At 55.1% G+C, this 260,627-nt stretch overlaps 106 protein-coding genes across 106 annotated transcripts in view; 52 read left to right on the top strand and 54 right to left on the bottom strand.

The window, feature by feature from the left end:
• Positions 1–3,054, bottom strand: part of ISM1 (isoleucine-tRNA ligase) — a gene marked incomplete at both ends in the record, with an annotated part of 3,271 nt that extends 217 nt beyond the window's left edge. The window contains 2 exons of the mRNA XM_064800730.1: positions 1–2,338; positions 2,391–3,054. The exon at positions 1–2,338 is cut by the window's left edge and continues 217 nt beyond it. Of these exons, the coding sequence (XP_064660681.1) occupies positions 1–2,338; positions 2,391–3,054 (3,002 nt within the window). The remainder of the gene's footprint in view (positions 2,339–2,390) is intronic.
• A 328-nt stretch (positions 3,055–3,382) lies between these two features.
• Positions 3,383–5,469, bottom strand: LTR77_003472 (uncharacterized protein; the record flags this gene model as incomplete). Its single annotated transcript, XM_064800729.1, has 2 exons — positions 3,383–3,798; positions 3,852–5,469. The coding sequence occupies 2 exons, from the start codon at positions 5,467–5,469 to the stop codon at positions 3,383–3,385; spliced, it is 2,034 nt and encodes a 677-aa protein (XP_064660680.1).
• Positions 5,470–5,685: 216 nt separating this feature from the next.
• On the bottom strand, positions 5,686–7,727 carry LTR77_003471 (uncharacterized protein; the record flags this gene model as incomplete). Its single annotated transcript, XM_064800728.1, has 2 exons — positions 5,686–7,174; positions 7,240–7,727. The coding sequence occupies 2 exons, from the start codon at positions 7,725–7,727 to the stop codon at positions 5,686–5,688; spliced, it is 1,977 nt and encodes a 658-aa protein (XP_064660679.1).
• Positions 7,728–8,604: 877 nt separating this feature from the next.
• On the top strand, positions 8,605–9,575 carry LTR77_003470 (uncharacterized protein; the record flags this gene model as incomplete). Its single annotated transcript, XM_064800727.1, has 3 exons — positions 8,605–8,695; positions 8,761–9,255; positions 9,316–9,575. 3 exons carry the CDS (start codon positions 8,605–8,607, stop codon positions 9,573–9,575), a joined length of 846 nt encoding a protein of 281 aa, XP_064660678.1.
• Positions 9,576–10,342: 767 nt separating this feature from the next.
• LTR77_003469 (uncharacterized protein) lies at positions 10,343–11,751 on the bottom strand (the record flags this gene model as incomplete). Its single annotated transcript, XM_064800726.1, has 2 exons — positions 10,343–11,496; positions 11,553–11,751. 2 exons carry the CDS (start codon positions 11,749–11,751, stop codon positions 10,343–10,345), a joined length of 1,353 nt encoding a protein of 450 aa, XP_064660677.1.
• A 488-nt stretch (positions 11,752–12,239) lies between these two features.
• On the top strand, positions 12,240–12,965 carry LTR77_003468 (uncharacterized protein; the record flags this gene model as incomplete). Its single annotated transcript, XM_064800725.1, has 1 exon — positions 12,240–12,965. The coding sequence occupies one exon, from the start codon at positions 12,240–12,242 to the stop codon at positions 12,963–12,965; it is 726 nt and encodes a 241-aa protein (XP_064660676.1).
• A 175-nt stretch (positions 12,966–13,140) lies between these two features.
• Positions 13,141–13,742, bottom strand: LTR77_003467 (uncharacterized protein; the record flags this gene model as incomplete). Its single annotated transcript, XM_064800724.1, has 2 exons — positions 13,141–13,394; positions 13,448–13,742. 2 exons carry the CDS (start codon positions 13,740–13,742, stop codon positions 13,141–13,143), a joined length of 549 nt encoding a protein of 182 aa, XP_064660675.1.
• Positions 13,743–14,804: 1,062 nt separating this feature from the next.
• Positions 14,805–19,115, bottom strand: LTR77_003466 (uncharacterized protein; the record flags this gene model as incomplete). Its single annotated transcript, XM_064800723.1, has 2 exons — positions 14,805–17,081; positions 17,508–19,115. 2 exons carry the CDS (start codon positions 19,113–19,115, stop codon positions 14,805–14,807), a joined length of 3,885 nt encoding a protein of 1,294 aa, XP_064660674.1.
• Positions 19,116–19,947: 832 nt separating this feature from the next.
• Positions 19,948–21,186, top strand: LTR77_003465 (uncharacterized protein; the record flags this gene model as incomplete). Its single annotated transcript, XM_064800722.1, has 2 exons — positions 19,948–19,953; positions 20,011–21,186. 2 exons carry the CDS (start codon positions 19,948–19,950, stop codon positions 21,184–21,186), a joined length of 1,182 nt encoding a protein of 393 aa, XP_064660673.1.
• A 346-nt stretch (positions 21,187–21,532) lies between these two features.
• Positions 21,533–23,362, bottom strand: LTR77_003464 (uncharacterized protein; the record flags this gene model as incomplete). The annotated part of the gene is made up of 3 exons (XM_064800721.1): positions 21,533–23,199; positions 23,250–23,280; positions 23,336–23,362. 3 exons carry the CDS (start codon positions 23,360–23,362, stop codon positions 21,533–21,535), a joined length of 1,725 nt encoding a protein of 574 aa, XP_064660672.1.
• A 359-nt stretch (positions 23,363–23,721) lies between these two features.
• On the top strand, positions 23,722–24,064 carry LTR77_003463 (uncharacterized protein; the record flags this gene model as incomplete). The annotated part of the gene is made up of 2 exons (XM_064800720.1): positions 23,722–23,802; positions 23,858–24,064. The coding sequence occupies 2 exons, from the start codon at positions 23,722–23,724 to the stop codon at positions 24,062–24,064; spliced, it is 288 nt and encodes a 95-aa protein (XP_064660671.1).
• Positions 24,065–24,546: 482 nt separating this feature from the next.
• Positions 24,547–25,617, top strand: LTR77_003462 (uncharacterized protein; the record flags this gene model as incomplete). The annotated part of the gene is made up of 2 exons (XM_064800719.1): positions 24,547–25,477; positions 25,505–25,617. The coding sequence occupies 2 exons, from the start codon at positions 24,547–24,549 to the stop codon at positions 25,615–25,617; spliced, it is 1,044 nt and encodes a 347-aa protein (XP_064660670.1).
• Positions 25,618–25,664: 47 nt separating this feature from the next.
• On the bottom strand, positions 25,665–30,695 carry SNQ2_2 (ATP-binding cassette transporter snq2; the record flags this gene model as incomplete). Its single annotated transcript, XM_064800718.1, has 6 exons — positions 25,665–26,106; positions 26,160–26,411; positions 26,465–27,611; positions 27,672–28,704; positions 28,759–28,831; positions 28,879–30,695. 6 exons carry the CDS (start codon positions 30,693–30,695, stop codon positions 25,665–25,667), a joined length of 4,764 nt encoding a protein of 1,587 aa, XP_064660669.1.
• A 1,287-nt stretch (positions 30,696–31,982) lies between these two features.
• On the top strand, positions 31,983–32,465 carry LTR77_003460 (uncharacterized protein; the record flags this gene model as incomplete). The annotated part of the gene is made up of 1 exon (XM_064800717.1): positions 31,983–32,465. One exon carries the CDS (start codon positions 31,983–31,985, stop codon positions 32,463–32,465), a length of 483 nt encoding a protein of 160 aa, XP_064660668.1.
• Positions 32,466–34,023: 1,558 nt separating this feature from the next.
• On the top strand, positions 34,024–35,067 carry LTR77_003459 (uncharacterized protein; the record flags this gene model as incomplete). The annotated part of the gene is made up of 3 exons (XM_064800716.1): positions 34,024–34,059; positions 34,198–34,559; positions 34,623–35,067. The coding sequence occupies 3 exons, from the start codon at positions 34,024–34,026 to the stop codon at positions 35,065–35,067; spliced, it is 843 nt and encodes a 280-aa protein (XP_064660667.1).
• A 421-nt stretch (positions 35,068–35,488) lies between these two features.
• LTR77_003458 (uncharacterized protein) lies at positions 35,489–37,024 on the bottom strand (the record flags this gene model as incomplete). The annotated part of the gene is made up of 1 exon (XM_064800715.1): positions 35,489–37,024. The coding sequence occupies one exon, from the start codon at positions 37,022–37,024 to the stop codon at positions 35,489–35,491; it is 1,536 nt and encodes a 511-aa protein (XP_064660666.1).
• A 479-nt stretch (positions 37,025–37,503) lies between these two features.
• On the top strand, positions 37,504–38,085 carry LTR77_003457 (uncharacterized protein; the record flags this gene model as incomplete). Its single annotated transcript, XM_064800714.1, has 3 exons — positions 37,504–37,526; positions 37,584–37,939; positions 38,009–38,085. 3 exons carry the CDS (start codon positions 37,504–37,506, stop codon positions 38,083–38,085), a joined length of 456 nt encoding a protein of 151 aa, XP_064660665.1.
• A 266-nt stretch (positions 38,086–38,351) lies between these two features.
• LTR77_003456 (uncharacterized protein) lies at positions 38,352–40,091 on the top strand (the record flags this gene model as incomplete). The annotated part of the gene is made up of 3 exons (XM_064800713.1): positions 38,352–38,558; positions 38,638–39,810; positions 39,858–40,091. The coding sequence occupies 3 exons, from the start codon at positions 38,352–38,354 to the stop codon at positions 40,089–40,091; spliced, it is 1,614 nt and encodes a 537-aa protein (XP_064660664.1).
• A 192-nt stretch (positions 40,092–40,283) lies between these two features.
• Positions 40,284–41,126, top strand: LTR77_003455 (uncharacterized protein; the record flags this gene model as incomplete). The annotated part of the gene is given in 2 exon segments (XM_064800712.1): positions 40,284–40,334; positions 40,347–41,126. 2 exon segments carry the CDS (start codon positions 40,284–40,286, stop codon positions 41,124–41,126), a joined length of 831 nt encoding a protein of 276 aa, XP_064660663.1.
• A 97-nt stretch (positions 41,127–41,223) lies between these two features.
• Positions 41,224–42,123, bottom strand: LTR77_003454 (uncharacterized protein; the record flags this gene model as incomplete). The annotated part of the gene is made up of 1 exon (XM_064800711.1): positions 41,224–42,123. One exon carries the CDS (start codon positions 42,121–42,123, stop codon positions 41,224–41,226), a length of 900 nt encoding a protein of 299 aa, XP_064660662.1.
• Positions 42,124–42,727: 604 nt separating this feature from the next.
• Positions 42,728–43,735, top strand: LTR77_003453 (uncharacterized protein; the record flags this gene model as incomplete). Its single annotated transcript, XM_064800710.1, has 1 exon — positions 42,728–43,735. One exon carries the CDS (start codon positions 42,728–42,730, stop codon positions 43,733–43,735), a length of 1,008 nt encoding a protein of 335 aa, XP_064660661.1.
• A 303-nt stretch (positions 43,736–44,038) lies between these two features.
• On the top strand, positions 44,039–45,430 carry LTR77_003452 (uncharacterized protein; the record flags this gene model as incomplete). Its single annotated transcript, XM_064800709.1, has 2 exons — positions 44,039–45,097; positions 45,179–45,430. 2 exons carry the CDS (start codon positions 44,039–44,041, stop codon positions 45,428–45,430), a joined length of 1,311 nt encoding a protein of 436 aa, XP_064660660.1.
• A 90-nt stretch (positions 45,431–45,520) lies between these two features.
• BNA4_1 (kynurenine 3-monooxygenase, mitochondrial precursor) lies at positions 45,521–47,077 on the bottom strand (the record flags this gene model as incomplete). Its single annotated transcript, XM_064800708.1, has 2 exons — positions 45,521–46,914; positions 46,963–47,077. The coding sequence occupies 2 exons, from the start codon at positions 47,075–47,077 to the stop codon at positions 45,521–45,523; spliced, it is 1,509 nt and encodes a 502-aa protein (XP_064660659.1).
• A 424-nt stretch (positions 47,078–47,501) lies between these two features.
• fma1 (Methionine aminopeptidase 1) lies at positions 47,502–48,918 on the top strand (the record flags this gene model as incomplete). Its single annotated transcript, XM_064800707.1, has 4 exons — positions 47,502–47,660; positions 47,735–47,959; positions 48,015–48,188; positions 48,241–48,918. The coding sequence occupies 4 exons, from the start codon at positions 47,502–47,504 to the stop codon at positions 48,916–48,918; spliced, it is 1,236 nt and encodes a 411-aa protein (XP_064660658.1).
• A 527-nt stretch (positions 48,919–49,445) lies between these two features.
• On the top strand, positions 49,446–50,053 carry ERV14 (COPII-coated vesicle protein; the record flags this gene model as incomplete). The annotated part of the gene is made up of 3 exons (XM_064800706.1): positions 49,446–49,462; positions 49,525–49,764; positions 49,894–50,053. The coding sequence occupies 3 exons, from the start codon at positions 49,446–49,448 to the stop codon at positions 50,051–50,053; spliced, it is 417 nt and encodes a 138-aa protein (XP_064660657.1).
• Positions 50,054–51,329: 1,276 nt separating this feature from the next.
• On the top strand, positions 51,330–51,722 carry LTR77_003448 (uncharacterized protein; the record flags this gene model as incomplete). The annotated part of the gene is made up of 3 exons (XM_064800705.1): positions 51,330–51,484; positions 51,540–51,600; positions 51,660–51,722. The coding sequence occupies 3 exons, from the start codon at positions 51,330–51,332 to the stop codon at positions 51,720–51,722; spliced, it is 279 nt and encodes a 92-aa protein (XP_064660656.1).
• Positions 51,723–52,429: 707 nt separating this feature from the next.
• On the top strand, positions 52,430–53,375 carry LTR77_003447 (uncharacterized protein; the record flags this gene model as incomplete). The annotated part of the gene is made up of 2 exons (XM_064800704.1): positions 52,430–53,223; positions 53,276–53,375. The coding sequence occupies 2 exons, from the start codon at positions 52,430–52,432 to the stop codon at positions 53,373–53,375; spliced, it is 894 nt and encodes a 297-aa protein (XP_064660655.1).
• A 283-nt stretch (positions 53,376–53,658) lies between these two features.
• SET5_1 (SET domain-containing protein 5) lies at positions 53,659–54,827 on the bottom strand (the record flags this gene model as incomplete). Its single annotated transcript, XM_064800703.1, has 2 exons — positions 53,659–53,790; positions 53,853–54,827. 2 exons carry the CDS (start codon positions 54,825–54,827, stop codon positions 53,659–53,661), a joined length of 1,107 nt encoding a protein of 368 aa, XP_064660654.1.
• A 616-nt stretch (positions 54,828–55,443) lies between these two features.
• LTR77_003445 (uncharacterized protein) lies at positions 55,444–55,924 on the bottom strand (the record flags this gene model as incomplete). The annotated part of the gene is made up of 2 exons (XM_064800702.1): positions 55,444–55,601; positions 55,666–55,924. The coding sequence occupies 2 exons, from the start codon at positions 55,922–55,924 to the stop codon at positions 55,444–55,446; spliced, it is 417 nt and encodes a 138-aa protein (XP_064660653.1).
• A 9,366-nt stretch (positions 55,925–65,290) lies between these two features.
• LTR77_003444 (uncharacterized protein) lies at positions 65,291–65,657 on the top strand (the record flags this gene model as incomplete). The annotated part of the gene is made up of 2 exons (XM_064800701.1): positions 65,291–65,344; positions 65,406–65,657. 2 exons carry the CDS (start codon positions 65,291–65,293, stop codon positions 65,655–65,657), a joined length of 306 nt encoding a protein of 101 aa, XP_064660652.1.
• A 289-nt stretch (positions 65,658–65,946) lies between these two features.
• Positions 65,947–66,511, bottom strand: LTR77_003443 (uncharacterized protein; the record flags this gene model as incomplete). The annotated part of the gene is made up of 2 exons (XM_064800700.1): positions 65,947–66,109; positions 66,156–66,511. 2 exons carry the CDS (start codon positions 66,509–66,511, stop codon positions 65,947–65,949), a joined length of 519 nt encoding a protein of 172 aa, XP_064660651.1.
• A 296-nt stretch (positions 66,512–66,807) lies between these two features.
• LTR77_003442 (uncharacterized protein) lies at positions 66,808–68,377 on the bottom strand (the record flags this gene model as incomplete). Its single annotated transcript, XM_064800699.1, has 2 exons — positions 66,808–66,956; positions 67,009–68,377. 2 exons carry the CDS (start codon positions 68,375–68,377, stop codon positions 66,808–66,810), a joined length of 1,518 nt encoding a protein of 505 aa, XP_064660650.1.
• Positions 68,378–69,086: 709 nt separating this feature from the next.
• Positions 69,087–71,033, bottom strand: LTR77_003441 (uncharacterized protein; the record flags this gene model as incomplete). Its single annotated transcript, XM_064800698.1, has 2 exons — positions 69,087–70,673; positions 70,746–71,033. 2 exons carry the CDS (start codon positions 71,031–71,033, stop codon positions 69,087–69,089), a joined length of 1,875 nt encoding a protein of 624 aa, XP_064660649.1.
• Positions 71,034–72,020: 987 nt separating this feature from the next.
• On the top strand, positions 72,021–74,102 carry MSD1 (aspartate--tRNA ligase msd1; the record flags this gene model as incomplete). Its single annotated transcript, XM_064800697.1, has 1 exon — positions 72,021–74,102. The coding sequence occupies one exon, from the start codon at positions 72,021–72,023 to the stop codon at positions 74,100–74,102; it is 2,082 nt and encodes a 693-aa protein (XP_064660648.1).
• Positions 74,103–75,419: 1,317 nt separating this feature from the next.
• LTR77_003439 (uncharacterized protein) lies at positions 75,420–78,002 on the bottom strand (the record flags this gene model as incomplete). Its single annotated transcript, XM_064800696.1, has 1 exon — positions 75,420–78,002. One exon carries the CDS (start codon positions 78,000–78,002, stop codon positions 75,420–75,422), a length of 2,583 nt encoding a protein of 860 aa, XP_064660647.1.
• An 875-nt stretch (positions 78,003–78,877) lies between these two features.
• LTR77_003438 (uncharacterized protein) lies at positions 78,878–79,609 on the top strand (the record flags this gene model as incomplete). Its single annotated transcript, XM_064800695.1, has 2 exons — positions 78,878–79,143; positions 79,366–79,609. 2 exons carry the CDS (start codon positions 78,878–78,880, stop codon positions 79,607–79,609), a joined length of 510 nt encoding a protein of 169 aa, XP_064660646.1.
• Positions 79,610–79,916: 307 nt separating this feature from the next.
• Positions 79,917–81,497, top strand: LTR77_003437 (uncharacterized protein; the record flags this gene model as incomplete). The annotated part of the gene is made up of 3 exons (XM_064800694.1): positions 79,917–80,108; positions 80,197–80,949; positions 81,066–81,497. The coding sequence occupies 3 exons, from the start codon at positions 79,917–79,919 to the stop codon at positions 81,495–81,497; spliced, it is 1,377 nt and encodes a 458-aa protein (XP_064660645.1).
• A 655-nt stretch (positions 81,498–82,152) lies between these two features.
• LTR77_003436 (uncharacterized protein) lies at positions 82,153–83,983 on the bottom strand (the record flags this gene model as incomplete). Its single annotated transcript, XM_064800693.1, has 4 exons — positions 82,153–82,853; positions 82,903–83,080; positions 83,137–83,708; positions 83,758–83,983. The coding sequence occupies 4 exons, from the start codon at positions 83,981–83,983 to the stop codon at positions 82,153–82,155; spliced, it is 1,677 nt and encodes a 558-aa protein (XP_064660644.1).
• Positions 83,984–84,590: 607 nt separating this feature from the next.
• SOL1 (suppressor of los1-1) lies at positions 84,591–85,385 on the bottom strand (the record flags this gene model as incomplete). Its single annotated transcript, XM_064800692.1, has 1 exon — positions 84,591–85,385. One exon carries the CDS (start codon positions 85,383–85,385, stop codon positions 84,591–84,593), a length of 795 nt encoding a protein of 264 aa, XP_064660643.1.
• A 629-nt stretch (positions 85,386–86,014) lies between these two features.
• Positions 86,015–87,508, top strand: LTR77_003434 (uncharacterized protein; the record flags this gene model as incomplete). Its single annotated transcript, XM_064800691.1, has 1 exon — positions 86,015–87,508. The coding sequence occupies one exon, from the start codon at positions 86,015–86,017 to the stop codon at positions 87,506–87,508; it is 1,494 nt and encodes a 497-aa protein (XP_064660642.1).
• A 521-nt stretch (positions 87,509–88,029) lies between these two features.
• LTR77_003433 (uncharacterized protein) lies at positions 88,030–88,596 on the top strand (the record flags this gene model as incomplete). The annotated part of the gene is made up of 2 exons (XM_064800690.1): positions 88,030–88,051; positions 88,106–88,596. 2 exons carry the CDS (start codon positions 88,030–88,032, stop codon positions 88,594–88,596), a joined length of 513 nt encoding a protein of 170 aa, XP_064660641.1.
• Positions 88,597–88,757: 161 nt separating this feature from the next.
• Positions 88,758–89,144, bottom strand: LTR77_003432 (uncharacterized protein; the record flags this gene model as incomplete). Its single annotated transcript, XM_064800689.1, has 1 exon — positions 88,758–89,144. The coding sequence occupies one exon, from the start codon at positions 89,142–89,144 to the stop codon at positions 88,758–88,760; it is 387 nt and encodes a 128-aa protein (XP_064660640.1).
• An 809-nt stretch (positions 89,145–89,953) lies between these two features.
• On the top strand, positions 89,954–91,954 carry LTR77_003431 (uncharacterized protein; the record flags this gene model as incomplete). Its single annotated transcript, XM_064800688.1, has 6 exons — positions 89,954–90,080; positions 90,139–90,929; positions 90,983–91,075; positions 91,129–91,305; positions 91,362–91,699; positions 91,756–91,954. 6 exons carry the CDS (start codon positions 89,954–89,956, stop codon positions 91,952–91,954), a joined length of 1,725 nt encoding a protein of 574 aa, XP_064660639.1.
• Positions 91,955–92,184: 230 nt separating this feature from the next.
• TGL5 (Lipase 5) lies at positions 92,185–94,709 on the bottom strand (the record flags this gene model as incomplete). The annotated part of the gene is made up of 5 exons (XM_064800687.1): positions 92,185–93,233; positions 93,284–93,599; positions 93,662–93,872; positions 93,939–94,094; positions 94,156–94,709. The coding sequence occupies 5 exons, from the start codon at positions 94,707–94,709 to the stop codon at positions 92,185–92,187; spliced, it is 2,286 nt and encodes a 761-aa protein (XP_064660638.1).
• Positions 94,710–95,895: 1,186 nt separating this feature from the next.
• LTR77_003429 (uncharacterized protein) lies at positions 95,896–98,607 on the bottom strand (the record flags this gene model as incomplete). Its single annotated transcript, XM_064800686.1, has 2 exons — positions 95,896–98,385; positions 98,440–98,607. The coding sequence occupies 2 exons, from the start codon at positions 98,605–98,607 to the stop codon at positions 95,896–95,898; spliced, it is 2,658 nt and encodes an 885-aa protein (XP_064660637.1).
• Positions 98,608–99,245: 638 nt separating this feature from the next.
• Positions 99,246–101,498, bottom strand: LTR77_003428 (uncharacterized protein; the record flags this gene model as incomplete). Its single annotated transcript, XM_064800685.1, has 2 exons — positions 99,246–99,866; positions 99,924–101,498. The coding sequence occupies 2 exons, from the start codon at positions 101,496–101,498 to the stop codon at positions 99,246–99,248; spliced, it is 2,196 nt and encodes a 731-aa protein (XP_064660636.1).
• Positions 101,499–103,275: 1,777 nt separating this feature from the next.
• On the top strand, positions 103,276–105,771 carry CAC2 (Chromatin assembly factor 1 subunit; the record flags this gene model as incomplete). The annotated part of the gene is made up of 4 exons (XM_064800684.1): positions 103,276–103,395; positions 103,450–103,552; positions 103,602–103,841; positions 103,898–105,771. The coding sequence occupies 4 exons, from the start codon at positions 103,276–103,278 to the stop codon at positions 105,769–105,771; spliced, it is 2,337 nt and encodes a 778-aa protein (XP_064660635.1).
• Positions 105,772–106,399: 628 nt separating this feature from the next.
• On the top strand, positions 106,400–108,093 carry LTR77_003426 (uncharacterized protein; the record flags this gene model as incomplete). The annotated part of the gene is made up of 2 exons (XM_064800683.1): positions 106,400–106,948; positions 107,002–108,093. 2 exons carry the CDS (start codon positions 106,400–106,402, stop codon positions 108,091–108,093), a joined length of 1,641 nt encoding a protein of 546 aa, XP_064660634.1.
• Positions 108,094–108,479: 386 nt separating this feature from the next.
• LTR77_003425 (uncharacterized protein) lies at positions 108,480–109,562 on the top strand (the record flags this gene model as incomplete). Its single annotated transcript, XM_064800682.1, has 2 exons — positions 108,480–109,323; positions 109,357–109,562. The coding sequence occupies 2 exons, from the start codon at positions 108,480–108,482 to the stop codon at positions 109,560–109,562; spliced, it is 1,050 nt and encodes a 349-aa protein (XP_064660633.1).
• A 194-nt stretch (positions 109,563–109,756) lies between these two features.
• POB3 (FACT complex subunit) lies at positions 109,757–111,875 on the top strand (the record flags this gene model as incomplete). The annotated part of the gene is made up of 2 exons (XM_064800681.1): positions 109,757–109,987; positions 110,046–111,875. 2 exons carry the CDS (start codon positions 109,757–109,759, stop codon positions 111,873–111,875), a joined length of 2,061 nt encoding a protein of 686 aa, XP_064660632.1.
• Positions 111,876–112,462: 587 nt separating this feature from the next.
• Positions 112,463–116,243, top strand: LTR77_003423 (uncharacterized protein; the record flags this gene model as incomplete). The annotated part of the gene is made up of 11 exons (XM_064800680.1): positions 112,463–112,674; positions 112,726–113,071; positions 113,150–114,613; positions 114,667–114,698; positions 114,757–114,815; positions 114,868–115,154; positions 115,208–115,364; positions 115,428–115,572; positions 115,627–115,745; positions 115,814–116,072; positions 116,126–116,243. 11 exons carry the CDS (start codon positions 112,463–112,465, stop codon positions 116,241–116,243), a joined length of 3,198 nt encoding a protein of 1,065 aa, XP_064660631.1.
• Positions 116,244–116,486: 243 nt separating this feature from the next.
• Positions 116,487–117,869, bottom strand: LTR77_003422 (uncharacterized protein; the record flags this gene model as incomplete). Its single annotated transcript, XM_064800679.1, has 1 exon — positions 116,487–117,869. One exon carries the CDS (start codon positions 117,867–117,869, stop codon positions 116,487–116,489), a length of 1,383 nt encoding a protein of 460 aa, XP_064660630.1.
• A 1,266-nt stretch (positions 117,870–119,135) lies between these two features.
• LTR77_003421 (uncharacterized protein) lies at positions 119,136–120,956 on the top strand (the record flags this gene model as incomplete). Its single annotated transcript, XM_064800678.1, has 4 exons — positions 119,136–119,373; positions 119,493–120,513; positions 120,565–120,762; positions 120,827–120,956. The coding sequence occupies 4 exons, from the start codon at positions 119,136–119,138 to the stop codon at positions 120,954–120,956; spliced, it is 1,587 nt and encodes a 528-aa protein (XP_064660629.1).
• Positions 120,957–122,221: 1,265 nt separating this feature from the next.
• Positions 122,222–123,862, top strand: LTR77_003420 (uncharacterized protein; the record flags this gene model as incomplete). The annotated part of the gene is made up of 1 exon (XM_064800677.1): positions 122,222–123,862. One exon carries the CDS (start codon positions 122,222–122,224, stop codon positions 123,860–123,862), a length of 1,641 nt encoding a protein of 546 aa, XP_064660628.1.
• Positions 123,863–124,419: 557 nt separating this feature from the next.
• Positions 124,420–125,643, bottom strand: LTR77_003419 (uncharacterized protein; the record flags this gene model as incomplete). Its single annotated transcript, XM_064800676.1, has 2 exons — positions 124,420–125,025; positions 125,089–125,643. 2 exons carry the CDS (start codon positions 125,641–125,643, stop codon positions 124,420–124,422), a joined length of 1,161 nt encoding a protein of 386 aa, XP_064660627.1.
• Positions 125,644–127,413: 1,770 nt separating this feature from the next.
• On the bottom strand, positions 127,414–129,279 carry LTR77_003418 (uncharacterized protein; the record flags this gene model as incomplete). Its single annotated transcript, XM_064800675.1, has 3 exons — positions 127,414–128,131; positions 128,184–128,411; positions 128,477–129,279. 3 exons carry the CDS (start codon positions 129,277–129,279, stop codon positions 127,414–127,416), a joined length of 1,749 nt encoding a protein of 582 aa, XP_064660626.1.
• Positions 129,280–129,647: 368 nt separating this feature from the next.
• On the top strand, positions 129,648–133,804 carry SMC1B (Structural maintenance of chromosomes protein 1B; the record flags this gene model as incomplete). The annotated part of the gene is made up of 2 exons (XM_064800674.1): positions 129,648–129,699; positions 129,750–133,804. 2 exons carry the CDS (start codon positions 129,648–129,650, stop codon positions 133,802–133,804), a joined length of 4,107 nt encoding a protein of 1,368 aa, XP_064660625.1.
• Positions 133,805–133,853: 49 nt separating this feature from the next.
• LTR77_003416 (uncharacterized protein) lies at positions 133,854–134,444 on the bottom strand (the record flags this gene model as incomplete). The annotated part of the gene is made up of 1 exon (XM_064800673.1): positions 133,854–134,444. The coding sequence occupies one exon, from the start codon at positions 134,442–134,444 to the stop codon at positions 133,854–133,856; it is 591 nt and encodes a 196-aa protein (XP_064660624.1).
• A 279-nt stretch (positions 134,445–134,723) lies between these two features.
• On the top strand, positions 134,724–135,577 carry LTR77_003415 (uncharacterized protein; the record flags this gene model as incomplete). The annotated part of the gene is made up of 2 exons (XM_064800672.1): positions 134,724–134,865; positions 134,919–135,577. 2 exons carry the CDS (start codon positions 134,724–134,726, stop codon positions 135,575–135,577), a joined length of 801 nt encoding a protein of 266 aa, XP_064660623.1.
• A 1,204-nt stretch (positions 135,578–136,781) lies between these two features.
• Positions 136,782–139,179, bottom strand: LTR77_003414 (uncharacterized protein; the record flags this gene model as incomplete). The annotated part of the gene is made up of 2 exons (XM_064800671.1): positions 136,782–136,931; positions 136,990–139,179. The coding sequence occupies 2 exons, from the start codon at positions 139,177–139,179 to the stop codon at positions 136,782–136,784; spliced, it is 2,340 nt and encodes a 779-aa protein (XP_064660622.1).
• A 2,649-nt stretch (positions 139,180–141,828) lies between these two features.
• On the bottom strand, positions 141,829–144,639 carry LTR77_003413 (uncharacterized protein; the record flags this gene model as incomplete). The annotated part of the gene is made up of 1 exon (XM_064800670.1): positions 141,829–144,639. One exon carries the CDS (start codon positions 144,637–144,639, stop codon positions 141,829–141,831), a length of 2,811 nt encoding a protein of 936 aa, XP_064660621.1.
• Positions 144,640–147,207: 2,568 nt separating this feature from the next.
• LTR77_003412 (uncharacterized protein) lies at positions 147,208–149,720 on the top strand (the record flags this gene model as incomplete). The annotated part of the gene is made up of 2 exons (XM_064800669.1): positions 147,208–147,228; positions 147,309–149,720. The coding sequence occupies 2 exons, from the start codon at positions 147,208–147,210 to the stop codon at positions 149,718–149,720; spliced, it is 2,433 nt and encodes an 810-aa protein (XP_064660620.1).
• Positions 149,721–151,072: 1,352 nt separating this feature from the next.
• GLC7 (type 1 serine/threonine-protein phosphatase catalytic subunit glc7) lies at positions 151,073–152,087 on the top strand (the record flags this gene model as incomplete). Its single annotated transcript, XM_064800668.1, has 3 exons — positions 151,073–151,252; positions 151,307–151,708; positions 151,755–152,087. The coding sequence occupies 3 exons, from the start codon at positions 151,073–151,075 to the stop codon at positions 152,085–152,087; spliced, it is 915 nt and encodes a 304-aa protein (XP_064660619.1).
• A 477-nt stretch (positions 152,088–152,564) lies between these two features.
• LTR77_003410 (uncharacterized protein) lies at positions 152,565–153,268 on the bottom strand (the record flags this gene model as incomplete). Its single annotated transcript, XM_064800667.1, has 3 exons — positions 152,565–153,079; positions 153,137–153,201; positions 153,255–153,268. The coding sequence occupies 3 exons, from the start codon at positions 153,266–153,268 to the stop codon at positions 152,565–152,567; spliced, it is 594 nt and encodes a 197-aa protein (XP_064660618.1).
• Positions 153,269–154,696: 1,428 nt separating this feature from the next.
• CDH1 (substrate-specific activator of APC-dependent proteolysis) lies at positions 154,697–156,523 on the top strand (the record flags this gene model as incomplete). The annotated part of the gene is made up of 1 exon (XM_064800666.1): positions 154,697–156,523. The coding sequence occupies one exon, from the start codon at positions 154,697–154,699 to the stop codon at positions 156,521–156,523; it is 1,827 nt and encodes a 608-aa protein (XP_064660617.1).
• Positions 156,524–157,150: 627 nt separating this feature from the next.
• On the top strand, positions 157,151–158,260 carry PHO13 (p-nitrophenyl phosphatase; the record flags this gene model as incomplete). The annotated part of the gene is made up of 4 exons (XM_064800665.1): positions 157,151–157,180; positions 157,323–157,404; positions 157,456–157,547; positions 157,598–158,260. 4 exons carry the CDS (start codon positions 157,151–157,153, stop codon positions 158,258–158,260), a joined length of 867 nt encoding a protein of 288 aa, XP_064660616.1.
• Positions 158,261–161,680: 3,420 nt separating this feature from the next.
• Positions 161,681–165,736, bottom strand: RAD2 (DNA repair protein rad2; the record flags this gene model as incomplete). The annotated part of the gene is made up of 1 exon (XM_064800664.1): positions 161,681–165,736. The coding sequence occupies one exon, from the start codon at positions 165,734–165,736 to the stop codon at positions 161,681–161,683; it is 4,056 nt and encodes a 1,351-aa protein (XP_064660615.1).
• Positions 165,737–165,948: 212 nt separating this feature from the next.
• On the top strand, positions 165,949–167,176 carry LYS12 (homoisocitrate dehydrogenase; the record flags this gene model as incomplete). Its single annotated transcript, XM_064800663.1, has 3 exons — positions 165,949–165,997; positions 166,051–166,237; positions 166,327–167,176. 3 exons carry the CDS (start codon positions 165,949–165,951, stop codon positions 167,174–167,176), a joined length of 1,086 nt encoding a protein of 361 aa, XP_064660614.1.
• A 472-nt stretch (positions 167,177–167,648) lies between these two features.
• On the top strand, positions 167,649–169,463 carry LTR77_003405 (uncharacterized protein; the record flags this gene model as incomplete). Its single annotated transcript, XM_064800662.1, has 1 exon — positions 167,649–169,463. The coding sequence occupies one exon, from the start codon at positions 167,649–167,651 to the stop codon at positions 169,461–169,463; it is 1,815 nt and encodes a 604-aa protein (XP_064660613.1).
• A 910-nt stretch (positions 169,464–170,373) lies between these two features.
• On the top strand, positions 170,374–171,048 carry LTR77_003404 (uncharacterized protein; the record flags this gene model as incomplete). The annotated part of the gene is made up of 2 exons (XM_064800661.1): positions 170,374–170,746; positions 170,876–171,048. The coding sequence occupies 2 exons, from the start codon at positions 170,374–170,376 to the stop codon at positions 171,046–171,048; spliced, it is 546 nt and encodes a 181-aa protein (XP_064660612.1).
• A 449-nt stretch (positions 171,049–171,497) lies between these two features.
• Positions 171,498–174,794, bottom strand: LTR77_003403 (uncharacterized protein; the record flags this gene model as incomplete). The annotated part of the gene is made up of 1 exon (XM_064800660.1): positions 171,498–174,794. One exon carries the CDS (start codon positions 174,792–174,794, stop codon positions 171,498–171,500), a length of 3,297 nt encoding a protein of 1,098 aa, XP_064660611.1.
• A 1,130-nt stretch (positions 174,795–175,924) lies between these two features.
• Positions 175,925–176,599, bottom strand: LTR77_003402 (uncharacterized protein; the record flags this gene model as incomplete). The annotated part of the gene is made up of 1 exon (XM_064800659.1): positions 175,925–176,599. The coding sequence occupies one exon, from the start codon at positions 176,597–176,599 to the stop codon at positions 175,925–175,927; it is 675 nt and encodes a 224-aa protein (XP_064660610.1).
• Positions 176,600–176,794: 195 nt separating this feature from the next.
• On the top strand, positions 176,795–182,887 carry ESP1 (separin protein; the record flags this gene model as incomplete). The annotated part of the gene is made up of 1 exon (XM_064800658.1): positions 176,795–182,887. The coding sequence occupies one exon, from the start codon at positions 176,795–176,797 to the stop codon at positions 182,885–182,887; it is 6,093 nt and encodes a 2,030-aa protein (XP_064660609.1).
• A 549-nt stretch (positions 182,888–183,436) lies between these two features.
• LTR77_003400 (uncharacterized protein) lies at positions 183,437–183,937 on the bottom strand (the record flags this gene model as incomplete). The annotated part of the gene is made up of 2 exons (XM_064800657.1): positions 183,437–183,682; positions 183,749–183,937. The coding sequence occupies 2 exons, from the start codon at positions 183,935–183,937 to the stop codon at positions 183,437–183,439; spliced, it is 435 nt and encodes a 144-aa protein (XP_064660608.1).
• A 3-nt stretch (positions 183,938–183,940) lies between these two features.
• Positions 183,941–184,520, bottom strand: LTR77_003399 (uncharacterized protein; the record flags this gene model as incomplete). Its single annotated transcript, XM_064800656.1, has 2 exons — positions 183,941–184,120; positions 184,236–184,520. The coding sequence occupies 2 exons, from the start codon at positions 184,518–184,520 to the stop codon at positions 183,941–183,943; spliced, it is 465 nt and encodes a 154-aa protein (XP_064660607.1).
• A 3,515-nt stretch (positions 184,521–188,035) lies between these two features.
• LTR77_003398 (uncharacterized protein) lies at positions 188,036–189,922 on the top strand (the record flags this gene model as incomplete). The annotated part of the gene is made up of 3 exons (XM_064800655.1): positions 188,036–188,107; positions 188,188–188,528; positions 188,602–189,922. 3 exons carry the CDS (start codon positions 188,036–188,038, stop codon positions 189,920–189,922), a joined length of 1,734 nt encoding a protein of 577 aa, XP_064660606.1.
• A 119-nt stretch (positions 189,923–190,041) lies between these two features.
• Positions 190,042–190,724, bottom strand: LTR77_003397 (uncharacterized protein; the record flags this gene model as incomplete). The annotated part of the gene is made up of 3 exons (XM_064800654.1): positions 190,042–190,130; positions 190,189–190,316; positions 190,390–190,724. The coding sequence occupies 3 exons, from the start codon at positions 190,722–190,724 to the stop codon at positions 190,042–190,044; spliced, it is 552 nt and encodes a 183-aa protein (XP_064660605.1).
• A 1,159-nt stretch (positions 190,725–191,883) lies between these two features.
• LTR77_003396 (uncharacterized protein) lies at positions 191,884–194,577 on the bottom strand (the record flags this gene model as incomplete). Its single annotated transcript, XM_064800653.1, has 2 exons — positions 191,884–194,426; positions 194,469–194,577. 2 exons carry the CDS (start codon positions 194,575–194,577, stop codon positions 191,884–191,886), a joined length of 2,652 nt encoding a protein of 883 aa, XP_064660604.1.
• Positions 194,578–195,010: 433 nt separating this feature from the next.
• JIP5 (WD repeat-containing protein jip5) lies at positions 195,011–196,348 on the top strand (the record flags this gene model as incomplete). The annotated part of the gene is made up of 1 exon (XM_064800652.1): positions 195,011–196,348. One exon carries the CDS (start codon positions 195,011–195,013, stop codon positions 196,346–196,348), a length of 1,338 nt encoding a protein of 445 aa, XP_064660603.1.
• Positions 196,349–196,432: 84 nt separating this feature from the next.
• Positions 196,433–198,320, bottom strand: LTR77_003394 (uncharacterized protein; the record flags this gene model as incomplete). The annotated part of the gene is made up of 2 exons (XM_064800651.1): positions 196,433–198,173; positions 198,250–198,320. The coding sequence occupies 2 exons, from the start codon at positions 198,318–198,320 to the stop codon at positions 196,433–196,435; spliced, it is 1,812 nt and encodes a 603-aa protein (XP_064660602.1).
• A 1,561-nt stretch (positions 198,321–199,881) lies between these two features.
• LTR77_003393 (uncharacterized protein) lies at positions 199,882–200,538 on the bottom strand (the record flags this gene model as incomplete). Its single annotated transcript, XM_064800650.1, has 1 exon — positions 199,882–200,538. The coding sequence occupies one exon, from the start codon at positions 200,536–200,538 to the stop codon at positions 199,882–199,884; it is 657 nt and encodes a 218-aa protein (XP_064660601.1).
• A 490-nt stretch (positions 200,539–201,028) lies between these two features.
• On the bottom strand, positions 201,029–204,793 carry LTR77_003392 (uncharacterized protein; the record flags this gene model as incomplete). Its single annotated transcript, XM_064800649.1, has 2 exons — positions 201,029–203,471; positions 203,940–204,793. 2 exons carry the CDS (start codon positions 204,791–204,793, stop codon positions 201,029–201,031), a joined length of 3,297 nt encoding a protein of 1,098 aa, XP_064660600.1.
• Positions 204,794–205,932: 1,139 nt separating this feature from the next.
• LTR77_003391 (uncharacterized protein) lies at positions 205,933–207,019 on the top strand (the record flags this gene model as incomplete). The annotated part of the gene is made up of 3 exons (XM_064800648.1): positions 205,933–206,359; positions 206,413–206,755; positions 206,809–207,019. 3 exons carry the CDS (start codon positions 205,933–205,935, stop codon positions 207,017–207,019), a joined length of 981 nt encoding a protein of 326 aa, XP_064660599.1.
• Positions 207,020–207,300: 281 nt separating this feature from the next.
• LTR77_003390 (uncharacterized protein) lies at positions 207,301–208,393 on the bottom strand (the record flags this gene model as incomplete). Its single annotated transcript, XM_064800647.1, has 2 exons — positions 207,301–208,338; positions 208,382–208,393. The coding sequence occupies 2 exons, from the start codon at positions 208,391–208,393 to the stop codon at positions 207,301–207,303; spliced, it is 1,050 nt and encodes a 349-aa protein (XP_064660598.1).
• Positions 208,394–208,876: 483 nt separating this feature from the next.
• Positions 208,877–210,411, bottom strand: LTR77_003389 (uncharacterized protein; the record flags this gene model as incomplete). The annotated part of the gene is made up of 2 exons (XM_064800646.1): positions 208,877–209,646; positions 209,733–210,411. The coding sequence occupies 2 exons, from the start codon at positions 210,409–210,411 to the stop codon at positions 208,877–208,879; spliced, it is 1,449 nt and encodes a 482-aa protein (XP_064660597.1).
• A 730-nt stretch (positions 210,412–211,141) lies between these two features.
• Positions 211,142–212,114, top strand: LTR77_003388 (uncharacterized protein; the record flags this gene model as incomplete). The annotated part of the gene is made up of 4 exons (XM_064800645.1): positions 211,142–211,161; positions 211,215–211,698; positions 211,768–211,915; positions 211,984–212,114. The coding sequence occupies 4 exons, from the start codon at positions 211,142–211,144 to the stop codon at positions 212,112–212,114; spliced, it is 783 nt and encodes a 260-aa protein (XP_064660596.1).
• A 209-nt stretch (positions 212,115–212,323) lies between these two features.
• On the bottom strand, positions 212,324–212,972 carry LTR77_003387 (uncharacterized protein; the record flags this gene model as incomplete). The annotated part of the gene is made up of 2 exons (XM_064800644.1): positions 212,324–212,605; positions 212,658–212,972. 2 exons carry the CDS (start codon positions 212,970–212,972, stop codon positions 212,324–212,326), a joined length of 597 nt encoding a protein of 198 aa, XP_064660595.1.
• A 1,459-nt stretch (positions 212,973–214,431) lies between these two features.
• MSY1 (tyrosyl-tRNA synthetase) lies at positions 214,432–215,968 on the top strand (the record flags this gene model as incomplete). The annotated part of the gene is made up of 3 exons (XM_064800643.1): positions 214,432–214,940; positions 215,006–215,372; positions 215,429–215,968. The coding sequence occupies 3 exons, from the start codon at positions 214,432–214,434 to the stop codon at positions 215,966–215,968; spliced, it is 1,416 nt and encodes a 471-aa protein (XP_064660594.1).
• A 224-nt stretch (positions 215,969–216,192) lies between these two features.
• On the bottom strand, positions 216,193–216,871 carry RPS11B (40S ribosomal protein S11-B; the record flags this gene model as incomplete). Its single annotated transcript, XM_064800642.1, has 3 exons — positions 216,193–216,261; positions 216,338–216,576; positions 216,685–216,871. The coding sequence occupies 3 exons, from the start codon at positions 216,869–216,871 to the stop codon at positions 216,193–216,195; spliced, it is 495 nt and encodes a 164-aa protein (XP_064660593.1).
• A 272-nt stretch (positions 216,872–217,143) lies between these two features.
• Positions 217,144–220,997, top strand: LTR77_003384 (uncharacterized protein; the record flags this gene model as incomplete). Its single annotated transcript, XM_064800641.1, has 2 exons — positions 217,144–220,305; positions 220,422–220,997. The coding sequence occupies 2 exons, from the start codon at positions 217,144–217,146 to the stop codon at positions 220,995–220,997; spliced, it is 3,738 nt and encodes a 1,245-aa protein (XP_064660592.1).
• A 1,077-nt stretch (positions 220,998–222,074) lies between these two features.
• Positions 222,075–223,780, top strand: LTR77_003383 (uncharacterized protein; the record flags this gene model as incomplete). The annotated part of the gene is made up of 3 exons (XM_064800640.1): positions 222,075–222,423; positions 222,479–223,077; positions 223,130–223,780. 3 exons carry the CDS (start codon positions 222,075–222,077, stop codon positions 223,778–223,780), a joined length of 1,599 nt encoding a protein of 532 aa, XP_064660591.1.
• Positions 223,781–224,820: 1,040 nt separating this feature from the next.
• LTR77_003382 (uncharacterized protein) lies at positions 224,821–225,181 on the bottom strand (the record flags this gene model as incomplete). Its single annotated transcript, XM_064800639.1, has 2 exons — positions 224,821–225,078; positions 225,152–225,181. The coding sequence occupies 2 exons, from the start codon at positions 225,179–225,181 to the stop codon at positions 224,821–224,823; spliced, it is 288 nt and encodes a 95-aa protein (XP_064660590.1).
• Positions 225,182–225,322: 141 nt separating this feature from the next.
• Positions 225,323–227,022, bottom strand: PYK1 (Pyruvate kinase; the record flags this gene model as incomplete). Its single annotated transcript, XM_064800638.1, has 3 exons — positions 225,323–225,659; positions 225,711–226,839; positions 226,902–227,022. The coding sequence occupies 3 exons, from the start codon at positions 227,020–227,022 to the stop codon at positions 225,323–225,325; spliced, it is 1,587 nt and encodes a 528-aa protein (XP_064660589.1).
• A 703-nt stretch (positions 227,023–227,725) lies between these two features.
• On the top strand, positions 227,726–228,021 carry LTR77_003380 (uncharacterized protein; the record flags this gene model as incomplete). The annotated part of the gene is made up of 2 exons (XM_064800637.1): positions 227,726–227,814; positions 227,880–228,021. 2 exons carry the CDS (start codon positions 227,726–227,728, stop codon positions 228,019–228,021), a joined length of 231 nt encoding a protein of 76 aa, XP_064660588.1.
• Positions 228,022–228,363: 342 nt separating this feature from the next.
• On the bottom strand, positions 228,364–229,674 carry LTR77_003379 (uncharacterized protein; the record flags this gene model as incomplete). The annotated part of the gene is made up of 2 exons (XM_064800636.1): positions 228,364–228,404; positions 228,495–229,674. 2 exons carry the CDS (start codon positions 229,672–229,674, stop codon positions 228,364–228,366), a joined length of 1,221 nt encoding a protein of 406 aa, XP_064660587.1.
• Positions 229,675–230,088: 414 nt separating this feature from the next.
• LTR77_003378 (uncharacterized protein) lies at positions 230,089–231,561 on the top strand (the record flags this gene model as incomplete). The annotated part of the gene is made up of 1 exon (XM_064800635.1): positions 230,089–231,561. One exon carries the CDS (start codon positions 230,089–230,091, stop codon positions 231,559–231,561), a length of 1,473 nt encoding a protein of 490 aa, XP_064660586.1.
• A 53-nt stretch (positions 231,562–231,614) lies between these two features.
• Positions 231,615–232,956, bottom strand: LTR77_003377 (uncharacterized protein; the record flags this gene model as incomplete). Its single annotated transcript, XM_064800634.1, has 2 exons — positions 231,615–232,644; positions 232,700–232,956. The coding sequence occupies 2 exons, from the start codon at positions 232,954–232,956 to the stop codon at positions 231,615–231,617; spliced, it is 1,287 nt and encodes a 428-aa protein (XP_064660585.1).
• A 404-nt stretch (positions 232,957–233,360) lies between these two features.
• LTR77_003376 (uncharacterized protein) lies at positions 233,361–233,799 on the bottom strand (the record flags this gene model as incomplete). The annotated part of the gene is made up of 2 exons (XM_064800633.1): positions 233,361–233,682; positions 233,735–233,799. 2 exons carry the CDS (start codon positions 233,797–233,799, stop codon positions 233,361–233,363), a joined length of 387 nt encoding a protein of 128 aa, XP_064660584.1.
• An 834-nt stretch (positions 233,800–234,633) lies between these two features.
• Positions 234,634–236,888, bottom strand: LTR77_003375 (uncharacterized protein; the record flags this gene model as incomplete). The annotated part of the gene is made up of 3 exons (XM_064800632.1): positions 234,634–235,121; positions 235,175–236,713; positions 236,780–236,888. The coding sequence occupies 3 exons, from the start codon at positions 236,886–236,888 to the stop codon at positions 234,634–234,636; spliced, it is 2,136 nt and encodes a 711-aa protein (XP_064660583.1).
• Positions 236,889–237,076: 188 nt separating this feature from the next.
• On the top strand, positions 237,077–240,259 carry WDR6 (WD repeat-containing protein 6; the record flags this gene model as incomplete). The annotated part of the gene is made up of 1 exon (XM_064800631.1): positions 237,077–240,259. The coding sequence occupies one exon, from the start codon at positions 237,077–237,079 to the stop codon at positions 240,257–240,259; it is 3,183 nt and encodes a 1,060-aa protein (XP_064660582.1).
• A 751-nt stretch (positions 240,260–241,010) lies between these two features.
• Positions 241,011–242,509, bottom strand: png1 (the record flags this gene model as incomplete). Its single annotated transcript, XM_064800630.1, has 2 exons — positions 241,011–241,468; positions 241,525–242,509. 2 exons carry the CDS (start codon positions 242,507–242,509, stop codon positions 241,011–241,013), a joined length of 1,443 nt encoding a protein of 480 aa, XP_064660581.1.
• A 4,850-nt stretch (positions 242,510–247,359) lies between these two features.
• On the top strand, positions 247,360–248,753 carry LTR77_003372 (uncharacterized protein; the record flags this gene model as incomplete). The annotated part of the gene is made up of 2 exons (XM_064800629.1): positions 247,360–247,491; positions 247,545–248,753. The coding sequence occupies 2 exons, from the start codon at positions 247,360–247,362 to the stop codon at positions 248,751–248,753; spliced, it is 1,341 nt and encodes a 446-aa protein (XP_064660580.1).
• Positions 248,754–249,780: 1,027 nt separating this feature from the next.
• On the top strand, positions 249,781–250,930 carry LTR77_003371 (uncharacterized protein; the record flags this gene model as incomplete). The annotated part of the gene is made up of 2 exons (XM_064800628.1): positions 249,781–249,793; positions 249,855–250,930. The coding sequence occupies 2 exons, from the start codon at positions 249,781–249,783 to the stop codon at positions 250,928–250,930; spliced, it is 1,089 nt and encodes a 362-aa protein (XP_064660579.1).
• Positions 250,931–251,056: 126 nt separating this feature from the next.
• On the bottom strand, positions 251,057–253,804 carry UTP4 (U3 small nucleolar RNA-associated protein; the record flags this gene model as incomplete). Its single annotated transcript, XM_064800627.1, has 2 exons — positions 251,057–253,736; positions 253,785–253,804. The coding sequence occupies 2 exons, from the start codon at positions 253,802–253,804 to the stop codon at positions 251,057–251,059; spliced, it is 2,700 nt and encodes an 899-aa protein (XP_064660578.1).
• Positions 253,805–254,525: 721 nt separating this feature from the next.
• LTR77_003369 (uncharacterized protein) lies at positions 254,526–255,821 on the bottom strand (the record flags this gene model as incomplete). Its single annotated transcript, XM_064800626.1, has 2 exons — positions 254,526–255,524; positions 255,576–255,821. 2 exons carry the CDS (start codon positions 255,819–255,821, stop codon positions 254,526–254,528), a joined length of 1,245 nt encoding a protein of 414 aa, XP_064660577.1.
• A 4,320-nt stretch (positions 255,822–260,141) lies between these two features.
• The window catches only part of LTR77_003368 (uncharacterized protein), a gene marked incomplete at both ends in the record, with an annotated part of 2,016 nt that continues 1,530 nt past the window's right edge, over positions 260,142–260,627 (bottom strand). Inside the window, one exon of the mRNA XM_064800625.1 lies at positions 260,142–260,627. This exon is cut by the window's right edge and continues 653 nt beyond it. Within this exon, the coding sequence (XP_064660576.1) occupies positions 260,142–260,627 (486 nt within the window).

The following is a 260,627-nucleotide window of genomic DNA, read 5'->3' as shown; positions in this document are numbered from 1 at the left end:
AGAGACGCCTGGCTGACCACCAGAAGATCCGCCAGCTCACCGTTGCGCTCCCACTGTCCAATGTGGTTCCGAGCCGCGGAGTACGTAGTCGCAGGTAGATGCACGTCAACTCTGCACGCAAGGCCGCTGCGCAGGTTGCCGGCCTGCCTTGCATCTTCCTGCACAAGCTTGACGGCCATACTTAGAGATTTGAATATATCCAATCCTTTCTCCACATTCTCAGCATCGTCTGGAGCCGCGGGCTCTACACTCGTCCATACTCGTCTCAGCGGATGCAAGTGATCCTGCATTCCTGCCGGGCGATGCTCCCATACTTCTTCGACCAGGTGCGGTGTGATAGGTCCAAGCATTCTCAGCAACCCATCGAAGATGGTTTTGAGCACCGCTTGCGTCCGCGACCGCACTTCTCTCGAACCGGCGTACATGGCGTCCTTGATGACTTCGAAGTAGAACGCTGATAGGTCTGCGCTGATGAAGACATTGATGTCGTTCACTGCTTTGTAAAACTTGTACTTGTCGTTCGCCTGCCAAACCTCGCGTTCAGTCTTGGCAAGTTGGTGGAGAACTGCTCGGTCTGCGAAGGTGAGGGTGCTGGTATGCTTATCTAGTGTGGAGGTATGCGAGTCATAGTCCGCCAATACACCCAACAGGAACTTGAAGGTGACTCTATACTTCTGTAAAGCCTGTTGTACGCTCTGGAGCACTGGTGCGGAGATGCTAACATCTCTCGTGTAGTCGCTGCCTGCAACCCAGAGGCGTAGCGCATCTGGTCCCATGGCATCGTACTTCGGCGTCTGGTCATTCGCAGGCGCAGTATCGGCAATTTTGCCTTTACCTCGTTGCTTCCGCGGCTTGATGGGAGGCAGAAGTGAGCCGTCGAGTATCTGGTCAGGAGAGATAACATTGCCGAGACTCTTGCTCATCTTCCTGCCATCCGCGTCAAGGGCGAACCCATGGGTGATAAGGGTGGAGAAAGGCGCGGTCGAGAGGTCACCATCTTTGGCGTCCCGAGTGGCAACATGGGTGAGCAAACTGCTCTGGAACCAGCCACGGTGCTGGTCGGTGCCTTCGAGGTAGACATCGCTGATCGGCATTCCTTCTCTTGCCAGGCCGTTGAGCGTTGTCCAAGTAGTGCCTGAGTCGAACCACACATCCATGGTGTCTTTGCCTCTGACCCAAGGACCTCCGGTCAGAGATGAGTGAAGCCAGGCAAGGTCGTCAAGTGGGTCAGAGAACCAAGCATCCGTGCCTTTCTGCTTCATAGTCTCAACGATATGCTCGATACTCTCGTCACTGATGCACACCTCCCCAGTGTCCCGATGGTAAAGCGCCGGGATCGGCACGCCCCAGGCTCGTTGCCGCGAGATACACCACTGACTTCTCCCTTCCACAAAGCTCTTCAGCCTCGTCTTGCCGCTTTCAGGAATAAATGAGACGTCTTCCAAGGCGAGCATGGCGCGGTGCTTGATGGCCGAGACGTCCGCGAACCATTGAGCAGTCGCTCTTACGATTACAGGCTGCTTCGTCCGCCAGTCGATCGGGTTTTTGTGCACGAACTCATGTGTCGCGAGAACAAGCGAGCCCTGATGAGCATGGTGCCACCAGGAATCTTTCTGTAAGTGGTCCTTCGGGTTGCTGAGGATATCAATAACAGCCTTCACGCCGTCCGTCTGCACGTCCAAGCCGTTCAGCAGATCACTGCCACGGAAGGCTTCTCCAGTGAAGTTGCCATCATCGTCCACCGGTGCCAGAACGCCTCCATCGTACTCCTTTTGCCAAGCTTGGTAGTCTTCCATGCCATGACCAGGCGCCATGTGGACAATTCCGGTGCCGGAGCTGGACGTCACGAAGCTTGCTTCGAGAATTTCCGACTCGGTGCGTTGGAAAGGATTGTACAGAGATGCTCTCGCGTCGTGAAGCTCCTTGCCTAGTAGGTTTCCAACCACCACCTTAGCAGTAGTGCCCTCGGGCAGGAATGTTAATACGTGTTCGACCCGATCTTGCGCTATGAGAAGCAAATCATGCGTATTCTCCTTTTCACCGGGAAGAAAGAAGGCGACGACGGAGTAAAGCAGCTCTGCATTGACGGCAATAGCCTGGTTCGCAGGCAATGTCCATGGCGTGGTGGTCCAGATCAAAGCACTGAGGGTAAAGTCATCGCGGTCTTTCTGTTCTAGCTCGGGATGCTGCTCTAGTACCGTAGGAAAGCTTGTAAATGGCATTTTGACAAAAGCTGCGGTGCACTTGTGGTTGTCATCATACTCCAGCTCGGCTTCAGCAAGCGCAGTGCGTGATGAAGGTGACCAGTAGACCGGTCTGTGATCGCGAGAGACAAGACCTACCTTTGACTTAGCATCTTCGCTGGGTCTTGAGCGTGACATATCTCCTACCTCTGCGGACCATCTCTTTGAAGACGTTCAACTGCTCGACCTCAAAGTCCAGGTCCATGGTCTTGTATGGTGTATCCCACTCGCCCATCACACCCCATCCTCGAAAGCTGGCCCTTTGCTTCTCAATCGTCTCGCTCGCTAGCTTCCTGGCCACGCTCCTGATGCCTGATGCACTCATGTCGGCGCCAGTAGCTACGGCTGCCTCCTCCTGCTTCGGCGCATCTTTCAGCACACTCGCTTGCTCTGTCTGCGTCTTCTGCGCTTGCAGAGCCTTGAGCTCAATCGGTAGGCCATGGCAATCCCAGCCAGGCCGGTAGTGTACCCGCTTGCCTTTCGCCAGCTGCCATCTCAGAACCAGGTCTTTGAGGACCTTGTTCAGCGCATGCCCAACATGCACCGGCCCGTTGGCGTAAGGCGGGCCATCGTGGAGGATGAACTCGTTGTTCACCTTGTTAGACTGTCCTCTGTCCACATGAGCCGGCCTCTTGGCTCGTTGCCAGGCATATAGATCATCGGCGCATCGTTTTCGGTACTGCTCGAGCTGTTCCGCGGTTGGTCGCGCTGGGAAGGCTGAGCGTGGGAGCGCAAGAGTCTCGGACCATTTGATACCGGAGGCGTTCTGTGCAGCGGCTCTTAGTATTCGTGTCGGCGACAACAGGGGCATGCTCGAGCCCAAAGGAGCGGATGAGCGTTCGATGGACGCGAGACGTGATGTTCAAGCATTCAATCCCAGAAGTTTTTGGCTTACTAGCGGCACTCTTTTGGTCTCCATCTTCATGTCTCGAGCTCCTCCAATATCCTTCTTGCTATTAACCAACAAGACCTATCGAATGTCGGGGCTCAATTTTGTATATATGTAGGGTCTTTGTATATACAGTCATATCATCCAGCCGTCTCAGGCGTCCAACGGACGACAAGATGACTCAATCCTCCAACACCACCTCGGTCTATACGTCTACATGTATCCTTCAGGCGACCATTATACTTACACTCTACAGCCTCGCCTCCCTCGGCTCACTCTCCACCTCCCTAAAGCGCCTGAAATACTCCAACGCCTCCGGATTCAACACCGTCGCGCTCGCCTTCACCTCCTTCCCACCCATCAACTGCTTCACCGGCGTCTCGACTTTCTTCCCATTAATCGTCGTAGGAATGTCCGGCACTTCTAGTACGAATTTTGGCACGTGTCTCGAGCTCAATGCGCCTCTGATGGCAGCTTTGATCTTGTTCCGTAAGTCTGGTGTGAGGCTGCGGCCGGGTATCATGACGAGGAAGAGGAAGACCTGCTCGTCGGTGTCTTGGGGTCGTCGGCGGCCGACGCAGAGGGAGTTGGAGATTTGCGTGTTGAAGGGAGCGGCTTCGACAATAGCGTAGATTTCGCCGGATCCAAAACGAATGCCTGATGGGTCTTGTTGGATGTTAGCAAGGCATTCTCAGTCCACGAGTCTAGGGAGATCTTACTCAATACGCCATCACTTCTTCCGTGCATGATCAAACCTCCAGTCTTCGGGTTTCGACTCAGCCAATCATGCTGCGCCCACACATCGATGTTGTCGAATCGCTCAAAGTAGCTCTCCAGATACCGCTTGTTCCCTTCATCGCCCCAGAAGAAGCAGGGCATGCTCGGGAATGGCTTCCGCACGATCATCTCGCCGGCTTCACCACTACCTAGTATGCTGTCACCAGTGTTCGGGTCTGCGATATCGACGTCCATGCCGAGACCGAACAGTTGCATCTCGCCTGCATGTATGGGCGCCGTCGAGTCCGCAGCGATCAAAGAAGTACAGGTATCAGTTCCACCAGCCGTATTGCAAAGATGGATATGCTGCGGCATAGACCTGTAAAACCACTTATACTGCTCCGCCGACAGCGTCGCGCCAGTGGTGTACACAATCCGTAAGCTGTTGAGGTCAAACTCATCCTTCGGCACCGCCTTGCTCATCTCCACTTCCAGCAGATACCGCGGACTCGTGCCAAAGTACGTCACGCGGTATTTCTGGATCATCCGTAGAAGCAGCTTAGTGTCCGGATACATGGGTGAGCCGTTGTAGACGATCGTTTTCGCGCCGCAGGCGAAGTAGCCGCACATCACGTTGAAGACGACCCAAGAGGTGGAGGAGTACTGCAGGATGACATCTTTGGGTGTGGTGGAGTTGTGCACGACGGCGATTTTCTTGAGCTGGATGATGATGCCGTGGTGATGGACGATGCACTTCGGCGCGCCAGTCGTCCCGCTCGAGTAGCAAATGACCAGCGGGTGGTTGAACGGCACCTTTTCAAACCTCAACGGATCATCTGGGTTGGCCTTTTGCAGAAAGTCTTGGACCGTAGGAAAGGCCTCCTGCTCCGACACAACAGGACAAACATACGTCTCGGGCTTCGGACTGAGCCTCGACAAGATCTCCTTCACCTTCCCCACAGTACTCACCGTCTTGCCCTTGTATACCGTATCGCTGTCCGCGAACAGAATACTCGGCGTGACCTGCTGCAGCCTTGACACGCACCCCTCCACGCCCAGGTCCGGCGATATGGACGTGAAGATCGCTCCAATCGTAGCAGTGGCATGATAGATAACCATAGCCCACACCCCAGTAGCAACAAGCGCAGCGACGCGATCCCCCTTCTTAATCCCAGATCGCCGCAGCGCAGACGACAGGAGCCGTACCTTCTCCCGGAACTGATGCCAGGTCAAGAGCTCTCCATCCTCCTTATCCAGATCCATGCCCTCTGTGATCCCAACGAGCGCAACAGCGTCCGGATCCGGGTTCGAAAAAAGAGCATTCTCAGCGTAATTAAAGTCGTTCAGTCCAGGGAAAAAATCCGGGTTCCTCGACATCGGCACCGTGTCATCGTAGGCCTTTTTCATGCCCTCTGGTAAGTCCGGTTTCAGGCCTAGCCAGCCGTAGAGGTCGATCCAGAATTCCTGCGGATGCTGGACGCTCCATTGTTGGAGTTCGACGGATGTTTTGAGGTTGGCGTTGAACTTTTGGTTGATGTGGCGGCGGTAGGAGGAGATGGGCATCTGGTCTGGATTTTGAGGGGTCCATACTTTTTCTGGTGTTTTGTGAGGGTCGTTCATTGTGGGGATGTTCTATGGTGGCGGTATGGCGAAGAATAGATGGCATGGAGGTGTTTGGATGCATGTTGCATGCATGTTGTCGGTCAGCCGAGGTCGGACCTCTTTCGCCCGAGGAGGAGCGCAGCGCAGGTGGTTTGAATCGATCTTGGGTATCTCATGCTATCAACACATCCTATGTCCAATGCTCCGTCATTATCACTACGTTTGTTACACATCTCACGTCATATCTTCCCACCTCGCCCGTCTCGCCATCCTGCCAAAACTGTCCATGTACGGCTCCGACTCAAGAGGACCCTCCAACCACGGCAGATACCCATCCGCACAGCCACTGAACGTCACTTTCTTCTGCTTTCCCATGTAGAAGTGGTCGAAGTGTTTGTGCATCGCGTCCTTCAAGTTCTTCACATCGCCCTTCGGATGCAGTGCTCCCCATGGCCGGGTACACGTTGAGCCCACACAGGCCTTCAGAGTGAGCAGAAGCGCATCGATCCGGGACACCAGTCGGTTGATATCGTAGCCAGAGACTTCCAGCGGTTGCACACGGCCTTCAGCGAGCAAGTTGTCCATCTGGTAAGGATCGTTCTTCATGTCGTACAGCTCATGTTCGTTGGAGCACCAGACGGTGTACGTGAGATCGTGGTGGTCGTCAATGAGGCGGACAGATTTCCAGGTGTTGTTTGGACCCATCATGCCAGTCAGACCAGGGCTGGGAACTAACGCACTCCCATTCGGGGTGTGGATGCCTTCGAAGATTGCCGGGCCCCAGAATTCGACGTTGACATGTTCGCTGCTTCGAGGGGAGGTGTCCTGCATGTCGGTGGTAACTGGGATCGGCTCGCCATCAAAGTCATCACGCAGTGGGATGCCGGCAAGCTTGAAGAGAGTCGGGACAATATCTGTGTGCGTTGTAGCGTATGAGACAGTCTTGCCCTTCTCGACGCCAGGACCACGAACGAAGAACGGGATGTTGATGTCCGTTTCCAGATTGCAAGTCTTTCCTGGTGGGAGTCTATGCTGGCCGATGTGATAGCCGTTGTCAGTCGTGTAGATGAGGTAGGTGTTCTCCCGTATATCAGGATGCTCATCCAACCACCCCACTATCGACTCGATCAAATCGTCGACAGCCTGCAGTGCCTGGATTCGAGCACGATAGAACCCGTCGTTGTAGCTGACGACGGTCTCATTCTGCTTCTCAAGAGACCTGATGAAGCCGCCACCACTGTATACGTCAGGATTGAAGTTTGGCGTGCGAGGAACCTTCAGATCCGGATACAGGTGCTTGTGGCGATCAGCAGGAACGGGATCGTAGAAAGCTACACCACCATCTTCAGCGTGCAGTGTCTCAGCGTGGGGACCGACAGGAGCGACACCGAGGAAGAATGGTGCTTCCCTAACCAAAGCGTCATTCAGGAACCCAACCGCACTCGAAGCGATGATGTCAGTCGAGTACTCTCCCGGATTTTGTTGCGGTTCCTCCTGATCCCGCTGCGTCGTCGAGTTATAGTAGACGTACGTTCCAGGGTCAATTAGGAAGTTCGTGCCCGTCCAGCCCTTTGGATACGGCTGATTGTACGTTGCCGTCGAGTGGCCGTTCATCAGCTTGCCAGTGTAGTACGTGTGATAGCCGGCTTCCTGAAGCCAGACCGGCAAGTACTGTTCGTTCCAGCCTTCAGTCACGAACTTGGTATAACCACCATACGGCAGGCTGTAGAAACGAAATCATTAGCAAGCGTTCCAACCAATAGGTAACTTCTCGTATGGCAGACTTACGAGACGTCTGTCACATTCGTGTTATGAGCAGCTTTCCCAGTCAACAAGGAAACCCTCGACGGACAGCAAATCGATATGGTGCAGTAATGTCGAGAGTAGAAGCTTCCTTCAGCCGCAAAATGCTTCTGCACTGCCGGCTGATAGTCGATCGAGTTCATGTGCAAGTCCTGGTCGTCGGTCATGATGAAAATGAAGTTGGGCTGGTTGGTCAGCCCTGAATTCGCAGACATCGTCGCAGGCCTCGAGACAGGACTGATGTTGTTTGCATAGCTGTCCAAGAGGTATCGGTAGATCGAGAAGTCGCAGAGTTTGGTGAACAGGTGGAACAGGAGCAAGAGCGGCCACCACATGATTGCCATCTTGAACGATGAGTGTCGAGGTTTCTTCTGTTGGATATGGTGCGGATTCTGACCATGATATAGGCCTGCTTCGACCTGCTTATTATATAGATTTTCCATCTTGTCGCCTTCCCATGTGAGTTCGTCCATAGTCAGCAAGGCTTCGGAACTCTACTGAACACAGCCAATTCAGAGGCTCTCATAGCAAACTTCAGCCCACTGATTACTCTAGCACTAGCAATCGAGGATGAATGTCATTAGAATACCAATGATCGGGCGGATGTTGAGAGTCTTCGAGAGAACAGTCTTGATTCCTGGAGTCCTTCTGAGCACGGAGCACGCCATCCAAGGATCCATCGCGTGAAGTCCACGGTGTCTTGGCATTCACCTCGTCTCTTCGTCCGAACATTTTAAACTAATAAACCATATCATTCCGAGTCAAGGGCACGCTGAATAACTAAACGCCAGAACAGTCCCGTTCGAGAGTCCCACAAAGCATGCAAGGAGGCACTGTGAGCTCATCTATCCAACGGTTATCGCGGAGCTTGGCGTGCAGCAAATCGACTGGAAGGATGGCGGCGCTCTAGGTCTGCTGCACGGCATACAGCTACAGCATATCCAGCTGCACCTCATCCTGACAGCCAAGGACGTTTGAACGACTGCCGTATGCGTACCAAGGCTGTGATGCTAGCCGGGAGACTTGTGGACCTGGCCGACGTGCTGGTTGCAGCTGGCTCGAGCATGCATGCGTTGGCAGAGCTGCTGAAGGCCTTGGAACGCCCTCCCTATAGAAGTCGTGGTGGGTAGCACGTACTTGTACTATTCCCATCAGCTTCTGCCCTGCATTTGCACGTGTTCTATAGAACTTCTGCTGCGTGTTGCTCTCACGTTTCTGAAGCCCATCGCTCCTTCCCTCAAGCCAAACCCCCCCTTGCTTTTCCAACCTCACCTCACACCTCACTACTTCTTATCATCTCACTCGCGACCTTTGCTACCCAAACGCCCAAGCACGAAAGACAGCGCCAAAATGTCGTTCATGTCGAAGCTCGCCGACAAGCTCGGTGACGTGATGAAGGAGAAGCTCACTACCAAGGACGACAAAGGACATAACGAGCACAGTAAGAACATAAAACCTGAAGGCGTTGTCCTGACATGTGACCGCATGAGACTCACACAATCCCAGGCAAACCACACGGAAGCTCCCACGACCAGCACTACGGCGACAGCTCATACGCCTCCCACCAGAGCTACGAACAACCTCACTACGAACAGCAGTCCCACTACGAGCAACAATCCCACTACGGCGCACCGCCACCATCCGACAACCTCCCACCCGGCTGGATCAAACAATGGGACCCCGCCAGCCAGCGCTACTACTACGTCGAGCAAGCGACCGGCCGCACGCAATGGGAGCCTCCGTACGGTGCGTCTTCAGGTCATAGGTACGGTCACGATGAGCATGGCCAGCAGCATGGCATGTTCGAGGGCGGCCACGGGTACGGCGAACACGAGAGGGGCCATGGAGGTGGCGAATACGATCCCCATGGCGGACATGGCTACGGCACCTACCCTCCGGGCCAGCACGTGCAGAAGGACAGCCACGGCAACGTGATCGCTGCGGGGGTTGGTGGAGCGGCGGTGGGAGCTATCGGTGGTGCTATGTTGGCGCATGAGATGGGTGCGTAATCCTCTACCCTTCAAAACTCTACTACCATGCTCACCATGATATGAAATACAGGCGAAGAAAGCTCCGACGAAGAAGGCCACGCCACCACCACCGCGGCTCCCGAAGCACACCCAGCCCCACCCCCGGAAGTCCCAGAAGACGTCTCCAGCAGCGACGAGGAAGAAGTCGAAGAGGCGCAGGAGGATGTCGACGAAGCGCAGGAGGAGGTAGCGGAAGCGAGCAGCGAGAGCGATCGGGAATCGGCGCAGGAGGAGTTGGAGGAGGCGCAGGAGGAGCTAGATGAGGCCGAGGAAGAGGCGTATGACGACTGATGCATCTTGAGCCGGCAGTGGCTTGCAAGAAGAGGATGCGGTTGAGCTTTGTGTGCTTTCTGTTGTGGAATGTGCTATCATCGAGTGTGACCCGAAAGGTCTGGTCAGAAGAAAGCCGTCGATAGCAAAGTCGAATGCACTACCATCTGACTGATCAGCACTGCCCTCATATTACTCGAAAAATGCCAAGGGAGGCCTTGCAGCCAAATTGTAACAGTGGAGAAGCAGGATTAGGTGATCCAAAGAGAACATCGATTGCAGTCTACACCCAGCTATCTCATTCAAAGAGACCTATGCAAATGCCTCACCTCAGCCTACCTCCAGCAATATCCCAGCTTGAAGGATAAAATGACCGGGAAGGCAGAACATCCAAAGGCGGCCTGAAGAACGCAGCAAAAGCAAGCCTGAGCACCTCACCGCATCACATCGACATCTCCATATCGACTCATTCCTCTGTGCATTCAGGTGTCCCCCTTGTATCAGGTCCCGTAATGATCGTGTACCCATGCCTTTACCTCCTTGAGTGGGTCCACGGCTTTGGTGATCTCGACGCTTTTCACTCATGCGGTCCGGTAGAAGGAGGCTTCCAGGTTGATGCTTCGGGTGTCCGATATGCACCGTGACCTCGCTTCAAAGTAGAGCGCTTGCTGGCGGTCATCATCGCACGACTGTGGTTTCATCTCCTTTCGAGCGCACTCATGGTGTCCGTCCTCGGCAATGATTGTGTGATCTTCATCTCGCCCATTCATAGGGCCTCCGTTCGTCCATCAAGTCGGAACCCACAGCTTGCGTCCACCTCTGCCGGTGTACCCACTGCCTCGTGGGCGAATGAATGAGTTCGGGTCGATCTGACTGGGCATGGCTGGCTCCATACGTGCTTGAGGCGCGAAGCCACCGCGTCCTGGTCCAGCAAAGTTCCCACGACCACGAGGACCGCCGCGGAAGTTGCCGCGCACATTTCCACGAGGCGCAAATTGGGAAGCGACTTGGCCGGGGAGGTAGTTTGGGCGAGGCGAGTGCGGCGCAACCTTGGGTATGTTCGTGTTCGTCGTCTGCATGGTGGCCGAGTTGCGACGACCGAAGACATCTGGGTCGATCACGTTCTGCTGTGGCTGTTGCTTCGGCATCATGGCGGCTGGTGCCTTTGGTGGCGACCTGTTGGGAGAGGTAGCTTGGTTTCCGTAGCCCTTGTTCTGTCCGTTCGTCGCCGTCTGAGTGGGGTTCTCGCGCTGCAGCACCATCTGCCTGTTCTTGAAGTCTCGGTCCTCCCTGCTGATCGCATCACGCAACTGCTCGAGGCGCTTAGTCTTTATCTCAAAGCCTTTCGCATAGTTGACCTTGCTGGGATCATTGCAGAGGAAGATGAACGACTCGAGCGCGGCGACTGGGTTCTCCTCTTGGTGGATGCGCCAGAGGATGTAGTTGAACAGTGGCTGAAGACGCTGCGGCACCGTATCGCTGGTTGCACCGCTTGGTTCGATCACTGCGGACGCAGGCTTCACCGGGGAAGAGAGGGGCTTGGCGGGACTTGTGGGTGGCGAGTCTGCGCTGATGCTGGAGCGCTGGGAGAGCATCGAGGAGGGTGAGAGTGAGCGGCTGCCATTGGATGCCATTGAGCTTGCCGGTGTCTTGCGCGTGACATCCGCCAGAGTCAACTTGCTCATATCCTCATCCGCGGCTGTGTCAACCTCTGCTTCCGGCTCTTGTTCGAAGTCGTCGAGTGCGTCCGTCTCTGAGAAGAGAGTCCGAGGCACCGCAAACTTCTCGACATCCGACCACTTCTCAAACCAGTCTTCTGCGCCTTGCAGTGCGATCAGGTTCGCCTGCCTCGAGGTCGCATCGTCCAGCCAGCGCAGCGTCTCGCACACATCCTCGCCGTGTCTGTTCTGGGCGCCCTTCTGCTTGCTTAGCTGTTCCAGTGCTGTTCACGTTGTCAGCGCATACTCCCATACCCCATATGTCTACTGTGTCGCCTACCGTGAAGCGGCACAAAGAGCCTGATCTGCCCATTATTTACCCACTGCCGAATACCATTCCTCGTGCTCTTCTTCACGCCCGCCACCAGCGCGCTGTCGTCGACGATGCAGTTGAAGATCTTCCTTTCTGCCGGGCCGGTTGGGCGCATATGCGGCGAGGCGCCGTGCTGCGAGTTCGGACGTAGTCTGCCGCCGCGCATGTTGCCGGCTTGTTGTGACGTCTGCGAGCGAGAGTGAGATTGTTGTGTGCGCGCGCTTACCAGTAAGCGAATGAAAGATTGGTGAAGTGTGGGAAGCAAGCTTAATAATGGGGTTTGCGCGGTTGGTAGGAGAGACAAACCATGTGTGGGGAGTTGTTTGGTGTGTGTGAAGTTGGGATTGTTGGTGGAACTGAATGCTATTCACTGCATTGTCAGTTCAAGGTGCGGCTGGCGTCGCTCGTGGAAGGCTCGTAGGAGTCATGCTCCTGCTGCAGGTGTCGTCGATATGTGACTCGATAGTGAAGGCACGGGCAGCAAACATGGTCGGCAGGTGAATGGCAACATTGAAGAAAGGTCGGAGGAATGACGAGCGCCGGTATGACCACTTTGGTGGGGTTTTCTTAGCGCAAGTCCGAATGCGGCAGTTGCGGAAGATGCCGTGAAAACATATGAAAGAGGCAGGACAATTTCGCCCACCAACTTCTGATATGCCCACCATCCTGATATCAGGCGCCGCCAATGGGCTCGGGGCTGCCTTCGTGGAGGCATACAGGTCGCAGCCAGAGACCAGAATCATCGCCATTGACAGAAGTCCGCTGAAAACTCCTCACGACAATGTACACTGCCATACCGTCGACATAGCGGATGAAGACTCGGTCAATGCCTTCGCTCAAGACATCAAAGGTCACCCTATAGATCTGGTAATCCACTCCGCCGGCATCCGAGGTCTCGTACCGAGCGCGGAAGACCGGCATCCAAACAATGTCGCCGCCTGCGAGACGATGGAGGTAATGGACGCAGCAACCATGACCAGGACCTTCCAAATCAACGCACTGGGAACATTTCAACTCTTTCGAGCCATCCTGTCTAATCTCAAGGCAGCCTCCAATTCAAAAGTCATCGTCATGTCATCCCGGATGGGCTCAATCGGCAACAATCAAGTACCCAACAAGGACGCCGGCAGCGCCTACGCCTACCGAGCTTCCAAGGCGGCGCTGAATACCATTGTCCGCTCGTTTGCGGCGGATGTGCCGGAGGTCTGCTTCATTCTCTGCCATCCAGGCCGAGTCGAGACCAAGCTGGTGCGATGCAAAGAGGAAGGCGCCATCACCGCGGAGGAGAGCGTGCAGTCCCTCCTCCCACTTATCGAGCGATGGCGCAAAGACGACAGTGGCAAGTTCTACGACCGCTTTGGCGAGACGATACAGTGGTAGACATCAACGACAGTGGTAGGCAGCAACTACAGCAATAGACATAGAAATAGAAACAGTGGCACAGTATTTGGTTTGGAGATGATGGCATTTCATCCCGCCGAGGAAGCGATAGCAAAACCCCGTGAACGACTCGTTAAAAACCCTCACGCTAATGCACGTGAGGGAAAAGAGTTCGTTATAGGACAGTATCAATGTCCATTGGCGAGCCGACGTAGTAGTCATCGGCCACACCGCGCTTGGCTGCCTGTGGTGTCGTGGTTGTTCGACTACAGGCAAGCTGATGGTGCCAGAGAACCATGCGTTTGATGTTATCAACCGTCATGGATCCGCGGCGGGCTTTGAGCCGGAGCTGTTGACTTCGCTCGACGGCAGCCTGTTCTGCTATATACCGCGCTGAATCGTTCTTCAGGGGTGAGAATGGGTGTTGCCCTGATTGTTGTGTAAGCATGTATATACTGGATGATTGGGCGGGAGGAGCTTACATTCAGGAAATAGCATGAACGGGTCATCTTCGACGTCCTCATTGAACGGAAGTGATGGTCGAGGTGCTTGGAAGCCAGACCTCTTTAGTGGTGGTGGTGGTAGCGGCGTCTCCTGTTTGCCGTCCAAGTGGAGGGCTGACAGGCGGAGAGCCAGGGGAGTGAACGGTGTCTTGCTCCTGCTCAAAGTCAGCGACGAGTTCAAAAGGGAAGAGCAGTGGCTGTAGTACCTAGGTCTGCGTTGCGCAGGCTTGTGTGTGGGAGTGCTTTGAGGCATCTCCGAGTGGGTGGCAGCCATGATGAGGCGTGCTCTGTGGCTGCGTTAGCATCAAACCGCCTTGTCTGGCGGAGAAGAGGCAGGACTTACTTGTTTGTTTGTGTGTTTCGCGAGAGGACTCCGCGAGAACCAAGATCGCTGATGGGCGTGATGGCTGGGGTGGAGAGTCTTGACGAGGCTGTGTTTGTTCACCGAGGGACTCCGCGAAAACCAAGAGCGTTGATAGACGTAATGGCTGGGATAGAGAGTCGATCGGTGAGGAGAAAGGAAGAGAGAGGAAAGTGCGAGGGGGAAGGGCTTTTATGCACCAAAAATCACCACTGTGTGGGACCTGTCTTTCTGCCCAGAACGAATAGAAGATGCGAAGATGTTACGGTGGATACACATAGCGATAGAAGACGAGTCCGCGCACTCCCGTGGACTGTTGGGGTGGTAGCTTTTCGAGGAGGAGAGATGATCCAGAATAGGAGATCTTGAGCGTCGAAGCTATGAGAAAACGGAAGGCGTGGTATACCGGTAACGAATCGAAGCGCTGCTGGGATATGCAAGTAGAAGTGTCCACTGCACCGCGCCACTCCAGTGCCATAGCCAGGGCATCCAGTGGGCGGACGAATGTGACTTCTACCGCTCATGCCGTGGTAACGCTCGTTGACACGAAGACGTATTCGGGTGTAGAAGAGCGAGGTGGCATCTCTACAGGGCAAGAGGAACCGCTGGATTTCGTCTTGTTCGGTAGCGCTTCTGGAGCCAGGCAGGGCGACAGCGCGGTCAATCATGGGAGGGACGTATGGAACGGCCACCAGTCTCGTATTTTGCGGTGTGGACACCTGCAGTGCCTCATTCTTCTCGAGCTCGCCGGCTTGTCTTTATATGCACTTGCAAACACACAGCGCGCGATGGTACGCAATGGCGCGCGCGCGCCTGATACTTGGTGCCGATTCCACCCGGAGGCTCAGGAGTGGTAGAAATAAGGTCCTGGACCCTTGAATCTTAACTCTCCACCCGTTCCCGAACTCAAAACCGACCACTCCTTGGCATCGAACATCACCTTCACATCGAAGGGGCAGTCCTCTTCCGGGCATGTTATCCCTCCTCGCCCCAGTCCGACGACAGACCCCATAGCTCGAGCAACGACTGAACGCGATAGCCACTCGCCCAGCCCATATCATGCTCGATGCCTCTGAGCTGACTGACCACACTGCGTCGCCACATCCAAGTTTCATCGCTGACGTCTTCATGATTCGTTCCACCGAGTACAAGGCCAGCTGACCACAAGGGCTGGACAGAGTGGACCCTGGCTCCCTCGTCGCTGCGGCCGAGACCGATGGCTACGATTTCTTTGGCGTGCTCACGTGACTGCTGGAGAATGGAGGAGTAGGACGCATGTCGTGCTGCTAAGCTGTTACCGGGGACGACGTTGCCGAAGCCAGGTCGAGTAGCAGATGGCGCAGTAGCGGTTGTGACGTGAGGCTTGTTGTGAAGGAGTTGAATTCGAGCGAAGTGCCACCACTGCGCTGATGATGCGCACAGGGGTCGCGGATACCACTTCTCCTCGATCTCTGTATGAGTCTGAGGAGAGAGTACAGCGGTGGGGTGGAAGCTATCGGGCAAGCCATCATGCCAGGCTCGGAGATGACTGTCCAGCTTCTCCCAGTACTCCAACAATTCTCGCTGGCGCATCCCAAGGCCAAAAGGCGATAACCCTTCCGGCACCGCATCACCAGCAGCTATGAAATTGACGAGCTTTGCCATGAGCCATACGAGTCCATTGCTGACCATATCATCCGACATCGCGTTATCCGGATGGTAGTCAGGCTGCTGTGAATTACTGGGGCAGATGAAGCCGTCAGACGTAATCTTGAGACCAGCGCCGCGCCACAAATCTAGATCAAACGTATCAAGCCGAGTGTGTGTGTTATTGATGAACGCAGACAGCATATCCTGACGAGCGAAGCACCAGAAGACAGCTTTGCGGCCGGGAGAGAACCAGCGGCGTGTCAAGTCAGCGTTACTGCTCACGTGCGATGCTGGTGTTCGTGAATAATTGGGCGATGGTGGCTGGGTGAGGTGCATCATTCGGTCGTTGGCGATGTCGAACAAACTCTTAGCTCCATCTAAATGCCTACTCCACTCAGGCGTAGAAGCATCAAGAAACTCGTAAACACAGAGGATCGCCGTCGCAGCAACGAGCTCATCGGAGTCGGGCGTAGGTAGCGGTTGGCGCTGAGCGGCGGTGATGCTACTTGGTGAAGCATGCTCAGGGAAGGAAGAGGTGAGAGGTCGAACGCCGCCCGCAAGTGCTTGTCGCAACAGTGATACAGCTAAGTCGTAGTACTCTCTAGCCTTGTTGTACCAGTCTGTGTCTGCCATCTCTGGGTCCGGCCACGATTCAATCTTGCTCCGCCGTGATGGCTCGACTTGTCCGCCCATAACTGGCCTTCTGCCGCCTACTCGTGCCAGGCTCTTCGCCGATAAGGCCACGCACGAGTACATTAGAAGCGGGCATTTTACGGACAGGACCGGAACAGCAGTTGCGAAGAACAAGTTCAGGTCGAAGAGGTCCATCCATAACCCGCATCGCTCTGAGAAGTCGCGGAGTAGAAATCCTAGTTCAGGGCTCTCGACAGCTTGTCTTCGATCGAAGTGGCGTTCATCCGGTCCTTTCGCAGCACGTAAGCTAGGCCGTCGATATGAAGAGCTGTACGATGCTGTACGTACATGTTCGGGAGTCCGATCGGGCTGTGGATTTGTGGCAAGAGTTGGGCTGGTTGCGAGCTCAGAGTGCAGCCGGGGGTCTATATTGCCGCTGCCTGAAGCTGGGTTAAGGATGTGGTCGAGATTACGGCTTGCATTTGCTTGAACGCTCTGTGGACTGGCGCCAGAGAGCTGCTGGTCCTGTTGGCCCATGGGCGCAGGTGGTGGAGCGTAGCTGTACTGGTCTCTACTCGCAACAGCACTCAGAGCTTCCAAACCCTGCGTTGCATATGCTGGATAGGCTGCCTGAGCCAGTTGTCTCGCCAGCTCGTATTCCTCATCGTTCGCAGCCGCCTGGTTGGCTTTGGCGCCAGCAGGCGTGTGAAAGCTGTTGTCCACCTCTCCCATATATTGCCCGTTCTCTTCATCCTCATACGGATTGTTGGTGTGCACAAAGGTAAGATCTTTCGGCACATCCACCCACGTCGTCGCCTTTGCGAACGTCTCCCTGTAGCCGTAGAAGTTCTTCAGACTGCCTTCGCCATGGTCAGCCCCATTCATCGACGGGTTCTGCTGATGGCGAAAGGTGACGCCGGAAGCGGGTAGGCATTCTCGGTTTGCCTTCGTGCATTGCGCGCACACTGGGGTCTCCTCGGAGCATTTGAGCTGCTCGTCCACACGGTCAGTACGAGAGATAAGAGAAGGACGTGTGCAGCGAAAGACTTGCCTTCCTTGCTCTGCACGTCAGGCTGTGGTGGAAAGTCAGCCGACATCTTCACGTGCACGGTTCCAGGACGACGGCGATACTTACCAACCCGTGCGAGATCGCCGCACCATCTTTCTAGCTTACCTAGACTGGTCATCAGTCTGCGGTGTTATGCCGCTGTTCAACGTGTTCTGCGTGTGAAGTTTCTGTGCATGTAGCTACCAGAATCAAAGGTCTCCGCACATCATTTTGGGTTCTTAGCGCGGGACAAATCGGTGGCATGCATATGACATTCACCTCACTTTCAGACGACTTCGATTCAACTTGCTCGGTTGGCTGGATTATCACGCCCTCTGCCACGCAGGTACCCAAGGCTGCATACCCACATCATCAAGCACCAGAACTTTAACATCCTCCTCAAGCCTGCTCCTATCCCTAGTAAGCAGCTCCTTTTCCAGCTTCATCATCATTTCCAACTCCCTCAGCATGCCGTCGACCAGCGTCTCGCAGCCCTTCAACACCACAGCAAGCCCAGAGCTCGAGTCGCTTGTATCACTCGGCGGTGGAAGCACGCGTAGGTTTCGCTGTACAGATCTCAGCTTCAGCGCCAACGAAGCATGAGCAGTCCTCCAGTCGTCGGGTAAGGGTTGAAGGAACGTCCCAGCCTCTGGAGCTTCAGCTTCGTTCATCCACAGCTCGAACATGCTGACCATGTCTGCATGGCGGCTGCCATCACCGATTAGAGAAGTCAGATCGCTGTAGACCAGACTCAGTATCTGCAGATTTTCCACAAGCATGCTAGGATCTCGACACCACGTTTCTAGAGCAGACAGGTTTGCCGTCCGTTGCTGAACCAGCTCGGTCGCTCTGATACCTTCGTAGTCTTTCCGTAGTTTCGTATGTTTCTTGCCGAGCTTCCGTCTGGCGCTTGCGGTGTACTCTTGCATACATTTACTCGAGGCTTGGTGCATTAGCGATAGCTGAAGTAGTTCAATCTGTTGCTTCGCCACGTCGAATGTCATGTCCATGCTACTTTCAGGAGCTGACGTCGGTTTCGGAGCTTTACCTGAGGGTACAGGAGGCTTCGGCAAAGCAGCCTTAGCAGGCGAATAGTGCTGTTGGTATGTACTGAATGCCGGTCGAGCTGGAGGAGGCATCATTTGTGATGTTGGCCTGGGACGTCCTGTCCCGTTAGCTCGAGGCGGCGACACCTGCTCTCCGCCCACTTGCGAGCTCGGCCGCGGCCGTGAGGTGACTGAAGATATTGAGGATCGTGGCGATGGTGGAGGAGCTGCTGCGTCTGCCACTTGGTCTGCATTCGATGGGGCTCTTGCTTTGACCATGGAAGACCTCTTTCCAGCAATAGACGTGCCCCCGGCGCTCGCCAGCGCAGAACTAATCGTGCGACTGTGTGATTGACTCGTTCTATTGCTGGTTGTTCGGGACGGTATCGCAGGTCCGCCTGCTCGCGGTGATTGCGGCAGTCTCGTTGACCCTGTACGCTGTAGACTAGACCCAGATGTTGTCTGTTGTTGGGGTGCAGGGGGCGCAGCGCCTGTCAAAGCCGCCAAAGACTGCGCTCTGGCTGCCTCCAAGTCTTCTTCCGTATCCTCACGTGTGACGCTCGTAGTCTCGCTTCCGCTCTGAGCCTTGGAATGTGTCCTCGCATACATGCTCGCTCCTCTAGGTGGAACCATTGAGGTAGGCCGTGAAAGCCGAGACGGCGGTGGCATAGCCTTCCTGTCTTCATCTATCCCTCTCCTACCCGACCGCTCGCTGGAATCGCGGGTGCTTCCAGAAGACGGTCTCGACTTGCAGTCTTCATCTTCCTCCCTAATACCAAGCTCGACCTTGTCATCGCTAGAGCATTTGCGATTGAATTGCGGAAGCAGACTCCTTCTCTTCAACTTGTTCGTAGCTGCTGCATCGGCTGCTGACGTCTGCTGGGCTGAAACATTCGAGGAGGACTCCTGCGAGGTCTTAGCATACGGCATACTGAGACTGTGCTCTGTACTCACTTCGATCATGGAGACCGGCCGACTTCTGGCTGTATTGCCTGCAGGACGCCGTACCGATGGCAGGCGACTGACAGACGCCATGGTCTATCAATGGTATCTGCACGACCTATTGAAGACGGACATGTGAAATGTGGACAGGTTTGTTGATCTGTTGTTTGCTGTTGCCCCTTTGGGAAGCCGAGGACCATCTCGTCTCCTGAAGCTACATGAACCACCTGCGATACCCCTCTTCCCTTCTTTCGAACACAAGCACACTTCTAATGAGTCAAAGAGGTTGGCATGGCGTAAGAACAACCAGGGATATGGGTGTGCGAGCTGTCAGCTATGTACCTTCAGTATACTTTCTATGGGCCGTCAACAGCCGCGACAACCCATCGCCGTTGCAGCCAGGGTGTCACAACAGACCACACCGCCATCAGGTGCCTGCCAATGGCCGGCCATGGGATAGGGCAGCAGACTGTAGGCACTGCTGCAATACGATGCAAGTATGTCCGAAAGTGTTTGGTCTTCATTCCTTCTCGACAACCAGAACCATTTTCCCGCATTCACCACTGTTCCGTTTACACATCCTAGATTTTCTTATCTATGCGTTTTCCCCCCAGATGTCCCTCCTTGTCTGCAGCCGCTTCTGAAAGCAGAAAACACACCCGACTGATCGAAAAGGGCTACAGCTCCTGCTGAGTCCATCTAGAGCCTGACAGACAAGGTTACTTTCTGTGGCCGATCTGCTGTCATTACTCCGTCGATAAGCTCACAGCATATCGGCATAGCTTCTTGAAAGTATTGATCGAGCTCATCGCTGATCACAATGCCGGTACGAACAGAACCGGATCTGGACACATCACATAGAGACCTGGAAGTCCAACTGCAGTACCTACGAGATGATCCCCTCTACGACACGGTCAAACCAATTCAAGTCACGCCAAACTTCTTAGACCGCGAGGGGAGGAGTAACGTACGACTCGAATCCGGTCCACCAGAGATCCTGAACGATGTGCGCGGTCGCGAGCACGAATTCAACCTCGACGCGAATGGCTTCTGCTACGTGCACTCTCCGACCGCATTTAAAGACTGGACATCCCAACCACAGATCGCAAAGCAATATCTCCCAGATCTGGAGGAGCTACTGAGACGCGAAGTGGATGGCTGCGACGAGATCGTCTTCTACGACACCCGTATCCGACAGGAAGGCGATGATGGCGCTCGCGTGCTCGGCTTGAGCTACAATCCCTTCGCTCGACAAGTGCATGTCGACAACACGGAGCGGAGCGTCCTGGAGAAGGTGCACAACTACGCCGACCTCAAAGCGGATTATTACCTCAGTGGTCGCGTGAGGATCATCAATATCTGGCGGCCAGTAAAGCATCCTGTCTACGATTGCGGGCTAGCGATTGCGGACGGCGGGAAGCTCAAGGAGGGCGACGTGATCGAATGTGATCGTGTCCGCCATGACACTGGCAAGTACTGGGACACGATGGGCGTTGTGAAGTACCGACCGGGCTACGACTGGTACTACTGCTCTCTACAGGACGAGGCAGACGTGCTGCTCTTCAAGAACTACGATAGCGCGACCAACGTGCCGGCTCGAAGCTGCTTGCACACCGCCTTTGATGTCCCGCCATCAGAAATCCTACCAAACACACCAACCCGCGAGAGCATAGAGGTCCGAGCGTTCATCTTCACGCATCCCAAAGGCCTCCGGAGACCTTCAGGGATCTCAGCACCGCACCCACTGGCTGTGCAGCTCGAGCAAGGCAACCTGCGCCTCGTTGACGAGCACAGCATTACCGACCATTTGCGCACAGACATTGATGAAGCGAACGAGGTCAAGGATGCAGTATTACTGCTTCGAAGGCAGGAGATTCGTCGGCTCGAGAAAGAGTGTCAGGGGCTGGTGGCAGAACGAGCGCAACGACAACAGCAACTGGAGGATGCTGGAGCTCAACTACTGCAAGCGCAGCAGCAGATATCGATGCAGGCTGAGCATGCTGATGCTCTTGAACGGAAGGTTCGAGAACTCGAAGCAAATCTCGCACTGCAGCCATGATCAGTCTAATGGCACACCTTCTGGCTGGCTGGCAGAGTAGCGCACTCGCATATTTTACCAATGAGAAACGGACGGCAGACATGAACGTCGCACCGCTTGGGGCACAACACAGTCTATGGCGTTTTGAGCTGGATTGGGAAAGCCGGAGGACAACTCGTTTGAGAGGATAGTAGGTCATCTGTAATGGAGGAGTTGGGAGTCGAGATTGGCATCCTTGCGAGCTTTTATGAGCAATGGGTAGTTTCGCTTTGACTGCTAAGCAGCAGCAGTGAATTACTCCAGGACACGCGAGACACGTGTTCGCAATCACCATCAACAACCCATCAACGCGCCCTCGTTACCGCACTCAACGCGTCCTCCCCTCCCTCCTCAAAAACTCCTTCTCCATCAAATTAAACCCCTTCACCGCCTCCCCATACCGCTCAAACGTCCCCTTCCGATAGCCCTCCGCAACCTTCTTCACAAACTTCTCCTCATCCCAGCGCTTCCCGATCAAATCCTCAAACTTCTCCCCTTCCTTTCTCTCACAGCCCCACACCGCCTTATACGCCGACCCCAGCGCACACGCGTTCCCGCCGATATCGAGCTTGTAGATCCCTTCCACGCTTCCCAAGACTTCGGCGCAGATGTTGGCGATGGCGGGGTTGGCGCTGCCGCCGCCGACGAGGTAGACGCGGCGGGGTTGCGGGGGGAGGGTGGCGCCGGTTTTGGGGTCCTTTTCGGAGTGCACGAGGGCTTGTGAGCGGAGGCGGAGGGAGAGCATCTGGGATTCGATGATGTTGCGGGCGTCGTCTGAGATGAAGTCGTTGGAGACTTCGGTCAAGGCGTTGGATGAAGGGTTGTAGGACATGCGGTACTGGCCGGCTGGGAGGTTCGGGATGGTCTCGTGCAGCGGGAAGAAGAGGCCCAGACGCATGTCGTCGGAGTCTTGCTTCTGGGACACGGGAGGGGTGGACATGGCGACGTCGTTGAATTTGTCCCAGGTGTAGGATTCGTCGCCGTTGACTTGGTCGCGGATCTGTTCGCGCGCGAGGCCGCCGTTCTTGTAGCAGAGCATGAACATGTAGAGGCCCTTTGTGCAGGGGTGGTTCATGAAGTGGTAGGCTGGATCGGGCTTGTATTCCGGGGTGCTCATGAGGAAGGTTGTGCTTGTTCCCAGTGATACCATTGCGTCTGAGGCACGTAGTGGTAAGGCCAATATAGTCGCTGGGTTATCTCCAGTGTTGGGGATGATCACACAATCCTGGTTGAATCCGTATCGAGTGGCGAAGTAGTTGCTGATGGTACCTAAGCCGGCTCCTCCATCTTCAGGGACATCGCCGAGTTTGCTCTTCAGCTCTGCAGCTTTGTCTTTACCGCCGGCTGCCAGCGCAATGAGCTGGTCGTGCCATTTCCCTTGGTGGATATCCCAGAGATTCGTGCCGGTGACATCGCTGATATCGATCGGTGCTACTCTGCCCAGGAAGACAGATGCAAGGAAGGACGACACCAAGGATATATGGGCTGTCTTCTCGTAATGGTCGGGATATTTAGTCCGGTACCGCATGATCTGAGGTCCACTGAAGCGATGATGCGCAGCACTGCCAGTGACCTGAGCCAACTTCTCCGGGTCACCAAGCTCTGCGTCGAAAGCATCACATTGCTTCTGCGTGCTCGAGTCCTGCCAGTTGGGACTCATGTCGTGTGCAAAAGCATCCTTGAGCTGGTCTGACAATGACTTGCCAGCATCCAGGTTAACCATGAGGTGCTCTGCATCCTTCTTCCAGAAAACGGTGCCGTGCTGCATGCCAGCACCAGATACTCCCATGATCTGGCCGAAGTCAAGGCCGGCCTGAGATAGACGATCCAATACCAGGTTGATGGCATCTAGCCACATTGCTGGTGGTGCGAATACCTCGCCCTCTGCAGGGTTGGTAAGGACACCCTTTTTGATTCCATACTTGGTGCTGAGATCGGCGTCAAAGTCAACTTTGGCTTCGTGGACGAGCTTGAGGTTTGAGTCTACGACAATGCCTTCGCAACGTTTTAGCTTCGGTACATGGGACGTGTGCTGAGTTGCATACCTTTGAGTTGCTGTGTAGACAGGTCGAAGCCCTGGGAAGCATAACATTAGACTTTGAGCAACCTAGATGCCAGGAGATGTACATACCATATACAGCGGTCCACTGCTCGCCATCTTTGCGTAGTACGTCGTGTGAGTTTTCTAGTGTGCGTGCATTCGAGCGCCTTTACTTTCTTCTTCTAAGCATTGACACTCCCAACCAATCTTGCCAAAATGGCATCAACATGGCCACATGTTCTGCAAGGCTTGAGTAGTGCCTTCAACGTGGGGCTCCTGAATCAGAGCTCTTTCTTGCTGCTTCCATCCCGGCTAAATTCCGCAGAGGTCGAGAACGTTGCACGTGAAAGACGCCAGCAGCACGTCACTCAGGTCATTCGAACACACTCTGTTGGTGAATAGCCTCGTTATCGAATAGCGTTCATAAAGATAAGATGGAAGAATTAAAAGACAGAACCGCCTACGTCAAAGCCACCATGGCCGACGGCGTTGCCATCCTCGAAGGCACCACAACCTGGTGTACGCAATGTAAGGCCATCAAACCGTTTGTCGATCAGGTAGGCACCCACTGCGATCCTCTCTATCCTCCAAACATTTCTGAACATTCACAAGATGGTGCAAAAGTACCCAGACGCCCGCTTCTACCAGTACGACACCGAGCAGGCGGAGGACATCGCTCAGGAGCTGGGAGTCAACGTCATGCCATCTTTCCACATCTTCAAGGACGGCGATGTCATGCAGAGTGTGACGGGAGCGAAAGGGGCGGCGCTGGAGAAGGCTATCAAGGAGAATTACGATGGCAAGGTGGTGGACGCATAGACAGGGGGTCCAGGGCGTGCGAAGCCCTGAGCTTGGGCCATATTCACTTCGATTGCACAGGCCAACGAGACCTGACTATTCTTCCTATCTCTTGTCTTCTCGTTCCCCTCAATCACCATTATTCGACGTTGGCTCACTCGGGAGTCATCAAGTGTATGAGATGGCGCTTGCGAGCCGCATTTCATGAGCGATGCAATGCAGACGCCTCTTGTTGTCCAACTGCCTACCTATGACGGTCGAGGGACAATCAAAACTGTACCACAGTTGTCCTCCAAGATGATCAAACGATCAAATACCAGTACTCAAAGGTGTCAAGATGGCAGGTTACGCCTCGGGACGATGCTCGACCGATCTCGGCCTGTTGCGGGTGCCCAAGAATCGGTCAGCTTTGGTTGAATCTTTGCCAGCAGAACATCGTCGAAGACTGTCCTCTGAAGTAGCACATCTGGTGTTACAAAGAGCAGAACATCAGGAAAGCAAAAATGGCCGAAGACGACATACCAACCTACACCATAATCCAAGCCGACGGCCTCTACCCCGATGACAACCTCGAAAGAACCCTCTTCGCCCCCCGACCCGGACAGAAATACAAGCTCAACTACGTCCAAACGAACCTCTACACCAGCATGGCCACGGAGATGAAACCCTGGTCCGACATCCCAGAAGACCTTCGTAACCAAGTCGACGGCATCGAAGTCCTCAAAATGCCTTTCACCGCTGAAGACGTCGCGCTGTTCCCACAGCTCAAAGTCATCGTCCGCATGGGCGTCGGGTATGACAAACTCGACCGCGTTGCGCTGGCGAAACGCAACGTCACGGTCTGTAATGTACCCGATTACGGCACGGAGGAGATTGCCGACCACGCCATTGCACTCACGCTTTCCATGCGTCGCGGCATCTTGATTCATAACGAACGACAGCGCGCCACTCCGCCTGCGCCTTGGGTGATCATTCCCACGCCTCTGGTAGCGCGGCTGCGGGACTCGACGTTCGGGATCCTAGGCCTTGGGCGCATCGGAACGGCTGCGGCGCTGAGAGCGAAGGCTCTTGGGTTTAAGGTGCTGTTCTATGATCCGTATCTGCCGAACGGGGCGGATAAGAGTCTCGGGGTGGAGCGGACGAAAGACATCAAGGAGCTGTTCCGCCGTTCGAATGTACTAAGTCTGCATACGCCATGTACGCGCGAGACGAGAGGAATGGTAGATTACGATCTTCTCTCCCTCTTACCGCCAGGAGCTGTCCTGGTCAACACCTCCCGTGGCGAGGTACTGCAACTCGACGGCGTAGAGAAGTGTCTCAAGGAAGGCTCGCTAGCCGGCGCAGGACTGGATGTGCTTCCCGAGGAGCCCATAAACGAGGACAAAGTGCACCCGCTTATCCAAGCGTACCGGAGAAAAGAGGACTGGTTGGAGGGTAGGATGGTGATAACGTGCCATTCAGCGTTCTACAGCCCAGAGAGCTTCATCGATATACGGCAGAAGAGCGCGGAGACAATGCGGGATGTTCTAATAGATGGATTAAAGTCTAATGTCATCACGCCTGACATGGAATGAAAATTACTCTATCAACGTCTCTAACTTTCCAGCCTCTAAAACGCCATTTAGACCTTCTCCGCTTGTTGCTTCTGCACCTTCTTCTCCTTCCTCGCCGCCGGGCTCGCCACCCGCTTCAACTTCTTGCCCCCGATCAAGTACAGGTACGAACAGATAAACACCACCGCAATATTAAAAGCACAGAATGCCCAGAAGATCCCGTAATCCCTCCACACATACCGATAATACACATTAAACGACGCTCCGAACTCATCACCATTAGCGTACTGGCAGAAGCCACAGAGCCCTCCGTCGAGCGAGGTGACGTAGCCGCCGGCTTGTTGTGTGTAAGGTCCTGCGTAGCTCTGACACGTCTCGCCGGGCGGAGGTCGGAATTGGGCGAGTTCGCTCTGGTCGCATTGGACGGGGACGTCGTGGACGACGAGGGCGAGCATGCCTTCGAGGAGGTACTTGAAGGGGGAGAGCCAGTACATCCAGCTCTGCCAGAAGCTGTTTCGTAAAGTTAGCATGTGGACGGTCTCCGAGATCAAAAGAGTACTTACTTGGGCAATGCGGCGTATGGCACGACGACTCCGCAGAAGGAGACCACGAAAAGGAAGAACAGCGGCACCAGCAGCGACGCCAGAAGCTCGTTCGGCGCGAAGGATGCGATGGCTTGTCCGAAGCTGACGTAGAAGACTTCGAAGACGCAGACGAAGAGCCACATGGAAGCGGAGGGGTATGTGCCTCGTGGGAACCAGATGGCCCAGTACCAGCACGCCCAGTAGAGCGTCCCGGCCACGAATGACCACGGGCTTTTCATAGTTAGCATAGCCAGAGGAGTAGAGAGTAGTATATGGGCACTTACTATTCCGGAATGATAGCCGCGCAAGTAAAAGCAAACCAGCTGTAAATCTTCGAATTCCTCTCCCTAAACTCATACAACGACCTTAGCTCCAAGAACTTAGGCTGCAACTGCTGAATGAGCGGCGGACTGATCGTCAACGTCATGAAAATGCTAAAGAGGCGCGACTGCATATCAATCTGCGAGTTGCCCAGATGCCAGAACGTAAAAGTGTTGAATAGCCCAGTGAAGATGTGCAGCATGAACTTCCCGACCAGATAGTCTTGCGAGCGCCAGTAAGCGACGAAGTTCCGGTGCGTGACGGTGTACACTTGGGTCATCAGGGGCATGGCGAACTCGCGGTCGTCCTTGATCGTGCCGTCGGTGGTGGCGTTGCGGCGTTTCTCGACCATCGAGTGGATTTCGTCGGTGCGTGCTTGCTTCTCTTGACTACCGTCCCAGATGTCGGCGAAATCGGGACCGTCGTAGTCGGGGTCGCCCGCGCCGATGGACTCGAGCATGTATTCTGCTGGGTTGGCTTTGGCAGGACACTTCTTGGCGCCGTTCTGCTCGAAGTACTCGATGAGGTGGCGGGAGTCGCGGCCAAGCTCGCCGTGGAAAACAGTACGTCCACCGCTCTTCAGGAGTAGTAGCTCGTCGAACTCCTCGAAGAGTACAGCGGATGGCTGATGGATCGTGCACAGGATGGCTTGTCCTGCGTCCGCGAGTTTGCGCAGGAATCTCACGATGTTGAAGGCAGCTTGAGAATCCAGGCCACTCGTCGGCTCGTCCAAGAACATCAGGAGCTCTGGTTTACTAGCCAGCTCAACTCCAATGGTCAGACGTTTTCGCTGTTCCTGATTAAGACCGACGCCAATTTTTCCGATGGTGGCGCCAGCGATGGACTCCATCTCCAAAAGCTTGATGATAGTCTCGCAGTACTCGTACTTCTCCTGCAGCGGCACTTCTTTGGGCTGTCGGAGCTTTGCACTGAACCGCAGAGCCTCCCGTACGGTCGCGGTCGGCTCGTGAACGTCCATCTGCTCGGCGAAACCAGAAGCACGCTGGAAGGACTTGGGCAAAGGCCTGCCGTCTACCAAAAAGTCTCCTTGAACCACGCCAAAGTTGATGCGCTGCGCGAGTGTGTTGAGAAGGGTTGTCTTGCCGGCACCTGGATTTCATAAAAATGTCAGCGTCTTTCCGCATGTGGCAGCTACAAGGGATCACTCACCGCTGGCGCCCATCAATGCCGTCAGCTTCCCGGGACGAACGTAGCCTTGCACATCCCGAAGCAGCTGCCGTTCGTTGCCTTCGTAGGGAATCGTATAGTTGACGTTCTGCCACGTGAAGATCGTCTCATTCTTCGCCACCGCGGTAGCCTTCTCATCTGTATCAGAACCACTGGACTCTCCCCTCGACTTCTCTGCGTCGTCGACTGGAAGCCCGTCAGAGCTAGTCTCGCTCTTGTTCTTCTCGAGATCGTTTGATCCGCCGCCGGTTTCGATAGCCTTCTCGACCGAATGTGGCACTTGGCCGCGCTTGTAGATGGTGACACTGCCGCCACCCTTATTGGGCTTCTGGAGCTCCATGCCGATGGCAGTCAAAGCGACGAAGAAGATAAAGAAGGCGCAGATGAAGCCGAAGTTTCTCCAGAGATGGGAGCGGGAGTAGTTGTAGGCAACCTGGATATAGTCTGCGCCATCGACAGTAGTCCGACCTGGTTGACTGCCTTGGATCGTGCACGACTGATACTGCGGTGCCGCGCCAGGACCCTGAGGTACCAAGTATGGCGGCTGGCATTGGATGGTAAGTCCGGAGAACTCGTTTGACATGAGCGCTTCGAAGCCGTATTGGACGGGATTGATCCACCTCAACCAAGAAAACCAAGGATGCATCTTGCTCGGTGGGATTAGGTAGCCGGTATACACAATCAGTGCCTGGATAGCCACACCCGTGACCCTTGTAGCTCCATCCAGACTTCCAGACAACGATCCAATAGCCCTGAAGAAGGCATACATAGTCATAGTTAGTATCCAGAGCATAAGTAGCGAGATGAAGAACTGGCTGGCGGTCCGCGAGAGGTTAGCCATGAAGTAGACCACGATGTCGAAGATGGCCACCTGGACCAGCACCAGAGGAGCATCGACGACCGTCTGTGCGATGGCGAAGGCTGCTGGTCGATAGAACTGGAAGGCTTTGTGCTTCAGGAGGATGGGTCGGCTTTCGAAGGCGGATGTGAGCTCGGCCAAGGCGAGGAGGGCGTTCTGGGAGAGTTAGCTTCTCTAAGGTGGTGAAGGGGTTGAAAGGATCAGACTTACGAAAAGCAGCATGAAGAAGATGACACCACCTCTCGGGAAGACTCCCTCAGCAGTATCGGGCAAGTTGTAGAATCTGCGAAACATTAGCTCTGATCCCATATCGAACATCAGGGGACCTACAGTGAGCCAACAATCAAGGCCTGGAACAAGATACCTCCCCACTTGCCACCCAGACTCTGCTTGTCTCCAATCATGACCAAGAACTGCCTGTGCGTGCAAGCCATGACCTGCCGGTAGAAAGGTATGGTGTAGTTCTTCTTCGTTGTCGCCTTGCCCTGCTCAGCTTGCCTCTCCTCACACTGAGCTTGCATCTCGCGCTCGAACTCGTCAATCTCCTCCAAGTTCCGCTGATGCTGCTCCGACTTCAGGAAGATTTGGCCGAATTCGGCTCCGTTGCGTGGCACCTCCCAGCCGTCCTTCACATGTCTGGCGTTCTTATCTGTGACAGAAGTGAGGAAGTCGGCGCTGGTCCAGCGCTCGGGCTGTACGAATCCTAGGTCCTTGAAGTACTTTACTGCGTTGTCGGCAGCGCCGAAGTAGGCACACTGACCCTCGTCAATGAGGAGGACCTTGTCGAAGCGCTCGTAGAGCAGCTCGCCGGCTTGGTAAAGGGCAACCGCTGTCGAGATGTGGGCCATGTTGGTCAGAGATCGGAGGGAGCTGACGTATTCCAGCGCCGTGCTGGCGTCAAGTCCGCGGGTAGAGTTGTCCCACGCCTGTATACTAGCCTTGGTAATCATGGCTTCGGCGATGGAGACACGTTTCTTCTCGCCTCCTGACACACCTCGCACCACCTCGTTACCGACCTTTGTCCCAAGAGTGTGCTCGATCCAAAACAGCTTGACGATCGACTTCAGGAAGCTTGCGACATACTCATTTTCGCTCTCGCCTTCGTTCCTGCTTTCCTTGCCAGGAGTCTTGGTTTTGAGTGCAAACCTCAGTGTGTTCTTGACAGAAAGAGTGGCGTAGTGCAGGTCGTCCTCCGGGTTGTAGACAACTTCACCACGGTACTTCTTCAACATAGTCTTTGCGTCTGTACCGCCATAGAGCACGTCACCCTCGATGGATTCGTATCCGAAGCGCTGGTTACCAATGATTTTGAGGAAGGTCGAGCAGCCGGAGCCAGGTCGTCCGAGAACCAAGCACATCTCACCAGGTCTGATCACTCCGGAGAAGTCGTTGATGATTGTCTTGATCGGTGGCTTTCCCGCCGCCTTCTTCGGGCCCTTCGTCACGAGATTGAGTAGAAGCCGCGGTAGTCCAAGGAAGACATCGCCAAAGGTAGGCTGCAGAGCAGCACCCAGCCCCATGCCCTTCACCGTGAGATGCTTGAAGACAACACCAACATGCCTCGTCTTCTCCTCCTCGGACTGGGCCTGCCTCGTCTTGCCAAACATGCGAGACATCAAACGATCGATCTCGGCTTGTTCGTCCGGATCAGTTGCCTGGGTGGTTGTGCGGCTTATAGCATTGTCGACGCTTGTGTTCCGCCGAGAAAGCTGAGCCATGACATCGTCTTCGGTGACCTTGCGTTTACTTGGTGTTGTTTCCAACTTGGGCCGCTTGGTAGCTCCATTCGTGGCTGTGAGTCCTTCCTCGTCTACGAGCGATGCGTGTGGCGAAGGCTGCTCGACCTCTTCGGTAGGATGAAACTGGTAGTTTGGATGGTGTGAATCCTCAGCTGGTTCATAGTGGAGATAGGTGGCAGTGTCGCCACTTGGGTCCATAGGCCCAGATTGTGTAGGTGCATCGAGGCCGCGTCCAGCACTACCAGCAACGCCGGTCTCAGCTGGCTCTACACTCTCCCCATGGCTCTCCAGTCTGTTCTCAGGCTCAGGCCGTCCAGAAAATACGGACCCTCGTTGTGTCATCGGAGTGTTCGGCCAGCCTCCAGGTATCTCGCCATCCGAAGGCGTGGGCTTCTCGTTATCCGCCATATTCGCCACACTGCTGTCAAGGCGAATGTGGACAGTCGTGGGCTCCAACTTGGGGCGAGAGAGGCTAAGTTATCATGACAGCCTCAAAGTTTACGGATGACAGCTGGAACGCGAATGCTACGGACATTTCTCAAAGCCCGTTCGAGACACGGACGGCGGACGGTTGAACAGCACCTCCATGCTCTGAACTTTCGTTGACGCGCCGTATCGAGCATCGCGTTTGGGTGCGAAGTGACGACACGACTTCCCAATCTCAATGCTTGGCTCGGCCCCGGCATCTCCCGCATCCGAGTCTTTTCTCTCTCTCAGCAAGGCGTAGACGTTTGCCTTTTGCTGACAACGGAGTTCAAGATGGCAAACAAAAGCCGGCCCGTTGACTCTGGGAAACCCACTATCACGACGCTTTTTATCCACAATTGACCTCCCGAGTTGGAAAGCAAATCTACCCCCTCGGAAGCCAGCGTTCCAGGCTCCGAGATGCCATGCTGACATAGCCCCATACCAAGGCTCTGAGAAGAACAGCACCATCCGGGAAGAACTCGTTGCTTCACAGTCGCTCATATGGCTTCCAGTACGGCGCGTTGGTACTTCCTGCATCCCACAGCGATATGGCGCTCGCCCAGTGATCTAACATCCTCGTGGCAAGCCTGTCAAGCACTTCCGACGCGAGACGCCAACCCTATAACATTCCTCACTTCTGGCTCCGGCAGGTCTCGATTGGACTCCTGCTCGATTTCCGCGAGAAGATACCAACCGATGTTGGAGTGTCGTACAGCGTTACACTCGGCCATCAACACAACAATGCCGCAGTCACGCGTACATGCTACGCAGTACGATCTGGCACCACCCCAATGTCTCATACATACCAGGCAGCGACCGGCTTCCACACCTTCTGCACCACGTCGTGCAGTCCGCAGGTCCAAGATCGCCTCGTAGTTGGTGCTACCGGCCGTCCAATGTCCGGATTTGCTGTGTCACTGCCCCTCTCATGCCCCTATGACCAAGGTCAGCCAGGTAGGTGCACGTATTCCTTGACTCAACCATGACCTTTTTCCGGCCATGCATCGTTCCATTATACCTGTGGTCAGCAGTGATCGTACTCATCGCCACTTCAACCTCCACATACAAATTCGTCGCTCCTCGCACGCTGTTTGCTCCAAGTCAGCAGTTCCTCCATTGCACTCACCACAGCAAACCGCCACAGCTTTTGGGCCAGCCTATCTGCAGCGTACTCCCGATTCTTCTTGCAAAGCTCAATTTCCAGAAATCCTCGGAAACGCACCCAACATGCCCACCACCACCAAAACCAACCCAAACTACCCTCGCACCCCCGCCACCCCCAACAAGAAAAAAGTCCGCATCGACCCCGTCGGAAAAACCGCCTCCGACTGCACCTGGCAGCGTCGCACCCCCTTAGAAGCGTCCTCGGGAAAGGACAAACGCTCCTCTCGTTGCGAGAGACCTCCCACACCGCAGCGCCGCCGCTCCAACGCCGGGATCATAGCCGCGGTAGGCCTTTCAGCGCTGGCGGCGGCCCAGCAGCAGCAGGCAGATTCGAATCGGGAGCGGCGGGCGAGGGGGAAGAGTCCGGGGAGGCAGCGAGAAAGGTATCCGCAGCAGCCGGTTCCGAGGTCGCCGAGGAGGAGGGAGGGAGGGCAGCAGGGTGGGAGGGAGAAGAGGCAGGAGGGGGGTCGGGGGCAGAAGGAGGGACGAGGGGAAGACGAGGTAGCGAGGGTGGTGAGAAGGAGGAAGTATACTGTGTATTTGTAGTGGACATTGTTGTACGTCTCCGAGGCCTGGGTCAGGCGAGGGAGGTCTCTGGAGTGTGTAGGAATGTTTCGGTTTGGCTGTGGTTTTGACGAATGTCGATGGTGTTGGGTGTTTTGATCGAGCTTTGCCGATTCGATTTGGTGACAACTCACAATGATCTTACTGTCGGGTAGATAGCTATCTTGGCGAATTTATTGTTAGGAGTTACAAGTCAGTCTTGTGAATGTGCAGGGTAGATTGCCCTGAGAATGAGATGTTGAGAAAATGTGTTCAAGTATGTACCTACCTTCGCAAGCTTACCATATTTGAAGCTCACCGCAATCGCCATTGCAGTATTGACAAGCAGCCCTTGTACATGTTTTTATCGGTCATCGTCTACTAGCTGCTTCCTGCGTCGCCTGGAGGAATTGCTGACAGTGAGATCTGTCGCCTGCCAGCCTGCTGTGCTGTCGCGAGCCAGAGATCGCTTTGCAAGAACTTGGGAGAGCTGATCGGTGATCTGCCGGTCCTTGCTCAAACACTGCATCGCCGGGCAGCTGACCGCGATCACAAGGCGACTGTGCTGCCACAAGCACCCGATGGCCGTCCGGCAGGGAGGAAGTCGTGTGATCTGGAAAGCTCTCCAACAGCCGAACATCACTTATCGCGGCCGTTGAAGCTATGATATGCCACTCGCCCACCCCGAAAACGAAGCCAAACGCTTCTGGCAGTTGCACACCCACGTGGCTCTCACTGACCACCAACAGGCCGAAGACATGAGACAACAGTGGGCACGGCAAACGGCTGATCCGGAAGGTAGATTTTCACCTCGGTCTCGACACATCGCATCCTCCCGCCGCTGCCAGATCGTGGAGATGAGCTTGGCCCGGTCGTTCCTGCAGTAGCCTCGCCTCAAGGAGCATAGTACCAGGAACATCAGGGGCGCAACCGAGCGATCCCGGGTTGGAGTGCAATCATCGTTAATCAATTTTGGACCAATGGCCGGCGCTGCAGGGGATTTGGGTCGTTTGACTTGATTAAAAGATGATGCCGCGGGTTAGCTGGCTGTGGTGATCGTAGGGGTGGTTGTTGGGGGTGGTGGCGCGTAGGGGAGCGGTTTCAGATGGGTAGAGCTGTGGCTGTAGTCCAATGGAGACGCGGCGCGCTTGTTTGGGCGTTGGAACACGTGAAGACCCATCCTCCATAGCCGCAGGAATGTCGAGTTGAGCGAGAGAGTGGTGGTCGGTGACGAGTGTGTAGGGCGAGAACCCGGCCGTGTGGGTTTTCTGCGACGAGTGGCTTGCTGAAGGGCGGCGCTGTGCTCGCTTCACCCGGTCACATCCCAGCCAACGTGGCTCCGGCTGGCGTGAGCGTCCAGAACATCTAGTCGAAACGGGCAAACTCAGATTCATCTTTGCGGGTTGTCTCACCTCGTCGACTTCACTTTCGAATACCCACATTCCTTCGACACCGACTCACCAAGACATCAACCACGTCGTCAACGAACTCGACATCCATTCCTTCGAACAGTGCGACTGCCAGACGAACACCGCATGGTCGCATCCACATGAACTGAGCCATGGCGTCGTCATCAGATTCTCGCGTGTCTTCAGAGGTAAGTGCGACTGAGGCAGCGTCTTTGCGCGACCTCTTCATGCCAATGGCAGGCGTGATCCACGCTGTTGGAGCTTGTGCCTCCCACCATCAGCACCACCCATTGTTCATTGCACGACTAACACATCTCCACCCACAGCATGACGAAGACCAAGGCCCAACCCGCCTCTCCGCCCTCTACCAATACCACAACGCCCCCGAAGTCGCTCCCGCCCACGGCCTCGAGTACGATGACACAGTCTATCCAGTCTCAGACAAGTACCCGGTAGTACGAGAAGCGAAATTCGTCCATGGACACCACCGATATACCGGCAAACATGCGTTCGTCGTCAACGACAACCGACCGCCCCGGATAATATTCGGCATGAAAGTCAAGACCTTCCTCGTGGTAGCGGTGATTATGTGTCTGGTGGTCGTGGGCGCGGCGGTGGGAGGTGCGGTGGGAGGCAAGGACCTGCATCAAGGCGAGGCGGCGCCCGGGACGTATGGAGACATGTCTGGGTAAGCTTTTGATCGATATATGCTTATCTGCATTCCTCATGCACGTGCTAATGAGTACGGTAGCACGAAGCCGGAATCATCGACAGCTTCGCCAACTACAGCAGCTACGGCTGCGCCGACGTACTCGGCATCGAGACCGACGTACACGCCTTTAGCAGGCTGTTCAGCTTCGGCGGATAACACCACCTACACTTCAAGTTTCGCCGAGTCCTCAGATTCCAACGCCGGACTCTCGTTCACGATGTACTGCAACCTCCAATCACCCCTCAACACCTCCCCCGCCCAACAACTAGCCGCCGCGTACGTGTACAGCTTCGCCGACTGCGCCGACTTATGCGCAAGTCTCGACTCGCAATCGAATAGCAGCAGCTGTACAATCGCCGCCTACCAGCCGACCTCGCCACGACCGGCGAATTGCTGGGTCGGCTCATCGAGTGGTGAGGTCGACATCAGCTCTCTGAAGGATGAGGACGGGACTGAAGTGGCGATTCTGGTGCAGCAGCGATAGCCTGCTGCGCAGTGTTTCTTTATTTGCTATGTTGTTCAGCGACAGTCTTTATCACGGGTTTCACGAACGCGGGTATCAGACCTCCGGGAGAGCGAGCATGGTGTTATCGGGGCGCAGGCGTCACTCATTGTTGGTCTGGAATGGAAGGTGAGGAAGAGGGTACCAGGGGGTGCCGCAGGGCAGGATTTGGACGCTCGCTCGCTCCAGCGACGGAGCAAATGTATATGTATATGGAGCAGAGAGTGGCGAGGAAGGAATATACCCAATCAGTAATGTTAGCCCAAGTGCATGGCATGGAAAGGAAATTCAATGAATGATACCAAATCACCTCATATCACATTTTGCCTGTGTTGCGATTGTTGAAGACATGCTGAATGGTGTTGCTTTTATCTCATAGCGCTCGCATCCCCCTCACATCTCCCTATCCCACAAGCGGCTCCGTCCCCTTAGGCAACTTGACCTTAAAAACCAACGCCTGATTCAGCAAATCAAACCCGCTCTCATCCTGATATTCAAACTTGCCGAAATTCATATACCCATCTTGATTAATGAAGTCATTATCACTGAAACTGATGAGATAGTACTCGTCCTCTCCCTCGGCAGGCAACAACGCCATACTCTCCCACTTCTCATTCAACAGCCCTTTGTTCTGGGCTCCACCATTATGCACCCCAAACCTCCTTAGCTGACTATTAACGTTAAAGTCAAGCCAAGAGCAGTACTCCGCCGGCTCGATATCTTTCCGCAGCACACCCTCTCGAGAGGCGATCTGGCAGGTGCTGCAATCATGCTCCTTACCCTTAACATTCGTCGCCGAGGAGATGTCGATCACGTCAACATGTCGGTAAAGACTCTCCGTCTCGTCCTGCCCAGCACCAGCGTCTGAGTCCCGCGCGAGGATGAGGAATTGCGTCGGGCTGATGTAGTGGATCTCGCTCTGGCGGGCTACATCGCTGTCCTCGTCTGAAGGGTCGACGAGGGGCAGGTGCACGACGTATTCGGCCTCGTACGAAGGGGTGGGGGTGGAGATGTCGTAGACCAGGAAGCGAGTGTTGCGTTCGGTTTCGAGGCCGCCGTCTTGGTTTGTGGCGGATTGGAGGAGGACGTAGAGTTTGGTTCCTTCCGGGTTGGTGGTGAGGCCTTCGAAGCCTTGGTTGTTGTTGCGACCGGTGGGGTTTTCTTCGGGACTGGGTTCGAGGTCGGGGTTATAGATCGGCGGGCTGTCGGCACTGAAAGAGACTTTCTTGTGGCGCCGAGGGAGGATGGCGTTCGGGGGCTGGATGGCGTTGATCATCTTGCCTTTGCTGTCGAATTGGTAGATGTAGGGACCGTATTCGTCGCTGACCCGGAAAGAGCCGTCGGCGCCAAGAAAAAGGCCTTCAGGGTCGAGAGTGACGCGGTTTCCGCCGTTGCCTGGGCCGCCAAAACCGTTGCCGGTGTAATTGGCGCTTGGGAGGGCAAAGGGGACTTCGGAGAAGTGCTTGTACGGGCCCGTGATGTCGGGGTCGAGTCCGGTGGTTGGAGTTCCTTCGAAGTCGGCCAGAAGAATGGTGTCTAGGTACTTCATGTCGAGGTTTGGTCCGCAGGGGCGCTTGAGAGTCGGCTCCTCTACGTTGAGGGTGATCGAGATCTTCTGGATGCGGTTTTGGAAGTTGATCGTGCCATTGGTGTTCCACCCGCGGTCAGGCAGTGCGTAGGCCACACCCTGGTAATTCTGGCCTACTTTCTTCCATGAGCTCTTGTCCACAGCAAGGGAGCTACCGAGGCCGCCCAGAGTGTCGCCGTATTTGTCACGGTCGTTGGGTGGTAGGAAGCCATAGCCTGCGAGCTCTTCGTAGACGTATGTCTCGCCGTTGCAGGTGGTCGTATTCACAGCAGCAGTATGTTTGTGAGAGCTAGGCGCTGCCGCCGCAGAAGAGACGAGTACCGGGAGAAGGAGATTGCTCTTGAACAACATCTTGACGAAGGTGGAAGAATGAAGAGGGTTCAGGACTGTAGGAAGTGCATACCACCTTCTGTTATACTACCTCATGCCCCACGCGTATCTGCCACAATGCCGGGATTTATTTCTGAACGAAGATCCAATGCTGTCATGTATGAACAGTACCTGCAGGAGAGCGGCACATGGTGCTCGACTGCTCCATCGCCGGCGCGGGCGTGGACGTCGATCTCCTCCGCGTGCTTTCATCCGGAGTCATGATTTGACGAGACACCAGCACTTCACTTCCTTCATCACTTTGGGAGAAGAGACGCTCTTTGTGGTCGATCGTGACTCCGCGGGCTGTCGGGTCGTGCAAGACGTATCACGGGTGTAACGGCGGTGATGTGGTGAGGTGAGGTGGAGTTGGAAGGCCGCTTGGACTTCACCTCGCTCCATCGAGGCACGTGAGGTCCTGCTTCATCTGGTTTCCACTCTCAAGTCACTCTACAGACACAATGTCGAATCAACAGCCCAGCGGGTAAGTAAAGTCAATATCAAGACGCATACACACGTTCTACCAGCTCACACCCTGCAGAGTCTGGGCAACAGCCAACCGCCAACGACAATCACAATCCGCCTCACGAACACCCCAAAACCGCTCCAACACTGCCTCGCCAAACCCGCAAGGAGCGCCTTCACAACCTCCCATGCCCGATGGAGGGCGCACGCTACAGCCCGCGAGCAATGTGTGGACGCAAAGAAGCAGCAGTGCGGGAGGAAGTAATGGGCAGATGGGAGGAGATGCTGGACTGCAGAATGATACGGGCGCTGGGAGTTTCAATGCAGCAGAGATGAAGGCTTTTCTGGCTAAGGATCTTGGGTCAACTGCGGTGTACAAGCCTGCGGAGGCTGCGGGAGGTGCAAGGACGGGTAGTGCTTGGGGATCTAAGCGTGAGTACCATTGCTGAGTGTCTGGCATTGGAGATGTGCCGATGAGCAGGTGACTGACTTCTCCTGCAGCGGGTGTCATGGCCAATGGACAGCCCTTCTTCACTCAGCTGGCGAAGCAGATTGCTACTCTGGAGGGCGGTGGCTGATTCGTCCCTACACCTTTGCTGGAACTCCTGATGCGAAGAACTTAGCGGCATGATACCCACTCTTTGACCATCACCTTCTCGCCGCTGCAAGAACGCGCGTGTGACATGCCGTCAGTCTGTTTAACAAGGGCCGTACACCGATGTGTCGACTCAGGTACGTGAATCTGGGACGTTCCACTAGCTTCGCCCAAGAGAATTTATCAACCTCAAATCTCTCTTCGCATCCTTCTTCACCACCCCTTCCTCGCACACCCGCCGCCGCCGCCATGGCCGAAACCACCGATGAGCTCGTGTCCAGCCTAGGCACCTTGAGTGTAGACGACAAAAGCACCCAGCCTGCGGAGCCAACATCCCTCCGTGCCAACTTCCCACTACCACGTGAACTACGCGATCATATCTATGGCTATCTGCTCTCGCACGAGCACGTCCACGAGAAGCCATGGTACACCCATCCAAGCGAGCGCCGCGGCAAGGTAAGTAAAACAAAAGCTCATCGACTGGTGCATCACAAACTCACGTGTAGCTTACGGGACCGCAGTTCTCTCAGGACAGTGGACGTCACCAGAGCGATGCGAGGACGTACCAGTTCCATCCCAACATCCTGTCCGTCAACAAGGCAGTACGTCAGGAAGCTTTCGACGTATTCGTCAAGAACCGATTTGTGGTTGTGTCTTTCAAATGGAAGCTGGCTTCCCATGCCTTACACTGCTCCGGGATGCCGATCGTCACCGAGAACCAATCTCACGTCGCGAATTCAAGCATTTCGTGCTTCGGGTACACCTCAAAGCACCTCCGGCCTACAAGACTACGAAGGACAAGATCCAGTCGTGCCTGATGCTCGGGAGCGATTTGCCTGCGCTACACAAGGTGCTCCAATATGTGCACTACATGAATGATTCGACAGCCGTGATGGTCATTGACCTGGCCGATCGCATCAGTCTATCGACGGTCGCTGACAGCAAGACGATTCTTCCTACCCTTACTTGCCGATTTGAAGTTGCTGGACCCACCCGGCTTAACGGTGATCAGCTTTCATCGATTCTCGCTGGGTTCAAAGAGGTGGTGCACGGAAATCAGCAGGTGAACTTTTTGAACGTGCCGGAATCGCACTCCGAACTGGTCGCGGCTGTGAAGAGGGTCATGGCTCCACCAGCCGTCTGGGTGGACGCGATGGCTTGGAAGATGCATGAATCTCTCACGGCCTTCAAGGCTTCGGGGGACAGGCTGGCTCGATCTGGCTGCAACATGCAGGCATCGGCAAAGTATCGCCTCATCTGTTCGATCCTCGATGCATCATTCGTCTTCCACGCGCCTCCAGAAGGGTACATTTCCGAGTTCGGACATGCTGCGACCGCACTCTTCGTTCTCATGCTTAGCGCGACCGTCACGGATGGTTTCCTCTGTCTAAGACGCGGGCAGGGAGAACAGAGAGTAGTTCGCCATGCCCACGTATTGCGCCTCATGCTTGCACAGCTCTACGACAACTCTTTTCCTGACGTTATGCGCAACACTCTCATGTCAATTTTGACGGGCAATAGTCAAGCGTTGCACATGGTGCACTGGTTCTTCACCCTCCAGGCATTCCTAATCCCGAATCGCGACGTCCTGAATGAGGGAGGATCGCACACCATAGTGGACATGCACGCACTTCGAAAGTTCTTCTCTAACTCAGAGCACTTCCAGCGCGACTTGGAAGTAGTCAGCACGACTCTGAGCAATCCGAAGGTAAGACACCCTTGCAGCTACCTCAAGACTACGCTGACACTTTCTAGAACCGCGACAGCTACTTTGCAAGGTCGGAGGGCACCTTCGCACACTTGTCAGAGATGTGCTCTCTGGAAGACCTTCCCACGCAGATCCTCGACATTTGTCTTCCACCTGAGTTCAAGAAGCCAGAAGGGATGGAGGGATTCATCAACAAGACCAGTCTGGCTGCGATATGGGCGTTCGATCCCAAGACGGCAGCAGAGCTGGAAGGTGTGGACGTCCCTGAGCAAGACTCTTGAGCAAGCCTCTTGGGCAAGACTCTGGGGCAAGATGGAAGTAGCACATCAAGCGATGGAGTTCGAAGCGCAAAGACACGAAGAGGGGTGGTCACAGGCTGTTTAGCGAGTGCTTCAACCGTGAATCCAAGCTGTGGTCGAAAGAAAGTCTTTGTTGTCAAGATAGCGGGACGCTAGTTTAGTAACAAAGGCACGATGAGTGACATTCAACGAAGAGTATCACACTGTCCTACCGCTAATTCGAGAGTCAGTAACCAGCACATTACCCTCATGCCAAGCCCACACGGCCAGCAAAGAAGCGCAACAGCAGTCCAGCCTGTATCAACTCCCGCTCCAGGACGACGCTGTGCATCAGGCGCAAGACGTGCCCGCATTCAGAAGCCTTCAAGCAGAGCCCGTGGCCGTCCGCGACTGTCCAGAGGCGTGGCCACCCTGCTCGATGGCCAAGTTTACATCACTCCCGCGCCGGAAGCAAGGGACAATGACCCTCCGCCAAACCCTTCCCACACCAATCCTCTTCGAACCGACACTAGTCTGCACGCCTGCAGTGACTCCAGCCTCGCATTTGTCGCATCATCTGGCCTGCAGACTTCAAGTGACACCGATGCCATCGCCTTGAACTTGATGGACTACTTCCTCTTCTCCGAGCCCAACTGGTTGCCCGAGCTGTTGTACTGTAGACTCCATGCAGCTTGCTTCCTTGCGGCAAGCAGAGTGACCGGCCTGTCGAACACGGCTGAGCAGATCGCAGATGCTCTTGGGCCGGACAGCGTATTTGTTAGCGAGACGGCGGCGCTGATGGCTGTGGATGAAGAGGAGGCTGAGGCGATTCGGCAGTCGATCAGCTTGGATCGGCAAGAGGTGGAGGATGGGTATCGGCTGCTGTATGAGCGGAGGAACAAGCTTGCGGTGGCGATGGGACGGTATGCGGCTGAGGTAGAGAAGTTGCCGACACCGCATTCATCCTTCCGGGCAGATGAAGAGGTGGAAAAGTCGGTGGACGTGGTGGAAGAGAACTTTGATGTCTTCGAAGAGTAATTCTGGTGGCTTGATACCTCTCAATGTATATGATGAAACTGCCCAGGGGACACTAGTAACTCCGGCTTTGGATAACAAGCCACGTGCCATCATATCATCATAGCATGGCGAAGGCCGAATCGTTGCATGTCTCTGTCCCTTCCGCAGGATTGAGTGGCAGTAGAAAGCCCAGAGGCACATCAAGAAGCTTGCCGCACGGGTTCTCCAAGGCTGTGATGATTGTGTCAATCTGTTCATGGAAAGCATTTGCATCTTGCTGTGGAGCCTGATGAATGCCGGAGTGAATGTAAAGAAGCGCTGGGTACTCTTCATCCAGACGAGCCATCAGCTCTTCATCTGTCCCAAGCTCCAGCTTACACACCTTCCGGTCATGGAAAGCAACCAACAAGGGACCATAGCTCGTTGCCAGGATGTCGTAGTAGATAATCATGTCTCGCAGCTCCTGAGAGGAAGGGAGCTGGAAGTCATCAAACAGATCGCATCCGAGACTTGAGGCGTCACCGACCATCTCGTCGTCGTGGATGGAGGGCGTCTGGAACTCAATCTCGAGCGGCGTTACGGGCGTCAATGCACTTGAGCCTGTGGTATCGCTTTGACTGCCCTGTCTCTTTGCGAGAGCATACCCTCGCGGTGTGAGGCCGGTCTCCCGCTTGAAGAGGCGATGGAAGTGGTGCTTCGTCAACCCAGCCTCTTTTGCCAGTCGATCCAGTCCTGGGAGAGGCGCATCGTGCGGTAAGCCATCCAGCAAGTCGCAGGCCTTCTGAACCTTCTCAGCCTCTGGTCGATACACCGGAAGCAACGGCTTGCATCGCTTGCAGGCTCGATAGCCAGCGGCTTCTGCGCAAACAGCGTCGTCGAAGAACTCCACGTTGGCACGTCGAGGCAGTCGTGCTCCGCAGGACGCTCGGCAGAAGATTTTGGTACTCTTCACGCCATAGATGAAGTCGGCGGATGTCGAGCGGGCGACGATCTGGGACCAGCGTGGACCGTCCGCCATGCCTGCCAGAGGAACTCAGCAGAAGGAAGCATTGCTAGGACAAGGACAAGGAAGATCCGAGCTACATGCTAAGTCTCGAAGATGAAGTCGTCTGGTATGAAGTGGACTCACGCTCAGGTGGAGAAGTTGATGTCGATGTGACCAATCACCGCAGAGCAGTATCCATGCAGCAGATCAGCTCTTCCGACCTCACGTTCGCCTAAGTATACAAGAAAGGCTCTGGCCGCCGCCGTATCGATCGCAGACTGTGTCGCAAGGTAGGTAATGATGGCTCATGATGTCCTCTACCGAATTCTAGAGCGATTTTCAGTCTTCACACTCCTTCCCTCTGGACCACTCCATCCCTGCTACCATCAAACATGACACAGTTGTGGCTATTGCTGTTGACGGCGTACTCCGTTCTAGGCCAGCAGATTAGGTCCGTACCGGAGATCCATCCCAGGGTCCAGACGCATGCATGCTCAATTCATGAGGGATGCCATTGACAATCAACCTCAATCGTGCTGGATGCCACCTGGCGGAACCTCGAGGACATCAAGACTGGCGCATCATGCTTGACCGACGACCTTCAGCTGAATAAGACAATCTGTCCCACAGCCCAGCAATGTGGCCGGAGATACGCTCTCCAGGTGCGGATTACCAATCCACCGGAGTGCAAGCTGACGAGGGCTCTGTGACTTTGCACATGTATCAGAAGTATCAAGGAGAACTGGTAGCGGTGGGTCCTCAGGTCTATCTCTTGGATGAGAAGGGACACGATTACGAAATGTTGCATTTGCTAAGCCAGGAGATCAGCTTCGAGGTAGACGTCTCTAACCTCCCATGCGGCATGAACGGCGGCATGTACCTCGCCGAGATGGAGCCGTCCGGCGGCCGCGGTCCTCTTAATCCTGCTGGCGCAAGTCTTGGCACAGGGTATTGCGACTCTCAGTGTTACACAAGCTATGCTTTTGTCAATGGTGTAGCCAATGTTGATGGCAGTGGCACTTGTTGCAATGAGATGGATCTGTGGGAGGCCAATTCCAAAGCCAATCAGCTGACGCCTCATCCATGCAGCATCACGGGCTTCTACGCTTGCGAGGAAAAGGAGTGTGGTGATGGCAAGAAGGGTGTTTGTGACAAGGTAGGCTGTAGTTTCAATCCGTATGCACTGGGTGCTCAGGATTTCTACGGTGTGCATGGCAAGGCGGACACCTCGAAGCCATTTCGGGTCATTACAAGGTTTATCACTGATGATGGCACGAAACGTAGGAACCTAGTGGAGATTCGAAGGATGTATGTGCAAGACGGCAAGGCTTTACCAAACGCCGAGGTCACGCTCCGCCGTGAGAATTACAACCCTATCATCCCTTCATACTGTCAAGCTACCGACGCCGACTCGTTTGCGCGCCATGAGGGCCTCGATAGCATTGGGGGAGCACTACGACGTGGCATGGTCCTCGTCATGGGTATATGGAATGAAGGTACGGACAATCTAAACTGGCTGGATGCTGGTGACGCTGGCCCTTGCAACCGGATGGGAGGCAGTCCAACTGCGATCAAGAAGAATTATCCTAAGACATCCGTCACATTCAGCGACATCAGATGGGGCGGCTTCGGAACCACGTGCTAGGTGCAAGGCTGTTGCCGTGCCGGCATTGTTACAACTCAGCTTTGTGCCAGAGGTCCGAGGTCAAGACAAGGATTTGATCATTCAGGCCGTTTTGGTAATAGATCCTTCGAACAATGGCAGAGCCATGCAGCATTGCTAGTTTACGACAAAGAATACCGGCCGTTTCTGGCAATGGATATGGGCTGCTTTGTACCGCCTCCGCGTCCCAACACCATCGCTACCGCCGTCGAGTCTACCGACCAGGATCCACTCAGACGAGATCTCAGCAGTGCAACCGACCAAAAGAATAGAGCATAGCTCAAGATGGCTTTCACCGAGAGCTCAGCATCACCTCGGACCACCTCGAACCACTCCGGCGTCTGCGTCGCTTGCATGGGCGAGATCGAGGGCGAGGCAAAGCTCGTCGCCGGCTCTCCAATATGCGAAGATTGCATACGCACAGGAATCATCCCTCAGTTCTACGATGCGTTGAAAACGGAGCTGAAACATCCGGTGAAATGGGGAACGGACGAGCTCCAGCCGGGCGCCTTTTATGAGTACTTCGATGACTGGGACAGCTTCTTCAAGACCTGGCTGTCGAAGGACAGCGAGTACAAGAAGCTGCGGAGTAAGCGGCTGTATTGTCGCGAGTGCGGTTCATACATTCGCGAAAAGCCGTACTCTCCGCACACCGAGGACAACTTGACTGCCGAATGCAAGAAATGCGGAACCATCATATGCGGAGCGTGCGGCTCCGACGGGCACAGCGCCAACAACTGCCCGAAGAAGGACGAACCAGAGGAGGATGCGCTGGCGGGAGTGGCAAATGCTAAGAGATGTCCTAAGTGCGATACAGCGTTTTACCTCCACGACGGTTGCAATGAGGTCACTTGTTTGGCATGCAAAGCCGTATGGTGCTGGTGCTGCATGAAACTCCAACCCCGTCGAGACCATTGGGCTCCTGGACAGCCATGTCCAAAGTGGAATCAGGCCGGCGACGAGGACGCTCAGTGGCTTGATCCCGACGACGATTCAGAAGAAGAAGTAGAAGAAGAAGCACTGAGCCCCGAAGTCGAGATCCCTCCAGAGGTGACTGACTTCGTCCCGGCGACGCTTGACCACCCGCTGGTGATGGACTTTCTGTCAGAACTGGCCTTTTTGGACCTCTTCAACCACGAAGACGTCACGTCACGCGAGGCTCTCCAGGCCCACCGAGCTCTGCTAGGCCTGCCAGGGATCGATCCAGAGCGGCGCGGACGAACGCCACAAGAGCGGCAGGAGCGCGCTTTCGGAGCGGTGACAACCTTTGGCGAACATGCCAACGCAACCATGGACGAGATCCTGCGCGAAGAGGATAAGTATCTCGCGATGGACAGACATGGCGTACCGATAGTTGATTATGCCTCTCTTCTCCGAGCGCTGATCCACAACACGCCTTGACTGCACGACCGCGAGCTCATGCAGGAAAACCTCGAGCTGGCCGTGAACGACCATATCGCCATCATACGCTCATACCCGAGGGTTTTTCAGAGCAGGGAGTTGTTGGACGTGAACTTTTTTCTCTTCGTCATCGCGGAGGTGCACCTTCGCGTCATGCCTGAGCGGCTGCTTGTCGCGGCTTCGGATCGTCACCGTTTCCGTATTCATATGATGTGGGAGCCTGAGGACGCCGGAGAGGATGCTGAAGCTGAGACGCCTGCTGGAGATGTCGCTTGATGTCGCAAGATTTCATGTAATAATACAAGCTTGGTGTATATCTGTATAGTTCGTGTCAATTCATACCCTGCCACATTGTTGTCCCCCCGCCTATCGTCCCACAAGCCTCATAAGCATGCTCTGTATGCTCTCAAAAGCGGTCCGCAACGGAGCACCCTGCCCGCCGCGTTGTCGTCTCACTGTCCACCAAGCCAAATATACAGCCAGAGGAAGCAGTGCACTTCCCACCAACCCTCTCGCCAACACCTTTCCCTGACTCTCCACAGCCTTCGCGACCTCCGAATATCTCTGGTTGCTGAAGCTGACCCGACTATACTGCGTCTCAAACCCAGAGCTCGGGACCTTGTCCGACAGGAACTCCTCGATCCTTTTCCGGAGCAGATACCATCTTGAACGCACGCCAGCATGCATCTCCCAGTAGTTGCCCATGGCGAGGTCATTGATCATGTGTGCGTCGGGAACCCGCTCACGGTTATACGATTCTAGGGCTGCCTGTTGGCCGGTTTCGGTGGTAGGGTGGGAGTCGAAATGTTCGAAGAGGACACGAACATCTTCAAGACCGGCGTTCATACCCTGGCCGTAGAAGGGAACCATGGCGTGAGCGGCGTCGCCGAGTATGACGCCAGAGGATGCGTAGTGGTGAGGTGAGCACTTGATGTTGATTAAAGGGAGATGTGGATTCTGCTCGAATTGTCTGCGAAGGTCTGGCCCTACTAGCTCAGCGGCGCCTGGGAAATTGGTTCTAAAGAATGAATCGACTTGCTCAGGATTCTTCTCTAGGTCGGCGAACGTTGCCGATGGGGCGAAGAGGGTGCAAGTGAAGGTCCGATCCGTCGAAGGAATGCCAATAAACATTTTATCGCTGCCAGGCCAGATATGGAGGTGATTTGGACTTGTTCGAAAGCGATCCTTTGCAGAAGGCGTTCTGCCGGTTGCCGTTTCCGAGCTCCACGGTGGGATAGTGAATTCGCACCAGAGCGTGTCGATGTACGACTGCTCGTAATCCATGCGGACGGCCTTCATCATGTGGTATCTGACGCCGCTGTGTGCGCCATCGCAGCCCAGCATGAGATCGAAGGAAACTTCAAGTTCTTGCGGTCGTTCGTTGGACTTTTCGGATGCAGTACGCCGCTCGAACCACGCTTTCTTCTTCCTGAAGTCGGCGCCAGTGAGCTTGTGATGGAACAGCAGCTTGACATTTGGTAGTCCTTCCAGCTGATCCAGCAGCACTTTGTTAAGAGCACCACGATCTACTGCTCTCTGGTAACGTCCGTGGACGTCATACAGTTGGCTCTCTTCAGTGAGAGAGCCTTTTGAGTCCTCGCCATGGATCATCCGGCCGTACATTGCTATTGTTTCGGACAATACAGTCTCGAGCAGACCGTCAGCGCCAGACTGCCGCATGGAATTGATGCCTCGTTCTGATAGGGCAAGATTGATCGATTTGGTGAAGTTGAGTGGCGTTGTCGAGTCATCTCGGAGGTCTGTAGGAGATCAGACAGTGTTCGCATCTTGATTCTGGTCCTGCATACCTCCTCTGAGGTCGTACACCTCTACGTCCCATCCTCGTTTTGCAGCATACAGAGCGGCAAGAGCACCCACCGGTCCCGCGCCTACGACGAGGCACTTTGTCATTTGTTTTGCCATGTTGAGTCCTCAGATTAGGACGTTTTGAACAGTGTTGTTGTGTGTTAAAGAGGAGAAGATGCCAACTGATTACGTGTGTCCTTGAATGTCTAATCGTGGATGAGTCGATATATTGATTGAAAAGCCTCGACGCCGTCACCACTTGCAGTGCACCTACACATGCATTGTTCCAACGCCACACCGTCCGGCAGGATCCGTATCGTGGCGTTGCGAATCTCTAAACTCCCGGCTGCCGAACGCTCGAGTCAGTGAATGTTGAATTGAATCGTAGGGCGTGAATATTGATTGCTCTTTCATAGGCGCACACTATCCACCGCTGTGGAAGAGATTTGCTGAAGGCCGGAGACAGCGCGCAGTCGCGTACATCACCCGCGACACCCACAACCGCCAGGCAATCCACCTCCAACTGACCATAACCGCGAACATGGACCAAGCACCAGCAAAAGAGGTGACGATCGAAAAGAAGCGCAAATGCGAGGGCGGCGACTGCGACAACGATGCCGGCTCGCTTCAGTGCCCTACATGTCAGAAGCTGGGCAAGGAGTCGTACTTCTGCAGTCAAGATTGCTTCAAGAGGAATTGGGTAGGTCAGTTCGACCTGCTAGGCATACGGTCACTTCAATTCCTAGTACAGAGGCTAATTTGAGATGTTGACAGGGCACGCACAAAGCCCTCCATAAGCAGCAGAACAGTATGCTCTCCTCCATCTTCCCGCCGAAAGTTGTCTCACAGCCGGATGCAGATGGCCACTACAACCCGTTCCCCTCCTACTCCTTCACTGGTGGTCTGAGACCTGTGTACCCGCTGAGTCCGAGAAGGGCGGTGCCGGAGAAGATACGGCATCCCGACTATGCAGGCAGCGGTATACCGTACAGCGAGCAGGTGAGTGGGACATGGAGTGGATACATGAAGTTGGACACCGCTGATGTGCAAGCAGAAATTTGTGGGCAGGCGTAACGTGACGATCTTGAACAAGGAGGAGCAAGAGGGTATGCGCAAGGTCTGCCGGCTGGCGAGAGAGGTGTTGGATATTGCTGCAGCCATGTCCAAGCCTGGAGTCACAACGGATGAGATCGACAAGGCGGTTCACGAAGCATGCTTAGAACGAGATGTAAGTCTAGAACACACCACAAATTAAAGAAACAGCACTGACATGATCGCAGTCCTACCCCTCGCCCCTCAACTACTGCCACTTCCCCAAATCCGTTTGCACCAGCGTCAACGAAGTCATCTGCCACGGCATCCCGGACCACCGCCCACTCCAGGACGGCGACATCCTCAACATCGACGTCACACTCTACCACGGCGGCTACCACGGCGACCTGAACGAAACCTACTACGTCGGCCCCTCCGCTGCTCAGGACCCAGACAACGTCCGCGTCGTCGAAGCCTCTCGCGCCTGCCTTGACGAATCAATCAAGCTCGTCAAGCCCGGCGCCCTCTTCCGCGACTACGGCAACACCATCGAGAAAGTCGCCAAATCCTACAACTGCCAAGTCGTAAAAACATACTGCGGCCACGGCATCAATCAGCTTTTCCACACCACGCCCAACGTACCGCATTACGCCAAGAACAAAGCGATCGGAGAGGCGAAGCCCGGGATGTGCTTCACGATTGAGCCGATGATTACGCTGGGGAGCTACAAGGATAAGACTTGGCCGGATGACTGGACGAGTGTGACGGTAGATGGGAAGAAGACGGCGCAGTTTGAGCATACGCTGTTGGTAACGGAGACGGGGGTGGAGGTGCTGACGGCAAGGTTTGAGAATTCGCCTGGTGGGAAGGTTGAGATGCCGAAGGCGAATGAGACGAATGGTACGAATGGGGAGGTCAAGTCGTAGAGCAGATATGTAGAGATCATGAGCGACGACTCATGCAGAAACTACGGTCTCGAGTCCCGACGTTCGAGACTGACTTGAGTATCGTCTAGACCGCTTCGCATCTGCCATATCTGCCAAGCGAGGTGGGGAGATGAAATCTGGCGAAGTCCAGTGACGTCCGGTCCCAAACAAAATCCCGCTTGCCAGCTGCCTGCATTTCCCACGAAACAGCTTGCCTGTCTACCAACCTCACCTCGAGTCCTTGAACCTCTTCCTGCACATATAGAACCGACACCAGCGACGAGTCGGGACTCCCTTGGAAGCGTAACGGCGGTCTTTTGGTCTCAACAGCGAATTGTCGACTGGTCCCAACAAAACCTCTAGCTTGCGATTAGGACACGAGACCACTGCGGACAGCAACAAGTCGCATAGGAACACTAACTATACCAGCGCTCCCTCCAGCAAGCAGCGACAGCCTGCGCAACACCGAGCCTACCCTCTCCAACCACTTCTCACAGCGCCAGGCCCGGTGCTAATCCACCGCAATCATGTCGGGCGAAGCATGGTACATCACCCTTCCCCCTCCCTCATCCCCCAAACTACCTTGCTAATGATTACATGCGCCAGGCTCTTCCTCCTCTCCGTCCTTCTCAACGCCGTCAACCTCTTCCTGCAAGTCTTCTTCACGATCATGTACTCGGACCTCGAATGCGACTACATCAACCCCATCGACCTGTGCAACCGCTTGAACATGTACATTGTCCCCGAAGCCGGCGTGCACGCGTTCCTGACGGCGCTGTTCTTGATTAATGGGTATTGGCTGCCGTTGCTGCTGAATTTGCCATTGGTGGCTTGGAATGGGAAGAAGTGAGTTTGTACCCTTACACAATCTTTAAATCGCGGTAGGCACATATGAAAAGGGTCCAAGGGCTCGTGGGGAGCAGAGATGTTGCAGTATGTGCAAGAATGGGTGTGCTAACATTGCGCCTCATCTAGGATCTTCGAAAACCAGCACCTCCTCGACGCCACCGAGATCTTCCGCAAACTGAACGTGCACAAGAAGGAGTCCTTCATCAAACTCGGCTTCCACCTGCTCATGTTCTTCTTCTACCTCTACAGCATGATCGTGGCATTGATCCGGGACGAGTCGGCATAGAGAGATGGCTCGGACTCGCGGTCTGTCACGAGGGATTGGCGACTTGAGAGAGTGGAGATGATCATGGTTCGGTAGACCTCTGTCTGGGAGGTTGGGAGAGGGGGAGTCGTGGGGGATATGGATAGATTGGTGGGCCTAGCGATTGTGGCAATGGCGTAGAGAAGGATCCGGAAGTGAAGGGGGGGAGTCGAGGGTGGGCGGTCTTCAGCAGCGCTGTTGACTATCGCGTGCATAGAGGAGGATGTTATGTCTGTCATGATACCCTTCAATCGTAGCGGAATGATTATTTTTCTTGGTCATGTGCGGTGCTTCATGATTATCTGACGCTACAACTACCTGCACCAACCGGAATCAAGCAAAGGTCTACACCGGCACACGTGGTCGTGCTTCATTCTTGATTTATTCACTTCTATCAGTACTCCATACATACCTAGTCATCCTGTTGTGTCCCATATCTGCCAAGCACCGCGAATATCGAGCTCGGTTAGATGTTCTAGCGTGGCGCAAGGGCAAGGGCGGATCGAGCTCTGGCCAAGGAGCATCGAGCAATCCGCCGGGCTTCCCTGCACAACATCTCCTCCACGCCGCATCGACCCTTTGTCCCACCCGCACCAGCACCAGCAGCACCACCGCGACGGCCACCGCCACCCTCCCATCCAAGACACGCTGCTGCTCGTGCCGCCAGTCACGCTCGCGCTCACGTGGTCAACACGGTATGCACACATCAACATCCTATACCGCTCCCCGTTTGCACTCTATCCATCCACTGCCCAACAAAGAATGCAACCGGAACACCACCATCGGGAACCATTGGGCCGCGACCTCCCCCTCAGCCGCAGCTTCACGTGGCATCATTCGCTTCTCGCGCGAGCTGAACCACGTCGCACGAACCGAAGTTGAGATGACATCTCGAAGCCTGACTGGCAGCGACACCCTTCCTCCCCTTCCATTCTCTTCGCGCAGTGGGACCGACGAGGAGATTGCGCGGTCGCTGACAATGTGACTAGGGCGAGCCGGGGCACGATAATAGCAGCATCCTATCTACGACAACCTACCGGTCGGTCCGGGGGGTGCCAGCGCATCGTACAGTTCTCGCTTTCTCCGACTCGAGTTAGAGAGTGAGGAGCGTGGGTGTCGCGTTTAATCTGCGACTGTGCTGTGGACGGTGAACGGGTACTAAAGTTCTGTCACTGGGGTCTTGCGAGCGACACGTCCTTCGACACCATCACTACACCACTGGACGAGCACGCGCAAATCGACAGCGATACCCGCCATCATGTCGGCGCCCTACGAAGTCAGGATGAACGATAACGGCAGGAACAAGAAGCAGTCGATGGCAGAGCTGAAGCTTAGGAGGCTCACGGAGCTTAACCAGAGGCTGCAGGAGGATCTGAACCGAAGAAGGATACCAGTGTCGGAGGCGGCGATGGAGTATGGTTACGCACCTTTGAGTACCATAAATGATGCGTGCTGATGTGTCTGCCAGTCTGATCGCCTTCACCGACAAGGAGCCGAAAGACTTCATGGTGCCCAGTCGTTGGGGCACGGTGAGTCTACCTACTCACTGTACAAGGCTGACAAGGACAATGGCTGATGATGGAACCAGATCGACAAGCGCGAAGACCCATACGCCCCTCAACAATCCAACGGCTGCTGCACAATGATGTGAACGGCATACCATACCACCTCGCCTCGCCATACCTTCCATCACAGCGAAAAGCTTCCTCAGTGTGTGTGTTCATAGCAGCGGCGTTACGCATTGGGCGGGATCGTGTCGATTTCTTCTTCCACAGCGGTGGCGAATGTCACCCATTTCCAGCGAGAGCGGTGGTGCATGGGGAGGAGAAGAAGAAGAAGAAGAAGAGTCGGCCAAGAAGCAACCTCTGGTCACTGGTGAAGCGGATACGTTCGGCTTGCGTGGTCCATAGAGGTTAGGGAGCGCTGTTGTATCATATTTGGAATAGGCTTGGTTGCCTTATTTCTTTCCTTTGCATCGAATGCTCCGAGCCTGCTGACTCTCGTAGATTGATCATTCGGTATTTGTAACGTCAGGTTATGCTGCTGGGAGCTAAGCCGAGGTGGACATCCAGTCAGTAAGTCTCCCGACGGGCGTATACAACTCTTCCAGCCCTATGAGCGACACATTTGGAATTCGTTGCGTTTCTTAGTCCGCACATATATACATGAGGTTGTCTCGACGCGAGAGTAAGTGTTGCCATTTCTTTTACTCTGATCATGACGGAAGATACCTCGCATTCAACACTTCTCAGAGAATGTTTCCAACTCACCTTCTCCAATAAAACCTCGCAAGAAGCAACTCCCAGCGCAACCATCACTCCCACCCTTTCAACCCAAGCCACCGAACCCCCATCCACCATGTCCCCCCGCTACCCCTCCCTCGACATCGCCTCTGCCTGGATCTCCCTCATCTTGCCCCTCCCCGGCCACGAAACCAGCTTCAACCGATGGTACAGCGACGACCACTTCTACGCCGGCGGCATGTGTCTCCCCGGCATCTTCGCCGGTCGGCGATGGATCGCTCCACAAGCCCTGCGTTCCTTGAATTACGCTTCAGACCCGGCTATGGCGGAAGGTGGAAGTTTCCTGCATCTGAATCTTTTCAGTAGTCATCAGTCGGATGAGGCGTATAGGGCTTTGGGGCAGACGCTGCAAGTGCTGGGCGAGGAGGGAAGGATGTACGGCGATAGTATTGAGAGGAGGCATTTGTATTCCGCCATCACGCCTTATGAGGGAGTAGTGTATCGGGATGGGGAAGGGTTTGGAGAGGGGCCGATGGACATTCACGCCCTGGATTATCCTTTTCAGGGTGTGGTGGTTGAGATCGTGGAGGCTAAGAGTGGTGAGGGGAGGGTGGAGTTGGTGCGGTGGTTGAAGGGGGAGTTTGTACCTCGGAGGCTTGAAGGGAGTGATGTGGTGATGTGTTTGGTTTTTCGGCATGAGGATCTGCCGGAGGGTGTGAGGAGTCCACGGTTGCCGGGGAAGTGTCCTACGGGGGATAAGAGGGTGGTGTTGTTGTGGTTTGTGGAGGGTGATCCGAAGGTGTGTTTGGAGCGGGATTTTGGTGGACATGTGGAGGAGGTCAAGGAGAAGGCGTTGGGTGAGGTGGTGTTTTTAGGACCGTTCGTTCCTACTGTGCCCGGGACGAATAGGTATGTTGATGAACTGACATGATTAGCGATATCATGGGATGCAAAAGTATAGTGTCTCTGACGTAGAGCAGCTCTTTGCATTCCCGGAAAATTGTGTGCGCTCGAAAGCGAACGACGCCGCAAGCGATTTGCGAATCAAGGTGAGTACATAAAGCATGACTTACTCTTGCAAGGACAGTTGGAAATGGGACGATGCATCGGTGTATCCTCCATTTCTAATAGCTCGTCGAGGAGAGTGCCACGGTATCCAACACAACCAGCACAAAGTACACGGCGTGCTTTCATCCGCATCAACATATCCATCCATCCCCAGTCACCAGTCCGAGAACATCCTTCAAGCTTTGTTGTCGCTTACGACATGATCGTTCTAATGTCGGGGTGGGTGTGATAGCCCTGGGACAGACTCATGGCTGTGCCCATGGTTAACCGAGGCTCTCAGACCGATGGTGACACTCTTTCCTTCTTGAGTATCTCCAGGCACTCAGCACGAGAAACGAAGCTGCCATCCATCATGTTCTTAGCATATGCCTTAGAGGCAGGAATGCCTTCTGAGGCCACTCGCTTGATCTAGACTTTCCGTTAGCAGAAGATAAGAATACCAGGGGGAACCGAAAGTAACCAAGACTTACCAGACCCAAACCTATCTTCACTTGCGGGTTGTGCTCCTGCAGAAAAGTCCAGTACGATTTCACATTGCGCACCTCCGGAGAATCGGCATCGCGGATCTCGCTCGTGGCTTTGATGGTGAGCTCGAACAGTTCGCGCAAGAATTCGATGGACGGAAGGACGATGAACGTGTCCATGTTCTGGATCTGAGCGAGCAGGGCCATAGCAGCCGAGAAGTAGGAGTCGCCGATGATGACACCTGACATGCCCTCCGCTTCCATGATACGTGCCGTGAGGAAGCTGTATGCAACCTTCTCGCGGTAGGTCAGGCTGCTTCCGCTTTCTCTCGGTATCCCACCTCTTTCGGCGCGTTGGGCGTCAGCGGCAGTTGGCATGGCTTCGAAGCGCCTTGACACCAGGGATTGGAAAAGCTTTCGCCGGATGTCGCTCATGACCAGCTCCCTGCCAGTAAGAGAGCACACTCTACACTCGCACACGAAGCGGTGAACGCGCATGAGACCTTGGTGCCTCTCTGCTCGGGGACCGTCCAGATGTTCGCCACGGTAGGTGATGAAAATTTCTTCGCCCTTGTTGATCTTCCTTGTAGCAACGAGCGTCGTCTCGGCCACGCCGCCGAAACCGCCCATCTCAGCATTTGGAACACAGGAGTGGTTGAGCCGTGCCATCTTCAGGTAGATGACGCTGTCTCCCTTCTCGGACTTCGCATTCGTAAGGTAGATTCGCACGATCTTCGAGCCATTTATCGTGGTGTCGTCGCGAAGCTGAATGATCTCCTGTTTTTCGGCTGGGCTGAGTGCGAGAAAGGCTTGCTGAACTTCTGCTTCCGCTTGCTTCTCTCTATGATCTCGTCTCCAGAAGCCGACGATCTTCATCCGGCCATCTTCGCGCATGATAAGGTCGCCGGCCTTGATGTTCACAGTCGCGAACATGCCTTTGCCTTTGCCCGGCGAATCCTTGACTTCGTAGAGCTTAGGCATGGTAGTGGAAGCCGGTCAGACTGACAAAGATGGATGAGAATCTGTTGATGTGATAGGAGAACAGGTTGCAGTAACGTCAGAAGAAGCCAAACAAGTGAAACATCACAAACGAGTGAGGTTTATGCTTCGACAATGGTCTGGAAACTTCCAATCCGCTAGCAGCATGCTGTGTAACAGTGGTGTTTGGCATGTGACAATGAAAGGACGACACCTCGAGCCGACCTCACCTCGTTCCCGAGCTGGTTTTTGCGAGAGGCGACCTTCCATACCTGTGGGAACGTTCCAGCAAAGAAGATAAGTCCAAGAAAGCTCACCTACATCCCCCTGTGTTGACATCCATCGGTCATCAGAACTGGTTGGAATACTGAAGTTCAACTTTTCATCTTCCATTCATCTCCCATTGTCTAGTTAGAAGAAAAAACAGAGTATGACTTACACATCCTTTGGGGCTATTACCGTCGCAGCCTTGATCGCTTGCTCTTCCGCAGAACAAAGCTCCCAATCTTGTGTCTACGTACCCAGCCCAACCACACCCTCCATCCGGATAGATTCGTGTCCCCTGGCCACTCTGTTGTTCACGCATTCTGCTCTGGTTCGGTATCCACGCTCCCCAAGATCACCCACTGGAGCTTGCTGAAAGATCTCCAAGACCCAGGAACCCACTACTATCCGTCGACGTGCTGGAGCCGCAGACGGACGAGGATGTGTTGCCCACATCATTTTTCTCAGTCTGACAGGAAGAGCCTGCACCAGATGAGCAACCGCCGAGGAATTCTGCACGAACCAGAAAGGTCAGTCTCGTGCTCTCTTAGATTGGGGCTGGCATGGAAGGACTAACGACATGAAGAGCTAGAAGAGGCACTCGTCTCGTTACCACTGGCAGCCCCAGCGCCGGTGCAGCCCAACAAGCCGCAATCGGTGTCGGTACTGGAGGTCTGTCGACGTTCGACGCTCAAGATGTCCAGCGAGCGCGTGATGAGTTCGGCTGGACGAAGGCTGCCTCCCAATAGCGAGGTGCGTTTGAAGATTGGTGAGCTTTCCACGAGCGGGCTGGTGGCGAGCAGGATCGCGCAGACTGCGGTTTGGAAGAACAGCATGGTTGAGGCGGGTGGTTGGTGGCGATAGAACTGCGATGGAGAGGAATCTTTCGCAGCGAGCGAGGTGCGGGCTCTATGAAGTGTTTGCAGTCCACGGCCTAGCCTGTAGGTTGCCCACCGGTATCTTCGGAACGAGGTGTGCTGTTCATTGTTGCACAGCACGAAAAGCTGTCATCATGAAGTCTGCAAGCTTTGGTCCGTGGAACTGCCTTGGAAGTCTAGAGCCCACAAGTCGTGACATGCGTTCCAATGGCATGCAAAGCAAGAGACAGCGAAAACGGCATGTTGGGAGGGTTTGCACGGAGGGAGGTTGGTGGACTTGGACATCTTCTCTCGAAGTCGATTTGCATTCGAAGTGGCCACCTCGCTCTTCTCGGTTGATTGCCATGGTTCGTGAGAAGATCATTCTTCTTACAGGCTGCAACCAGTATCGGTCACTTGCCTGGTAGTAGAGCAGCTACTGGAGCATTGTCGGGAGAAGAGAACCCGCGGCAATATGGAGACTTGGCAACATACGCGGTGCTTGCATGAATTGCTCATGCACAACGCCTCCCATATCCAGTCTCAGCTCCAGCCCTGCAGATTGGCGTTCGCCTCTCTTCCACAGCTCAAGAAGGTACCGAGAGGCATTTTTGTGCAAATGACAGCCTGCAGGGCAAGCCAGCACATGCAGAGCCCTCGGGATAGCCATTAGCAATCGCGTTACTTCCAGATTTGAAGCCTTGTTTGGCTTTCTTGATAGCAAGAAAAATCCGAAGGTTTTTCACCACAGCGTTCCCGCGCGGAGGTCTGCTGTTTCCAGTATTGGACGGAGCAGGTCCTGCGCAAGTGTAAACCATATCGTAGCTCCCAAGACACAGAAGCCTTTCCGTCCATGCCGGACGCAAGAGAGACTTCTTCAAGAAGCACCCATCCAGCGGACTGTCATGGAAACCGTATGTTGCTTTTCGCCTTTGAGAACTGTCGCGATTGTCTCGCCGCCGGGCTGCCGGCTGGTGTCCACACCTTGAAACTTAGGCAGTGATGCCATGATGAGGCCCAGATAGCTCTTGGAGCAGAGCATGTGTTGGGTAGCACCGCTGAGACCGGGTGGACTCCTCGGGTCGCACGCTCCGGGGCATTTTAAGTCGCAAGGATGTTGAGGAACAATAACGTCAGATAGGATGAAGTCGAGGCGAGGAGGACTGTTGCCCGGAATCTGCCGAGAGGTTGCCCCATCTGAGATGGGGGCGATTTGAGATCTTTTGGGACTACTTCCTGCCTTTCCACCTTTAGTAGAGCCTCGTCCAACGACAAAACATGTATTATGATTGGTAACAAAGAGCAATAAATCCGCGCATATTCTATGAAAGGAGTTCTGGGGCTACAAAGACCAGATCAGGGAGGAAAGGTCATGCGAGGCCGTACTTGTGGCATGAATGGGAAGCGAACTTGGGAAGGACCGAATGGAAATGGAAAGCTGCCAAATCATTGACTTGTTGCTTGTTCTCTTACTGGCCTTGTAGCACGCCTTGTTTTTGCATCTGCAGCGTGCTCTACCAGGACGACGTCAGGTTCGACCAGCCCAACGAATCTCTCAGATCAAGCTGCTCAGCCAACATGAGCCTTGCCCAACAACGACATTGAATCGAGCAGCATACAGCGCCTCTGAAGACCTCGACAGGTGAGGCTCAAACCGACGAAGATTTGTTCTTCTTGACGCCGCTCCTCTCTTTTCGAACAATGGCCAGACATTCTTCCTGTGACAGGAACATGTTCTTAGCAGAGTCCCAAGCGAATGCCACATGATCTGGAATGCCTTCCCTACGTGCATTCTCGACCTAGAATTGATGTTAGAAATTACAAGCTGAGGAGGTCATCGCAAGACTTACCATCTTCTTCCCAGGTAGCAGGTGTCGATTGCGCTTCTTGAGGAGCGACCAGAAAGCTTCCATGTGCTGAAGTTCTTCGGAACCGTTCTTCCGCACTGCTCTCACCCTCTCGAGAGTGAGTTCGAAGCATTCGTGCACCAGCTTCACAGCCCGAAGGACGGTGAACGACTCCACGTTGATCTGCGCCAACAGGGCTTGAGCTGCCGACAGATACGCGTCCGCGAGGGTCAAGCCGTTCATGCCCTCCGCTTCCATGATCCTAGCAGTGAGGAATCCATACGCTGACGTCTCACGATAGGAAAGCACGCCTTGCCCCTCGTCCACAGCACCTCGCTTCCCGCCGGCGTTCTCACCAGTGACCAGCTTCCCTAGGTCGTCACGCGTCGGTCCCGATCCTGCGCGCTTCCGCGAGAGTGCAACATACAGCGACCGCCTCGCGTCGCTTAACCACAAATCCATCCCCGTCAAATTGCAGACCACGCAGTCGCACTGGAAGCCGTAGGTACTATTGAAGAATTCTTGCCTGGTCGCTCTCGCGCCATTCGCATGCCATCCGCAGTAGCTGACGAAGACTTCTTCCCCCTTCTTGATGTCCCGTATAGCGATCAGCTTCGTCTCTTTCTCGTTGTGCATTTCCGCAAGCTCGCAGTTCGGCCGACACGAGTGGTTGACCCGGCTCATTTTGAGGTACACGACGGAGTCTGTAGCTGCTGGGCCGCTGCTGAAGGCGTTGGAGCGGTAGATCCGCATAAGCTTGGAGGGGTACTTGTCGGTCGGGCCTTCGTGAAGCTGCATGAACTGCATCCGGCGGGCAGGGCTTAGAGCCTTGAAGACTATCTCGATCTGGCGGTCGTCGACGTGGAACATGAAGTTAGGAATCTTCATGCGTGCTTCGTCGTGCATGATGATGTCGCCAGGCCGGATGTTGACTCTGGCGAAGACACCCATGCCTTTGCCGGGAGAAGCCTTGATGTCGTAGACGCTCGCCATGGTCGTGAGAATGAGAGTGACCTGTGGTCACATGGAAGCTATGTGAACTAAGGCCAAAAGAGAGGAATCTGGGTGGTGACAAGTTGGTCGTGACATATCCGACCCAAACGGGCGAAGAGGTAGGGTCTTGGAGTGCACGCTTCGTCGTTTGCTCGTTTGCACCTAGAAAGTTCGAGCGGCCCAACAGCGGCTTGTGTTACATGGCTGTTTGCATGCATGAAGTGACGTCTCGGAAGGTTGACTTGACCTCGTCCCCGACAACACGAGAATGAGTAGTTTGAGGAACTCGATTAACGATGTGTTTAAGATTGCGTAGAAAGCCTGAGGTTATAACATTGTCACTTACATGCTCAATGGCAAAGAAATGCCTTGACTACCGCCCTTGGCTACCCTCCACCACAATTTGTCCACCAGGTCCGCGTAGGAGAGTGTGAGTACTCACCTCTGCAAAGCCTCCTTTCACCTTCCTAGAGCTCATAGCATCCATCCTATGCCCGCCTCCGGGCATGCTCTTTCCACGCCATCGTGCTGGACACTCCTGTCCTCAAGCGATTGCGGTACGCACGAGGTTGAACCACGCTCGGGATAACACATCCTTCCATTTTGCCCGTCCTTCAACCTAGGAATACTCTCGCCTAGCCCGATCCTCCTGCGCCCCTTGCAGTGGTTTCACGCAGTCCTGAGCCTCGGATTCCTCGACCTGGACGCGATCCTTGGTCTTGCCAGGAGCACGGGTTGCGTCTTGCAGAGTCGGGTCCCATGGATGGAACGAAGTCTTGCTCCTTGGTCGTGCTCGGTCCCGCAGGTTGCCTCGTATCCTTACCTGGACATTCCGAAAGGAGATCAAACCTGCATCAAGGTCTTGTCCATCCTCATCCTGCCCACCTACAAATTTCGTCTCAGCCTACGCCTGAGCGCCTGTGAGCCCGAGATGTAGTTGATCACGGTGTGCCGTGGCGTGCGCTGATGAGGTCCGGTTCCCCACGCCAGCAGGGCTCCAGAATAGAGACTTTGGTGTCTCCTATAGAACTAGCATTAGGCTAAATGCTCTGTAGGACACACGATCACTTGCTTTGAGCAACTGTGGGCATTGGAACGCCGTTTTGGCTTTTACTCATTGTCCAGCGTGCTGCAGCAATACATAACCTCCGACGATAGTCACGTGCAAGCATCCCAGCAGTGTTATTTCCGCCGGCCGCGCGCAGCAGTGGCACTAATTCGGGCCTGCCGCGCGATCGACGCATCCTTGCAGACGAACGACCGCTGGGTTGGGTTGGGTCAGAGGGCGGGAGGTCGGTGGTGCAAAGACAGCTTCCCTACAGCGACCGTTACATCGTTTGGGAGGCTGCAGGCTGCAACAGATGTCATAGCACTCCTGAACGCTTGGAACATGGCGCCATCGTTGCGCGCTCGGCACTGCTGCATCTGGGGAACGGCCGTGAGGTGTGATTTGGGAATAGGTTTAGATAGACACCACCCAATCACATCTTCTCCTCTCGCCGGCGGATGATTGATGAGGTCGCTGGCGGGGCTGTGGACTCTTCCCTACACTCTACTGATGATACAGAGGAGGTTGCGTTGTTGCGCCTGCTGGACGGCTGGATGGCAGCGCCTAAGCCCCGTTTCCAACCTCAATCGGACGCACATGGAATCTTCGTTCATCCTACGAATGGAAGATCGTTGATTGAGGCTGAGACCTCGCCGCCGCTGGCGTGGGGAAAGCCGGCGCAGGCAAATCTGTTACGCAGACCCCATCAGCTTCGGCGCGGGGGGTGGGTAACGTGGGAGGTGTGATGCGCAATTCTGCTTTCTTCCTGCTCTCGCCTCGGAGGCGGAGGCGAGGCTCCCCAGCTAGCTCGTTACCATCGCTCCAGCGGCAGAGCAATTTGGCAGTTGAGTGGGTAGTCGAGGTAGTGCTCGTTAGCCTGCGGCGTGAGCTCGGGTCCACTCTTTTTCTTCGACGGTGGCAGACACCCGGCACTCGACATCTGACCGCACCCCCCTCCCTCCCTTCCTCCTCCCTCCTCCCTCACTGTCGCTACCGCCGCCAACACCCCCTCGGCCCTCCCCGAGCACCGGACAGCAGACGATCCAGCGGGCGGGAGAGCGCATGAAGCGTCGTTGACTCAAGGCCGCTTGCCCGGCATCACGATAGCGCGGAACCTTACGAGGGAGTTCAAAGCCTGCTCGATGATCGATAACTGCATCGCCAGCGCCCACAACCTCCACCACGCGCGGTGGAGGCCGTCGTATCCCAAGTGACTCGGCCCATCTCCTTTACCGAACCAAAACAACGCCCGCGAAGCCCAATACACATTACCCCACCATGAACGACACCGGAGACTTCGACCCAATGGCGCATCTGCCGAACGAGTTGGACGATTTGGACAATCTCTTCGAGTTTGGAGACATTGATCTGAACAACATACCCGATGCGGATGCGTTCGGCAACCAGATGTCGCAGCAGCAGCACCACCACCCGACCACTCATCCCAACACTCCATTCCAGGACATGAGCCAGCCTCCGCCAATCCAAGGCACGTGTGCACATGATTTTGGCGGGCATGAGCAATTTTCGATGGCGCAAAACATGATACAAGTCCAACAGCAGCAACAGAACACGATGCCATACAATGCTGAGCCGATGTACCAGCCTTCTATGCCGCCACTTTACAACCAGCAAATGCCAGGCTATCCGATGCATACCCAACCTGGATATCCACCGAACCAGCAGGTTGTGCCACCGACACCGAACAGTTATGAAATGCATGGCTTGGCGGGTCGGTTCATGCAGCAGCAGCAGCAGCAGCATCAACAATTGGATCCGCAGCAGCGTGCCATCCTGGAGCAGAGGTATGGCTTAAGAAAAGAGGACGCCATTGCGTTCACACCAATGGTATCGCCCGCTGGAACACCGCAGTACAATCTGCTTCCAGAGTTCACCACCCCCGGTGCCTACTTCTCACCACTCACATCGCCGATGCTACATGCTCAGAATCAGCAACACCATTACCAGCTTCAGCAACATCAGCAAGGGTACCTAACCAATCCGAGCACCGCTCCAAGCTCCAACACCAACTCACCAATCGACCCGCAAATGGACGTCGACATGGGCAACGCCACTTCACTCCCGAGCTCGACGGGACCACAGCCCCGAAAATCCACCAGGAGGAAGATCGCGACAACGAGAGGCGCCGTAGCACCCAAGTCGACCCAGCCTACGGCTAAGAAGTCGCAGAAGCGGAAGTCGTCAGCGCAACTACAACAACAGCCGGAGACTCAGTCAGAGGATCTGAGCTTGCGCGCTGTTCAATCTCAGCCAATATCGGCTATCAGGCGCATGCCGACACAAATTGACAGCTCGGAAGCAGAGAGTATCAGCCCTGAACCGCTGAGCGAGAACGTAATGGGACCGCCGCCCCGACCTGGATCCAAAACTCAGTCACCCGCTATCAGTGGAAGGCAACAGTCTGCCGGTGCAAAGGCCGTATCTTCTGCTGCTACGCCGAAGTCATTGCTGACTATGCGGCCTGGGCAGCATGCTGCGAACGGACAAAATAGTGTAGAATCAATATCACAGTCAGGGGTACAGGATCCCGGAGGGTTGGACGATCTTGCACTTCCGGAGGCTGCATCAGGCCAGCACTCACAAAGACCTTCTGTGGCTCAGATCAACACGGATGTGGACGAGGACGAGACCACACCACGCATCTCTGCGCGAAAGACGCCCAAGCTTGGTCCGTCGAGCACTCCTGCCTCTGCGTCGGTCCCTCAGTCGCCAGTTCCCATGTCTCCCATGACTGGAAGCACACCTTCTGCGATTCTTAGAGATAGGAAGGACGGTAAGGGCGCGAAAGGTAGCAAGAAGCGAAGTGGGAGCGTGAGTGCGAACGGATCGAAGATGGTCTCGCCTGCTCTGGTCCCCAAGATTAGTCCGAGCATCAAACCTCTTCTTCCCGAAGGCAGTAAGCGTCATCCCTCCAGACATCCATAATCCTAATACTGACATAAAACAGCTCCCCTGCACTCTGCGACCCAGGCCATGCTCCTCGCTTCCAAATCCAACTACCAGAACCTCGTCGAAGGCAACCGCCTCCCCGGCGTCAACTACCCAGACTCCCTTTCCACCGGCCTAACATCCAAACGCACCTCCCACAAAGTCGCCGAGCAAGGCCGCCGCAACCGCATCAACGACGCACTCAAGGAAATGCAAGCACTCATCCCCAAACGAACGGCCCAATCCCCTGGTTCGAAGGATACGGCCGCTGCAGAAGCGGACATGAGTCCTGATGTAGGCGATGACGGGAAAGACGAGGGCGGCGTGAAGAGCAGTGCTAGTAAGGCTGCGACGGTGGAGTTGGCGAACGAGTATATCAAGAGGATGCAGAAGGATTATGCGAATCAGAGCGCGATGATTGAGCGGTTGCAAAGGGAACGGGAGGAGTTGGTTCGGAGGCTGAAGACGGGTAGTGGGACGGAGGCGAGGAGCTCGAGTGAGGAGGCGGGTGAGTGTTGAGGTGTTAACGGAATTGGGGAGGCGAGTTGCCTTTGTTCCGTTTTGGAGGGATTGGAGCAGTGCAAAGAAGCACTACCCTGGGACCGGATGTAATGCCGGAACGATAATGTATTGAGGGTTTTGCGAGGTGTTGCAAGGATGGGACATGCTGTGCTAGGCGGCTGTCGTTCGAAATGGATGCTTTCGGCTGGCGAGCGAGCGAGCGATATGACTGAGACGGCTGGCTGTAGATACCCGTTCGACTATGATACGTCGATTACACAAGAATATTGAAGATTCTCCAAGACCTGTGGAGAGCTTCGGAACGGATCCTGTACAGGCTTCGACACAGACCCGCTCGATATAAGTGCTCTCCTATTGGGACTTTTCGAGCATCTGATCGTGCTGTGTTCGATGATATGCCCTGCCAGGTAACATCACGTGACTATTTTCGCCATGCATCCGCATTCGGAAGGAAGCTCTTGGCATAGCATATCTCAAAGGCAGAGCAGCATCGAACATAGTACCAACACATCGACCACTACAATCTCCACGACCTCCGATCCATCTGATTCCGAGGCCCACTGGGGCATTTCCGATCAACTCTCGCGCCCACCGCACCCTCGCCGTCCATCACAGCCATGATGCTCTCAAGACCAACCCGCCATGTCCTCCCTCGCTTCCTCCACGCCCGCACAGTCCGACCTCGCACACATACCATACGAAGCGCAGCGCCTCTACAGCCCTCCCCAGTACTCCGCCGATCACAGCGATCCTACAGCACCCTCCTCGCCCGCACCACAACCCCACAACGACGACAACCCTCCTCCTCCTCCCTCCTCAACGCCTTCCAGAACCTTAGCCTCGATCGCTCGCGAACTACACAGGCAGTGGTCGCGCGACAACAGATAAGAGGCATGAAAGTGCGCAGCTCGGTGAAGAAGCTGTGTGACGGGTGCAAGAGCGTGAAGCGGAAGGGGGGAAAGTATGTTTATATTATTTGTAGTAAGAATCCTAAGCATAAGCAGAGGTGAGTTAGTATCCCTTAGAGGTAGTTGTGTAGACGAGGGAGAAGGGAGACTGTGTGGGTGCTGACTGTTTGGCAGGCAAGGATGATTGATGCTGCGATGTTTGTACGATCATTGAGGAGGGCATGGCAGCATAGCGGACGGCGCATTGAAGACCGTGGAGGCACGTTATGAGGTTGAGTGAGGGCCAAGAGCTGGACGGTATATACATGTGCATACAAAAAGATACCCGGCCCATGCCTGCGCTTGACGTGGTGACAACGACTTTTTCGCAGCATCTTCAAGAAGCTCACGTCGCTGAACGAGGGCCGACAATGTCGGTATGATCTAAAGTTCTTCGTGTCATTCTCTCCGTCGCTCCCCGCCAGTTGGTCGATGAGAAGGGTACGCTGCTGGTGGAATCAACGCTCTCGCATCCGACATACGCACGTACGTATACGCTTCTTATCTGCCCGAGGCGGCCGACCAACATCTGGCCCGGTTGCAAGCATATAGCCGTCTGGCCGCTCCTTGTCACACTGCTGGACTTGTCGTCGTTGCAGCGGCCGCAAACAGGTAATCAAAGACCAAGAGTGACCCTCGGACTCCAAAGCTCGGTATTTGGAGTCTGAATTGAGCACAGCCAACAGGTCTTGAGCTTACCGAACCCACTCAACTGCGTCTCCAAGACTGATGAATGCAACCCTCTTCCACCGCTGGGACCCTGAGAACTGCACCTCGCAATCCTAACAAGCTTCCGGAGATATGGCGTAGCTGAACCTGCTCGAATGGAAGTGGGGTCGTCAGAGGTGAGGGGCACTGTTGCTCGGTACGCATGGGCAAACAGTATATAATTCTGTGAGACCCTACCTCGGTCTGATTCTTTGCGAGAGCATTGATACCGACAAACAAAAAAGTGAGTCTTGCTCTCTGGAAGCTTTCGACGTCGAATACTGACCATACCAAACGACAGTACTAAGAGAACAACACCACAACAGCAACCATGCCCGGCGCAACCACCACCGTTGTCTATCCCAAGGGATGTAGCTTCAACATGGTTCGTACATACATGCCCTCTCTCACCAGCAGAGCTCTCACTGACAACGTTCGAAAATCAGGACTACTACCTCTCCACCCACATGCCCCTCGTGGCAGATACCTGGGGCTCCTACGGCCTCAAGTCCTGGAAAGTCATCAAGATGGGCGAGGACTCTCCTTACTCCGTCCAGGCGACGCTGGAGTGGGGCTCCATGGAAGACTTCCAGAAGGCGGCTTCCAGCGAGACGGCGGCGAAGGTTATGGGTGATGTGCCGAACTTCACGGACGGCAGCCCGACGCTGATGAGCGGGGATGTTGTTGGGACGAGCTAGGTTGGCTATGTGGACGGGAGGCTTGGAAGCGAGAATCCGTAAGAGAAAGGGTCGAATATCTGACGAGGTTGATACTGTTGTACAGACGATACTTTTGCTCGGCCGTTGTACCGTTCATATCTTCGCTTCTGGCCGTGTCCCACCTCCGACAGTGTTAGATACAAAGCTGTCTTCCACTTCTTGCCAAAATGTTGTTGGCTGCGGTGCTTTTGAATCCAATTGCTTCATCATGTGCTTGCTGTCCGTTGTCAGCAAGTGCGCCATTCAGAAGCATCCATCCGGTTTTGGCTTACACAACTTCCTGATGTTCCGGAGCTTCACCATGATCATCCATGGCCTCCCGATCGATGTATCGAGCAAACAGCATTACCTCTTTCGGGGCCTTTGGCCTCGTGAAGACGGCGTAAGTGAGCACGCCAGGCTCGTTCTCCTTCACCCATCCAGCGAAATCACTGCGACGGTCAGCCTTGGAACGCAGCTGAAAACATCCGAACGTACGACAGCAGGTTCACAATGGCATCACGGTCCTTGCACATAAGCTGACTCAGACTGACCAGCGCAGGTCCGGATGTCGTGGCATCAACATCCCTCGCAACAAAGCCAGCAGCAGGATACCATGCCGTATGCTCTGCGGGCTTTCCGTAAAGCTTCTCGTCCTCGACGGCTTGGCGATAGGGTTGGAAGTACTTTGGATCGTTGAGTTGATCCGAGAATGCTTGCTTGGTTGTGTAAATCTCAAGCCCACAGATGGAGAAGTCGTTCTCGTCAGCAAGCTTTGAGGACTTGCTGTATGACCATGTGGAACAGTTCGCAGCTGGTGATCGATAGTACTCTCGTGCGGATCTTCGAAGCATATCAAGACACTGAGGATATTAGCTGGGTGGTTGAAATAGGATGTTGGATTGACTGACTCTTGTTTGCTTGTCCTGCGTAGCGGGATGCAGCATGCAAAGCAGTGCTATGGTTCCGTCTCCCATGCTTCGACATGAAGTTGTACGGACCAAACGCTCTGAACAGCATGACTTGCATCTAAACATCGACACTGCAAGAGCTCCCCATTAGCCTGCACCTACAACTACCTCGGTCCTCCCCACATCCAAGAAATGACAGCCTGAAGATTTAGATTGCTCGATTCTCTTCAAGTCTCGGATCAACACGCCTCCCCACCGTCTGCCGCCGAGTAGTTGAACAGCGCATCCAGGTCCACTCGACGATAGTACGACATATGCCCAAAGCTTGTCCAGTATTGACAAAGCGTATCGTGAGACACCATGATCAGCTGCGATGGCATCCATTCGTCTATTTCCACTAAGTCAGTCCAGCTCATCAATGAACAATCAGTCGTACTCACCCATCTGGAAACCATGGTGAGCGATATGCCCCGCAGATCTCACGATCCTCGCACCCCGGAACACCTCCTCGTCTGCAATCCGCACCAATCCGGCATGTCCAATGTCCGGCGCAATGAACGTATGCTCGCCTCGTGGTATGTTGATATCGCCAGTCAATTTGATAGCTTCGATCCTTCCAGTTGGAGCATCTTCGCGGTCGCTGTCGGCTTGCGTAGACCAGTCTTCGTCTGGATTAGAGGCCAACACAGGCCGATCGTTTCCTTGGAAGTAGCCTTGGAGCGGGTCTATGCCTTCGGGAAGTGGCCCTGCCTCATCCTTGGTGAGCTGTCGTACGACGATGAACTCGCAGCCATGCCCGCTGTAATCGCCACAGTAGATCCCTTGCCACGGCTTTTCCGCTGTCGGCATGTAGCAAGATCTAGGAAGTGTAGCGTAGGTCGAGATGTCCTCCGGCATCCGTATGCTCATGCCACCATCGCCGTTCGTCGATACAGTAGTCGTGAGAGTACGTCCGGTCAGGCCAAGTGCTGCCGCAAGACCATTTGGAGAAGTGAAGTCAAGCAGTCGCGGGCTGGAGCGACGTCCGTTGTATTCAACCCACTTTCGCAGTCTGAAGTTGCTCTCACTGACCTCGCTGAGTGCATTTGGTCGATGTCCAGCCGACTCGTATGAGTCTTGCGTGGAGTTGCGCGCTCGTGTTGTCGCTGGGAAGCGTAGAGGGGGCCACGCTCTGATCCCGTCAAACATCGCAGCCTCAGGGATCGCGCGGCATAGCATGAATGAGCTGAACAAGCCGGACTCAGCGTGCATTTCCATGATCACCTCCTTGCTATACTTCGACGGTTGGCCATAGCCCCTATCGCTGGGAAAGTTGTTTGGCTGATCGTCGGTCTTCTGGCTGTCTGCACCCAGTCTGAGTACCGGTCGTTCCAAGTTGAGTCCAACGTACGGATCAAAGCTATGGATGATGACATCGAGGTCCTTCTCCCATCGCTGGAGCGTATGAGATGTCCGAGATGCGACGATTGCATGTGCTACAATCGCCCCTTCATTTCCATCGTAGCGGCAAATGACGAGCTTGCCATTTGGGAACGTGTCTGCGAACCAGATCTGATTGCGTAGAAGAAACCAGTATGGATGGTGCGCAACGTATAGCTCGCGGAACGATTTAAGCGGCCTGGAATCCAAGATTGGCGTAGGAGAGTGCTCGTTGACATGCGGTTGCCAGATCCGATCGTCGTAGCTCTGCGTGCGTAAGGCGTTGCACGTTTGAGCAACTCTTGCCAGGCTGAACGGATTCAGGAAGGATAAGATGTGTTGAACTAGTTCGGCAGGTAGCCTCAGCAATGGAGGAACCTCTTCGGCCATCTTCACTGGACTCGCGGTGTCCAAGAGAGTCGTCCAGGGCGCAAAGATCAGTATATCCGATGATCAAGGATGACTTAGCTAATCCTCGGGACTCGCATGTACATGCAGCCAAGGTCTGTTTGAGGCCGAGAGAGGGATGTACTGAGTACCAAAGAACCAGGATACCAGGTCTCAAGCAAAGTATCACGGCAAAGGTTATCGTCGTCGTTGTGTCACGGAAAGTTTAGCAAATTCTTGCACAATGAGTTGTCATTGATGTCTTTCCCGAGCGCCGACCACGATAGGAAGGTGTGAAGAAAAAGCTTGAACACCTCGGTCTCGCCGTGATCGGTCTGGACCAGATCGAAGACACATGTGTTTGCGACCACTGTCCAGAGATGGCTAGTCGAGCGAAATGCGTCGGGGAGGCGGTCTTCGTTGGACCGTAGAACAAGTGATGGACAAGGATGTGAAGCGGAAGGAACCTGCAGGGCTGAAGACGGCATGAGACAACCGAGGCCAGCGTCAGCAGCGACCGACGAAGGTTCCTCGAAGAACGGTCCGCTAACTGTTGACATTGATTCAAACGCTGAGGCAAACCTTCGCCCAAATGATCACCCGTAGGCTCAATTGATGCACGACCGCGATGCTACATGCTACCTCACTCAACCCAACCATAACTCCACGCTCAAAATCCGCTTTCACCAAATGCAATACACTGCACACCACATCAACCCCACGGAGACTGCTGCTGCTGGCCACCAGTCGCCTGTCCAGGCCGTGGAAATACAGGTACGGTCTCCAAGCCCTCTAATCCTCCCATCGTCGCCTGCGGTCCGTGTTGCCAGCCAGCACCTGTTTGCTGGTTCACAAAAGCAGACTGTCGGAAGGGATTCGTACTGCCTGTGGGCTGTACTTGCAGCGCGTTGGGAGTAGCACTTTGCTGGGGCGTGATGTTGCGAGCGAAGGGGTTCGTGCCGGTGGGCTGAGCCTGCATTGTTTGGGGCTGCTGTTGCTGTTGTTGGGGTTGAGGCCAAGCTGTCTGGGACTGTTGTCCGAAGGGACTTCCAGAGACGGGAGGAGTGCCCATGTTACGTCCGAAAGGGTTGGTAGGCTGCCTCTGCATTCCCTGGTTGGCCTGGCCGTCGAACGCCATTGATGCTGCGCCAGTCGGCATGGTAGATTGGCGAAAAGGGTTGGTTTGTTGTTGTGGTTGTTGTGGCTGTTGTGGTTGTTGTGGTGACTGCATCTGAACAGGACTGGAGTACTGATTTTGATCTTGTCCGAAGGCGTCCCCACCGACGAACTGTTGCTGAGGTTGGGGTCCATAGCCTCCGAACCCAGCTCCTGTGAATTGGGTGCTAAGGGGTTGTGGTTGGTTCTGCTGCTGAGGTGGCTGCTGAGGCGCCTGTTGCTGTTGCATCTGCAGAAACGGGTTCGTGCCGGTAGGCTGGTAGCCATTTACACCGGTCGGCTGACCTTGCTGGAAGCCGGTCTGCTGAGGTGGTTGCTGGAATCCAAAGGGCTGCTGCTGTTGTTGAGGGGGGAAAGCATCGGGCTGAGGCTGTTGCTGAAAGTGAGGCACGTTTTGTGCCATGGGCTGCTGATTCTGCTCGATTGACTCGAAGAAGTCGATCAGGTCCGGTGCTGGGCCCTTGGGCGGCTGACTAGGAGCCGCAGGTTCAGCGGCTTTCGACGGCCCAGCAGTAGTCGGAGCAGCTGCAGGCTGTGGTTTGGATTGTGGTTGTGCTGGCTTCTGTACAGGCCTCCCTGTCCTCTTTGCATCCTGCTCTGCTATGTACTGCCTCCGATTGGTTTCGAAGTCCGTGTCGTCCAAGTATTCTTGCAATGACTTTGCTAAGCTCGTCGGCGCATGCTTGATCTTTGGTATCTCCAGCCTCGTGGCATGCTCAAATTGCCGTGCCACGCTCAAATATTGCACCACCTCATCTGTCTGCTTGCAGAACCTCTTGTATATCTTAATCGCCCGCTCGGCGTCTGGTCGTGACATCTCAAAGTAATGGCTGAGAACGTTCATCATCGCCTCGTTTTGTACATGGTACAGGTCCAGTAGGTCCCTCGTCAACAGCCGGAACGCGGTCAAAGATATCTCGTTTTCCATATCATTCGACAGCAGGTCGCACTTCACGAGAGCACCGACCTGCTTCTGTAAGACCTCCGTCTCCCGCAACAGGCCTTTGTCTACTGTCAAGCCCTTGACTCGAGCTTCTCCCGCTCTTACATAGTCGCACTTGCTGGCACCGAACGCTTCCGCACGCGCGAGCAGATAGTCGGAGTAACGTCTTATGTTGTGCCCCTGCAAGAGAGAGGTGTTAGAAACGTCTCAGCCTGCAAGAGGCCGGTCTTGAGCACTTGCCTGTGTCTGGACGTCGGTGAAGTGGTTTATAGCCAGCTTGTTCCTGGGTGACACCGACAGATAGCCAAGTGTAGCATCTCTTGCGCCCTCCTTGACCATCAGGTGGATGATGATCAGTGCCTTGAAGGCCACCTGCCATGTCGAGTCCCGCAACCGAAGGGTGAGCGTCCGGAAGACCTCAGCGACACCAGCCTCGCCGGACTGCGTCGCGAGTAGTATGGCTTCGACATACTTGGACTTGGGCGGCGCAAGCTTGACCTTGGTGCCGCCTTTGACCGCTTTCTCAAAGTTCATGGACATCCTGACGAGTATGGTCTGGCCGAGGACGTCTGTCATCGAAGTTGGCGCATGTCGAGCATGTGATTGCGGAACATGGCGGACAAAGCAACAAGCAAATAGTTAGGCGTCTGGGGTGCTGGCGGTGATGTGTACAACCTTGTGCTGATCTGCCGTCGCTCGGGCTACACAATCTGAGAGCTCTGGAAGATGACGGCGGCTTGGCAGGTTGGAATGCTCGTGGCAGACCCAAATTACGACAGGGGGCATTCTTACTGCAATTGTCGATGTATCAAAGACTTGAGGTTCGAGAAACCGATCCAAAGCAACTCGCACAGGCGGCATGATTCTGGGAAGCCATGCTAGATCGATAGGAGAATTGCGCTCAGCAGCAGCAGGAGCAACTACCATGGATCAACATGATACTGCCTCAGTCTATGGCTCCGGGCAGAAGATGATATGTGAGAAGTCAAGGGGCCCGTGGTGTAGTGAAAACCATGTGATTGTATGCTATATATAACCGTCTTGAGATTCGGGTCACGCAAGCAGAGGCGAGTGTACAGACAAAAACACGCCCTCGGAAGACCTCCATATCGAAAAGCTGGGTCAGAGATGCCATCTTCGCGTCCATTGTGTAACAAGGTAGGATGTGCTGAACGCAGATATCATGCTGCCTCCAGTCCTAGCACTCTCGCCGCTTGAGCCCACGAAGGGAGAGCTTGAGTGCCGGTGCTGGAGGACGGCTCATCTGCTACACGCTAGGCTTTCATCATCTATAGACTTGTCAGTGAGGTTGCGATATCGCAGTGGGGACCAGCACATACTTGTTTTTGACATGGAGGGTCATTGAAGAATTCAAAAAGGATTGCGGTCGAGGAGAAGAGATATCGCGTTTCGGCGCGTTACTAAGCAACGCTAGGCCAGATTTGTCTTCCACGACTCCACGACCTCCAGACTGTCCTCCAATCATTCATCTCTTCACTCACAAGGAACTACACATTGAAGGCCTTGATGCCGTTGCGAGGTCGCCCTTTGAACGCGACTATCAGACAAGCATCATGGAGCTACAGATCTCTCCGACAGTCCAGTAAAGCTCCTTGCTGCACTGCCATTGGACCTGGACTTCGAACAACGCAATGGAGTCGCCAATACCACACGAGCCCGCGGCTTCGTCAGCAACCCAGCCATTCCATCGATAATCCTGTACTCGAGGATTTCAAGAAGACATTGAGCTTCCCGCAATCAACATGCAGCTTACGGGACCTTGCGCAAAAGGGACAGGGGCTTGCAGACGAGCAGATCGTTCTGCACGGCTACCTAGGGACCCGCAGAGATGCTTCGAAGTCACTCACGTTCGCTGAACTTCACGATGCCGGCCTGAAGCACACTGTCCAGCTTGTTTCGACTCCGGTCAAAGGCGTCGACGGGAGCGATTCGCCACATCAGAAGTTACGCTCTCTCGAAACGCACACGCCTGTAGCTGTTGATGGTACAGTCGTGTCGCGGAAGGCCCCTACAGCGAGCAATGCGACCGAAGGCTCAAGGAACATCATCACGAGCGTAGAGATCAAGGTCGACAACTTGGTCCCGCTGAACGAATTCCCGAAGGACATCATCATGCTGCCCGACACCGTTTTTTCATCCGAACAACGGCATCTGCAGCTGCGCAACGACAACGGCCTTCGGGATGCCCTGGCGTTCCGGAGCAAGGCCGCCAGAGTGATACGAGATGAGCTCTGTGGCAAGCAGGACTTCACCGAGATCGAAACGCCGTTGCTCTTCAAGTCTACACCAGAAGGTGCTCGCGAGTTCCTGATTCCTACTCGTGATCCAGGGATGGCGTATGCTTTACCGCAGAGCCCACAGCAGTACAAGCAGATACTGATGGCGAGTGGCATACCGCGCTATATGCAGATTGCAAGATGCTTTCGCGATGAGGATCTGCGGGCGGATCGGCAGCCCGAGTTTACGCAAGTTGATCTGGAGATGGGCTTTGCAAGTGGTGAAGACGTTATGGCCATCGTCGAGTCGAGCATCAGGCGGATATGGGCGGACTGTTTAGGCATCGACGATCTACCAGAGAAATTCGCTCGCATGACATACGAGGAGGCAATGGCAAAGTACGGGTCGGACAAGCCAGATCTCAGATTTGGATCGCATCTGCACAGGATCGAGTACATGCTCCCTGTTGATTTGATCAAGAAGATCGGCCCGCTCGACGATCCTGCTGTTGAGGTTATGAAGCTTTCGTCCTTCGAAGATCCACAGGAGACCAGGAGATTCGTGTCGGCGTTCATGGACTCGTCCGAAGCGCCGCCTTTCGTCCAAAATCCGGAAGGCCAGCCCGGCATCTTCGTGTACGATGTGCGAAAGCCGCTATCAGGTCTACAGCCCTTCGGCTTCGAAGCAGCGGAGCAATTGGAAGAGATGCTCGAGCTTGACAACGGCGACCTTGTGGTTCTCCAGGCCCGTAAGAACGTCCCGTTCTCTGGCGGCTCAACATCAATCGGCAATCTTCGTCTGGCGATGCAGAAGTTTGCAGAGAAGCAAGAAGTACTACCTCGACGAACCGGCTTCCACTTCACCTGGATCACTGACTTCCCCCTGTTCTCACCGACCGACGATGCAGAGCCCGGTCAAGGCGGCGCAGCTGGCATTTCTTCCACGCATCACCCATTCACCGCTCCGAAGACACCCGAGGATGTCGATCTCCTGCTTACGGACCCTTTGGCCGTGAAAGCCGACCACTATGACCTCGTTGTCAACGGTGTAGAGCTGGGCGGAGGCAGCCGGCGGATCCACAACGCCAAAATGCAAGAGCTTATTATGCGTGACATCCTGAAGATGAGCGATGAGCGAATGAAAGATTTCGCTCACCTGATCGAGGTGCTGCGGGCAGGCTGTCCACCGCACGCTGGCATTGCTCTAGGCTTCGATCGGCTCGTCGCGGTGATGCTGGGTAAGGACAGTGTGAGGGATGTTATTGCGTTTCCAAAGAGCGGAAGAGGAGAAGATCTGCTTGTGAAGAGTCCGACGAAGATGACGGAGGAGCAGATGCGAACATATCATCTGAAGCTTCGCGATGGGAAGTGAATTGGTTTGAGGGCTCGTAGTTAGATCTTCTGGCACGACTGTCTTATTATTTACATGATTAATATCCTGTAGCAATATCTATAGTTCCGGCGCAATGCGGTCGCAAGTCTAAAATCCAACAACTCCCATCTGTCATCACCACTACATCTAAGCACTCGTCATCATCGGCCTTTCCTAGGCGAGACAGTCACTTTCTTCGCCCCATCATCCTCCATCCCATACCTCAACGCCAACACTCCAAGCCTATACCACCCAACAAGAACCCGTTAGCACACACCCAAGTAGCTCAAAGGCCACTGCCCCTGGTCAAGGCGTTACTCACGCAGTAAAGAAAACATTCCCCCAAACCCCAATATCCATCGCCACCGTCCGATGGCTCGGCAGCCTCCAATGCCCATATGCTCCAATCCCCGTTGTCACATGATGGAACATCGTCAGCAGAATCACCGCGCGAGCGTAAGGCTTCTTGCCCTTCTCTGAGGCGGCGCCGGTGAAAGCTGAGCCGACTAGGGAGGAGGGTAAGGGAACTGCGTCGGAGAGGACGAGGAGGAGCGCGGCGAGGGTTATGAGACCCCAGGCATCGGTCCACGTTGTGTAGAGCTCGAGGTCTGAGCAAAGTTAGTGGGGATGGGAAGGGAGGGGGTTAAGGAGGGTACCATTGGCTTCGAGGAGGCTGTCGACTGGGGGGCGGAACCAGGAGATTACCGCGGAAGGGTTGATGATGCGCATGGTGCCTCTAAGGGCATACCAGAAGCTGCATCCGTAGACATAGGCATGATATGTCTTCAGTAAGGGTCAGCTCTCATTCTATGCTCTTGGGACGAGGGACTTACATCTACAAGAGACATGGTTGCTAGTCTCGAAATTGACAAGCTATTTGATGCCCAAAATTTGCTGGCTGCTTGTGATTATTGAGAACCCTAGATCTGCTTCCTGAAGAAGGTCAATCGTGCATGTATTCGGGAGTTGTGAGTTGAAGTTAATGGGCGGTGGGTGCTACGGAACCAAGCAATGACGTTGAAAGCGTCTCATCGCTTGCTGGGAAATAGCGTGGCTGGGCTGCTATCGTACTACAGTGTGCTATGTACAACGCCAACGTGGTAACAGAGGAACCTACAAGAATGTCGTAGTCATACAAACGTCCTGAAGAATGAGTGAATAGATCCGGCATGTGCTTCTCATAAGTCGTAATCGTTCATACATGGTATTCATACTGTACCTTACTGTACCTTACTGTATCTCATGCTCAAGCAAATACACAGACCATCATTAACACCGACCTCCCTTTCCGCAGCCAGCAATCCTCCCCTACTCACCTCATCCTCTCCTCCGCCGCCTGAACTTCAACGCATCATCATCATCGTCATCATCAATCGTAATCGTCTGCCGTGTCGACGGCGCCCGCTGACTCTGCCTCGCCTTCTTCGCCGGTGGACCACTCTGCTCCGTCGCAGGCCTCTTACCAGCTGCACGGCGCTGGCTTTCCGTGCCGAAAGTCTGACTGGGCGTGGAGTTCATCGCAGCCTCGTTCGCATTCGCAGTCTCTTCTAGAGCTTCGTCCCGAGCATGGCCAGCAATCTCATCGGGCAAAATCGCACCGACACTGTCTTGGTCCTCGCGGCGAGACTCCTTCAGTCGTCGCTGGAAGCGGCGGGAGGTGCCCGTATTATCCTCCAGATCGATGCGCTGGGACTGGCTTGCAACTTGCGATTGAGATTGCGACTGGCTCTTCGACTTGCCTTTGCTCTTCGCCGTTGAGTTGCTGAGCCAGTACTCTTCTCCGATGCCGTGAGCCTTCTTTGGAACCTCCTCAAGCGCGACGATGACTCGCGGAAGCCTGGGCGCATTGCCGTCTCCCTGACCCTGAGGCCGGAACTTCTTGAAATTCTTGCGACCATTCCACGCTGGGTCCCACCGATCGCCCTGTCCGGTATTGGCGTCGGCTGCACTGCGACGAGCGGGTCGCTCACGCATCGGCACGTCCATCTCCTCAATCACAGCAAGGTTCTTCATGGCTGCGATATCGAGGCCGTCCAATGCTTCCCGTGTCTGCTCTTCCATCTTACGGCGCTCTTCGTCCTCTTTTTTGCGACGGGCTTGGATCTCAGCCATGACGTCCATCTCCTTTGCTTTCTTCTTGGCCTTCGCCTTCTGCTCCGCATCCTTGCGATCTGCTTGCGCCAGCGCACGGGTGTCCGCATCATCGTGGCCAGCTGCAAGCTTGCGTCGCTTCATGGTGTTGTGTCCTGTCAAAATTCTGTCGTACATGTTCTCCTCTTCGTCCTTCAACGAGGGCGCCGGTCGTTTCCGAGACGACTGCTGCGTCGGCGCGGCCTGGGACGGTTCGTCGACATCCATATCTTGCACATCTGCAGCTTGGCTGGGCTCCGCTTGGTCGAAAGACTGGTCTGGAGACTGAGAGGCAGGCTTCGAGAACTGGCTCGGGTCGAAATCATCGTCGAAGCCTTTAAGACGAGACTGCGTAATGATCCGTCTGTTGCGCTTTCTTGCGGTGGCAGCCCTTTCGCTGGGAGACGTTTCGAGCGTTGCTCGTGAGTTCTCTTGGGCCTGTTCATCGGTGGGTTGTGAATTGCCAGCCATGGCGTCTCCTCTTGATCGCTCTGGTCGATGTTGTGTTGTTTCGCGAACTGGGGCAGAGTGTGAAGGCTCCTCTGGTGCCTTGCCGCCTCCACGTGAATGTTCATGATTTCTAGAGGCCTGCAGTGATGTCCGAGGTGCTTGGCTCCCTTCACGCGAGGCGTTATCACGTCCAGCCAAACTCTGAGAGGCGTCGGGAACCTCCTGCTTTATTTTACTAGTGTCAAGCGTCAAGATCACATCCAGCAATTCACCCTGCTCGATCGAGCGTTGGTCGAGAGCCACATCGAGCGCTCGCATGATCTCTCTGCCCGCCATTTCCCGGTCACCAATACGAACAACAATCACGCCTCCTTTGCCAGGCTGCTGACTTAGCTTGAATTGACCCGACCGCTTGTTACCGGCTATCTCGCTGATGAAAGCTACCATGTCCTCAACCTTGGTTGTTTCTGGGTCGAGCTCGAACAGAAAAGCCTTCCCGCCACCTGCAGTGATCACTGAAAGCAGCGAATCGTACTGCGCCTGCGAGAGAAACACAAAGATCAGGTTCTGGAACACCTCTGCGCGTTCGGCGTTTGGTTTTAGATACTCGTCCTCTCGCGCAATGGGCTCGGACGACACTGGAACGATATGAATCATCTCGTCCGGCCAGTTGGAGTCGAAGTCCTGCTCCAGCTTGCCCTCAGACTCTGGGCCACTTCGCTTCACAGCAGAAGCGAGAGCATCCACGTATGATTCGGTCACAAGCCATCTTCCTTGCAGCAGCGCTTGCAGATTCCCGGGCGTGTTGCGTTTCTTGGCAATGCAATGTGTAGTAACATTCGTGATGTACTCTGCAGCAAGCTTCACATCAGCATTCTGAAACCTCTCACGCTGTGTCGCCAACGCGCCGTCTCTCGACTTCTTGCCCAGATGAGTCAAAGACAGCACGACCGGTTTCCAGACCAGGTGGAAAAGGTGTTCATAGTTGCCCAGCCTGATCGTGAACTCCACCTCACTCTGCCCGCCGCTTAGGTCCTTCTCCTCGCCTTTGATCTTGTCCTCGTTGATTGTCGTTCCGATCTTGCTGCCATCTTTGAGCCTCAGCTGCGACTTGGCGTAGATGTTTGTGATGTCTTCGGGCGGGCTTGCGAGTACTTCCAGGGTCAAGTGTTTCCGCGAGACTGACTTGTGGTCGATATGCCGTATGCGCTCCCCATTCTCGGCTTGTCCAGTTGTGCGTCCGAGGAGGTGTGTGGTTCCTGGTCGCAGCCATAGGCGTTTGCCGCCGAAGTGGTCACCGTCGCAGCTGAGGACCCACATGTTGGAAGGTCGAGGGCGGCATGAGGTGCAGGACGATCTTGAGGAAAGTTGCAATATCTTGAAGCTGAGAGTCGCGGTTAGGCAGCATGACGTTGGAAACACGCTAAGGCGCGACACACGTGACGAGGAACAAGCTTTTCTTCTCGAACTGCAACATTCGACGTCCTCAAAATACTCGACTTCAAGAAATTCATGACCTACAGCATGCTTTCTTGCCATTTGTGGGCGGCAAAGCTGCGCACCTGATCGGAAAATCGCCTGAACGTTCTTCACAATGTTGGCATCGTAATGGAACGACCGCAGCACCTAAACCCCTGCACATGTACCTATTGCTTTGTCCGCAGCAGTAGCTGAGCCTTGCGGCCCGGACGCAGAACAGTGAGTAGATGACACACGTACCATTCTCTTGAACTCATCCGTCGAGTAATATTTCCTTTCAATACTTCTTCCTACAACTAGTCTTTCTCCTTGCAGTGGCTTTGCCCTCGAGGATCATACCCTAGCTTTACAGAGAACCACGAAGCATACGACACCCAGACACGGCTGCGCAGGATCCTGAAGTCCGCGAAAGCTCTACACCGTGCCAGACGTCGAACACGCCGAGCTCGCCGCCCACTCTGGAGCAGCCCGGGTCGTACGTTCATTGATCAAGTGGCGAGCGGCTCCGGCTCCAGCTCGATCTTGGAAAGCACTATATGGATCCTCTTTCGATCGCTGCGAGCTCTATCGCGGTACTCGGCGCCATAGCGGGCACTGAGAGGGGGATAAACAAGCTACTATCCTCTCGCCACGCACCTGACGATGTAACGGCGCTGTCGAACGAAGTAACCGCGCTGCGAAGCCTCCTCTTGATGGTGCAGTCAACACTTCTTCAGATGCAAGGCGGGCACACCTACCGACAGCACGAAGCGGACCTGTGTCTACTTCTCGGCAACGTCGAGCAAAGCGTTCGTGACTTGGACAGTAAAATTGAGTACCATCTGAGAGCAAGCGAAGGAGTCGACGAGCACGGCCGCCCAAAGGTTTCGAAACGAGCATGGCTTATGGCCGCGTCTAAGATTGAGCATCTGCGTCAAAATATCCGCGACGCGCGCGACAACCTCACGGCTGCCTTGATGGTTCTGGGTCCACAAACGACTAGGTAAGCCTTCGTGTGCTGATTAGACTCCACGGGACGAGGTTCTTCATGCTCAGGATAGGTCTGTTACGTCCGTCTGCATGGGCTGTACCCTATCACTATGTTGGCTTGTCAATCAGGACGAAGCGCGGCCTCATTTCTCTTCCTCTCGTACTCTTGATCCACCACTATTTAGTACCGTTCATTCCGGAATGAAACTCGTTTGTTGACGCTCTTCTCTACTAGGGACGTGTTCGGGACCATCGCCATTCAGACACAAGACTTTCGAACTCTCTCGTCGGAGCATATGTTGGATGCTGGATCGCGCGCGCCAACACGGCAACGTCCTCCTGAGCAAGTACAATCGCTAGCCAATCAAGTCGAGAGATTTTGTATCGCCGAGGATGACGAAGATGAGAACAGCTCCCCAACGCCAGGGTGTGCAGCCCCTCTCAAGTCATTCGAGCGATCATGCATCTGGTCCATCTAGTGGTTTGGAGGATTCTTCTAGCGGTACGGAGACGACCACCCCAGACCAGGCCACTACCTGACGAGAAGTCGTAGCAGTCAACACGACTATCGCCCTTCAGCGCTGTCCAAGACTGTGCAGATGCCAGTGTCATCGGCAATCCTACTTTCGAACACCTAGGTCGCTTCAGGATGTCTTTGGCCGGCTGCTCTTCAGCTACACAAGCCTTATCTGGACCAAACAATGTGACTACCCACCATGTCGGAGTCCATCTTCCAAGTCACAAATTACTTACTACTTCCCGCGATGGGTGGCTTCTCGGGCAATGATGCTATCCAGCACTTCTGGGGATCTGGCTGGACCTGGTGCATCGCTACATCTGAAAGTGCCGGTCATCGCTCGAGATTTGACGGTGTTCTATGCAGTCGAACAGGGCAATCTTCACTTTGTCAAGCAGGCACTCTCAGTGAGGCGAGCGTCACCGCAAACAATAAGTGGTTCTGGTAAAACATTGCTGCACGTGAGTCCAAGTCAGGCGACCGAGAAGATTTGTCCGAACTTTGTGGCTATCAAGTGTGCGTTGAGCGTATCTAATATCGTCTTCTTAGTGGGCAGCTGGAAAGGCTGAATGGGGGATCTACGAATTGCTCTGCAGTGTCGGTTTCGATGAGGCCTGGGAAGACGAAGACCAAATGTCACCACTGGACCACCTTCTACAACTATGGCCTAAATCCCCACGGCTGGCAGAGAGCATTGGGAGTACAGTAGACACCACGCGTTTTACGTCCCTTCATGAGGCGGTTGTATTCCAGGCGAATCGAAGCTCTTCCCTCACAGAATTTATGGAGCATAATTATGCTGATGTCAACGTTGGCGACAAAACAGGCATGACGCCGTTACACTGGGCTACAAGAAGGGGCGATCTGGCTGGAGTCAATCTTCTCTTGAGCTGGAAAGCAGATCCGAACAGACAGGACACTCGTGGCTGCACTGCGCTGCATTATGCCTGCCGCAAGAGAGTTCCCATGATTGCAAAGGCACTCCTTAATGCAGGAAGCCAAGTCGGCATGACTGACAACGACGGGAGGCCTCCTCATTTCTCCCTGCAAGATACCAAGGATGATATGCTGGACACGCTTCTCAAACATGGCGCAAACATCAACCACTTCTCCCACTTATGGGGCACTGCACTCCACTATGCAGCGTTCATGGGGAGAGCGGGAGTGTGTAGCTTGTTCGTGGAGAGAGGTCTTGATATCAACGCTAGCGCCCCCAATGGATGGAAGCCTATTGATCACGCGGTATTTGAGAACAGTGTGGGATGTGTTTCTGCACTTCTGAGTGCCGCAGAATGGGCAAAGGTGAGTGGACGCCGTGTATACAAACCTCGAGTTGATATCCTTTTTCAAGAATAGCTGCTGTGAAGCGCCTCGCAGTACCATGCAGCGAGAGGCTCGCCGCTGACGAGAACATACAGCGCTCGATCGACTGGTCAGCGGGCCCAAATGGTAGGAATGTTCTGCACCACGCAGCGATCTATGCTGGGGTTGGCGTCTTTGACGTTCTTGCTGCTACAGAGCTTGTCGGTCTAGATCCCCTGGCCGCAAACAAGAACGGTGAGCCCCCTGCAGTCAACTTCTGCAGACATCGAGACGCGAATTGTGCCATTATCCGAGACGATCCTGCAACAGAGAAGGCGGCATGGTGGAATCTGATGGAGTCAGCATGCCGGCGCAACAATGTGGATCCTTTCGATATACCGGAGTACTGCGAGTACCGACGAGAGCTCAAAGCCTTGAACGGGAGCAATGTTGAAATTGGAGAAGGAGGTGGTGATGGAGACGAAGATGATGACGAAGAGTTCGTGGACGCACCGACCAGCATAGTAGAAGCAGAGGCAGTACAGTAGCACGACAATGGAAAGCTCGTGATGCTTAAGAGCTCCATTCCTGGCCTGGTCGCCTTAAAGGACCAGCATGAACTGCATCCCTCTCCTCTCTGAGGCGCCAGAGGCATATTGGTCATCGCGAGAGGAGCATCCCACTTCGGCGAAACCCATCATGGCCCAGGACCAACAGTGAACCTGAACGAGGCCTTCTCACCTGTTGTCACTTTGAAAGTCCGCGGATGGGCAGCGGCACAGCAGCCTGAGACCGCTTGGTCGCGCAGCTACTTGTTTGGAGCAATCCAGAAGTGGGAACAGAACATGAATGGAAGCAGACAGTCGGGTTGAAAGCATTGCCAGCACAACTTCAAGCTAAAGTATCATCATGCACAAGGGTATCTCGCTGCTCGTATCACATCATCACATCCCATAGTAAAGCATCCCTTGTCCATAGAACGCCTCGCTCTGCCCACTGATCCTTCATCATATGCCATTCGTACCCTGACGCCCTGTGAACGCAAGCAAGTTGAAAGCAGGTGGTCTTGTGTGTGTGAAACATTACTGACCAGTCACGATACTCGTGCAAGCATTGACCTGGCGCGAGCACAGCCACTGATATCCTCGCCGACGCCAGCAACTGCCGTCAGCTCTGCGATCAGCAACACCATGTCACACCACTTCACTCATCAATAGCACCCAGTCCCTGTCCTCCCTCCTCAGCGACTTGAGTCGACGGCGTACGGCTGCGACCACGAGCAGCAGGGCCTGGTGGAGCAAGACTGCCGGCGCGAGAGGCTGGCTTCGCCGAAGCTGCGCGTGAGACTGCGCGAGAAGCTGATTTCTTGGAGCCGACACGAGAGCTTGGGCGGGAGGAGGTGGCGGTGGTGTCTGGAGCAAGAGTGAGAGAGTCCGTGGTTGGTATCTCGGCGTCTTCGGTGGTCTCCTGGATATCGGGCACGTTGGTGGTGCTAGTTGGAAGCGCGCCAGCCTCTTCGCCGGCAGCGGCATCAGCCATGTCGACATCCTCATCGGCCTTCACGCCCGTGGTGCCATTCGCCACCGCAGCGAACCCTTCCTCGTCCTGGTCTTCATAGCCCTCGATAAGCTTATCGGTGATGAACTCCCACTCCTCTCGCGTCACTTTCGATACACTCAGTCGAGCCGCCTTCATCTCCTGCATATTCGCCAGCTTGCCTCCCTCCATGGTGTACTTCTGGAGCTCCTTGAGGGTCACTGGCTTCGTGAGCTTCTTGCGGAACTCCACATGCACCATGAACCAGCGCGGATTAGCCTCCGTGCCACGCGTCTTCGCATTCTTGACATAGTAGGCGTTGTTCTCATCGAACGCGCCCGGATCAGCCTCCGCCTCCTTGACGATCTCTACATGATATTAGCTGTGAACGACAACGACTACACGGTCAGCACTCACCCATGATTCCGACGATGCCTGGCAGCCTGCCCTTCTTCCCGCCGCTAGCGTAGAAGAACGCAAGGTCGCCCAGCTTCATCTCCTTCATGTTCTTGCAAGCCGTTGCGTTGCGCACGCCATCCCACGGCTCAGGACCGCCCTTCTCGCGAAGATCGTCGATCGTGAACTTCGCGTTGTACTGAATAACAAGTCAGCATGGCTGTGCGCAACGAGAGGGGAGGACATGTTACGTACCTCGCTCCCATCCCCCAAGGTCTCGAGCCTATCCTCCTGCTCCGCCTTCATCAGCCAATAGTTCCTGTCGGTGGAGACGTCCTGCTCTTCCTCATCCTCTTCGACCACCTCCTCAGCAGCGTCTTCATTGGAAGCAGCAGCCGCGGCGACAGTCTTCTTGGCCTTGTCTTTACCCTTGGCTTTGGGAGGCCTGCCCGGTCCGCGCTTCTTAGGAGATGATATCTGCTTACTTGTGCCGTCCTCAGCACCCTCAGCCTCGTCGACGAGCTCCTCTTCAAGCTGCTCAGCAGCCGCATCGTCGTCTGCCGCGATCTTGGTAGTCTCTCCTCCCTTCGGCGGCCTGCCACGCTTCTTCGGTGGGGCCTTCTCAGCGACCGCGACAGCAGGCGCATTCTTAGCTGGGCGACCGCGCTTCTTTGGTGGCGTCGGCGCAACGTCTTCAACTTCTTCAACTGGCGCCTTCGATGGGCGTCCACGCTTCTTCGGCGGTTCCGGCGCGTCTTCCTCTTCCTCTTCTTCCTCTTCGACCGGCGCCTTCGCCGGCCTGCCGCGCTTCTTGCCGGTCGCTGTCGCTACGGTCTGTCAGCTTCTATGCGATCAATATGGCAAAAGTGGACTCACTCGTCGGCGCAGCTGGTGCCGTCTTCTTCGAGGTAGTAGCAGCCTTCTTCGCACGCGGCGCCGATGTATTCGGCACGGCGGCAGTCGCGCGACGTGAGCGTCCAGCTGCTGCTGTCGTTTCGAACTCCTTGCCTCTGCTGTTTGTCACAGTGGCCGGCATCTCTGGCGCGGCGGCTGCGGCTTTCGCAGGCGTCGCTTTCGCTTTAGTGCCTTTCTTCGGCGGCATCGTTGCGGTGGTGGTGGTTGTAACGAGGTTGCGACGATGTTTTGAGTGTTATGAAGTTGTGGTGGGTGTGAAGGTTGGAAGAGAGAGGGAACAGGACTGAAGTTGTTGTTGCTGGTGACACGAGAGGTCGCGCCGCGTGACGTCCTGAAACCTTAAATTACCACCAAACAAGGAAGGAGGCGTCCAATAAATGACGGTGAAGCGATATTGAAGCAGTGAAGTGTGAGAACGCGGTGGTCAAGACAAGACACATTGAAATGAGATAACCAATACCGTCTTCTTTTTCCCGTACAAGTGAATTCAACCGACTCACCAGTGAAGGCGACTAACGAACTGTCCACGATGCGTTGGAGGGGCAGTGAACGAGAATGCCACAGTGAACTAGTATGTGGGTGAGTGACAGATGCTTGTCTACAAGTTTTGCAGAGAGCACATGTAATGTTAAAGAATCAACCTCCTTGCTTCAGAGCTCCGGCTTTGGTTGACAGACAGCATTAACCGTCCTTTCCATAGGTATCTATGGCCTAGCTCTGATACCGCTCCTGGTCATGTCTTCGTAGCACAAACCTGCCGGCCTTGGTGCTTCCCAGCATCCTCCAAGTCCCTCTCACATCACGCTCCCCCTGCGCGGAAAGCTCACATTCTCCACGGCCGGCGAATCGCAAAACCAGCTGACCTTGTCGCCCGCTCCAGCATTGATCAGCCCACAAGGTAGCTTGCTGCCCTCCTCCGTCTCGAAGATCTTCTTGAGCACTTCCTGCTTGCCACCTCCCGTCGCCACGAAGCCAATCTTCGCGCCATGAAGCACGACAGGAAGACTGAGAGTGATGCGCTTGGATGGCGGCTTTGGGGAGTCTGAGATGGAATAGACCCAGGCATCCTGCTCTCTCAGAAGTGGGTGATCCGGGAAGAGCGAGCAGGTGTGGCCGTCCGGGCCGCAGCCGAGAAGTATCAGATCGAACAGCGGGAGCTTAACAGAGTCGCGAGCAGCGAAGATGCTGACCAGAAGCTTCTCATACTGATCTGCGACCTCCTGCTCGTTCTCCAGATTCTGCTCCTCGATCGGATAGACCTTCGGCTGGCCCATGTCAGAGGGGATTTTGTCGAGCAGTTCCTCCTTCACGAGCTTGTGGTTCGAGTCCTCGTGGTCCAGTGGCACGCATCGCTCGTCGGCGTAGAAGACTTCCCATTTCGGGAACTCGACCGTGTCCCCTTCGCCACTTGAAGGTGCAAGAAGGGCTTTGGCAAGAGTCTTTGGAAGTGAGCCTCCAGATACTGCGACCCGGAAGACGCCGTGGCGCTTCAGTGCTTCGTTCTGCTGCTCGAGGACATATTTCCGGAGATTCGGTGCGAGCTCGTCGTCGATGGACTGGAAGGAGTAGAGATTCGGTGGTCGGCCCATGGTTGCGGTTGTTTGATGTTGTTTCTCGTAGCTCGTGCGTCTTCGTTCACTCAGTCATGCCAGTGTGATCACAGTCGCTGCCAGTAGTGCCAGGAGGAGTCGCATGGGTCGCACGCACGATCCGGAACTTATCAAATGCTGACCGACGGAAGTGCAAGCGTGAAGGTCGGAGCGATGACGAGCGGTTACGATAGGCGCCTTTTGACAGCTCCCAAACATAATCATTTTGGATTTCTGGCGGCTTCCAACGGGTGGGGCCTTTCCCAAGACCTGCTTCGGGCGTGCTGCATCTCGCGCTCCAACTGCACTGCACGATCCTGAGACGGCCGATGAGCGGAACTACTTGCGTGCATCGCAGCTTGTCCGTGACTTGCATGAAGCAGGCTGGTGTGCGAGGAGCTCGAAGTGAATGCTCATGCGAGGTGATGGCATCCCGCTGAAAGCTTGAAAAACGGGACCCGCTGCAGTGCCACCAACGCTGCACCGAGATCGAGGACGTCCGGCCAGCCACGTGCGGAAGAAGGATAGCATTCACCGAAACAGGCCCTGTGGCTCTCAACCCTGAGGCATACTCGAGGACAGGCGGACCGGGACCCGATCGAGTTATAGCAGGAGCACACACAACGACCATGGCCAAACCAAAGCAGCACACCCGCCCGCCGAAGAAGCCAAAAGCCAAAGCCGTTGATCCGGAGACAGCGGATGACTACCAGGAACTGGCCGACAAGGAGGAAGAAGCCGGAGGCAAACATCGAGTGGGTGACCCAGCCAAGTCAAGTCGAGCCTTCGTTCGAGCACTGGAGATCTACGACAAAGGCTTGCAGAGGCATCCTACGAACTTCGACCTGGCTTACAACAAGGCGAGACTGGAGTTCGAGGTGACCCAGCATCCTGCTCTTGCGGAGCATGTTGGCCTGCCATTGATAGAGCTACTTGGCCAGACCTTGGAATCGCATCGATATGCGCTGCGGTTGAACGAGGAGAACCCGGACACGCTGTTTAATACGTCTCAGGTCTTGACCAGTCTGGCTGAAGAGCTCTCTGAGGATGGACAGTCTCAGAATGCCATCCCGTTACTTCAGGAGTCGTTGGAACTGCTTTCTGGCTGTCTGTCACGGCAGGAAATGATGCTCGAGCAGCAGCAGGTGGATTTTCAAGACTTTGAGGATGGTGGTGTTCCTATTGATCCGGATGAGAAGCCAGCATCTACCAATGGATCGGATGCGTCAGAGCAGACTGCTATTGTAGAGGCACCGATCACAGCAAGCGACCTACTTGATACAGTCCATGCTTCGCTATCAGCCCTGACAACGCTGGTACCCCTGGTCGACCAGTCGGCTGTGCAGACTTACGGCGACATGGCTCACTCGCTCACGGAGAAGAGAGCCGCAAGTTACATCTCCCTACTTCCAGAAGACCTGCAAGACGCAGCTCGGTTCTCGATCGGATTGGACCGGGCAATCTTCATCGCCGCCTTCGCCGATGCACAGTTCAGCTTTGTAGCGATTGAGATGGCGACTTACCTACAGCGGCTGGATACTTTCGATCTCCCAGGCAAGGAGCAGTCAGCCCACGCCCTTTGCGCGGAAGCTGAGGCACGCACGGAACTCTCGCTATCTATCATTGACCGCTTCCAAGGACCAGCCGATGCGGCAGCACAGACGTGCTGGAACCAGCTGAAGACCGCACAAGATCTATACAGCGCCGCTCTGAAATTAGACGACGAAGATGCCAAAGACCGAAAGCCGAAAGTCTACGGATCGAAAGGCGACGTCGAGCTGCTACGGCATCGCCTAGCTTCCGCACCAGGCACAACACTGTCTGAAGGTATACAGCGCAGTGCAAAAACTCTTATACAGAACGCCCAGAAATTCTACAAAGGCGGTGCCCAGCTGGCAAAATCGGATGGAGACGACGAGCTGGAAGTCAAAGCAAAGCAGAGATGGGCGATCGCGGCTGATATCGGTGCGCTGATGTACGGGATTGAGGTGACGGAAGCGCCTTTTCAAGGCAGCTCTCAGAGCGCTCGCGGGGACGTGATCGAAGCGTTGGAGGCGGTCGTCGATGAGGGGTTAGTGGAGATGTCGTTAGGAGAGGAGGTTATGAGGAGGATGAGGGGATGAGATGATGATCTGGACTGTGTGAGATTGAGATGGAGCTCGAACCGACCGCCCGTGGCTCGCATTCATCTTGGCATCGCTGAAGAGGTTCGCATTTCTATCGAACCGACTTCCATCACAAGACTTTCACCGAAGAAGTGTCCACTCTGCGGTACCGCATCCATTCGAGGCTCTATTGATCCCACCATGCCCAAGTGCAGCTTGCAAGCGCCTGCAAGGCGGTCGGGCATAGGACATGCCACTATGGCAAAGTTTGAACAGTCTTGCTCCTGTCATCAGTATCTGCGCAGAGCTGGTGGGCGAAGTCATCCGGCAAGCTGCAGACGCATGATCTACCGTGGACAAAGGGCTGCCGTCCGCCTTGGTGTTGCCCAGGACAGTTTGCCACGATAGGCAGCATTTCTAGGATTCTGGTGAGCAAACAGCATGGCTACCATATAATGGAGTGCGATTCTCCATCCAAGACCTTCATTTCACCTCCAAAAACTCCTCTTCTACCTGGTCCTTCCCACCTCACGGCCATCATGGCAGAGCATCTCGGCCAAAGTAAGTCGTCCAGTCTAATGCCGTCAGCGTCAAGCTAACAGTTCCTCACGAAAGGCGCATCAGCAGATCCCGCCAACACAAGCTCCATGCGCGCCCACCAAAGCAAGACGCTCGAAGAAGTCCGCGAAGCACTCCACCAGAACAAGGCATCGCAGCAACGGCATCAACAGCGGCTAAAAAGCCTCGCGGACGAGCTCGCACGCATCTTGGCGGCGGAAGACCAACTCCGAAAAGACAGGGACGAATTTGAAGAGCGAAAGCGATTCCACCAGCAGATACGATCAATTCTCGAGACCGCTTTCCTAGTCCCAATGGAACAGCGGGCCATTCCTCACGAAGGTCTCCTTCGGCAGGAGAGCGAGTTGGATGGGAGAAGGAGGGAGCTGGATCGAGAAGGGGGACTCGCGCTGGACAGTGAGGAATTGTTGTCTCTGAAAGGAGAGATATTGGATGGGGAGAAGAGGGAGTTGGTTGCGGAAGAGAGGAAGTTGGTTGCTGCGGAGAAGGGGCGTCTAATTGAGGGTTCAGACGAGACGGAGACTTGAAAGAGAAAGAGATGGAGTCGTTCGGAGAACGTGGACAAGTGTAGCGTGCTCGGCGATGAAGTCAGAATGTCTTGCAGCTGCGCTTTACAAGAACATACAGTACTCCTACAAGACAAGACGTTCCCAATATTCTCACAGCGATACCACCTCTCCCCTCACTCTTAACTCCACCCACTCAAATTCTCCACCTTAGGCGCCGGCCCCGGAGCACGCACAATACACCACACCACCTCCTCATCCCCCTCATTGACCTCCTGATGCTCCGCCCACGCAGGTATCAGCGCGTAATCCCCTGGTGCCAGCTTCTGCTTGTTCTTCCCGCCCTCGCTCACAATCGTCCCGTGGCCGGAGAAAGCGAATACCACCGTGTCTTGGTCGCCGTGGTGGTGTACTGCTGAGGAGGAGTGGGGTTTTGCGATCATGCGTGAGGCGCAGATTTGGTCTGTGAGGTTCACGAGGGCGTTTTGGCGGATCATGCCGTCGGTTTGGCCGCCGGACTGGGCGAGGGAGGAGGCGGGGATGATGGTTACTGGTCTGGTGTCGGGCATGGTTGTGGTGGAATGTGTGTTTCGATCGGAGTGTTGCTCGAGGGTAGATAGGAGAAATAGCACAGTGAGGAAAAGAGGAGATGGTCTTGAGCTCGGAGAAGAGGATGGTTGTGACGTAGTATGACATTTGAGCTTGCTGCTCGAAGGAGAGACGAAGTCTGCCAGACCTGGCGTTGACTTACATGTTTGGTGTACACATAGAAGCACTCACCAATGCTGCCATCTTCTCCGAAAAAGGCCCTTGTTCTTCTGGACGCCTTCTGAGAGTGGCCAAGGCGCGGATGCTGTCCGCCTCCTACAGAAGCCAGGGCATCGCAACCGCGGATTAGGCAGTCCCGCCCTGCTCTTCAGTCCTCAAGACCAGCATTGTCGTTGCTCTAACCAACTGGCCCAATTCACCGGCCTAAGCAGATGGACTTGCTCTGGGTTGAATCAGTCGTGGTCCAGCAGCAAGGACAACATGATCGGAGATGTCTTGGCTTTCACATGCTCGGCGTCTGCAAGCTAAACGTCATCCCTCGGTCCTCGGCGATGAATGCAACCAATCGACTTCAGCTCCTGGCGGCTGACTTCGATCAGCGCAACACAGACGCGCATGTGATCGTGTTCGGGGAGCCGCAGAGTCTGGGGGTAATGCCGACTTTCACATGCTCCTGGCGGAGTCGTGTGCGCGCCGTGCGGTGGACAACGTGACCTGGTGATCAGACTAGAGCGTAAGAGTCGCCTTCTTTGTTGTCTTCCTTCTCTCTCTCCATACTCTTCCTCCGCATCTCCACAAACCTCATCAGTCCCATTCTCCTATCCTCAACATGGCCAAAACATTCAGCGCGAGCGACGTAGCCTCGCACAACAAGCCCACCGATCTGTACCTCATTGTCGACGAGGACGTCTACGATCTTAGCAAGTTCCAGGAAGAGCATCCTGGCGGCAAGAAGAGTGAGCAACATCGCCCACTACGCATCACAACGGCAGTGTGGTTTAACAGAACCTTTAGTCCTTCAGCGAGTAGCTGGCAAGGACGCTTCAAAGCAGTTTTGGAAATATCACAATGATAAGTTACCCGAAGAGCGCGTGGCGGACGTGCCCATTGGAGCCAATGCTGACCATTCATTACAGGCCATCTTGAAGAAGTACAAACCGCAGCTCCAAGTCGGCTCCCTGGACACCAAAGCTCAGCCCGCCGCTCCTCCATCTCCTCCAGCGACTCCACCTCCCCAGAAGAAAGAGAAGGCTGAGCCTGTACCGGAGGCTGGCACGGCATCCGTCGTCCCAACTCAAGATGTGGAAGAGGAGGAAGCAATGGATGCATACGGCTCCATGATCCCATACGCCGATCCTTCTTGGTACCAGAGCTACCACACACCCTACTTCAACCAGACACACGCCGCGCTGCGAGATGAGGTGCGGCAGTGGATGGAGGATGAGATTATGCCCAACGTGACTGAATGGGATGAAGCGAAGAAGGTGCCAGACAGTGTGTACAAGGCCATGGGCGAGAAAGGCTATCTCGCTGGCCTGCTGGGTGTGCACAACTACCCCACGCATCTCACAGACGCCAGAGTCAAGTCTGTGCCTCCGGAGAAGTGGGATCTGTTCCACGAGATGCTGCTCACGGACGAGCTGTCCCGGTCTGGCTCTGGTGGCTTCGTCTGGAACGTGATTGGTGGCTTTGGCATTGGCTGTCCTCCGGTTGTGAAGCACGGCAAGCCTGCGTTGGTGAAGCGCATCCTGCCGGAGATCTTGAGCGGCGACAAGCGGATATGTCTTGCAATCACAGAGCCAGATGTAAGAGGTGATCATCTTGAGCGATCTGAGTCCGATACTGACAAATCTTATAGGCCGGGAGCGATGTTGCAAACCTGACCTGCGAAGCCAAGCTCACCGAAGACGGCAAGCACTATATTGTCAATGGCGAGAAGAAGTGGATTACGGTATGTTTGCAAGCTGTTGGGATGGCCACCGAAGACTGATGTGTCCATCGCAGAACGGCATCTGGTGTGACTACTTCACCGTAGCCGTCCGCACGTCCGACAAGGGCATGAACGGTATCTCGGTCCTCCTCATCGAGCGTTCGCACGGCGGCGTCAGCACCCGCAGGATGGACTGCCAGGGCGTCTGGTCAAGCGGAACCACCTACATCACCTTCGAGGACACCAAAGTCGTAAGTCCCCCTCCCCAACAACCTCTCCCCAAACCACTAACCACCCTCCCAACCAGCCCGTCGAGAACCTCATCGGCAAAGAGAATCAAGGCTTCAAAGTGATAATGACGAATTTCAACCACGAGCGCATCGGCATCATCATCCAATGCATCCGCTTCAGCCGCGTCTGCTACGAAGAGAGCGTCAAATACGCCAACAAGCGCCGCACCTTCGGGCAGAAGTTGATCAACCACCAAGTCATCCGCATGAAACTCGCGCACATGGCTCGGCAGATCGAAGCGTCGTATTCGTGGCTCGAGAGCTTGATCTTTCAGTGTCAGAAGATGAATGATACGGAGGCGATGTTGAAGCTGGGGGGTGCGATTGCTGGGTTGAAGGCGCAGAGTACTGTGACGTGCGTACCATCCCCCTTCTCTTTTTGGGGCTTATTACTGACGATTGTACCTACAGCTTCGAGTTCTGCGCCAGAGAAGCCAGTCAGATCTTCGGCGGGCTGTCGTATAGTCGCGGTGGACAGGGTGCGAAGGTTGAGAGGCTGTATCGTGACGTCCGAGCCTATGCGATTCCGGGTGGGAGTGAGGAGATTATGTTGGATTTGAGCATACGGCAGGCGATGAGGGTGCACAAGGCATTGGGGATGAAGTTATAGGAGTGGTTGGGCGAGATTGGTGCTTGCAGTTCTTGGACGTAAACTTATAAGCATTTGACACATCAGTCAATCAAAGGAGCTCAAGCGTGGTGTGCTTTGTTAAGCTCACCCCGGCTTTTTCGGCTCTGCATTAATACTTATAGAACACTGTATACATGAACGGCAGAAGGACGGGCATATTCCCCTGCCCTGCCCTGCAAATGCCCACTCATCCTCCCATGCCCTCTTTCTCACTGCCGCACCCCCAAATGCCCCGTACTCAAATTCCGCTTCCTCCTCTTCGGCCGCGGCAGCGCATCTCTCACATTAAACATATCCCTCGGGCTCTGCGTCCGCCTTATCACCCGCGGAGTCCTCGTCGGCGACCTCGCAGAGATCCTGACGGCGGATCCTGGTTGTCGGGCGCTATCTCTCCTCGATACTGGCACATCTGGCGACGTAGCGCGTCGGACTTCGGGCGAGACGGATCGGTCGGTTGCTGGGGTCATGAGCAGGGAGAAGGGAGTGACGATTGGGTGTTTTGATTTTGTGGGGCTGTCGAACACGGTTCGTGCTGAGGGTCGTGGTGAGGAGGGGGCGGAGTGGGATTTCAGGAGCCATGGTTTGGATTCCATGTCTGAGTCGTCTTCGACTGGATCTTGTGGTGGCGTGCGTGAGGTGGCGGAGTCGTTGTCGTTTGCCTGCTTGTCTGAGTCGTCGTCTAGGTCGAGGCTGAATTTGGCGCGGCGGTCGCTGGACGATGAGTCGGATGACTGCTGGTGGCTGGAATGGGTTTCAACATCTGGAGCAGTCTCTGTCTTCGCTCTCCTGTGGCCTTTCGTGACGCTCCGACTGGTCGACCGTGCATTGAGACCAGGCATGCTCTGTGTACTGCCAAGCCGCCGCAGTTTGGCAGCATGCCCGAGTCGCAAGCGGCGCAGATCGCTCTGGCTCTCACTGAAATGGCATGCCTCCGTCACATCTCTGTACGCCCGCTCGAGGGCGCGTTCAATCTTCATATGGTTCTTGATCATCGGTAGGTACGGCTCGATGATCTGCTCGCCGATCCTCCTCGATGCTTCCATGAAGTCTGGTGTCGGATTGGAGAGTACCTTGAGGGTGCCTTTGATCGTCCATTCGGGACTAATGGTGATGTCGCCAGAGTATGGTTGATCGAGGATTCCCGCAAGGGCTTTACCATATCTTCCAAACTTAGGCAAGATGTAAGTGGACTGTTGGAAAGCGGCGAGCCATAGACGGTCCACTGCTTTCCCGAGCGTCCCTTCGCCGAGTCTCCTCCCTACATGCGTATGTCAGCACAAAGTCTTCAGATAAGCATCGAGTACCCACTTGACTGCGATGCTATCAGAACATGCGGATTGTTCTGCGCGACTATGAAATAGCTGCAGTTCCATTCTTTCGCCAGTTGTCGTAGTGGGATGTCGCTCTGGAAAGAGCCGTCAAAATGGTGTACACCATCTGCGCGAGGATGAACTTCTTTCGTGATCGGGTCTTTTTCATATAACCGGCCTGCTTTGAACGCCAATGGTAGCGCACAAGACGCCACAACTGCCGACCAGATGACTACGTTTGCGGAATTGGCGTAGTTCAGAATCTGGTTTGCCCCGCCGTCTACTTCTGGGCTCGATACCGTGATGTTGAGGATCTGTGCCGTGGCGGAATTAGACCACAGTATCGTTGGGAGCAATCGTAGCAATGTTGACTCACCTTGCCAGTCTTGCTGTAGGCTTCCAGAAAGGTCATGTCGCCCAAATGGCCCTTCATAACACGCTTGAGATTGGAGCTATCGAAGAAGGCGCCCCTCCAACAGGCTGCAATGCCTCGCGCAAGCAACCAGGTCGGCTCGTGAGCTCCTACAAACACTGCTAGATCCCCGTGACAAAACTCTTCCAGTACTTTCGGAAGCTCTTCGTCGCTTCTGGAGCATATATGTTAGCGGCTGGCGTTCTGACGGTCTCATGCCGTTGTCTTGATGACGTCGTACCTCGTGCATAGTATAGCACACACTATTGCACCGGCGGAAGAGCCCGAAATCACTCGAGGCAGTCTGTCGATGTCACGCAGCGCCTTGATGATACCGATGTGGCTCATACCCATGGTGCCGCCTCCGGAGCAGCAGAGAGCGGTATTACCATAAATGCTGCATCACTCATCAGCACATTTCCAGTGGAATGATTTCCTCGTGGTCGTAGTGCACCTACACTCTCGCCTGTTTCAAAGCTTCGAGGATTTCATGCTTATCGGGCTCGTCGTCTTCGCCTAGGCAGGCCATCGTGAGCAAATCGAATGCGTTGATGACTGCCCTTTGATAGCGCCCAATTGTTGGCTCGGTTGGAACTCCAGGATGGTCGTACAACTCTGGATTGCATAATCCACCCACGTTGCGCGAATCCAGCGTGCGGATCAATTCTATGAGTTCGGGTATATCGTGTCGATGCACAGCATTCTCTAGTCGCTGGGAGCGCTCAAGGACAAGTCCGGCATCAAAGAGACCCTTCCGTCGCTGGGCTTCTTCTTCCGACGCAATTTCAAGCTCATAGAGCTGCTTATCGATGCGCCGCCTTTCCTTGGGAGTCCGTGCAGCAGCGCGATCTTCTAGTAGTCGGCATCGTCTGGCAAGCTTGCGCGAGTCGTCTAGATCGATATCCTCGATGTCCCTTGGAAGCCAGTTAGACAGGGTCGCCACCGACCTGAGCTTTTGTGAAATGTCTATTGAAAGCACATGAATGGTAGTCTGGACGCATGGTCGCGCCATGCTGGGTGCATCACCGAGTCTGTGATGATCGCACTGTTGGCTCGACGGCGCCTGTGGTGGATCCTGATTGTGGCACTTCTGAGGTTCCTTTCCAGGTGTGTCTCGCGTGAATACGTAGGCGGAAACGGAAGGGAGCGTTGGAAGGAGGTCGAATAGCATCTCGGTAGTGACGTAAGTCGGAAGGCTCCATCCGCAAGGCCTCAGCAATTGCACACTTGAACGTATTGTTGACTGAATGACACGTTGCAAGCGCACACCGAGTTGGGTAACCGTTGCATCTGCGCTCTGGCAGATTGGAGTCGATAGAAAGCAAAGGTCTGTTTAGGACGGTACTGACCGCTCTGAGGTCACGCGCAAAGCACTATAAGAAAAGTAGGCTAAGTAGAGAACTAGAACTAGTGCCCTGATCGTGTGCCTACCTTAAACTTATTAAGCGTACCAGGCAGTGACAATTCAGCCAGCGGTCAGCAAGCAAGAATGATGATGTGTTCGTGAGGTCAGTCGCCGTTGTGCGACGAAACACACAGAAGTGTACGCAAGTGCTGTTGGTCTGCTCCTACCACACACATTTCCGAGATCGAGTGTCTCGTGAATATACCCAGATGACCTACCGCGCTTATTGGCCACCACGGATCGACCTTGCAGCTGCCGTGCGACTCGTCAGCGTACACCCGAGCCAGATCTTTAAGGCTTCTTGAGTTAACAGAGCCGAGCGATGCCAGATCTCATCAGAGTCGTCTTCTTCTAGGCCCCTAGCCTCGGACGATGTGGTGACCATACGGGATTTCTTGATGACTGCTGGGTCGTACTGAAAACGTCTGTCCGTGGTGCTTTGTCGTCTGCAGTTGCTCGGAGTGAGTGCGATGACGGCGCAGGCGAGGGTCAGGCTGTCATCTGAGGCAGTCACTCGCAGCCGCAGAGCCTTGAGAACCAATGGCTGGCTCCACTTGTGCCTGGCTGCCGGCCACGGTTCCAGTTCCGCCGTTAGCGTGGAAGATGAAGTCGGAAAGTTTGACATGTGAAAGTCGGCGGGGTGGGGAGGAAGAAGAAAAAACCGGGAAGCCAAGCAAAGAAAGTGCTGGGACAGTCACGTGCTGGGCTCATGAACTTCGGACGGAACATGAACTCATTGGCTCGTACATCGTCATCCATCATGCTATCATGGAACAGACGTCCACCACGACTGCTATACCGCTCCACTACCCCTCGCCTGCACAACCAGTAGGCTGGCCCCGACACCGCTCCCCAGAACAGCATCAGCCATCGAGCCCAGACAGCTCGCATCGCCGGTACCCTGATGCACACCTCTACCTGCAATGACAATGTCCCCGCCATTCCTGGGGTTCTGGCCAACTTCCGCTGCAATCCGAGCAACAGCATCCTGTACCGGTGTTGATGACGCTGCGGCCGTGTCAAAGATCACTCTATTCTGAAGCTCAGCAGCCAAGGACCGCTGGATTGTAGCAAAGAGCGCAGTGTCGTCTTCAGATGAGAACGTCCTTTGGAGGTCCGGTTGCACACCCTTTGGCGACACGGACTGCTCAGTATGCTCTGCGCTCCCACTTGAGGGAAAGTGCGCAATGGTGGCAGTGACCTCCGGGTTCTCGGCGAGCTGCAGAAGCAGCCTGAGTGCAACTCGTCCATCTGCACCACCAAAGTACGGCAGAAAAATATGGTGACTTCGATCGGACTTTGGGAGTGCTGTTAAGTGCTCGCGATGGCCGCTCCGCATGCTCCGAGCACTTACACGTCTTGTCAGTTCGTGTGGTCTCTGCTTGAGACTTCCGCTGAAACCCTTGTTGATAAAGACTGCAGTGTTGCAACGGGCGCTATTCAGTGCTTTCCCGACAAAGTTCGAGTAAGAATCGCTGGCCAGCTTCTGCTGCTCACTGTCCTTGGAGATGGTTTGCGCTTCACTCATGCTGCCTGTTTCGCTCCATGGCAGAACGAGTAAATCCGAACCCTCTTCGGCCGCTCTTGAGACGAGGTGTTCGGCGTAAGAGTTCTCTGGGACGATTGACACCTCGCCAGACACTGCTAGGTTGTACAGCTGACCCAAGACTCTGAACGTGTTTAGTACTGGATCGAAGGCGCTATACTCGTCAACTTCGGCCACTTTCATCACTGTTGAGCTACGCTCTGTGAGCTCGACAAGACGAACTCCATGGACTTCGACCGGCCTTTTCCTCTCGTTAATCAAAATGGGAGGATCTACTTGCCCACCATTCTCTTGAGTGGTAAGTTGAGGGTGCCTGCGAATGGGAACATCCGGCTGCCTGCCTCCGAGGAGCGAAAGGAAGGCCAGCATGGTCGGCATGTTATCCAAGCGAAGGTAGATTACAAGGCTCTTAACCCTTGATGACTCCAGCTTCTCCTTTGTGATTCCGTCCTCTTCCAATCCCGTGCCGGCGTCATTCAACGGAGCTCCAGTATCCCAATCGATCTCGCCTCGCTTCCATGCCTCAAGCTTTCGTTGATACCAAGGTGGATACAGCGCTGCTGTGAGAGGCGTTGTAGCAAAGGTAGTGACCAGAGCCATGACCACGAAGATGGTGAACGTCCTGGTGCTCAGGATCTTCGCCTGAAGCCCGATATTGAGCACGATCAGCTCGACGAGACCTTTGCAAGACATCAGAGCGCCAATGCTGAACGACTCTCTCCAGACCAGCCCGTTCAATCGAGCAGCTAGCGAGCAGCCTACGAATTTGGCGCAGAAGGCGACGCATATTACGCCGATGACATATGCCCAAGTGATGCCGGTGTCCAGCAGTCCCAGGTTGGTTGAAAGACCAGAGAGAGTGAAGTACAGCGGTAGGAACAAAGCACCGACCAAATCTTCTACTTTCTCCGTGACTTTGATTGCGAACCCGCCTTGATGTGGGCAGATCAAGCCCATCATGAACGCTCCGAAGATGGGATGTACACCAATCACACCAGTGAAGAATGCGCTGCCCAGGGCTAGTAGCAACGTCAGAGCAATAACGCCTTGACTGGGTCCATCCTGGAGAGCTCTCGTTCGCTGTAGGACCCATACAAAGGCTGGTCGGACGGCGAAGGCGAGGAACAGCGCATATCCAAGGCAAGTGAGCAGGACCCAGAGAGCTGTCAGACCGCTCCCAGCATTCACCAGCGCCACGCATAAAGCCAGAAGGATCCAGCCGATTACATCGTTTCCCACGCCAGCGGAGAGCACAATGACACCCACAGGCGTCGACAGCAGTTTCAGCTCGGTCAGGATACGGCAGAGGACCGGGAATGCTGTAATCGCCATGGCAATACCGATGAACAGCATGTAGGTCCCGAAGGCGATCGGCTCAAGGCCTTCCTCGTCCCTGAATTCGTGGTACAGACCCCAAGATATCGCACATCCGAGTCCGAATGGTAAGGCCATGCCCGCGACTCCCACACTGATCGCAAGCTTCCAGTTGCTGACGAAGTATCGCAAGTCGACTTCCAGCCCCACAATGAACAGGAACAGCACCAGACCAAGATTTGCGACCAAGCTGAGGTTTGGGATCGATTCGGTTGGAAAGATGGCATCTGTGAAGCCTGGGATACGGCCCATGATCGAAGGCCCGAGGATGACGCCTCCTATCACTTCAGCAATTACACGAGGTTGTCGGAGGAGGGATAGCGGGTAGTGTAGGAGACGGCAGAATATGATGATGATGCCGGCCTGTTGAGGGTTAGCAGGAGTATGATTTGAGCGGTACAGAGCAAGCAGACAGACCTGTATGATGAAAAGAATGACAGGGCTATTAGGACTATAATCTGTCGGGTTCATTCCGTCCAAAATTCCCCCCTGCTCCGGCGCTCTGGCAGTACTTGCAGCGGTTGCGCTGGTGGTCGTCAGAGTCGTCGTGACCACATCGGTCACCGTCGTCGTTAACGTCGCCATGATTATGAGGTCCGCCTCTCGGCGTATACAGCCTGGAGGTTCGTTCAAGCTTGTAGATGGTGCAGATGTCAAGGAGAAGTCAAATTGCAGGACGCAGAGATGGTGAAGTCGACGAAAGGACAGGGATGTGGATAGCCAAGGGTGAGACTGGACATGAGCTTGTCACGCACCCCATATCGCGGCTTGGACGAGATGGTAGTCGTAGAAGCACGACATCGAGAGATGCGAGATGCGAGGGTCTAGACCTCGTCTCCTTGGCCCGCCTCACCGTCTCGCTCAGCATTCCTGTGGCTTTCCCCAGACGACCTCCACATCATTATTTGCAAACTCTTACTTCGTGACTTGAGAAGCTGAGACGGATGCTGCGTCCCCAATTGATATCTCGTGATCAGCATGTGGATGGAGGGCTTCCTGCAGCTATACCGCTCTTAGCGCTGGTGAAACTGGAAAGGGTCTTCTTGCGGCGCTCGTGGCGCAATCACGAAAATCCTCCCGGCTCATGTTGACGGTCCTAGCCTTTGAACTTGCCGGCGCAGACACGAGGAGACAGACTTTGGAAGTTCGGGGCTTGAGCGCATTTTCACTGCCTTTCTTTGAGCAAGACGGCCTTGTGCACTCCGTACGATAAGCTCATGTCATCAATCCGACGCTGGACTAGGTGGCAACGACTCATTCGCCCACCTGACAGGCTCCTCACCAAGGACAAAATCCAGCCTGCCACCGTTGGCGAAGACATCCTCCCAAGTGACCCAGCTCTGGTCCCAGGCTTTTTCGTTGACCTTCAAATTTTGCACGTAGTACGCTGTCTCCCTGTTTCCTCCCTTCGATGTGATAGTCAACGTCTTTCCGCCTTCGAGATCAACCACTAGATGCTCGAACCACGGCGAGCCGATGAGAAACGTCGTCTGGCCAGTAATAGGATACAACCCGATCATATTCCACAAGAGCCATGTCTGCATGGCTCCCGCGTCGCTATTTCCTGGCAGACCACTCTTACCGGCGTTGTAGTACGACAACGCTGCATGTCTGGAGTATTTGACTGAAAGATCCTGTCTGCCAGCGAAATTGAACAGGTACGGTGTGGTGAATGCTGGCTCATTGCCTGGATTAAAGATTGTGCTGCCGTATGCCTCGTTTTCCTCTCGAATGTCGGGCTTGAAGAAGGTCTCCAGGCGCTCTACGAACGTCTCAGGCCCCCCAGAAAGAGAGATGAGATGGTAGATGTCGTGGTGGGCGTTGAACGAGTACGACCATGGTACCTGGATTGCGGCAGTTGTCAGCAAGCTTTCTGGGGCTGGAGCGAAGTTGATACTCACATCTTCATAATACGGAGAGTCCCAGTAGCAGTCCCCACATTGCAGTGGATCGTATGGGTACTCGAAGCTGTTGTTCTTGAATCCTGCTTCCTTTGCGTATCTCGGAACCATGAAGCCAGAAAAGCCCAAACTCTTCTGCTTCGGGTTCCAATGATTTCTCCAATTTCGCGAACGCTCGATGTACTTCTTATGGTCCTTCTTCAACCCCAGCCCTTGAGCGACCTGCGAGACGCTGAAGTCGTTGACAGCGTACTCGACAGCTCTCGAAACCGCTCTGGTGAAGTTGGGAGCAATATAACCGAACTCTTTCCAATCCGGCAGCGCTCCTCTGCCCTCTTTTGTGCTTGCATCGGGAGCGACTGGATCATGGTTGTTCGGCGGTGTGACTTCGGCATCCCTCTTCACGGCAGCATATCCATCATCCCAGTTGACCTGCCCTCGGACACCCTTGACGTAGGCGTCAGCAAGCACGTTATCAGCGTTGCTACCGCCCTGCGTCTTGCCGTTGAAGTTTGAGGACCGCGCATCTGGTAGCCAGCCTTCGTGTCGCCAGGTGTCGATCAGCGAGCGAATGATCTCTTCGTACGCTGTTGGTTGGAGAACTTGCCACAGCGATGTGGAGCAGCGGAACAGGTCCCAGAATGTGAAAAAGTCATCGTAATACGGCTCTGTTGAATCCCAAAGTGGGTTCTCTCCGGTGCGGTTGGATGGCAGCAAGTTCATGCCGTAAAGGTACGAGTATAGCTGGGAAAGGACCGTCGTGTTGGTTTCGGTTGTGGTGACTTTTTGGAACAGCTGTTGATTCCATTTGGCTTGTGCCTTCTTGACAAGAGCTTGAATCTTGGTGCCTTTGGGTATCTCGGCTGCTACGTTGTTGCAGGCTTTCTCCGTTGAGATGAAGGATATGCCCACTCGAGATGTCACATTCTTGGCATCGAAAGTGAAGACGCCGCCTTGTCTGTACGTTCCGTTTGTTAAAGAGGTTTGGTCATACGTGGTCAAGCTCTCGTTATGGCCGGTAAAAGTCCGCATTCGTTTTGGTCTCTGATTGAAGTGGCCGCAAAAGTAGATTGTCCAGTCTGGCGCAATGTTCCACCCGTTGTTATATATGCCGCTTCCAGTATACCCGTCCTTGGTAAGCTCAAAACTGCCGCCGGCGTAGCCTTGACCCCAGCCCAAGCCCCGAAAGGATGGCAGAACATGCGAGACGTCGACTACAATCGAGTTCTCCCCAGCAGGGAAGCTGTATTTGTACATCCCCGCATGAGCGGTAGCCGCAAGTTCGACATCGATCCCGTTCGCCAAAGATGACTTGTAGTATCCGACTTCAGCTGTGTCGTTGATAGTGCGGTTCTGACCTAGGTCCAAGAGGGGGTTCTTGAAATTTCCGGACAGGGGCATCTGATTGACGACGCCATACTTGGGAGCTCCTCCGGTGCCAGACTCGTGCATCATTGAGAAGCCCCAGATTTGGCCAGAAGGTAGGTAGCCGCTGTAGGCGTCCGTTGTGCCGTCCTCGACGTCCGGTCCGAGTTTGACCATTGAATGTGGTTCGGGCACGACGCCGGGGAACATGTTGCCGCCGTTTTCGGTTCCGAGGCTGGGTGGTCAGTAGTGTAGTGGAGGAGAAGGGCTGGAGTGCTTACAATAAATTGACATATTGGGTGTAGTCTTTTGCCTTTCCTGCTGCAGCTGTTGATAGGAAGCTGCTATATAGTAAAAAGAAGAACCGCATGGCTTTGGTCAAGGAAACGGACAGATGAGAGCATCAAAAGTGGTCGTATAGATGTCCTGGTAAGAGGCAAGAAAAGCAGGATTTATTCACCGCCAACGTTGTGGACAGAGTGAAGGGACGTAGGAATTATTACTGTCGTGAACGAAACGAAGTGCACGGCGACCGAAACGATCGTCGTTCGGTGTTGAAGACCACGGGTTGCGGCCAACGGGCGTTATTGGCCGGCGGAGGGGCAAAACTCATAACCCGAGGTCTCTATACAAACAAACCCCTCAAGACAAGCCGCCTTAGAAGGGAGAGATAGAAGATCGTTGTGAGATCGATGGAAGACAAAAGAGATCGTTGTAGGGTCGATGTGGGACAAAAAGATTGTTGTAGATGCCTGTGACATCTGGGAGCTCCCCATCACTGCGGAGACTGTTAGAGATTTTTCTAGCAGCCAATGAGGATGTGTATACTGACGGGAATCGAACCCTGGTCTCCCGCGTTTCTTGTCACGATTGATGACACTGGAAAGGTATTAGTTGATGATCAGATGCTGAGAGGACGAGGGGATCACGTGCAGCGGAAATCATCCAGTCGGTTGTTAGCTTTGACCAATCTCATTGGAAGAAGGAGAAGCGTACGACCACTAGACTGCGGCGAACAGTTAGCAGCTAATCAAATTGAGTGGACTGTTGATGTGAACGCACCCAATGAGGAATGAGGACATCATGTGATGTGATGAAAGCAGGTTTTCAAATTGCCGTATATCATAGCTATGTGATAGCTGAGTCAGCGTTGTTCATATGGACAGGACGGCAGACTTGCGATCACAGTTCTACATTGACATTACGCTGTCGACCTTGGGTCGGTCTTCGATGGATCGGAACCGTCGAGGCTTGGGGAAAGAACCACAGTCTCCTGGGAAAGGGAATTGTTTCGAGATCTGGCAACGATGGATATCGTGCCATGGGCCATCGACTCGCCGCGGTCTTAACAACTTTATTTCAATCCTTCTTCACCAAGCCGTCCGTCTCTTTCAACCGCACGCTGCGTATCAGCCTTCTGCGTACGTTGCCTCCGCATAGCTGTCCCCGTTTGCTTGCTTGTCTTTCCACAATCTTGCCAAAGCCTGCCATCACAGAGTTCATTCAAAGGTAATCCTCCACACATTCACGGAGAATTGTCTCCATATCAACTCCGAAGGAGGAGGTGAGGTCCACATTACGCGAGCTCGCGCGTCTAATCCTGCCCCGCGTTCCAGCCTAACCCAATCCAGACGGCTTTCGTGTAGCATAGACGGCTGGCTTCCTTCCACCAACGGCACCGAAAGACCTCCTTCCTCACTTCACCTTGCATACTGCTTCGACAACGCAGTGGAACGTACAGCCGGTCGCATGTGCCTACATCCAGCCAAGGATTGAAAGACCGAGTCGACCGTTCACGACCACACTTCGCGAAACACCGACCTCTTCCGCCCTCCTTCGACGCCGCTCCATTCACTCCTTCAGCGTCCATTGCTGCTCGTGGGAGAACAACAACTTTTCAGCAACCGCAATAACTTCTCGCCATCAATTGCACCATTTTGTCGACATCTACTGAACCTCCGGCCTCGAGCCAGCCAACACCGTCAAGATGAAAGCGGCACCTCTGTTAGTCGCCTGGCACGACGAGAACGCCCCAATCTACTCAGCCCACTTCGAGCCCCATGGCAAAGGCAGGTTGGCGACTGCAGGCGGCGACAACCATGTCCGGGTAGGCACCCCACGGTAAACAGAACCACGCACTCCAAGCTGATAACTGTCTCAGATATGGAAGGTCGAGACCAATGGAGACGAAAGGAAGGTCACTTACTTGTCCACTTTGAAAAGACATACACAAGCTGTCAATGTCGTCCGGTGGTGTCCAAGGGGTATTTATAAGCTATCTTTCTCGAACTGGGTTCTACTGACCCCTCCCAGGCGAGCTACTTGCAACAGCTGGAGACGACGGCAATGTCCTGGTGTGGACGCCCGCTGATGGTTCTGCCCAGACGAGCTTCGGAGAAGATGCACAAGAGGATGTAGAATTCTGGCGGGTCAAGACAATGTGCCGGTCGAACAGCGGAAGCGAAATCTACGACTTAGCATGGTCTCCTGATGGCACATATTTCGTGACGGGCAGCATGGACAATGTTGCGACGATATACAACGCCAGCAATGGTTAGCACCAGATTCCCTCAAGAAGCGTACGGGGATGGCCCACTAACATCACGCAGGCCATACTGTACGACAAATAGCAGAGCACAACCACTACGTCCAGGGCGTTGCTTGGGACCCACTCAACGAATTTGTGGCTACGCAGTCCTCAGACCGATCAGTACACATCTACACCCTCAAGACGAAAGACGGCCAATTCTCCTTAGATCCACACAATAGAGTCACCAAGATGGACCTACCTGGCCGCCGAATATCGTCCAACAGCCCAGCTCCACCAGATCTCACCAACCACCGAGCTTCCTTCATGCAGGACGCTTTCGCCGATGCGGTAGGCTCGCCGCGGCCTTCAGCTCCGGACACTCCTCAGTCTCTGGCTCTACCAATGAACCCACCACCAACCTCACACAGCCGAAGATCATCCTTCGGATCTCAAGCTGGTCAAAGTCACAGACGATCGGTCTCACCCAGCCCATCGACCATGCCGCTCCCCGCAGTCATGCCTTCTGCCTCACCCAGCTTATCCGGTGGTCTTGGCCCTGGATTCAGGAACGCTCCAATCTACGCCAATGAAACATTTACCTCCTTCTTCCGCCGGCTGACATTCACCCCCGACGGAAGCCTCCTTCTCACTCCAGCCGGTCAATACAAGACTTTCGGTCCCGGTGGCGACCACACCAAGGACGATACTATCAACACAGTCTACATCTACACCCGAGCCGGCCTGAATAAGCCTCCCGTCGCCTATCTACCTGGGCACAAGAAGCCTTCAATAGCAGTGCGCTGCTCACCAATCTACTACAGTCTCCGGGGCAGTAGCAGCGAGACCAAGGAAATCGCAATCGATACAAGGCATCCAGACGAAGATATTCCATCGTTGCCGGGACCAGCAATGCCAGCCAAGCCACCCACCTCACACTCCAGCATGGATCCTCCACCTCTCAAATCGGCTCCTTCGCCGTCCCCAGGCGTGGCTTCGATGGCATCGCCACGGCAGCCAGTCGATTCGGAAGCATCCACACCGGCACCGCCAGCGGGACCCACACCAGCATTCAGCTTACCTTACCGGATCATCTACGCTGTCGCGACGCAAGATGCTGTCCATGTGTATGACACCCAGCAACAGAAGCCTTTGTGTGTCGTCAGCAATCTGCATTACTCTACCTTCACCGACCTGACATGGTCTGGCGATGGCAACACACTGCTTATGACATCTTCTGACGGATTCTGCTCTGCGCTTACTTTCGCACCCGGTGAGCTTGGGAGCGTACACCACCCGCCTGCTGGTACAAGGCATACACCTACGCCCATTGCAGTGGCCCAGGCCAATTCGGCTGCCCCATCACCACAAGCGACGCCAACCGCAGCCGGCCACGAAAAGCAACCCTCTTTGACCTCGGTTCCCCGACAAGCGTCGATTACCAGCAATGCATTGCCAGGCGGACCATCGCCGTTGCCGTTCTCAACGGACCGACAACAACGACCTGCCTCACCCGCCCGCAGCATGTCCGCATCGAGCATGGGCACGGAAAGCAGCTTCGCACGTGTGCCTGACCAAAACGCACATCCCGGCAACAACCCAACACCACAAATGAGTGCGATGCCGCCAGTCGCTGCAGGTGGTATGCCACTCTTTACCCCGCCGCAGACACCTGGTCACCATGCGAATGGATCCACTAACAGCGTGCCAGGCTTGGTTCCAGCTGGAATGAAGCGGGAGAGCAACGTCAGTGTCGAGTCTGCAGCTACTGCTGCCAGCAATGTCGCAGCAGGAGTCAAGCGCGAGAGCGTTGCTTCTGGGACAGGTGAAGATGTGGAAGAGAGGGCGAAGAAGAGGAGGATAGCGCCGACTCTTGTGTCCGGCGGAGATGCCTCAGCGGGATCCACTGTACCGACTGAGCGTCCTGGGCCGCCGTCTGGTACCGGAGGCGAGTGAAGGATGTTTTCATTGCATTTGTCGATCGAATAGTACTTTAAGCAGGGTGTTGGGACGGGATACCACCACGGAGGATACAGCATATGCCGCGGTCAGCGAGTGTTCAGCGCATGCCCAGTCATGCTATCGTGTCCAAGCAAGCCAGATAGTAGACTGCTTATTCAATGATTTTTGAAGACAACCCGAAAGCTCTCCATCAGCATTATCGTCCGCAAGATCGTGCTTGCTTCTGAGCTTCGTCCAACAACCTTCCTCTTTCGTTCTAGCGCTCTGTTCCTCCTTCCGCTTTCTGACGACCTCAGTTCTCGGTCACACTTCACGATTGGCCTCCTCAAGCATGACGACTCCACCTCCCACCAGGACTTTGCGCCTACATCTCTCGTCGCTGACACCCACTCCAGCGGCATCACCATGGCCGATAGGACCTCCGACGCAGGTACGGCATACTAACACCACTTAGGCTGCTCGATCATGACATTCAAGCTTCGCCTTATCTAGCTTTCAGATCTGCAATGAGTATATTACGGTAGGCAAGTCCTTTCCCTCCGACGTCTCTTCATTCTTACTCTATCTTCCCTCTGTCTTATCACTGCGCGGCGCTCGACCAAGAGCTGGAAGACCGCCCAAGATGCGCACATTCTCCTTCCTCACGCTTTTGAGCGCTGTCAGCTCTGTGACGTCCCTCTCCATCCCGCCTTACACTGGTACAAGCATCAAAGGCATACCATTCCCTTCACTCGTAGACGTCGACCTCGAGGAGCTCGTCACCGGCCTCGAAAGCGGCCTCTTCACCTCGGTCGATCTGGTCAATGCTTACGAGCAGCGTATCCTAGAAGTCAACAGCACGCTACACGTTGTCACGGAGCTTAATCCAGATGCGAGAGCTATTGCGAAGCAAGCGGACGCCCTGCGAGGCAATGGAACGATCCTGAGCCCGCTTCATGGGATTCCAATCTTGATCAAGAACAACATCGCCACTGATGATTTGATGAACAACACTGCTGGCTCTTTTGCGTTGCTGGGCGCGAAAGTGCCGCGGGACTCGACTATTGCTGCGAAGTTGAGGAAGGCTGGTGCGATTATCTTGGGCAAGACGAACTTGAGTCAGTGGGCGAACTTCAGGTCGTTCAATAGTAGTAACGGGTGGTCGGCGTATGGCGGGCAGACTTTCGGTGCTGTGAGTTTAGCCTCTGGCCTGAATCGATGCGTATGGAAACTGACATTTAATAGTACTACCCTGGTCAAGACCCCAGCGGCTCCTCATCTGGTTCTGGTGTATCAAGCTCGATTGGCCTTGCGCTTGCTGCGCTTGGATCAGAGACTTCTGGGTCCATTCTCAGTCCAGCTGATGTCAACAATTTGGTCGGTATCAAGCCCACTGTGGGTCTCGTGAGTCGATACCTCGTCATTCCAATTTCAGAGCACCAAGACACCGTCGGTCCTATGGCGAGATCGGTCAAGGACGCAGCGTACGTGCTTCAAGCCATCGCTGGCGAGGATAAGAACGACAACTACACCTCTGCCATCCCCGGACCCATTCCCGACTACGTCTCTGCTTGCGATTACAGCGCGTTCTCCGGTGCCAGAATCGGCGTTGCGAGGAACGTCCTCGACATCTGGGGCAGGTACACGGACAAGCCTGTCATCGATGCGTTCAATTCAGCAGTGCAACAGATCGAAGGCGCCGGCGCAACGATCGTTGATGCCAACTTCACCGCTTTCGAGCAATGGCAGAGTGACGGCAACGGAACGCTCGTGCTCAACGCGGATTTCTTGACGAATGCTGCGACTTACTTCTCCGAACTCTCCGTGAACCCGAATGGCATCGAGAACGTTGCAGATCTTCAGCAATTCACGCACGACTTCCCAGCGGAGAAATGGCCGAAGCGCGATACGCTGCAGTGGAAGACGGCGCTGAAGCAGTTCAACAACACTTCTCCCAAGTTCTGGCCCGCGTATCAAGCGAACCTCTTCTATGGAGGTGAAGGCGGAATCCTCGGGGCATTGAAGCGCACAAATACTTCTGCTGTACTCTTGCCTACCCAGCTGAGTCCATCAATCCCAGCGCTCGTTGGAAGTCCCGTCGTCACTGTGCCAATGGGCTTCTACCCAAGCAACTGGACCGTAGCGATGAACGAGTTCGGCAATCTGGTCTCCACGGGCCCGAATCTGCCTTTCGGATTGTCTTTCATGGGACCAAAGTTCTCCGAGGCAGATCTGATCGGATATGCGTATGCTTATGAGCAGCGGACGATGCATCGGAATCAGATCTCGCCGTATCTGGTGCCGAATATTGAGATTGCGAATGTGGTGAAGACATGACTGCATGGACGGGGGGAAACGGGTATGTGTACAAAGGACTGGGTAGATAGATGTGACTTGTTCGAGGAGTGGCCGAGGGTGTTGAACGAAAGAGGAACGCCGACAAGGAAGGGCTGGTGGCAGGGTCTAAGGGAGAGAGGGGCAGATATTGTTGACAAAATGGCGATGGAGAAGACATAGCATGGCGAATAGGTAATCTATAGTGATGTGAAATGATAGACTGTCTCGACGTCGTTGCAATGAACTTGACCCTGAACGCGCACGGACATTGTGGGCTCCTTCCGCATTCGCAGAAGTGAATGCATCTTGACTTCTCCATTTCTGGTCCCACACCACGTGAACCCGATCCAAGACGTGTGATCGTTTTCACAGCCGACACCACCACAATGTCCACCCACAGCGTCCCAGGCATAACGTCACCAACTCAGAAAGCACCAACAACGAACACCAAGCCGAACCGGCTTCCAGCACCGACTCTGTTCGTCGGCCCACCGTCTAGGAATGCTTCTCAACTCTCTGTCGCTCGACCTGGCATATCCCGCGAAAAGTCCACTAGAGCGCGAAACCACAATACAGACGCAGATGGAGAAGGCAGCGACAGCAGAGACCTCCCTACCCTCCGCAAACCAAGCGAGAGGAGCATCGATGCAAAATGGCGGGAGATGCAGAGTACGCTGAACGAGGTGGAACTCACAGCACAAAGCTCTACCCACGTCTTCGGTGAGAGCCACGCCAAAGCGCTCGATGAGCTGCGGAATGCCCAGATAGCGCTGGCGAAAGCTTGGGGCAGAGGGAACGATACACAAGCCAGTACGGCAGGGAATGACAGTCTGGAGCCGGACATCCATCGTTTCAAGGGCGCGGAAGATCTAGCGTCGGAGAGGAAGGCTGCAGCTCCTACTTCCCGAAGACGAGCGGATACGGGGGCTTCTGCTTCAACGGTTCTTAGCGACGAGAGTCAGCTTACAGAGGACAGCGCGAGGAGCGGACGGAGTCATTTGGAGGACGAAACGGCGCAGGATATCAAGCTCGCGAGTGAGAGGAGGGCAGCGAACGAGGCGTACTTCAAGAAGGTGGATCAGGGGGTGAAGGAGGTGGTGGAGAAGCTGGAGAAGGTCGCGGAGGCGATGAGGGGGGTGGAGGGGGAGAGCAGGAGTTTGTGGAGTCAGAGTGAGCGGAGCTCGAGTGGGAGTGAGGAGGGCAAGAGGGTGTCTACTGCGCCATTGCCTGGTGGGTGAGGGAGTCGGAGGCTAAGGAACACAGAACGATCGATATCCCCTAAAGCGAGGACGACTGCTGGCGACATTGGGTTCTATGAGCAACTAGGCACAACTGCACCGGCCACGCTTACCACCGGCCTTACTAGCCGATCAGGACATGGCTACACCTTGCCCTCGCCTGTCGGCCGCATCATCGGACACACACGCTGCGCGGTCACAGCCTACAGCGGCGTTCGATTAAGGACTTGAGCGGTTGACTCAACAGGTTAGGAGACGTCCTGGTCGAAAAGAGGATGCCACCAGGAGCTGTACCAAGGGATTGCGAACGCAAAGGACGGCGCAGTGGAGTGTACGACTGAACTTCTTGCATTCATCACCTCTGCCGGCGGTAGACTAGAGTAAAGCAGACAGATAGTGGAGTAGTTCAGATATTGCCAAGACCGATGGACATTAGCGCCAAATCGCGTCCTTGTCGTGTAAAGCACCCCTCGAGCTCTCTTGTCACCAAACTTGCGCCAACCTCCAACCTTCCTTCTTCACTCGCTGGTCCCCATTTGCCACTCCACCACCACACGATTCATCTGAATGAGCGTCGATTGGACAACGAAGCGCCAAATCGCCGCTTTTTCACAAACACAAAGGTCCTTGGGCAGGAGGATCCACGCGCTGCAAGTGTAGCTGCCTGCTGTCCAGCTCTATAAAACTTCTGCTTCTGGGTCATCATGTGAGTAGACTTCTAACCGCCAGCAACTGCGCACTACGGCGTCCAAGCCACCAACCAGCAGGCGTCCTCTGAGCGAAACCGCGAACGAAGCTGGAGGCGCGAAAGCTCACACCTCTTATAGGGAGTCCTTCAACGACATCTACCTCGACCTTTCCAAAGAGCCCGGCAAGTGCAGATTCGCAGACTCTGGCCTCGGCTGGCGACCACACAACGGCGAAACCTTCACTCTCGACAAGGCGGAATTCATAAACGCACAGTGGAGCAGAGCAGCGCGGGGTTATGAAGTGAAGATCTTTGCGCGCAACGCTGGGGTGGTGCAGCTGGACGGCTTCAAGCAGGATGATTTCGACACTCTATCAAAGTGCTTCAAGGTCTGGTATGGCGTCGAGCTGGCACAGAAAGAGCATGCGCTGCGAGGCTGGAACTGGGGCAAGAGCGAGATGGGTCGCAACGAGCTCACGTTCAACGTGCGAAATCAGCCCGCCTTCGAGATTCCGTTCACTGAGATCTCCAACACGAACCTGGTGGGAAAGAACGAGGTGTCCGTGGAGTTCTCATTAGCAGCCGGCGCGGACGATACGGGAACCAACGGACATCTGGGTGGCGCACGAGGCAAGGGCAAGAAGATGGGTGGCGCGGTGGACCAAATGACGGAAATCAGGTTCTACATCCCAGGCACCGAGACGCGGAAAGGCAAAGCTGAGGACGACGAAGAGGGAGCGGCCAGCGGCGAGGAGACAGAGAAGCAACAGAATGCGGCCAACCTCTTCTGGGAGCAGCTCACGGACAAGGCTGAGATTGGCGAAGTTGCCGGAGACACATTCGCCACGTTCTTGGACATCCTACACCTTACACCTCGCGGGAGATTCGACATTGACCTTTATGAGAAGTCATTTCGTCTCCGCGGTAAGACGTACGACTACAAGATCACATACGAGAACGCAAAGCGGTTCTTCTTCCTTCCGAAGCCGGACGACGTCCACCAGCTGCTCTGTGTTGGTCTGGATCCGCCGCTTCGCCAAGGTCAGACCCGCTATCCATTCCTGGTCATGCAGTTCAAGAAGGACGAGGACACCAGCATCGAGCTCAACATGACCGAGGAGGATCTCAACCAGAAGTTTGGTGGCAAGCTGCAATCGTCGTACGAAGGAGAAGTCGGCACGGTCATTGCAAAGATTTTCAAAGGCTTGACCGGCAAGCGGTTGACTCAGCCGTCGCAGGACTTCAGGAGTCATCACGGCATGGCAGGAATCAAGTGCAGTATCAAGGCAAACGAGGGCAACCTCTTCTGCCTCGACAAGGCGTTCATCTTCGTGCCAAAGCCAGCAACATACATTTCGTTCGACCACATCGCGGTGGTGACGATGAGCAGAGTCGGTGGGGCTGTTAGCGCCAGTCGCACCTTCGATATCACCGTCACTCTGAAGAGCGGCGCAGGCGAACATCAATTCTCGAACATCAACCGTGAGGAGCAACAACCGCTAGAGAACTTCCTAAAGATCAAGGGCATCAAGACGAAGAACGAGATGGACGGTGATGGCTCGATGCTGGCGGCTGCGCTCTCGGCTGATCCTGATCTCGCTAGCAGCGATGAAGAGGAGGTCGTCAGGCAGGACCGCGGCTCGGCGGATGAGGACGATGAGAGTGTGGATGAGGACTTCCAGGCTGATTCGGATAGTGATCCTGCGGAAGAGTACGATTCGGATGCCAAGTCGTCGGGCGGTGGGAGTGATGCCGAGGACGGCGAGGGTGGTGCAGAGCCCATGGATGAGGACAGCGCGAGTGATACGGAGGCGAAGGTGGAACGGCCGAAGAAGAAGACCAAGACGGGGAAGTAGAGGTGGACGGATTTGTGCGTGGTGTAGGATATGTGACAGCTCGAAAGGCGCAGTGCGGACACAGCAGAGCTGCACGCTTTAGTGGCAGTGATTTGGCTCTACTTAGTAGACGTGCCCGAAGGGCATGTCATCGGCCGAGCCTGCCGAACAGAGAACAGAATAGATAGCCACAAAATGGGCAAGATCTTGGCTCGTATCCAGCTCACCCGTCCCTTCGCGTCTTCATCGCCCGCTCCTATGCCTTTTCGACCTTTTCCATCAGCACTGGCGTGGGCGGTTTCGCTTCGTCAATCAACTGAACAGGCAAATCGTGCCAGCGCAATGCCTGTAGCAGATCATGCAGAGTCCTGAGTAAGCATCCTCCTTCGAAAGCTTATTAAACTTCCGACTAGAGACATGCTTTCGGCATTCCACGCGTTTCCTGCAGTATTGGGAGTACCTTTCTTTTTTCTTTTTTGTCTTGCTGTTAGGAGCTGAGCAGGTCGGTAGTGAGCGTAGTTTGAGCATAGAGCATCTGCCGGAGTATTGAGCATGACTTCGACTTACAGCGGGCGTTTGTATTTCTAGATCATCTCTTGAGAAGCAGTATGGCTTCCAAGCGGGAGAACGCGGATGAGGACAATGGAGACAACGGCCCGATTGGGCACACCGACGACGATGCTGCTGCTGGACATTCATCGTCTGGGAGTGATGACAGGACCAAGGAAGCGCAAGCACCTGCTAAGCCTGAGCCGAAGAAGGACGAGCAGAAGAAGCCTTCGAAGTTGAAGGTAGCATGGGATAAACTGGGCCTAGATGTGTGAGTGTAGGCTCCATCATCATGCTCGACGTTCCTGACTCTGGCAAACAGAATGACCCTCAAGATGATGTTCAAAGGCTCAGTACCGCCAACAGTCGCCATCGCCATGTATCAGTCTCCTCGTGTGGCGGAGGTATACACAACACTGGGCTATCTCGTCGCCATCGCATCGATTCTCGGATTCGCCATTATGCCGCGAGGGAAATTCATCCAGCATATGACGCTGAACGTCATCTCTATCTGCTTCGCGGCCGGCCTGAACCTGCTGGCATTGTACTGCGCTACCCAGGCTCGCATCAATACGACACCTGCCGGACAACCACCGAGCGTATACAACTCGTCTCAGAGCGCGGTGTGCGCTGTTTGGCTTATTGGGCAGGTGTATCTGATCAACGTGGTACGAGCGGCGAGACCGCAGTTCCAGTTCCCTGCGATTTTGTGCTCGATCTTCTGTATCGTTGCTTTGACATGTTAGTCGTCCCTAACCAGCTTCGGAATCATTGGTTCCAAGGAGAACTTCGCTGATGTCAACTTAGATGGTACCCAGTTCCCAGACATGCCAACTGCCACTTCGTTCATGCAACGACTGATCGAAGCATTCTTGTCCGGATTCGCGTTGGCAACAGCGACCCACTTCTTCATCTTCCCAACGAGCTCTCGTCTGGTGGTGTTCAAGGAGTTGGCGGGCTATTTGCAACTGCTCAACGGTGTTGTGAAGACGCAGACGGCATACATGACGACTCTAGAAACCCATGACCCTCTGAAGCAGCAGGCCGAAGGGGCGGAATCAGACAAGAAGAAGCACAAGAAGAAAAAGGAGATCGCAGGGCAGTCTGGCTATATTTGGGGCACTCCCGCATCCGTGAAGATGGAAGAGCTGATGAACAAGCTGATTGAACTTCACACCAAACTCCACGGCGACATCACTCCCGCGAAACGCGAATTCGCCTTCGGAAAATTGGAGTCCCATGACTTGACAGAGCTGTGGAAGCTCGGTCGATCTATCTTCTTGCCTGTGTTGGGGCTCGCGTCCATGATCAATATTCTCGAGCGTCAGGCCGAGCTTTGTGGGTGGAAGAGTGGCGATGAAGTCTCGCAAGAGGTAGATGAGAATCGATATCGTCAGATTGAGAACGTTCATGAAGCGATGAAGTTCTTGCACAAGCCGTTCGCGCAGATGACTGCAACGCTGGACGGCGCCTTTCAACACATTCTCTTGGTACTAGAGCTAGTCAAGCCGCCGAAGAAGAAGCAGGAGGATGAGGAAAGCAAAGGGGATGAGGCACCAAAGCCTGGATCTACCGGGTTCGCAGAGACGTACAAGAAGAAGATGGATGAGTTCTACAACTCCAAGAAGAGATCGCTTGAGGATTTCTGCGCTCAAAACGACATCCAATTACCGCCCGACTTCTGGGAGGCGTCTTTCATCCATCCCCATACACTGACTGCGGAACAAGAGCACAGACGTGAGCGCCACCAGCGACAACTCTTCTTTGTGCTGTACCTGGAGTATCTACTCTGGCGAGTCGCGAAAGCTGTGCTCAACTTGGTCCTTTTTGTCGACAAGAGGAAGCAAGAAGGCGCCTTCAAGCGGTCGAAACTCATTTTCCCCGGCAGCAAGACGATCTACAAGTGGATTCTATCAACCTTCGGCCAAGAGGACATGAGTCAAGAAGACTCGTTCACGACAGACATGGACTCTGGAGGCAACGAGTCGTTGTATCTCGGCCAAGGGTTCAGCAAGATGAAGGATCCCGAGCACGAACCGCCTCGTAATGCTTTTGAGAAGCTTGGAGAGAAGGCCCGGAACATACCACGGTTTTTCAGGAGCGATTCGTCTGCATTTGGGTTTAGAGTGGTTGCTGCCACGATGACGCTGGGGATTGTGTGTTATTTGCGAGATACGCAGTCGTTCTTTCTTGATAATCGATTGCTTTGGGTGAGTGCTCGGCCGTTGGTTAAGCCTATTGGATTGCGCTGACGATGTGACAGTCGTTGATCATGATCGCCATCTCCATGAACCGGTAAGTTGAGCCAACTCGGCGGCATATGATACCGCTTGCTGATTGTGCAATCCTACAGAACCGCAGGCCAGAGCAGCTTCAACTTCGCCATGCGCATCCTAGGCACAGCAGTCGCCAGTAAGTCCTGTCCTGCACACCGACTGTAACGACCACGCTGACGCACAACCAGTGACCGCCTCATATGTCATCTGGTACATCGTCGACGGCAAGACCCCCGGCGTCATCATCTTCCTCTGGCTCTGGATGGCCATCGCTTTCTACCCGATCTTCAAAGCGCCGAAGTTTATCATTGTTGCCGTGCTGAGCATCGTTACATCCGTCCTGATCGTTGGCTATGAACTGCAGGTGCGCGTGCTTGGTGTGGAAGTGGCGACGTCGAATGGACAGCCGGCGTATCCGCTGTATATTCTTGCGCCGTATCGGTTGGCGGCAGTGACTTGTGGTATTTTGGTGTCGGTTGGTGGATTCCTGTCTTGCTGGTTCTGAGAATATGCTGATTATGGTTGCAGTATATCTGGACTATCTTCCCCTTCCCGATTTCTGAGAGCACGGAGCTGCGCAAAGACCTAGCTGCGTCGTTGAATTTGATGTGCATATTCTATGAGAACGTGCATGAGACTGTACGATCGAGAGTCACTGGCAAAGCTGGGAGCATCACTAAGAAAGGTATTTAACATACTGAGACTAGCCACCCGAAGTGATGCCAACTGACCGCGCCTTCATTCGCAGGTACTCATGCATACAACCTCGAGAAGGCGAGGACGACTATCTTCTCGAAGCTCGTTTTCGTTCTCGAGAACCTGAAGACGAATTCAGCATTCTCGTCTTTCCAGCTCCGGGTCGGTGGGCGCTTCCCCCACGAGGAATACGAGGAGTGAGCGACATCAAAGCCAATCGGTTGTTGGACGTCTTTAACTAATTCATCTAGGTTGATGTCCTGCATGCGCCGGTTGTTACTCTGGGTATCCCTAGCCTCCTACGCTTCTTCCGACTTCGACCAAGTAGAGGAGGCAGACGCTGAGCGGTCACTATGGGCTGCCGAGTTTCGTGAGTCCCCTGCCAGTCTCGCTGTTTGTGTCAAACACAAGCTAACCCAGCCTACTTTCTCCTCTCAGGCAAAGTCATCGGCAACTCGGCCAACACCAGCAACCAAATCACCTCCCTCCTCTCCCTACTCGCCTCCAGCCTCAGCAACGGCCAGCCCCTCCCGCCCTACCTCCGAATGCCCGAGAGTTTCCAGCTGGTCCGGAGGCTCGAGCATGTCAACCCGGACATCGTGAGCGTGCGCCACGTCGCGGAGCCGGAGTATAGTGCTTTTGCGGTGATGCAGGTGACTTCGCAGTGTATCAACACCGATGTGTTGAAGTTGGTGAAGTAAGTGCGCTATGATTTACGTTGAGATGGGACAGATGCTGATGTCCGGGCAGGCATGTGAAGAATTTGGTCGGGGAGATTGATTTCTCGTATCGGGCTGTTAAGTCTTCTTCGGCGAGCTCGTTCAACTCTTCTGATGAGGAGGAGGATGCGAAGAGTAAGGCGGAGTGAAGGCTGACGAAGCAATGGCTGGCTGGGTTCGTCCAGAAAGTATCTAGAGTCGAAGGACGATGCGGCGCGATATGGCATCATCGCCTAAATGCCACATCTAGGAGGTGCTCGAAGTCCAGCCGAGCGACCAAATCTCTGGGCCAGTATGGAGTGCCATGCTGCGCTGCAAGATACTCTCGACCTGCGCGGGATACCGAGATGCCTGTTAGCCCATTATCTCAGAGCTGTCGAGCCCGTGGTACATCACTTCTGGCTCGCTTTTGCGAAATAGCCCGTGATGCTATTTTTTTGGCCAGCGTCTATCGCAGGCTTTTTCTTCTTCGTAGGTGAGCTGTCCTCGTTCTTCTTTGGCGCCTTTTCGCCGATTCTCATTATGCGCATGAGCTCTTCAAACTCATCGACATTGACAATGCCACCAGAAGCTTGAACGTGTCCTCGAGCAAAATCAGCTCCGAGACGATCGATCAGGGGTGCCTTTTCGCTGGTAACTGTCCCATTTGACTCATCTTCCAGCGGATCTTTCAGGCTCGCATAATGCTTCAGGCTCTGGATGATATCGACAGCCGGCTCGCGAGCCCGCGCTGACCGTGGTATCCGACATGAGAAGTTGACTTTGCCTTCCAGATAACCTTCATTGGCAACCATGACAACCTCGAGCAACTTACTCGAGAGGTGACCAGCCCAGCGTGTGGCGATGACCGGATGGACCTGGCATTCACTCTTGATCCGGAAGACGGCTATCTTTCCGTCGAGTGAGAATTTGGGTGCTGTATGCGTGCAGCGCTCGACTTCGGCACTGACTTCTTGTCTTGCTTCCAGGAGACGGGGGTTCTTTAGCACGGAAGATGGATCGGTCGTTTCGCAGAGAGCGTTCCAGGCTGAGACGACGTCGTAGGAGGCTGCTCGTCTGGGAGCATTGATCGCGGATACGACGTCGTTGAGAGTCTTCTTCGTGTACTTTTTCAGACACGCTTTCATGTCCGGGAAAGGTGGTTCCCATTTGAGCGTATTGCCCAGGTCACCATGGGTTCCGACTACGCAGAGCCAGTCGCACCGCTCCTGGACGCCAGGATGGAGTGGTTCGCAGAGTAGATACGTTAGAAGGGAAGACGTTGCGACAGGTGGCGAATGGCAAGCATTGACAAAGGCCGCGCCTTCTGGGAAGTCGGCTTCATTCGCAAAATGATGGTCGATGATGATCGACTTGTGCTCGCCGTCGATCAGAGGAGGACCTGACCGACTGCCTTGGTCCAGGACAAAGATGAACTGCGGCTTGTGCGACGCCATCTTTACCCTCTCCGGCTCGCTGTGGACGGTGTTGCCTTTCGTCAAGAGATGCACATGGATTAGTTCTGGAGGCACCCCGAGAAGGCGTAGTGTGTGCTGTAAGATCGCTCCAGACGAGAGGCCGTCGGCGTCCTTATCCGGGACGATGAGGGTAGTTGCTTTGGCCCTTGCGCATTCGAGAATGAATTCTTGTACTATCTTGATCTGTGAGCTTGGGGCGGGCCATTGTATGGATCCGTCTTGCTCTTTGACGGAGGGCGTTAGATGGTAGTCGGGTACAGTTGGGCGGGGCTTCTTTGATGCCGGTTCTGCGTTCGTCGGTGGGTTGCTGCGTTTCATAGAGGCTGATATGTGTAGATGCCGTCGCCTTGCAGGGAGGCGGATCGGTTTTCCTCGTTGTCGGACAGCTTGGTTGAGTAGCCCAGAGATGTAGTTGTTGCAACCCAGACGTTTGATCACATCGAGAATGGGCATTCAGGACTTGCTATACCAGTGTCTGTTTGGACGAAGCAAAGTGAGACCTCTGGAGCATATTCACATCGTAATCCGGAGCGAGTGACGTATAGTTCTAGCGGACCGATTTGGTGAGCTTGTCACGTGGCTGCACGGTCGCAGCTTCCGCCTGGAAGCCTCTTCCACACACCACGACATGTTGTACCTCCCGGATCGAAAAAGCGTATATCAACATTCACCCGGCTGCAGTCAAGAGCCAGACGAGCCGAGTGCGAGCAGCGAGGCTGAAGAAGCTGTTTCGCATTGAGGCTAACTCTGCAGCACGAAGCTCTCTCGCATCCGCCATCCAGAGCCTCTCTCCCACCACTTCCATTCGCGGGGCTCTGCCACGCTACCTACCACTTCCCCCCAGCGCAATCTCCTGCGACCTTCTGACATTGTCCGCTCCACGCTTGGGTTGGAAGGCTGTCGCAGTCGGATCACCGTCCCGGACATCAACCACCTTTCACCCACCGGAGATCTTCAAGGCTGCATCCGCGCACGCACGTAGTTCCTCCTTCTTGGTTCCGGGCCCGGCAAAGAGCTTCAGAGCCAGAGCCTCAACGCCGTCGCCAGAACTTCAGCGCGCGCGAACATCAACGGTTCCCCTACAGTCCTGCGCACTCTTCAAACTTACTCGGTCGCTCCGTCGCCTCCAGTCGCGGCTGAGAACGCAAAGCCCAGACCGCTGCCCCCGCGACGCAGCTGGATGAACGACGGTTGGTCCGAAATGCTCTGGTATGTTCTCAGTTGCGAGACGCTGCGTCGCTATGCTGTTAAGTGCGGCCTGTGATGTTGCGCTTGTTGTCACCGCGGATCGCTCTTGTTCTCTGCTGTACTATTGCTCTTTTTGCGCGTTAATCCTAGTCATTATCTCGACTGTACTATGGCATGGCATTAACGCAAAATTGAAGGCACGTACTGACTATACCTGAAGGACCGGCAAAGGCGCATACGCAAAGCTGTCAAGCTTCCCGGCCACCTATGCCATAGCATGAACAGGTCGCTCTTTGACTTGAGAGTATAAAAAACCGCGCTCGTCGGCTACAGCCGTGAGTGGAAAGGAGGGTGTTCGAGGTACTGCAGAGACACTCTTATGTTGAATGCGCCTGGATGAACACGACTCCCGCTCTTTACGATCCGAACGACTTGTTATACGACACCAGATCGCCTATACTGGAGGCTTTCCATCCCGAACTGACGCCGCGCGACGAACCATATCCCGCGCCCTCACCATCACCCGTGCTCGAGAAAGCACGGCTCTACGCTCCTGACACTGAAGTGCTGATACGCGCTTTGGGACCTAACAATCCAGAGCTTCATCGCATTCCGTTACCGGAGAAGCACCTAGGTACGCCAACCCAGTGAAATGGACGCTTTTCCGGGCCAGCGTGGCTTACCATGCGGAGCTCTGGAAGGTTTCCAGCTCAACGTCGAAGTAACGAACTCTTGCTGATCCTCCTTGTGTAGACAGCACTGCGATGACAGATCCTAGCGAGGGTACGGACCCGATACAGCTCGTCAAGCTTGCTTTGACAGACACAGAGTACACCGGTCAAAGTGGCAGCGATCTGGACGCTAGAGATTTGGCCGCAAAGGCGACTGCTGCCGTGAATGCCCAGGAGGCCGTCTCAACAAGCGAAAGGGACACCCTTCGGCATGATCTAGAAGCCAGACACGATTCTGCTCAGGAGAGGGTCCCGCAGCTATCCAACGATCAGCGACAACAACTGTCAGGCCGACATTCACCGTCATTGAGATTACAGACTTCCAGAGACCACTTTCCCTCAGAGACTATTACCACCTCACCCACGTTGAGCAAGCACATCATTACCACGGCAGAGGCCAACTTTGGCACACTGCCTGCTTATCATGCTAGCTTCCCGACCAAGGACGGAACTACAACATCACCACAGAGCGAAAAGCTTCCGGGGTTACAGCAGGTCATTCATGGACAATTGAGACCAGGCCGTCCGCTGGAGGAGCTCGCAGAAGTCGCAACTGCACAGGACCCGCGCGTCCCTATGCGACAGCATAGCCAGTCGTTTGGCTCGACGACGGCGCCGTCACCGATGATGTCGTACCACTATGGCAGCGCTGCTTATACGGCGGCATCGCCCTACTATCCACGGGGCAGCGCGAGATCACCCACCAGTACCATCAGCGACCAGATGTACATGTCACCGACTCAATGGCCTGGCGCAGCTTACTACAACGATCGGAGATCAGAACCATCGGGTGAGATGCACCCACCAATGATGCCACCCTCGCTGCCATCTGCCTCGTCTGGCGAGAGCCATGCGACGACCAGCTCCTCTATCGACGACTACAGCACTGCGCAAACCACGCCAGGAGAAGGACCTGAGTCGATGAGGCCGATATTACCACCTCCACCAGGAATGGCACAGAGTGCGTTCATGGTTGGCCAGGGCTTTACGTGTGACTACCCTGGCTGTACCGCAGCGCCGTTCCAGACGCAGTATCTCCTCAGGTATGATTTTCGGAACTTGCCGGTGTTGGGACTTTGCTGACACGACTCCAGCTCACATCGCAACGTGCACAGTCAGGTCAGAAACCATTACTGCCCTGTCAAAGAATGCCCCCGCAGCGAAGGCGGCAAAGGGTTCAAGCGTAAGAATGAGATGATCAGACATGGTCTTGTCCACGAATCACCGGGCTACGTCTGCCCATTCTGTCCGGACAAGGAGCATAAGTATCCTAGACCGGACAACCTACAGAGGTACGTTAGGTCTTGAGAACATGGAGTGCCCTCTGACGTGACATGATCGCTTACTGTCCCGCAGGCACGTTCGTGTCCATCACACCGACAAGGACAAGGATGACGCGCAGCTGCGAGAAGTCCTGGCACAGCGACGAGAGGGCGTGGGAAAGACGCGGAGGCGTAGGGCGAATACTGCTGGATCTGCTAGTTGAAGTTGTCATACCCGGAGGACCGAATGCGTTTTGACGATGGCTTGACATCGCTCAGCCATGGCGTTGGCGGGATACTGTACTCAAATGGCACGAGGTCGGGCGTTGTCACGTTCACGTGTATGAGTTTCAGACGCGTCGCGTTATCGCGCTGTGGCATTCTCGATAATGTTGCACCATCGAGCCACCTGTAGTACATCCTCTTTGTTGTCTCGTGGGAAGACAAGAAGCCCACCGTCCGCCTGCTCTCGTGCGCGGAGAAAGCAGCCACTGCGGCGGCGGCGTAGGCAGGCTCGGGAGCTTCGAGCATGCAGTCCAGCAGCCTGAAGGTCTGGGCTAGCCACGTGGATTGGAACTTGGGGGGGATGATTGACTTTTGCCGACGGGACGCAGTACCATGGCACCCCGGTGTGAGAGAGCCTCATCTGAACCGCTGGCGCTTCTCAGCTGAGTCGTCGGAGAGAGCCTCACGTAAACGTCGAAAGACAGCATCACGCACTGCCATCCGGAAGCAGCACCTCGCGCTTCCAGTGGATGTGGATGGACAGGATCGGGATGGGATCTTCCAGCTCCTCTACTGTCGCTGTCCCGGAATGGGTCGGTTGCTGATGCTGCTGACCTGAGCCCTGCATTGACACGCCCCGCTTGGCGGAGCGACTAGGAGACGCGGGACGAACGCAATCGCGTGGCGTGATTCTAGAACGGAGACGAGCGTCTGGTCGACTAGAACTAGGTAGGTACTGTGCATGCAGCGTCTGTCAAAACGCGGATGGGCGCCCACGTTTGGATTGTTCCGTCTGGTTCTTTCTTCTCGTTCCTGAAGCGATTGAAGTGAGATTTGTGTTCGGTGTGGTATTTGGAAGTGAGAGTGAACGGTTCCGAGACTCCAGAGACGAGCAGGAATTCGAGACCGACGAGATCCTTGGCTCCGCTGCCACGCGACTGTCGATCCAGAGGCTTGGGCTGCTACTCCACCTTGGGTCTTGAGGGGTTGTCGTACAAGGGAGTGCTGTTGTTGTCTTCCTGACGCTCCGTCTGACGTTCTGTTCCTAGAGCAGAAGCAGTGCGACACACGACCTTATCATCAGACGATTTCCTGGCCGAGTGACGATACGCTGAGCGCAGGAGCTCTCCGCGGAATTGGTACTGGAATAGCGGAACTGGACTGACGATAGCGTGACATCCCACGACGATAGGACGGAAGAAACGTTTTGGCAGCGATATAGCAAACGGCGAGCCTGGGCGCTTGCCTCACTTTCTCATTTGCAATGGCAATGACACCGTTCGCTCTTTCCCTGCTGGGAGTAGAGCAATCATCTGGACAGCGGCGACAGCGAGACGTGGCAGATGGCGACGCAGAGGTTCCAACAGAAGTTCAGCCTGCGCCGGAAGTCCGTCCCGCCCGGCCATCTAGGAACAGAGCGACGAGCTACTACAACGCATTCCAAACCGTGTGCTCGACTGCGAATGATGAGCCACCAACTTACGAGTATGCTGCACGTCAACGACTACCCCAGCGGCATCCGGACTATCTCCGGGAGACTCTGCCTGGGTATTCGTGCTCTGTAGAGGCATCTGCCATCGTGCTGCTCCAACTGGAGTCCATGAGCCCGCTCCACGATCCAAGCGAGAGCGAGTGGCGAGAAGCCTACCTGGTGGTGCAAGGGACTCTGCTCAGTTTCTACAGAGCAAAGGAAAAAGGACCTGGCAAACTGCTCAGGAGCTACACTTTGCAGCATGCTGAGGTCGGGTTGGCTCTGGACACGCAGCATGAGGTGCTCGTTCCGCAGACACGGCTAGCACGTTTGGTGCCTTCTTCGGCACGACGGAAAGCTATGCAGAAGGATCCGGACATGTTCAGGATTGTCCGGCAGCACTCGCTACGGCTGCGAGTTGAGACTGATCAGATTGTCATTGCGCATGCCTCTGAGGAGCACATCCATGGCCTGGTCCACGCCATTAGTGCTGGGATTGATATTGCTCAGGCGATTGATGAGCGAAGCCTTCCACGACTATGCACTGTGCCTCGGTGGAGGAGAAGACAGCGCGCAAGCCAGACTGGTGATATCACTGATCCGGCTGTTGTTGCTGAGCAGGAGCGGATTCTGAGGGACATGTACCCGGCGTTCGCGGAGCAGAACCCAGAGACGAGACCGAGCTTCGAGCGGACAGTGACCAACGCAACGCAAGCAACAATTCCAACTGCCCAGACACCAGCCCGAGAAGAAGACGAACTAGATCTCGCAGCAATCCGCGAGGACGCAGCAGGCACCAGCGACGACCCGAGCAGACGCCCTCCCATGTCCCGCAACGTCACCTCCTCCACCATCAACTCCACCTACTCCGCCGACATGCTCTACGCCACCCTACCCACCAACTTCACCAGCGCCGGCAAATGGGCGCCCCCGCACTCCCGCACCCCGTCCCAAATCCAACGCTACATCCGCCGCTGCATGCCCATCCTCCCCGCCGACGCCGTCCGCGCCTCCGACATCCTCATCTGCCACGGCCAGCGCGTGAAAATCAACTGGCGCATGGAGCTGCTCGAGGAATGGGAACTCCAGCCACCGACGTATAAATCCCACCATTTCAACCATAGCGAGGACCAAGAGCAAGACCAGACTCTCGACCTCACCCGCACGCACTCGTGCTCGCAGAACTCTGCCTCTGAATCCACGCCGAACCCGCACGCTTCAACCTCCGACCTCGGCAGCGACGACCACATCACGCGTTGCGACGAAACAGAGACAAGTACACGCCTCGCGCCGCTCGATCGGTCGAAATCCGCAGTCTTGGACAAAGGGACGTCGTCGGCCACGCGCCAGACGTCTTCGCCGAAGCCCGCCGCGGCGCCGCAGCGACATCACCACCCGGGACAGGATGTTCATGGTGTGGTGTTTTGCTTTTAGGGTGCGCCGGATGGGGTTTGTGCAACGTGGGCGCTGGAACGAGGTGGTGCGTGTTTGTTGGGCTGGATGCAGCTTTTTGTCTCTCGTGTGTCTGTTTTTCTAGCGTTGGCGCTGGGTACGATCGCTCCCTCCCTCGGAAAGGGTGGTAGATGTTTATGAGTGATGTGCAATCTCTGCTTTGGAACCTTGGCATGAATTGATGATATGGAACAGATATTTGGACAGATAGGATAACATCTACAGTGTAACATTGCGTCTACTCATTGCTATCATCAGCCTTGTTCGATAGTTAAACTGCACCTGGTTGTGACCCGAAGCGTGCCTTTGATGCATCAATAGTAGTCGAGCTTGTGTTGTTATATGTGTTACCCGCAGTGTTGGATGAGGATTGATATATCGATATTTCGAAGCATAATCGCTCGTGACCACATAAAAACTAAGCCATTCAAAGACGATAGGATATCTCTCCCCCAAACGCCATCGCTAGCCCAAAAACCACAGAGTGAAAAACGATCCAAGACAACGATCAGCACTTGATCTGTCCCTCAACCCAACCCTCACAATCCAACCCAAACCCCGACCCCCGCCGCAGCCAGCACACCCAACCACCCCCCTAGCCTTCTAGAGGAAGCACCCCCATTCGAGACAACCACATTCGCCTCGACAAACGTCGGCCCACAAACCATATCCACCTGCTGCGCCGCCGCCGCATAAACCCCGCTCAAAGGCTGTCCGCCATCGCCGGCATAGTCCGCGAACACGCCCATAGTCCGCCGCAAACACCTATCGCAGCTCGGCTGCGTGCCGCCCGGCAGCGCGACGCCGAGGGGGAGGTAGTAGATATAACTGCTCGTCGGCGCGCTGGCGTTGGTCACGGCGGAAGCGAAGCAGTATCCTTTTTCGTTCTCCGGGGTGCGGAGGGTAGGGTCCGTGAGGCACCCGGCGTGGTAGAGGGGGGTATAGGCGAGGAAGCCGTTGTAGGCTTGTGTGACGGTGGGGTTTTGGAGGCTGAGGTCGGGCCCGCAGGTGGAGGGGGATTGGATTTGGGTTGCGAGGGAGGACATGAGGGAGGCGCAGGCGCGGAAGGGGACGGAGCAGGTGGCGGTGAGGGTGGTGGTGAGGTCGGGGAGGGAGCGGGTGGTGGTGAAGAAGGAGTTGGAGGTCTAAGCGGTTTGTTAGGATGGTGGTCTGTTTTGTTTTTGGCTTGTTGGGTGATATGAGCTTACCTGCAGGAGGAGGGAGAAGGGTAGGCATTCCTGGAACGTCGCGTTGTTGAGGAAGTCGTTGAAGAAAGCCGGACAGCTCGTCGTAGTGAAGTTGTTTCCCAGACTCGTGTCGAATGGATGCGGCAGGTCGGCCTGATCGATCTGATCGTCAACCAAAAGCTGACTGTCTTCCGACTTCGACGATCCATGCCTCGCAGCATCCTTCCTCCTCACCTCCAACCTCGCCTTCACCGGCGGCGGCTGCCTCCGATCAAACACCAACTCCCTCGCCCTCCGTCCATGCCCATGCCCACTCCCTGCCTCGACACCCTCACAACAGAGCAGCAAGCTCAACAGCACGAAAACAACCCAGTTCTGCATCGACGTCCATGGTCCAGAAACCCTTCCCTTCCGCGGGATCGAAGAGGAAGTAATGTTTTGATATGTCCTCTCAGCCCGCCGTATTCGGACGACCCGCGGGCTTGGATGGTGGTACAAGGCGCTGTTGGGAGCATTCCAACCGGGTTGCGACGACGGCGCTCGTGACACGGCGGCATCGGGTGGGGCGGGTGTCATTGCGCGTTGTTGTCGTTGCTGTGGGAGGTGGGACGACACATGACAGGTGCTCTGTGTCGATGTCGCTGCCAGTGTGTTTGATTGTTGAAAGTGTTGTCGTAGTAGCAAGACACCAGAGGATACTCGTCCAGTTGCTCCAGTAAATGATCCGATAATATCCCCCGTCGATCTCTCAAATGCAGATGGATGCAGATCCCTCCAGTCTAGACTCCGAAATCCCTTGCGTCGTTCTCTTCTCCAGGAGGATGAGTTCGGGCCGGTGTATCGTATGTTGATCTTCCCACGTCTCCCCAAAGAACCGTTGCGTCGTCGATCACCACCCAAAAGCAAGAAGAAACGAGCGACTTGAACAATAGAGTGAGAGATGAAACGAAGACTCGCAGCAGAACGGCGAAAAGACAAAAGTAGCACAGTAGTAGGAAAAACAGTCACTCACTAGTCTGCGCATGTCTCCAAGCTCTCCGGTTCGTGCTGCGTGTGCATGGGGTGGAATTGGGTGGCGCGATCTATTGAGAGACTTCCGCTTTGGGACGATGCGTGTTCAGGCACGGGGCAGCTGCTATTCGATAGCTTCCGCATAGCTTCGATGGGAAAGGGCCCACGGGGAGGAGTTCCGAGGGATCGCAGAGCTGGAGCTGCGAGCTGTTGTGCAGATGTCTTTCATGCATGCAAAAGGCGGTATGCTAGATCTTTTAGCCGTTGCGGAGATTCATGCGGTGTGGTGCATACACCTCAGCTCCCTCCGCAGTAGTGTAGATGGGTGTGTTGATCTCGAGCCGGCAGAGCTTCCAGAAGCAGAACCGTTAGAGTATTGATCTTGACGACAGGGATGAATAGGCGGGAGTGTGGCTTGAGGTTGGGCTTCTCGGCGGGCTGAAAGCTAATTGGTGATTTTAGTGTTCCGGCCAATGGTGTGTATAACGCGGGTGTCGGACATCGGAAGAGACAGTATTGACAACGTTCGAGACCGTCTTGGACTCGCTGTGAGTAAATACAAGGTGACAAGACAACATCTCAAGTCCAGTCGTTGCTTTGACGAATGTCCACATTGTCAACACACCACAACAACGAATAGGCGGATCATCGACGCGGCTCATCGTATTCGAGAAGCGTAATTTGAGGCATCCTTCCAATGCCTTCGCGCTCGCCGTCATCCTCTTCTGCCTGCTGCCTGCTATGCATGAATGGCCATAGGAGGAGGATTCGACCGCATGCTTTCATCTTGTGATTTGTCTTGCTGATGCATCCTGTGCGGTTCTGACCAGAGTCGGAAGTAGCATCAACAAGCAGGCTGTCTGGAGAGGCCAGTCGTTGCTTACGACGAATGTCCACATCAACGTGCCACAGCGACGGTCAGACTAATTAGCTACGCCTCGTAGGAAGAAGAGTGTGATTTGCTCCTGCTGATAGCCACCCGCTTTCGCAGCGATGCGATGCTCTGCTGCCTGATATGAATGGCCACGGGAGGAAGATTTGATCTGGTCTTTGTTATCTGGTTGTCTCATTGCACCTCTATCTCGTGACTGTTCTGACCAGAAGGACGGCTTTGCGGACCGTACAAGAGTACATGTACCTGATCCGAGCAAATCAGCCATCATCCCAGCTGTCCCGCCCACCACGTCGCTCGACCACACTCGAAGCATAAGGTAGCCATTGCGTGAACGCATGAACGAACGCCTTGCTAGATCCATCACCATACCATTCTGTTGACCCAAGACGCCCTCAAATCATTTCTGATCGCCGCATGAAATCGTAACCACACACTCCACCTCACGCACTGCCATTAACCTTCCTCTGCTTCACCGTCAACCCCTCCGTCACCTTCTTCTCTCCCTCCCCCTGCTGCGCCGCCGGTCCCAAATCCAACGCACTAGCCTTCCCACCCCCCTCCCCTCCCTGCCCACCCTGCGGACTTCCGGGACTCATACCCCCCAACTCCGGACTCTTCACCTCCCCCCTCTGCACCTCCCTCCGCAGCGCCTCCAGCTCCTTCTCCATCCGCCGCCCGAAGACGTCAATATAGTACGTCGCGCCGTTCCAGCCCGCCCACGTGAAAACCACCATCAGAAACCCCGCGCTCGCCCAGCGGTACCAGAACCACAGCGGGCAGGGGAGCATGGTGAGCATGGCGTAGCTATACTGGATCCCCATGAAAGCCGGCTCTTGCGCGGAGTCTGGGAGGGAGAGGACGAGTTTTCCCAAGAAGTTGCCGGAGTAGGATTTGCGCAGCCAGGTGAAGGAGGTGGGGCGGCCGGCGGCGATTTTGCTCCGTTTGCGGACGGTGATGAGGGTGTGGTAGGAGAGTTGCCAGAGGGCGTAGGGGGCCGTGGCCCAGATGATCATGTCGGTGAGAGTGTAGTGTTCCGGGGCGGAGGGGGGTGAGAATTTGATAGAGTAGATGGCCGGGAAGGTGGTGGCTTGCTGGGCCGGGGTGAGGAGGTGGACGAGGACGTGGAGGGTGGCGCAGGGCATGATGTGAATGAAGAGGCTGTTTGCCAATGTCAGTGGGGAGTTATGCTTCAGGGAGGGGAGGGACGTACGATGTCACTTTGTCCAGGGAGTGAAAGACCAGGCTGTTGCGCCACATGGCAATGGCGACGGCGTTGTTGCCCATGGCGAGGCAGTATGTGCTGATGAAGAGGCGTTTGGATTGCGGGAAGAACCAGATGGAGAGGATCATCAGGAGGTTGACGAAGTAGCAGAGGTCTGCAAGGAAGTAGTGGAAGCCGATCTTGTGGTAGTTGTACCATCGGATGGGCATGAAGTACCTACAGAGTGACCAACAGTCAGCTTGGTTCGCTGCAGCACGAATGCAGATATTGAATGGACATACGCCAGTTGTACAGTGTACCAGTAGTGGAAGTACTCCGGCCAACCACCTATCAGGTAACCAGAGATGAAGATGTTCAGGACGGCCGTCACGAACGAGATCTTCTCCTTCATCGTGACTGTCTTTGCGGCGTTCCATCTCTTGTTGACCCGGTCTACGGTATCCCGCATGCGCTTTTGATACTTGTCCAGTTGCTCTTCAGGCGCAGGCACCTTCTTCCTCCATTCGCCGACGATGTTCTTGCCGGATATGGCGCGAGAGGCCAGCTTCGCACGTTGCCGCCGCAGCTTCTCCGCGTTGTCGTGGATGGCATTCTGCATCTTCTCCAGCCGTTGCGGGAGGGCGAAGTTCTCGAGGATGTCGAACATGGTCAGTCGGTCGACGGGTGGGAAGGAGTCTTGCCCAAAGCCCTCAAAACCAGATGAGACATCGGAGGAGCTGGTGGTGCGCGAGAGGCCGGGTGTAGAAGGGGTGTCCATGCCACTGTAGGAGGAGGAGTTGACGGAGAGGTAGTCGTTGGGGTATGCGCCGCTGTCTATGGGTGTGCTGTCTGTGTCGCCGTTCGTCTTCAAGGCCGAAGGAGGCGGTTTGAGGCCAGCCTCTTTAGCAACAGCCAGCTGGTCCACCTCTGGACTGGAGGCGGACTTCTGTCTTGCTGGTCCATCGACGTCGTCCATCCTTGCGTAGGCTTCCAGCTCTTCTTCGGGGATCAGGTCAAGGTAGCTCGATCGATGGCCGGCGTACCAAGGTCGTCGAAGTTGCGGACTATTGCCGAATACAGTGGGCGAAGAGTAGGAGACTGGCATGGTCTGTTAGTACTTGCTACATAGAGACTGCTGCTGGATGGAAGACTTGCCAGATGAACGCTTTCTTTGCGATCGAGTCTGCTCAGCCTAACGCCGCATGCCACTTTAGCGAGTCTGCATTGCACGTCCGTCTGTCAGCTCTTCTCGTCTCGTGACTGTGAATTGCTACTTGGAAGGCGAGTGCCAGACATTTCCAACTCGTGTCCTGAAGCTGGCAGCTGGTTGGTCGCTACGTCACTCGCCGGCGAATCTTCGGTCTACGCGTCCGACGCGCTTGCCCCTCCGCCAAACACTTTCAGATGATCGACCAGCAGTAGTTCGCCCACTTCGACCACACCAACACCTTCGTCGAGCGCAAGACCGGCAAGATGGGCAAGCTCATCGCCCTCGAGCTCAACAATTTCAAGTCCTACAAGGGCCGTACGTACCCCCTCCCATCCTGCTCATACCACAGCTAACGACGTGACCAGACCATGTCCTTAACTTCGGCGATAGCTACTTCACCTCCATCATCGGCCCCAATGGCTCCGGCAAGTCCAACTCCATGGACGCCATCTCCTTCGTCCTCGGCATCAAGTCTTCGCATTTGCGATCCACCCATCTCCGCGAGCTGGTCTACCGCGGGCGCGTCCTGAAGCACTCCAAGATCAACGCCGACGGAACGGCAACCGATGATGTAAATGGAGACGCCAACGGCGATGCTGAGGCAGGCGCGTCAGACGACGAGGATGCTGAAACGCAGGCCAGCACTCAGCGCAACGATCCTGCGACAGGGTGGGTCATGGCTGTCTACGAGGACGATGCCGGCGAGGAGCAACGATGGAAGCGGAGCATCACCTCGTCCGGCTCCAGCGAGTACCGCATCAACAACCGCGTCGTCACCGCGAAGCAATACAATGAGGCGCTGGAAGCGGAGAACATCCTTATCAAAGCGCGCAACTTTTTGGTCTTCCAGGGCGACGTCGAATCCATAGCAAACTCGAACCCTATCGAGAAGACGCGTCTCATCGAGCAGATCAGTGGCTCAGTGGAGTACAAGGAGGAGTACGAGCGATTGAAGGTGGAGAAGCAGAACGCGGACGAAGAGCAGGAGTACCGCCTGAAGCAGCGTCGCGCGATCAACGGTGAGATTCGGCAGTTCAAGGAGCAGAAGGATGAGCTGGACAAATACGAGGGGATGCGCGAGGAGAAAGACCAAGCTGTTGTCACTCATGTCCTCTGGAAGCTGTTTCACTTCCAACGAACCATCGAAGACAGCACTGCTGAAATCCAGAAGCATCAGCAGGAACTGAAGGAATTCCGCCGGACTGTCAAGAAGCACGAAGACAAACTTGCCGCAGCGCAGAAGGAGCACGCTGAGATCGGACGTAATGTCAGTCGTGCCGAGCGAGACATCAAGCGCAAAGAGAAAGAAATCCAAGAAAAGGAGAACGCGCTTGTTCCGATCGATGAGAAGCTGGACATCTCCAACAAGAATCTCTTGGCGCATCAGAGGAAGATTGCCGAGTTCACCAAGGAGCGAGAGTCGCAGGAGCAGACCGAGAAGCAACTTTCGAGCAATCTGAAGAAGACGGAAAAGGCTCAAAAGCATTGGGAGGACCAATTTAAAGCCCAGCAGCAGCAGGCTGGACGAGAGCTGAGCGATCAAGATCTGCAAGAGTACCAACGTCTGCGTGGCGAGGTGTACAAGCGATCTGGACAGGACCAGATCCAGGTCGACCAGCTGGCACGCCAACTGAAAACGGATGAAGAGACCGTCAACAGCCTCAAGTCAAAGGTCGACAGCACACAAACTCAAGTCAACGCTCTGGAAGCAGAAGTCGGCGGTCTGCAGGAGCGCAGAGGAGAGCACACTGCGGCCATCAAGTCTACCACGAAGGACATCGCGGCGAAGAAGAAAGCTGTCAACGCTCTCGCTAGCGAACGGGAGCGCACCAGACAGAAACATGACGAGCTGGACGAGAAGCTGCTCACGGTACTCCACAAGCTTAATGATGCTCAAAGCGCCCAGCGCGAGTCTCGCAGGGAGCAGCAGCAGCGTGAGATGGTCAGCCAACTTAAGCGTCTCTTCCCTGGTGTCAAGGGTATGGTGCACCAGCTGTGCCGCCCCAAGCAGAAGAAGTATGAGACTGCCATCAGCACTGCGATGGGCCGTCACTGGGACGATGTCGTCGTGGACTCGCAGAAGACGGCGCAGAGCTGCATGGACCACTTGAAGGAGCAGCGGCTGAGCAGGATAACTTTCGTGCCTCTCGATACGATCATCCACGAACAGCGAAATGCGAACCTGCGCGGTATTGCTCAGGGTGTGCGTCTGGCCATTGACACTATCGACTACGATAGCAACTACGAGCGCGCTATGACTTATGCGTGCGGCAATGCTCTGATCACCGACACCCTCGCTACCGCCCGCCAGCTCTGCTACGAGCGTGGCGTCAACGCGAAGGCCGTCACCTTGGATGGCACGGTCATCCACAAAGGCGGCAACATGACTGGTGGCGAAGATCCGACCGACCGTAAGCGTCGCTTCGAGGAAGCAGACGTCGACAATTTGCGAGCACTGGCGGACAAGTTTAAAGCTGATATCGAGGCACTGCCGAAGGGGCATAAAGAGCGCGTCGAGGAAGAGCAGCTGCAGAGCGAGCTGAACGGGCTCGAGGCGAAGATGAAGTACGCGCAGGATGAAGTCAAGGCTCTTGATCGGAATATCGAGTCGAAGACGAAGGAGCTGCAGCATGTGCAGAGGCAGTTGAGGGAGGTGCAGCCCAAGTACGAGGATCAAGCTGGTGGTGTCGAGACTCTGAGGCAGCAGTTGAACGAAAGCAAGGGCAGCATTGAAGATGTGGAGGATGATGTATTTGCTGCGTTCTGCCAGCGGCTGGGATACGATAGCATTCGCGACTACGACAGGCAGCAGGGATCTATGCAAGAGGAGAAGATCCAGAAGGAGAATGAGTTCCGGGTGCAATGTTCGCGTCTAGAGAACTCTCTGCAGTTCGAGACACAGCGGCTGGTGAGCACGAGGAAGAGGATTGCGGATGAGCAGAAGAGGATGGAACGGGATCAGCAGCTTGTAGAAGAGCTGGAGGCGCAGAAGGAGGAGTTGGGTGGTGAGCTTGATGAACTCAATGCCGACGTCGAGCAATTGAACGAGCAGCTGGCAGAGGTCAGGCAGGAGTACGATCAGCGAGCAGAGAAGGTTAGCGAGGCGAGGAGGGAGGTACAGAAGAGACAGAAGTCGGTCGATGCAACGCTGAAGGCTGTTGCGGAAGCAGAGGGCGAGGCGCAGGCAGCTTCAACGAAACGCTACACTACTCTTCGCCAATGCAAGGTCGAGAACATCGACCTCCCCCTCGAAGAAGGCAGCCGCAAGCTCGACTCCCTCCCCCTCGGCGAGGGTCTCCTAGGCGAAGACGAGGACGCCATGGACGTCGACGGCGAGGAAGCCGGCCAAACCAACGACTACGGCATTTACCTCGACTTCACCTCCCTGGACGACGACCTCCAAGAAGACACGACGGACGAAATGGAGACCACGCTCCTCGACAAAATCGCCTCCCTCACCACCACCCTCGACAAAATGGCCCCCAACATGCGCTCCGCCGAGCGCCTCACCACCACTCACGACCGCCTGACCGCTACGGAGCGCGACTTCAACGCCTCCCGCTCCGCCGCGCGCGCCGCGACCAAAGCCTTCGAGCGCGTCCGCAAGCAGCGCGCCGACCTCTTCAACCGCGCGTACACGCACATCGCCGAGCAGATCGGCACCATCTACAAAGAACTGACCAAAACCCTCTCCTTCCCCCTCGGCGGGCAAGCGCACATGAGCCTCGAAGACGACGACGAGCCCTACCTCGCCGGCGTCAAGTACCACGCCATGCCGCCCCTAAAACGGTTCCGCGACATGGAGCACTTGTCGGGTGGGGAGAAAACCATGGCCGCGCTCGCGCTGCTCTTCGCGGTCCACACGTACGCGCCGTCCCCGTTCTTCGTCCTGGATGAGGTGGACGCGGCGCTGGATAATGCCAACACGGCGCAGCTGGCCAACTACGTAAGGGAGCACGCGGGGCCGGGGATGCAGTTTGTGGTTATTAGTTTGAAGACGGGGTTGTTTCAAAATTCGGAGACGTTGGTCGGGGTGATGCGGGATCAGGGGGTTAATTCTTCGAGGGTGCTGACGCTTGATGTGAGTATTTCTTCTTCTCTTGGCTTTATGGGGTTGGGTGTGGTTGCTAATGTGGTTTTGGCAGTTGCGGAAGTATCAGGCTGTTGCTTGAGCGTGACGATGGAAAGGGAAAATGGGAAGGAGGAGATAGGTGCTGGCGTTCTGTGCGCTTCTTACGGGAAGAATATCGCTGTGCCGCGCAGAATGGACGTCGTAGTGGCTTCACAGCTTTACTTGCTTCGAGACGTCCATACCGTGGAGCCTGGCGCTTTCTATGGGAAAGCTCGCTGTGGCATGCAAACATCGACGCCTCCGCTTTGCGGTCTTGCTTTGACAATCTACAGAGTGGCGCGTACATGAACTGCTCCCACCATTCCACCTCACTCCCTGCCGCTGCCGGGCTATCCACTCACTCCACCCTCCCCTCCCTCCGCTCCCGCCACTCCTTCTCCAACATCCCAAACTGCACATCATCCCACCACCGTCCCGCATGCCACCAAATCTCCCTCGCCGTCCCCTCAAGCTTAAACCCCAACTTCTCGTAAAGCTTCCTCGCTCCGGTATTATACTGGAACGCTTTAATACCCACACGATGCAAGCCTGCGTCGAGAAACGCCCATTGTAGCGCCCACTCGATCGCTTCACTCCCGTAGCCCTTTCCCTGGTAATCGGGCAGCAGTCCGAGACCCATGTCTGTGTGCCGGTGGTGGGCGTTTTCCGGCTCCAGGGGTTCGAGGCAGATGACGCCGATGGGTTTGGGTGCGTCGTTTTCGCCTTCGCCGGGAAGACAGATGGCGCAGCCGAGGATGCATTTCTCGGTGTAGTGCTCGAAGTGCTTTTTGGTTTCCCGTGTGGATTGCGGTTTTTTGAGCGCGAGTTGAGAGTTGATGAAGCCTTGGGGTTCGGACTCGAGGGTGTGGATGAAGGGTTCGTCGGTGGATTCGAGGGCGCGGTAGATGAGGCGTGAGGAGTGGAAGGGGTTGGGTTGGTTTTGAGACATGGTGCTAAAGAGTGGACGGGGATAGAGAGGAGGAACCATTGCAGACCTACCTTACGCTTGATATAGGGACCGGGAGGATGCAGTCGGGCTATGACTGTCCGGTCTGCGGCACGGGGCCTCGTATGACTTATCGTGCAACGCGCCGGAAGAGCGGGTTGGAGAGGGAGATGTACAGACGGTGAGTTGCTGCTTTAAGCAGGAGACAAAGGCGTTGAAGGGAGTCATTGGTGCTGCGGTTGGGAGCTCTCTGTCGATCACCGTCCGTCGTTCCAAACGAACATGTCGATATCACCTCCCCCATCATCGTCGAGATGGGCGGAGAATGACGGGGAGAATGTCGCTGCTCGACATAGTGGTGCCCGAGAACCGGATGGACGCAGGGAATTAAAGATGAGCACTGTTGGAGCTGGTGATGTTGCTGGTTGGTAGCAAAGCTCACCCCGACCAAAGCAGTACTAACACAAGTCACAACAGCAGGACAGCAGACCTCCTTTCCACCAGGAGACTACCAAGTCGACGAGAACCTCTTCTACTCAGCACCCAGCGAACCGCTCGACGGCACAGCATCTGCCAACGCCCCGGACAGCCCGCAAGAAGCCGCAGCCTACGAAGAGCCGGCACCAGAAGACCTGCTCCCACCTCCCGACTTCAAGCCCTTCTTTACCGTGATCGAAGATCCTGACACTGGCGAGCATGTGCATCCGACGGTGCACTACATCTTCTCCGACGACGATCCCGAAATCTTGACTTCGGCTGCGTTGGATTGTATTGATCAACACCAAGACGGTACGCAGCAGGCGGAGGAGGAAGAGGAGCGCTATGTGATTGTCGATATGGCTGCGGATGGGAAGACAGCAGCTTCAACCACATCGCTGAGTCCACATTGGCAGGCCGTCACGACGGCCGTTACGCAGGCGCCGAGCTGGGGGAATGATGCAGTGCAGGCTGATAGGAGGCTGATGTTGAAGGTTTCTGGGCAGGAGATGCAGACATATCACGGGAAGAGCTCTAAGCAACGGAAGACTTCGAAAGATATCGACGCGCTGGTTAAGACCTTCAGTGACCGGCTAGATGGCTTGGACAAGGTGGTTGGAAGGTGGGAGGATATGCCTGATGACTACCTCACGACTTAATGAACTTTTATCGATCACGATGGATGAGGTCCACAGTCAGCCCGCGGTGGTATTAGTCTCAGATACTCTCTCGCCCCAGCGCAAAAGCATTCGGAATGCTTGCTCAAGATCCACCCCCTCCAACCACCGCGGCCATCCCAGATCCGCCTCCAATAATCTCCGGATCCTCCGCAAAGAAATTCTGCGCCGTACGACTCAAGCCTGGATCCTCATCCAAGACCACTACCACAAACACGGCGGGCTCGCAGGTATCGTTGAACTCATAATGGATCGATCCCATCCGCAAAGTGGCAGCAGTGTTAGGAGGGCGAGGGAGAGGCGAAGGGTATGCATGGTCGGGCTGACGAGACGAGGGGGTTTCGGGGGTAGAGATATATGTTCGCTGGTGCCAGGGCCGTCGAAGTTGGAGGGCGGATGAGGGGGATGTTATAGCAAGTACGCAGCTGCTCTACCGGGCCGTCGAAATCGCGAGCGCTGGCAAGGCAAGCGGGGCCAAAAACGCTGTGCACCGTACCGTGGCTGCTGAACCGTGGGAGCTGCTGTTTATGAGAGTAACGCAGCAGTTCGCTTCATCTCCTAGATATCTCGGCCGTAGAATAGCGATGCCTTGTAATGGGATTTGTTTTGGTCGAGGCGCCTACTGCTCCTCCTGTGCAGTGCTCCGTTAGAGAGGGTTTCGGAGCAACGTACTTGTCGATAGCGTAGGAGTATCTTTCAGTCTTCGAGAACGTGCTCGGTGTCTGTGTTGTCTCTTAGACTCATAAAGTGACGGATGTCCAGGCCGCACGTGCGTCAATCTACGTCCACAGGTCGTCCTCAGAACATTTCCAGTACGACCCAACTACAACTACACAGAAGCACATTTGGGGGCCAAACATCACAAGCAATACCAGACGCACCACACATATTTCAAACGGGCCCTCAGGCCCAAAAGAAGTATCCATTCCTCTCAACTATAGTGTCCCTCCAATATGCACACCGCATGGTTCATACAAGTATCTACACCAAGGTATCTCTTCCCCCTCACCCCATTCCTTCCCATCCCATCCCAAAATGCTAAAAACGCTTATCGCTGCGGTCGTGACGCGCGCTGAGAACGCCCAATGCCAAAATTCGTATGCACAAAAGAAAGCTTGCGGACCAAAGCTCGTCCGCTAGGAAAGAAGGCTGAGTGTTGGATGTGTGAGCGCAGCGACCAGATGGATTATTTGCCCAGAATGAGTACTGGGGGTGTCCATGGAAGTGCCGTGTGCGGTGACACAGCGGCGCTGTGCTCGGTGTGGTGTATGAAGGTGTAGTTGTGTAGTTGTGTGTTGTATGTTGTAAGTCGGAGGCCCGTCTCCGGAGCGTTGGGCTTAGAGAGACAAAATATGCGTCGCCTTCCCATGGTACTGCTGCAGTCCCAAACCAACTTGGCGCATTCGCGATGCACCCTGGCCAGGCTTGACCTTATGCTGCGTCTTCTCGCCCTTCGCAGCATACTTCGCGCACATCTTCTGATAAAGCTTCTCCTTGCGACGTTGGCGCTTGAACTCGACGCCCTTGACGATGTCGATGGCGCCCCGCTTGGGCACCTCAGTGGAGACGCCGGTGTCGGTTTCGTCCTCGTTGTGGCCCCAGTGCGCCATCTTGCTGAGCGTGATGGGACCGCCGCGCGGGAGGGATGCGGTGTGCGTGGGCTGAGGACGTCCGGCGAGGCCGTGCGGTACGGTGGAGAAGGGCACGCCGCGGTCCTCTGTAGGCGAGTTGGGTGGCGACGTTGTCTTCGTAGGTGCGGGCGACTTGGCGCGACGCGGTGATTGTGCGAAGAGCTTGCGTGGCGGTGGAGAGCGTGGGCGTTTGGGAGGCGGCGGGGACCGAGCGACGGAGGTGCGCTTTGGTGGCGGAGAGTGGTGTTGGCGTGCAGGCGGCGGTGGTGAACGATTGATGCTGGTTCTGCCACGCTTCTGAGGTGGGGAGAATTTCTTGAAAGGCGCCTGATCCAATTCCTCCAGTGCGCCATGCATCATATCATCCTCCTCACTCTCCTGCACCTCATCCACATCATCATCGTCTTCCTCGTCCATCTCAGGATCGGATGTCGGGAAGGAAGGGTCGATATCCTGTGGACGAGATGGCCGCTTGGCGGCATCCTTGGCCTTCTTTCGGTTGATGTACGCCTGCTCGATGGGTCGGTCCTCATCGAGCGTGCCGCACACAAAGTCGGTTGAGTCTGGCAGCTCCGGTGACGGCGCCCTCTTGATGGAGATTGCTTGAGTATGAGTCGACCTGTTTGTCTTCCGAAGAGCGGTCCTTGATGATCGTGGCGACAGATGTGCCGAGCTGGCTGAGTTCATGGACGAGCCGAGCTCAACCTGCTCAGAGTTTACGATAGCCAGGCGGTCGAGGTGTTCAACAGAGGTCGCAGCTGTCGATGCGCCTCCAGGCTTCCACCACTCATAGTCGCTGTCATCATCCCTCTCCGACTCCGAGCTGGCGAAACCTCCCTCATCATCAGAATGGAAACCCTCATCAGACTCATCATCGTCTTCATCAACCGCCTCCAGCTCCTCTTCCAGGTCCTCTTCGTTCTCTCCATCTTCTTCCAGCACTTCCTCCTCCACTTCTTCGCACGTCTTGCGAATGATGTTCTCCTTCTGTAATGTATCGTCCACGGTCAAGCGTGTGCGGTGACAGGTCGACTCCTGGCACCACTCTTCAGGTTCGTCCTCGCTGGTCGCGAACTCGTGGAAGCGAGTAGCCTCGTTGCCACTCGATCCATTCGAGTCGATAGAGTAACATCGCGTCTTCGCCGGACCATCTTCTTCCGGGGCAGGTACGACAGGAGCGGTCTTGCGTACAGCCTTCGGAGATGCATGCGTGACAGTGCTGTCAGAGCCACGGTGCTTCGTTTTGCTTGCCGACCTTCGTGGTGGTGGCGGTGGGCTGACGGTGCGTCTCCCTTGACCCTTCTCAGCTGACTTTGACTCGGCACTCGCTCTCGTCGGACAGGCGAACTTGAGCATGCATTTCCGCTTTGGTGGCGTCGTCTGTTCAGGCTCTGTGGGCTGAGAGGTCGGTGGTGGAGCCGGCTTGGCTTCTGGTTTGCTTCGGCACGCGAAGGTGATGCAGCGCTTCCGGCCAAGGTTGGCTTCGACGGCCTGCTCCTGGCCTTCCTGCTTCGGCGCAGGCGCAACGGCATCGTCGAGGCCCATGATCTTTACTCTCTGTTCAAGCGGCTTCTGTTGTTCCAGCGCAGGAGTGTGGATAGGGTCCAATGGCGGGCTGACAGCAGGACTCGGCATGCTATGGCCGTCATCGCTGGTGAGCTCGGTCACGGAGGTGGCGCTCTGTGTACTCCGTGTCGACTGTGTACTCATAGCCCTTCCCGGCTGCATGCGCTCCTCATCTGTATGCTCCGTCTCGGAATGTAGTTGTCGCGTCAAAAGAGACTCCCTTCTTTGCATCGACGGATGCGCTCTTAGGTGATCGAACTTCAACTTCGAAGGCGACCACTTGAGTTCGTCTGGCGGCTCGTCGACCTCTGCGAGCATCTCCTCGCTGTGATCCATACCAGCATCGGCCGCGGGTGGCGCTGCTTGCATTGTGTTCTTGGCGTCCATGTTCGATGCTGTGGCGGGGATCGGATCGGTGTGGTGTATGTCTGTATTGTACTGTTGTATCTTGTATCCTCAAATAAGCGCGAGCGCGCCGTAAGAGTCGACCCAGAGGGTCAGCCTGTGCTATAAGCGGAAGGCGTCCATGGCGAATGGGTGTGGTGCGAGGTAATCGCTGGAATCAAGAGCAAGCAAAACCTGCTACCGGTGTTGACTTGGTGTTATAGGCGCAGTCGTATGATTTCGAATGGTCCTGGTAGAAGATGCTGGTAGTCGTCGGCGAGAGTGAAAGTTCGGAAGCGTCTCGTCTGCAGATTTGCAGATCACGTTGTGGCGCAGGGCAAAGGTGAGGCGTGGATTGCTAAGCGGCGGGCCTCGCAAGCAGATTCGTCTTCGGATGGCGACTGCTGGTGGTTTACACGTCGCTGTTGGTGTTGCGTGGTCGTGTTGGTGGTGGTGGTGGTGGTGAGCAGGAAGGAGTGTCGCGATGGAGCAGGATGTCGAGGGTGGGCGAGTGGAGACTGTTGGGCGTGCTGGGTGGTGGACGCAGATTGAGGAGATCCACAGGCAAAACTTCGCCTAGCCGATGCAACCACTCTGTTTCCCTGGTACAAGTACAAGTACAAGCGGGCGCGTACCTCGATTTGCTAACGGCAACCCAAACAATTGCTCATCTCATCTGCAAATGCGGTGAACAGCGGCTCCGTCCGGCTCGCGCATGAATGCATGAACCGAGACTGTTTTCCTTGTGCGACGACCATGGCATAATCAACACGCGGCCATCTATAGAACAGAATACTAGACGTCACGAACACCACAGGCCAAGATTGCGTCTCTTTCGCGTGTCAGCATCTCCCGTCGCTGCCGTCTCGTCTTCAGGTTTTCTTCGCCCGCATGACGTCGGACACGGCTTGCCGTTTTGGCTTCTCTTCTCGGCCAACATCAGACCGTGCTGTGCGCGGATTTCCACCAATATCCCATCTCCAATCACCCAGTACCTCCTAGCTGCAGCTAACCTCTGCCGTACTTTCGTACCACCACTTTCTCAAACTCTGCACAGAAGAAGCGCTAGCTAGCCCGGTCTGAAAATCCCTCACTCGTAGGTCACGTGCATGCTCAAACACTGTTTCAGACGCCCAAAAGGCCCACCACCTAATGCAACGCTTTTGTACCGGACTTTCTGACCGCTTGGAGACGTTGCTATCCTTCATTTTACGTGCATTGGTCGGTCAGGACTGTCGGTATGCTGACAGCGAATTTTCCAACGTCAACAACCTCCTCAGGCCGTGTTCCATTACGGCCACCACCGGCATTGAAACCCTCCCAACATCTCCCGAACAAATGACAATGCCTACCTAGGTAAAACACCGAGGCCTCGAAGTACACAGGTACTTACCTAACCTATGCGTTCCTCTCGCCAGCGCGGAAAGCCCTGGCAGCCCACTCGACACGATCCTGCAGGGCCTCGCGACGTGCTTCCAGGAAAGCTGGCAAAAGGCAAGGATTTTCAGTAACCGCTGCTCGCGTGGGGTGTTCGCCAGATGACTTGCAGACCTCACCTCGGGATAGTTAAGGACGAGCAGCTCCACCAGCTCTTTCATCCTGCTGCCTTCCCTGCTATGCCATGTGAGCTCCTCAGCTCCTTCGGGTGGGGAGAGGTATGCGTAGCTCTGCTGACATCGTCACGACGAGAAGGACGAGAAGCCGGTCTTGACTGCCGCGTGGTAGAGGATGCAGTAGCTGTTGAACTCCCCAGGAGAGCTTGTTGTAAGAGAGGAGACGGACCTACGTCCTCGTGCATGGCACACGTACCTGCTTGTGCATGCAGTGACACCGTGGCCAGCGCCAGCGTCGGAGTATAACATTGGTCTTACATACCAGTCCGAGAAGGGTAGGTGAAGGCCGTTCCTCGTTGCACTCGGTAAGGTGTCATGTCTCCGAGCTTTTCACAAGCCAAAGCCATCTTGCTCAGGATGTATTGGCCATGGGAAGAATTCCCCTCACATTCGACCACAGATGGTGAGATGAAGAGGATCCGCAATATTCCCCAGACTTTGTTGCGCAGTAACAGGTGGGTTGTATACCCGTAGTCCGGTCAATTGTCGCGGCGTACACTTCAACAGATGCCCTGCAGACTCTCCTCAACTGAAGACACCAATCGGGTGCTTAATACTATCGTGCGTGACCCTGTGGGATGAATGTTTTGCCTTTTTCCTTTTGCACGTTCTTGCGATCTTGCTCAAATGATTTATGCTTTCAGTATGGGTGAACGTGTCACTGAGATGAAATGCATGGAAGGAGGTATCTCACACACTGGTCGTTCATCCTCGCGCCAGTCACGCAGGCTTGAGTGGAGGCCACGGCTACTACGGTGTCTGGTCATGTATCCGACAGCTACCGGGTCGATATGTGTCGGGTAGAAGGCAATTGTGGAAGCCATCACTACCTGTCCACAGCTGTACCAACGTATTTTACAAGCGGAAGAAAAGAATACGAGCCGATCTCAAAATACCGCTTTCCATTCATATCGTTCATGCAACCATGCAAACCCTTTCCAGAACTCCCCACATCATCCCCATATAATCTCGCACTGGAATCAATCAATCCCCAACTCCGCTCGCTCATGCAAATGCAATCCCCGTCACAAGCTCACCATCATTCAAACTCCACCCTATTCCCCCCTCCCCTCGCAGCCTGCAACCTCGCCCTCTCCGCCCTTCGCCTCCGCCTATTGTCCGCAAACGCACTCACATCCGTCCCCGTCCCCGCATCTCCCGGCGACCCGAACCCGCTCTCATTCACCCCTGGCGGCGATCCCAGCCCTTGCGACGCAGGCGAGATCGAATGCTGCGGCACCGGAGGAGGCGGCGCTGCGTTCGCGGGAGGTAAGTTGAGCTCTGACTCCCGGCGCTGCGAAGCCCCGACGCTGCTGTTCATAGCCGGCGGTGGGGGCACGTTGGTGATGGGTTGGTCGCTTGAGGCGCGGATGGGGCCGTTGCGGCGATATCTCGGCCCTGAGGGGGCGGGATCGTCTTCGACGCCTGAGCTGAAGCTCGAGCCGCGGCGGCGGCGGTTGCGGCGTTCTTGTCTCCGCGCTGAGCGTTCGGCGGCGGCTTCTTCCTCGTTCAGGCGGCGGAGCGTCACGGTGCGGCCGTCGTTGGCCATTTTCAGCTTCATGCTGGCCATGGGCTCGGTGCTGGCGGTGCCGGTCGCGGTGGATGGGCCTGCGACGTTGCTGGCGGAGGCGGAGGTGGCGCTACCGCGTTTGTTGAGGCGGGCGCGGGAGCCCGAGGGTCGGGTGGGCGAGAGAGAGGAGGCGGGGGCAGTGATATTTGTGGCCGGTGGATCCCTACCGTAGGCGGAAGATTGGTTGGCGCGGGTGTTTTCGGTGACGAGGCGGGAGGGGTCGGGGTTGATGGCGCCTTCCGGCATTTGAGCGGAACCGAACTGTGGCGGGTCGTAGCCATCTGGTCTGACCGAGTTTGGAGGCGGGCCGGGAGGAGGTGGAGGGAGGGTGTAGCCTTGCTGATTGTGGACGTCGTGTCTGCTTCCGCCGTAACGACTACCTGTATTCATCGTGCCCGCTTCGGCAGGTAACGGCGGATGCGAAGTGTCTGGCCGCAGGTTTGACCGGCTGTCAGGCGCCTGCATGTTCATATCCGGGCCCGTCAAGTGCGTGCCGCTCATGCTCTGCTGCCTTTGGCTCGCATCTTGCGGACCTGGATAATTGCTGGAGAGCCTGCGGTTGTAGTCCTCTTCCATCTCCAGCTGTTGCCGTCTCATCATATCCGCGTTCGCAGCGTCTTTCCGCGCCCTTCGTGCCCTGTTCCACTCCCTGAATCCCGCAAGCGGGCCGAATTCAGCTATACTCTCTCGTAGCGTCGGATCATAATCTCCTCGACTCTCGTACGATAGCTCTGTGTTGCTGGCGTCCTGCTGTCTAGGAGGCCGAGAAGGTGTCCTCCCAGGGGTGTTGGGCTGGACACCTCTCATGTTCACTCCTGGAGTCTCAGGCGAGCCCGGTGCTTGACCAGCTTCCACGCGCGAGATATCTGTCCTACTCACTTCGTTGTGCGCACCGCGGCGTGGTGGTGTGTAGCTGCCGTCATCAGAGTAGTCATCGTCTCGCCGTCTTCGTCTGTTGAAAAGAGACTTTGCACCTTCAAAAGCCGCGAATGCGCCAGCTCCTCCCAATATCCGATTGCGCCAAGTGTGCCTTTCTGGCTCGCTATGTTTCTCGTCCTCCCACGACTCTTTCGATATCCGGCTTTGCGATCCCATCCTGCTTTGCGACCCCATCCTGCTTTGCGACCCCATCCTGCTTTGCGACCCCATCCTGCTTTGCGATCCCATCCTGCTTCGTGAGCCTCCTGGTCGTGTGTTTCTGGAATACCCCGCTGCACCTACTGGAGGACCTGGACCTACGGATGACTGGTCATGAGGTGGTGACCCGATCGGTCCTGACCGCGCAGCCGGCGGCGGTCCATTATATGGCCCTGGTGCTGCTGGTGGAGGTCTCGATGAGTTCCGCTCATTTCGGTCGCTCCGGCTGTCGTTGCTCTCCTCATATTCGCCTTCGCGCTTACGATCTCGCCTTTTCTTCCACCACCCCAACGCTCCCAGCGCTCCGGCACCAGCAAGAGCGTTCCTACCCCAATGGCTTTCCTTCTTTTGAGGAGGTGGTCTGCTGTCCTGTCGGGACCCTGAGACGTAGCTGCTACCATAGTCGGAGTAGTAGTCTGAGGGGGCCCCTCCAGGACCGGGACCCGCTGCACTTCGACGAGGTTTGTCGCGATAGTCCAGCGCAAGGTATAAGAAAACCAGGAAGGACACGGTCAAGGCGTAGAGGATGAACAGGACCTTCGGACTGCCGTACAAGGTTAAGCCCAGCGCAACCTGCACAATCCCGAGGATCGCAATTGCTCGGCCCTGCAGCTTGTGTATCCATACGCTCAGCGGCAGTTTATCAGGATACGTGCTGCGTCTTCTTTCCCGCCGGAACATGCAACTTCCGTAGAGAAACTGCCATATGAGCAAGACATATATCGCCAGGCCTATCCCATGATGGGGATTGCTCAGACTCCGCTCGGGTCCAACCGCAAACCATCCCAGTATCAGAACGACAGTCGCCAGAAAGACGGTCAGGATCTGGAGATACACATGCAGCTTGAAACTCCATCTTGCACCCGGCCACCTCTTTCCGTATTTCGCCAGGAATATCGCAGTCGGTACAATTCCCAGGAATGTGATTGCTGCCAGCACTCCGTGTCCCAATATCAGCTTGTAGTATCCGGGCAGATCTCTGAACCTGTTTCCCATGCCATTGTAGCGCATCGTCTCGAAGTTGAGGCCGACGAGATTCGGGAGGAGGAAGGAGTTGCGGTCGCTGTCCCAGGTGCCATCGCCGACTGTCATGGTGTTGGAGCTGTATTGGGAGCTACCCGCAGGCGACAGATTGGACGTCATCGTTGTTGTTGCCGGCGGCCGCCGTGGAAAGTGTGGACTGCGCTCAATGCGCTCGCTTTGGTTGTTGGACGCTCATCCACGCATTGCGGTCGCAGTACTTGTTGGATCGCTCGCAGGTCGTACAGTCCGTGGCGGTGCGATGCGTTGTCGTTGGTCAGCGGGGCAGAAGTGTGGTTGATTCGTATCGGCAGTGATATCGTTTGCAATGAACTCAGTCCCTCCGAATGAATGCTGCCAATATTAAATGAACGTCGAGCGGCATGTGTCTGCTTGCTTTCCAACTTTCCAGAATCTCTCACGACATTGATGCAGCTCGCCGGCCACAGCTCGAATCTGAGCCGATCGGATCCCTGCATCATCTCCACAGCAACGACGCACTAATGCAGATGACAGACAAATCACGAGAATAGAACGACTTTCTTCTCGAAGTCAACCTGCTTCATCTTGGAAACATCAGGCAGGCTTGCATATTTTCGTGTGCTGAGCCCAGAAGTTGGTGAAGTAGATCTTGATCCGACTGGAATGCGGGCCAGGTCATATCCTGTGGCTTTTCATCAAGCTAGGAAACGGAACATTACATTGCCAGATTCCACCGCAGGCCAGAGAAGCCGTATATGTATTTCGAAGAAACACATGACGATGCATACACTTGTCGCATCGTTGCATTGCAGAGGCGGCCCATTGGGCGACATCGCTATGGTTGGGCGAGGAAGACGTATGTCACTTGATTGATTGACTAATTGATTGACTGATTGATTGAAATGATTGATTGAATTGATTGATTGAATTGATTGAGACCGCAGTACATCCAGCACTGCTCAAGTTAAAATGCCACGATCAAGAAGCGACTGGCATGAACGGGAGCCGACGATTGGTATACTCATCCGTGTGATAGATGGGTCAACCTTGACATTGCTGTGAATTCGAAGGCTCCTGCTACATCTTCGGTCCTCGGTCTTCACACAGGTCTCAGGTAGCGGTCAGCAAGAGTTCAACCACATGATCATGTGAATGCCCAGGCTGAGCTACGGAAGCTGTCGAGCTCGTCCAACGGAAGGTGTAAAGCCGCGCATGCCGCTCAGCATGTCCTGCAGCGCGACCACACTACCCTCCACCACCCGCATATCTGAAGTGGTCAGCCGATCGCGCGAGTCGTACCGCCGGTATAGGCTCGGAAGCAACCGAAGTAGCGTATAGCATGTTATGGTGTCCTGCTTCAGATGATGTTGGATAGCTACCTTATAGATTATCTCGCAGCAAATCTGCTCTCATTCAGCACTGTCAATGTTCAGACCATTTCAATGTGCTGCTAAGGGTTTCGGCAGTGCGCTGTACGAAGACTAAGGAGGAACTGTCAGCTGCTTCCAACGTCCACTCCTAATCCTACTCAGCTTGACGAGATGGATTCTGGTGATGGACTTCTTGGATGACCAAGAGGAGCTCCGTACGCAGGGCGCTACTGCTGCAGACCACAAGCAGCGTGGGGGTTGGTCCCTTCATGCTGTCACCTCGCAGCTCCGCAGTATCTGAAAAGTCTACGATGCCGTAACTTTTACGATCTGGTGGCACAGCACCCATAGCTATGCTCGAGCGCATATGCGTCGTAGGTCAAGAATGGCTGGTGAAGTCGGTCACATGTGAAGGTGAGGTCGGCCTTGGTCGGATGACTGGGTTGGGTTGGTGTTGTTGTCGGATCTGCTCTCTTGGCCCAGGTCGGGCTGTTCCCCGGGCTGCTCGGCAACTAGAGGTGAAGTCGTGCAGAAGCGCGTTGAGGGTCGCCAACGTAATTTGGACTGCACGCTAGAGCCGACGGTGGCGTCGATTGCAACAGAACACCTGACAGAATGGTGGTACAAGACATCTTCCAGTGGTCCATACGGTTGCTGAGTCCAAGATATGGCCGTGGCGAAGAGCTTGCTCACCGCTGCGAGCTGGTATGTCAGAGTGCACCTGTAGCATTCCCTCGTTACACAACAGAGGAAGAAGGTCAAGCGTCGGCGTCTGATAGCGCCATCGTTGTGCATGAGCGGAGTAGGCTAGTAATTTCAGAGGTGGGGTGGAGACCTCATTGGTCTGTGAAGAGATATCATGGCGGGCCCAGATGTTATCTCTGTCTTCGCGTCGCGACGTTTGCCTTTGCTGGTGACGATGGCAGCGACCAACACGACTCGGTGCGTGAGGTGGATGTGTTTGGCATGAAGCGTGAGATGAGGTAGAAGTAGGTAAGGCAACCACGCCTCACTCAAGGCCTGGACTGCCCGCGAACGCGGGGGTCCCAGTGCGGCGGGACGATGATGATATTGGAGAGGGAGAGAGGCTGACCGAAGATACACAGTGTAGTCGCATACTGGATCATACACCTCCATCACACGCCCTCCCACTCCTACGCCCTCATCGGCCCTCGAATAGCCGCTCCGAACGCGCGCAGTTACACCAGGCCGCATCTCGTGATACATAGACTCGTAGAAGTGTCTCAGAGGCGCCACCACCGCATCCACCCACCACACTCCTTTGTCGAAGAAAGAGAGTACCCGTCCTCATGTATGGTTATAAGGCTCACGCATTAAGATGGACTCGGAGGATGGCCAGGTATTCGTGAAGGCACGTACAAGCGGGCGTCTGTTACACAAATCCAAGCCAAGCCCATATCTGACGTACATATCTTACAGAACCTCGCCTACTTCGTCCGCACACATGAACGAGCCCTTGCAAACGCGCTGCAGTTACAGCAGCGGAATAAGAATGGCCAGCAGCAGGCTTCTGGCTCCTCGAGCGATGCCACCACAATCTCCCTCTCGGACGCCTTATCGAGGCCTTTCCTCCCCTTCACCACGGCCAGCGTTAGGCCTGCGAAGCTGACCCTCACCCCCCACCACCTCTTCTACCTACTCAGCAAGTTCGAAGATCTCGGCGTGGATGTCGGTCCCATGAATGTACGCCTGGAGAACCTCCAGTATGACGCTGGGCCTGCCAACTATGTGTCCTTTCTGGGCCACGCACCAAAGTCAAGAGGCAAACAATCAGATGCCGAGTCGATGAAATCGGTGTCAAGCGTACGAAGCGTCATGTCAAGCATGTCGTCCATGCTGTCAAATCTCGGTCTATCGAACAGCGCGGCAAGGGCCGAGAAACAGATGGCTCAACATCGTGACGACATCAAGTATCTCTACTCTTGCTTCACCAAGATTCCCGCCTTGAAGCTGTCGCCAGACCATAGAGCGAGGTTGATATCAGGCTATGAAGAGTTCCCGTTCGACACTGCTGTCCCGCTGTTCGCGTTCAAGAATGTCAGTGCGCTGGAGATATGTGATCTCGATTTCAGGCAGTTTTATGGCTGGGACCGACTGTCCGAACAGTTGCGCAGCCTGACAGTCAAACGTGCCAATGTTGACGATCCGATCGACCTTCTGCAGCACATTGTGCTTGATGACACTGAGAGGCGTCGGAAGCGCTCGTTCAAGACGCCATTGCCGACCACGCCATCAACGCCAGGCGCGCCGTGGCCGGGCTATAGTCCCAAGCCAAAGCATGCGGAGCTTGCAAGGACCTTTTCTGCGCCCAACTCGCCCTACACTGATCAGAGGCGCGGCTCCAAGGGCAGCCCATTGAGCGTCACCCCCGACCGCAAAGGATCAGTTGAAGGCAAGCAGCCTGCGACACCATCACAGCGACAACGCAGCATATCGCCGCCAAGGGTACTCGGGTCGAGGCATGGCTCCTTGCGCCAGCATGCACGGAGTGGCTCACTTAGATATCGACGTTCCTCCGGGAGCTCTGGCTCAGACACGCATGAGATGCCACCCTCAAGACACAGCTCGACCGACATGCTGATTCTGGGTATACTACCATCGTCGAAGTGGCGGATGCTGCGGCATCTCAGTCTTGCCGAGAACGGATTGACCTCACTGGCAGTGTCAAGTCTGTCGCCTGTTGCGAACACGCTGCAGTCACTCGATCTTTCCGGCAACCTCTTCTCTGATGTACCGGACGCGCTTGCCTCGCTCACTCATCTCAGAGCTTTGAATTTGAGCAATTGCATGATCGATAGTCTGCAATCACTTTCGAGGAGTCCTCTGCCGGCTATCACAACGCTCAATCTGCGGTCCAACCGTCTGTCGAACCTGGCAGGCATTGAGCGCCTGCCTTCTTTGGAGAGAGTGGACGTCCGCGACAACAGGCTACGCGACCCCATGGAGCTGGCTCGCTTAGCTGGTCTTCCAGAGGTGATTGATATCTACGTGATCAAGAACCCGTTCGAGCGCACTCACCCGGACTACAGGGTCACCATCTTCAATGCTTTTCGATCTACGCCTGGGCATACCGAGGACGTCACCATCGACACATTCAAGCCTCTTTCACACGAGAAGAAGTACCTGGTCGATCGCGCACCTGAGCCGGTCAACGTTCCCGTCGTCAAGCCCCCTCCTGAGGTGGAGGAAGAGCCTCAAGCTGTCGTCGGTGGTGCACCGACGGAAGATGAACTTCGGGCGCTTGAAGATCTACCTCAAGAGGCACGGCACCAGCGACAAGGCCATCGTCGCACTACCAGCGACCTTGGGCCTATGGCCAACCGGCGGAAGAAGAAGGCTCCACGACGAAGGATTGTAGAGCTTTCACAGCAAGAGACACCGCAAACATTGACAATGCAGCAGCCGGCGCCGGAGCTGACACAAGCACCCAAGACGCCGACCGATAGCGAACCTCCCACCACACCAGGCGACACGCCCTACCATACCGCTCCGACCCGGCAAGTGGAGGCGCAGCTCTCTCGCCAGCGCCCGACACTGGATATTGCCTTTGACTCACCGACACCTGCACCCAAGATTCGTGATCCTTCTGACGATGACGATGAGCTGTCTCTACAAGACTTGGGTCAATCCGATGTGTATCGACAGAAGATGGAAGCTCTCAAGAGCGACTTGGGTCCAAATTGGTTGGCCGCAATGAACGAGGATCGACTGGCGGAGCAGCGCGATCAACGAAGAAGCTTCAGTCCGGCTTCAAGGACGTCGACGATCAAAGCGACCGGGAAGCCAGGCAATGAGAGGGGTGTCAGTACGGGAGGACGAACACTTGGCTGAGGCGACCATCACCACATCGGCCTTTCTGAGGGCATTAGCGAAGGCGTTTGGGCAATCTCCTCTCCTTTCTGGGTTTCTTTGGCAACAGCCTGTGGATGACGGGATGCGGGCAGGGGGAGATGATTGATGTTCTGCTTCTCGCGTCCCAGGGAAGGGATGACAGCATTGTAATCGGGCGGATTGGGAAGGCTTCGTGAGCGTTTTGTTTTGCTTTGGTATCATGCGCGAGCAATTCTAGCGTGCGAGCGAGGCGTTGAGTGGATGGTCTTGGGCTGGACATCTGTGGTATTGGTAGATATGTGTGCTACGATCTCGTACTTTGCGATAACATCTGCATTTCTGGTATCACTCAATTGACATGAAATTGTAGTCAGCAGTGTAAGCTTAGTCTAGATCTGTACCCAGGAATAGGCGATGAATAGAGGAAGAATTAGGAGGACTTTGCAAGGATTCACGGCTTCTCGAAGCGCTGGGCGGCTGTTGTTTGCGTGGACGCTCGCCGCGCACGGACTCGCTCCTTCCCCAAAGGCTTGACGAAACGTTCCCGGTCAACTGCAACCTCGCAACCTCACGACACTCCTCATATCACCGCGTGAGAGCACCAGACTGCACCAGCGTCGGCAGTCAACCACACCTAGCGAAGGTATGTGAATCAGCAGTCCCCGCGTGTCGTGGCCGTCGCTGACCTGGCGCTTCAAGCGGTGAAAATACTGCACCACCAACAATCCAAACGCGAGCAGAAACGCGCACCGCGCGCATCGACAACATCACTGCATATTCGGTTGTATCTGAAGAGTCAAAGAACCCCCAGCAAGAGAAGAAGCAGAAAGGAGACCGAGCAGCAACGAGCGAAGCATACCGGTACTCCCGCAACTTGGACAGGAGAGGTGGCACCAGATCCCGTCATCACTTAGGGATCTTGCAAGAGGCGAATTCATTGACATCAGCATCACGAGGGGCGTGGCGCACTGGTACAAGAGCAGAAGATCCGGTGAAGGCGCGCTTTTTGGGCCTTGTGCTCACTCGCCAAACGTTCGGTAAGTCTCTCGTTTTACGATCTTCGCGTGGCATACACCCGCAGGCGGCGCTGCAGGTAGAGAAGGGAGAGTGGAGTTCACAACAGGGCAGAGAGAGGCGTTGTCAGATGAAAGAGCACAAATCAGTCACGTGCTGGATGAGCACGAGCGACTTACCGTAGCAGGCCGACAGTCTCTTTCAGCAACCTTTTCAGTTTACACGTCCTCCGTACTGACCTGTAGGAGCTTTACAGACATTTCCGGAGCATAGTTGGCTTCTAGGATTGGCCAGCTCCGAAGCAGAAAACACCATTACCCACCCACCGACTGCCGATCATGGCAGACCAAAGTGATGTGGACCTCGACTCCATCATCGACCGACTCCTTGAGGTTCGAGGCAGCAGGCCTGGCAAGCAGGTTCAGCTGCTCGAAGCAGAGATAAGATTCCTGTGCACCAAGGCTCGCGAGATCTTCATTTCTCAGCCAATCCTGTTGGAGCTCGAGGCTCCTATCAAGGTTAGTATATCTGAGCTGACTTCCACACCTACGCTTTGCTGACACACTTCTCAGATCTGCGGCGACATCCACGGCCAGTACTATGACCTCTTGCGCCTGTTCGAGTACGGCGGCTTCCCACCAGAGGCAAACTACCTCTTCCTCGGCGACTACGTCGATCGTGGCAAGCAGTCGCTCGAGACTATCTGCCTGCTGCTCGCGTACAAGATCAAGTACCCGGAGAACTTCTTCGTTCTGCGCGGCAACCACGAGTGTGCATCGATCAACCGCATCTACGGATTCTACGATGAGTGTAAGAGGCGCTACAACATCAAGCTATGGAAGACATTTACGGACTGCTTCAACTGCTTGCCTATTGCGGCAATCATCGACGAGAAGATCTTTACGATGCACGGCGGCTTGAGCCCTGACCTCAACTCCATGGAGCAGATCAGGCGTGTCATGCGTCCGACGGATGTCAGTACCTTCAACCATTGTAATTGAGCTTCACTGACTTTCACAGATTCCCGACTGCGGTCTGCTCTGCGACTTGCTCTGGTCCGATCCCGACAAGGACATCACCGGCTGGAGCGAGAACGACCGCGGCGTTAGCTTCACCTTCGGACCGGACGTCGTCTCACGCTTCCTGCAGAAGCACGACATGGACCTCATCTGCCGCGCACATCAGGTCGTGGAAGACGGGTACGAGTTCTTCTCCAAGCGCCAGCTCGTCACGCTCTTCTCTGCGCCCAACTACTGCGGTGAGTTCGACAACGCGGGAGCCATGATGAGTGTGGACGAGAGCCTCCTGTGCTCCTTCCAGATTCTGAAGCCGGCGGAGAAGAAGCAGAAGTAAGTCTGCACCAACCCTGACCATAACCAAGCAGGACGGATATTGACTGCATCACAGCAGGTTTGGCAGGAGATAAGGCACTCGCTTTTCGCACGGACAACAGACGATCGAGCAGACAAATTGGGTGATTCATTGATGATGGCTGAGCTCGGGCGGGTGGAAGGAAGGGAAGTCACTCGCGTTCTTCCGCTGTTGGCTTGGAGTGGATGAGATGCGACACGGGCACGGCAGACATCGGATCGTTGTGCACAAGCGGGATGCGGGTTTCCTGGAGGATTGTGTAAGATGGCTCGCATGCATTCGGGAAACTATCCTTGCGCTACCTTACGTACTGAAGAGATTCATTCGGAATGCTTCGTCGGCATTTATTGCGTGTTGCTTCTATGGAGATGTGTCGATTGTGACAACTGATTGTGCTGATCAAGGAGTCCCCGAATGTGGCACGGCCAGATCATCTTCGCCACATCAGCAGCCCCTCTCCTAAACCTTGCCCTTCCTCATATCCCCTTGCAACATCTCCGAAGCCTTCAGCTCACCCCTCAAAGTCTCCTTCTCCTTCTTCAGCAACAGATGCAACGCCTGAAACTCCTCCCGACACAAGTCCTGCTCCTTCTTAAGCTCCTCGATGTCCTCCTCCCTTTGCTTCATCCTAGCCTCGATCTGGTTGTTCACCGTCTCAACCATCTTCCGTCCATCTTCAATGCACTCCTTGGCCTTCCTTTGTCGATCGTCATTCCTGATGACGGCCGTGCCGGCGGTCATGTTGATCGTGTCCTCGTTGATGTCGTTGCGCTTGCGGCTGACCCACGCGCGATCCCGGGCTATTTGGTCGATGTAGTTTTGGAGCTTGGCGTTGGTTTCGCTGAGTTGGTCCAAGGCGTTGGCGAGTTCTTTGAGGGTGTCTTTGGTTGTGTGGTCGAGGGTTGTTTCGGCCAGGTGTTTCATGTCGTGGAGAAGATCCATTGTTGCTGCTAGGTCGGGGCTTGCTGACATGGCTGGGAGAGAGAAGTGTTAGCAGGTGATGGCAGCAGACGGGTAACATGAGCACACACCTTCTCCGGCGGTCTGACTCTGGTGGAGGTCTTCCTCAATCGTGACAGGTGCTCGAAGAAGAAGACTGCAGTGGAGAAAGGATGTTTAAATGATACCGCGTGCTTCCTGCATGTGAACTTTTGTTGCTGCATGTGAATCGTTGAACATTGCTTGCTATAATGGCAAACGGTCTTGTGACCTCGAGGGGGTACGAAAGTGTTCTTCGTGTCACATGATACTTGCTCTGAGGTGGGTGTGTGTAGTGAACTGTATGGCAGAAAGCAATACCACAGCTGTGGGCGGTGCAAGTTCGTCGCCGGGCCATGTGAGCAATCACTCACATGCATTTCGCTGGGGCAGCCTTCGGCTTTGGACGAGGACGACGAAAGAGTAGTGTAGGCAGGCAAGCAAGCGACAAGGACAGCGCCCTCTCCAAGACAAAAGGCACCCGAAAAGGCCACACTATTCTCGTGGGCAAGCTTTTCGTGTCTGTGAGAAGATCCGTCACACGGCTCGCGTTGACCAGGTAGGCCGCTTTCACTGTCCCTCGCTTTGGCAGGCACCCATCCCATTCAGATGAATTTCGCCAAGTTTTGAAGGCCCAAGTCTTTCTTCGACCGTGGAGAATTCTTGTAGATGCCCAACCGTCACTCCCAGCGCCGGGATCACGTAGTTTAGGACAATATTACATGACGTCTCGTGATCGAATTCCCAGAGTACAATGCAAGACGAGGACGCACCACGTCGGTCAGAAGCCGCTGTTGTTGTCTTGATCGAACGTGACCATATACGCGAGATCCAAAGTCGAAGTCGAGACCTGAAACATGGCCCAACGCCTGTCTGAGCGATCTCAGCCTATCGAGCTTCCAGAAGCGACACCAGCCGCCGCATTGTTTTCACGCGTCTTTCGGGACTTGACGGCGCCAGCAGCCACGTCGGCGCGGCCAGAAGCTCTCCAAGGCCATGCAATGCAGCATGATTTCAATGTTGTTCTCATCGCCGCATCCGGGAAGCGTGTTAGGTCGCATGAAGCAGACCCAGATCAAAACAGACCACATGTGACACGTGCAGCTGCTCAGGGTCTTACCTCTTCTCCATCATTCCTCCTGGACTGTATCGCGTGGTCACTTCAGTACATGTTAGCATTTTTTGCATGCGAAGCGGAAGTGCAGTTGGAGTCGTCAGATTGTCTTCGAAGATCGGCTTCGTCAAAAGCGGCTCCTCCCGAGCCTAAACTTATCGGCCTCCTTCCTCGTTGCGACCCAGCAACGCCGACACACAAACACCGACCACCTCACTCGCACGCAACGGCATACTACACGCTCACGATCACACGACATTCATTCGCAGCGCTCACGGCGATGAGAGGAGGTGCTTGTGGTGACCGGTTGTCTTGCGGCCGACCCGACTGTCTGGACGGCCATTGAAGCGCAACGAGACAGCACCACGCCACCTGGCTTCGACAGCACAAGGGGGCGTATACCTTGTGCGACGTTCACTACATTCATAACACCTCAACATCGTCAAACGAGCCTACCCAGCGACCGCCCGGTATACCTTCATTCGAACAGCGACCAGCCATGGACATGCAAGACGACCAAGCCGAGCAACAAACACCCACACTCATGTCACCACCTCGGAGTAAGACTCCACCAACCATAACCGGCAAGCGACAGCATAGCGACCGAAATGCGAGCAGATCGCTTCGAAGTGGCAGTGAACCGGTCAATGCGACAGCGTTGAACAAAGCACTACAGCAGGTGGAAGACACATCAAGACCCCGGTCTATCACACCCAATGGCAGCCCGAGTAGGAAACGGCAGAAAGTGCAAGCTGGTGCAGGCGGCGGGAGCGACAGGTTTATCCCCAATCGCTCCGGGCAAGATTTACATGCAAGCTACAACCTCCTGCACGAGGACGGCTCACCCGCAACGCCGTCTAAAAGCCACAAAAAGGTTCACTCAAGCGAGCTGAATTTCCAGAGAAGAGATGCGAACCGGACATACTCCAGCTTGCTGCGATCTGAGATGTTTGACAGCGAAGTGCCTCAAGCTGTACCGCAATCACAAGAAGGGCCTGGTTCAAGGTCTAAGACACCTCCCAGCAACGGATCGATACTATCAGGACCGAATTTGACACCTTCGACACCCCACAAAAACCTCTTCTCATACGGTGCGAACCCGACACAGTCACTCACACCACGATCAACCTCAAGAAGCGAGCGAGGGCCGAACGTCAATGCGCGATCAGAGATATACAGCCTTTCGCCTGTGAAGCACTCTTCTCAGACGATGCTACTGTCTCCGCGAAAGACTCCCAGAGCAGTGAGCAAGGTACCATATAAGGTGCTGGACGCACCAGAACTCCAGGACGACTTCTACCTGAACTTGGTGGACTGGGGTCCCAATGATATCCTCGCAGTTGGCCTGTTGGACAGCGTCTACCTGTGGTCACGGGAAACCGGCATTGTAAAACAGCTCTGCAAGCTCGACAACGATCCCATCACGAGTGTGAGCTGGATACAGCGAGGCTCGCACCTTGCGATCGGGACAAGCAAAGGGCTGCTCTACATTTACGACACAGTCGCGGAGCGAAAGCTTCGGATGATGGCAGGACACAGCGCTCGGATAAGCTCTTTGGCGTGGAACGCACACGTCCTGTCGACTGGCTCCCGCGATCGTTCGATCCTCCACAGAGACGTGCGGACACCTTCGCCCTACTTCCGGAAACTAACAGGACACAAACAAGAAGTATGCGGCCTGAAGTGGAACGGTGAAACACAGCAGCTCGCCAGTGGCGGCAATGACAACAAGATCTTCGTTTGGGATCGAATGGAAGAACGATGGCAGTACAGGTGGGGTGAGCAAGAAGGTGGGCACAAAGCTGCCGTCAAGGCCATAGCGTGGAGTCCACATCAGCGAGGACTGTTGGCTTCAGGAGGTGGTACAGCTGACCGATGCATCAAATTCTGGGACACGCTCTCAGAAGATCAAGCCACAAGCTCGAACGGCCTCCCGACAAATCTCCTTCCCAACCAGAGTGACTCTGCCTTGGACCACTCACGGACGCCTTTATCCGACACCGAACAATCGAACCCACACCTCATCCGTTCCCATGACACCGGCAGTCAAGTCTGTAACTTGCTGTTCTCAACAACGACCTCTGAGATCGTGAGCACGCATGGGTACAGCCAGCATGCCATCAACATCTGGAAGTACCCTTCTATGCAGCAAGTCGTCAGCCTGACCGGTCACACGTATCGTGTGCTCTACCTCAGCATGAGTCCTGACGGCTCTACTATTGTGACAGGGGCTGGTGACGAGACGTTGCGCTTCTGGGATGTCTTCAGCAAGCGCGAGAAGTCTGGTCGCGGAGGCATTGTGGGCGAATGGGGCGTCATTCGGTAGTCGATTGCGGTTGGCGACGGGGTTTTGCTTGGGGGATGAACGAATCTTGACGACCTTGATGAAATCTTGCTGTGCATGTACTCGGGAAGCGCGGCGCTGGGACATGCATCAATACCACCCCTTTGGGCGTGCAATGGAGTAGCGTTACTGGAGAAGCAGATTCAGTGTACAGAATGGATCACTTGTTGGTCTTTCGACATGAAATGTGTCATCTCGCTGCCTCTTCCTTGGCCTCAGCAAGCGACCGTGAGAGCGGCTAATCGGGCATATCTGGCAGTCTCTCCCAGACCCATTGCAAGCGAAGAGTTCCACATCGCTCTCGTTGGTAGGCTGTCGTGGTCTGCGAGAAGATGGCTCCTTTACTGCTTCCGAGCGGAGCCGACTTCGGCCCTAGCGGATAAAGTCTTGACTTCACCTTACTCCCTTTGCCCAACAGCATCTCATGCTTCCCTTTGTACGGGCAACATTGTTGACGAGCATACGAATCCGATCCTTGACCATCAATTCCACGTCTGAGACGCTCCAGAAGCGATTCTACTCTCCATTGACTACCAGCAGGATGAGTACGCCGCAGTATCTGACCGGCGACAAAGCTGGCATAAATGATTTTATAGATAAGTTCGATGTATGGCTATGCCGTTGTATGACAGTATAAAGGTAAGTGAGCTGAGTGAATGTAGGTGTTTCTGTTCGATTGTGATGGTAAGCCTCCTCCCCTTACTACGACGGCTTTACTCTAGCAGACGGGTCTATAAAAGAAGATTAACATCATCCACTCCTCCTTCGGTATCGTTGACAGCGTGCTGCGACAGGTGTCCTATGGTCAGGCGATCATTTGTTCCCGCGTATACCGGAGACGATCGACATGCTGCGAAGTAAAGGTATGCCACCATGCTGAGCATCATGCTGTAGTCGTGCTGATGGGAGCCCAGGCAAGCAATTGGTCTTCGTAACCAACAACAGCACAAAGTCTCGAGCAGATTACAAGAAGAAGTTTGACAAGATGGGCATCAGTGCTCAAGAAGTAGGTTCTGACCGCCCAGGCTGCTTGTCAGCGTCGCTAAAGGATCGCAGGAAGAGGTCTTCGGCTCCAGCTACAGCGCAGCAATCTACATCTCCCGTATCCTCAAACTCCAACCCCCCAAGGACAAAGTCTTCGTGCTCGGCGAGACCGGTGTAGAGCAAGAACTCCAATCCGAGAATGTCCGCTACTGCGGCGGCACCGACAAATCGCTGCTCCGAGACATCACCCCGGAAGACTACTCCAGTATCGCCGACGGCAGCGCACTAGACGATGAAGTCGCCGTCGTCCTTACCGGCCTGGACTTCCATCCCAGCTACCTTAAATACTCCCTCGGCATGGCATACCTCAATCGCGGAGCCAAGTTCCTGGCTACGAACATCGACTCCTCGCTACCAAGCGCTGGCTCGCTCTTCCCGGGTGCTGGCTCGACAAGTGCACCATTGATCACCGCCACGAAGAAGGAGCCGTTGGCGTTGGGCAAGCCGAGCCAGGCGATGATGGATGCGATTGAGGGCAAGTTCCAATTCGATCGGAAGAAGGCTTGTATGATTGGAGATCGGCTCAACACGGATATCCAGTTCGGTATTGAAGGGAAGCTGGGTGGGACGTTATGTGTGTTGACGGGCGTGAGCAAAAAGGAGGAGTTCCTGGGCAGGGGAGCAGAGGTTGTGCCGAGTGCTTATGTGGACCAGCTGGGCGATTTGCTTGGGTAGGAGGTTCTCCTTGCCGTCGAGTGAACAAGAGTGCTACCACTCTCACCACAGCAGCACCTTAGATTCTAAAGAACGGCTCTTGGGCAGCAGCCATTGCCCTCTTATCCTCGTCTGAGAGTCATTGGCAGTGCCAGTTCGGTGACCACAATCACATGTTCGTCGTCGGGGAACACGACCGTGACTCTTAGCCGTCGGCCTCTTCTCTTCTCCTGGATCGATTGCCGGCCGATACAATTACAACGCTCATCATAGCAGCACTTGGGGTCTCGGAGAACAAGCTCCACCTTGAGCGGCCAGCCCCCTGTCGCTCGAACCTGCGTCGACGCTCAGAGTACACTGTCGCTACTCGTCAGATGTTGAAGAAGACGCTCTAGGCGGTAGCAGTGGGCTTCTTCTCTCGATTTTAACATCCGCTCATGATGCATCGTCGCTCTCTTCGGCAACATTTTCGACGCTCGAGAACGGATCCACGGGCCGCACAACTGTTCTTTTCGTGGGACTGCTACTCACAATATCACCTCAGTCCTCCTCCTAACGCACCAAGATCCGGAAAGGATGCTTCGGCCGTATTCTCCTCGCCGGTTACACTACGCGAAGCTCTTCGATTCATGCGTCCAACAGTACCACTTCGGGCCTCTGAGAAGCTTACGTCTTGAAGTTGTCGTCCGGTAGACCAGCTTGCGCTACATTTTCAACGTGCGTACTGTGCCTTTCTGCCATGTCTGTTCAATTTAAGGGGCGTTATGGCTCTTGAGGTCTGTCTCGGCGTGACCACAACTGTACCATGTCATGATCATGCGCAAGTTGGAAATCCAAATTGTCGGTCATGCCATACCTAGGTAGCTTTTTTGACCGGAAGTGCATCTCTCCGCAACGGTTCCCGGTATGTCTTCGGTGCTACTGGTACTTGGCGTGGGATCATCAGCACTGACTAACCTGATTACTGGGCTGTCCTCCACTCAGCCCTGCGAGATCCCCGGTTGACTTGTTTCGACAAGCTCAACCACCTCTGTTTCGCGTCGCGCGATGGGTTGGATTCGCCAGTCGCTCATTTCTGCAGGCCGAAGGAACAAGGTTACCTACTATAGGGATCACGACAACGAATGTCTCCGTGGACGGCGGACTGCTCTCTCCCACGCGGCACTTCTTCAGCCCCATCCTACTAATGAGCGCACACATGCACCTGTGGCTCGAAGCACGTGTGCCGCGCTGGTAGGGGCGGCATGAGCTGCTTCGTAGAGCTAGCCCTGCACGAGATGGAGCTCGAGCGATCTAGATGCTTCTCCCCAACTGAACTGAGCAGGCGACATCTCACCAAATGGCCAAGGACTCTTACTGTGGCATCAATACCATTCGAGCCATGACAGTCCGATGATGTGCCGGCGGAGAGGAAGGAGGCGAGACGAAGCTACACTTACTACGAAAGGACCAATTAACACTGCTTTCTCACGAATGCCTTGCCGGACGACCCAGTCCTGTAATTCCAGCAACTTGGCAGCGGATCGGCGGGCTAGCCACTTGATGGCGTTGATTTACATACAGCAGTCTCCTTCCGGCCTCGGGTTCGCAAACTGATTCAACCCCTCTTCGACCAAAAACGCAGAACACAACAACGATGCCAGCGAACAAGGCCACCACCAGCACAGACAAAGTCTACCGATTCGTCGCGGACCCTTGCCACAAGGAGAACCTCTCTGGACGAGTGACGACTGCTTGTGTGAACTGTCGAAGAAAGAAGATGAAGTGTTCTGGAGACACCCCATGTGGTACCTGCATGGAGAGAGGTCTCCAGTGCGAAGGTTTTGTGGCAAGGAGGAAGCCGTCCAGGAACCCGGGCGCTCGCAGAGCTCACAGTTCACCCATGCAGGAATCACTAAGACGCCCGTCAGTACCGGAGGGCAGCAACAACAAGCGTCTCGCTCGACACTCTGTCGCTTCTGGGTGTACGGAGAATTTGGCCTATCTGAACACGGCCCTTCCGGAGGCTGGGCCTTTACACAGCAACAGGTCCAGCTTGTCTGGGTGCCAAACGAGGACGCTTGATCAGGCATGCTTCTTCCCGCCGCAGTCAACCTGGAGTCACCATCAATCCGCTCCAGTCTCTCCGGCTCCTCTGCAGTACCGAGCATTCAATACACCATCCGAGTACTCGAGAAACGCATATCCATCTCCAGAAAACGAAAGTCGCGCATCCCAACTGTTCTCAGCCGCCAAAGTCTTGGAGACACAGGCACAAGCGCTTCGGCAACTTACACTACAGGCAGGAGACGCTGGGTCAGGAGAAGCAAGGCGGCAGAGCGATAGTTGGCTGCAATTTTCCAATGTCACCATGGTGTCGGGCACCCTGATGCCGTACCAGCAACCAGACTTCAGTAGTTCGGTGCTGCCATATGACGGAGCGGATCCAGGAGGCGGGCTCGCGGTGGCAACGGAGCATTACAGCCCTTGGTCTAGCCTTGATCCTTCCTTTGGGGCCACGTATTCCACTCAGAATGTCGCTGCTTATACGCTACAATCGCTTCCAAGATTCTCGAGCACGCAATGGCCGATCGGTCACGGCTCGACTCACAGCACTTTGCCTCTTGCTACAGTGGCAGGAGAACAGGCGGTTCCCGACGCAGCTGTCGATTTCCAGGCCTTTCTTCTTTCGCAGATCGCCCTGGAGAGAGAGCCATCTCAAGAGAATGTGTATGGTGGCACGATTCCTTGGGAAAGCTTCAACGCAATGTGAGTGGGAAGCCGTCGGGCGCGGTCTTGGGCCGCAAGCAAGAGACAGGGAAAGGGGCCACACGGACACGTCTGGCAGTCTGAGCAACCTTATCACAGATAAGGATCGTCCAGTGAAAAGAGTAACGTGGCCCTTTTGATGCAACCTCAACTCGGAGAAGAAGGCTCACTCTGGCCTTGTGGGCAGCTTTCACCGTTAACAGCTCTAGGTCGCCATGGTGTGAGTGGCGTTGCGGGAAGCAGCTGCTGGCAAGATCTACTGCTCTTGCAGGGGAGGTGTCACATGCAGAACGATCCACAGCCAGTGCTTCACGAAGCATCTTGGTAATCAGCTTAGTTGCATCGCAAAACGCAGGGCCAATAGAAGTACCGACCACAAACGTATCCACTGCCTCACCAAAGTTGCCAGACCTCCGCGCAACCATAGCGTCCATACCAGCATACATAGAAGCATGGCCAAGTAGACCGTCTTATTCGAGAAACAGTAGTGCACCGGCATATACGTCGGAGGCACTGGCGTGGATCTAGTTCGGCCCTTTGCATCATGTAAGAGCTTATTGATAGACGTGGTTGGAGGTAAAACGGCCGCTCACACAGGCCGCGACATGTGGTCGGTAGGTACACTTTTGGCCATCAAAAGCGCACCAAGCAGCAAGCGAATAATGGATTGAGGTAGCAATTACTCTCACTCTGTCACGCCTTCCCTTGTCCCCGACCTGCCTTAGCCGGCGCCGGTTTCCTTGGCTTCTTCTTCTTTGGCTGCTCGAACTCACTAGCCTCATCGTCGGACGAAGCCACTGACGTTCGCTTGGAGGACTTGCCCTTCTTGGACTTGCTACCCTTCTGAGTCGTCTCCACAGCTGCGTCCTGTTCAATAGCAGCGCCGTCCGGTAGGTGTGCACCTTCACCCTCCTGGGCAGACTCCCCACGAGTCAACTTAGCCTTCTCAGCCATGCGGCTCAGCGCACTTCCCATCCGTTTCGAGCTCTCAGCAGCTCTTCTCCTCGGAGCGAAGGCCTCACCTCTAGCCGTGCTCTTGGTAGCACCAGCGGCACCAATCCCAACACCACCGTCAAAGAACGCAGTGATGTTGGCCTGTGTACCTTCGTCCGCACGTCTGTTCATATCCTTAATCACCGGGACCAGCACTTCGTCGGTCCTCTCTTGGCTCCAGCCGATGGTGGCCATCAGGAAGCTGCGCAAGGCATCAAGATCCGGCACGCCCCATTGGAACTGCTCAGGGTCGGCGTCGATGTCCGGGAACTTGTAGGCGGCTTGGACCCTTGTGTCGGGAAACGCAGCAGGTGGAAAGAGCTTCGTAGCGGTGCGGCGGAACTTCTTGCGGAAAGCGTTGCCGGCGTCGTCGGCTTTGGTGATGGTGTTCAGCTGTACACCGTTCAGCCAGTCCTTGAATTCCACAAGCGACGGAAACTCGCTGATGATCTCAAGGGCAGTCACCGGACCAATGCCAGGCAGACCTTCGGTATAGTCAGACCCCAGCAGCTGCGCGACTGAGATCATCTTGTCGCGGGTGAGGTCAAATTCCTTCTCCAGGTCTGAAGTAAGGTAGCATTCAACGAACTTCGCTTGATTGAACATGTTCTTGTAGATCCTTGTGCCACCGAACAGGAAGCAGTCAGAATCGTCGGTGACAATACCATCGACAAGACCCAGCTTCACCAGCTCAGCGCACTGTGCTTCTGCTTCCATTGGTGCGGTAACGTAGGGCAGGCCGAAGAGACGAAGGAGCTGCTGACACTCTTGAACCATAATGTGCGTGACTTCGTCAGCGTCGCGGCGGTCCTTCTTCTGCTGGTTGCGCAGCTGCTTGAGCTCCTTCTCATAGTCCGCGATATTCTGTGCTTGAGTTTTGTTGTTCAGAGAGCTCGCAAAGCGCGCATGTTCTTCTGCTTCCAAGGTCAGGCCACGCAAAAGCTCCTCATCCTCCGGGTCCGAAAAGTCATCGTATTCTTCGACATCCTCTGGTAGAGTGTCTTGATGGACCATACCGGAGGCCGGCACCGGAGCATCCATCTCATCAGCGGCTGATGCAGGCGTTGCAGTGTCCTTGTCCGGGGAATGCCGGTCAGCCATATCGACGTCTTCAAATTCGACAGATGGCGATCGTGATGGCTGTTTCTGCACGGGCTGACTTGCGGATTGTCTCGAAGGGTATGCTTCTACAGCGTGGGCGTTCACAGGATCAATGATAGGTGACCGAGACGCCTGCCGATCTGTTGTCTTCGATCGGGCGTCATCTGCCTTTGAATTTGACGCTGGTCGCTCAGCAGCGGCTTCTCCATCCTCACTCTCGCTCCACTCAAGCATTTCCTCGTCCTCGGAATCCTGCCGTTGGTCGTCTGTGGTTGCAGGAAGAGGCTGTGCCGGCTCGCCGCCATTTGCAACTTTTGGCGGAACTTCTGGTTCTGATGGCTGAGATGCTTCGTCGTCGCTATCGTCCATATCAAACGGCATTGCCTTTCCGGCGCTCAACGGTACAGGCTGATCCTCCGCGACATCTGGAGCCTGTGGAGGCTCCACGCGAGCCTTTTCCGCAACGTCGCCCATCCGAAGATCTGGGTCAAACATTGCAGTGCTTTCGTCAGGCGGAGTCTGCTCGTCCTCTGCTTCTAGATCGATCACCTCGCCATTCTTGAACACTCTCTGTTCCTCTTCGGCATCAAGGTCAATGACCTCATTCGTATCATGCCTGCGGAGACCACCCTCATCCCTCCTTTGAAACTGGAACTGCTGATTGAACTCCTTTGCCCGCTCTCGATCCTCGTTCTCTAAAGCTCTCTGCTTCGAGATATCCTCATCCAGGCTACCAGAGAACCAAGGTGGCAACGGCTCAGCTTTCTTCTTCTCTCGCCCCTCAAGCTCTGGGTTTTCAAAGCCTCCCGCCGTCTCCTCGGTTCTCGCCTGCATTTTCTTCTTTCCCAGCAGGGAAGAGCCGAGATCTAGCTTCTCGAAAGGCAGCGGACCAGAGAAGCCGGCATTCTTCGCAACCTGTGTAGCTTGGTCCGCAGGCTTCGGCCCGGCTGGCTTGCGCCGTGCTGGAGGGCTGACTTTCCGCTTTGTTCTGCGACTCTCAGCCAAAGCAGCTTGGAAGTCCATTGTATCATCTTCATTCTCGCTCTGGCTCTTAGGACTCTCAGATCTTGGTGCTGGGACACCGAAAGAAGTGACCTCGTGGCTGTCGGGAGCGGAATCGTATGCACGCTTGTTGACGATGTTGGCAATAGCTCGGCCGCTACCCTTAGGCACAGGCCGGGCTTCAGGGACAGCGGATTGGTTGAAGACTTCGAGCATGTCGTCTTCTTCAGCATCAGACGCCTGATCATCAGCGGCATCCGCACTTTGGTCTGCATCTTGTTCGTTGCTCTCGAGAGACAATGCAATGGCTCGATTCAGCTCCTCGTCCTCATCTGCACCGTTCTCTTCGCCGAATAGCTCGGCATTTCCGTCGACCTCCTCCCACTCTTCCGCTTCATCTTCATTGGGCTCGTCCGGAACGAACAATGAATTTGGGTCGGCGTCCTTCTTTGGCTTCGGCTTTCTCTTCGCAGTAGACTGTCTAGACTTGTAAAATGCCTGCCTTTGCTTCGCGTGGTCATCAGATTGGTTGAGGTCCGCTGTTGGCCTTTTAGGTAGCCTGTTCAAGCCTTCAATAGGCACGTCTTCGAAATCATTATCGTCCTCCCACTCATCTTCGTCTTGCTTCAACGCAACAGCCGGCTTGTCAAGGTCAATCGCTGTCTCCTGCTTGGTGCCCTCATCACTGATGACACCAAGCGCCCATCCGCCTTCCACGCCGTCGTTTTTGACCAGCACATACTCTCGACCTTTCTCACCGGCAACCCTTCCCCTGCCGTTGAAAAGAGCATCGCCACCTTCGTTGATGTGCATCAATCGTTGCGTCAGCTCGTTACGTTCTGTCACTCGCTCGATCTGGAACCTCGAGAACTCCATCCGATCCGGAAACATGCTGTCGAGTTGGTCCTTGCTGTGGCCCATACGCAGTCGACTGCGCAACCTGGCCGCGTTCAGAATGTTGTACCTATCCGAAGCGGGCAGTGACATGAAGAAGCTGGAATCGTAGTCTATCTTCGAAAAGTCGTATACGTTGATGTCCTCGCCAGTCTCGAACTGCTTGGCGTACGTCTGTAGTTCTTCCAGAGACATGACCCTGGGATCGTTTGGTGCTCCCATCTCGCTCAAACTGACGTCCAGCTCCGGAAGATGATATTGATCCTTCTTCCTGAACTTGCGACTCTGCTGCCGCTCCTGCTGCGTCATGAGGTTCTCGTCGGCGTACACCAACCCTTCGTCTGGCACTTCCTCCTCTTGCTCCTTGCGATCTCTATCGTCCTTCCTCTTCTGCTCATCCTCTTCGGCCCTCCTCTGCATCTGCACCGCCAGCAGTCGCCCAGCTGTCCTGACCGCATCCTCGCGCCTGCCTTCCCGTCTCTTCTTGCGGTTGCTGAGCGTCTGCCTCTTGAGCGCGGGCGCGCCACCATCGAACACGAAGACTGGTTTGATGCCAAAGAAGAGAAGTTTGCAGATACGTCGGAAGAAACCTACGACATGGCTGTTGCGCAGTGCGTTGCCTTCCTTGTCTCGGACGGCCTTCAAGAATTGGTAGATCCAGATACTCGCATCGACGGCCAGCCGTTTTCGGTTGAGCGTTTCGAGCTTGATGGGCCTGGCGCATGGGTGCAAGATCTGCCAGAGGCCGGTGACACCCATCTCGCCGTCGTCTGAGTGGACGGGAGTGGTGGTGCTGCCTCTGGCGGGCTTAGGTGAAGAAGTTCTTGTATGACTCGTGCTTGAGACGGAGGAAGCGGGATGACTTCACCTACTGAACTATTGAAACGCGGTGTCATGTGACCTGAACGCCGAGATCGGAAGGTGCAACAAGCTCTCCTAAACATTTCTTGGAGCTTCAGCAACATCTTCCAATGGCTGCGAGAACCCTACGGATAGGCCTGATACCAGGCGACGGTATCGGTGGGCATAAGGCAAACTGTATGCGCGCATACCATTTCACTGACACATCGCAGGCCGAGAAGTCATACCAGCAGGACGACGTATCCTCGAAGCCCTACCTCCTTCGCTTGGTCTGAAGTTCTCCTTCGTGGATCTCGATGCAGGTTTCGAGACATTCAAGAACACTGGCGTCGCTCTGCCGGATAAGACGGTGGATACTCTGAAGAACGAGTGCGATGGGGCGCTTTTCGGTGCTGTGAGGTGAGTACGTTCGATTGAACCGAGTGCGTAAGGACGCATGTAGAGTGGTAGACTGTACCAGATTGATGGCTGACACTACTCACCACCAGCTCGCCTTCGACGCCTACCAAGGGCTACAGCAGTCCTATTGTGGCGCTGCGCAAGCGGCTTGACCTCTACGCCAATGTACGACCTGTGAAGTCCGTCGCGCCTACGGCTGCCTTCCCAGACCCGATAGATCTAGTCATTGTTCGCGAGAATACCGAAGATCTATACGTCAAGGAGGAGAAGACATACGACGGTCCCAATGGGAAGGTCGCGGAAGCGATCAAGCGCATCTCTGAGCGCGCGTCTTCAAGAATAGCCACAATGGCAGGCGAGATCGCACTACGAAGACGGCGTGTAAGGAATTCTACGGATGGCGTGTCAGGAAAGCAGGCGATGGTCACCATCACGCACAAGAGCAACGTACTGTCGCAGACCGATGGACTCTTTCGTCAAACAGCCCGGACAGCACTGGAGCAATCTCGATTCAGCGACGCCGGCATCAAGATCGAGGAGCAGATTGTTGATTCCATGGTGTACAAAATGTTTCGTCAGCCTGCCGACTACGATGTTATCGTAGCCCCAAACCTCTACGGTGACATCCTGTCAGATGGTGCAGCAGCACTCGTCGGCTCCCTCGGCCTCGTTCCCTCGGCGAACGTAGGCGATGGCTTTGCGATTGGAGAGCCTTGCCATGGGTCCGCGCCAGACATTCAGGGTCAGAACATCGCCAACCCGATCGCTACGCTAAGAAGTGTGGGTCTCATGCTGGAGTTCTTGGGGCAGGAGGAAGCTGCGGCGAAGATCTACCAGGCGGTTGATGAGAATCTGTCGGAAGGGAAGTACCTCAGTCCGGACATGGGCGGCAAAGCGAAGACAACCGAGGTGTTGGAAGATGTGATCAAGCGGTTCTAGGCTGATTGCGGTCATCGTTCTCTCGGTATCCGGTCAGGCAACATGAGCAGAAGCCTTTCAGAATAAGCATGAGAGCTTTTCGAGTTGAGGAGAAGCACAGTACAACTTCTGTAACCTTTACTCTCACCGCTATCGGCTCTTGGTGTTCTCTCTTACATTGCAGACAAGTAGTAGTACAACAAGTGATCACGTTCAATGTCTTCCAAATCGCGCACCTATTCACCACCCCACCGTCATTAGCCCGAGCTCAAACTCTCCCCAGATCCGGGCGGCTTTACTTCCACTTCACTTCGTCTCACCTCTACTATACCACAACATACATGTACCGAACTCGGTCAGTATCATGAGACTTCCCTGCGCAAGACTAGATGGTCGGAGAGACGAGGTCCAGATGAGGCCACGGTGAACTTGAAGCGTACAACATCACGAGCCTTTCGTTCCAACGACAACAGCCGCCTGCAAGGCCCTCAAGATGCCCCGTCTGTTCCCACGCCTGACGGCCACCCGGCTCCAAGCAACCACCTACCTTCTCGGCATAGCCCTCTTCAGTATCGCCTTCCTCGTCTTCCTCAACAGCAGCATCTCGTTCGTTGTTACGGATGTCATTGGGCAAAAGAAGGGCGTGGGAGATGCAGTAGGGACACTCGGCTTTGCGGATGAGCTACTGGCACTCGTTGCGTGTCCGATTTGGGGCCTACTCAGTGATCGGATTGGCGTACGCATTGTGGCGGTCGTTGGCTACTGCATTGTGGGTTTGAGCTTGATCTGCTTGGTGCAGAGTCAGAACGTCTACCCCGACCTGCTGGTGGCAAGGCTGGGCTTCAGCATTGGAGGTGCGGCCTGCTCTACGATGGTAACCGCAGTGCTGCCCGCTATGGTAGCGAAGAGGATGACCAAAGAGGACGATGAGCCCAATATCCAGGAGCGAGCGCTAGCGAATGGATACGCGGGAAGGCTGCAAGAAGAGGAGAGGGCGGCTAGGAGAGACAGCATCGGTCATGGTGCCACTCCCAGTGTGAGCAGTGAGCTCACCATCACTCCAAACCGATATGTTTCCCGGTCTCAGACAAGACGACAGGCCAGCGGATCGGGGAGCGATCAAAAGAAGGACACAGACGAAGAAAGCTATGCCGGTACATCGCAGCTGGCGGGCTTCGTGGGCTTCTTCACTGGTGCAGGCGCTCTCCTCGCTCTCGTCATCTTCCTCCCGCTACCGGCGCACTTCCAGGACGAAGGTCGCAGTCCAGCTCAAAGCTTGCAGATCAGCTTCTATATTGTCGCTGCCATTGCGTTCTGCGTCGCGATCTTCATTTTCTTCGGACTCCGCAACCTGCCTGGGGAAGAAGAGAAGAGCATCAATCACCTCTGCGACAGACCGTACGACGAGAGTACCAAGTTGGACTCCCAAGGCAACCTCCACACGACACTGATACCGACGCCTTCGTACTTAGAACTTGTTAAAGACGCTTTCCTGCTCGGTCTGACGGACTCAACAATCTTCTTGGGCTACCTCGGCGGCTTTGTCGCTCGCGCCTCCTCAGTTGCGATCAGCCTCTTCATCCCATTCTTCGTCAATGCGTACTTCACTCGGACAGGCAAATGTCGCTCGAACCCAGACAACCTTCCTGACATCAAGGAGAACTGCCAGAAAGCGTACCTTCTCGCCTCAGCGCTCTCTGGCATAGCAGAAACAGCAGCGCTGCTCTGTGCACCCATCTTCGGCTGGCTCGGGGGCAGAGTTGCGAAAGGAGCGAGCGAGTGGCCTTTGCTTGGTGCCGCCGCGGTTGGTGTGGGAGGTTACGTTGCGTTCGGGATGCTCAGGAACCCAGATCCGTTCCATGGCGATGGAGGTCAGTGGGCGTTCATTGCAGTTATCCTCATAGGCATCAGCCAGATTGGCTCGATCGTCTGCTCACTTAGTCTGCTCGGCCGTGGTATCAACGAAGGCGGTGACAGCAGAGCGCAGCCAGCGGACACCGCACCCCAAGAACGGTTTGGCGCTATGGAAGGCTCGGAAGCTGCGCCATTGCTCCCAGGAGCACCTGAAGAGAAGGCCAAGAAGGACCGCTCCCGGCTCAAAGGCTCGATTGCAGGCATGTACAGCTTCGTCGGTGGAGCAGGAATCCTGCTGTTAACCAAGCTCGGGGGTGCGCTGTCGGACTCGTGGACGGCGGGAGCGCCATTCTTCATGATGGCGATCTTCAATGCCGTACTGCTGGTCGCTGTGGTCGGCGTTGCTGTCGGAAAGGCTGCATTGCGGCGGGAGGAGGCCAGAGACCGGGGCTGAGTGGGTTAGCTGGATTAATGCAGAGTATGTTTACCATTTCATCAGCTGCTCGCCCTTCATAAGCTTGTTCGCTATCTTACATGTACGGGCGTGTGTGTTGACTGTGCGTGCAGCCGTTCTCTGCTCCGCTTTGCGCAAGCCCGATCACGTGGACGCCAAGAGCCTCCTGCCGTTCTTGTCCTCCCAGCATGATCAATGCATACCGCCATGTCAGGCATCAATACCCTACCGCGGATCGCCACAGGGTCATACCGGCACTGAAAAGTAAAGCGTCCGGCACGAGAAATCAGTCGGCGTTGCTGCTACCAGATACCGCCAAAAGGGCAAAAAGGCAAAACGACAATGTACCCCTCCTGGCCAGAGTCGAATCGCCGACCTTGGATTAACAGAAGAGTTCATCTTGCACGCAATTGAACAGATTTCGCTATTGTACAGGACTAATCTCCCAGACTTTAAGCGGCTAATGGGCTCTCGCCCCTAAGATACTCTCAGTCTGTTAGCGTGGCAAACCAACTTCACCATTGCTGGATTAGAAGGCACCATCCATTACTGGACCCACGAAGACACAGAATGTTGAAAATTATTATATCCTTTGAATTCTTGGCCGAGTTTCTGCCGAGCCCACGTAACATTTGATATCACATGCATAGAAGCTCCATGCTCTTCAACTTTCTGGCGATGACGATTTCTACTGGAAGCTTCCACAACTCACTGGTGAGTTCTCCGATGTCTGAAACGCACCTATCAAGCACGCAAATAGCCTCACATCACTCTTCGACGGCCGAGAAGAGCGCTCACTTAGCACCCACACTTACACACAACTACGCTCTCCCAAATCTCGCCCTTGCAACACGACTATCTTCTCCACCTTACAATCCACTCTCCACATAACACCGTGGCTAGCAGCAGCATGAACCTTGTGCCCGTCTTCGAGACGGCCGACACCACCCCACGCCGCTATTTCACATGCTTCGAGGAAGAGTACGATGTCATCGAAGACTGGGTGGCCCAGCACAAGCTCACATACAACCACTTCTTCGCTTCCTACACCAACTACACTATCAAGGCCGCTCAGAGGTACTCCAACCTCAAGCAAGCGCAGCTTCTCGAACGGTTTCCGGTAGTGGAATTCGCGATGATGTCCCCTCTTCTCGACTTCGTGACGGAGAAGGGCGAACGCGTCAGCAACTCCATCGACATCAAGAATGCGCTGGTCGACTACGCGGTCATCTACGAAGCGGGCCCTACGTACGGCGAGGTGGACATCAAGAACAAGGAGGCCAGTAAGTTGCTTCTCCAAAACCAAAACTATTCCAAAGGTCATTTACTAACACATCTAGTTTTCAACAGCCAATGAGGAGATGGAGAAGGCGCAGAGACGTCTTGCGAAGCACGTGTTCTCCGTCGACCAGATGAGCGATTTCCAAACCAAATTCCCTCTGGGCTCTTCGGCGGGGAGAAGGAGAAGGCGAAAAAGGCGAAGAAGACAATGAGGCACAAGACCAACAAGACCATTGTGCGGATGGAGGGGGTGGATCTTGGATGCGGCGAGGATGGGGACGAGGCGAAGGAGGATGAGGCGTGAGCTTCTCGAAGGCCGGAAGTGGTGCTGATGGGTGTGTTATTGTGCTTTGCGTGCTGGTTCGGCAAGGAGAGCAGGGCTAAAGCTGCCGCTCACTGGGCTAGCTTCTCCAAGGCTGGAAGTGGTGCTGATTCGGGCGCCACTAAGTTTTGCGTAGTAGCTATCGGCAAGGAGAACACGGTCGAAGCTGCCACTCAATGGACGTTCTCACACATGATGACAGTGTGTCGACGAGAGTGATGTGGCCTGTTCAGGAGCAATTGCGTCTAGGAGAAGCTTGCCACACATGCCCAATGGGCCGCTTGCCTTGCGCCAGTACAGCATTTAACCTCAACATACGCCTTCAACACCCCCTCAAACCGGCTCCAGCCATGCCATTTATAGTCATTAGTCATCATCCCCCCAAGCGAGCGAACAAAGCCACCGTAGCAACAATCACAGCAAGAAACGCCCTACGCAATACCCAACCCAACCTTCGCCTCCCCACCATCCATCCTGCCCCTCTCCCGCATCCGCCTCCCTTCCATCAGACCCCTCAAACCACGCTTCTGCAACCCCACCACAGCGCTAAACGAACCATTCCAGACTTCGTTGGCTCCATTGGCGCGATTGAAACTGCTCGGACTCAAATTGCCTTCCAGATCACTCATGCTCGTATCCGTAGCCGCGCTGTTCGGAACGTCGTCCTCAGAGTCTTCTGCCAGTCGCTGGCCAGGACGCAGAGTATTGCGAGTCGATCGCCCGTTCGCCATATCGGTATCTATCCGGAGTGCAGATGAGGTGCGGGTATTACCGTTGACCATGAGGCTGTCGAGACCGGCCAAGCTGGCTGTGCGTAGTGGAATGGTGCTTTCTCTGTTGTTGCCTGCCACAGGTGCGAACTGCACTCCGTCACCGCCACCCGCTGCCATCGCCGCGGCGTTGAAGATGGCGGCTGCGTTGCGGCCGTCGAGTGATTCGTGCAGACACTCAACAACAGCCTCAAGGAGTCCGTCGATCTGGTACGGACGTGCGAGTTGTAGTAGCGAGCAGAATACTTGCGGCGTCGCGAGAGGATGGGGTGGTTGAGGTAGGGTAGAAGTATAGAGGTAGTGCAGCAATGCATGCAGCGTCTGCGCCGTATGAGGCAGGTAAAACAGCCGGGGACGTGATGAAGGTGGGGCTGATCGGACGTCTGGCATTTCGGAGTGGTGGTTTGCCGTCACTGTGGTGGCAGCAGAATTGACCGATGGTGTTATGGTAATACTAGAGTTTCGCGAGGGGTGACCGGCTCCAGTAGGCCTCAAAGTGGCTGCATCGGTGTCTGAAGACAATGCCAGCGATTCTCTAAGGAGATTGGTGAAATGCACACCCCATCGGCGCGCGATAAGTCTGGAGTTGACGGGAATGCGCGTACCATCAATGGCAAGGAACTCCATGTCGGCCAACTCGCGGACGTTCATTGTCAACGAGCCAAGCTCTTCGGCTGCTGGCGTTAACACTCTGCCGGCTGCAGAAATGTCACGACCGACATGTAACGACGTAGCGCTCGCTGACAGATATCCAGAGGATGGTTCAGTTTTCCGCGGGTTGTCGTACAAGCCAAAAGCCTCGAGCTCTACAAGGCATATGTTGCTGAAGTTGATTCTGCGGTTGTTGTAGTCGTCGACAAGACTTCGCTTGCGGTTGCCGAGAATGACGAAGGCGTTGCGTCTGCCCCAGAGCACACCCCTGTTCCAGCTGCCTTGACTGAAGATGCTACCTCCGGCATCGATGCGACCCCAAGTCAGCGTACGGAGATCCAAAGCCCAGAGGGCGTACTCTTGTTTGGAGGACGTCAGAAAAGTCCCAGACACGACAAAGTGGTTTGCGATGATACCACCGCTCGGGAAGCGCAGTCCGGGAGGGGACACGGTGGTCTGCATTGCCTTCTCCGTCAGTGTGCCGTCCGTCAGGCGCACTTGGAGCTCGAGCTTGACATCGAGGAAGTTGTAGTTTGAGTAGATCAGGAGTGGCGCGCCTGAGCCAATACTGCCGGGCTCGTCGTCCTCATCTTCCACGTCGTTCCGTGCATGTGGACCGGCTCCGATTTGAGCCGCGCTCATGGTAGTGAGAGGAGTGACCACGCTACGATAGGCACCGCAACTGCGGCCCATGCCCGTCGTGCCGGTCCATTTGAGGCTCCTAAGATTGAAGACACTGACTTGTTCAATGTAATGGTTTGCACTGTCTTGTCCACCCACCACCACCATCTCCGCGCCGCCTGTACCATCCAGTGCGACCCCGAGTGAGCCCTGATTGGGGTTGCTTCCTGACGGATTGTGGTGAACAGCCGACATGGGTGCGCTCGCCGACGTGAAAACGGCCGAGGATGGTAGTACAGCGGCACAGTGAGCGTAGCGTCCCTGAGGAGCATCGGGCGTGTGGATCCTCATCCAAATTTTGGTGCGCGCGTCGTAGATGTGAACATCGGACATCACGATGACCTCCGGCGTACCCTCAGGGGCCGGCTCTGCCGTGGGCTGAGATGGCGACATGCCACCGTAGCATACTAGTTTATTGTCACCGAGTGCACAGACACTGTGGAAATACCGAGGAGCGGGTATTTCGCCCTTCGCCTCGACCTTCGTCCAATGCCGTGACAGCAGATCCAGCTCGTACAAGTTTGACGTGAGCTGCGGCTTGGACCTAGAAAGTCGCCGCCCGCCAAAGACGTAGAGCTTATCTCCAAGTATGGTCGTCGTCGCGCCTACCAGCGGATGTGGCTCTTTGCCAGTGGTGCGATGGACATTACAGACCAGGCCAGACAGATGCGCTGGGTTCGTTCTTGGCGTACTTTGAGACGAAGTGGTGGCTGTCTGCGAGTTCGCGGCATTTTGGTTGGGCGTGTGGGAGCTCGCATCCTCCTCTGTGTGAATAGACTCCGCTTCAGAAGCCGACTCGTACTCTTCCAGACGTCCCACCAGGCTGGTGGAGCTGCTGTGTGCGCTCGAGAGATATGCCTGCGTTTCCAGATTGAGACGGTCGGGTGAAGTGGCGGAATTGTTGGGGTTCATAGTGCTTGTGCGACTTGATTCTGGAGTCGGGAGTGGTGTATCCAGATCAGATAATGCTGTGAGATCGGCGAAGGTATCCAAGAAGACGGATTGTGTCAAGTGGACGCGCGGTGGCGCGCCCGGCTGCTTGACTACGGGTTGCGCCCAGTCAGGTATCTTTATCTCAACATGACGCGGCCGGTTACGGCCTTTGTCCGCGGAGAGTGAAGGAGCCGGGGACGTAGACTGGTTTCGCGACGGGTCGCTGTCGTTCGAAAGCCAAATCGAGACGGAACCGGACCTGGATGCCGAAGGTAACGGGACTATGGACGCATAGTCTGGAATGACAATGGGTACGTGTTTGGGCCTGTTGCTGGCCGCTTGAGTGCGCGGTGGACTGGCCGATGGCTCATAAGCTGCTGTATGCGACTTTGACGCGCTGAGTGTCGGCGTTGAGCCCGGACGCTCCTCGAGTGAGGTCTTCTGAGCAGACTTGACAGGGGAGGATTCCGCTCTCGCACGCTTGTTGGCTTCAGTGACCTTGGACGAGAGTGACTTCTGATGCTTCTTCGGAGGTCTGTCCTTCTTCGGCGATGGCGACTTGTTTGAAGCGGATCCCTTGCTTGCGATAGAAGGCTCTTCGACTGGCTTGCGCGACTTCCTCAGGCTGGCAAAACTTCCCCCTTCGCCAATTAACCCAGTAGCACCTGGCAGGACACCTAGAGGAAACGCCATGATGTGGTCAGCAGGAAGCGCGTGTGGTCGTGGTGGTAGTACTGGGTGGTTGAGGCACAGAACGCAAAGGGGAGGTGGGCTGGAAGGGCAAGCGCAAACACACGGTGAATCAAGGCAGATTGGTCGACTTTAACTTTCTTTCAAACGCATCGCATGCACTCCTCGCGTGCGGCCAGCTGCGGACATGTGTCGTGGTCGGATGCGAATTGAAAGCCATCCCAGTCCGTTCATCATCCGTTGTGCATGTATCCGCTGCGTAACCACAGCGGTGGATAGCCCTCTCACCTCCCACAACTCACACCACGTCGGACGCAACACTCTCAAACGGGGGAGAAGTTCTCACCTTTCTTGATATGTTGATACCGTAGACTGTGCAATTGCGTATATCACCCCTCCAAAGATCCAGTGCTATTAGGACGAAAGTACACAATGCTTGCAATTTCAGATGCAAGGCGGCATGCGGTTGCTGGCTTGGCTGTGATTCCAGATGCAAGGGAGGAGACGGCCCGAGTTCGGGACGACATGATCCCTGCAGCTCGCACGTGCGGAAGAGCCTCGCCTGGATATAGCTTTTTCAAAAGCTAAATTGTATACGAGAAGGTGAATGTGGTTTGAGTCTTCTAGATAAACCTACGCGATCCAAGACTTGGTCTGTCAACAAAACGTACCGTCAGTCTCGGCAGAGCACCAAATGGCCCCTTCGCACCAAGCGACTGTTGCTCTTCTCCGCCCCACGATGTGCATCGCCCGTTTTCAAGACGCGCCTCCATGACACGCCTCCATCTCACGAGGCTATTGCCACGCTGGGAGAAATGGCTGCCGATTATGCCTCTGCCCTGCTGTACACGGGTGGCTTCGTCTCGTCATGCAATGTCTATTCTTAATGGAGTAGGTGTACTGCAAAGGTCTGAATCCTCAAGCGCTCGACTGCCCGGAGTCTTCCTGCACAGTGGTCTCGATGGCTAGTTGCGACCACCCTGGATGCTCAATCATGCGCGGTCGGCCTCAGACCGCCTCTTGGACCATCTGAGCCCGTACCAAGGGCCCCATAGACAGCGCTCGGCACGAGCTTAGGATTGAGATGGCTTATCAAATAGAGCTCAACGAGCCCTCCGTCTTGGTTCGAAGAGTTAGACCACGAACTTTGGTCGTCTTTGACTCGTCTCCCTCTCAACCTCTGGCTCGACCCTCTCTTTAGTCCTCCTGCTCTCCTTCACATCGCCCGGCCCACCACCCTCTCTAAGTCGTGCCGCCTCCCTCTCCTTCCTCTTCTCCGCCTTCCGCTTCCACCCCTCAATCACCGTATCTGTCTCCTCCAACTCCTTCACCATCTCCTCCCACTCCCGCTCCGTCTGCTCATCACCCGTCCCAAGCGCCTTCCTCACATCTACCTCCTCCCCATTCTTCACCTTCTGCACTACCTCCCGTAGCAGACCCAGCTTAGCTTCCGTCTGGCGCGTATACTTGAGCATGTCATTGCGCAGTGCGAGAATCTGAATAGCATTGCTGCCGGCGAGAAGCCCGAGGAGGATGAAGATGGTGTATGGGTTCCAGTCTCGAGGGCGAGTGCATACCCGGCTTAGAAATCCAGGCCGCGGCGGTGTTGTAGCAGACTCTTCCAGGGATGGTTGCTGCCGGCGCAGCGGTTTGGGTACCAGGCTGGACCAGAAGGAGGGGGTTGCGACTCGAGGGAGCGCGGATTCATTGGCTGGAGCTGAGTAGAAGCGTTTTATGGCAGGTTGCTGTCGCTTCAGACAGGTCGCGCAGATGTTCTGCATGGGCCGAAGTGCTCGTGAGGGCGCCATTGATGTGGTGATGTCTGTCGCGGGTTGTGCTGCCGGTCTCGACGATCTGCAGCTAAGATTGAGTTTTCGGCAATCGGACGCAGTTGCCCCGTCAACCTGAGCGAGAAACGCGACGCCCATCTTCGAGACCTCATCCGGCTCAATGCATCTGGAGAATAGGACAAGGTGGACGGTGGAGCCATCCGAGGAGGAGATATGGGAGCATCAACTATTCCGGAGTGTGTGAGAAAGGACTTTGAGGCCGGAACGGCCTCGACGAGATCCGTGGCTACGCTACAGACATTGCTCGGCCTGGTCGATGCCACGCCAGGAGCTGCAACGAGAGACCCCATCGGGCCCAGAGCGGGCAGTAAGACAGACACAATTCCCGTGCGCAATGGAAGAGCTCCACCAGGAAAGCCAAAGCCAGCGCGACCGGTCCCAGCATCGGAGGAGAGAACGAAAGGCTTGTCGGGGCGCGAGAAATACGCGCTCGCCACAGAGACGATCAATACATGCTTGAAACTCCTGAACGACACTTTGAGGTCTTCGAAAGCTGCGGCGGAATCGAAGCACTCGGTGAAAGCGTTTCAGTCACCGGCTAGTAGGCCTAAGAAGCCGCTACAGCCAGTGTCGGGCAACATCACGCCAGCGCCGTCGCCGCCGAAAAGACGCAAGGCAAGTGAAGCATCAATCGCGCAAATCGCCTCTCCAGCAGAAGTTGACCGGAAAGAAAATGCGAGGGCACTGGCAAATTGCGCTCGATTATCTACCGCCTACCTGCGTAGTGTGGACACCAAAGCCCTGGGTGTAAGACCACTCCCGAAGTTTCAAATGGAGTCGGGCATGCTAGCACTTTCAAACAGCCTCGTTGGACTCGGAATGTATGATCTGGCCGTGAATGAGCTGAGCTTGGTGAAGCGGAGCCTGGAGCACACTCAGAGACCACCTGGAGGCAAAGTAGACGTCAAAGTAGCCGAGACCGCCAAACAGCCGTTGGTGAGCCTGTTACAATTGGCGCTGCCCAACGATGCTCTGCTTGAGGACGATGCGATTTCTCTGGCTCTTTCGTACTACCAAACTGCTCTGAAGCTTCTTTCAAGCCAACGGAGGCCGCGCGGAATCGAACGGATACCGGAGTACCTCTCGCTTGAGGGCCCCAATGGCTACATTGCGGTACTCCGGCGCCAGTCTACATTGGACGGCAATGCCACAAAGGTGAACAAATCGCTGGAAAACATAGCAAGTGTGCTGCTCGGCATCTGCCCTTCTGTTGCGTCGGCGGGGGATGAGGCCGCCGTGGATGTGCGAGCCTCGCCTTCTCCGGAAGCAGTTTTCAAGGTCCAGACACTCGCATTGCAGATCCGAGCGATTGTTTTGAACAGCAGTGGCCAGTACAACGAAGTGGAGAGAGAGTTGATCGGCCCTCTAGCCAAATGCATGACGGCATTTGCCAGGCGGTTTCGCGGCGACGCCGTTACAGCGAGCGATGTCATGGTGGAGAGTTACAAGAAAATCACTTCGGGTCTACCAACGAGAACAGGCCTTCCACTATACAGTATACACAGTCAACTGTACCATCATGCAGACAAGGCTGAGCTGTACGAAGACGCTTTGCAATGGGCAGAGCAGTTGGCCAACGACTGCCAGGAGCTGGAAGCAAACCACGCAAGACATATCGCTGCTGTCGCTGGCAAGGCTGCCATCGAAGCACACCTCCGCCTGCCAGATGCTCGCATAAGTATGGAAAAAGCAGCACGCCTTCTCGCTGGCAAGATCAACGGCGGTAGCAGAGAGTACGAAACTCTGGTGCGCAGTCTCGCCCGGTTGACTTTACTACGCTCGGCTCCATTATGCTCGCAGCAACTGTTGGCCGCAGCCGCCAGATTCGCACAGCGCTACGCACGCTCATATCCAGATTCCTGCATTCACGACCTCCAATCCATCATGGACAGCGCCTTGAGGAGTAGCAAGACGAGCGACGACATGCTCTCTTGGATCAGTCTAGATGCTGCGACCATTTACATTCAGGCTGGAGTACTGAGAGCGGTAGCTACCTGTGCTACAGAACGACCACTCGCGGAGGCCTGGTCTGTTGATGCTGCAGCTATCTCCTTGAGTCGAGTACTTCGAGGCCTCGTTCTGAAGTCTGTACGAAGCGATGGTGACATCAAAAAGATTCCAGGCATCAATGAGGACGTATTGGAGCCGGCGCAGAGAGGTGCGATGCTGGAATGGCAACTGCACTATGCTGTTGAGCTCGCTTCAAGGACAAAGTACCACCATGCTTTGAGAAAACTTCTTCCGGACCTCCTTCGGGTTCTGTCCAGCGTGTACGATGTTTCGACCTACCCCATCCGACGAGCCAGAGTTGTCTTCGTGGTGCTTGGCCTCCACGAGTGTCATCAGAGCTTGCTGTCGGAACAAGTACGCCAATCCTGGTGCGAAAACGTTCCCAGTGATCTATCCCAGCTCGGAGAAGACGCCGGATTGGAGCCTTATGCTCATGACATTGTCGCGAGGAGCCAGGTGGCCCAACTGTTCTCGAAAGGTAGACCAACGTTCGAGGAGCTCAACCCTGCTTTGCAGTCCTGGCAGAACATTGTCGATCGTCGTGCAGATGGAAGAGCTGTGTCTGGTATGGTCGATGACCCGGTCTCACTGCAGGAACAGCTTCGCTCCATTGCTGCATATTTCAGGATGCTTGGAGATGATGCGGCGACACTGGCAGTGTTACAATTACTTGTGAGGCTCCATCGCTTGACTAGCACAGGTTCTGCGGTTTCTGTTTCTTCCTGCGTGGAGCTAGCGGAGCAGTGGTTGCGACTTGGCTACTCCGAACACGCTGGCAGTGTACTTGCTCAATCCGAGACTCGATTGCAAGATCTCAAAGAGGCCAACCTTGAAAGACTCCACCATCGGCTCGCCCACGCAGAACATCTCCAGGCGATGGCCGATACGGAGAAGTGTGCGACTGTGCTCGACGAGGCAAGAAGTCTCAGAAAGGAGCTGCCTCCAGCACGCATCTCGACGGAGCAAAGCCGCGCCTTCGAGTCGCTCCATGCCCAAGCTTGGTTGGTGCAGTCGAAGAACTGCCTAGCGGCAGGCTCACTGCACGACGCATTGGCGGCCGCGAAGCAGTCAGTGAGAGTGTTGAACAGCGTTTGGTCGTCTCTGGAGCGAATGGAAGACGGACCTCGACAACACCACCGCCCTGAGGCACCTGAACCAAGCGAAGCGAGCATGGACGGCCTTGCCCAGGGTGTCAGTAAGCTGGATCTCAAAGCCGCTGCCACGAAGAAGAAGCAGTCCAGTGTGTCAAATCTCAGAGGAGCGGCCTTCTGGCCTATTGTACCTCTGATTGTAAGGTCGCTACAGCATCTCTCGGACATGTACGCTCATCATGGGCTCTTCATCGAAGCCGACCATTACTCTGAAAGGGCGGTCTCCATTACCAAGTCCATGGGATCGAACACACTCTTGTCCCGAGCTCAGAGCCACCGAAGCCAACTGTTGACATTGGCCGGCCAATTAGAACAAGCCGAACTTTGTCTTGAAATGAACGACACTTCTTCGGCAGACCAAGTGTCGTTGGGTCAAGTGGAACGTCTTTGTGCCAAAGCAACCTTGCGGAGGAAGGAAGGCTCTCTGGAAGTGGCGTTCGACCTGTACGAGCAAGCAGAACAAGTCTTGCAAAAGCTGCAGTCCGACAGCCATATACGGGAGCTTGAATCCTGCCTCGATCCAAGCACCAATGGTGTGGAGCATCAATTTCAGTCTCTCGCATTAGCCGATGAAAAGCAGCACGGTCGCACGGATCCCTCCAGCAATGCTCATGCGAAAGGCAATCATGGGAGGAAGATCGTCAAACAGCCTGCAAGTGCAACGAAGAATGCAAAGGCGCCGCGCAAGGCATGCGCGAACCCACAAACAGCAGCTGTCGTGATGGCTGCCCATCGCTCTCCGATATCAAAGCTCCAGAAACTTGCCCTCAACAATAAAGCTCTCGTCGCTTTGCAGCTTGGCCGTGGTGTGGAATCCAAAGACAGTTGGTCATCTTCACCAGGGCTCGAGCAGTCTGGCCGCGTACGACATCAGATCCTCTTCAGATCAGCGCTCGATAATTTGGACATGGATGTGACATTAAATATTCTCCAGGAGTCCACTCTGTCTATACCGACTGGAAAGATTGTCGCTGGCAACACAAACGCAGTGAGCGCCCCTCGGCCCAAACAACCAGCTCAGGCAAAGGCAAATGCAACGGTGAAATCATCCAGGTCAGCGCGACCTATCGAGGAGCCGCTTGACGTGACCAGCAGTAGTATCGCGTGTCTTCTCGATGCCGCAAGAAGCTGTTTGTTGGAAGAGCTTTCTTTGAGTTATCATCTGTCCAGTACAGCGCAGACCCACGCAGACTTCTCAAGCCTGTCAAGTGTGACGTTGCTCGAATCCGCTATCTCCACTAATCAGTCCGGGGATGCTTTCCAGTCAATCCAGCAGGCGCTGCACATCGACGTACCGAGAGTCAAGGCTTTGCAGTACGAACAGGGAGCTGTCGAGATCGAACGGGGCGAGAGCAAAACCTCTGATCCGCTTGCATGGCCGAAGCAATTGTGTCTGGGAGCACCAGGCCAGGTCACAGCTCAAGAGTTCCAAGCGGAGTACATCGACATCATCCCTTCGTCCTGGACTGTGGTTTCACTATGCTTGAGCGAGGATTGCAGCGAGCTATACGCTGCACGATACCATTCCAAGCAAACACCGTTGGTATTAAAGCTTCCCTTCTCACGGCACAAGCCCGACGATGTCGATGATGATGCTTTTGACTTCGAGCAAGGCAGATCAGAGCTTCAAGAAATCATTGACCTGTCGAACTACTCCTGCAACAATCCAGGCAAGCTGGACGCCAAAGGCGCGAAGACGAAGTGGTGGAACCAGCGCGAAACGCTCGACAAGCGTCTGCATGAGCTGCTGATCAACATGGAGAACATCTGGTTCGGCGGCTTCAAGGGTTTATTCTCGCAACACAGGAGCCAACAAGATCTTCTTGAGCGGTTTCGAAAGTCGTTTGACCAATTGCTGGCCAAGCACCTCCCGTCACGGCAATCGAAACCAAGAGCGCAGTACATGGCCCTTGACGACCAGATACTTGAGCTCTTCATAGGCTTGGGCCATGACGACGGCACCATCGACCTTGAGGAGCCTCTCGCGGATCTGCTATACTTTGTCGTTGACCTACTCCAATTCCAGGGCGAGCGCAATGCTTATGATGAGATCGACTTTGACAGTATGGTCGTCGAGGTCCTAGATACGCTCCGAGCGTATCATGAGGCAAGCAACAGCCAGTCTGAAACGTCGCCTCATCTTGTGCTTGTGCTTGACCGACGGTTGCAAGCGTTCCCATGGGAGAGCATGCCGTGTTTGCAGGAGTCGAGCGTGAGTAGGGTCGGCAGCATGCTGTCGCTCCGTCAAAGCCTTCTCGCCATGAGAGCAAGGCGGGAAGCCAAGGCAATGCAAGGTGAAACGCAAGACTGCTACGTCGTCGAACGGAAGTCTGGCACATATATTCTCAACCCTTCCTCGGACCTCACTGGCACGCAAGCAACATTGCAGCCAGCACTGGCCAGTCTTAGTGAGAAGGGCGACTCTTCGTGGAAAGCGATCGTGAACGAAGAGCCAAGTGAGCAAACATTCAGCTCAGCATTGATGGAGTCTTCGATGCTGCTGTACTTCGGTCACGGGGCGGGATCTCAATACATCCGTCCGAGGACCATCAAGCGGCTCGACCGATGCAGCGAAGTTGTCTGGCTTATGGGATGCTCGTCAGGCACGGTGCAGGAATATGGCGATTTGGAGCCATCCGCAGTTCCGTTATCTTATCTGCTGGCTGGCGGATGTACCGATGATTCTGAAGACATTCCCAGCAGGTGCGTGGCGGTCGTCGCAACCCTATGGGACGTAACGGACAAGGACATTGACCGATTCTCGCTTGCGATGGGTGAAGTTTGGGGTCTGTGGCCAGCATCAGAGCAAGCGAAGCTTCCAGCCAAGACTCCGCGGAAGCGACAGATTCTTGCTGCTCCTTACACGCCAGACCAAGTTCCAAAGACGCCAAAGACGCCAAAGGTGCGGAAGACGCCTGCACCAGCCAAAACACCAGCCAGGAGTCAAAGTCGCCTACGGAAGGGTGGCAGCGGGAAGTGTAGCTTGGTGGAAGCAGTTGCTCGAAGTCGGGAATCCTGCTACTTGCGATACCTGAATGGAGCGGCTCCCGTGGTCTATGGTATTCCTGTATATCTCGGAGACTAGATAGAGCATCTTGCTTGGCCGTCCAGCCGGCCGGTATATGATCCTTGAAGCAAGGTTGTAATGGCATTTCAAGAGTCTTTATACCTGACGCATGTCGCGCATGTACCGCTCGCCTGAATATTATATAAGGCGGGACCGCTTTATTACCGCAGCCTGAAAGTTGGAAGTCCTGAAGAGTATTCGGACGATCACTGGGCTGCAACTCATGCGTAAGAGCAGGGCAGCCGTTCGACAGGAGTAGTGTCAGAGATGAGCGGCGATCAGAGCTCTGCCTTGCCTTTCCATGTTGCAATGCCTGTACGCTGCTGAAGTCAGCTGCTAGAATTCAGCCACAAGTCCGTCCTGACCGTCCATGGATCGTTCTGTCCACTTCAGACTTAGGAGCATGTGACGAATCACGTTGCAGAAGTTTCCGCTTCACTTGCGTTGTGGACTGTTCTGAGTATCCCTGCCGTCCTTCATGCTCTCACAACGCAATGCCCTCTCCTTCAATCATATGGTTTGCCGAAATTCCTGAGTGTTTCTGCCGTCTTTCCCGTTCTACAACGTTCACCTCTCCTCTTCTGCTTCCGCAACCGCCGCATCGTAGTGGTACGGCTCGATTTCTGGCAGCCCCAGAAAGGCTGCCTGCCGGCGGCCGTCCTGACTACGACCTGGGCGCGTCGGTACGTCCTCGACCTTGCCCAGGTCAAGCGCTCGCAGCCCCGGTGCCTTCTTTGCCTTGTTGTAGTTGGCGTAGAGGATGGGGGTCCGGACCGGCTCTCTGCCGTCGCAGAGGGCTGGGAGAATGTGACACTCGTAAGCTTGCAGCGCGAAGTACAAGAAGTTGGTCAGAATCGCTGTCTGTCACTTTTTCTGTACCTCGCGCTGCTCCTCCTGCCCCTCCCCGAAGCCTTTGCCCCAGATGCCCTCGAAGTCGACGACGTTGTCTCCGAAATGGAAGCACAATTTCGAGATATAGAGCGGCGCCTGAATAAACTTCTTCGAGAGGAGGTGCTTCCTCCCTGCGTCCGTTGCAGCCTCCCATGCCTGCCAACCAACAGCCAACATCTGTTATTTCTGTGCTCTGAAGGCATGTCCATATCTGAATGCCATCTGTCGGGGGAGGATCAGGCGCAGCATCATCATCCGGAGGTACGTGAGTGTGTGGTCCTGCACGGTTGACTGGTAGTCTACGAGCTGCTTTTTGTAGCTGTACTCGTTGGATTTGTTGACATTTGGGTTGTCTTGGATCTGACGGACTTGTGTGCACTCATGTTTCCAGATGTTCTGAGTGTCCCCGTATTGTGACGCGGTTTATCAGATGGCTAGCACACCTGTCAGATGTGGAAGGTGCCTCGTTGCTTACGGCGTGATTGATGAGGTCGACGTCCACGCGAACGGACCGAATGATGTACAATTCGCCGATGCGCTCAACCTTATCGCCTGTATGGCGGCCGAGGTGGCCTATGTCGGCGAGGTGGGTGGTCCCAGGGCGGCGGAAGGGGGCGTTGCCGTACTCGGTTTGGCGCTGCTTGTTGTTGACTTCCAGCTCGAGAGCTTCTGCGAGCGCCTCTCCAAATCTCCCACCCTCCCACACCTCAAACTTGTTGTCTTTCTTGTGCGGCTTGACCATGTCATTGATAGCACCCATGACCAACGGTCCCAACCTCGACCGACCTCTAGTAGTGCCGGTGGGCCCACCATCCACAAGTACGATTGCGTTCTGTACGACTGTGTTCTGTCATCGGGTGGCCACGGCTTCCGCAGCGCAGCAAGTTCGTTGAATGCAGTGCGGTCCATGATTGTGTCGTGCTTTTGTGTGGTGTGTGCTTCCGTCGAATGTTTCGTGGTGTTGGTCTCCAGCAACGGATGGATGAGTTGATATATTCCTCGAGAAGTAGATGGACAAGTGTGATATTGGCGGTTTTAGAAGGTGATTGGTCAATGGGGGGAAATATTAAAGATCACATTACCCAGTGCACGTGATTATCTCCCGTGCAGCCAACTTCCAGGCAGCTGACAATTGGAGAGGGCCACCTAAGAGATCTGAGACGGTATACGGTTGGGCTGGGGAAGGACTCTCGCACATCCAACTGCACCTAGATGACACACAACTCTCGTTGGCGGTTCATCACTATACGCGAGAAGATCCATGAGGCCATTTCGATTGTGCTGAGCAGGTCTCTCTATCCGCAGCTTTGTAGCCTCCCCGCGCCTGTGCTCGTTGGCGGCAGACGATAGCAGTTGGTGTGGACAATGTTCCAGGCTGTCGAGTGGGGATAGAGTTTGGACTGGAGAGAGAAAAGGTAGCTCTTTGTCGGACGAGTTGGAGTTACCAGTCGTCAACGTCCGCTGGATGTACCTAGGTGGTCAATCTCTCCCCGGAATGACCTGCATAATGTGACATATGAAAGATCACATCACCTCGATGCACGTGAAGATATTGCTGCTTTCTGCGTAGCCAAGCAAGTGACAATAAGAGAGTCCGGTGGGCCAGATCAGGTATTGTACGCCGTTAAGGAAGTCTTCTCTTACAACAATTGCTCTCCAAGTGGACGTGTGGCTGTCGTTGGCGGGTTGTCACTGCTCGGGGGAAGTCAAAAGGTCACTCCCATCCTACTGAGCGGTGAACCCACTTTCACCGTCGGCAGCTCGATAGCTTCCACTTGCTCGAGCGTGTAAGCGGAAGACCGTTGCGGTTGTTGTTGCCAGTCTACCGGGCCTTTTGATGCTCGTTGCAGGCTCGGTTCTGGCCACTCCGGGGAGAGTTTGACTTTAACTCAAGTAGGTTGGCAACTGGAACGCTCGCACGTGGAACAAGAAAGAGCTACGAACCATTGGGTCGGTCGAGAATCCAGTCTGTATTCCCCATCAATCACGTGCCATCAAACCGTGGTGCTTCACGAGTTTCCACGTTTGTTGAAGCCACAGCAGCTCAGAGCATCGGGCGATGGAAATGGTTTAGCAATTTGCAAGTGTGGCACTTGTGGCAAGTGAGCGCTTGCAATTGGGAAATCGTTGGACCGGAATCGAGATCCAGCGAATGATCGGTCAAGCCGGACTCAGGCCGTAGCCAAGCACTACGAGCTCCTGTGGCGCAATTCTAGATCGCAGTTGTCATCTTCGATCAGCCATGGGATGCGCGGCGGGCTGTTCCTACCTTTTTGAAACTCGACTGCCTGGTGCCGAACGACCGTTCCTGAGACCGATTGCTACCAGTTCTCGATCGTCTTTGTAAGTATGTATACGTTGCCGCCCTGGAGCGCGGGTGACCACGAATACCTTCTCATTCCGCCTGTTTGACATTTACTTAACAAAAGCAAACATTCTCCTATGCTGTTTCTCCTGTCATCGTAATGCTCTCTCAAACACCAACGCACACCCACCCACAAGCGTGCTACTTCAGCATTCTCCCACAACACCACGACCATTACTCTGCCGAGACACCCTCTGGATCACCCACAATCGGCCCCGAAAGCGATCCAAACCACCCACTACTGGCGTACAGAGAAACACAACCTCTGAGCGCACCTTCGTCTCCAGCAACCATATCTCTCCTCCAGATGCAAACGGCAGCGGCCCACGGCCAGTCGATCAGGCCTCGACCGGTCCCAGTCCAAAATGTCCTCCACGTTACCAGCGACGACTCGACATCATCTGACGACTCGGTAACATCGAGCCACTCCACCTCTTCCTTTGAGTTGGCAAGATGTTCAAGATGCCAAAGAACACCGAGCATCGATGTCAAGACTGGCAAGAACAACATGGTCCAGTATGGACTCAATCTGTGGTACTGCAATCGGTGTGCATCGATGGTGGGCTTGATCAACCGTTGAAGGCCGATACGGCGGAAGGAAGATTTCATTACATTTACCAGGGCTCGAAGGTGCCTACAACGACTGCTATTGTAATACCGCCAGTTGCCCCTCCGAGACCACCTTGCTCCACAGCACGACAAGTGGTACAGAGATACAGAACCTCCCAGCAAGCTTTCACCAGTCTTGCACGACGCTGTCGCCAGGCTGCAGAGAATATGACAGGCGGCATTTGAGGGCAAGTGGAGGGACCGATTGCCGTACAATGTCGAGACGGGGCAGGCTCACTACTCTCCATTGTACGGAGGTCACGACGGAGGGACGATAGAAGATGCAGGATCCCCAGCACTGCTTCACTTGAGAGACGGTCATGATTTATGTTGGAGAAAATACACGATACCCAATGCTGCGTGGCGTTATGAGCGATTTGATGAACAGCGGTACCGTGTGCATAGTACGATATACTCGCACCACTTTCTACATTACAACCATCTTGACATTTCACGCACACACGTAGAAGATGTTCTTTGCGCTGGCGGAGCCTCCTCCGCCGAATCACCGTCGATGGAAAAGGTGATGTGCTGTGCCCAAAACGATGGGAGTCTCTGGTAAGAAGAAAACAAACAACAGCAACGGCCCAACCATCTCGTTTTCATCACGCGGCATGTGATCTTCCAACGGCGGGAATAGGATCCTGCTGCTCCTGTCGTCAACCACGATTCACTCACGAAAACGCGATCAATCTTGTGATTCGTACCGTCCCTTAGGTTTCACGCTTATGCAAATGCCAAAAATGCCATACATTCCAATAGACCGGCAGCATCTGTAGCACATCGTCGTTCAAGCTGGTCGTCCTTACCGGGCCCACGACCTTGAAAGTGGACTGCTTGACTGCCACAGCGTGCACAGCGTGCTTACGCGTGCCGTCCACGAGGCGTCATCAACCAGATGGAATGGCTGTGACAGTGGAGTTGCATCTCGTGGATCCATGTTGTTCCTCGAGCAGCATCCACAACATCGAGCGATGGCAGACGTGGAGTTGACGGCTGCTTGGAGCTATCGCGATGCAAAACTCTCTCTGTCGCTGACATCCTTGACACGATTCGATATCGCCGATTCCATCGTTGGCGCCAGATCGCGGAGCCGGAGCTGGTCCTTTCAGCCACGACGGCTCAAGGTGGTCCACTCGGCCCGAGCCTTATCATGAGTGCACTTCACGTGCTCGGACAGAAAATTTCCGATCTTCAATGAACTGGTGAGGCATGGTGAAAACGGCCGCTGAATAATGGTATACTGGACCTCCCGTTCCGGCATGTCCTCAGCGACAGCCCGATACACGACAGCTTCAGCCATGCCGCAAGAACAGCCCCCCAACAGCTGGACCCATGAGCTCGGCCACCAGCTCGCCGAAGAGACGCCAGAGGTGTGTGAGACGTACAGTAGCAGTGGCACGACAAGGTGCGATTACGACTACGGTAAGCGATGCTGACAGTTCCCAATTAGAATGAATTGCTGTCCCTACACGAGCTTCTTAGCGCCCATGCGGAGACAACCCAGCTACTGCTGGAGTCTCCTTACTGCTTTCCCTTATACCTTTCCATTGCTCGAACCTATCAGACCCTGGGATACCCGGATCTGGCCGCTGGAGCAGCGTACAAGGCGCTTCTATTGTCAGATGCGATACGAGACGACAGCGATGAGTACCACGAACAAGCGACTGAGGCTTTTGAGGTGGTGCTGGAGAACTCCTCCTTTCCGGATACAGCTCGCGTGCCCTCAGCGCAGGAGAAAGATGAGTGCAACCAGACCGTAACAATCCTTGAGTCGTTCTATTTACCATTAACGTAAGCAAAGCGAACTGCAGGCTGTAGCCAGAGGGCGCAGACCGTACGGGCAACAATGACTGACCGCGTAAAGATACAATGCCCTTGCTGGCAATCTTCTGCGCTGCGGCTGCCTCAGGTCTGCGTACAGCTACAGCAAGCAAGCGGCGAAGTTATACCCGCATGACTCTCGTTTCAATAAGATCATGAGTGACGCTCGCCAGAAAGTGCCGCAAGCCTCTCCTGACTCCTGCGAGCTTGATAACCCATTGACTTGGCCTGATCAAGGCTATGTGCGACGTGAGCAGTACCCGTGGAACACTTTCGAGCCGGATCGATTTAGCCAACTCGGCCAATTGAACGCTATGATGAGTGAAGTCGCCCCCAGATTGGAAGTCCTGGCCGTCGACCTGCCTGCGGTATCAATAGCAGCGACTGCTTTTTCAAAAGTGGAGACGGTCAAGCAACTCGGCATCTTCGCCAAAGAGGATATCAAGCCTGGCGAAACCGTGCTCGTTGAAACGTCATTACTAGCAGCGAACAACAAACTCCAGGATGCCTTGTGTGATGCCTGCTCTGCCGACCTGCCCGGAATTGGCACGCCCGAATTCGAAAACACGGTGCCTTGCGATGAATGCGAAGTCGTTTTCTGCAGTCAGGAGTGTTGTGAGAGAGCTGCAGATTCATATCATCCGGCACTGTGTGGGATGGACGTGGAGACCATTGCCAAAGACGTCCCTCCCACGGAAGCTGCTAACTCATTATACTCGCTGTTGCTGCTGCGAGCCTTGGCTATGGCAGAGACGAGGCAGTGCCATCCACTGTCACTCGACGAGGTCAAATACATCTGGGCCGAGTTTCACAATCTATCGCTGGAGGAAGCCTGGTCGAAAGATGTGGAGTCACCGTTCCGCGGTCTTCCGCAGATGCTGCCGTTCAGCTTTGAATACAACATCCGCCTGCCCTTCCACATGCTCGAGAAGATGGACATCGACATCTTCCGAAATCCGCAGTACGATGTCTGGGTTTTCAACAGTTTGTACGCAAAATTCCGAGGCACGGCTTCAGCTCGCTTGTCAGGACTAGGAGGAAGGGCCATCAGAGGTCCGGAGGTGAGCGCGGTGCATCCGATGTGGTGTATGGCGAACCACTCTTGCGATCCTAACGTGAGCTGGGAGTGGGGTGGAAGTATTCGGTTCTGGGCTCGCGAGGAGAGAGTAGACTGGCAGAGGGATGAAGAGGTAACCAGAAGAAGTGAAGCTGGTATACGGAAAGGAGACGAGCTGCTCAACCATTATTGTGATATCGAACTAGGGGTCAAAGATCGGCGAGAATGGGCGAATGGGTCACTAGGAGGAGATTGTCGCTGTGCTAGATGTCTCTGGGAAGCTCGGGAAATGGAGAATGGCCACTAAAGATGAGCAAGGATGTTTTGCTACACAACTGTTCCGCCAAGCCGTCGCGTCCAGGCACTGCCCGTGGTCCCGGCTCCTGCTCTGACCAACCATCCAGTCTGGCAATCGTCTGGAACTATCTAGCTGTCGCCAGGACATGTGTCAATGTCAGGCAGGTTGAGGTCGCCGATGGTCTCGACGGTCAGACCAGCGTCAGCGCCACAATCGGCTATATCCATCATCAGCATTGGAATGAACGGTAACTGCGGGCTATTCACTGGACTCACCGATGGTATAGAAACTCACGGCGCACCCGCCGTTCAGCCCGGCTGAGAGGAAGTTGTTATAGACGTCGCTGTTTCCAGCCTCGCAGTCGGTTGGCGGGGTCTCGTTTGCGTTCGGGTCATCGCTCAGCCTGCCAGAATGGTCAGCACCTCGTGAATGTTCACGGACAGTGAGAGGTGGAAGGAAGGAAGGCAAATCCATACCAAGCAGCACAGCGGTCTGGCGTACCACTCGCAGGCTTCGAGGCGCAGTGAAACGTGATTGGAGTCGAGAGACAACTGCCTGATACAGTGAAACCTTGTTGGAAGGTGTTGCAAGGCGCGTAGTTGCCGGGATTCGCGCCTTCATAGATGATGTCGCCATCGCTGTCGATGAGAGTGAAGCCCTGTTGGAACACGACCTGGGCGCCGCCGTTGGGGATTGTCGACTCGAAATGGGTGGATGCCCAGACGCCGTAGAAGGTGGCACCCGGGAGAGCACCTTGCCGGGCTGTGATGTTGGCAGGGGCAGCCGCAGCAATTGCCGCAGCGGCGGACATTGTTGCAAGGGATTTGAACAACATTGTGAGAGTTTGGAGAAGGATTGCAATGATGTTGGAGGTCTAGAAATGGTTGTGAGAGGGAAGAATACTTGCGAACACAGCCCTCCCTTTATCCCTCGCCGTCGGCAACAATTCCAGCAAGGGCACCGCCGTTTTCAGTCTTGCTTCTGCTCAGCCTCGCTGTCCTCTCCGCTGGCATACCCCATGACATGATCGTCTCAGACGAACGAAAACTCTATCGACCTGCCTTCGAATGGCGGCCACGGTCGGCGACAACCCAGTCTGCATGAGATGTAACGTGGGGACTGGAGAGTGGGAGGTGGTCCCTTCGCGTGCCGCTACCTTAGTGTAGGAGCGCCGTCTCGAGCATAACGTTCCCGCGTTGAAGCATTCTGGCGGCTGTAGCTAATGGACTGTCGGCTCCACATGGGAGTGTACTGGGACCTGGAGATACAAGACGATCAGTCCATTCATTGGACTTTGTAGCCATTGAGGATGGGGGCATCATAGATGCTGGCTGTTGATGCCCGTAGCCACGATCTGCAAGCGCTGCTGTGTCCTTCTCTCCGAGTTACTGATCAACCACATGCAACTGTATTGGAAAACGACGTTGTCTGGGGATCAACCCATGTGTGAGGTACAGAAGATCGACAACAGCTAAAGTCAGTTGTCGGCCGTAAGCGTTGCAAAGGCGACTAAAGAGGTCCACACGTGTCGATAGATGGCGACGATAGCCCAATGAGTGGTGCCGATACCCGGATTCGTCGATTATGGGTTTGTTTTCTGAATCCTTTCGGGAATAACAACTTGTCGTAGGAGGCTTGAGGGAGGCTCAGGAGAGCAGTTGTTGCTTGGTATGAGCGTTGGAGTCAATTGTTACGTCCGTAGCAATCCAGAGACCGTTGAAGTCAAATTTGAATGGCTCCGCTTCCCCACTCGAACGTGAACTCTTAGATGCTGTGTAGATGCACGACGTCGGAGGCTGTGGAGGATTAAGATCGAACGTCGTCGGCGCGGGTTCAAGTCTGGTCACTCTGGGGAAGTTTGACTGTCAATGTTGGCCATTGGTATGCTTATGAGCTACCTGCCGCCGGTTTTTTCTTTGAGGACCGTCATTGGTGCCGAACACCAGCAACAGACCCTCTCCATCCGATGCTCACCCAACAAACACCTCAAGAGATACTTCGTTGCTCCACCCGGCCTTCAGATCCATCTGCCTCCATGCCCTCTCCACATCGATCTGCAAAACTCCGGCATCGCTGTCGTTGTCGCCAATATCCTCCATCTTGGTAACGCAGTGCGCCGGAATGGGCTGGCCGAAAATGATAACCATGAATCCGTCGATAGACACGCTCTTAAGATTGCTCATCCATATCCCAAGCACTCCTAGTGCCTTGAGCGAGGTCCAGATTCGCAGCCGACCGTTCGTCTCAACGTACATGTCACATCCGGTCACTGCCGCCGAGCCGGTCATCTTGCCCAACAGCCCCAGCATGGCCACTTTGACTTCATGTCCCTTCGGCTTGAAGGAGCGTACAGCATAGGCGGAAAGGATGTCCCAGCCTCTTGTGTCGAGCTCGAGTTCCACCATAGCGTGTTTCGATTTTCGCGACACAACCCCGCTGAATCGACCGGCGCAGAACGAGCCGACGACATACTCTCCTTTCTCGGTTCCCGGAAACTCGTCCACCAGCACAAACTCCCTCAACGTCTGCGGGCACACATTGAAGCACCCTAGTATGCCCGTTCCTGTTTCCTGCCTGCCGACAAAAGTTCCGACCTTCAACATTGCCTTGGCGTCGTATGCATTGTATACGTCTATTGCCCTGCCCACACGATGCGGACGCAAGATCGCCGTCTTGCCCCTGATCGTCTGAGCGGTCATCTGGCGGATCAGTTTGATATCGTGCTCGCCAGGCTTGTCTGTGAAGTAAATTGGCCCTCCGGAGACACACCGCGCAGCGGCATGGAATGATGCCCACTCATGCGAAGTCTGGAACATATCCCAGTCCGGTAGGACGTTGAGATGCTGCGTCAAGACGCTGTTGTGAGCGTTGCAGAAGATATGCCAGGCGTGGCTGGCTTCGACTTCTGGGAAGAAATCGTCCGAGTTTCTCACAAGTAAACGAGGTTTGTTCTGAGGTAGCTGGGAATGGAAGAGAGCTTGCGGAAACTGCGACATGCAACTGATGGCTCTGCTGCTGAAGTGGCGAAGATGTGCAAGGGTCCAGGCATCTTGATACTCGATCATCATTTCTCGACGGTCTGGAGCGTGGAGAAGCAGGTCCAGGAAGAATTGAGCGTCAGTTTTGACGCTGTCGATGCCTGATGCAGACAGAAAGGCATAGAAGTCGTCGTACATCTGTTTGGCATCCCGAGCGTCGACAACAGTGAATTCACCGCCAGCAACACCTGGCTCTTTCTCCACCACTTTGGTGCGGTAGGTCTTCGCTATCTCGCCGTGAGGGTCGATGCCACCCCAGTAACCTAGTATGGCGTGCCAGACAGCTATGTGGTTAATATTCGGATGCCTCTGCCTTATGGCTGTTGTTGTCGACTTCATGCCATCTGGGAAGCCAGAACTGTTGGCTTCGAATCTGCTCCATCCGCGCTGGAACTGGCTCTGTCCGGAAGCCAGCGACTGCCAGTTGTCATCAATAATGAGATTCGTGACGTTGATGTCGTGCCTTGCGAGCTCGTCGAGAGCAGTGTATATCTTCTCCGCCGTCAAATCCTGTCCCAGTCCATTCCAAGTGCAGTACGTAAGCCCATCGTACCATTCCTCCAACCACTCCGGCCTCACCTTGTCATCTGTCAAAGTCTTGATCTGTTTCGTGTCCAACTCAAGCTCTGATGAAGTCCCATATTGAGAAATCACTTTGCGAGCGTGGTACATGACAGCTGCCTCCGCACGCTCGAACTCTTCGGCGACAGCAACAATTACCGTGCTGGTCCCTTCTCCCTCTCTATCATTCCTTCCTTTGATCTCCACGTTGCCATCGCCATCGTTGATGAAGGTCGTCAGGACGTCCTGAACACCACTGATACCTAAGCAGACAACATGCAAGCCATCGCTTCGGAGGAAGCTCAGCAATACACCGTCTTTGTCCAGTTGCAGGCTATCTCCGGAACCCTGGCGTGGTGCGAGCCATGGACTCCACAATCGGACCAGTGCGAACCATCTCTCGCCATCCTTGATCTTGCCCAGCCGGTGGTGAGAGTAGCCAGAATCCGGGCCTTTGGCGGGAGCAATGTTGCAAGTCAAGCTCCACAGTGCTGTTTTTGTCGTCTCAGGCTCCTCTGGAGTGATATTGATATCGGAGCTGGTGTTCCTGAAGTAGTCCTGAAGGTTTTGTTGCCTCGAAGTAAAGTTGTTTGCTGAAGCATAGTGCAACGATCCATCCGAGATGCCAGTCTCATCCTTGACCCATCGCCATTCTGCTCCAGCATTCAAGCGGTATTTGAGGGTGAATGATATTGCACCAAGCTGCTTCAAACGGCACGGAATCGAGCCTGTGAACCAGTGCTTGACGTGCTCCGTCGAGGAGCTGAAAGAGGCAACTTTGGGACCGGTGGTACTGGATGCAGATTGAAGTGGAAATGCTTCCCAATCCTTGCCGCCGTGGATACTGTGCCAGATAACAACTTCCGGTGCTGTGGAGTCCTTGATGGGCTTGTGCTCAAGAAGAACTACGAAGTCTATGGTGCCAGAACCATCAGTTGGCACTGTCGTAGCTGTACCTAGGGAAGGCGAGCATGCAACCCGCACATCCATATCGTCGTCGTCTGTTGAACTCACGGGCGGTGCTGCCTGTTGCGGGGGCATTTGTTCAGGAAGTAAATCGGCCATTGTAGGGTCGACAGGACGCGGTGGGTAGACTCGTTGCCCAGTCGTAGTATCGCAGTCTACTTGAAGGGTAAGCGCCGTCGACTGAAAACGAATAATGAGATGGGGAGAGAGCGATACAGCCAAAGGAGATTTGGTTCTGTTTAGTCCTTTTGATCACCATTGCGTCCAAAGTTTCAATTAAGACGCCCGTTGTCAAATAAAATGTAACTCACGAGACGCATCGAGGATTTTCAAGTTAGCAATGCGTTCGTCAAAGATACGAAGCGCTATCCTTTCATCTCTCGTGATGGCCGGTCTACGTCAATACGTCAGCAAAGCATGCTGAAGAGAACCCTTCGCTACACCTTCCACAACTCACAACTTCCTCATTCGGCAACTACCTCCACCGCCAGCACAGAATTTACACATTTACCCAGAAACACCGACTCTTGCAATGCTGGACGCCATTTGCACCCTTCCGCTCGGCGCTGACCTCTTCACTCAAGCCATTCACCCTATTGAGCCTCTGGTCGCCGTCGGCCTCAGCAGTGGTCATGTCGCAACGCTCAGACTTCCCCCGGTAGAACTGTCCTCCAACGCCAATGGTGACAACTCAAGCAGCGACGAGGACAGCGAGCCAGCGCCAAAGCGCAGAAGAGGGAGCGATGGTACCGGTGTAGTGGACACAGTATGGCGCACGCGCAGACACCAGGGGAGCTGTCGCACTCTAAGCTACAGCATCGATGGACGGAGTCTATACTCAGCCGGGACCGATGGCATCGTCAAGGCCGCGGATGCGGAGACGGGTAAGGTTACAGGAAAAGTGGCCATCCCTACCCTTCGTGCCGGAAGACACGAGGAAGATCCGCCCACCGTGCTGCACGCCTTGAGCCCGCAGACACTTCTTCTCGCTACAGACTCAGGTGCTCTTCACCTGTACGACCTCCGGGATCCTGCCCCGTCTGTCCCAGCTTCGGACAAGACCGCCTTCATCAACACCAAACCAGCGCAAACGCACTATCCTCACCAAGACTACATCTCTTCTCTCACCCCTCTACCGCCGTCAAGCACGTCCACGAGCGGCTACAGCAAGCAATGGCTAACGACCGGGGGCACAACACTAGCCCTCACAGACCTGAGGCGCGGCGTCCTGGTTAAAAGCGAGGATCAAGAAGAACTGCTTCTCTCCTCTATCTACGTCAGTGGTCTGCCGACGAAGCGGAGCTCTGGAGGAAGCGGGGAGAAAGCACTGATTGGCGGGGCTGACGGTGTGCTTACACTGTGGGAGAAGGGCCAGTGGGACGATCAGGACGAGCGAATCACAGTTTCGAAGGAGAAAGAGACACTGGATTGCCTGTCAGTCTTTCCGGATGGTGTAGGTGGAATTGGCAAGAAGGTTGCAGTAGGCCTGGGCGATGGAAAAGTTCGATTCGTACGTTTAGGGCAGAATCAAGTGGTTGGCGAGGTCATGCACGATGAAGTCGAGGGAGTGGTAGGATTAGGATTCGACGTGGGTGGAAGGATGATCAGTGGTGGTGGGAGCACGGTCAAAGTATGGCAAGAGCACGTTGATGATGATGAGGAGGAGGGTGAAGAAGACGAGGTAGCGAACGCTGAAGTCGAAGGGGGAGTGGAGAAGCGCGCTACGGACAGCGACGAAAGTGACAGCGATTCCGACGGTCAGGAAAGTAGTGATGAGGAGGTCGAGAAGACGAGGAAGAGGCGTAAGAAGCGGAAACGGGGCAAAGGTCCAGCACCCTCGAGCTCGTTCAGCTTTGCTGGTTTGGACTAGGCGACCATGTTCTCTAGGCTACCTTGAAGATACCCACTGACGGCGTCCGTCACCAAAGCGTTAACACATCGAGCACCAGAACGTTCAACAATGATACTGCATTACCAGCGTGTCGATCTCTTCGAATACGATTGGTTCTTTCTGGCCAATCCACTGTCTCAGCTCCAGCTTTCCGTCGTCTTCATGTCGAAACCTGGCACAGATGACCCTGGTGGTCTCTTCGGTTTCGCCACAGGCCACCATGAACATAATTCGTGCAGCTTCTGGAACCTGTTCCGACATTAACGTTTTTCCGGGCACCACACCACGCTGTTGCAGGTGGTGTCGCGCACTTTGTTCCTCTGCGTCCACAATGACCGAGATGAACCACGCCGCGCTTTCGCTATGTCCCAGACCCTCCCTGCGGCGAGCGGTCAGGAGCATTCTCAATGCCCGGCGGCGAATGCTCGTGTTTCGGCATTTGAACGCGATGTGTGCGAGTGCTGGAAGGGCGGTTGGTTCCAAGCCGAACGAAGCATGCCGCATGTCTCCGGGAGCGTACGGCGGGACCGGTCCGGACACGCCTTTTGGCATGCTCGTTGCTGTCAAGGCAAGGAAGCGCTCGATGACATCGAGAGTAGTTGCGAAGGTCGAGTCGGAGCCAGGCGTGTCCCAGTCTGCCTCACATGGAGAACAGCAATGTTGAAGGGTATCGAAAGCGACTAGATATTGAAGACGAAGAGTTGCCCCGAAAATGTATGTCTCTGGATCGGAGTGCTGCAAGGTAGAGTCCGTGAGGAAGTCGAAAGCCAGCATCCAGCGCTTGAACCCGCCTTCGAGACCCTGTATACGAGCTTGCAAGGCACAATCAGGGACGATAGTCCGGCTCAGGCAGTGTTTGATCATAAAGGCCGTGGCCGGGTGAAGGCGACTCCTGTCCTCTGAAGTGATGAGTTCGTCGGCGAGCTGGACCAACTCATTACGCGCCTCTTCACTGGCTTCGAGAAGGATGTTCAGGTGCTCCTTGGCTTCGCTCAGCGACTCGAAGGCAGCTGGAATCGTGGGATCGAGTGTCCTTCTCGAATGGAAATGACTGTCCTGATCCAGGCCCATTGGTGTCCCTGTGACGCTGGCGCTGCTTTCGATCGCAGAGAAAAGGTGAGAAAATTCCTCTATAGCGTCGCCAGAGAATGCACTCAGTCTCTGAAGCGGAACAATCTTGCGTGCGAAATTAAGATGGGCCAGGGCATTTTGGAACTTTGCGCGTCCGATCTCAAACAGCAGGAAGAGAATAGCGCAAAGCAAGACCGGCTCAAGGCATGCATTGCCGTTTACGGCTTTGTGGATGTACCGTCTCAAGGCGGATGTCGCCTTTCCGAACTGCACCATGGCAAGATCTACGTTCCTGGTGCTGGCTGTGGGCGGCTCCATTGCCTTGTGCATGGAGATGGCGACACTTTTCTGGACAGTGGCACAGGCTGTGATCGCCAGCATCACAGCGGGCTCGATGGTGGAGAACTGCAGGGCAAGCTGGACCCATTCTCGGACTGGCGTTGCTCGATAGACGGCTCTAGCACCGAAGGTCCTCCAGTAGCTCATGCAGTTTCGTTCGTGCTCGGTCATGGAGAAGTCTGGCGACGTCTCCTTCGGGCGAAGTACCGAAACTGGACTTGGGGACGAGCCGGAGGTTGAAGGCGAAGAGCCATCCGGAGAAGGGAGCAAGCGGCGCCTTGAACTCGTCGACGTTCCATTTTCGGGCGGAAGCTCGTAGCCATCACATGTGCGGCCTGTGGAGGCACACTTATGACAATTCGGTCGGCCCTCGTCGCATTTGATCTTCCTGATCCTGCAACGATCATCAGTAACGGTAGGTTGCTCGTGATGGTGTCAATCATACCGACAGGTCCTGCATCCGCGCCTACTGGGCTTGGAGGTGACCACCCGCTTCCGTGGCGCTGTTGTTCTTGGAGCTGTCATTATCCTGCTTCAACATGTTGCTCGCCAATTCTGAGAAGGAGAAGAAGTATTGGTCTTCCATCGAGCCTCCGGGTCCAAACACGAGTCGAGGGACGAGGAAGGCTAGGAATCGTTAAAGAGCATCGCAGTTCCGTTCTATTTGCGGACAGCGACTCACTTGGTTGTAGCGTCCAGCCCCGGGTGGTTACTGGACTGCCGCGTAATTCTGAGCTCGGTCCCTCATTCCTCGTCTTGACATCGCATCTCTTCTATCTCCTCTTCGCGGCGAATCGCCGCGCTCTCAAACATCGCGCACATCATCATCCCAACGCTCTGCTCTGGTTACGGCTCCCATAACGATAGCCATCGCATCGTTCATTCGCTTCCGGTGCGCGTGCTAAGAGAGTGTACCCAAAGCCTGCACATTCACCTCCAGCGCACGGGCCACATAATGCAACATAACGTCAAACTCATGGCTCTTTAGCAAGTCCCAGGAGGTCTCAGCAGCTGAAAACCTCGGTGACCGACAAATCAGCGTCCAATGAACTGCACAGACAGCTGGCGCTGGCGCCATCGTGGATATACGACACCCTTGCTCCACGCGCTGCTCCAGGAGAAATATCTCCATGGAGCAATGCATGGCCGCCGCAGCAGGTTGGGAGGAACCACTCGCTCGATGTCCAACGAATGGAAGCTGCCTTGCCGTGGAGCGCAGTTGCTTTTGCCTTGTCGTGTATGGGAACGGTAGGAAGGGTCGCCGAGTTATATGAGGCCGGTCACTTCCCAGTAATGTAAAGTCTCATCTATCCAGTCGCTCGCTCATACGTCTGTCGTTACCTTGTTGACCATAGAGAAGCCTTTCTCCGTACTCCCCGGTTGCAGAAACAGCTCAAAGAGCGCAATCAGAACAGCACCCCGTTCGTCACGATGGACAAAATCAGTGAGACTGGCATGGTCATGATCGTACGCCACGCATTCAAACGGTTTGACTGGGACTCATTTCTTCCAGATTATCGTTGCCACAGCAGCCGGTGTACTGTTATGTTGGGCGACCTGGCATCGCTTCTACGGCAATCAAGAGGAACACCGAGCACTGCAAGCGGATCAGGCAGTCTACATGCGAGAAGTACGGCTGAGAACACTGGGTGATATTGAAGCGATGACAAAGCCTTATCGACAACACCGACGACCGCCGCCGGTAGAGTACGACTGAGAGCTTGTTAGTAGGCGGAAAGTGTACAGTCTGCGTTCAGGACCATACGGTGTGATGTAAGAATGGCCTACCCTTACAGAACACTGGACCCTTGCCTAATGAGGCCTGGCAGCTCCAAGTCTCCTCCGGCGTACGAACAACGGAGATCTCGGTCTTGAAGCAACCATTACAGTATCGGCAGTGTCGCGCATAGCTGGAACGAAAGCATAACGATAGATGGAAGACCTGCCGGGCAGCATGACTTCGAATTCGCGATGAAAAGGGCAAATCTCGTGCTTATTGAGCATGCGTTGATCTCCTTCATCAGCAAGACGGCAGAAAGAAGCTGGTTCATGGGTGCAACATAGAGGTGTAGTTGAGCAAAAACAGCCAGTGGAGGACGTCTTCAACCTTCAAGATTACCACCAGCTTTCACTTTCTCTTCACAGAACTTCTTCAGGTCGTTGCACCACATCTTGAACTTCCCTTCAAGAGTCTTCTGATACATCCATTTGACAATATGCACCAACACACCAGCTTGGTTCTCCCACGTCCGCACCTCGCACTCATTGTCACCTAGCACAATGACCTCGTGAAACCGCTCCGCCCTGAGACCTTTCGAGATGAGGCCACCGTCGCTCCGCCACCCAATTCGGTAGACTTTGCTCGGATCGCTGGTGTAGCTGCCATCCTTTTCCACCGTCTCCTGAGGTATGTAGGCTGAGTCCGAGCTGGGTGTAGAAATATCAGACACTTTCAATTGTGTAGCGTTCTGAGACTGAGGTTTGTTCGAGTCCATGATTACGTGGAAGACGAAGCTCGTCCCGAGCTCTAGCTTCTGAGAGCCAGCAAGACTGTCCGGTTGCTGCGCTATCGTAACTTTGGGGCAGAAGCTATTCCATTTGCCGTAGTTGCTGACATCGAGTACAGTGTCGAAGACGACTGAAGCGTGTGCGTAGATTCGGGTTGAGGCGGCCAGTGTCATCAAAGATTCTTCGCGAGGAACGAAGGGCGTCGTGAGTCCGCTTGCCGGAGGCCATGTTGCACTTGTATCGGAAGCCATGTGTTTTGAGCACGGAGCACTGGGCTGTGAATACTATGGGAGCGGTAGGTAAACAGGGTGCTTGATACATTCACAAGTCCATCAACACTATACCCGATCAGGAAGGAGCATCTTCGTGAGCGAGTAGGCATAAACGTAAGACGACATCCGAAAGTCGAGAACGTCTATCTCGATGCTCTCTTCATACGCACGAAGTATGTACTTGCTATCGTTGCCTATTCCTGACAAGAAGGACGTGATGCATGCGAACGGCGTATGCAATGGTGCTCTACAGCCGCGCAGGCCAGCTTCCTGGACAATCTCCTTGCTCAGGATATCGTGACCGCCACACCGCTCCCGAGGAGTGAGCCACTGCTACTGTACAGGGGGCACAGACTCGTCTCGCCTTGATTAAAATCGTCTGCTGGCTCCCAGTGCTGCAAGACAGAAAGCAGGACAAGGGCCGTGTCAACCATGATGACCTTAGAATCTCCTGCGGAGAACGCAAAGGTCACGTCTTGCTCCTAAGGAATGGTTCCCACCCACAAGGAACACCGTTTATCGCAAGGTAAAGCTCCCTAGCTATGCTCTCCAGCTGCTCGGTCTGCCGGCTTCTCCCACCCGAATACAGCTGCATTGATCGCGCCAACAACAGCACGTCTACCAGCTCGGGCACGATGTGTGTCTCGCTGTCCTCCTTGCGGTCTAGCTCAGCTTTGCCTCCTCCAATGTCCAGTTTCCAGCCGAGCATTTCGAAGAGCGAAGTAATCATTGAGGTGCACCTCGTACGCTGGTTCTGCCGCGCATAATGATGGATGAGCCCGACATGCAGGTACATGCCTGCTTTACGAGGCAGAGGCTTGTATAGGTCTGGATCGTAAGTGCCTTTGATGCTTTTCAGAAGGACGTCGGCTTTCGAGACTCCCTGTGATCCGGCTGAGCCATTCTTGATCGCCATGCCCAATTGATTTGCGCGGCTTTCGAGATCTTCTCGATTCTTCCGCTTGTCTTCGGACTCCCTCTCTTCTACGGCGCACAGCTTGCAGTTGCATCGGAAGTGCCATGTCGACTCCAGCATCCCTCTTCTTTCGGCTACGTCAGCATCAGTCTGCGCATACGATTGTACCAGCTCCTCGCCCTTCTTGATTGGTCTAGTCGCACGAATGACAATCGCATCTCCGACGAAGACTTTTCTGGTGTTTGGAACGCACGAGTGATTCATCATGGACGTCTTCAAGAATAGTCCAGTGTTATCGCCGAGATGGCCTTCCTGCTGGAACTCGGCTGTAAAGCCGAATGGTCTGGTCTGGGCTTGCTTCGATGGTGTAGGTATGCCGAAGGTGTTTGATTCAATGATGGAGCGGACTTGAAAAGCATCCACTACATTCATGTCGTCCACGTGAACCTTCATTGCGCCAAGTCCGGCATAATCTCCGACCAGTTGCGTGACCTCTTCGATAGTGGATGGGTTCTGCAGCACCTTCTGCATAACCTGATCCCACAATGCCACCGTAGATGAAGCCATAGATAGCTTGCCGTGATTGTACTCCCAAGCTGCGAACCAATTCTTGTCCTTCTCGAAAAGCGAGCTGAATGCTTTCTCGCACAGGACAAGGTCCCCTGTCTTCAAGTCCTGTGTAGCGAACAGGCCTCTGCCGCCAACCGGCGCTTCCTTGACTTCAACTGGTTCAGTGTAGTCGGCAATGTCTGCGCGGGGCGCCTGCGGTGACAACTTGCCAACCAACTTGTCGAATTCATACTTGCCAGATTTCTTCTCTGCGAGGCGAGCCTGTACTCTCTGCATCTCTCGGTTGCCTTCTGCATCGTTCTTGTCCAGTTTGATGAGCTTACTCAAGCAGTCTTGAGCCTTCCCATACTCTCTGAGGTTGTAGCTGGCACTGGCGGCTCGGTAGTGCGCTTTGCCGTCGAGGGTGTTCATAGAAGAATCAGAACCGTCCGACACAGCCTTTGTAGCAGCATCCACAGCTTCGTCGTACCTTCCAAGATCGAGGTCCACTCTAGCGAGGTTCCGTGCGAGGTCGAGTATGAGCCTCTGCTCGTCTGCGCCTGCAACAACAGATCCATTCCGATAGGCGTCCCGAGCCTGCCACAGTTTCTTTTGACCCAACAGTTCGTTTCCTGTCTGCTTCCACTGTGATGCTGTTTTGGCCTCCTTCCCTTTCGGTCCGCCTACCTTCAGGTCGTGATTTCCCAGCACAATGTCCGTAGGGTGATCAATGCGGATCGTTGCAGTGCCGTCACGCCGCAGTGTAAGGTACGGTTCTTTAATAACAATTGTTCTTCGTTCCGGTAACATGTGGTCTTCCAGAGCAGTGTCTACATGATGGAGTTCAATGTTTTCGACATCTCCATTGTCATCTTTGATCGCACTGATAAGAGCTGTGCCTTCACGAGCGACAGGACTTACTCGTTGGATAAGTAGAGCGCGTCCACGATGATGTGTCTCTTGTGTGAGATCTGAGAGCTTGACCGTCTTGAGGTCTTTGAGAGGTAAGACACACGGTGGATAAGGCTCAATGATCGGAACGAAATGCCTGCTCTCCTTCAGGGCATGGCCTTCCTTCGTTGCATTTTCGATTTTCGAGAATATGGCGTCTGCTCCAGCAGCCGACCGTTTCTGACCGCATCGAGACGACGCAGATGCAACCCGCTCGTTCTCATCTTGCATAGACAGGAGGGTCGCAACATCAGGTGCTTTCGATGCGCTGGCTTTCGGCGTTCCGTCGAGCCCGGCAAAGATATCAGGTTTCTCGCTTTGCAACGCACTCGCCAGTTGACGTATCCAGACATTATCGCTTCCGGACAGTATCTTATCTCCATACTTCTCCGCAGTCTCTGGTGGCATTGATTTCAGCTCGAAGTTCCTTTTGAGTAGGTCGAGTATTTGCCGCCGCTCTGGCTCGCCGACACCAGCCATGTTCAGTCGACCAGTCCTACACCACACAGTTAAAGAAAGGCTACGGGTAGTCAGAAGTCGGCTACGGCTTCGCAAATATCTTCTCAGGTCGGTGAAAATGTTTCGAGTCTGTTTTTATGGGGAGGTGGAGTTAATTTACGGACAGCGGTTACTCTAGCGGGCCGCTACCCGAGAGTATCCGATCGACTGGGATGCGCCCCGATCTCGCCCGTTACTGCAATGCCGAGTCGTGCGCAATGCATGCTCCAACGGCCACAACATAGTTTAGCCAGGACCACTGACAAACCAGCTGCACCGCACGGAGAACAATGATCTGTAATGATACATTTGTGGTTGGCTACTGTACAAGGAGTAAGTATACAATTACTAAGTTCGACACTACGCTCTCAATCCATCATCAGCTGGCTCAGAGGAACCCAGGTGAAATGGCCGTGTCTGCCCTGCCTTCCTTGCACCATCGTCCAAGGTAGGCGGGTGAACCCACCATTGCTCGGTCAGCTTGGCACCTTCAGGCGTCTCAGCAGCCCAGGCATCGCCTTGCGAACCAGAGAAATCGCGAGCACTGAATAGTCTGGGCCCGGGCTGGCTTTTAGTCTTGGGCAGCGTGTCCTTCCACACCTCCTCGACTACTCGCTGGGTATGCTTTGAAGCGCGACCGGGTATCTGGCTTTCGGAAATTTCGGTGCATCTTCCCTCATCATCCTTGATGAAATGTCTTGCGGGTTTAACTTCAATATCCATGATTGGCAGTATTCGGTGATGGACGTGGTGTTCGTGGATGTCGCGCGTCCGTTGCTCATGTACTATCTCATGTACATCGCGTCTGACGGTGTTGTGAACCACCGCGGGGGCCATGCGCTCGTGGATGGTGGTGTCTTCGGTGTGGTCTAGGTCCAACACACCGTCGACACCAAGTTTTCGCTCGAGATCTGCTGACGAAATGTCACGTCGTGGCTGCGCAGCTCCGTAATCGTTTTCGTCGTGGGATGGCACGCTTGGGAGAGGTTTTTCGAGACTCCTCCTAGGAATCTTGTGTTGGGTAGGACTTTGGGGTGGTGTCACTAGTCCTGTGCTATCCATACTGTTTCGAAAGGAACCCCCAAGATCCATTTGAGAGAGCGCCGGAGCAAGGGCATCTGCATCGTCGTCTTTGTTTGTGTCTGTGTTGTCCAGGACACTGTCTCTGTTGGGGACCATGCGTATCGTGGGCGAGTTTGGCATGCTGTCTGTCGATCGTCGATTCCTCGTGTTGTCGTTTGGAACAGGCTTCCGGGGGATAGCAGTCGTCTGATGGTGATGATTCTGCATGTCTGCAATCTTAGACTTGAGCTTGTGCATTTCGTGTGTATTTTGCCGTCACGAAATACGCGGGACAACAAAACTCATGACGAAAATGTCCGGAGACCGCAACGCCTGTAGTCGTTCATTTCTCCCCCTGAACGGAAAGCTCCATCGAGCAGCAAACGAACGGCAAGACGTCATCTCTGGTCATGTGTGGCTGTAGTGTTCCACGAACGACCTGTGCAACGGACCGGATATTCTATGGTCCAACCAAAAGTAAACTGCGTAGTCTGAACCCCTCCATTCCAGACGCGGGCCAGACTGTGGCGAACGCGAGAATCGGCAAGCCACGATGTCATCAAAACGGCCGATGCGGCTGGAGCTTTGCAGTAGCGCAGGAGCGCAGGAGCGGTTCACTGATCTCCAGCACATCAGGTCCAACTGCCCGGGTCGCCTTGTAGATCCAACCCCCAGAGTCGTTCGTCAGAATCGGACACGGCTTCTTGGGCTCTCGCAGAATGCACAACGATAACAAACGGTCCGTACACAGAGGTCGAAACACCGCCGTCAGGACTAAGCTCACCTGCGGCCTCTCCATTGGCAACGGTTCACTGCGGACGTGGTTGGGGTTCAGAGTTCGTGACGACGAGGCGTGTCCGAGGAGGTAGTGATACCTCGCGTTCCAGGCCCGCGGGGACATGCCGCACATGCGCGATGATGCTGTCCGCTACGCGTCCCATTCGTCTAGACGCTCTCCGAGCCAGTCTCGCGGATTTGTCGAGCTCTGTTCGAAGCGCTACCTAGCCACGAGCTCTCGAGAGGGCCATGATCTACGCGATCCTGAAGCCATCGCTCCACCCTGTGGCTCGTCGATTCGATTCGCGAACTCCACAGGGACCTCTTCCTGTGGCTTCTGTGGTTCAGCGGGCTTCTACAGACCACAGCCGGTGACGCCGGCATTCATTCTGGGCTGTTGGCCCGGTGAGTAGTGCAGAGGTATGACGACGGAAGGATCTCTCAGACCTTGGAGGGGCCGAGTAGCCTGAGGGGTGAGGTATGGACGTCATCCTACGTGTCAAGCAGATGTAGGTATAAAGACATCTCCTAGTACCGTTGTTATTCTCAAACCACATCCATTCCAAACTCAAATCGCAACATACACTTTTCTCAAATTACAACAAGCATCAATCACCAATATGGACGCCGCCAAAGCATCCGTCAAGAAGTTCATGTCCAGCTCTGGTCACCACGACACATCTGTTCACGAGAAGGTTGCCCCTGCAGTGCAGCAAGAGACAATCAACCGTGAGCAGCATGAGCGACAAACCACCGCCGTCGACAAGGAGGTTCACCAGGACCACTACCACACCACAGTGCAGCCAGTGAAGGATTCGGAAGTCCTTCCTGAGCAGCACCATCACAACATGATGCCAACCGAGCACCGTTCGTTCGAGCACGACAACTCTGACAGCGTGAAGCGGTCGCTTGATACCGAGCAAGCCAAGTACTACGACACAACATCCCAAGTGGAGGGTCGCCATACCACCACTGCCGAGCCCACCGTGGCTGGGGAGCACGTACACCACCATGTGCATGAGACCATTCAGCCTGTGGTTCAGAAGCGTACGTGTCATCGACCGTCGACGAGATTTCTCGAGCTAATATTCTGTTTACAGAGACCGTTGAGCCTCACGTCATGCACACAACTGTTCCGGTTCATGAGGTTCATCACAATGAGTCCAAGCACCACGCGTCCAGCGCTCTCCCCGCCGTCTCCATGGACGATTTCAAGAAGTCCGGCGGTGCTCTGACTGGTCGTGACGAGCGCCACGACAGGTTTGATGGCTGCCCACCTGAGCAAATCTCCGGCAACACTGGAGGACACTCCAGCTCCACCACATCGAGCGCCGTGCCACCGACCACCGGTAGCAGCACCAGCCGTGATTTGAACGGCACCACCAGCAACTCGAGCAGCATGGCCCCGAATACCATTACCGACACTAAGTCTAGTAGTTCTGGGTAAGTTGGCCGCCACGATGGACTGTCAATGGATTTGCTAAAGATTGATGCAGCGGACCCTTCAACAGCCACAAGCACGACCCAAGTCTGTCACAGTCTACGTCCAACAGCTCCGGGCATCAGCACCCAACCCCTGCTTCCTACGGCAACGACATGCACACCGAGAATACCAGTTCCACTTCACAGAGCAAGCCCAGTATGATGGACAAGCTCAACCCGAAGATGGATGCTGATGGTGATGGAAAGTCGGGCATGATGAGCTAGATTAGCTTTTACCTTGAAAAGCAGTGTCTGCATTGCTCGGGCCACTTGGCTCATGTAGCAGTATGATAGTTTTGATATTATGATATCCACGACACTTGTACTATACTGTTTCCACACTCTGTGACGTTGCTATCTTTCTTTGATTAGGTCATGTCCATACGCCCATGGCAAGATAAAGATAAATGCGAAAATCTTGGTAGGCAAGGGAAAACTGACACATGTAGACATGACATGTTATATTACAACATTACTCTTTTGTCGTAGTATCTCATATAATATCATCAAACCGGAGACTTCTCAACACTCCAAACCTCCACCACCTCCTCCTTCTTGTGCATCGACCTATACCACTGGGTCACACTGCCCACTAGAAACGCCCAGGAGCCCCAAAGGTAGCTGTATCCAAACTGCTGCTGCGCCCAGAAAACCTGCTCCTGCAAGCCAAAGCAGGCACATAGGATAAACCCGAACGCGCCCACCAAATTCCAGAAGTTGATCTGGAATCCCAAAGAGCGCAACGGCAGTCGCCACCAGCTGTCGCGGGAATGCCGTTGAGTTTTGATGATCAGGAGGAATGAAGCGATAACGAATCCAGATGCTGCGAGGAGCTGGGGGTAGCGGATGCAGCGTGCGATTGTTCCGCTCTTGAGGATTGTGACGAGCGAGGCGATGGAGGTCGCGCAGTACAGGGCTGAGCTGCAGAGGAAGATCGTGCTAGCGAAGATGCCTAGTTCGAGATATCGGGATCGGGATAGCTTGGGGGTGACGGAGGGCTCGGTAGGCTTTTCGGACTGGTGGTTGTGGTTGGAGTTGTCCGTCTCGGTGTAAGCTGGAGGGGTGCTGTTTTCGTCGTGTTGTTCGGAGTCGCTGATATTGAGAGACATCGCACGAGTCTCTGATGTGCCATCCATCGCGGGGACATCCTCCTCCGTAGATTTCTCCTCAGACTTGTCACCGTCGCCAGTCTGACATTCCGTGACCCCCTGCATCTTCGAAGCAAAGCCCGGTTCCTTGCCATGATCCAGCTCCCATGCTTCCAGAAAGGCGAAAATGCTTCCAACCAAGAAAAGTGTACAGCTGAGGACACTCAGGATTCCTTCGACGTAAATACATCCTTCAGGTAGCCGCAGCCTCAGCCCGGGGATGAGCGGTAGTGTCGAGAGGACGGCATTGCAGACGAGGACCAAGCAACCAATAGTAGAGACGATGGCGACTCGAAGCATATGGGTTCGCCTGTCGCGTGAGGTGGCGCTGTCCAGTGAAGGGGGTGTGTCGATGTGAACATGGTCTGGTACCGGACGGAAGAGACGAGCAGCATTCTTTCTTATATGAAGTACTTGCGTATTGAGAATGTTGACTCACCTTCCCCAGCATGGTCAGCAGAAAGTCATGTTGAATACTGGATGACACGCGTGTTCCGCTGGTGGAGAGGGATTGCGAGGCCTGTGTATAGGAACCATCTTGAAGCAGTCACCATTTCCATGGTGCCAACACCCACCATAACACCAAATGCCTCAATACCGGAGAAGTGCGAAGGCGTTTTGGCCACTCGTTGTGGATGAGAATAGTGTTATAGACAAATCGGAGATGAACTTTGATGGAGCCATGGACTGTTATACCGAATCGAGCATGTTGGGGTGGCACAGCCGAAAATTTCTTCGAACAACTCCGTGGTATTTGATGGCGTGCTCATATTTGTTGCGCAGGTTTCCGTAAATGTCGAAACGAGAATACGTGTTCTTGCAATCGATACCATGGGCGCCGTCACCACGAAGTATATTAAAGGCCGCCACCTGCGGCCTCACGAGGACGGTCAGGCCGGGTCACGTGTGTTCATACATCATATCTCATACGTCCTCATTTCCTGACCCCCTTCTCCTCCTCCATACCCTCTCTCAAAATCCGAATCTGCTTCTTTAGTTCCCGCCACAGCACGTAGCTGTTCAGATCTTCATCCTTTTCATCCATCTGCTTCACCAGCCAGACAAAATCGTACAGGCCTTTGAACACCCTCCATCCTTGCCTATCACACGAGCCGCCGCTCGCAGGCTTCCCATGCGCCTCCATGCATTCCAGACACAGTTCATCCGCGAAAGAATCAGACTCGCGAGCAAGCGCCAGCAACGACGCGACCATGGCCTCCTGCAGGTAAGCGAACGAGAAGCCGCCAGTAATCTTCGCCACGGCGTCACAGATCTTATCCGGGAACTCGATCTCGTCGTTGTCGGAGAGCTTGCGCTGCCAGTACTGCATGTACAACACACGCTCTGCTTCGGTAGGATTGTTGAAGAGATATTTGCGGTCAAAGCGAGATGGACGCTTCGCGATGCCCGGGTCGAGTCGGTCAAGATGGTTGGTCGAGCCGACCATCAGAATGCCGTCATTTTTCTGAATCCCATCGACAGCATTCAAAAAGTAGCTTCTGACTTCATCAGTCACCACTGAATCGAGGTCTTCGAAGATGAGATAGCACGGCGCTTCCCTGCGGGCACGTTTGAAGATCTGGTCGATGCTGTATTCCGGACCTGCGAAACTTGCCAGCGTCTTGACATATAACGTGGGAACGGGCTGCTTGCGGTTGTACAGCGTGTGCATCATTGCTTTGATCGATACTGTTTTCCCGTTTCCTGGGGGGCCATAGTAAATTATACCACCTTGAAGGGTAAGACTGTTAGCATATCTCTAATCAATGAGCTTCAGTGCTCCGACCTACGCTTCCACGGAACTCTGAGTTTCTGGTAGGTGTCTTGGCTGTCGAAGAAAGTGTTGACATCGTCAATGATGGAGTCCTTCATCTTCTTGTCGAGAATGACATCGTCCCAGCTGGCTGACCGCACGCTATCGTACAGCTCCGGGCTCTTCTGCCACCAGCCTTGGTCGAACACCCAGACTTCTTCATGCAAGCTGTTACTCCATTGACCGGCTTCCAGCAGGAGTTGATTCGTAGCCTCGACAGAGGGCGAGAGCAAGAACTGAGTGTAGGTCTCACTGAACGCATCGAGTGCATCACGGCCCTCTACCACGTACATCACGAACTCTTTGCCCTGCCAGTCCAACAGATACTTCGAGTATTTCGGCTGAGTCGCGAGCACGCCTCTCCCGCCGCTCAAACGATTAGCTGGCGCAATATACGTGGTCTGGCTCAAGCGATCCTGCTCTTTGTCCATGGGCGCGAGGCCGATCTTGCCTGCCGCTGCATAGCCGAGGAGGTTTGTGTTATAGACAGATATAACGGTCAGGTGGAGCTGAGGATACTCTTTGTGAAGAGCTTCGACGATGATGGCGTCGGTGTTGACGCGCTGTCCGGAGGAGTGCTTGAGCCAGCGGTCGTGGGTTGCATTTTGAGAGGGCGGTGTCGGCTTGGGCCTTGTTGCGTTTGTTCCTGCGGTCATTGTGGGAGGAGGGGATGTGAACAGATGAGTGATGAGGTGTAATGAGGCTCGTGGAGGTGTCAAGACGAAGTAAAGGCAAGAGCAAGTCAAGGCAAAGCTGCTGCCTATTCGGAAAGGTGGTGTTGCAGGAGACGAGACGGAAGTGGCTATATGTCGTCCGACGGTTCAAAACACAGCGATATGGATGCAAGCTGTAGACTCTCGTTCAAAACAAGGTTGCACGAAGCAGCAAGCTACCTCCTACCGATGAATAGACGTGCTGGTAGACTCTGGTGATGGTCAAGACGTGTAGCAACACGCGCTCGTGCCAGCCCAGCTTCTGCGGTCTGCGGGGAGAGCTCACATCCTTGTCAACAACTTGTCCCTGACAAGTGACAACCAGCTCGACTCTTCGCTATTTTCATCTGACCAAGATCTCACCCAAGCATCGATGCCCGTACAGTACCTGGCCGGTACCTCGTACTTCCGAGAGCCATAAGCTGATTGCATAGCGAAGCATAAGTGAGCACATGTAGGGTAGGTGAAGGATTCTCGTACGAGTCAACAGGGGAGACGAGGCATATCGTGCGATTCTACAGCTCGAAAGCCGGATTTTGACGGCGGATTTACCATATATCGTAAGAATAAAGAGACTCGGCGATACCCTTTCTTTGGATCCTACTTAACATCAGAAACTGCACACAGTCATTCAGTAAACGAATCGACGGTCAGAAAGATCAATCCTATCAACATGAACCAAGTCCCTCTTGCGTGAGCTGTGCCGCCTCCCTTTTGACACTGAAGACTTCCTGACGACCGTCTAGTCACAAAACTGCCCTTGTCACGGGCGCCGGAGGCGGTTTGGGCAGAGCGATCGCCGAACAGTTCCTGCTCGAAGGCGCCAATGTCGTGATCTGTGACATCAACCAGGAGCTGCTTAATGACTTCAAAGAGAAAGTCTCGGCTGGTTATCCGGAGTGCACACTCGTCCTCGAGACCGACATCACTAAAGAGGATGCTCTTGACGAGATTTTCGAGAAGGCGGAGAAGATGTTCAAGAAGATCGATTTCGTTGTCAACTCGGCCGGGATGATGGATCGCTTCGACCCAGTCGGTGAGATGGAGAAGACGATGTGGGATCGTGTTCTTGCTTTGAACTTGACGGCGCCGGCGATGGTGACGAAGCGGGCGGTCAACTCGATGGTGAAGAATGAGGTCAAGGGAGCCATCGTTAACATTGCTTCTGTTGCGGCATTCCGAGGTTTTACTTCTGGGGCGGCGTACACCGTCAGCAAGCATGGTCTGTTGGTGAGTCTAATCCAACATGCTTGACGAGTTGAATCCAAGCGACGGCTAACCCAATGGTGGCACTGAAAGGGCTTGACCAAGAACACAGCAGTCTTCTACGGCCCGAAAGGCATTAGGTGCAACGCAATCATGGCAGGTGCTATGGAAACCAACATCTCTAAATCCTTCCAGCAGACGGGTATCAATATGGAAGGCTACGGACTCATGCGGCAGACCTGTAAGCTGCTTCCGAGCACAGAGAGTGCTATCCAATGGCGGCCGCTCATGCTGACGATGACAATGCAGTCCCGGAAGAGACGTTCGTTTCTGTTGAGGTTGAGAAGGTGGCCAAGCTGGTAACGTATCTCTGCTCCGACAGCGGGTCGATTGTCAACGGAGCGTGTTGGACGGCTGACGGAGGCGTGACGGCGAACTGAGCGAGATTGGTACCAGGTTACAGTGGTAAGTAACGGATCAATATGGAAACTTTAGAGCCATCATTCTATAGTACTCGTACAGGCATTACTATTACCACGTGCATCACCAGACAAGGCTACAATGGCATTAATGGACAGCCATTTGCTCTCCCCCCAGCACTCCTTACGCAACCACCAAACGTGTCCTCCTGACCTCGTCCCAACCCAGTTCAAGCACTCGAAGCACTGCACTCCGGATACCCCAAGTTCGCCAACCAAGCGCCAGAGTTGAACTCGGCATAGGTGGACTTGATTTGGCCCTGCGGGTTGATGTAGAAGTTGTCGATGCCCTTCACCGGCGTAACATCGTTACCCGCGCCGGACGTCGAGACCCATCGCCAGCTGATGGCGTTGCAGCTCCAGAAGATATCGAGAGTCTCCAGAATGAGCGGCGGCTGCGCGGTGGAGCCGGCGATGAGGTCGGCTTTGCTGGCGAAGGTCACGCTGCCTTCCTGTAACGGGAGTTAGCTGCCCGGCTGTTTGTAGGAAAGCAGGCAAGCGTACGGGAATTCCAGCGAGCTGGTTGATTGAGTCGGAGGTATCCGTGAAGTCGTTAGAGAGGAGCGCATTGGCTGTTGTCTCGAAGTTGGAGGCCTTGGGGTTGGCCAAGAGGTAGTTGAAGCCGTTGACAATGGCTGTGGCCTGGAAGGGAAGGATGCAGCCGATGATGGGTGTCGCCTTAAAGGCTGATGAGGCGCTGGTCGGGCGCCCGAACTTGAACGTTCGTTCCTCAAGAGCATGCTCTTCTGGCACTGCGACTGGTGAAGCGAAGGCGACAGCGGTGAGGCCCAGGGAGAGGAAGGATGAAGTGAACTTCATGTTGAACTAGACGAATATGATGTTTTGAACGAGTGTGGTAAGAAAGCGAGTGTGATGTTGAAAGTGGAAGGGCTGATGGAACAACAAATTGCAGCGAGACAGCGAGGTATCTATACTTGCGCGACCGCCCCCGAGACCGTCCACTCGTGAAGCCTATACTGTTGCATTGTTAGTTTTGGGCACTCCAGCGTGGTCCAGAATGGTAGTGAGACGAAATGCTATCCAGATGAAGATTGAGTTTAACCTAAGCTCATTCGAAGCAGCCGAGTGCAGCACTAAGCTTCAAGCCATCAAGCATTCCGAGGCTCCTTAAAACAAGCAGGAGTCATACACAGCTTGGGATTGTCTTGAGTAAGTCAGCTTCTCACGGTGCTGAGATGTGCTTACCCTGTTTCGAGTGGTGAGATAGCGAAATGCCACAACCAGGGCTTCGATGGATATGTTGGAGCGCCTTTGTGAGTCGTGCCGTCTGGTCGCCATCATGTTGCCCGTCCAAAACACATTTGGGACGCGCTTCTGACCGTTGACAAGATGAGATACCGAAACGCACGGCGAGCTGGACGGTAGTCTGGACGAGGCCAGCGGAAGGTTCTTCTTCGGACACCATTCCAAATAGATGTTCGGAGGCCAACATGCGTAAAACGGTGCTTTAGCTTCAACCTTTCGATACAACAAGCATCGGCAAGGACAAATCTACGGTTGGTCGGGCTTGACTCTGAAGTGCGTTGTCCGACCCCTTTCGCCGACAGCTTATGCACCACTCCCAGCCTGAAGAGCTCGGATGACTTTCAGCGAGCTGTTTCGCGTCTGTTGCAGTCGAGTTTCATCTGCGCTTGAGGTTTTCCAGACGGAGGCGTTCTCATCCGAGTCGGTCATAGTCGAGCACAGTCGGCATAGGCTTCGACGTGCAATACCGTGATCATTTCATCGACTACTGGACTGTGATCAGCTGCAGTCTGACAAAATACAGTCAAGAGATCGCGCCATCGGCGGCATGCCTGTCGAAGGGTCGTATTCAACATGCGAGAATTCGAAATCGCAGGGGATCGAGTCTCCAAGGCTCACCAAAGAGCAGGTGCAGTCCAGTTGTCGGCTTTGTGGGCGGCGACGCCCGTCATGTAAGCACATGATGAGACTTGCTGCGAGCAGATCTATTTCGAGATGCTACCTAGGTAGAGAATCGTGAAGTGGAGGAGGAAGAGGAAAATCATAGGATCGTCCATCATAGGATCGTCAAATTAGAGTTTCTGCCAACCCTTTTAGGAAGCTGCTCTGTCCCTGCAGATACATGTAGCTACACCTGTCCTCCGCAAGCACGAATGCGTGTTCATGATCGAACGGCTACATGTCGCGCAATGTAGTCAGGCGCTCTCTACGGCTTCGGCCATACACATGTCCACAATGCCACCTACGCCAGGCGCCAGATGCTACCACGAAGCGGACATTTTCCCGGACTTCGATGAAACGACAGAGTAGCAACCTCCTCGACACACTGGAAAGCAGAGGACTCATCAACCAGATCGCCGGCGACCGCAATGCTCTCCATAGTCTTCTGCAGAGCAAGAAGCTCAGCTTCTACGCTGGCATTGATCCCACAGCTCCGTCCCTCCACCTAGGTCACCTTCTCCCACTCATGGTCCTCTTCTGGACCGCAATACATGGCCACAACGCAGTATCGCTGGTCGGTGGCGCAACCGCAAGGGTAGGCGACCCTAGCGGTCGGCTTACATCGCGCGCGGATACTGCTGGTGAGGTACAGAGAACGAACTTCAAGAGCATGTTCAGCCAAGTGGGGAGTCTATGGAAAACGGCCTTGCTTTACGCGGAAAGAAGTGGTAATGAGAAGGAGAAGATGGGCCAGCAGACTTTGCTAGACAATGCGCAATGGCTGGACGGACTGACTGTCCTGGACTTCTTGAAGATGCTGGGAAGTGGGATGAGGTTGGGTACAATGCTCGGACGGGATACGTGAGTGAGTTCCAACAGCGATTGTGGCACTGCGTAGGCATGGAAGCTGACGAAGACTCTCCCAGGGTCAAGAACAAAATGGAAAAAGGCGACGGCATGTCTTTCGCCGAGTTCACCTATCCACTTCTTCAAGGCTGGGACTGGTGGCATATGTACTCCAAGATGGGCGTGCAGATCCAGGTCGGGGGTAGTGACCAGTATGGGAACATAATTGCTGGGATGGATGCAGTCAAGCACATTGCTCAGGCTTCAGCTCCTGACGGCGAACAGCCGCAATGGTTAGATACAGAGGGCAGGATGCGAAGTGAAGACGCGCCAATGGGCCTTACTGTCCCACTTCTGACCACATCGGCTGGCGAGAAGTTCGGAAAGAGTGCTGGAAATGCGGTTTGGCTGGACGGAAGCATGACCTCGCCATTCGATTTATACGGGGTCAGTAACGGTCGTATGCTCGAACAAGACGGTGGGAATGCTAACGCGTGACGCAGTTCCTTCTTCGCTCCGCGGACGCTGACGTGGAGCGGTACTTGAAACTCTTCACGTTCGTCCCATTAATAACAATAGCGGAAGTGATGAGAGCACACTCGACAGACCCAGGAAAGCGGAAAGCGCAGCACCTACTTGCTCGCGAAGTCCTGGCTCTCGTGCACGGCAACGAAGTCGCCATGAAGACCCAGCAAGAACACCACGCCATGCGAAATCCTACCCTTGCAAGCTCTGGGCCCTATTCTGGTACAGAAAGTGGCAGCGTTGTAATTCCCACTTCTGAAGTCATCGGTCAGTCTTGGGCGAGGGTACTAGCAACGGCTGGTCTTGCAGCCTCGCGTTCGGAAGGCACCAGGATGCTGAAGAGCGGTGCTGTGTACACTGCATCAAATAGCGGCAAAGGAGCAACTTTGCAGTTCAATGCCGTCAACGACCCGAGAGTTGTCGTGGGCCGCGGAGATTTGGTCGATGGAAAGCTGTTGCTTAGGATCGGGAAGTGGAAGGTTAGGGTGGTCGAGGTTGTTGATGATAAAATTCGATAAAATTCCATAATCAGCATGAAAGCAACTTCTCACCTTCATGCACCCAGCTTCTTCAAACTTGTGGTTGGGAGATTTTGGATTGCTGTATCGCTATCTTAACGAGCACAGCCATTTTTCCTGCCGCTAAACGCCGAAGCGTATGCAGCGATCAAGGATCAGAGAATACTCTGTACCTTAAAATAACATTCGCTCCACACCACTCATCCTCAGCTCAGTCCCCGCGTCTAGAACTTGTTGAACTGCTTCACAGCCTTGCCCGTACGTGGCAGCACACGCAGCACATTGAATCGCACCTGGTTATGACATGTCAGCGTTCGTACCTCATTTGACTGTCTTCCCTTTCCATGTCCTCTGATGTCTGGCACTTACAGTCTTGCTCAACGGCCGGCACTGTCCCACAGTCACTCTGTCACCCTCCTCCACACGGAACGCTGGGCTGACGTGCGCTGCGAGGTTGTTGTGGCGCTTCTCGTAACGGGAGTACTTGGGGATGAAGTGGAGGTATTCGCGGCGGACGACGATGGTGCGGTGCATCTTGGTGCTGACGACGGTGCCGGTGAGGATACGACCGCGGATGGAGACCATGCCGGTAAAGGGGCACTTCTTGTCTGCGATCAGATGTGTTAGAGATCTTTTTCACGTCCATGCCTGTTGTCTTGTGCGCTCCCATATCTCAAGCAACCCCTCCCAAACGAAGACCGTGGGCGGCGACATACCAATGTACTTTCCCTCAATCGCCTGCTTGGGCGTCCTGAAGCCCAGTCCGACGTCCTTGAACCATCTCCTGCCGCCCTTGCCGACCTTCGTGGACTTTGCTGCTTTGCTGCCGCGCTTGTGGTTGGTGAAGATGTGTGGCTGCTTCTGGTAGGCGCGCTCGCTCTGGACTGCCAATTCGGTGGCCATGATTGCGGTGCTGAGCAATCTGGTGTTGTCGTGGGAAGTTGTGAGCCGGCGGCGATGAAGTAGTTGTTCGACGTGAAGCCCGCCTCGAATTTGTGCGGGAGTCTTGGCGGTGCGAAGTCCGCCAAGGTCGGAAGTCGCCGAAGGAAGAAAGTAATACCGGGGCCGGTTTGTTTACGTGTTGACCTGTAAGAGCGCCCCGCAAACGACTTCATCTCTCGAAGACATCTACATGCGCCACGACGGACTAACGACTGTATACCAAGTGGACCACCATGGCGGCCGCGGAGGACAAAGAGAATGTCGCGCCCTTCACGTCCAGCGACCCACTGCAGAAACGAAGCGGCAGCTCGTCACCGAAGAAGGCTGCTAGGAAAGGACGAAGCAAAAGTATCGGACCAGGAGGACTTGACGAGCCAGAAGCACCAAAACAGGACAGACAGGATGCGAAAACCAGGCGCAAATCTACCTACGTCCCAGCGACCAAGTCTATCTTGTCTACAGAGCAGGAGAAAGCTGAGCGACAGGCGGCGCGTCGCAAGACTCTAGCCAACAGACGCGTTTCTTTTGCGCCAGAGGCGACACTGCACACATGGGATGTCATCGAGTTCATGCGCGATCAGACAACATCCACAGAGTCATCCGAGGGCACGCGACGGGCCTCAAACTTCACGAGATCTTCGAATGGTGGCTCGCCCTCGAAGCGAACAACGAACGTCGGCTCGGACCCGCCGTCTACGCCACCAGAACAGGAAGATGAGCCGGATATCATACCAGCGTCGCCAGCACATCAGCGCGATTTGCACCAGAAGAAGATAAGGCGAAGCTCTGGAGCATCTTCTCAGGTCGACTCTAGCCCCAGCGAAGGGTCGTCTCCCAGCGGCGTTATTGTCAGCAGCGATGCGTCGGAAAGCGAGGACGAAGATGATGCACTGGGCTCTGACGACGACACTGGTACTGCTATGAGCCTGGACATGGTCGACGAGAATACTACGCAGTCCAACTTGGGGAGCGAGTTCAGCACCGGCTCGGTGGCTAGCTTAGACGCTCGTCTTAGGCTGGCGGCTGAACAGGCAGGAACTCGAGGCATCGAATACGATGAGTATGGAGATGCATCAATGGAACTCGCTGGGGAGGAGGTCACCAACGCATTCAAGCCGTGGATGAATCAGCACCAGGAGCCTATAGGTTCTGCTTCCCTGGACCAGGAAAATGTGAACCCGTTCTCGCCTGCTTTCAAGGCCCAGCTTGTCTCAGGGAGGGTAAGCCGTCCATCTACCGTACATGAGGAGGATACTGGCGATCTGAGCATGGACGTCACTCGAGCAGTAGGTGGCATTCGTGGTGCTGAACAGGAGCAAGATTCTCCGAGCTCTCAATTTGGCGACGGTACGATGGACCTGACGCAAGCGGTCGGAAAGATCCAAGGTCCACAAGCCGGCCAAAAGAGACGCCGATCGACAGCTGAGACAGGTTCGCCTCTGGTGACGGGGCCTGCAAGCCAAGCCAAGCGGCGACGCTCGTCAGTTGCACGCTCGTCGATGGGCGATGATACCATGGACCTGACTATGGCTGTTGGTGGTATCCAAAACGGTGGCTCTCCTGCCAAAGTGGAGCGTCGGAAGAGCGTTGTGCGCCGGCGATCCTCTGGCATTGCGTCGGAAGCGGACGATGGGACGATGGATCTGACGCAGGCTGTTGGTAGCATCAAGCCCGCCAGCAAGGCAGAGCATACAGCATCCAGCTTTGATGAAAATGAAGAACTTACTATGGAGCTGACGACTGTACTGGGTGGCATCAAAGCGGGAGAAAAGGTAGCTGCCGGCGAGAGACCGGCCACGCCACAGGAATCACAGTCACCAATCCGGAATGCTGCGAACACTACTCCTAAAGACCAAGAACGCTTCAGGGATGCATCGGACAGTGGGGCGAAGAAGCATTTAACACCGCTCTTCCAGAAACAGGTCATCCACTCAGTAGCGAAGCACTCTCCCGGCAGCAAGACAGTTTCTTCGGCCTCTCCCAACGTCCGGACGAGGGCGAGCGTGGCCTTTGCTGAGTCTCCAGCACCGTTCGGAGCGGCTGATGCACCGTCTGCTCCTATCAGTAAGACCACAACGCCGAAATCCTCACCGCCGAAAGCAGCAACTCCATCATTGAGCGCAAGCAAGTCTCCTGTACGCGCGACAGCCAACAAAAGCCCAGTCCGAGAGCGACCACGTACTACTCCAGATAGCGCGCTACGACAGCAATTGGATGAACAACTCCAGGATCCTGGAGCGTCGCCTTCTGCACTCAAAGTCCAACGAAGCTCTCCCATCAAGGCTGTGTCAACGCCAGACAAGGCCCAGGAGAGCTCGCAAGACGGCCGACGCTTGGCCGACTCCATCAAACTACTTTCCACGCCACGGAAGGAAGTCTTGAAGAGTCTCACGCCTAGGAAGCAAGCTCAAAGTCCGCCGAAGGCCGCCACACCTCGACCCAGGCCGACCCCGAAGAGCAGCAATGCCTCTCAGAAGTCGCCCGCGAAACAGCTGAACGAGGACATGAAGAGACTCCAGGACAATCGCGCGCAAGTCGAGAAAGTGCAGCTTCAAAAGTTCTTGGACTTGGCTAGTATTCGCTTCATGGATCTCACGACGACCAAACGAAGGATGACTACTGCCCCGACGCCTTCTAAAGCTCGTAAAGCGGATGAGGTCGAAGATCAACGTGAGGTCTCTTTGGAGTCAGCCGTAGTGGCTGGCTCTTGTACCGTTCCGGAGCTGGAGATGTACGAGCATGCATGTCATGAACTCAAGCGCTACATCTCCGACGGCAAACGCGTAATCAAAGAGCTCGACGTCGAGACTGCAAAGTCGACGCCACCTTTGTTGCAGGCATACCTGGCAGCCAGCCCAGGCAGAAAGGGTGCGTTGGATTCCCAGATGCGCGAGATCAAAACGCAAGCTCGACTTCGAAGTAAAGAGCTCTGGTATGCCTGGCGAAGCCAACTGCTCGAGGATTTGATGAGAGGCTTGCAGGGGATTGGTGAAGGCTTGATCAGGGATGACGAGGGTCTAAGTCATGCCGAGGAGATTCTGGAAAAGATCGTACCGGGATTGGCGCAGCAGTACGTAGCTTTGAAGGACGAGGCCGCTCGATTGGAGGAGGAGAGCGCTGCTACCAATGAAGAAGAAAGAGAAGAGCTGGAACACGCGAGGGAGCGACTGGGGAACGTCAGCGAAGAGGCCGATGAGAAAAGGAAGATGCTGGCAGACTTGCAGAAAGAGATGCAGGAACAAGAAACGACGGCCAACGATCTGGAGGAGAACCGCGCGGAGTTCGCGGCGGCTATCCAAGAAGCTGAGAGGGTGAAGGAGAGCTGCCGAAGCGTCTCTACCGCTGAGATCACCGCGCTGAAGGGCAAGTCATCTGTTTCATTCCTCCTACTCCGAGTCATCTCACTGACTCCATCCCAGACTCCATCGCCACGCTCGAGCGCACACATGGCTACACTATTCTCTCCGCGTCCTCCTCGCCACCCACCATCACCCTCTCCTACCGCTCCCAGCTCAAACTCTTCTTGCATCCTCTCGCTTTTCGCCTTCCGGACAAAACCAGTCGCGCCCGGCCTAATGCGCCTATTAGCTTGCACTACACAGGGGCTGCTCCGTTGACGACGACGCTGCGCTTCTTTCTGCAGCTGCTGCAGGCGAGCTTGCAAGCGCTGCCGCAATGCGAGACGCGGGTGCCAGACTTGCTGAAGCTCGTCAGCAATGGCTGGGACGCAGCATGCGAAGTCGCAGAGGCCGAAAGGAGGGTTGGGCTAGGGGCGTTGACAGAGGCTAAGATCCTCTCTGACGAACGGATGTGCGTGGTGAGCACGATCTTGCTGCCCAAAGTGCGGAGTAAGGTCAGGATCACCTTTGAGGTTTCGGCTGCAGTTGGTGGAGATCAGGATGGGTTGGCGTTGAGCACAACCGTGGAGCCTCATGTGGAAGTTGTGTACGGGGAGAAGTACAATGAGAAGAAGATGACCGAATTCGTGGCGAAAGCGATTGAGAGCCGGCTCGAAGGGTGGGACGGCGTGGTCAGGAGCTTGAGGGAACGACTTATCGCAAGAGGAGCGAAGGGCGGGAAGAAGTGACTGGCTAGGGTTCACTCTTCGGCAGGTGGATTTTGGATTATTGCTGGATGACGACTTGATACCCTTTTCTGTTGAATACCTGTCAATTGTTACCATGCCTAAGTCAAAGCTTTCCAACATTGCGGACGAGTCGAGACAGATTGATGCCCATGCTACGAGTCTCCAGAGTTTCAATGTTACACAACGTCTGATACCGTCAGGTGGGAATCGAGATCTATCGTCGCCGATCCTCATCAGACATCTGGTTGCGCGATTCATCGCTGCCGAGCTGTCAACATGCGAGAAAAAGAGTGAGGGTACCAGATCCTCGTGTGCCACACAGAAAAGGTGAGATGAAGTCAACCTCATCCAAGGTCCGAGCTTCATTGAGACCGCACCTCCTCCTGTGCTCCTCCTTCGCTTTAACTCTGCTCCTCAATCTCCTTGTCAACACAGCGGCTCATCTCGGAACGCTTGAAACAACACATGTTGCACCGGGTGTGCTTCACGGCTATCCACATCCTCGTATACGAGTTGCTCAGTCTAAGAGAGGGCCACTGAGAGGTTCGTCGCAGCAGCTAACGCAAGCCAGCTCAACGTGCAGCTCCGGTGCGGGCAGCATGGAAGAGACTCCACCCTTGCGCATGCAGCACCGATATTGCTTTGCGGCATGAGGTGCTGGACTAGGGACCGCGAGGGCCGCCGCTGGTCCCACATCGGTTCGGGTCGTACACATCACCAGCTGGTCACCTGACTTTTGTGTGACGGATCTCCCACCCCATTGGCTCTGACAACGCATCCAGCTTCTGCCCGCCTCGCTGTCTCAGACAGTTGGTATAGGTCGGCCAACGATGCTATACCCACTTGGCGATGACGTCCAAGGCTGATTGAACCTGCTGTCACGCAGACCGAGCAAGTCTGCAAAGGTTGGTTGAAGCTTTCCGATTTTCCTGTGCCTCTTTGCCACGTTCGATCCGCTATCAGCGTCGTGGTATAGCATACCCGGGCGTAGCACGCCTCTTCCTTAGCTTTCGCAGTCTAAAGATGCTTACCGAATACTTCCCCGCATGCTAGACTCTGCTGTCTTTCTTTCATACAATGGATTACGTCCCTCCCATTCACCGGCTGTCTAACGAACTGCTCAAACACATATTGGACCAGATCGAGCCGGATCCAGAACGGACAGTTCCCATCGATGACCGCCGCTTCATCTCCGTGGAGAGCCTCGAGATCCCGCCGCCGTCTTCGGACTCGATCAGAGACATTGGGAGGTTTAGAGAAACATGTCGCCGCTTTGCAGAAGTCGGCGCGCCCTTACTCTTCACTCTTGTCAAGGTGAGGTTTTCTGAAGATGGGCTCGATAAGCTGGAAACGTTCGCAGGCTGGAGTCATCTGGCACGGCATGTCAAAAAGTTCAGCTACCTCATGCCCTACTTCTACTCCAATGGTACGGTACTCCTCCATTCCCCAAGAGAGGCTACCTGCAGCTAACAGACATGTAGAGGAGGACCTGCGCGCTGTTGTGTCCCGGAACGGAACAATCAGAGCGAACGTGACCAGCCTACAGCGCAAGGCAAGTGAGCAGCAGAAGATCATTCGCTCCGGAGACGACGTGCGCATCCTGAAGAAGGCTTTCAGCAGTTTCAAGACACTACAGTTCGTCAAGTTACTACCTGTGGCGGAAGAAGAGGATCGACGGTTTCGGGAGTATGTGCAAATCCACGGCAGTGTCAGGGACTTCATCAACCACTACTGGGCTCCTGCGATTATTCATGGTTCAAGAACGATCGGAGCCGCATTGCTGGCAGCTGATGCCCCTTGGTCTCGCCTATATCTGCCAGTGGAAAGTGTGGAGAGCGTCGAGTTTCTTGCACTTCGGACACAGCCGACTTTGTCCATATTGGCCGCTCGTTTGACGTGCCTCACCCTGGTTTTCGACGAAGGCAATGATTTAGGGGAGGACATGACTGAGCTTTCCGAACTGTTCAAGACGGTTTTCACCAGCGCGAAGAATATGCAGGCAGTGCACATTGGCTTTCCAAGAAGTCGGCCTGTAAGCCTGCCGCTTGAAGCTGTGTTCCATAACGTAACATGGGACAAGGTACGGAGTCTGCTCCCCTCGGCATAACGGCCTGCTAATCTCATCAACTTAGCTCGTCGCACTCGGAGTCGCAGGCTGGGACCTAACGGCCGAAGAGATCATCAACCTCGCACTTCGCCACCGCGAGAAGCTAAAAGGTCTTCGGCTGAGGGACGTGCACTTGAAAGAGGGCGGGATGTGGAAAGACGTACTCCGAAGTCTCAAGCATTCTATGCCGCGCCTGCAATGGGTCAGCCTAAGGCGGATAGGCTACGTGCCGCAGTTTGAAGAATCAGATCCAGGAGGCGCCGAGGTTCCGGAGGACCAACCTTGGGCCCTGAGCGACAGCGACAGCGAATCTGAGGATGATGAAGACAGCACGATTGCGGGACCGAGCGAGCAAGGCCATTATACGAATGGGTACCATACCAACTCAAACAGCTTCACGACAAGCAATGGGCATGTCCATGACCACGACCACGACGACATCGATTCAGCGGTTGGTACGGACGACGAGCACGAACCCGAAGACAACGCTACAGAATTTCCCAACCTCGACTCGCCTACCAGTGCAACCGCACCACTCTTCGCCTACGAAATGGCTCACAACCCCGACCTGCCGAATGGGGACATCGACGACGACGGGTTCTCCGTCAGCAACGCCAAACGGAAGCTGTGGGAGCAGTGGGTCGTCGGTCAGACTTCCAGGCACGTTGCGCGGTGAACACCATCCTAATGGCCTACGGCAATGTCAAGCATAGATCAGCCATCGCCGCAGCACTTCAAGACCAGCGTACTCACCCGCTGCTTGCCGGCCGCTCATAGAGCAACGATTACCTCTGAGACAGTGGCTCTTCGGTGGATGCAAGACGCTTTCACTAATTCGCACCAACCGCCGCCTCGAGACCACGCTCTTCGCCACACTCGCGGACGCATAAACGACGTCCACCGCCCATCAATCCGATAGCCACTGGAGTAAAGCGACCTCACTTCATCCTCGCCAGACGCCAATTGGCCAGAACAAGCACGACGCTAGCTGGCGTTCAGTGTCGATGCCACGGATACCAGGTATGACGCGAGGATGTCGCTGGCAAGGAAGTTTCGACGACCTCACTTCACTCTCACTTCACCCTCTCCCCCCCCTCACCAGCCGCCTCGCGATTGGCTGCACCGCTGGCGACGCTAGCGGGCGTCCGCCTTCAGTGCCAAGGATACCAGGTATGACGTGAGTATGTCGCTGGCGACGACCTCACTTCATCGCGCCTCGTGAGTTTGGGGCGGCGCTAGCTGGTGTTCTGTAGGCACGCTGGGAAGGGCAGGAGGATGAGGTTTCGCCTTTTGAGGCTTGAAGGCTGGCGGAGCAGCGACCTTCATCGCTACTATGGTGCGTGGGATGCGAGGGATTAGAAAGCGAACGGCTGCAGAATCGTCTCGGGTCCGCGTTGCGCACTGTGAGGGGGTGCAGGCAAACATTGGAGCATCGCTATAGTGACCACAATAGCACACGCAGACATTAAGTGAATGAGCGGGGAGTACCGCATGGACAGACAATAGCGACACATCACATGGTATCATTTCGCATATCTACCTTACTTTCCCATCGATCTCGTTTCAATATCATGCCATGCATGCATTCACAGTACCAATCAATCTCACCCGCCGTATCCACACCCAAACGCCCGCCAAACCCATGCCCAGCACACAGCGCAGCACACAGCACAGCGATGAGAGAAACCAGCAGCAGTAGAAAGAGAAGTAAAAGTCTCACCCAATCGCACCGAACCAGCGCTCATCGAGCCCGGGTAGACATCGCTCGTCGTGGCCGCCGAGCTTGCCGTGCGCGCTGCCCTTGCCGGAGTTAGGTGAGTTGCTGAAAGAAGCGCGCTTGGAGTCCATACGAATGGCGCCGGTGTTGATGTCGATGTCAGAGGTGGAGGTGGCGGAGAGACCGGTGTGAGCAGTAGCAGCTGCAGCTGCAGCGAGGGTGTTGCCCGCTTTGCCACGTAGAGCTTTGGTGGCTTCCTGTAGAGACAAGGGTGGTTAGCGAAGGGATGATAAGGGTGGGTTGTGCAAGGCCGTGATGGTCCCCGTTCACCGCGTGGCTCGCAATCATGCCGGCAAACATATTTGGCCCGCGTTCATTTTCCAGCTCATAGAAGTGATCAATTCGCCACGACCAAACAAGTCCACATCTTTGCCGCCGCCGCCCAGCCATGCCCATCAGCCACAAAGGACAAAAAGAGAGAAAGAAGAGAAAAAGACCCACCTAAGCGTCCTGATCCAACCCCAAATCCTCCTCCGCCGGCACCACACGCAACGTATTCGTATGCCCCATCCCGCCGCGCCACCCTTGCACACAAATCACCGCCTCGCCTTTCTTCAGGATGCCCAGCTGGATCGCGTTCATGATGCCCCACTTGAGGCGCTTGTCGACGTCCTCCTGCCACGGGACGGTCTTGAAGGACTCCGGCTTGGCCTCGGGGTAGAGGAAGGGGTAGACGCCGCGGTAGAGGTGCGAGTAGCGCGAGGCGCGGGCGTTGCGCGTGACCATGATGATGGGGCAGACGGGGCGGTATTTGGAGATGAGGCGGGCGGAGTTGCCGCTGGGTTCGCGTTAGTACAGTTTCTAGGAGGGAGATGGACCTACCACTTACCTGGTGGTCAAGACAAGGATGGCACCGGCGTTCTGCTCCAAGCTCGCGCTGACGGCGGACATGGCGCAGGTCTCGGTGGTCGGTACTGGACGTGGGGCGAGCTGGCGCAGCTCGTCAAAGGCGTTGACGTAGGGGATGGCGACTTCTGCGAGCAAGCAGGTCTCGTGCATCATCGAAACAGCCTCCTTCGGGTAGTTGCCCTTGGCCGTCTCACCACTCAACATCACACAATCGGCACCGTCGAGGACAGCATTGCCAACGTCGCTCACCTCAGCACGAGTCGGGCGAGGGTTGTAAGTCATGCTCTCCAGCATTTGAGTGGCGCAGATCACAGGCTTGCCGGCAAGGTTACACTTGGTGATCATCATCTTCTGTGCGATGAAGACCTGCGCTGGTGGAATCTCAATACCCAGATCACCACGGGCCACCATGACACCGTCAGTGACCTCGAGAATCTCGTCGAAGTTGTTAACTCCCTGCTGGTTCTCGATCTTGGCGATGATCTGGATGTCTTTGCCGGAGTCGCCGAGGACGTCACGAATGTGCAGAATGTCCTCCTTCCTGCGAATGAACGACGCGAACACCATGTCGACGTTGTTCTTGACGCCGAACTTCAAGTCCGCCTGGTCCTTCTCGCTGAGCGCTGGGAGATCGACATCGGTCTTGGGAAGGTTGACACCCTTCTTGGAGGAGATCTTGCCGTTGTTGACAGCCTTGCAGCGCAGGGTCTTGTCGTCGACGACCTCGAGGACTTCGAAGGCGAGGACGCCGTCGTCGACGTAGATGGTGCGGCCCTTCTCAATGACCTTGGTAATGTTCTTGTAGTCGACGTACATGTTCTTGTTGTCGCTAGCGGTGGCATACTTGTCGTCGGTGGTGATGTTCATCTCCGTGCCAGCGCTGATCGGGATGTCCTCGTCGCCGGGAGTGTTGCCAGTGCGGATCTCCGGGCCCTTGGTGTCGAGGGCGATAGCGACAGGGCGACCGGCCAGCTCTTTCTCGGCCTTGCGGGCGTTATCGATGACGGACTGGTGGTAGTCATAGCTGCCGTGGGAGAAGTTCATGCGGACGACGTTGCAGCCGGCCTTGCGGAGCATGTTGATCTTCTCTGCCGAGTTTGTCTTGGGCCCTATGTGCGGGTACGTGGTTAGCATGAGCTTCTTTCGTGAGTACTGCTGGAGATGGACATACCAATGGTGCAGATGATGCTGGTGCGCCTGTAGACGCGCGCGGGCGTGTACTCGGTGTCGAGGTTGGCGATCCATTCGGTGCGCGTCTTGCCGTACGTCTGGTGGGCGTATGCGTCACCCATCTTGTCTGTCTTCTGGAGGTTGTTCCTGGTATGAAGCTCTCAGCTCGCCTGTCAGCCGCTCCTTCTTTCTCGGGCTCACGTGCAGTGAGGCACAGAAGGGTGGGTAGTAGAGAGTCAAATAGCGGAGAAGGGAGGTCGAACAAGTGGTGTGAAGTTATTGGTACGACGTGAGAAGACTACTCGAGTCGGTGAAAGAGCTGGATGCGTTGAAGGGAGTTTTTTGTGAATCTCAGCCAGCTTTCCAGCCCCACCTCCCTCCCTCGTGGCTGGCCTCAACGCCCTCATTGCATCCCACTTCTCCTGGACCACTCTAAAAGCAATACCGATACGCTTACTTCTGCTATTACGTCGCTCATTAAGAGACGGGGAGAATGGGGCCAGCTTCTTGAATATCGTTATCCACTCAATTGAAGACCTGTCAATCCATCAACCTCGAGCTCTCATTCGCATCAAAATAGCCTTTCTGGACCCTGCTGATTGCCGATAAGATCTCGGCTGCATCCGTATACCAAGCATCACACGACGACTCCACCCTCCAACCTCATCGCCGCTCCTCCTCCGCCATCCCATCCAGCATCCTCCAGCAGCACACTATCCCCAGCGCGCAAGGGGAAGCACCCACCCGCTCCCTGCGCAAACCACATAACCCGGCGCATCGCGCCCCCTTCACCACCACCACCTCCCCCATCACACAACAGCAACCATGGTCCTCGGCCGCCTCGCCCACTACACCTTCGACGCCGTCCTCATCTCCGCCTTCCTCGCCGGCGTCAAGCGCTCCACCGGCCTCACGTAAGTCCCCTTCTCCCCTCAATCAAAACAAACATCTCGTGTTTATAATGATCCCAATACCGCAGCCCTAGCATCAAACCCGACTCCTTCAGCGAGACGCCCAATCTGCGCAAGTGGGTGGAGAACTACCTCTGGGTGGGCGAGACGATTATGGATCAGAGCGTCGCGTTGATGAGTTCGAGTGGGTACTTTGAGCGGAGGAGATGATCATGTATGGAGGGAGGAGGGAGAGGGAGAGGACTGTTATTCGGGTAGGGGTTGAACAGACTCGCGTGGGGATATGGACGACGATGTACTGCAATAAGAGGACGGGATGCACGGCGTTGTCGGCAGGATCATTTGATGGAGGGAGGACAGTTACGGATTCCGCTTGGCTACGAGGGAGAGCAGGCGTTTTGAGGGGTCTGAGGCGTGGCGTGTCAATCGGCCGAACTCCTCACTCAGATGCTGCTTCGAGGCGGGTGGAATGCTTATTGAAGCGAGAACGTCTGAGAAGCGCCTTCAAAGTACTTCTGTGTATCATGGTCTCGTCTCATCTCGTTCTCAAATTCAAGCGCCCATCGTTCCAACGTATCCAGCCGTCAGGGTGACTTGCCCAGCCATCACAGGTACTAGTCTCTAAAGACTGCTCTGCCTCTTCTTCGCCAACTTCTCGCGAATCGCCGTACTCGACAACTTACTCTCAAACCCCTCCTGCACCTCCCCTCCCTCCTCCGCATCCAGCACATCCACCTCAAAAACCTCCAACGGCGCCCACCCCTTCTCCTTCCTCTTCTCATTCACCGCATCCCCTCCCTTCCTCGTCTCCGCCGAAATCACCAGCGCCGAAATCTGCTCCTCCGTAATCGTCGGGCCGAACGGATCCTGAATCTCCGTGCACTTCACCACAAACTCCACCGGATACGCCGTTCCCCAGACCTTCCCATTCGGACCGGGATCGTTTCGCTTGAACAGCTGTCTCTGCGCGAAGGAACCGGGTGTCTGGAAATCCACGAGCGCGTTGACGAAAGCCATGACGGATTCGAAGCGGGAGTCCCATGCTTCGAGCACTTCGGCGTATTTCTTGTTCACGAGCAGTTGGTCGCCTGTGATGCCGATGGTGGCGGTTTGCTGCTCGGCGGTTCCCAGGCGGAGCTGATCGCACGCGAAGATGGTCATGGTTAGGAGGAGCTTGTGGCCGAGGTGGATGTGGTCAAAGGTGCCGCCTACGGCGACGTGGGAGTGTTTGATGTGAGATTCGGTGGTGGAGGATGTTGAGGTCTCGTTGCCGGCGCTCTGATTGCTCGAGCGGTTCGAGTCGTTGATGAGGACTGGGCCACTCCGGACTCTGTCGAAGGACTCGCCGCTGCCTTTTGCGGCGACGAATGCTTGCACCATCTTCTCGCCTGATTCTGACTCGACGCCGAAAGCGTACTGCCAGGATCTCTGTGACCGTGCCAGATTCAACATTCCAATGACGGGGCCATACGGTGCTCCTTCTTGCGTCTTTAGTAGGTCTTCATTCGAAATGTCCGGCGACCAGGCAATCAGCAAGACGCGAACGTCAACCCCATCCTGGTCTTCGATGTTAACATGTTCCTTGGCCGCGATAGTGCATATCAGCTTGTAGACAGCTGCCAGCAGTGTCTGCGTCTCATCGTAAAGATCCGCTCGGGGCGTCTGGGCCTGGTTGACAAGGTGAGGGCAAGCTAAGGCGATCTCGAGGACTGCTGCTTTGGATGACTCCGAGGAGTGGGAGGCAACTTCTTTCAGTACTTGACTGAGGGTGTCCCCGAAGGCGGCTTTCAGTGCCGGCGCATTTGGAGGTGAGGGAGCCGGTGGGAGGAGTAGCAGGAAAGGTGATGGGTCCTTGGAGGCCATGGTAGCGAGGCGTGCAACCATTGTGCTCACATGTTAGGGCGATGAGGACCTGGTTGAAGCAAGATGTCCGTGAGCGATGGCCAGTTTGGAAGCTTGAATCGTCTTTTGACAACTAAATGTTAGGTTAGGAAGAGTGGTGGTCATGTTGGTTGCTACACCTCGGTTGGTCAAGCTACCTGAGACAGGCTATCCACCATCATGACCAGAATAGTCGCTGTCACATGCTCCGAACAAGTGAGACAACCCCCCTCCAGTATACTTTCACAGACCTATGCCACCGGCGCAGCATGACTTCTGAGCGAAGTCCGAACCGATTCATCTGGTCGCATGACACTGTGTAGGCAGCATTCCTCAAGACCATGGAGAGGTAGGCCAAGGACATTTACTTTTCCTGCAGTGGGATACAAACTCACCATGTCAAACACCAGATCCCTCTTCTCCCGGGGCGGCTCTCGCAAAAATGACCGCCTCTCCAGCTCCAGCCACGAGCTGCCGCGCTGGAGGACTCCTTCGCCTATGGCCGCCTCTGTCATCCCTCCGCCCATCGTCCAAAGCACCTACGCGCTTCCGCAAAGACATGCGGCGCAACCCGTGGTCATGAGAAAGCCTACGCCTCAGCAAGACCGGCAGAGCGAGCTAGAAGCAGATCTACAGTACCTCCTCGACGCGCAAGCAGATGGCCTACTGGGAGGACTGGAGTCCGGCGTCTCCGGCTTGATTGATGATCGGGCGTCGAACGGGAGCACAACACCTACTGCGCAAAGTGTACGGAGCACCTCTGCAAGAACTAGCGTTCGACGGAAACCTGGTGTTAGAAGCGCGAGGAAGGGCATCCACAACTCTATTGTCGCGCTGTCTACGGTCAAAGCAGAGGAATTGGAGGATATTGACGATGAGGTACGCTCGCGAGATCAGACGATTGAGAAGATCGATGGATGGCAGGAGAAGAGGCAACGACTGCGGGAAGCGTCTAAGAATCTAGACTCCAACGAGGACACCGTGCGCAGTCAGAGGCTACGGCAGGAAGCAGATGTGTTGCAGGAGGAGATCAACCACGTGGAGCTACAGCTGGCGGACATGAAGGCACGTCAAAGAAAGCTGTTGCGAGAGGTCGCGGCTGCTGAGAACGCGGTTCAGGCGAAGATGGCATCGTATACGTCAAGTCTGCGGCTGCTGGAGGAGGAAGTGCAGCAATACCTCTCGACGAATCCAGGAACCCCAACACCCCAGCGAAAGTCAGACGCTCAATCTGCGACGGTATGGCAGCTACCTCCCAAGCGCCGGACCCTCGACATGGCCAAGCAGTACTGGAGCGACGAGCGGAGCATGTCCGAGCAGCAGCGTGAGAGCGTGAGACTTGAGAAGACAGCTCTCGACGAAGGCGCAGTGATGTGGAAAGAAGCGGTGATTTCGATTTCGGATTTCGAACGTACTCTGCGCATGGATATGGCCAAACAAGCCGAAGAGCGTACGGCTCCCGGACTCTCGGCTAGCAGCTCGCCGTTGCAGCACGATCAACGCTGTAGCCACGAGGTGCTGGAACAAATGGACCGGCTCATCTCCGCTCTGCAAAAGAAGTTCGAGCTAGCAAGAGAGCGTAATTGGAATCTCCTTATCGCCGCCATCGGTGCTGAGATAGACGCTCTTAAGCAAGGTAGACTGCTCTTGGGAGGTGAAAGCGCATCAGAGGAGCCTTCAGACGAGCAGCCTGATGCAGCGCAGAGCGCGTCTCCTGATCATGATCTCGATCTCGGTTCGGAAGATGAGTTGCAGGCATCAGCGCAGAGCTCCGCGACGGCCAGGAGGCACACCAGCAATGGCGTGGCTCCAGAAGATGATCCCGACCCTGAGCTACTGTTCTCCAGGCATGACTTGGACTCGGAGTGATGCTGTTCGCGACTCCTCAGCCTAGATCCTAGCATCGTAACCAATATCATCGTTCAACTATCAACTTCATTGGCGACCCATGTCTTGATCTTCTCCTGCAGAGCTTGCATCACTCCCGGCTCGTGCCAGAAGTGACCAGCTCCCTCAATCTCTTCCCACGTGAAGCTCGACTTCGGAGAAGCGGACAGCTTTTCTGCCCATGCCTTCAGACGCTTGCTGGCCGTTAACACGTCGGATGAGCCGAAGAGCGCCAAAGTAGGGTTCTTGATAAACAAGTCACCAGCATGGGTGTCTGCCTCCGAACGCTTGCGTAAGCCAGCGAATACTGAGGGCGGTCCAGGGGGTAGAAGTAGGCTGGTGAAAGGTAGCAGGACGGGCGATATGACCAGGTATCTCACAGTCAGAGCAGGGGCAGGAGAACGTGGTGAAGCCGCTACAGGATTTGATGTGGTCTCGACTTTGACGCCGTTCTTCGCTGGCAAGCTCGACCCTCTCATATGCGCTTTGATGCGTCTAGGAGTCTCAATGCTTTTTCGAACAATGTCGTTGCTTCGCCTAGAATCTCGACTGCGTCGTCGTGACGATGGATCGCTCTCTTCTCCTCCAAACACGATCGGCGATGCACCCACGCGCTTGCGGGGGCTTGTGGCCACGTCGTTGGGATCGAGCTGACGTCCTCGTTGTGGTGTCGCGGGGCTCTCGGCTTCCTGCAAAGCATTCCTGTTCTGCTCTGCCATGGTCTTAGCGCGGAGCACTATCTCTGCTGCTGCGGTGCCGGTTTGGGCGTCCTCAAAGCGTCGAATAATGCTTTGGACGGGCGGCAAACGAGCGAGAATTAGCGAGCCGTAAGAGTAGCCACCCAATATGAGTTGGACTGCTGTAGTGTTGTTGAGTGTAGTGGAAATAGTGGAAGTGCCCTTGCCGCTCATATCTGTGATGGATTGAATGGGCTCAAGTTGATCCGAATCCGGCGTAATCGCCAGCCCACGGAGGTAGTTGATCATGAAGCCAGCCAAGGAGACATAGTCGTCTTGCTCTGCCTTGCCTGACCATGTAGTATGGCCACCGGACTCGCCTGCTCCTCTGCAGCTATTGTCAGCGCAAGCAATTTGGATTTCGTTGTTCACGAATACGATACCGAAAGTTGAATGTGCCCACCACATATCCTTCGCCTAACAGAGTCTCTGCAACAGAAAGCACAACAGGGTCGTCATAGCAGCCCCCAAGCGGGGCATATGGGTGCGCGACAATCGCTCCTCGACGTCGCGAATGTCTCTCATCCTGAGGCTGAAGACGGGCTCCGAAAGTTTTGGGATGGTAGACGCGACATTGTAGAGGCAGGTCATCGGCGAGCGAAGGAACGGTGAACGCGTAAAAAGGCTCTGGGTCCGGCATGCTTTGTTAGAAGTCTCATGTTCATGTTCACCCGGTACTGGGCTCAACTCTAGTGGCTCGTGTGCTGCGTGTCCCGCACAGGGTTGTTGAGATTTGTATATGGCAAGAGGAAGAGTAGATATGAGAGATCGCGCTTGCCAAGCGAAGTCGCTTGTGAGACAACGACTACGTGCACATCCATTGCCAGCAGGACAAAAATTCGATGGCCCAGGAAATCGTCGCTCTCTCATGAGATGATGGTGTTTATACAGTCTCGAAGCGAGCAGTCATGATACAACAAGCTTGTCCCAAATCTCCGTCCCTCCTCACGCGAAGCATGCAGCCTCACGCTCGCGCAGTACGCATGCTATTTTCCAAAGACCTCCAAGAACGAGAACTCTGTTCAGTACATCCAAGGGATATGATTAAAGCGCAGCCAACGCAACAACCCCAGCGCCCACCGCACCAACCGCACCAACCCACGACCTGCCAGTCATCTCTGCGGCTCCGCCCTCACTCGTGGGCGTAGGCGTGACCGTCGTCGTCTCTTTGACAGTCTGCTTGGCGTTCTTCTCGGTCGTCTTCTTGTCCTTCTTGTCCTTTCTGGTAGCGGTAACATCAACTGCTTGGTACGAGATATCGCTCGCAGCGACCGTTGCTTGGGTCTGCCGAACTTGTCCACCATCGTGAGCATTCTGGTTGCATGTCACGGGTGTGTTTGTTAGTGGGCAATCGATCACGACGGTGCTGTGCTGGGTTAGAACAGTTCAAGGCCAGGACAGCTGGGTTGGAGGCATACCCTGAAGTGGCGCCTGAAGTCGAGGACGTCCATCTGGCCAGATCCGTGCCTTCGGTCAAAGTCATCTTAGGTGCAATATCGCAGTCTGGCTGGGCGGTTGGGCAGTGGAGGACGTATGTCGTTCGGTTGTTGTCGGGGTCCTGAGCTGGTCAGTGGATGCCAATGCGTTCGGCATGGACGGTGAAACTTACGATAGCAAAGATGGAAGCCTGTGGGACACCAGTGATGGTTTTGTATGGTATCTGTGAGATCATCTTAGCATTGCTCATATCACTCCTCGTCCCTTGCCTCCAAATCCATCTACACGCTAAGGTATCTCCTAACTCTCAAACCGTCGCGTTGCCAGCATAGCAACGCGTACTCATGCAACAGAGTAGCTCAAGACTGATTTTGAGGTCTTTCGAAGCACGACGCGAAAATAAAGCGACATACCCATAAGCTACGCGTCCCCGTCCCTCCTGAGAAGTTGATCTTCTGCGCGGCCACCAAGCCCACCAAAGCCAGCAAAGAGATAATCGACTTCATAGTCGAGACTTCCCAACCTTTCCAATTCCGATTAGATGCTTAAAAGAATACCAGAAAGTGTGACTTCGATGAAGAAGTGATGTTGTTTCTTCCACTCCTTCGGAAACCGGGATGAGTTGGGACGTGCGACGGCAGGAAGCGAGGACACGGGCCGAATGCATATGAGTAGACCTCTAGCTGCAACAAGTACAGCAGCGGGACGACGGCAACTGACAACAGCGCATTGGAGGAGCATTCAAGGCTACAGCAATGCTACGATACCGCGATTCGAACCCATCAAACGCCACGCTTACATCACAAAAACGCATCGTCGTCCATGCCTGGCCCTTTTCGTCGCTCTGCCATATACACCAGATACTCATACCACATCATCATCATAACTTGATCCCCCAAACCCCTCTCCCAGCACTCACGCCCAGCCAATCCCCTCCCTGGCCCGTCAGCGCACTCTGCGGCGCCCACGAAACATTCGCGACCTCGTACTCGCACCGCCAGCTCGCTGCAGGGCCTTTCGACTGCACCTCGGCGCCTTGCGCAGCGCTGTTGCCGTTCAGAGCAGGGACTGCGGGCTGGTTGCTGGAGTTGAGGAGGTCCCAGACGAGGACTAAGCTGTCGTCGGCGCCGGAGGCGAGCATGCCTCTTCGGCTGGGGTTCCATTCGATGGTGTTGAGGCTAGCTTGGTGGCCGCGGAGTTCTAGCAGAGCGGCGCCGGGTTGTCGGACGTCGAGAATGCGGATGAGGTTGCTGTCGGAGGCGAAGGTGGCGAGGAGGTGGGCGTCGTGCGGTGAGGCTGCTAGTCTTAGTAGAGGAGGCGCAGGTACGCCTGGTGTTTTGGAGGGAGAGGATGAGCTAGGTGATGATGCTAGAGACAAATTCAGCGAAATGCTGAAACTCGTCAGTCTCGGAGTTACTCACATTTGTCAGCCTTCTCTGCGGGCTCGTAGATGATGGTCGAGTGCTCCAGACTTCTCAAGTCGAACATCCTCACACTGCCATCTGCCCCACATGAAACGAATACATCCACTGAGCCTGCGCAGAACCGCACATCGAAGACCTCCTTGTCGTGAGCGATGAGCTGCGTCTTCGCTGTCAAGGTAGGAATGTCCCAGATTGTGCAAGTGGTGTCGATTGATGAGGTGATGATGAGCTTGGGAGAAAGGGTGTTCCAATCCAGCGAGGTCAAAGGCGCGGTATGTTCAGGAGTCTTGCTATTCGAGAGCAACGCCAGGGGCTGCAGTTTCTGCGGCGGCTGTTCTCTCGTGTTCGATGTTGCGCTTCGATTGATACTGTTCCCGGGAAGTTGGGATGAAGATTGCTGCGGCAGACTCCATAATCGTAGATGATCACCGCTCGTCGCTAACAGATCCGTACTCTGCTTCTGCGAGCTTGGCGGCTCCCATAGTATCCTCGTCACGGGGTATGCGCAGGTCGCCTCTGCCACCTTCGTATACTCCAACCCATATGGCACGCCTCCGGGCGACGTCACCTCTTGAGGTGTGATGTGTGTGTCCAGGATTTGTATGAAATTGTGCGGATCTTCAAGGTAGCTTCCCACTGCCATTTTCCCTGCCCCACTGCCGCCATTCAGCAATGGCCATTTGCACCAGTCATATGCGTAGGTCGGGAAAGGTGCAAGGTAATTCGAATTCGTGGGAGCGTCAGAATAGCTCAGTAGCGTCGTTGTGCCAGCCGCACCATCGTTGGCGTCCGAGACCGCTCGTGATCGAATATCGGTGAGGTTCAGAGGACTGTGGGAAGGACCAGTAGGAGTTTGAGTGTGTGAGAGATTGTATGCTTTCGGATTCGAGGTGATTGGTGTCTGTGTAGGGGTTTGGTTGAAAGGGATATATCTCTGCGCGCCATCCATTCCTGAAGGACTACTTCGCGAGTGGCTATGCATGGTACCTTGCCGAGAAGGAGGTTGGGTATATTGTTGCGCATTCGTATGTATGTGCATTGTCGGGACGGTGTTAGGTGCAGAGTAGGTGGAGGAAGGGTTCGGTCGCTGTGCACCGCCAGCGGGTTGTAAAGCGCCGGGTACGTTCGACAAACCTGCGTTCGAAGGGACTACGCCGAATGCTGAAGAATGGGAGTTCTGTGGTGTGGCTTGCTGGACATTGAATGCTGGTCCTGCGGAGTAGGGCGGTTGTTCGTATGACTGCTGCTGCTGCTGCTGCTGAGGGGTATAGGTCTGCTGCAAGGGTGGTGCGTTCGAAGGTATGCGGAAGTCTTCCGACTGTCTCTGCGTATGTGTTCTCCGTGGAGTATTGAAGGGCTGGTCGGTCGTCACTGGCGCCGACATTGGCGGCGCTGTCGACGGATCGAGGCCGAGTCTGCTGTTGGAGTGGAGCTGGTTGTTGGCCATGTCTCCTTGGCCCTGGCCGCTTCTTCCGTAGGCTATCGAGTCATTGGCGTTGACGAAGGTGTCCGTACCTGCGTTGGTCGTTCCGGAGGCTATTGTGCGGAGTCTTGCGATCAGTTCTCATCGTTTGACCGTTGGACAGCCTGATTAGCACCAACCTAAACTTTGGAGATTGGGGGCGGCGATGGCTCCTGCTCCTGCGGATTGAACAATGCCGGCTGCGAGATTGGGGAGGTTCTGGTTGTTCCGGTGAGAGTGAAAAGGCATTTTGTATCGAAAAGCATTCTTCAATGTGCGACAGGACGTTCGAATAGCCTCATATCTTGTCTTGTTTCACAGCATGCCCGCCCTCACTCAGCGCTGCGGCAAGCCCATGCTCCGATGCTCGGACCCTGCAGACAAAATGAGTCCTCTTCGAACTTCAGCCTCTTCTTCGAGAACTTCATTCTGTTCACATGCAGCATGAAAATCACCATGTGCCGGTGACAGCGCTCGCCTTCTACAATGACAGTGTGCTACTTGCGGGACAAGGTAACTACCTGCATGCGTACCAAATCGCGGACAAAACACTGGTCGCAACGCAATTGGTCTTCAAAAGGCAGGCCATACATGGGATCATTCTGAACGAGGAGGTTCCCTCGACAGGATTGATCGTTTCCTCGACAGGACTTCTCTGCGGCGGGTCACTATGTCGACGCTTCGACGTGAGATGGAGCGGCTCCAAGCTCGACGTTGTGCTTCACGAGGTCCTTGATGTCCAGGACTGGATCCTGGATGCATCTTTTGCTCACGCCTCAAGGACTGTGGCAGTAGTCACTGCTCACAATGCATTGTGGCTGAACGCATTCCGAGATGCCAATGAGGATGGCCGAAGTACCTCTCATGAACGTCTCATACCCGGGTCTAATTGCATCCTGTACTCGGCCCATGTCAAATGGCTGAGTCCTTCCACATGTCTCATTGCTGCCGGCACAGCGTTCGGCGATATCATTCTATGGTCTGCCACCCTCGAAGCATTCTCAGGCAAGTGGTCCGCAGAGAGCCAGATTCATTTCACTTTCCCTGCTCACGCTGGTTCTGTCTTCGGTGTTCAAATCTCACCATGGGTCTTCCTCCCCGGTTCAAGAGAGCAGCAGAGGCTACTGGCGAGCTGTAGCGATGATCGTAACATCAAGCTCTGGGGTGTCTCCGATTTGTCTGCCAGGAGCCCAGCCCTTACGCAGATCCAGCACGAGACTGGGTTCAACGCAAAGCCTGAACAAGCCAACAGTACGGCTCCTCCACTGATGGCTAAGGTCATGGGACATATCTCTCGAATATGGCACATACGGTTTGGTCTTGTGGGAGCAGACTCCGCCTTGAAAACGATCCGGTCTTTTGGAGAAGATGCGTCTTGCATTCAGTGGGATCTAACAGCTGAATTTGGGAGCGACCCTTTGCCGTATGCCCTGAAGCAAGCCAACCTTGCCACAGCTCATGCCGGCAAAAACATCTGGACGATCGCCTCTACGGCTGCTGGGATGCTCGCGACTGGTGGTGCTGATGGTGCTATTGCGCTCTACAACGCTGGCCAGACCTCTCAATGCTCTCGATCGCTACTTGAAGCCTTGGACAATGATGATACCTTGAAATCGTACGGCTTCGTTGGCCATGATACTCTGGTATCCACAACATGGCAAGGACGAATACTGCTGTTGGACCTGTCCTCTACAGGAGACATGAAGGTCTCCTCAATCTCCGAGCCAGTCCCTGGACTTCGAGGGTACTCGATCGTTGAAAGTGTCGCTGATGCTGCATTCCTGGCAGGTATGGACGGCTGCGTCTATGCGTACGGATCGGTCACTAAGCAGCTGTCGAAAGTTGCGGAGACTAAGAGAAAGACGGCTGGATTGTTCGCCTGCCGTGATGTCTCCGACACAGTCTACCTGCTCATCACGACCGTAGGTGAGACTTCAGCCAGGCTGCTTTCGCTCGACGCCTGCAATGGAAGTGTTGCGGACGTGCCGGCTACAGATGCAACACTTGCCCTTCCTGTCGGCTTCATCGTCACAGGCTTTACCTTCTATGCGACGGGAGACGAACGCTATGCCATACTCGGAGCGAGAAATGGCTCCATGGCTGTCTTTGCTCTCAGTGGGGGGTCGCCGGATTTTGTTCCGCCGGTCCACGTGTTCGACGAACTGCATAGCAGAGAGGCAGTAACGTCTCTTCGCTGCGTCACCACCGCCGCCGATGAAGGACAGACCTACGTCCTCTCCACCGGGCGTGATGGCACCTTTGCCATACACCGTATGCTCTTCCATCCCACGGGCGTCGAGATCCGCCTCTTGCACCAGCTCCTACTGCCCTTCGGACCCAACATCGAGGCCCTACATATCACCCCCGAAAACGATGTCTGGGTCTGGGGCTTCAAAAGCAAGCACTTCACCGTCTACTCCATCTCCGCCCAGCGCGAAATCATGACCGTCGACTGCGGCGGGGCGCACCGCAACTGGACCTTCCAACCCACCGCGTCCGGCGGCACGTTCATCTGGACCAAAGCATCACAAGTCTACCGCGAAACCCAAACGTCCCTCCCCTACGACCTCCTCAACACCGGCAACCACGGCCGCGAGATCAAAGCCCTCGCCATCACCCCTCCATCCACCGCACGCCAGATCCTCGCCACAGGCGCCGAAGACACGGATATCAAACTTTTCACCCTCGCCAACACCAACGAGTTCGAATGCATCCACACGCTCCGCAAACACAACACCGGCATCCAGGACCTGCAATGGTCTTCCAACGGACACTACCTCTTCTCCTCCGGCGGCTTCGAGGAGTTCTTCGTCTGGCGTGTCGAAGCGGGATTGCCGTTTGTTGATCTCGGCGTCGTGTGCGAGTCGAAGCATCCGAGGAGCGGGAGGTCGGATTTGCGGGTTATGGGGTTCGAGGTGAGCGAGGAGCGGGAGGGGTTTGTGGTGCGGATGGCGTATTCGGATTCCACGGTCAAAATCTGGCGTTACGCGGGTAGGACGTGGAGTCTCCTCGCCTCAGCAGACTATCTAATCGCCTGTCTGACGAACATCATTCCCCTTCCAAGCCAAGGTGACGACTTCCTAACCACAGCGACGGACGGCCATATCACGCACTGGTCCCCGCAACCCCACCTCCGCTGGACGTCCAGACATCGCGTCCACCAGAACGCCATCCTCGCCACAACCTCCTTTACCCTCCCAGACGGCGATCGGTTAGTGGTTACAGGCGGCGACGACAACGCCATCGCCTTCTCCCTCTTCACCTCCGACAATCAACTCCACACCTCTATCCTCCGCCGCGCGCACGCGGCTGCTGTAACCGGTCTCGCGCTTATACCCACCAACGACACAACGGCGGAGTTCCGGTTGGTGTCAGTGAGTATAGACCAGCGCCTCAAACTGTGGTCTATCTCGATCTCAGTCAAAGCTCAGCTCGCCGGCACGGCAGGAGGCACGGTAGAAGGAGAATGGATGGAAGTGAAAAAGCTACAAGACGTCTTCACAGCGGTGGCGGACGTCTCGGGGGTCGAGGTGTGTAGACTCCCCGGCGGGGGGACGGGGGTCCTGGGTGCCGGGGTGGGGATGGGGGTGTGGCGGGTGCCGCCGTCATTGCTACTGTAGAGGACGGCGGCATCGTACATGTACATGTACCTCCTTAGAAGCGCGGCGCGGTGGACGGCATAGACTGTACAGTGGAGCAGGATAAGATGATTTGAACAGTTCGATATTCTTCTTATTCACCCCCCTCATCACCACCCAAACATCTACCTTTCAGGTTACTTCTTCTACCCAACCCAAATCCCCCAATCCCCAATGCATGCACATGGTATCACCACCCACCCACCCACCACGTCCCCATTCCCAGTCCCAAAAGAACACTAGACACTAAACACCAAAAGCCGCCGCCGCCGCCTTAATAAACTCATGAACCCCGGTGAGAACGCCTCGCCAAAACCAAAAAACGAAAGCCCCATGTCCCATGAACCCATCCCAAGCGGTCGTCAAAAAAGTCCCGTCGGCTCCCAGTACGGGGGCACAGTACCCCCGTGACCCGTGCAATATGCATACCGTCATGCATCACATCAATAACGCCGTCAATCCAGTTATGATATTCTTGAATTTTGCCGCGCACTCCCTCCCCTCCAAGCTATTGCGAGTGCGCGATGTGTGTGGTGTAAGACATAGGAGAAAGTCCTTCCAGTGAGTGCCGTGGAGTAAAAGTGGTAATGATAATGTCCGAATCGTAATGATGTTGTAGGAAGAATCGAAAGTGCCGCTAAGCCACAGAAGCGCCGGAGCTAGATCGTGGTCGAGATGGTGTGGTGTGTCGTACGCTCCGCAGTCGCAGGTCGGGGAGGTGAGGTGTCGTGTCTCATTGCTGCCTCTGTTCCCGACCCTGGTCTTGCGCCGCATTATTCGGCCCGCCCTCGCCTCGTCTCCTCACCCACTCTCTCGCCCCCGACTGCCGGCCCTCCGCAGCCTTCTGCGCATCGGGATCCCCGCGCTCGCTTCTCCGTCCCCCTTTCCCGCCCTTCGCATCCTCACCACCCGGCGATAACCGCCCAATGTCGTACGCGAGCGCCTCGATGATGTTCTTGCGGAACTCGGCGTCTTCCTTCATGTCCTCGGCGTTGAGCTGGAAGCGCTGCTTCTTCTCCATGTCCTTGCGGCGCAGCGAGTTGATCTCTTGCACGATGTGTGCCAGGACGCCCTCGGGGCATTTGGCGCGCGGGACGGCGTGTTCGGTCTGGTTGCGCACGTAGCGGCGGGTGACGTCGACGCAGCCTTCGGCGCTGAAGGCGATGCAGTAGGACATTTTCTTGCCCCAGCCTGGGATTAGAGTTAGTGGCTGCATGTGGTGGCAAACTTTGAAGCGCAAAACATACCTTTGGCGTAGAGGAGGGGCGCATCCCACGCTTCTTCGCAGCAGTCGACGTGCACCCATCGTTTGCGGTGGACGCTGTAGATTTCCGTCCAGACGTGGTCTTCTGCGTTCCAGATCCATCGTACTCTCCCGCCCATGGCTCGGCAGAGCATGCTGAAGCAGTTTGCCCACTCGCCGCATCGGCCTTTTCTTGTTTGCAGCAGAACGAATGCGTCGTTATATCGTGGGAAGCGCTCGAAAGACTGGCACTGCATGTTGGCGCACTTGTACAGCTCCACGCGACCTGCACCTCGGGCATGTTCATCCGGTAAAGGATGCGCCATGCCGTGCGCAACAGTCGGTGACCGGCAGGTAGAGCATCGGGGGTTGTTGATCCATTCGAAGAAGTCGCGCTTGAACCACTTCAGCAATGCGCGGATGACGCAGTCTTGGTAGCCCCATGCCGCTTTCGTGTTTGGTCCCAATGATTGAGCTTCTGCCTCGAACAGGTCCGACTCTTCTTGCGCCTCGTTGTATATGCGCTCCAATGGCACGACGGATAGCGCTTCGTCGAGTAGTCCAGGGTTCTCCCACTTGCACGGTGTAGCCGAGAGCGTGAGCAGCATGTTCCGAAAGCGGAAGGACTTCGGATCGGCTGGGGGTGTAGGTACGATGGGCAGGTATTTGAGCGACGAATATGAGGGAGGCGGTGGAAGTGGTGGTTCGGATTGTGGTGGTTGTGGGGCGGCTCTCGAGGGTAAGGGTGGAGGGGCATGGCTCGATGCGTCGGTGGCTGGCTGGGAAGGCGGTTGTTGCTGCTGCGGGTCGACGACGACTCGCCGTCTCTGCGATCCCGGTCGACTGCTCAGCTGGTTCATGCGCTTGGTGGAGAGGGTTCGGCGGAATTGGGATGTCAGGTCGGCGGCCCAGGTCTCGGGCAATGGCTGCTGCGAGGATTGCGATCTCGGGACGGGCTTTCGGCGAGGCACGCCATTGTTGTCTGCCATATTTGCGATTCTGGCGTGCGGTGGTGGTCGGCCGTATGAGAGGGTGTGGGCGGCAGGTGGAAGAGGGACGGCGGAGGTATTGTGCGAAAGTCTTCGGGCGCTGTTCTGGGGTTGGCGCAGCTCGGATGCACAGCCTGCACAAGCCTTCGGGTTCCTGCTCTGCCCGCCTCGATGTCGTCGTCGCGCACTGTCAACCGGTCGCGATACTCGACAAACTCGCTCACGGCGACGGCGGTAGAGGTGTAGTGGGCAGATTCTGGCGTCTCGGAGGGGTGGAGGAGGAGTATAACGGGGTGGATGAGGGTTGGCCTCTGCATCCACGCGTCTTGCCCTCGAGCTGACGAGTTCAGACGACGCTAGCACTGAATCTGGCCTGCCGCGCAAGCAGGCGAGGCAGTCCAACCGCGACGACGCTGCAGGCGACCGTTGGTTCTCGTCCTACTACAACTTCCTCCTGGTTTGCCTCTGAGCATATGAGGAGAGACTCGTAACAATTCTCGCTCTCGCCTTGCGTGTCTTCTACCACGTCTCTACGAGAGTCTGACAAAATGAGCGCCACACATTCGCAACCTGCCAAGCCATGGAATCTGTGGAGCAGCAGCCTCCAAGGTTTTGCTTCTCCATCTTTGCCCTTCGCAAATCGACATCCATTGGGTCCACCTGCTGTTCTCTTGCTTCCTCGACAGCATATCCCATCCTACACGATCCCCTCGCCTGTCGGACACTCCACCGCTGTCTCTCGTCCGCGGGCTCGAGGCGGGCTCCGTTCGACTGACTCGTAGACATCTCCTTTGCCACTGTGCTGACTGCCACGCGGCTGCATTGATCATCCACGACGATCTCGGGGAACACGCTGGCCAGACTTTCAAAGGCGCCAGGGATTAACGTTGATCAACAACAGCATCTCATGCTCTCACTGATATGATGAAACTCGTCCCTCCACGGTCTCTGGTCAAATCCAAAGGAGAGACCCGTTGAGCCGCGTTAGGTGCCAGGCGGTCAAGCAAAGCTACCCTGGGCTGTTGTCTAGACCACATCGACCGGTGAGAGCCTTACTTCTGCCTTGCCCGCCTTGCCTACGAATCATATCAGTCGCATTATAAGTAGCCAAACCCGCAAGCCAACGTCGCCTGGTCGCCTTGCTGACTCGACACTACACTGGTGCACTGGGAAATGAGTTTGATACAAACACAATTGTGTCTTCCCGTCACGGCGAGCAACGTCGAGTCTTGAGCTCGTGAACGGTAGGTATCAGCCAAGGTGTACAGTAAGTCCTCGCGTATCTACATCTACTGTCCACAGCACTGCCCGACACGTTCACCATCTATGCATATACTTCATTCACCACATCTACTGTCCAAAATACTACCAGGCGAACGTTCCACGGTCGGACGCAGCAACAGAACCCACCGCCGTCAGACCTCCGCGACTGAGACAAACTTGAGGACCGGCACAAGCCTCGCCAGAACGCCCAGCCGCCCAGAGACTCCATGCACAGTCCACAGTGTCTAGTTACGCCGCTGCGAACGCTCCTGTAGCAACGCAGCCTCCTGGCCTGGCGGAACGCCCGGCCACCTGCATACACCAGCCGCAGTCCACAAGAGCTAAGGCCACTGCCGTGACAGGACCCATGCAAGCAGAGGCTCCGACAGAGCGTCTGGCCGTCCACAGGCCTGCTGACAACGCTCATACTGCTGACACAGAGGCACAATACTCGGCGAGCGTCCTTGCCTACGGGATAGCAATGCCGAATACCGAAGTGCGATCTACAGCCGCTACGACGGACCCCTTCAAGCTCCCATCGACACCGCTAATCGCCTAGTACCGGAGAGATCGAGGAGGCCGGTAGAGGTGACAGCGGCTACACACAGACTAAAGCGGATCAGGAGTTTGACCACGAACGTTGAGATTGGACCTTCGGTTTTGGCTTCTGAGAAACGTGAGGATTATATAGTCAACATCACGATGACTTCTTAGCAGGAGGCAAGATCGCTGTTGCATAATAACTCAGATCTCAGGGTTGGTTGAAAAAGATAAGAGGCCTTAGAACACCCGGCCCATTCTCAAAGCCACCTGGCTTTGCGGGTCGCCACAACTCATACCACACTCCCAGCCTCCTTTTGTACGATTCCCAAAGACGAGATGTTCACGTGGATATTTTTGTTCCGAAAAGCTGCGAGGCGAGACACCCCGACCGGCGGGGTATTATTTGTAACGCCTGTAAGACCTCAGAGTCCCGCGGATCTCATCTCGCCGGCGTCCAATAGCCCGGAAGGCATCGTCCAAATCGCTCCATTGTCATCGGTCCACCATCCAAAGAACTCGCAACCGCCAATTGCACAGCTGAAGAACAATCCTCGGGGATGGTCGACATCGTCCTCTCCTGCTACCTGGAGCCGGCTAGGCAGAGTGTTCAAGCATTCGCAGGCAGGGTTCTCAAGATGGATGCCAGCCATATCTGCAAAGCACGAGAACTTTTTGCGCTTGCCACATTCGACTCGCTTGCAGACGTAGTAAGGTCGTCCTGCATTGCCGTTGGCGTTCCAGGGGCTGCAGACTTTTCTTGTTGTGGGATGCCGACAGTCGAGACATGTTGGCGGACCTCTCTTCTCCAAATACGGGTGCTCGGAACGCGGATCCATGGTGGGTGTTGGAGTGTTGCTGAGGGTGGTGGCGGTGGTCGAAGCTGAAGACAATGGGGAAGGGGGAGGCATGGGAAGGTATGTAAAGACAGCGCATCTTCGAGGGGCCAGCTGCAGCGGGAGCTACAGGCGCCTGTGCGAACCAGACTTGGGAGCGCTTGTACCATTGGACGAAGCTACCCTTGCGCGAACACACCGGTCACGCTGTCTTGTGATCCCAGGTAGCTTGGTGCGCTTCTTGCACAGCGTTGCCTTGTCACTGATCCTCTCTCGGCAACGCCTCAGAACATGATCTGCCTTTGATGGATCGTGCGCTTCCTCCCACGCTTCGAAGGGATTGGTAAAATTCCGCTATGGACGGGTCTCTTATCATAAAGAGCTTCACCACGCCAATTCCTCGTTCGACACCGTCCTCGGTACTCGCCTGCTTGACGTCACCAGCCTCGTCGAGCACACTCACAACGCAGCCCACCTTTCCGTCAGCGCTGACAGTGCGTCGACACTTCCGCGACAGGCCAGGAGGACTGTCGTACCACGAAATTACGTGGCTGTTCGCAGCACGATCGAGCATATTCGCATCGTGAGCAGTGAGGTCTCGTACCTCGCCAGCAACCAAGGATGGGGTGGATATCGAGAGAGGTGAGAGCTGCTTGTGGCCCTGTTGGGATCACCAGATGTCCTTGGAGCTACGGTGGGGGTAGCCAGCGGGTTGGATCTGCACATGGTCGGCCGATGCAGAGCTTTTTCAGACGGGCAGAGTGGCCGTGTACCGTCGAGAGCAGTACAGCCATGCTATCGCGAAGGGCATTGCTTGTGGAGCGGTTGTGATAGTCTGCAATCCGAACCGCGCATGGCGTTGCAGAAAGCGACGTCGCATACTCGATGGCATCGGCGGTTTGTCTTGAGTCGGGCAAGTAGTATTCTCCGATGTGCAGTCTACACGTCGGGTGCGACTCACGCAGCGCTCGAAGCAAGCGGCGCGGGAACTGGCGAGTAGAGGCCCATGTCAAGTCTTGCAGGGCCTTAGCAGATCGGAGCAGTCGTACAAGTGCACTGTCATCAACATTGGCGTGAGGGGCCTCATTGCGGTGCGGACATTCTAGTCTCCGTGGGTCTCCAGCAACTGCCCTGGGCCCTGAGCATCGCGTACCACGATTAGCGGAGAGTAAGTGAGCAAAATAGGGCAAAGCTTATGTAGGGCAACGTTGATCTAAGCTCTCTGTAGTTGTGGCGGCAAATGGCATCGCAGGATGGTGCGTACGTAGGGATGACCCCAGTGCCTTGGTGACGCTGATGGAAAGGTTCTAACGATGGAAAGGTTTGGATCAGGCTTACCTCGTCGGTCTCGCACCTCAAGTTCTCGGAGATTGAAAGGGGATTGTCGTCGTAGAAGGAGTTGCATCCATTTTTCGGCCTCAGCTTCGAGTACATCCCCTGGCTGGACTGTCAGCCTGAGGGTGTGGAAGAGCTGAGTGTTTGCTGCTTGCTCGTGTTGCTTGCTAGCGAGCGCGAAAGCAGCAAGACCCGTTGTATCTAGGTGTTGCACGATCGCGCATAGCAGCTCGAAAGGGAGGTCGTCGAAGGTGGCCATGTTGCCGGATCGACTAAATGGCCCTCGCGACCTGTCTTCTTCGCGCAGACGATGGCTAGGCCCCGGCTTTGATACAGGTAGGCCTATTTGTCAAGTTGGCGAAAAGTCAAAGCGGTCGTGAAGTAGGTGAGGCTTTCGAAGTGATGGTCGTCTCACCGACAGGTAGTCACCCCTGTGTTGCTGTTGTGTAACCATGATCCACCCATGCCTGATGCTGAGTCTCCAGCATGTCGCCAGCTCTGACCACGCGACGTATGCCACCCCCTCAAGTCATTCGCAAAGAAATATACTCATAGTGCTCACAACAACCAGCATACTAACCTCCGAACAGAGGCATCGCTGGTCACCCACAATGGCAGACGACGGCCAAACCCATCTCATTGGCTCAAGCTCCCAGTCTCGAGGCTGAACGACGGTTTCCACGACGCCGAAAGATCGCAAAGAATACCCTATGCAAACCCTGATCTCAGCTGACTGTGAAGTCTATTCAGTAGTCTACTCAAGGTGTTGCAGAGCTTAGAGAAAACACGTATATAAATCCAAGCAACAATCGATCAAGCTCTCCAAGCATTTCCCACCCAAGCCCCGTACCTGCAGCTTTCATCGCCACCATAACGATGGGTTCACTCTCAGACACGAAACTGAACGTCACAATCATAGGCGCAGGCATAGCCGGCCTCGCAACCGCCGTAGCCCTCGCCCAGAAAAACCACAACGTCACGGTCCTAGAATCCAAACCCGCCCTCAACGTAAGTACCACACCATCGATCCGCCGTGACAACGACCCCTGACCGCCGTGCAGGAATTCGGCGCCAGCATAGGCATAACAGCCAACGGCGTCCGCCCCCTCAAAGCCTGGGGTCTCACGTCCGCGTTCTCCAAAGTGGTGACGAAAAACGGCTTCCTAGACTTCCGCGACGGCTTGACGGGAGAATTGCTCGGACATCTACCGCACAACAAAAACAGCGCGGCGGTGATCGGGTACGGAGAGGAGATCTGGAATATCAATCGCCGGGACTTACAGGACGTTCTAGCTGCGGCCGCGGAGGAGGCTGGGGCGAGGTTGGTGTTTGGGAAGGAGTTTGAGAGGATTGATCTTGAGACGGGGAGCGTGGTGCTGAAGGGTGGAGAGACGGTGGAAGGGGATGTGGTTGTCGGGGCTGATGGGATCGCGTCGGGTGTGCGGAGAGAGATTCCGGCGTTGAAGGGTGTGGAGGCGATTCCGAGGGGGAGTGGGTGTTATCGGTGTACGGTGCCCAAGGAGAAGATGCGTGGGAATGCGAAGCTGGAGTGGTTGTTGGAGTCGGGGGATGAGTATGGGTTTCTGGGGCCTGGGAGGTATCTTCTCAGCTGGCCGCTGCCGCCTCACAGGGCGTATGATGTGGTGCTTGGGCCCGTCCCTGACGCTGAGGTGCCACCTGGTCGTTGGGGAATGAAGGGAGATCCAGAGGTGGCGAGGGCAGATTTTGCGGACTTCTGCCCCACCGTCGTGGAGTTGTTGGAGCATATCGATACTTGCGTCAAGTGGAGGATCGCTGAGCTGCCACCATTGGAGACGTGTCGCAGCGAGAGTGGGAGAGTGGTGATTATCGGAGACGCGTACCATGCGATGCTACCGCACGCAGCAAGCGGCGGCAACTCCGCCCTCGAGGACGCCGCCTGCCTCGCCAAATGCCTCGACTGGGCCGCCCGCACCTCTCGCCCGGTGTCCAGCGCCACGGAGGCCTTCCAAGCAGTCCGGCAGCCGCGCTTGCATCGAATGCAGATTGCGTGCCACGACGCGGTTGAGCTTCTCGATGGAAAAGAGGACTTCATCCCCGTTCGAAAGCAAATGCTCGCAGCCGCGACAAAGGCTTACGATGCGGATCTTGCGCTGTCGGAGGCGGAGAGGCGCGCGCGGCCGAAGGAGGATGCGGATATGCAGGCGAAGTTCCCAACGGAGCCGTATTTGCAGTGGCTGTATGGGTATGATGCTATTGCAATTGCGAGGGGGCATTTGGCGAAGCTGTAGCGTTTTGAGTAGGAGCTGTGATGAAGGAAGTGTGCCTATAGATGGAAAGTTGAATGTCAACGCGAAGACTTATGGTCTACGAGAAGCACTCCGTGTCTGGGATCTGGAATCTTGTGCAAAAGCATTCTTGCCTTCTGCTGAAGGCGAAGTCCTCAGGATGTCGAAGGATGGTCCTCATGTTTCTCACAGGCCAGTATCGAAGATCCTCTCTGAATGTCCACGGTCAAAGTCCAGACCCACCTTCTCATATGCGCTTGTCCATGCCAGTAAGAGGAATTGATCAGTCAGCGTCAGGTACAAGGAGCTGAAGTCGCCGTAATGAGGTCTTGGTATAGCAAAGCAGCCGTAAGTTTGGAAGCGGGCAGCGCCACACATGCCCTGGGCTAAGAATAGCATGTGATTGTCGTTGCAGGCAGGGCAGGGTCCATTTCCGATTCCCTTGCTGTTCGCCGAGTCCGTCGAGTTAGAGGAGACTCGTAATTGCCTGTCGCCGCATTCACCATGTTCGTGGACTCCACCCTAGGCGGCGCAAGCAAATTACGACGTACCCTCATAGGACTATGCAGTCTCTGAAGAGTCCACGTCCTCAGCTTGCGAAGCGGCCGCCGCAAGGCTTGCTGCTTGCTCCAGAACGTTGCAGTCAGCAACTCCCAAATTACTTGAGACGGCCAGAGGTGGTGTATCAGCATCCAGCACGGCAGGCCTTGCAGTCGGTTGCAGGAACAGCGCTTCCGAGGCTTCCTATGGTGGTATTCCAAGGTGATGAGCCGGGTAAGAGCTAACAGGACTGGGTGCTTGGCCGCTGAGAGGCGTAATCAGCCACGAGGGCCATTGAAGGCGGAGTAGCCAGCCCTGCTGCACGCACGTTGCACATCCAACATTTGTTGTCTTTTATATCTTACCCCTTCGCTCTGCGGTGGGTATTGGACATCTTTGTGATTCACGATACCATATTACTGTCGTTATAGCATTGCATACGAAGAGTAACTCAACCCAAACACATCACAGCAGCAGCGAGCTTGACAACATGGGCAAAGGAGGTAAGCAATACAAACGCGGTCCAGTACAACAACCACCACCAACTAACACCACCCCTCCCAGGCCGCATCGCCTGCATCTTCACTCCCTGGGTCCTCACCGTCGCCAGCTTGATTTGCATCATCATCATCGAGATCGCCGGCTGGAACAAGTCCCTCCTCAGCGACTACTACTTCATCAAAGCCAACTTCAGCGACCTCTCCGTCTCGGGAGCAGGCGACCTCGCAAACACCACCACCCTCACCGCCGCCCTCCAACAAGCACAGCAAAGCAACACCCTCGAAGACGTCTACGAAGTCCACCTCTGGAACTACTGCACCACCGACGAAGATGGCTCCAACGTCGAGTGCTCCGACCGCCACGCAAACTTCTACTTCGACCTCGTCTCCATCTGGGGCCTAAACAGCACCGCCGCCGCGGCCTCCTCCACCTCCACCTCCTCCCGCCCCAGCGCACAAAACAACCCCATCCAGAATGCCGCCGACAACCTACAAGACAAAACCGAAGGCCTCGAGCGCGAGCTGCTCGGCGACGCGGGAGAAAAAGCCTACACGGCGTACAAGAAAGTCGCCAAAGCCATGTTCATCCTCTACGCCGTGGCCTTCTGGACCGAACTCGCCACGCTCGCGCTCTCGCTCTTCGCCATCTGCTCCCGCTGGGGCAGCCTGTTCACCTGGCTCTTCTCGTTCGTCAGCTCAGTCATCACGCTCGCGGCCGTCGCGACGACGACGGGCGTCTACCTCGCGCTGCTGGGAGCGCTGCGCGGTCTCCTAGACCCATACGACGTGAAGCTGCAGCTCGGCAGCAAAGCATTCACGGTCGCCTGGCTCGGCGTGGCGTTCTCGTGGGCCGCGACGTTGTTCTGGCTCTTCAGCATTTGCTGCTGTTCGGGAGCGAGTAACCCACACCACAAGAGCAACAAAGGCGGGCTCTGGAACGCCGAGCCCAAGGGACAAGGGTATGGTGATTACCGCGGCAGGGGTCTGAAGGTGGAGAAGACGGGCGGGTATGAGAGGGTCAATAGCCCGTTCTTGGGCCACGCGGAGCAAGGGCATGGGGATCGCGTGCCGTTGCAGCAGTATCCGCAGCAGCAGACGGGGTATACGCAGGGGGCGTATGAGCCGTTTAGGCATAACTGAATGTTTGAGGATGTGCGTGGGCATGTAGATGGGACATAGCGATGGCGTTGGTTTTTTGATGAGTACGATACCACAATGGCATGGATGATGCGTATGGATACATGTGTCTTCTGATCTCACCTTCAACTACGCCTTTCCTTGCTCCGAGTTCTCCAGCGGCCGCTCGACAATGACCACTTCGAGCGGCTCGTTCGCATCGTTCGAGTCGCCCTGCAGAGCGACCATGCCCAGTATAGGCCGGTACTTGAACGTGCACCACCATTTCTTCTCCTTCTTCTTCCTCTCCACGACCCCATTAACCTTCTCCTCCTCTTCTCCTGCGCTCGGGATGTCCTTCATATCTGGCTTGACATCCTCCCTCGGCAGATCTTCCAGCTTAGGCCTGTAGTCCACCACATCGTCCTCGTCATCCTCCTCAGCTTTGATGTCCGCTCCACGCAGCTTGACTACTTTTCCGTCTTCGAACCGCGTAACGACCTGCTCCTGGGCATTGCTGATCCGACTGCCAGCGCCACTATCAATCTTTCTCCGCTTTCGAGCATTTTCGTCCTCGGCCTCATCATTGGGTTCTTCCTTGATCCCACGCTTAGGTTTTCGCCGCTTCTTGACCACCGCCTGCGCCCGGCCTTCCTCCGGCAAATCCTCGCTGACGTTTAGCATGCACACGAACGAGCTTCCGTAGAGCCATATGCGCTCTCTCCTCTCGTTGACGTCCCACACGGCGCCCATCACACGATCTCTGATCTTGGTGAAGTCTTCTGGTAGAGCTGCGGTGGGGTTCCGTCGACTCCAGTCGCTCAGTCGACCAGCGAGGACGTCGAACTCGAACATCTGGTGCTTTGCAGTCATCACGAAGAGTTTGTGTTGTCCGTGGGGTAGTTCATGCGAGTGCGCGTGCGGGTTACTTCGTGTCGAATGCACGCCTGGGTTGCCGTTGGCCAGGTGGTTGCTGCTCTGGTCTTCACGCGGCGGCCGGAAGGTCAAGATCAAAGCCGGCGAGTCGAGCCTTGGTAGTAGATGGCCGGAGGGATTGCCGGTCCAGTGTTGTCCGTAAAAAATAGGCGTTAAATCGTCGTCTTCCGAGCTATCTGAGCTCGAGTGTGCATCTGAGCCCGCATCCGACGAGCGTTTGTCCGAGTCCTTCTCCGCAAGGTCGATAGCAGGAGCTGACGTGTCCTCGTGGCCCTCGAGCACCCAAGAGTCCAGATGGCCGGCCCTGTCGCTGGCTACCAGTACAGACCCATCGGCAGCAAAGGCGAGCTGGGTGATGGTACGATCGAAGTCCGTCAACACGGAGCGCGTATGCGTACGGTGCCGACGGTCCAGCTCAACAATCTTTGGCAAGACCTGCAAATACTTAGGCCTGTCCGGATCACTGGCAATGCGTGCCAGGAAGACCTCTGATTGAGGTGAAACGGCAGCTAGCCACTTGCCGTTCTCCGAAATCCTCAACACATGGGCGCCAGACTTCGCCAACTCATTCGGCAGGTGAAGCTTCCTGACGGCGAGAGTGTCACTGTCCGCACGCCTTCGAAGCTGGAATAACTTGACTTCCGCGCTTGTCGCAGCAGCCAGTACGCTGCCATCTGCAGAAACGGAGACACTGCGGATGTTGGCCGTGGTGTTCAGATTGATTCTCGCTACGAGTTTTCGAGGACTCGGCGAATGGAGCAGCTTGTCGGCCGTCTCGTGTTTCGAGACTCGCCATATGGTGATGGACTTCTCCCACCAGCTGACGAGTAGCCTCGCTCTCGGTGCACTTGCTACTGGTGGGTGTTGTGGAAGCATTGGCAGGGCCCGCACATTCTCTTTTCCGTACTCTCGCAACGGTGTGACCATGGGTATAGCATCGCTCCCTCCAGAGACAATCATGCTCAAGGTTTTGCTATCAAAAGCAGCCATAGCTTTGACCTCTCCACTGTGAGTTCGTTTGTGGCCCACCTTACCCCAGCTCGCTCGCCCGTCGTTGTTCGATTGTCGAAGTACCGCGATCTTGCCGTTGATGCTGCCGGACATGACCGTCCTGCCATGACTGCTCGCAACCAAATCCAGGCAATCCGAGTCGTGGCACGCTATCCGCTGCGTCATCGAGTATGTCTTGCCGTCCCAGAATTTGACCTCTCCATTCGAGTCTCCAGACACAATGTCGCCGTTCGGAAGGCATCGCACCTGCCAGACCAGACCGGTCTTCGGCGCGCCCGGCACACTGACCCCCAAACTCATCGCTCTGAGCATGTTGCTATTCCTGGTATCGTAGACTCGAATCATGCTGTCCGCAAAACCTGCCACCACCCGGTCACGGTTCTGGTAGGTAATGCACATGCATCGTGCCTTCTTGCCCGCCACGCGCGCCAGGAAGCGCTTGAACTGCAAGTCATTGTCTGCTGTCGAGAGCAATGCGATTGTGCCATCACCGCATCCAGCCACCAGATCCTGCCCTTGCGGCTCTTCACTCGAATCCTTCTGCGGTCTCCATCTCGGCTGCGCAGCCAGACACCACACTTCGCTGAAGTTGCCAGTCGACTGCCTTTTGGGCTTCCCAGTCGCGAGATCCCATTCGGTCACCGACGGCGAGGAAGCGATGCTAAAAAGGCGCTGTTGGCCGGGGATATATTGGCCGTCTGCATCCTTCTCATCCGGATCTTGTGTCCACGCCAGCCCATCGATGTTCGTGTTGTTGCCAGGAAACACAGCTTCTTGCACCCAGAGTCCACGCCGGGGGTTCCATATCTCTACGTTGCCATTTGTTCGTCCGACTGCAAGTTTGAGTGCCGGCAATGGTCCAGTATATCCGCTGTCGCTGTTCCTGGAGAAGGCGAGTGCGCTGATCGCTGATGTCGGGTACGGTACAAACCGCGCTCGGTGGACGTCCATTGAGAATATCTAATGCCTGACTTGCGGTTATATTGTCGCATGGCCTGCCATAAAAGAGCAAGTCCTCTTGAGAGTGATTTTGCTTTCCAAGCTTCGTTCTCTCCAAAAATTCTGGCCGAGATCGGGCTAGCGACTAGCTGCATCTCGGGCCGAGCACGTCGCGTCCCGCGCGAGCTAGTCTTTAATAGGAAGGAAGGCTTCTAGAACATTTGTCGAGGGCCTCTCCGTAACACAGCGTGAGACAACAAGCAACAGCCGATGTTCCACAGCAGGCTGCACGAGAAGTGCTCGAGCACATGGAAGAGGTGTGGCACGTGAGGAATTGAGATTGATCGTATGCTTGTCAAACATAGTATGTATTTGAACACGGGGTATCTGAGTCGCTGGTGAAAACCATCTTTCTATTAGCTACACGCCTCTCCGCTTGCAATATTGTGCAAGCTGAGCGATTCCCGATCCCTCAGCAACCTCTTACATTTCTGAGCCAGGTAGGTGATGCTGATGCTTTTGATTCCCTTCCCTTCCCCGCCTCCCTGTACCTTGAATTCATAGCCGTGCCGGCGATGAATGAGACCGACGCATGCTGAAATGGCTTCAACGCTTGCAATGCTATGCTGAAGTATGATGTCGATGACTACGAGATTAGTGACGTTGCGCTTCACCCTGTCAATATGCTGGATGCACCCAAGCTGATGTACTTGCAGCGAGGCCGTCTGCTTGTTCATGAGACGAACTGCGGCTGCGGCATATACTGGGACGCGAAGTGCGTGTGCGGGTACTGGTGCTGTTCGGCGCTCGGTGGTGGCGTCGAGGCATTCGGCACCATCGGTACCAGGGCGTTGTTTGTACTGCAGTGGAACTTGTCGGGCGTGATCGGCGGGGTGAGGACACCTGCTGGATACATCGGGAAGCCTGGCTTCTGTGGGGTCTGAGGGTACGTGACGCCGGCTGCGATCTTGGAGACGTCGAGATGCTGGAGCTCGTTGGCTGGGGTCTGGTTGATCTGAGCGGCGACAGCCCTCTGCTGATGGAAGAACAGCTCCAGTCTTTGCGATACTGACGATAAGTGGGGTGCTGCGTACTTCCTGTACAGGGGTGCCGATGGCTGAGCAAGGTGATTGGAGAGGCCAAGCACGACGTTGTTGTCAATCTCAGCCGCCCACGAGCCGTGGTTTGCCTGGGCGCGGCTGAGGATGCACCTTGCAAGCCCCAACAGCGACCGCGCCATGACCGATGGAAGCACCGAGATGAACTCCTTGTGATACAAGGCGAGCTCCGATAGGTAGAAGGTCATGTGTTGAACCTCGGGATCAAAGGCGACGTCGGACATGGCGAGATCGATGAAGCTTGGGACGGTGGGGTGGCCAACGATCCAGTTGAGAGTCTGCAGTACATGCCACTCCATCTGGGTGAACATGTCGTCGTCGTAGAGTGAGCAGCACATCGACTTGAGTTCTCGGATGGTGGGAACCTTCTCCTTGTGGTCTCCATACTTGGCCGCGATGAGGAGAGCCGCGCAGCCGACGAGCTGGTAGTGTCTCTTGTACACCACACGTCTCGAGCAGTAGCGGTCCAGAATGTTCACAGCGAGGTGGAGAGTCTCGGGCAGCAGCTGGAACGCATGGTGCGCCTCGAGGAGGAAGTCCAGAAGGAAGGGTCTCATAAACCACTGAATCTCCGTCTGGATTTCGATCGACGCGACGTCAGGCATGGTCTCCCCCTGGATGGAGTCAGTTTCGAACACCAAGACAGCGAAAACTTCATCACTCACCTCCATGAACAGCATGTGGTCCAGAACGTCTTCTTGGTACTCATCGGCAGTCATTTGCGAGAGTTCCTCAGCGAGAGCGTTCTGACGGAGCTTCCCGATTGCCTTCTTCCTCTCACGATCCGCAGCTGCTCTGGCGAACATGCCGTCGTCGTCATCGTGGTTCTCGACGAAGTAAGACTTGCAGTAACCGTAGGAAGGAAACTGTGGCTGAGGCTGAGACTGGAATTGCTGAGGTTGGAAGTCCATTTTCGTTGCTGTGAGGGGTTGTTGTGAGGTGTTAAAAGAAAGGATGTCAGGTCTCCAGGATTGACAGATGTCGGTGAGTGTCGAGGTTGGATGTTATTAGTAAGGAGAGTGTCGAGTCCGAAAGGTCGACGTAATTAATGAATGTGACGCTCGTTGATCGAGCAAGTAAAGGATTGTCAATTAGTTGGTGGTGCAAAGGAGTGAATGGTCCAAGACAGGTCGCTCGGCCGGTGATCGAGTGATGTCTGTCTGTTATAGACTAATTTCCTGGAGCACCTGATGAACGATTTCGTTAGCGGTCTGTCGCGTGCGTTACTGAAGATGTAAGGCCGGATGAAATGAAGCATACCTTGGGAATTAGATTACAGTGTTGTATGGACTGAGGCGTGTGTACGCGAGCGTTCGCTGACCACGGGCTCCTTGCAAGCCACGGAGAGGGGACCGATTGGGCGTGAGGCTTCGGCAGATTAGACTGTCGTCACCTTGGTATGCCGGGTACTCTGCAGAGAACGATCTAACGTTCCCGCCGTTGCTGGTGTGGTCGGTAGGTTCCGAAAGTGAGGGTCTCTCGGGGGATCCCTTGAAGAAGCTGGGGAATGTTCAGCACTGATTCTCCGACACGGTGCCTCATCAGACAAGGGCGCCAGTAAAGTGAGACTCACCTTGATTGCTGAGTGTGGTCGAGGCGGACGAGAGCTCGTTTGGGTGATGTGAACACTGTTCGGGGCGAAAAGCAAGAACGCTCAAAGCTATGGAGAAGTCAAGTCAGCACGCTGAACTTCAAGCACGTAACAACTACTCGCGACGGCTGCTCGCAATGGCTCTGGCTTCTGGCGTTGGCGAGTTTCCCAAGGGCTGGTAACCAGTGCTGATCGAGTCCGGTCCAGTGATGGCCAGGGTTTTCGCGTGTCTGGCGGGTTGGCAATCTTGACAGGAATCTGCTATGGCCTCCAGGTGTTCGGTGGAATGCAGCCAGAATGTTCGAGCCCGAAGACGTCCAGTCCACTGGTATAAGGCTATTGGTCGTATGGACAACGTGCCGTAGCTGATGTCCACGGTAGAATGCCTTGGAGTGGTGTCGAAAGTGGAGTGAAGAGTTTTCAAGTCCAGACTGTGAAGTGACGAGAGCGATATGGTGGCGTGGTGGGGGTGGTTGCCAGTTGCCAGTCGCGGCTGCCTCTTGTATATATCAAGCAGGCCAATGAGAACACTGCTCTGTTCTGGATCGTTTTCGAAGGAAGGAGCGATGGCGATGCCCATCGTTTTCGACTTCACCTCTTCATCGTTCTTCAATCTTCACATGTTTCGATAGTGGTTGGTGCCGCTGTTCATGTCCCCTGGAATGCTGGAATGCCAATGCCATGTAGCCCGGATCTTGCCAGTCTCTCTTCGTTCCACGTCCAATTGCACCCACAGCAGCGTCTGCCACAAACTCGCTTACCTTTTGAAATTCAACAACAACGATGTGCTCGGACACGCGGAGGATAGGTACGTGGTACAGTTGGTACAGTCGCGGAGGGGTCGGTGTTCGGAAATGAGGGCGAGGGTCCGGTCGAGATACTCTACGATCAACGAAGAGGAGAGTTCGACGGATTGAGGGTGACGGCTCGGTAGTCTGGAGGATCGAAGAAGACCAAACGGATCTCGAAGAGCTTCACGTTGGTCACGATACCTTCGCCGGGAGTGAGGGAATGATGCTGGGCCAAGACTGGACCCAGGGGAGAGATTGCTGGAGGCAGGAGAGACTTGCAAAGACCGATTGGACTTTGGCAAATGCTGCTCCTGTTTATTCAATGCTCCATGGCAATGGATGAGGAAGTGGTCGAGGAGAGGACGGACACACACGAGGAGGAGAAGGGTGAAGTTTCGAAAGACACGTCCAGCACAGCTTGGCTGGTTTGGTGCATCCTAGGAACGGGACACTGTCGACGCTAAGATGCCTCTGCGCTAGCTCCGACTGGGAGCACCCATGCACATCATTTGGCGTCTCTCTGCTGAGCCGGCTGCGATACGTTCCACCGCTATCATCGCCCAAAAATGAATGCGGCGCCTTCTTCGCGTGTCAGCTCGAAAGCTGCGAGTGCCTGCAGATCCAACCTGGCTTTGCCACGGCGAGCTACTATCGCGTGTCTGGAGCAGTTTCCAATTTGGTCTACGAATTGTTCACGTTTGGGATTGACATGAGGTGCTACTGTCTCTCCTTCTTCCACACTGAGGGCGTCCGTCTCGTGGCAGAGCCCTCGAACGTGCCTGACGCTCGCTACGTGGTGTCTCGACGTGGCAGAGCTGGAACAGTACAAACTCCCACAAGCCCACCGAGGCGTCGCAGCGAATCAAGTCCCATGAGAGGTCTCAAGTCCGTATGCAGCTAACGCTCCCGCGAAAGCCTCAAGGCCAGTGGAGCAACGCACAAGAACCGTCTACCCTTGCACCATGCTGCAGGCTATCCGAATCTTGGGGCACCTTGTCCTGCAGCAGAAGCGAAAGCCATCTCACCTCCGGCCGGTCCACTTGGATTGATATGCAAGCTCTTAAGCAACGCTACAGAGTTGGAGACGCGTTGTGCAGCGTTAACGCCGCCGCGGAGGCGCTCGGCACTGACATTGTAATGCGTCTCGTTAACAAGGCTCATGCAATTGGCACTGAAGCGACCTCGTAAGCGCTCCTCCCAATGACCGGATTCTCGAGATGGGTAACTGCATGACGGCAGCTATGTACGTCAATTTGCAGCTCTCACGAGTCTCCGGCTGTTTCCATTCAGCATCACCTGCTGCATATCGCCGTCTATCCGGTCTGTACACGGTCGATCCAACACGCACGACAGCAGCCTTCCGTTACACTATACCGTGCTCCCGATATATGACCTTCCTTCGGTCCATCGGGCGGTATGCAGCGGAGCGGGCACGAAACGTCGAGTTTCAGTTGTAATTGTGGTTCCGATGGGCCCCCAGAGCCCTTGACGTGCAGCCACCCGGTCTGTCAGGTGTCTCCCTTGCGCGAAGCACGGTATATAGATCTGGGCGACACCCGACTCGACGTTGAGCTGCCCGCAGTCGGCGATTGTGCAATTGTTGCTTACGGGGCCGGCAAGGAATTTCCAGTGCTGTGTCCCATGCTCTCAGACCTTAGCCTAGCCTTTGCGGCGCGGCTATTACAGAGTGCGCCATCACGAACACGAAGAGGAGCATCTCCAAACACGCGTGTCGCGTGCTGTGGGTCAGGAGGGGATGATGTCCGCTTGAATAGTGGCTGGCATCCAACAATGCGTCGACATACAGGAGACTTCGTTACTTCTTCGCAGACCTTGCTGGAGCAGTAGCATCGGCCCCATTGTCCTGCTACCTTCTTCTCAGGGCTTGATAGTCCCTCTTTTGATCAAGACCCTCAAACGGTCTGGATCTCAAGGGTCGCGAATCCTAATCCTGCGGCCACGGCCTGATGAAGCTAACGTGTTGGTGGCAGATCAGATCTACTTCCGCCGAGCACCTCCGCCGGTAACATCGCGACATTGTGTCATTTCTCGTTTGAGAGTTTAGCCCTGCCCCCTCTCACCACCAAATCACCGCTTCCGCAGCGCTTCACCGAACGCAACGCGGCGGTGCCGTTGAGATCGTCAATCAGCAGAAAGGAGAGTGGCTTATGGTCGTTCGTGGCGCTGATTACGCTCTCAGTCTATCTCCGACTGTGCCTTCTTCCCCCTCACGCTATGCTCCTCTCTGCAACTGCAACTGTAGCAGCTCGCCTCTGCTTCTTCCTCCCGCTGCTGCAGTTACGTACCACCACCCCACCTGCTGCTACCGGCGGCAGCCACCGGTCCGCAACTCTCCTCGCAAAGCTCAGGGTTTCCTCACTGGTAAGGACGTATCCCATAGGCGGTCTCGCACAAGATCCCAGTAGCTGTAAGATCGAATATATCACTGTGCCTCTCACGCGTCTTTACCCTGCCGTCCTGACCGGCCCCTCTCGCCCCTCCATCCCCCGCCCCCAACGATCACCATCTGGCAAAAGTCAGTCGCGTGTCCCTCAATTTCAATCAAACGCGACGTACTCCAACACGCGCCAAAGGCAAATATTAGTTGCAGTTCCGGCGCAAGCCACGGTGGCTGGGCCTCTTTTCGCTGTCCAACTTTCTCGTGCCTCGCTGCCATGAATTCGACACGGCCAAGGCTGTCTAGGAATCCGTCTTTGCCGTCTGATAACGGCTGTGCCTGCAGGCAATGCAAGCGAGGAGAAGGAAGTCACCGGTCAAAGTCAAAAGATACACGCTTTGCATTCGTGCTTGCTCAAGAAGGAAGGACATTGGATTCATTGGTATGCAGGCTATGTAAAGAATGCCTTCTTGGGCCGCTTGTCACCACCGCTGATCTCTTTCCCACTGTTACCGTTCGATGGAGGCCTGCCGCGTTTCCTTTTCGCGGTGCTCGCTGACACTGGGTTCAAGAAGCTCTTTGACGGTCGTTCAGCTGTGTCATCATCGGATGACTTCACAATCTCCTTGATCGTCTGTCTTGACAAGCAGCCATCAATATGCTCGTTGAACGCTCGCTCATCAGCCTGCTGAGGTACAGAGCAGATGGGACATATCCACTGCTCTATAGCCGGTCGATCTGACTGTGCTCCTTCCTCACCCTTCGTACGTTCTTCTTCCAGAATAGATCTCCACGCGAAACCGTTGCCATATCGCCTATAGTCTGACGGCCCACCATCTGGGTTGTAGCTTAGAATCTCTTTACTGGCAGCGTCGACATCCTGCGACAGTCGCTCTAGTTCTGCTTCGTCATCCAAGCGCTCCTGCCTTGCTGCATC

Source organism: Saxophila tyrrhenica (assembly GCF_035928015.1).
Source record: "Saxophila tyrrhenica strain CCFEE 5935 chromosome Unknown scaffold_5, whole genome shotgun sequence".
NCBI classification, from domain to species: Eukaryota; Fungi; Ascomycota; class Dothideomycetes; order Mycosphaerellales; family Extremaceae; genus Saxophila; species Saxophila tyrrhenica.
The sequence above is the reverse complement of the archived record's forward strand: the minus strand, read 5'-3'. Positions and strand labels throughout refer to the sequence as shown.